This window comes from Mirounga angustirostris, unplaced genomic scaffold (assembly GCF_029215605.1).
Source record: "Mirounga angustirostris isolate CCGP_5_RB_7025 unplaced genomic scaffold, mMirAng1.0.hap1 SCAF_13, whole genome shotgun sequence".
Taxonomy (NCBI): domain Eukaryota; kingdom Metazoa; phylum Chordata; class Mammalia; order Carnivora; family Phocidae; genus Mirounga; species Mirounga angustirostris.
This window is the reverse complement of record NW_026991721.1, coordinates 91,574,135-91,862,492: the sequence shown is the minus strand read 5'-3', so window position 1 is coordinate 91,862,492 and position 288,358 is coordinate 91,574,135. Positions and strand designations below refer to the sequence as shown.

The 288,358-nt window shown below is 44.8% G+C and overlaps 1 protein-coding gene and 1 pseudogene across 5 annotated transcripts; both read left to right on the top strand.

Moving 5' to 3' along the window:
* The first annotated feature begins 122,612 nt into the window (after positions 1 to 122,612).
* Positions 122,613 to 122,980, top strand: LOC123856759 (anaphase-promoting complex subunit 15-like; annotated as a pseudogene).
* A 10,724-nt stretch (positions 122,981 to 133,704) lies between these two features.
* Positions 133,705 to 282,805, top strand: UBASH3B (ubiquitin associated and SH3 domain containing B). 5 transcript variants are annotated; one of them, XM_064577315.1, is made up of 15 exons: positions 134,034 to 134,172; positions 183,392 to 183,568; positions 240,400 to 240,457; positions 241,136 to 241,322; positions 242,227 to 242,425; positions 245,322 to 245,491; positions 249,773 to 249,981; positions 254,240 to 254,372; positions 255,632 to 255,752; positions 256,387 to 256,509; positions 257,744 to 257,836; positions 259,032 to 259,176; positions 275,199 to 275,305; positions 276,848 to 276,957; positions 278,230 to 282,805. In XM_064577315.1, exons 2-15 carry the CDS (start codon positions 183,481 to 183,483, stop codon positions 278,365 to 278,367), a joined length of 1,881 nt encoding a protein of 626 aa, XP_064433385.1. In that variant the 5' UTR covers positions 134,034 to 134,172; positions 183,392 to 183,480; the 3' UTR covers positions 278,368 to 282,805. The 5 variants fall into 5 exon arrangements, with proteins under 5 accessions (XP_064433384.1, XP_045750770.1, XP_045750772.1 ...); XM_064577314.1 differs by lacking the exon at positions 183,392 to 183,568 and having other exon boundaries at positions 133,705 to 134,172; positions 240,400 to 240,453; positions 275,199 to 275,287; XM_045894814.3 differs by lacking the exon at positions 183,392 to 183,568 and having other exon boundaries at positions 133,705 to 134,172; positions 240,400 to 240,453.
* The last annotated feature ends 5,553 nt before the right edge of the window (positions 282,806 to 288,358 follow it).

Below are 288,358 nucleotides of genomic sequence, written 5' to 3'. Positions count from 1 at the left end.
ATCAATGAATTTGTGTTAACAGTTCAGTGAATGATGTCTCCCACCTTTTCTTCTATGCTCAGATATATTCTAATACATAGTTTTGATCCATCAACAATAGCATATTATTGCAAACAACATTCTGCAACTTGCCCTTTTAACCTAACAATTCACCATGGCTATCCCTCTAGGTCAATGCATACAATTTTAATTCACAGAAAAATTTTGTTAGAGGGGTGGCATACTAAAAATAGTATTTTGAAACTAATGATATGGTGGCATCATGTAGGAAGAAGTGAAGAACGAAAAGGTCAAAGATCTCTCAATAGAAGTCTAACAAAATAGTCCAGGAATGAGAACCAAGGTCTCCCAACTAGACAGGGAGCAGTAGGGATGGAAAGGGATAGACCAATGCAAGAATTATGAGGAAGAAAGAAACATTGACCTTAACAAATGACTGGTATAGGCTATAGGGAATTGGAAAGAATCAAGAACAGTTTCAGGGCTTCAGCTTGGAAGTCTAAAAGCATAATTTAAAGGAAAAATGATTAGGAGGGCAAATTAAATGAGGAAAAAATGATTGATTTGATTTTATACAATCCTCACAGTTTGCTCTACAGACTTCAGACTTGCCTGGCTAGCCCCCACAATCATGTACACCAAAATCTTACAATAAACTTCTTAATATATACATCCTACTGATCTGTTTCTCTGGTCAACCCTGACTAATACAGTGGCCTCCAATAGGAGTCAGGAAAGGAAAGGGAGAAAGGGGAGATGGAAGAAGAAAGAATGAGGAGGAGGGACTGAGAACCTGAGAGGGATGGGATAATTTGGGACAGCCGCTGGGCAAGTGCCCAATAAATAAAACTGTGTATTCCTCCTGTCTCCCCACTTACATGATTACATCACTAGGGGTTAAGTCTGAATATTCCATATTTCTTTTGAAATCTTCCATTATACCTAGCACGTTGTCCCTGAATTGGGATATATTTGTTGCCTCACTGATTCTTTCCTTGGAAACTGATCGATATATTTCCTTACTTCCATTCTTTTGACCCATCTTTTAAGGAAGGTAATAGATGAAAGATTTAATGAGAACAATTTCATGTCTTTATTGTCACAGATCAAGGGGATCCTATGGCTTTCTCCAGTTTTTTCAGAACTCTGGTTTTAAAAAAAGTAAGAGTAGCTGTCATTTATTGAGTGTCCCAATTATCCAACAACATGATTCATAGGAACCCTACAAAAATGCCAAACTCTGGACTACCTGGTATCTATAAATAAGACAATATAATCAAGGTACTGCCCAAAACAGATCTATCAGGGCACAACCTCCATCTGTCACTGTTTTACATGGATAATGGAGGAATTCTTGTCTATAATTAAATAAAAATTATTGTGGAGAACTGCTGATCTTGCTTTCCCGATACTCTCACTCATTTTTTCTAGTCATGCTAATTCACAGGGGTGGACACAAGACTTCAGCTAAGTTACAAACCTAGTATCTTCTCCTCTGGTCCAAGGAGAAGACCTAAGACCAAAGCCAGCCAATCAGAATTCCTAGAATTTCCACTCTGGAACCAGGAGAGTGAAAACTCTTTCTTCCTATACAGTGGTGAGCCTTGGGCCCAGAGCTACAGGTTGCCATCGACCATCCACTGAGGAAGTGTGCCTACAAGGGAAGAGAATTAGCCAATTCGTGGAGAAAATCAGACCAGGAATGGAGGAGGAATACTAGCAGTGCTGTGTCCTTGTCTGAACTGCCCCCAGCTGCACCTTGTCCTTCCTGGTTACATCATCCAATATGGCCCCACACTAAAGTGTTTAAGCTAGGTCAAGTTGGCCTTCTGCGTCTTGTACCCAAAAGAGTCTTAACTAATGCAAATCCTAATCAAGGAGAGAACCCCAAAGATTACAGCTGCATAAATGGGATGAAATATCAAGTTCTAGCACAGAGGCAAGCTTGTAAACAGGAAGCGAATCTGGGAGCCAGGAGCCAAAGAGATCAGGAAAAGGTCAGGGGTCAGTGTACAAATCAAGTTGTGCTGGCTTTTCAGCTATTGTTTCTTAGCTCCCAACCTACTCCTCTGGACTCTGCTTCTTGACACTGGGCAGGGACTCGGAAACCCTCGCTCCTCCTCTGCCAGCCAGATCCCTGTTGGGCTCTGTCAATGGACTGCAAGACCAGAGGAGGGAGAGGGGGCTTTTTCTTCCTGTTTACTTGCTGTTTCTGTAAGTGCTGCCCAGAAAGTGTTTCATCTCAGGGGTGGCAGTTAATTCCAGGACCAACTGGTTCAGGGTCCAGCTTTCTCACCCTCCCTTATCATGGGGCCCCCTCAGAGATACCAGCACCAGCTGAGCTGGACCCCTTCTTCAGATGTCTGACTCCCACCTCCGCAGGCTCCCCAAACCGAGCTCCTGAGGCACCAGCAAGGTTAGAACGCCCTCTTCTCAGTCCCATCTTCATGTGGTCATTCCTCAAAGCTCTGGGATCTAATACTCCAGACATGTCTCTTTGTCCTTCCAAGGAAACAGTCCTAGCAACTCCATGTCACTTTGCTGTTCCTTCTTTGCCTTTTCATTCTTCCAAGAGCCATTTAACAAATCCTTAACATGAAATTCTCTGCGTTTAAAAATGCCTATGGTTTCCGTTTGGCAGATTAAACCCTGCTCAGGGTTGTGTCGATGAACAAAAGTGGTCATCAGAGCAACATTAACACAGGCTCCAGGCTCCTAGCTGTCCAGGAATCTGGGAGGAAATCAAGTGGAATGGACATCTGAGAGGAAAAGTTAGATTTTGTGGGGAGACTCCCTTACTATTTAGGAGAAAATGTTGTTATTTTTGTCAATTCTTAACTATGTTTGAGGTGTGTTATATACATTATCTTATTTAATCTTAAAAAGTACCTATTTTTGGGACCCCTGGGTGGCTCAGTTGGTCAAGTATCTGACTTCAGCTCAGGTCATGATCTCTGGGTCCTGGGATCACATTGGGCTCCATGCTCAGGAGGGAGTCTGATTCTCCCTCTCCCTCTGCCCCCCCCCCTCGTGCTCTCTCTCTCTCTCTTCTCTTTCCCTCTCTCTCAAATAAATAAATAAAAATCTTTTTTTTTAAGTACCTATTTTCATCATTTCATAGACTAGGAGCTGAAAGAGATTAGTTAGCCCAATGCTACCCAGCTAGCAAGTCATAGAGCTGAGAATAGAATCCAAACCAAACCTTCACCAAGATTCATGCTCTCTGCATCTGGAAGCTGTCAGAACACCCCTATGGCTTCAGCCTCAGGACAAGTGAGGTCCATCTTGGTGCCCCGCTTTGGCACACATGTCTTAGACTGTCCAGATGGCCTTTTCAAGGCCTGATTACCCACTTAGGGCATTCAGGAGGCCCCTGCACTAAAGTGATATTTCACACACGGAGCTGGGGGTGGTAGACAGCTGGAAAAGGTAGAGTTGGTCTAATTGAAGTACCCCAGTAATGTGGGTGGAGGAAGAGGATGGAAGTAGGAACAATTAAAACCATACTGGCTGAATCAATTAGTAGAAGACTACAGTGTAGCCTAATGCTCAGTAAGGAAGAAACCCACTCGTTCTAAATGTTAGCATATGCCTCACCATTACATAGTGTCTGCCCCTTGCAAGCAGCAAACTTGTGGCCCAGGCTGATCTAGTCTAGATCCATTCAGATCTAGTCATGATTCAGAACCTTCCATTTTGTATAAGACATTCTGCACAAGGGTGGCCCTTTCTTGGACTTTTTGATGCTTTGGTCTCTGCAGCTCAACCACTTCTTTATGAGCTAGACATGGTCAGTGCTGACAAAAAACAGGGGCTTAGGAGCTGTAGTTCCTGGGAGGAAGACCAACTCAACTGCTTACTGTAGGATACCGAACAGGCGACTTCATCTCTCCTCCCTCCTGCTCAAAAAAATGAGATGCTAATAATAACCATCATGTGTTTATTTTCTATTATTATTTTCTAGGTATTTTGTTAATATTTGACATGTACTGCCTCAATCTAATCCTCACAAATATCCTATTATCATCCCTGTTCTACAAATAAGAATCAGATGCTCACAGAAGTTAATCGCTAGCCTAAGGTCCACAGCTAGGAAGTGCAGAGTCAGAACTAGAAAACAAGTACACCTAACTCAAATGCCCATGCTTTTGGCTTCCACCCATGAAAGAGTAAGTGGCACAAGACTTGCTCTCCCGTTATAAACAACTAGAAGCTAAACAAAATACACAAAACAGCTATTCTCAGAGATTGGACTACAGGCAGCACAGGGCTGCAATCCAGGAGAGGAGGGAAATGGCAAAGTGATTGCTATGAGGCCCATCATTCTCTTTGGACGCAAGGTGTAGGCTGCCCTACACAGTGGGAACCCAAGCATAGCCCCAGGGTTTTACTGAGCTGAAGAGTGGGAGATAAGAGTTCAGGGGTGCCTGAGTGACTCAGTTGGTTAAAGGCCAGACCCTTGATTTCAGCTCAGGTCTTGATCTCAGGGTCATGAGTTCAAGCCCTGCATTGGGTTCCACACTGGGCATGGAGCCTACTTAAAAAAAGAGAGAGAGAGTTCAGGTACAATAAAGAAGATGGGACTTGAGGGGAAGAGTATGGGAAAGGAAAGAACTATGCCAAGAAAGAGATCCAGAAATCTACATAATAGTCCCCTCAGGTTTTTGGCTAAACACTAATCTATGCAAGTTTATGAAGAAATTCTACAATGCAGGACAAAAATTGACTCACTTCCAAGGGAGCTATAAGCTGAGTGACTTCCTGAGCTCACACATGCCTAGAAGTTCTCTAGTAACTATCAACCAGAATGGAGAGACCTTGCTGAACATGCAAAGCATCGAGAAAAGACACCAGAAAAGTCACACCTTGGTAGTGTGGCTACTTTAGTCCCAAAACAAAGCCTCAAAGGTTTCAAGTTGATCTATAAGGAATTTTACAGCCTGCCGAACTAACCTCAACATATTTATTTATTATTTTTTTAACCTCAACATTTTTTTAATCTATTCTTTTTTTTAAAATTTTATTTATTTATTTGAGATAAAGAGTGAGAGAGAGAGAGCACAAGCCAGGGGACAGAGGGAGAGGGAGAAGCAAGCTCCCCACTGAGCAGGGAGCCTGACGTGGGGCTCGATCCCAGGACCCTGGGATTATGACCTGAACAGAAGGCAGATGCTTAACTGACTGAGCCACCCAGGTGCCCCTAACCTCAACATTTTTAAAGAAAGACAACAAGTGCAAATATTCAACATATAACATTCATAAGGTCCAACATCTAATAAAAAATTACTAAACTTGTCAAGAAGCAACACACAAGAAGAAAAATATAAGTCAATAGACACAGACCCAGAAATGACAGAGGTAACAGAATTAGCACATGGACTTTAATACAGCTTTTAGAGGATTTAAATCAGGGATTTAAAGCAGGAGAAGCAAACTTCTTCTGTACAGGGCCAGACAGCAAATATGTTAAGCTTTGTGGACCACATATGGTCTCTATTGAATATTTTTATTTTTTCATTTTGTAAAGATTTATTTATTTATTATTTATTTGCGAGAGAGAGAGCACGAGAAGGGGAGGAGCAGAGGGAGACAGAGAAACAGACATCCCCGCTGAGCAGGGAGCCCAATATTAGGCTCCACCCCAGGACCCTGAGATCATGACCTGAGCCAAAGGCAGACGCTTAACTGACTGAGCCACCCAGGCACCTCTATTTTTGTTTTTAAAATATCCCTTTATAATGTAAAACCCATTCTCAGCTCATAGATCATCAGTTAGATTTGGCCCACAGGCCATAGTTTACTAACCCTTAATTTAAAAGAAAACATAAACAAAATGTGGAAAGAAATGAAAGATATAAAACACACATAGAAAAAAATACGGAACTTCTAAAAATGAAAACTACAATATCCAAATAGAAAATCTACTGGATTATAGCATATTAAAAGAAATATCAATAAACTTGAAAACACAGCAATAAAAACTATTAAACTAAAGTATAACAGAGAAAAAGGGACTGGGAGTTAAATGGACAGTCTTGGTGACCTACAAATCAACCTCAAGCATCTAATACACGTGTAATTAGAATCCCAGAAAGAGAGGACAGAAAAAGTAAACAAGTCATGCCTAGATTTTTCCAAATTTGGTTTTTTAAAAAACATCAATTCACATCACAACAAAATGGTAAAAAAAAAAAAAATTATAAAGAGAAAAGTTTAGAAGCATACACAGAAAAAAATGCACATTATATTACCTGAAAGGGAAAAAAAACCTATTCCATAGACTTCTTACCAGAAATAGCGCAAGTCAGAAGACAATGGGACTATACCTTCAAAGTGCTGGAAAAAAAAAAAAGATTTTCTTTACCTCTTCGCTAACCTGCCCCTCAATGAATATAGTAATAGCCCCTATCATGCACGGTTTTTGTAAGGACTTAATGAAATAGTATCCCTTATGAAAAAAAAAAACCTCTAAATAAAAATTTACATGCAATCACTATAATTTTAATAACATAATGTTGTTAGTGTTATTATTACTATTACAATTATAACTAGGTAAGCATCAAGCAATCACATTTTTATATCTACACTGAAAAGGCCTAAACTTTAGTATGGTAATCTGCCCTAAAGGTTCTGTCCATTTCATCTCCCACCTTCCCCATAACACAGCCGCCTACTGGATGATCCCTGTTCTCTAATCCACTGTTTTCTCACTACCAAATCTTGGGGCCAATTTCCAGCTACCCATTTTTCAAGGCACATGTCAGCGTTCCATTATCATCTTCCCGAAGTCATTTCTTCATCTTGTCTGTTCCCCTAATGTATTACTCCTGCCACTGTTTCTGGGATTTACTGTTCATGTGACTCACCCAGAGTGGAATCTGAGCTCTGTAGTTTTAACAAACTCCCAGGTGCTTCCGGGGACACTGGTCTGAGAGGAATCCACTTTTGGTTAGCCACGTCTTATATTCTGATCATCTCAGTAACTAGAAAAATAACTATGTAACGAAGAAAAGTGAGTGACTTTCACCTTTACCAGTACGTAGCACCTAAAAACAGAGGTGTGCAGCTAGCTGATACTAGCTAGCTAGCTACAGAGATGGAGAGAAATGTAAATAGGTATCACCTTCATCAGTCTGCCTCCTGGCAGAGCCCTGACTTCTCCCTGACACGTGGGTATGTATCAACGTAAGTGTTCCGGGAAAGGAAAACCCAGAGTGTCCTCGAAGCCCTTGTGCCAATGCGCAGCCCGCCACTCTGGGAGAGCACCATGAGCTAATCTCATGAAAAATTCATTAAGAATGATACGGCTGATAGAAGCGTCACTTATTTTGCCGAATTTGTAAATGCAGATTCACCGAAACTTTTTCTTTACACAAACGCTCTAAGTACCTACTGGGTCGGGAGTGATAAAAGAAGCCCATGTGTGATAATCCTGTGTTCCCAACACAAGGATCATTCTCAGGAAACACAGAAAAACATTCCCTCCAGGCTCTCATAACCTTAATGCAGTGCCCATATTTAAAAAGTCTCTGAGCCTTTTTTTTTTCCCCCCTTCCCCTCCCCTACCCCCCTGCGCCAAAGGCTCCTGGGTAGCCCTGCCCAGCCCACCCTGTATCCTGTCGTGTGACTGACAGCAGAGCTATGAGCACCTCCGTATTGTTTTGTGCTGCAGGACTCAACATGTGTTTCCCCTTTGCAAAAATGACATCATGTCTCAGGAAGTCTCTTTTCTCCAGCGGAACCAGCGGATATTCTCCGTCAGGCGGTTTGCAAATAAGAAGATAAATTCATCCTGGTGCCGTTGTTTAAAGTGCACATGCTTGCTGCAGAGTCTTCATGTCACAGAGCAGCCCCAGTAAATTCATCTGGGCACTATGTCCCCCATGTCTTGCTCCCCAGTAAAACAAACAAGACCCGGATGAGGAGTAGAGTTTGTACTTGTGTGCTCTGCAATTCTTTATATAAAGTGCAATTGTTTTCTATACTGGCCGTTACCCAGAAGCGAGCCAGATGATAGTCTGACTTCCACTCTGATGAATGCTTCCCCCTGTTGCCAAAAGAACTGGGAATTGCAAGATTCTGAAAATTCCATTTCTTTCAGAATGCCTTCTCCTGTCTCTCAGAGGAAGGCTCACAAAATCCCTTGCCCTACCTTGTGTGAAAATAAAATTATCTGTGACTTTCTTTACTTTCCACCCAAAATATAGTTGCCTTTGTACCTCAATGTAAAAATGCATTTCCGTATTTGTGTATTATGTAAAATCTTCCTTTCTAATCCCTTTTTAAAGGATTAGGTTTATGTGCAACTCTTACTGAGCCCTGTATATGCCAATCCTAGTTTGTCAGAGGTTGTGAGTGACCAGATGCCAGAGACAGAGATAATGTGGCTCTCTTTTTGTCAACACCCAGCAGAGCACCACAGACAATTTAGAGCTTATTTGATTATGATGATAATCCTAATGATCCCTTAAATTTCTGTAACACTTACAAGTTTAAAAAATAGTTTCCTGCCTATGATATCATCATTCTTCATTTATTTAACAAATAGTTATCAAGTATCTGCCTATGACAGGCACCATGCAAGGCATTCAGAGGGGTAGATAAGAGAAGGGCAGCTTCTGCCCTCACTTAATTTACATTCACTCAGTGTTTATTTAGTTCCCCGAAGGTTCTGGACACTCTGTACTGGTGATATATTTAGAGGTTATAATTGTTTTCATTTTATAAGTCAGAAGTGGGGACTCCAAAAGCCGATGACTTTCCCCAGCCAAAGTGGTTAGCTGTGGGTGCAAGAGATGTAGCAAACACCACGTACTGCGTGAGAGACTGACCAGAGCCCCAAGAGCCAAAGATAGCCCATATCAATGATAATCAGCTTCTAAGCCAAGGTAATAAATTATGCTGCCTTGCATATTGGAAAGAACATCAGACTAGCGATCAGGATTTGGATTTGGGTTCCACTTTATTATTTCCTAATGCATTAAAGAAGGCCAGTAGTTTTCAAACAGTATTATTCAGAGTCCTAGGGTTCCAAGGAAATGACCTAGGAATCATAGGAGGATGAATGGGTTCCAAGCTTCTGTTCCAGACTTAATCAAAACACCAAAGCTTTGAGCTGGTTTATATACACTGAGGTTCTGCATATAATTTTGCTTTTAAAAAAGAAATTGAAAAAAAAAAATTTTAAAAATTGGAAACCAATTAACTGGACTACCTTGAAGATTTTTTTAAAATTCTGATCACCTATTACTCAGTAATCTTTTCATCAGGATGAGTTAAGAATCTGTTTCTTTTCTATTTGAGATGGTTAACATGGGGCTCAAATCCCAACAACCTGATCAGTATAGTAGATTCTAGAATCTTACTACTCAAAATGTGGTTCATGTATCAGCAGCATTGGCACCACCTGGAACCTTGTTAAAAATACAGAATCTCAGACCCCTGCCCCTGAACTCCTGAATCTGAATTTGAATTTTATCAAGATCTCCGAGTGATTTGCTGAACATTAAAGTTTGAGAAGCACTGATCTAGAAGATACTGGAATCTTTCTTGGTTGACTTACATCATTGATCCCCATCATGTTCTCCTCTCTCGGGTTTCTAGCAGAAAGGTTAGGATGGCTGGTCACTCCTCCCTTGTCCCACCTTTCCACAGGCTCCCTTAGCCCCAGGGTAAAAGTAGCGTCAGTATTTGCCACTTTGCCCATATCCTAACTTATAACTTAACAGTCACCATCTGTTAACTTACTCTTATAAATGGTCCCCTAATACCCATGACCATTTAGAATGTCAGGGATATTGAAAGCAGTTCTTCTCCAGTAGAGAGCTGGGGCTCCTTTGATGAGATCATCTTTCCAATCCAGTCCAAGCCTGAGACCCGCTAATTCTATGATACAGACTTTCATAACAAAACTCTCAGATCCTTTACAAATGGCCCCAGGCTTGTCCATGTGTTATTAAAGTTGGACTGAGTAATAAACGCTATAAATGTCCTAGGAGACAGCACTCATGCCCAGTGAGCATGACATCCCATAATAGACCTATTGGCTTGTTACCCTGGCGCCTCTCTCCACCCTGAGCTCTGGAAACCAGAGAAAGGCAAACATCAGAATGTCAATCCAAAGGCATAGACATAAGTATAAGATGCTTTGCTTGGAGAATTTTCATAAGATCATATTTCTGGCCAGATTCCTATTACTTCTGAGTTGTAGTCGGGAGGCGATTTTTTCATTAGCATTTCTCTTCCCAGAAGGAAAACATTATCCCCCAAATAAAATTCAAGTGAACTAAATCGCTTCCAACCTCAGCATCATTTCAGGCTTGGTGTCATTTGTGGATTCAAGACTGAGTCCTATTTAATCTGCTCAAGTTCTATTCCTAATAGGAAAAATGCCAAGAAACAAAGAAAAGATGCATCTCATTTTCAGAGGCAATCACCTTCTATGTTTTAGACTGATCATAAAGCAGTTCAATTTATCAACTTCTCACAGAGTCAGCTCTTTCTGGCAAAGTCAAATCTGAGTGCATTCATTCTTTCAACAAACATTTATTGAGTGTCTACCATGTATGTGCCAGGCACTGGGGCTCCCCACCAGGGAAAAAAGCCAGGTGTTATTTCTTTTTAAATCAAAAAAACTCATAGCTCAGCTATGAAGACAGAACTGTAAATAGCTACTAAGTCCTATAATCAATACCTTATTGGTGATTTGAACAAAATAATATGGGAATATAGACTAGTAAGCCCTGAAGATCCAAATATGGGTAAGTCCCTATCCTTGCTTTCAAGGAGATTTTAATCTAGTGAGAAAACAAGAAAAACACACCTTAGCACTGTAGGTAGTTCCTGCTAAGTGCCAAATATATAATTATTCAAAACACGTCAGGGCTAAATGCTGACATTGAATCAGTTATGGATCTACACAGTTGCCGAGAGCTGTCATGGCGGGCTTTGGGGATCAGGGACAGACAGAGGAATGGATTTGAACTGACTGTAAAAAATGGAAAGAATTTCTATTTCAACTTTAAATCAAATTTTAATTTAAATTAAATTTCTAAAAAAAAATTCCATTTATTTCTAAACAATAAGAATGGGGATGTCAGAGCAAGGGAAACTAGTGTGACCAAAGGCATGCAGGTAAACAAGCACCTCATCTCCCCACCTGCCAACAACAATGAAGTTTTCAGTCTGCTTGGGACAGAGGTTTTATGCACAGAGTATGTTCAGTGACCAATTTGGAAAGATAGACCGGGGCCATAGTATGGAGCCTTGAACTGCATATAAAGGAATATGGCGCTTTTTTTCCCATAAACAATGAAGAGCTCACATGCATTTTTCATCAGGTGAATGAGAGGAAATCAGTAGGAAAATTAAACTTGTGATAGTTTATAGGATAAATTGGAGTAGAAAGCTGCTGGCGGAAGAGGGGAAAATTTGGAAGTAATTGTTATAAACAGAATCCCATGCTTTCATTTAACAATCACTGATAAACAGTCCTTGTATGGAGGTAGGGGGTGTCCATGAAAGGGACTCCAGGGTAAACAGCATCATTCTTTCTGGAGGAGTGTGCTTTGTGCAAAATTTAATGAGGAACTTGGGTTTGAACTTAAAACACCAGCTTTAGGTCATTCTCTTCATTTAAGTTGGCCAAACCCAACTTAAGCAAGCATTAGGGAGGTACCATCTAGACTCTGAGAACACAGAACGTTAGAGTAGCTGGGAGCTTTAGAGGCTATTTTGTCCAAATACCTCATTTTGTAGGCTGGGGTCAGAGCTCCCAGACAACAAGAGCCAGGCCTGGAGTTAAAACTGGGGTCCTAATTCCAGATCCAGTGCTCTTCCCATCACACCCAGCTCTTTCTTAAATAATGGCAACATGCCTCCCCTCAAAGAGCTTACATGTGTTAAAAACAAAACAAAACAAAACACACAAAAAAAAATACATTGTTTTTCATGCAAGGAAGGTAGAAAAGTGCATGCTCATCCTACTGTGAGAAAAATGGGGTCATCGTTCTTAAAGACTGATAGAAAAATAAGCCTCCTGTATATTCGGAGAATAAAATTTACTGGCAGGCTTAAAGGCCAGATAATGAAAAGCTACATTTCTCCTTCAGTTTCAGCTTCTGAAGGCAAAGGTGGCCCAGGAGATAAAAAGAGAGTTCTTTCCTGGAAAAAGAAAACGTTTATTTTATTTGCCTAATGCTGTTTCCTTTCTAAATGTTGCAATCCAGAAAAGCTAGACCAAAGGATTTGCAATTTGAGGTCACTAACATAGTAAGGGTCCAATTACTTTAAATAGGTACAAGAATCAAAGCAGTGGTCCAGAGCCCTCAAAGGAGCATATTCATGGGCTCTTGAGCAATTAGTTATTTTCTTTTTTAAATCCTTTACGAGAAACTAAATATGTAGATATTTGAGGTACAGAAGGTAACATAACAGAATAATCATTGCTCATTAAAGCATCTCAAATACAAGTCTTAGCCCCCTTTGTGGCCCAGCTATTGTAATATGCATGGACATCAGAAAAGTGAGGTGAAGGGGTCTGACTTAAAAAAAATTTATATTTTTCCAAAGCTCATTAAGATATATATTATTTTATTTAGACTAGGTTTCCTACCTACAGATCTTTGAGTCTGTTTCCTCTTTAAAACATTTTCTAAGGCCATCGATTATGACGTCCCCTAATACACTTCAGATGATTAAAATACATTTGTTTTATAAAAAATTAAATGTGAATCAAAACTAAAGAATGTCATAGTTTACTGGGATGTTACGGGATGTCAAGTCTAAGCCTCCAGTGGCTGCTTAAATCCCAACTATGATACCTTATCAAGTGGCTCTTCCAGCCTCTACTCAAATATCACAAGTGAGAGGAAACCCACTGCTTTCTAAAGTCAGTTACTGATTTTATGCATTACCACCTAATAAAAGCCAAAACCTGCTAGTATGGTTTTGCATTTTGAGAGAACATTACGAGACTAAAGCTGTTCTCTCTTCCACGGGGCAGTCGAAGTCAATAGACATTTGTTGAATGTATGCCAGGCATTGTGCTGGGTACTAGATACTGAATGAATGAATGAATGAATGAATGAATGAATGAATGAATGAGGCATGGTCCTTGCTTTAGAGATACTTAACATTGTAATGGGGAGACAGACGTATACTAGTATACTCAGTGTTCAGATGTATAGAAAGGGGCACTTATTCCAGATTTGGGAAGTTAAAGGAAATCTTACATTTGTAAGGACAAATAAGAGTTAGCAAAGGAAGTCATTTTCTAAAGAGAAAAATTTCAGGAAAAGTACAGAAATGGCAAATAGTATGGTATATTCAAGGAACTACAAGCGAAAGGATATAAGGAAGGAAAGGTATACAATGGGGTTAGAGACAAAGGCAAGAATCTGATAGAGAGACCTGTATGTCATACCTAGAATCTCCAAAATGGTTTAAAACAGAGAATAATAAAACTGGACTTACCTTCTTGTTAGATCATTCTGGTGGTGGTGTGGAAAAACAAAGATAGAAGAGGCAAAACCATTTAAGAAGTTATTTCAGTTATCCAGGTGAAAAACTGAAAAATGATGAAAACCTGAATTCGCTCTGTACTAATGTGAATTCATTTCAGAAATATTTATGAAATAAAATTGATACACCTGGAAAACTAATTTAATGAAGATGGTAAAAGAGAGGTAGCAGTTCAAAGATGGCTTTTTGGCTTCTAATTGGAGTAATTGAATGGCTATTGGTACTGCCAGTTGTTGGTACAACATGTTGGAGGTGTTAGAATGAGCTGAAGCTGGATTTGTTTATGTTGCTTTAAAACACCAGTTAAGATGGGGGTGCCTGGGTGGCTCAGTCGGTTAAGCTTCTGCCTTTGCGTCAGGTCATGATCCCAGGGTCCTGGGATGGAGCCCTGCCTCGGGCTCCTTGCTCAGCAGGGAGCCTGCTTCTCCCTCTGTCTGCCACTCCCCCTGCTTGTGCTCTTTCTCTCTTTCTCAAATAAATAAATAAATAAAATCTTAAAAAACAAAACAAAACAAAAAAAACCCCACCAGTTAAGATGAATGGTTAGTAAATGGATACAAGTCAACTCAGAGGAAAGACTGAATTGGAGCAATAAGCCCAGCATCTAAATGAATAATATGAGCTTAAGATGGTGTATGATCATCCAGTCACAGAACACAACCAGGTACAGAAAGGAGAAGCATACACACAGAACCCTGGGGAACAGTAACATTGAAGATAATTTCCAATGGCTAGAGATGGCCATTGCGTTCCTCCTGGGTCTTCTCTTTTCTACAATAAACATTCACAGATCTTTCCATTGTGTGTTCTATTCAGTTGCTTCCAAATATTTCACTTTGTCAATTTCCCTCCTAAAATGGGACACTCGATTGATACGAATCCATGAACTGGAAACTGACCAAGGCTAAAGATACCATCTCCATTCTGGATGGCATAAAGACCATAGACAGTAAAACAATTCAGCAATATGTGTCTTCCTACTTCCATAACATAATTTGTCACTAGAAACAGTTGCCCATCCAGGAACTGTATATGCTAGTCTCCCTACCTGATGAAATGTGAGGGGAAATGATCTATGATACCTTCAGACTGAGTTTTTATGAATCAGAGATCCCCTCTCTCCTCTCTCTTTCCTCTTTATCAAGCCAGATGCAAATGACAGTGAGGCCAAAGCTTAGAGAATTGATGAGTCCTCCAGATGGAGGACCCAGGATAGGGGTCTCCATGTAGACAGAAATAACACACAAGACACAGAATATCTGGCTTGGACAGTTAATAGAGCAAGCTTTGCATTTCAATTATATTATACCACTGAGATTTAAGGATCTATTTTTTACAGCAGCTATTACCCTAATACCATACACCTACTGAAACAGCATAAGAGGGGTGCCTGGCTGGCTCAGTTGGTGGAGCATAGGACTCCTGATCTCAGGGTCATGAGTTCAAGTCCCATGTTGGGTGTGGAGCCTACTTAAAAAAAAAAAAAAAAAAAGAGGGGCATCTGGGTGGCTCATTAGGTTGAGCATCCAACTCTTGATTTCAGCTCAGGTCATGATCTTGGGGTCATGGGATGGAGCCCTGTATTTGGCTCCGCACTCAACAGGGAGTCTGCTTGGGATGATCTCTCTCCCTCTCCCTCTGCCCCTCACCCCGCTTGCTCTCTCTCTCTCTCTCACAATAAATAAATCTTTTTTTAAAAAAAGAAAGAAACAGCATAAGAAACCATTAATTTTGAAAGGAGGGACATCGTATCAATGTGTTATCACCTAAAACTCCTCATCTTTATAAACTAAGATTTGTCTCCATTCTGTAATTATTCATTAATTTATTTGATCCAATTGCAGAATCTTACATTTATCCCTATTAAATTTCATCTTATTAGATTTAGCAGATCTCTGAATATTTTAGTTACCTGTTTGGAATCTGATTTTTTCATCCATTGTATTAACTATCCCTTTCAACTCTCTAGCATCTACAAATTTGACCAAAGTTTCTATCTTCAAATCATGAATAAAAAATAATTGAGAAGTTGGACCTGGACTAACATTTGCAGAAATATCCTCATAATGACATCCTTGTGAGCTCTCTATGGACCCTTCCCAACTCTGGCAACACCTCCTCTAATTAGAGCATGCTTATATCATCCTACTCAACTGCTGCTTTGAGTTTTGCAGGACCTGAAGATGAGAAGAGTCAAAAGAACAAAAGGAAGGGGCGCTTGGGTGGCTCAGTCAGTTAAGCATCTGACTCTTGATTTCAGCTGAGGTCGTGATCTCAGGGTCGTGAGGTGAAGCCCCGTATTGGGCTTCATGCTCAGTGTCGAGTCTGCTTGAGATTCTCTCTCTCCCCTCCCTCTGCACCCCTCCACAAATAAATAAATCTTAAAAAAAGGGGGGGGCGGAGCAAGATGGCGGAGGAGTAGGAGACCTGGATTTCGTCTGGTCTCAGGAATTCAGCTGGATAGGGATCAAACCATTCTGAACACCTACAAACCCAACAGGAGATCGAAGAAAAGAAGAGCAACAACTCTCTCATCAGAAAAGCGACCACTTTCTGGAAGGTAGGACGTGCGGAGAAGTGAATCCAAGGCGATATTCGGGAGGATAGACGGCGGGGGAGGGGCCCCCATCAGCCACTTCTGGCAAGTGATAGAACCACGGAGCACAAAATCGGAACTTTTAAAAGTCTGCTCCGCCGAGGGACGTCACTCTGGTGGCTAAGCGGGGGGTGGAACCCTCCGGGACAGTGTGGTCTCAGGACCCTCGGGGTCACAGAAAGACCGGGGGTGCCTGAGTGTGGCAGAGCTCCCAGGTAACGGAGCGGGGAAGCCGGCTGCAGAGGCGGAGCCCAGGCGCGGGCTCTCAGCTCGGGGTGGCCATTGACCGTGATCCGCGGCACACTCGGGCCCCTGCTCCTCCAGCAGGGACCCCACAAGCGGCAGATCCGGGGAGACTCCCCTTCCTCCCCCGGGAGGAGCCGCGCGGAGTGCACCACAGGGATCTGCTGGGTTTGGAGACTCCACCGGGGGTCGGGGGCCAGAGATAGAAACGCGCGGTCACAGGCCGGGGGAGCAAGGAGTGCGGCCGGAGACCGGGGAGACGGGAGTGACTGACGGCTTTTCTCTGGGGGCTCACTGAGGAGCGGGGCCCCGAGTTCTCGGCTCCTCCGGGGCGGAGATTGGGAGGCCGCCATTTTCACTCTCGCCTCCAAAGCTGGACGGAAAGCTCGCAGGGAACAAAAGCCCCGGAGAGCAAACCCGAGCAGATCACTTAGCCGGGAGGGGGCAAGGGCGGGGCACTTCCGCCTCCGGCAGAGACATTTGGAAACCACGGCAACAGGCCCCTCCCCAGAAGATCAGTGAGAACAGCCGGCCAAGACCAAGTTCACCGATCAATGAGAACGGCAGAACTCCAGCGCTAGGGGACTACTGCACATAGAATTCACGGCTTTTTTACCATGATTCTTTAGTCTTTCAAAGTTAATTTTTTTTTAACTGTCTTTTTTTTTCTTTTTTTTGAATTTTTCTTTTTCCCTTTTTCAACCAACATCTTATCAATCCCTTTTAAAAAAAAAAACATTTTTATTTTTCATTTTTAGAGTCATATTCTATCCCTTCATAGTAGTTACCCGTATTTTTGGCTTATATATATAAGTTGTTCTCTCTTTAAAATTTTGAGATAGTTTCTTCTAACAGATTAAAATATACCCTAAATCTCTAGTATATGGTGTTTTCTATTCCCCTGCCTGATCACATTCTCTCCCTTTTTTTTTCTTTTTTCTTTTTTTAAATCCTCTTCTTTCTTTTTTCAAACAACTTCTTATCAATTCCTTTTATAAAATTTTTTATAATTTCCATCTTTACATTCCTATTCCATCCCTTCATCATATCAACCCTTATTTTTGTACATATATAAGTTTTTCTTTCTTTAAAATTTTGGGAGGCACTTTCTTCTAAAAGACCAAAATACACCCCAAATCTAGTGTGTGGCACTGATCTATATACCAGCCTGATCATATTTGATCACATTCTGGTTTTTTGTTGTTGTTGTTGTTTTGTTTTGTTTTTATCTTTATCTTTTTCTTTTTTTTTCTTTTTCTTTTTTCTCTCTTTCCCTTTCTTTTCCCACTGCTTCAGGTCTTTTCTGATTTGTTTAGAGTATATTTTCTGGGGATGTTGTTACTCTGCTAGCATTTTGTTCTCTCATTAATCTATTTTCCTCTGCACAAAATGACAAGAAGGAAAAAATCACCTCAACCAAAAAAAACAAGAGGTAGTACCAACTGCCAGGGGCCTACTCAATATGGACATTAGTACGATATCAGATCTAGAGTTCAGAATCATCACTTTAAAGATACTAGCTGGGCTTGAAAAAAATATGGAAGTTATTAGAGAAACCCTTTCTGGAGAAGTAAAAGAACTAAAATCCAACCAAGTAGAAATCAAAAAGGCTATTAATGAGGTGCAATCAAAAATGGGGGCGCTAACTGCTAGAATAAATGAGGCAGAACAGAGAATCAGTAATATAGAAGATGAAATGATGGAAAATAAAGAAGCTGAGAAAAAGAGAGATAAACAACTACTGGATCACGAGGGCAGAATTCGAGAGATAAGCGATATCATAAGACGAAACAACATTAGAATAATTGGGATCCCAGAAGAAGAAGAAAGAGAGAGAGGGGCAGAAGGTATAATGGAGCAAATTATAGTAGAGAACTTCCCTGATTTGGGGAAGGAAACAGGCATGAAAATCCAGGAAGCACAGAGAACCCCTCTCAGAATCAATAAAAATAGGTCAACACCCCGACATCTAATAGTAAAACTTACGAGTCTCATAGACAAAGAGAAAATCCTGAAAGCAGCTCGGGAGAAGAGATATGTAAACTACAAGGGTAGAAACATTAGATTGGCAACAGACCTATCCACAGAGACCTGGCAGGCCAGAAAGGACTGGCAGGATATATTCAGAGCACTAAATGAGAAAAATATGCAGCCAAGAATACTCTATCCAGCTAGGCTGTCATTGAAAATTGAAGGAGACATAAAAAGCTTCCAGGACAAACAAAAACTAAAGGAATTTGCAAACACAAAACCAGCCCTACAGGAAATCTTGAAAGGGGTCCTCTAAGCAAAGAGAGAGCCTAAAAGCAACATAGACCAGAAAGGAACACAGACAATATACGGTAACAGTCACCTTACAGGCAATACAATGGCACTAAATTCCTATCTTTCAATAGTTACCCTGAATGTAAATGGGCTAAATGCCCCAATCAAAAGACACAGGCTATCAGACTGGATTAAAAAACAAGACCCATCGATATGCTGTCTGCAAGAGACTCATTTTAGAACCAAAGACACCCCCAGATTGAAAGTGAGGGGGTGGAAAACCATTTACCATGCTAATGGACACCAAAAGAAAGCTGGGGTGGCAATCCTTATATCAGACAAATTAGATTTTAAACCAAAGACTGTAATAAGAGATGAGGAAGGACATTATATCCTACTTAAAGGGTCTATCCAACAAGAAGATCTAACAATTGTAAATACCTATGCCCCTAACATGGGAGCAGCCAATTATATAAGGCAATTAATAACAAAATCAAAGAAACACATCGACAACAATACAATAATAGTGGGGGACTTTAACACCCCCCTCACTGAAATGGACAGATCGTCTAAGCAAAAGATCAACAAGGAAATAAAGACTTTAAAATGACACACTGGACCAAATGGCCTTCACAGACATATTCAGAACATTCCACCCCAAAGCAACGGAATACACATTCTTCTCAGGTGCCCATGGAACATTCTCCAGAATAGATCACATCCTAGGTCATAAATCAGGTCTCAACCGGTACCAAAAGATTGGGATCATTCCCTACCTATTTTCAGACCACAATGCTTTGAAACTAGAACTCAATCACAAGAGGAAAGTCGGAAAGAACTCAAATACATGGAGGCTAAAGAGCATCCTACTAAAGAATGAATGGGTCAACCAGGAAATTAAAGAAGAATTAAAAAAATACATGGAAACCAATGAAAATGAAAACACAACTGTTCAAAATCTTTGGGATACAGCAAAGGCAGTCCTAAGAGGAAAGTATATAGCAATACAAGCCTTTCTCAAGAAACAAGAAAGGTCTCAAGTACACAACCTAACCCTCTACCTAAAGGAGCTGGAGAAAGAACAGCAAATAAAGCCTAAACCCAGCAGGAGAAGAGAAATCATAAAGATCAGAGCAGAAATCAATGAAATAGAAACTAAAAGAACAGTAGAACAGATCAACGAAACTAGGAGCTGGTTCTTTGAAAGAATTAACAAGATGGATAAACCCCTGGCCAGACTTATCAAAAAGAGAAGAGAAATGACCCAAATCAACAAAATCATGAATGAAAGAGGAGAGATCACAACCAACACCAAAGAAATACAAACAATTCTAAGAACATATTATGAGCAACTCTATGCCAGATAACCTGGAAGAAATGGATGCATTCCTAGAGATGTATCAACTACCAAAACTGAACCAGGATGAAATAGAAAACCTGAACAGACCTATAACCACTAAGGAAATTGAAGCAGTCATCAAAAATCTCCCAAAAAACAAAAGCCCAGGGCCAGATGGCTTCCCAGGGGAATTCTACCAAACATTTCAAGAAGAATTAATACCTATTCTTCTGAAACTGTTCCAAAAAATAGAAATGGAAGGAAAACTTCCAAACTCATTTTATGAGGCCAGCATTACCTTGATCCCAAAACCAGACAGAGACCCCATCAAAAAGGAGAACTACAGACCCATATCCCTGATGAACATGGATGCAAAAATTCTCACCAAAATACTAGCCAATAGGATCCAACAGTACATTAAAAGGATTATTCACCACGACCAAGTGGGATTTATCCCTGGGCTGCAAGGTTGGTTCAACATCCACAAATCAATCAATGTGATACAATACATTAACAAAAGAAAGAACAAGAATCATATGATCCTCTCAATAGATGCAGAAAAAGCTTTTGACAAAGTACAGCATCCTTTCTTGATCAAAACTCTTCAGAGTATAGGCATAGAGGGTACATACATCAATATCATAAAAGCCATCTATGAAAAACCTACAGCAAATATCATTCTGAATGGGGAAAAACTGAGAGCTTTCCCCCTAAGGTCAGGAACGCGGCAGGGATGTCCACTATCACCACTGCTATTCAACATAGTATTGGAAGTCCTAGCCACAGCAATCAGACAACAAAAAGAAATCAAAGGCGTCCAAATTGGCAAAGAAGAAGTCAAACTCTCACTCTTTGCAGATGATATGATACTTTATGTGGAAAACCCAAAAGACTCCACCCCAAAACTGCTAGAACTCATACAGGAATTCAGTAAAGTGGCAGGATATAAAATCAATGCACAGAAGTCAGTGGCATTCCTATACACCAACAACAAGACAGAAGAAAGAGAAATTAAGGAGTCGATCCCATTTACAATTGCACCCAAAACCGTAAGACACCTAGGAATAAATCTAACCAAAGAGACAAAGGATCTGTACTCAGAAAACTATAAAATACTCATGAAAGAAATTGAGGAAGACACAAAGAAATGGAAAAACGTTCCATGCTCATGGATTGGAAGAACAAATATTGTGAAGATGTCAATGCTACCTAGAGCAATCTACACATTCAATGCAATCCCCATCAAAATACCATCCACTTTTTTCAAAGAAATGGAACAAATCATCCTAAAATTTGTATGGAACCAGCAAAGACCCCGAATAGCCAGAGGAATGTTGAAAAAGAAAAGCAAAGTTGGCGGCATCACAATTCCGGACTTCCAGCTCTATTACAAAGCTGTCATCATCAAGACAGCATGGTACTGGCACAAAAACAGACCCATAGATCAATGGAACAGAATAGAGAGCCCAGAAATGGACCCTCAACTCTATGGTCAACTCATCTTTGACAAAGCAGGAAAGAATGTCCAATGGAACAAAGACAGTCTCTTCAACAAATGGTGTTGGGAAAATTGGACAGCCACATGCAGAAGAATGAAACTGGACCATTTCCTTACACCACACACAAAAATAGACTCCAAATGGTTGAAAGACCTCAATGTGAGACAGGAGTCCATCAAAATCCTAAAGGACAACATAGGCAGCAACCTCTTCAACCTCAGCCGAAGCAACTTCTGCCTAGAAACATCGCCAAAGGCAAGGGAAGCAAGGGCAAAAATGAACTATTGGGACTTCATCAAGATAAAAAGCTTTTGCAAAGCAAAGGAAACAGTCAACAAAACCAAAAGACAACCGACAGAATGGGAGAAGATATTTGCAAATGACATATCAGATAAAGGGCTAGTATCCAAAATCTATAAAGAACTCCTCAAACTCAACACCCAAAGAACAAAGAATCCATTCAAGAAATGGGCAGAAGATATGAACAGACATTTTTCCAAAGAAGACATCCAAATGGCCAACAGACACATGAAAAAGTGCTCAATATCGCTCGGCATCAGGAAAATCCAAGTCAAAACCTCAATGAGATACCACCTCACACCCGTCAGAATGACTAAAATTAACAAGTCAGGAAACGACAGATGTTGGCGGGGATGCGGAGAAAGGGGAACCCTCCTACACTGTTGGTGGGAATGCAAGCTGGTGCAGCCACTCTGGAAAACAGTATGGAGGTTCCTCAAAAAGTTGAAAATAGAGCTACCATATGATCCAGCAATTGCACTCCTGGGTATTTACCCCAAAGATACAAAAGTAGGGATCCGAAGGGGTACGTGCACCCCAATGTTTCTAGCAGCAATGTCCACAATAGCCAAACTGTGGAAAGAGCCAAGATGTCCATCGACAGATGAATGGATAAAGAAGAGGTGGTATATATATACAATGGAATATTATGCAGCCATCAAAAGGAATGAGATCTTGCCATTTGCAACAACGTGGATGGAACTGGAGGGTATTATGTTGAGTGAAGTAAGTCAAACAGAGAAAGACATGTATCATATGATCTCACTGATATGAGGAATTCTTAATTGCAGGAAACAAACTGAGGGTTGCTGGAGTGGGGGGTGGGGTGGGATGGATGGGGTGACTGGGTGATAGACACTGGGGAGGGTATGTGCTCTGGTAAGTGCTGTGAATTGTGCAAGACTGTTGAATCTCAGACCTGTACCTCTGAAACAAATAATGCAATATATGTTAAAGAAAAAAAAGAAGAAGGTAGCGGGAGGGGAAGAATGAAGCAGGGGAAATCGAAGGGGTAGATGAACCATGAGAGACGATGGACTCTGAAATACAAACTGAGGGTTCTAGAGGGGAGGGGGGTGGGCGGATGGGTTGGCCTGGTGGTGGGTATTGAGGAGGGCACGTTCTGCATGGAGCACTGGGTGTTATGCACAAACAATGAATCATGGAACACTTCATCTAAAACTAATGATGTAATATATGGGGATTAACATAAGAATAAAAAAAAATTTTAAAAAAAAAGAACTAAAATGGAATACAATCAAAGGCAGTCTATGTTCCTCCTTTCCAGCCCCTCTAGCCCAAGCTTTTCACCAGTTCCAAATCATCCCTTTGGACACAGTGGCATCCTAACTGGCCTCTCTGCTGATCTTTCCCCACTCCCACTTATCCTAGACTTGTCTCTCCCAGGTCTTTTCCTTTAAAACCAAATGGCTATCATGCTCCTGCTAAAGATGTCCAATGACTTCCCATTAAATCCAAACCCCTTCATTTCATATACAAATGACATGGACCTCAACTACCCACCCAGCCTTATTTTCCTTCACTCCACTGTGAACTTCTTGTCATTCACGAACCATGCTGGGTCCTTCAAAAATCCCCTGCCTTTTAAATATTGTTCTCTGGCTGGAACTGACATTTCTGCTCCTTTCCTACCTCCCCCCACGAGGGAAGAATTTAACTGCCTTCTCCTTTTTGCTTTCACATTTACTCTGCTCAACCTCACTGTTTACAGGCCCTTCTTCCTCCTGCAGCCTGTGAGCATGTTGAGGACAGAGCTGTGTCTTTCACCCCTGTGTCCCCAGCTCCTACACGGTGAGTGCTTCACAGCTGGTGCTCGAAAAATATTTGTTGAAATAATGAATAATGAGAGGGAAATACAAATGGTGAATGAATGAGAAAGGTGGTAAGAGGCAGAAGACACTGCTCTGACATAGAAAACAAAAAGTTCAAATTGCCAATGTTTATATAGCGTTAAGAGAAACATCCGTGCATTATTGTCCACTCTATGACCATGTAACCTTAAGAACCAACAATTTTTTTCTGTCCAGAATCAGGGAGGATCACCCCATAGACATAGCGCTTGATCATTACAAGCCCTACATTGATATACACAATGGACTGGGAAATTCTCTTTATAGTTAAATATATATATTTAAGAAGCATGAAGCTCCCTTAATATTTATATCCTTACCATCAGCTCTAAAATCAGCATACTTACATCTGGTCAGGGCAAACCATTATTACTATTTATCATTGTTTTAGTCAAATAAAGAATATCAACAAAAAATATTCAAATACCTAGAAATAAATTGAGTAAGAAGAATAAATCCAGTAATTAATCTGCAAGTACAATGAAGGGTTGATTTCATTACATAATAGTTTCCAAAGGGAACAAGCTGTCTTCCTTATGAATCTTGATTAAAGGTGTGCATAGGAAGGGTAGTCCCCTTAATGCCCGTTGGGGATTTCTTTCCATGATTTGGTTTCCCTTGAGTAGTTGGTATGATTAACTGGGCTGGTTTCTTTCATAATTGTCCTGAAGCCCTTTGCATTTTCAAACTGCTTTGCAATTGTTTTTTCATAGGTGTCCCTAAAAACGAACCTGTTAGGTGTCATGGTAGAACAAGCTCAGCTCAGGGAGGTTCTGGTTGGCAAAGCCAGGATATAACCATACAAAGTCTTCCTACTTCTTTAAGGGTACTCAGGGTGCTCTTTTGAAAATATTTTCATTTCCAAAACTCAAAGCAAGCTTAGCTTTCCCTCTCTGGACTTAGGATAAGGTTGCCAGATAAAACACAGGATGTCCAGTTAAATTTGAATTTCAGATAAATAATGAATAATTTTTAAGGACAAGTATATCTTATCGATACTAAGAATCCTGTGTTTTTATTTGCTAAATCTGGGAACCCTAACTTAGGAAGATAACATTTTTCACCCTGGAGCTATATGAACTTGAGCAAAGGACTTAAGCTTCCCGGGTTGAAATGTCCTCATCTCTAAAAACAAAATGTTGTGCTCCATGACCTGTAAATGACTTCTATGGTACAATATTTTCCCATCATCTAAGATGTACCCAGGAGTATAATAACAGTGTGCTGGAAAGAGTGCTGCATTTGGAATAAAAAGACCTGAGTTTGAATCCCACAGCTATCACTAACTATGTGATCTTGGGCAAATCAAATCCTTCTGATCTCAGATTTCAGGTTTCAGATACTTCATCCACAAAAATGGGGATATTTATTTTAAGGATCAAATGGATTAACGTGTGTAGAAGTGCTTGGGCCTATGTAAAGTCATAAAAAATGATGACTTATGAGAAAGTTACTCAACTCCTAGCAGAAGTGACTCTCAACCAGTGTGGAAGTAAGTTATTACCAGAACTACATAGCCGGAGACTCGGTTCCCCTACATGACTCAATCCTCAGAAGGTGTCCACAAGGAATTGCTTTGCCATCTTTGCTCTTTGTATTCCAAGAGACATGGGTTCACGTGGGGGTCCTAAACCTCAATCTCTTCAAATAATAAATGGGCAAAACAATACCGAGTGTACACATTTATTAGAAGAATTGAGTGAGAAACTACATACAAAGACCTGGCAGAGAGTGTCTCATTAGAAACACCCATTCTTTCCTTTCTCTGCTGTTCTCCTGGAGACCTCGTTGAGGCCCAGCCCTGGGTACAGTCCACTGGAGGTGAGCGTGTTTAAGGAGTGGGCCTCAGTTTCCATTTCCCTCCCCTCCCTGGCAGCTCTGTTGTCACAGCCCAGAAGGATGAGGAAGACCTCCTCCCATCCCCAGACTCCCCTAGGATGGAGTCTGAGATCGCCCCAACTCATATTGTGTCCCCTGACCTCCATGGACCCACAGGACAACAATAACCTTCCCTAACCTCAACCAGATTCAAACCAGAAAGCAGCAGGAGAAAAGTCGCCTTGACCCAAAAGGGCATCCAGCCCCTCCCACGCCAGACGTCGGATAATGAAATCCAGACCGCACGAAAATCCCCGTATTTGGTTACTGCACAAGCCCTCCCCACTCCAGGTCTTCCAGCCTCTCTCCCTCTTGCCTCAGACACCACTCTTCCCCAGCCGCATTTCTCGGGTCAGCAGGCCAGTCCTCGATGGGGACAGAAAGATGTCTGCACTAGGCAGTTTCCAGCCTGCCCAGGGGATGTCGGATTCACAGTTTCCAGAAGCCAACTTGGAAAGGGCATCACGCCGCCTTGGGTACACATCCATGGTACAACAGTGACCTCCAGTGGCAGGCAGGCCTGTGCCTGAGCCAAGAGGACAAAATGCCTGCATTTGTTCTCTGAGGGCAACCCTATCTTTCCAGGAGCCTAGCATACAGGACGACAACTTCTTTTGGGGGCCACTTTCCAGAAAACCTACACACAACATCTTAAAAAATAAACCAACAACCTCAGAGCCAGGCACCAACCGCATCTAATGATGTCGCTCTACCCCTTAAGCATCTCTAATGGCCAGTGACCCTTCCATTCGCCACAGCACAAGGTCTGAACTCTTTAGTACAGCAGTTAGGGCTCCTTCGGATCCAGACACAACTGCCTATTATCTCCTACAACTTCCCCAACCTTTAATCCACACCACACTTCTCCCTGGCCCCTGAATGGCCTGGAGCTCTTTCCTCGACTTGAAATGAGCTTCTTCACTTCTCTGCCTGGTAAAATCCTTTTCGTTTTGATGGTTTCATATCAGAAATTGCCATCCTGGTGACATTTTCCATATTATCTCCTAGCCACTGTTAAATTATGTGCTCAAAACTTCCAGCAAGTAAAGCTAATATTGATTTGTTTATCTACTCATGAAACAGTAAGAGAACATCTCTTATAATGCCAGTCATTGTGTTTGGGTGTTTGAGATAAACAGATGAGAGAGGCAAGGTTTCAGACCTCAGACTACTTACAAACTAGTGGGAGATATGTAGGGAAGGAATTGCCAGGGGGTGTACTAAGGCGCTGCGTGAAAGTTACACACCTGACATCAAAACAGAGGTCATTACTCCAGCCTGTAAAAAGGCACTCAGCGACCCCCGCCCCCGGAGGGAAAGGCTTTGACCGGCTCTTGGACTTAGCCAGGCAGATGTGGGAATTTTAAAAAGGAAAACAATGAACGAAGCATATTTGGAGCATGAAGTAATTTATGCAGAAGCAGGAATGCGTTGAGGCCAGGAAGTGGTCCCCATCGGCTGGAGCGTGGGCTCTGGATTGAGCAGTAGAGGGATGTAGGGGCCAAAACACAGACTGGCTTCCGAAGACAGGATCAGGGTTTAAAACATTTGCCATGGCAATGAGTAATCTTTGAAGGTTCCTGAATGAGAGTAATATTTGGGAAGAACAAACAGATGCAAAAGCTAGCCACAGCCTATGGAACAAGCAGAAAGAAATAAAAATCAGGTCTTTGCCAGTTATGGATACTCAGAAACACCAGAGGTGTCAGTCAAATCCAGTCTGAGAGATGAAGGTAGTTAGTGAGTGAGTAAAAGGACAGGTGGGGCACAGGACAAGGAGAACACTTTAAAACACAAGGACAACTGAGTAAAGTGAGGCTGTGAATAGGAACCAAGGTCAAGGTTTCAGAGAATGGGAAATCCAGGTGGAAACAGACAGAAGTCCCACTTTTTTCTGGTGAACAGCATCTTGCTGAATGGTGGTTGCTTTGAAAGGCCTGGGGCTTTGAATGGTAAGGTAGAGGGTCTAATGACGCTGCCCTAAAAGGTCCAGTTCTGAGACTCTGGAGGGCCCGTCCCCAAGGGGCCGATGGAGATCAAATCTTAGTTTAAATATGTGTCTGGGAGACAATAAAGTTGTGGCCCTGTCCTTCAGCCTCCAGGTAATAGATACTGACTGTTGCAGGGTTTATGTGTCCCTTCTGCTCCTTTCATCACAAATGGGGGAAGACAGCTGTCCCTTGACTTGCAGGGCAAGGAACTAATGGCGTCTGAGGTGGGAGACAGTGTAAACCGGAGACTGTATCTATGCGTTTTTGAATTTGTGTATCCCAGACACCTCTCCCACACAGATAAAGGACTGCAATCAGTGTAGAATAAGGCCCCTCCAGGGAAAGACAAACAACATGATGAAGATGAAGAGGACATTATGGTTCTCCATCCACGTCCCCACAAGGAGCTGCCTCCTTCCACCGCGACACTTGTCACAGCAGAGAGTGCCTGTTTACTTATCTATTCATGCCGTCAGAAAATCAGCTCTCTGAAGGTAGCCAACCCATCCCGACTCACACAGGGCCTGGTCCAGATGCCACTCAACCAATACTGGTGTGAATTAAAAAATAAATAAGCAAACCTGCGATGGGGAAAATTGGTCATGAAGTTACAAAGATGGTCATAATAATCCCCATCTTACTACGCCGTGGTAAGACTAAGAAACCCCACACATAAAGTGCCCTAGCGCAGGGTGAAGCAAAGTGTAGCCTTCTAGCAGATGCTATCTGCCATGGTGATAACATAACCACATGCAACGGACCTTGAACGGACATAAACCCCTAAGCCTCAGTGAGTCGTCTTACCCAACAGGCACGTCTGCTGCAGGCCTCAGGAAGTGGAGAAGGCCTTGGTACAACCAGAGTGCTCGTGTCCATGATCGTGTGCTTGGGACATACAGATTTGTGCTTGTGCGCTAGCCTGACAATAATAGGGGCTTTTTTATTCTGGGTGTGAAATAATGTCAGTGTGGAAGCATGACTCTCTCCTGTGTCAGTCTGTTGTCACTGGAGGTAGAGAAGGTACGCCATGAAATCCTCACAGCAGAGAATCACTTATTGGAGGGGGGCAGGGGGTGGTTTACTCACGTGTTCCCACATCCAAGACAAAGCAACGGTACTACAGAGCTAGCTGTCGGGTCTAGAGGCGGTAAGAGAAAGAAGTAGGAAAAATGATGACACCGCCTCGTGGCTAGGGTTGCCAGTAGTTGAGAGAGCTGTTCAATACCTTAAACTACCTATCAGCCACCTTCAGTCAGTGACACCAAAATCCATGTCCTGGCACTGCTTTTCACATAGGAAATAACTCTTTGGTCGGATTTTGTGGCTTCGAGGAAAGTAATATCCAATTTCAGAATTTTCCTGGGTCAAATGGCCACATTTAGGACATAGGTTTCAACCAAAAATGGCTGACCAAGATGCAGGGATACCCCCCAGGGACTTAAGCAATCCAGAGTGTGTAAGTCCCCAGAAATCAGTTTGAGGAATCAGGGATGAGTGGAGGGATCATTTTCCCCCAACAATCTACTGGGGATGACGAAGTGAAGCAATCTCACATTCATTTTGCGATGTTAATTCTAAAATGTGAATCTGTAACTCAGACTTCTCTTCTAAGGTTCTCACTCTAAATCCAACCACCTAATGAACATGTCCACTTGGAGATGGCTCAGGTTTCTTTTTTTTTTTTTTAAGATTTTTTTTTTTTTTTTTTTGAGAGAGAGAGAAAGTGGAGGGAGATACACAGAGAGAAGGAGAGAAGAGAACCCCAAGCAGATTCCCCACGGAGTGTGGAGCCTGACGCCAGGCTCAGCCTCACAACCCTGAGATCATGACCCACCCACCGAGCCGAAACCAAGAGTCAGACTCTCAGCCAGCTGAGCCACCCAGGGCTCCCCTCTCAGATTTCTAAAACTTAGTTTTTCCCAAAATAAACCATGGCAACAGCATGGATTCCAAGCACCCTTCTTGATTCTTCATTCTTCGCCAATGTCTAATCAGTCACTGTGTCCAATGCATTCACTATTTTCAGTGCCTGCTAAAGGCAGCACTAGGCTGAGAGCCCTCTGCATATGCATTCTTTTTCTATTGCTGCTATAACAAATTACTGCAAAATTAAAGGTTTAATATGATACACACATCTTATCCTACAGTTCTATAGGTTAAAAGTCCAACACAAGTCTCACTGGAGTACAATCAGAGTGTTGGCATTCCTTTCTGGAAGCTCTAGGGGAGAATCCATTTCTTTGCCTTTTCCAGCTTCTAGAAGCCACTCACATTCCTTGGCTCATGGCCCCTTCCTCCATCTTCAAAGCCATCAACATAACATCTCTCTGACCCATCTCCATTTCACACCTTTTTCTGACCACAACCAGGAAAGGTTCTCCACTTTTAAGGACATTTGTGATTAGACTGAGGTCACTTGGATAATACAAGATCATCTCCCCCATCTCAGGATTCTTACTTTTCATCACACCTGCAAAGTTTCTTTCACCATATTCGCAGGTTCTGGGGATTAGGACTGGAGGGCCAGTATTCTGGCTACCACAACATGCATTATCTCATCATCTTCTCAAGAACTCTGTGAGATGGCCACCATTAGCTCCATTTTACAGATGAGAAAATAGATTTAACAAAGTTACCTAAATTGCCTAAGGTCGCTTTAATACATGGCAGAAAGATCTGTATTGATCTCTCTTTGGCTTACTACACTATACTACATTCCTACTTCTTGAGTGTCTGTTGACTCAATGATCCCCCCACTCTTGTTCAGGCCAGCATTATGATTTACAGTTGACCCTTGACCAACATGGGGGTTAGGGGCACCAACCACTTGCACAGTTAAAAATTTGTGTATAACTTTAGGCTCCCCCCAAACTTGACTAATAGCCTACTGTTGACCAGAAGCCTTACGGTAACATAAAGTCAGTCAACACATATTTTGTATATAATATGTATTATACATTGTATTCTTACAACAAAGTAAGCTAGAGCAAAGAAAATGTTATCGAGAAAATCACAAGGTAGAGAAAATCCATTTACAGTACTGTACTGTATTTATTTTTAAAAATCCACATATAAGTGGATCCGTGTAGTTCCAACCTGTGTTGTTTGAGGGTCAACTATACTTAGATTACTGGGTTATTGTAACTGGTCTCTCTCCCTTCAGTTTTATGGTCCTTTGGTCCATTGTCCCCTCTGCAGCCAGAGTGAACACATATCTGAGAAGGCCACCACCACCGATACTCCATTACTCTTGGGATAAAGCCCGGACTCCTGGACATGGCGTACAAGGACCCCAAGTTGTAGCCTCTGCTTCAAAGCAGCTTCACCATCTCTCCCCTCTCCCCACCTTCACCCTCACGACCTTGGTGCTGAAAGCAACAGAGAACTGCTCTCGGTTTCCCAAACTTACCATGTTTTCTCTCAGCTCCAGAAGTTTCCACATGCTACACCTCCATAAGCTTGTTGGACAGACTGAACAAGATAATTGACGTAAGGTGCTTATTTCTCCACTTTGAACGTAGTAAATGCTTTAAAAAAGGGCCGACTGCAGAGAGAAGCAATGCTTTGTATGAGAGGGAGCAAGATGGGAGAAACCTTGGCAACACAGATCCTAAATCAGTGAAATAGGAAACTGAATCAAAATTTATCAAATCTGCTTTTTTTTCTTAATTTGTTTTTCATGATGGCCTCCAATATTGGTTTGTATAGAGACAGAGAGAACAAAAGCCTATTTCAAAAACAACATAGCAAAGAATTAGTGAATAAGCCATCCTCTCTATCCTGTTGCCTAAGACTGTAAGCATATAAATGGAACAAAAAGTAACAGGAATCCAAAGACTGAACCACAGCCCCCTGTTAGAAACCACAGTCAGTGCAGGGAATGGGCTGGTTAATGTGGAGATACCTTTGGTCCTGAAGCCCTGTGTCATAGGGAGCAAAGGTCTAGGTGTTTTAAGGTATAGGGTGAGTGATCTTTATAAGCAATTTGCCTTTCTATATAAAATAGAGTTTTTCATAGTATGATTTAGGGAAAAGATTCAAGCCCATAGCTTATCCCAGACCTCCACTTGGAGTAAACTACACTATTCATTCATTGGACAAAGGTTTACTGCACATCGACATGTATTGGACACTGATACAGACATAAATAAGCCATTACCTACTTTAAAGGAGCTCAGACGTAAGTGACAGAAGTAGTCAAAGAGCAAACCATGACAATGCACTACAGATAGATAGGTCATCTCATACAGAGGAAGCTAAGGGACTTCAAAGGGGAAGAATCTCCTCCTGTTGGGGATGATCAAGACATCTTTACTAAAAGAAGTGGTGCTTTAGCGGAATCCTGCAGAATGCTCGAGAATAAACCAGGCATCAAAGTGTGGAAGAAGCAACATAAGCAATGACACAAGCTGGAGAGGGAGACAAGAGCAAGATCTTGCAGCATCTTGATTATAATGTTAAAGAGTATGAACTTTATCTGAAGTTAATGGGAGCCCATGATGATTTTTTTTTTTAAAGAGAGAGAAAGTGTGTAAACAGGAGGGGAGGGGCAGAGGGAGAGGAAGGGAGAGAATCTTAAGCAGCCTCCACATTCAGCGAAAGCCCGACACAGAGCTCAATCCCCTGACCCTAAGATCATGACCTGAACAGAAATCAAGAATCAAATGCTTAACCAACTAAGCCACCCAGGTGCCCGAGCGCACGATGATTTTTAAGCACAACAGGGACACAAGAAAATTCGAATTTTAGAACTGTTATTTGGGCTACCACCTAGAGGATGGATGGGGGTGGGGGGGCAGAGGTATGTTCAGAAGTACTGTAGTAATCCAGGAAAGGGGTCTGAATGATGTCTGAACATTGATCAGTCATGGAAATGGAGATTCAGGGTCGAGAGTCAATAAGGAATAAAGACTTCTGCCTGATGCCATTCCCCAACAGAATTGTTTAAGGCATTTAAGATGAAGACCAGTTTGGGGAGAGAAAAGATTCAGTTGAGTTTGGATATTTTCAGTTTAGGGTGTCTGTGAAACATCTAGGAAGAGATATGCAATAAATATTGGACATCTGGACTTGGAATTCAGCAAAAAGGTCTACAATAGATGTAAATGTGAGAATTATCACCATGAGGTGTTGGCTGAAGCCATCAAAGGGAGAGTAAAAGAGGAACAGGAAAGGCCTCTGGAAAAATCGGACACATAGGATTTTAGATAGACGGAGACAAGTTCATAGAGAGGTTTGGAGTGTAATCAACAGAAAGGTTGGAAGGAAAACCACAGGAGATGAGTATCTTCAGAGCCAAGAGAATGCAGCAATATCAAGAAGAAAGAACTGGCACAGCACGGCCACGCAGGCAAAAGGAAGCAACAAGTGGAAAAACGATAGAGACGCACCCTGTTTGCTCTGAACACCCAATCTATGTAGCCCACCCTTGCCATGTCTGCCTCCCTGCCATACCATGACCTTCTATTACCCTAGTTTACTTTACGCACCACATCAATTCTAGGTGAGTATACGGTGTTGATTTGTCTCCATTGTCTGTAAGCCTCTACAGAATATAAGTGCCACAAAGGCAGGAAATTGTTCACCACTTCATTTGGGTTTCACAAAAGTGGGTCTGGAATGCAAGGAATTTATTTGGGAGGTGATCCAAGGAAATGCGGGTCAGGGAGTGGAGAGAGACGACAATAAACAGTGAATGTTTAAACCAGTTACTACCATGGGCCACTGGTGTGTAATTCCACCAGGAACCTTTGTCAGTCTGCATGGAATACACACATCAGAGATTTCCCACCCCCCTGGGGGGCCAAGGAGACTGGGTGTCTACTCACCTACTCCCGTAGGTCACTACCTGAGGGATTCGGGGGGGGCGCTGGGGGAGGAGAGCTTTCATGTCCCAACACTTCTGGGCCACACTAGATGCAAGCAGAACAGCTCCAGCAGCCAGAGAAAGGCCTCGGGCAAAGAAACCAAGTGGCGGCTAATGGAAGCAGAAGTATGGAAGCAGAAGTTGGGACAGAGTGAATACGAAGAGTAAGTTCAAGGGAATAGGACCCTCGACAGCATTCACTATAATGCTCAGATCACTGGCACAGAAAATAAAGCAGGGTACATCATGAGTTCTCAAAAGACATTGGAATGAATATTACAATTAGTGAATGAATGAAGGGATGGCCTTCCCAGTTTTACATAAAGCCGTGTCCCGCCTGAGCTCTGTGGTCAAGCCATACTGGGCTTTTTTACCAATTCCTCACCTCAGAGCCTCACGTCCAATATGCACCATTCTTGCTGACTGAATGTTCCCTTTGCCATTACATGTCACTTCCTCTGGAAGCCGTCTCTGACTTCCCTCCCAACAGTTTATATCTCCAGGTGATGTAACCCCCGCAGCACCCGCCACCTGTTTCCCCTTCCGAACACTCACGGCATCTGAAATCGATGTCCACCCTATTCCTCAGTGCGACTCCAATACCCAGCATCGTGTCTATTATATGGCAAGTCCTCAACATGTATTTACTCAGTAGTTAACACATTAAGATTAGAGTCAGAGGATCATGTAGAGGCTTTGTGCAGAAAAGTGAGAGATTGAAAAAGCAGCTGAAAGGAATACAGAAAGTTGTTGACTAGAAAACAGAAAGAGTCCAGGCAACGTTGAAGAGCCAGTAGAGTTTGGAGAGCAGTGATGGACAGTGGCACCAATCTCTGTGATTCTGTGTTGTCCTCGTCCCCCAGTCAGTCTCTGCAAAGCAGATGTGGATCCGTAGATGGTGGGTGGTCAGTTTGACACAGCACTGGGGTTTTTGAGGGCAGGGCAGGGAGAAAGGAACATGGCAAGGGGGTTGAGACTGGAGTGATCTCCTAAGCATCTAAGTCAATCTCAAGGGGAAATGAAGAAACAGGATGGTAATGGGTGTGTGATCAAGAGGGTAAAAAAGGAGATAAAAGATCAGAGGCCTTGATAGGAAGGAGGATGGAGGTGCCAAGAAGTAAAAGGATAAAAGAGTGGTTAGAGAATAGAATGAAAGAGAATAGGGGCGCCTGGGTGGCTCAGTTGGTTAAGCGACTGCCTTCAGCTCAGGTCATGATCCTGGAGTCCCGGGATCAAGTCCCGCATCGGGCTCCCTGCTCGGCAGGGGGTCTGCTTCTCCCTCTGACCCTCCCCCTCTCATGCTCTCTGTCTCTCATTCTCTCTCTCTCTCAAATAAATAAATAAAATCTTTAAAAAAAAAAATAAAAAATAAAATATTTAAAAAAAAAAAAAAAAAGAATGAAAGAGAATAGAATGATTCCAGAGATGGAGGCCTACTGTGATAAGGAACATGGAAATTCAGATTTGGCGTGGTCAAGACTGAATTTAGCTTAGCTGGAGGGAGGCATAAGACAGATTATGGAAGTAGTTGTGGCATTCTTTTGTAAGGTATCACTGAGGTCTTCTACGATACCCCCATGAAAATAGAGACTTTGTCTGCCTTGTTCACTGTTGTATCCCTAGCATTGACAATAGCACTTAGAACAATAGAAGTCAAGGAATACTTGTGTAATGAATAATCTTGGCCCACCTGGCTTAAACAAGTGAGGGATGTATTGGCTTATGCAAGCTACGATCACAGGGAAAGGCTGTCTTTAGTTAACACTGGGCTCAAGGATCAAATAATCAGGACTCAGGCTCTCTCCATAGCTGAGCTATACTTTCCATTGTTTTGGTCTGGGCTCCACATAACAGAAAGATCTGGGAAGAGTCACTTTCCCAAAAATCCTAGCACAACTCTCATTGTCCTGAATTGACTAAGATGCCTATTCCCAAACCAGTCACTGTGTACAAGAGAATGATTCATTATGATTGTCTTAGGCCTGGATCACACGTTTTACCCTGAAGGCTAGGAAAAAGTCAACCTCACTCTAGTCCCAGAATCTGAGATCAAGGGGAAATTATTGTAATTCTACCAAAAGTGACACTAATACATCGTGGGCGGCAAAAACAAGGGGGGCCCATGACAAAAAAGCATAACTCATATTCTCTCCAGTAGCAGTAGGGAGCTGCTGAAGGATTTCAGGAAAGCAGCATGGTCAGAATTGCATTTTAGAAAGAGCATTCTGGAGTGTGGAAGACAGGCTAGAAAAGGTTGAGGCTAAGAGGAGAACATCACTTAAATTCAAAATCATCAACTATCAATGGATCATCTTTCTTCTCTGTCCCTAGACAGAGAGCAAACCTATATCTAGAGGCACAATAATGAACAAGACACAGTCCCATCCTTCAAGAAGATTCTAGTCTAATGAGAAAGACAGACAAAGCCAGCATTTACATTACATGTAATTACATCAGGTTTCCTGATGTCCAAGAAGGGCCATCTAAGCTAAGGTCTGAAAGATAAATAGGCATTGACAGTTCTTACCACCAAACACAAGCAGAAACGCTGCACATTTGGAAAAATACTAAGTTCTATACAGCCGGAGAGCATGGTGTTCCAATAGTGAAGTAGAAAAGGATGAAGCTGGATTCTATTAGAAGGCCAGATCGTGGGGGCATCTCAGTGGCTCAGTTGGTTAACTTCTGGACTCTTGATTTCGACTCAGGTCATGATCTCAGGGTTGTGAGATGGGGCTCTGAGTAGGGCTCTGCACTGGGTGTGGAGCCTGCTTAGGATTCTCCCTCTCCCTCTCCTTCTACCCCTCCCCTCCTAAAAAAGAAAAAAAAAAGGAAGAAGAAAGACAGATGGTGAAAGGCCTTGCAAAGACAAAGTGAGGAGTTCGATATTATCCTCAGAGCTGCAGAACCATGAACGTTTTAAAGTTTGGGAGTGGTACTGGCCACTCAGCACTCAAAAAAAAAATCAGTCTGGCCATGCAGAAAGTGGATTAGAAAATCACAGGATAATATGCAAGATCACCCAGCAAAGAAACCTTGCGGTAATTCAGGGAAGAAATGGTGGTGCCTTTGCTGACGTGGCAGTAGTGGGAATGATGAGAAGTGGACACATTTGAAAGTTTTAAAACTTGGAGCCAACTAACCTTGGAACCTATACGCATACTTACAGTTATAAAGGAAGTGAAGGAGAGAGCGCCAAGCCGGGAGTCCCGGATGGCATTTAGATTGCTCATTTGTGTGAATGAAAGCATAGGGATGCTATTTCCAGGAGGAGAGCAGGTTTAGGGGGGGAAAAGAATCAACTTGCTTATGGACAAGCTGAGTTTGACATGCCTGTGGAATTCAATGTGGAGGTGTCACTGGATGTATGGACATGGAGCTCAGGAGACAGTTTGCAACTGGAAACATTCCAGAGCCTTCAGCATGAAAATGAAATGAGGAAAGTCAGTGTTCAAAGAGAAGGATCCTGGCCGCAAATGCCTAAGAACTACTAACGTTTAAGGGATGGTTTAGGCCTGGGAGCCATTGAGGTGTCCAGAAAAGTAAGCCAGGGGGCAGAAGAGCAGGGGTTTGGTCTAAACAAGGGTTAGAAAGAAGCATACAAAATGGAATTGACAAGTATACTTAAGATGTAAAATGAACAGGGGCACCCGGGTGGCTCAGTTGTTTGAGCATCCAACTCTTGGTTTCAGCTCCCATGATCTCAGGGTCCTGGTATCGAGCCCCACATTGTGCTCCACACTCAGCTTGGAGTCTGTTTGGGATTCTCTTCTTCTCCCTCTCCCTCTGCCCCTCCCCCACTCGTTTTCTCTCTCTCTCAAATAAGTAAATCTTTTTTTTTTTTAAGATGTAAAATGAACAGAGCTCCCCAGTATCCTGGATGAGGGGGGGAAGGGAGAAGAAAGGGTCAGGCATGACTCCCAGGTTTCTAGCTTGGGTGACCAGTTGGCTGGTCTGTAGAACTAAGAGGAGGTTAGATTCTAGAACTACATGTTTAAGGTGCAGGTGGGATATCCTGTAGAAGACATATGGGAAGTTGGAGTTGAGGAGGGCATCTGGGTAGCAGTTAGCCTTGGAAGTAGTGCAGAGGTGGTAGTTACCATCAGGGAAAAGACGAGATGGTCGCATGGGAGCCATTCGTTGAAATCAGAGCCCCAGAGCTACTCTCATTTAAGGAATAAGCAGTGGAAGAGGTTTCAGCAAAGGAGACTGTAAAGAAAAGGAGAGCAGGGAGAACCGATCTGGTCCTTCAGAAGAAAGCCTTCTTACCTGTAGCACAGAGTGCTTTGGGATAATGACCCTCGTACATTTTTCTGCCATCAATTTCCTCATCTGCTTTGGGTCTTGGGAAGTCTAATTATGTAATGACTCCATGTATCTTCTAAATTCATCCCAAAGCTTATCAAAGGTCTTAGGACCCATAGGAATTCTTTAGTTTCCTAATTTGCCTTTGAATAAAGAACTTCCATGGGTTAAAAGAAGTGGACCACTCAATCGAGAAATGGCTCGAATTTACTTCCATATTTGGAAATACTTCAATCATTAAGGTTGAGCAGAAACAAACAGCATTCTTCAAACACTGTTCCTCTTTCTTCACATGGTATTGTGAATGGCTCAGCAAGTGGGCCCATCATTTTCTTGCTAATTAATTTAGGTCTAATTGGTTTCAGCCCACACAACAGCGCAGGTTGTAAGAGAGGGCAACAGAAGTCATATTCCACTAAAAGTACCTGCCAGCATCAGAGCCTCCACCATTAAGCAATTCACTACAAAGGGGAGAGCTCTTCAGACCTAAACAAAGTGAATTAAATCCCCCCCTTCCCAATTAGCCTCAGAAAAATCTCAAAGTGCTCAGAACTCTGTCAAAGCACCAGGAAGCATTTATCTTCCTATCCCCATTCCAGCATAACACAGTCTTGCAAGGAGTTACCAAACATTTACCAGCCTGCACACTGGATCTTGTTTGGGAGGATTTCAAGTTCTCCAAATGACTGTACCCCTGGGGGTGCCACAACCAGGACTAGTTTTGCTGATGATTTTATTCCCAGAGACCAACACAGCGCAGAGAGAGGATGCACCATTAATATGTATCACACAAATGACTGAATGAAGGAAAAGAGAGAGCACGAGAGGAGGAAGGGAAGGAGGGAGGGAAGGAGAGATTGATGTGTGGAGTTACTCCAATTCAAGAAGTCATAGAGAAGAGCCAGCCCCATCACCTACAAGCTGTGTGACTACAAACAGGTCACTCAAGCTCTCTGAGCCATGGTTTCATCTTTCACTGAATGGAAATGCACTACCCGGAAGAATTATAATGAAGCTGAACTCATGAACCAGAAAGCATTTTGTCCACAGTAAAAGACAACTGTTCCTATTAACATTAGGGACCCTGCTTTAGATTGTTCTCAATTGTTCCCACAGTTAGATCATGCTCCTGTGTCACGTAATGGTGTTTTAGTCTTACTGAACTTCTGAGCGTCTGTCCCGAATGTAAAAACAAGAATGCAAACGAGTCGCTGTCCTTCAGGAGCTCACAGCTTTGTGCAGGAAACCAGTGGGAAACAGGAAACCATCATTCAGAGAGGATGAACATGCAATGGGGACGTGGATGAATGAGTGGCTGGAAGTCATGGAGGAGGAACAGCGATTCTACAGAGCAAGCGAGTCCAGGACTTGAGAGGGGGGCAGTATGTCAACTGGGTCATAAAGAATAGTGGACACTTGCCAGGTGGAGACAGAAAAGGCTTTCGGGGCTTTAAAAGCTTTCATAAATAATATTTCACTGTTATGTATTTTTCAACTTTCTTTCTACCCTCAACATCATGGTTTTTACATTTACCCCTCTCCAGTGGATACACAAGTGTCTATGGGTCTTCTGGCTTTTTCCTATGCTTGGAATGTTCTGGGACAAAAATTAATTTTTCAAGGAATAAAGCAAGGCACATGGCTGGGGCAAAGGATGGGAGGTGGTTGGGAAGTGGGCTTTGGGTTGATCTGGGCCAGACCAGGAAAGATACTGCACGATGCCATGAGCGTTTTTGCATTTTGTGGTTTGAACGAATGGGCGTCAACACTAGATTACAAAACAGGATTGAAATGATGTTTGTCATTGCTGTTGTCAGACAGCAAAGTCTAGTGATGGCAGAGAATGCACAAGCTGACAGCAACCAGTAGAGACCCTGCCCGTCCACCCTTCGCTCACTGTTTCCGTGAACAATGCCCTCTGGATTCAAAGTGTAAACCAGACAAGAAAAGATGGTACAGATCTGGGGGACTAAGGGTGCACTGGAGGTGTTTAAGCTGCCTGTGGTGTTTTCAGGACAGTGGACGAGAAGCAATCCTCTGCTTCCGATCCACAGAGGAAGGGCAGGGAGCCAGGCCGGGCATGCAGAAATATGTCACTCTTCACTCCGATTCTCCCACTTTACTAGTAGTCATCCTTGCACCACTTTGTACCACACGAGGTCCCACCCAGCCCCGGATGGAAGGCCAATTGTGTGTTGCTGTGACAGCAAGTATTTAAAAGGAAAATAAAGAAGTGACAAGCTGTGACATCCTATCATTAAGTAATCATAATTTCCTCCCTATATTACGACAATAGATGTCACTCTCTCATCTGGAACGCAGGCCACGTATAGAAACACCATGTCAAAAACCTTTTCAGACAAAGACAGAGGGGGATGAGCTTGCTGGGTGCAGAATAGAATATTTTGATGGTTGCATTCACCCCACTTTCCACCCTCCAACTCCTCCATGCTCTGATAAAAGTCAGATCTGTAAAGAACTTCAAAGTCTCCCCGGTCTGACAAACAGTAATAAAACAAGAAACTGAAAAAAAAAAAAAAAAATCTGTCGAAGTGCATGGAGGAAGCCGAGCTGACAAGTGTTATGATGGTTCTGTTTTAGCAATCACCAGACTAACGGCAGGGCACTTCCTCCTAGCGGGAAGCCCAGTCTGGGCTGTCAACTGTGAAGGAGTACAGAAAGGTCAGGCGACAGAGGGGTTCGACGGGCCTCGAATAAGCGATTGCACAGTCTTCCTGGCCATTTTTCTTCCAGGCCACCTCCCACCCCAAGCGCACAGCCTGCTCCGGCCCAACTGTAACCTCGGCTGCTCCCTCCCCTCCTTCTTCCAAAGAGAAAAATGTGAAAAGCAAAAATCAGTCAGTCTGGGCTCACCTTCCCTTCCTCCATTTAATGGGGGTTTGGGGGTTAGGGGAAGCGTACAACAAGGAAATAGTTCTGGAATCCAGGACATCTGGCTTCTATTCAGACCCAATCACCGGCCTTGGGAGCATATTGAAAGCATTTGGCTGTCTCAACAGTCTAAAAGAAGCTATTTATTTCAGACTCAACAACCAACCCAAACATATGCTTCCATTTGGAAACAATTGAAGGTAAGACAGAGTTCCTTTTTTTTTTTTTTAAGAGGAAGGTGGAAATAACACAGGACTTTGAGACAGAAGACTGACCTCCATTCCAACCACTGATCTGCCACTTGCTTGAGCCAGCTGTGTGACTTTACTTGGCTTCCTTAATCTCTCTGCAATTTTAGTTTCTCAACTGTCAAGGCCTGATCAAATTCCTCTCTCTTGGAGTTATTGAGAAGGATTAAAGAGCACAAGGTATTCTAAGGGGCTGGTGTGGGGCCTGACATATGGTTGCTTCTTTCTCAGACAAATGCTTAGCCATATAGTATATTCCTTGAATACAGAGATGCCTGTTCCATCTACCTCACAGAGTGCAGCAATAATCATGTGGGTAAAGTATGTCTGAGCGTTTGGTGCCTTTAAAGTGCCTGGCAGATAGGAAGGACTCTACTTGGGATCATTATGACACCAACAGTGTGTAATAACGGGTCAAAGCCAGATACTTAGATTCCTAAAACCAACCCAGGGGAAAGTGAAAATGAGAAGTTCCTAGACAATCCCCAGACACTTGGTTGGCCAAGTTGACGGCCAGCCCTGCCACAGCATCAGCCCCTCCACCCGCTCATCATTATCTGGTTCTCTGTCATCTGGAAACTGGCTTCAGCTTTCCTGAATGAAACTGAGAACGGGGGAGCATCCCTGGAACTATCTGCTAAAATCCAAGGTACGTGCTTTGTCCGGGGCATGGTGAGAATGGCTTGCACCTGCACACATCCATGTTGGAGTCCGTTCCCCTCGTGTTTTCCAGCCTAGGTAAAGGTAAAACCCGACGCTCCTGTCCTGTGGCCAACTGGTGGAGCCCAATGTCTCTCTCTAAGCTTGACGCCAGAACATTGCTAAACCATCACATCTCTGATCTCTATGACTGGGAAACCCAAAGCCCTAAGAATAAGTGCTCTTCACATGGTATTTTAGAATGTGTACTCTCACCTGATCCTAAAATCAGCTTGTAATGGTGTATAATATTGCAGGTGAGGGCATTGGAGGGCTCCTTACTCAAAATCCTCTGCTTCATAGGACAGTTTCCAACCAAGCTGGTGAGCGCTGCCTGTGTGTGTGGAGTGATAGGTATGAGGGCAGCCCAGGACAGGAAAGTAACCAGGAAGAGCCAACATTCAGTCCTCGGGAACCCTGGAGGAAGCCCAGGAAACACAGGGAGGTATTCAATGAAGACCCTACATGGCCTCAGACAGTCCCAAGAAACCACCTCCCCCCCCCCCCCGGCTGAGGAGTTTGGCCCAGTGAAATTATTCCCCATTCCCACCCCATGTTTACCTAAAACATATTGGCCCTTACAATGGTAGAGGAAGAAAGAGGCATGCAATGGAAGCATCTGGCCTCCAGACTTGGGTGCAACTCCTTATGTCCTTGCCCCCAGACTGTTCCATGTTTCTGGCTCTGCTCTGGCTTGGTCCGCTGAGTTCTCCGCATACCCATGACATTGAGCGACCTGCTGTCTGACCTGCCTCTGAACCCAGCTCATGCTAATGTCTATTTCCTAGGCCTCCGACAAGCTAACCAACTAAGTCTTCTGGAAAGATTTTTGGTATCATTGATGTATCATCAGAGGGACGCCTGGGTGGCTCAGTCAGTTAGGCATCTGCCTTTGGCTCAGGTCATGATCCCAAGATCCTGGGATCAAGTCCAGTATTGGGCTCTTTGCTCAGCAGGGAGCCTGCTTCTCCCTCTGCCTGCCACTCCCCCTGCTTGTGCTTTCTCTCTCTTTCTCTCTGTCAAATAAATAAATAAAATCTTTAAAAAATAAATAAACTGTCATCAGAGTCCACCCTGACTTGTAGCTCAGTGGAAGAAGCAAATTAAGGAAGTATTTCTTCACCTTGCTCTAACTTAGATGTTGATTCCTCTGGAGAGCCTTCTTTGAATGCTCCTTGCTCCTCCAACTCCACCCGTGGTCTGATTTAGGTGCACTCATATGGACCTCCTTTGGGCCCTCCGCTTTCCCAGGAGGTAGCACTTATCCTACTGTGGCATAAGTGTGAGCTATGACACTAAGCCCATGGTCCCTGGTGCCCTGTCTTTCACATGGTAAGCATTTAGTAAATGGTTGATGAATGAATAAAGGAATGAACTACAATTTAAAAAAAAAAAAAAGGCCTCTGTAAAGACAAGGACCATAATAGGACATAAAAGATAAAAGGGCTTTTGATGATAGTAAGTGATTGGGGTTTTTCTTTTTGTGATTTAAAATATTCTTCATACTGCTCCAGCCCAAAAAGAAAGAAGACATGCTTCCAAAATTTTTATAAAGTAAGAATAACACTGACACTTGGCAACAGACCCAAAATGAGGCTAAAGAAGCTTACGTTTCAGACTCCTTCACTAGCAAGAGCTCCTTCCAAAGCCCGGGCCCAAAACTAATGTTCATAATTTTCTATTCTTTTTTTAGAGGGTCTCCCAAATTGTATATGCTTCAGGCCTCTTAAAACTGAGGTCTACCCCTGCTGAAATCAACACCCAATCAAAATAGCACAAAAATAAGAAAACCACAATACAATTTCACTCATGAATATCAACACAAATAATCCTAAATAAAATTGTATCAAACAGGACTCAGCTACATATAAAATTATGACTGAGTGGGCTTTATTTCAGAAATGTAAGAATAGTATCAAGAATCTACTAATATAATTTATTATATAGTATCTCTAAGAAGAAAAATCATGTATCTTCATAGCTGCTGAAAAACTGGGTTAAAATATAATATTCATTTTTTATTTAAAAAACTAATTAGGAGTAGGTGGAGTCTTCCTTAACGTGATAAAGGTACATCTACCTTTACTAAAAAGCTGGTGTTCTGGTTATGTATTGTTGTGGAACAAACCAGTCAAAACCAGAGGTTTTAACACCGTAACGATTACTTATGTTGCTCAAAAATCTAGGGGTTGCCTGGACTAAACTAGGCAGCCATTGCCAAAGTTATGGTCAGACATGTCTGGGGCTGGGCCTTCTCCAGGTCTTGAACACTGAAACACCTGGCATGTTCCTTAGGCATCTTTCAGTGTGTGAGACCTCCAGGTACAGACCTCAGTGGAGCTAGACTTTTTAAGTGGTAGCTGAAGGTCCTCAAAGTGAGTGTTCCAGGAGAGAGAAACAGGCCTGGCCCTTTCTAACCTTGCTGGGAAAACCAACAGACTCAATGTGGCTATACTTTGTGGTGACTGAGACAGCCATAAAGCCCTATCCTAGCTCAAGGAGAAGTGACATACTCTACCACTTCAAAAAAGTGCCAAAAATTTATAAACATGTTTTAAAAACCACCATGGCGGGGCGCCCGGGTGGCTCAGTCGGTTAAGGCTCTGCCTTCGGCTCAGGTCATGATCCCAGGGTCCTGGGACCAAGCCCCACATTGGGCTCCCTGCTCAGTGGGAAGTCTGCTTCTCCCTCTGCCCCACCCCTGCTCATGCTCCCTCTCTCTGCCTCTCTCTCTCTCTCTCTCAAATAAATAAATAAAATCTTTTAAATAAATAAAAATAAATACCATCTTGGTATCACACTTAAATGGGAGACCCCAGAAGCATTCCATCAAAGCAGAAACAAAACAAGAACGCCCACTATTAATTATGATCTAGTATTTGACATCGTTCTAGCCTAGAGATGGGCAAATCTTTTCTACAAAAGGTTGGATAGTAGATATTTAAGGCTTTTCAGGCCAGATTGTCTCTGTCAAAACTACTCAGCTCTAGTAAAAAGACCATAGATAATATGTAAGTGAATGAGTATGGGTGTGATTCTCTAGAACTTTACCTACAAAAACAGGTGGCAGGCTGGATTTGGCCAATGGGCTACCATTTGTTGACTTCTGTTTTAGAGTTTCTGGCAAACACTTACTCACGAAAAGAAAAAGTAAGATGTATAAATACTGGAAAGGAAGAGATAAATCATTTTTTGCAATTTGTAACCTATAAATCTGAAAAACCCAAAAGAATCCACTGAAAAATTATAGTAAACAAAAAGAAAATTCAGAAAGACAGATGGGTACATCATTGGAGTATAGAAACCAACACCTGTAATACTGTGATATAATAAGAAATAGATATTTCGTCTTTGCCTGGGTTCCTGACACAAGAGCTTCTAAAACTTTTAGAGTTTCCTGAGTGATAAGGGTGAGGGGAGCATCTTTTATTATTCATAATAAGCCCCTCTCAACCATACCTGAATTTGTGCTAATGAGGTAACTCTTGGTGGGCCCCCAGATAGCTTGAGGATGGGGGCTGATTCCCAGAGGAACCAACCATGTGATCAGATGGCTAGAACTTTCAGCCCCAAACTCGGGAGAGAGGACAGGGGATGGAGATTGAGTTAATCACCAATGGCCAATGATTCAATCGTGTCTATGTAATGGAACCTCCATTAAAATCCCAAAACAATGAGGTTTAAAGAGCTTCCAGACAGGTGAATGCATCAAAATCCTAGACAGGAGATGCTTCCACAGAGGGTATGGAAACCCCAAACCTTGTCCTATGTACCTCTTCATCTTGGTCTTGCCCTATGTATCTATCCTTTGTAATATTCTTCATAGTAAGCCAGTAATGAAAAGTGAACTCTCTTCACTGAGTTCTGTGAGCTGTTCCAGCACATTATGGAACCTGAGGGGGGAGTCATGGGGAAAGCCCAATTTATAGCCAGTCAGAAGTACGAGAGACCTGGGACTTGCAATTGGCATCCAAAGTAAAGACAGTTGGGCTCTGCATTAATTCTGGGAAGTTAGTATCAGAACTGATTTGAATCATTTACTCAGTTGTGTCTGGAGAGTTATAGAATTGGTTGTTGGTAGGGGAAAAAGCGTTAGAAGCGTTAGAAGTGGTGTTAGAAGCGTTAGAAGTGGTGTTAGAAGTGTTGTGAGTAGGGTCGCCTGGGTGGCTCAGTCAGTTAAGCATCTGCCTTCGGCTCAGGTCATGATCCCAGGGTCCTGGGATGGAGCTCCACACTGGGCTCCCTGCTCAGCAGGGAGTCTGCTTCTCCCTGTCCCTCTGCACCCCACCCCCTGGCTTGTGCGCTCTCTCTCTCTCCCTCTCAAATAAATATATAAAAATCTTTAAAAAAAAAAGTGTTGTGAGTAAAATAGGTCAGAATAGCACCCAGAAATACAAAGAAGTTACACTGAGGGAGTAGCAACAGAAAGCTAAAATACTTGGGAGCATAACTCAAATACCCAAGAAGCCAGAGTTGTGTGCAACTGATGAGGAAAACTGAAAAACACTCCTGAAGAACACAATTTATTCTACATACTCACTTCTGAACCTGCAAAATACAAACTTATATATGACAGTAGTTTTGAAATAGCAAAATATTGCAAACAACCCCTCCAGCAATAGAGAAGTGGTTACATTATTGTACATGCAACCAACAGAATATTAAGCATCCATCAGAGAGTGAGGAAGCCCTTTGGGTATTGTTGTGGAATTATTTTCAAGATATATTGTTAATTAAACACACACGGTGCAAAACGTATTTGTCGTCTTCCACTATTTGTCTGAGAAAATAGGAAGAGGAAATGTATATAAACGTACACATACAGGCATTTGCTAAAATGTTTGAGAAATGATACACAAGCGACTGAGAACATTGTTTGCTTCCAGAAAGGGGAACTGGATGGCTGGGGACAGAGGTGGGAAAAGACTTTGCACCAAACACCTCCTTTCTATGTTTTGATTCTTAAACTGTATGAGTGCATTAACTATTTCCAAAAATTACATACCACTTTTAAAATATGGTTTATACACTAAATAAAAATAAACTGTTTTTAAATCTCTTAAGACTTTTTTATAGTAAGAAAGAAAGAAAGAGGAACCTTTTTGTTGTTATTTACTTTTCTTCACAAGGTATCACACGCCCCCCAGGCTTTGGGGTCACACAAATCTGAAGAGGCACATTGAATAGGATTATGACCACAGACTCTAAAGCTCCAGGCTGCCTGGATTCGAAGCCCAACCCTGCCAGTTATAATCTGTGTAATAGAGCCAGTTAATTAAAGTCTCTTTCTTCCACTTACATACCCATAGAACAGCAGTGTTGAGAACTCCTTTGTAGGATAAATGGGATGGTCTCTGCCCAGCATTACATCCGGGTCCTTGATGGAGGTACTATGTCATAAAATCATGCTGCAGCATCTATCAAAACAAACAAAAGGTGGAACTGGAAAGATAGACTTGTTTCCGGGGATATTTATCTTATAGGTTAGAGAACCACAGAAAACTCTTAGACCTTAAAGTGACCTTATACTTGAGAACGACTACTCCCTACTATAACCTCCTATCAGAGCTTTACAACACAGGATAGGGTACCTGTTGGGCTTTATTTAAATCCGCCTGCTAAATGCAGGTGTTCTCAAGCTTGTTTGACAATGGTACGCTCGACCTACAGAAAACTAGTATTATCTCTCAGGAAACCACTGTTTAGAACAGAACTTCCCAGGGTGCCTGGGTGGCTCAGTTGGTTAAGAACCTCTTGATCTCAGCTCAGGTCTTGATCTCAGGGTTGTGAGTTCAAGCTCCGTGTTGGGCTCCATGCTGGGCATGGAGCCTACTTTAAAAATAGATTTATTCATATACAAGTTTCCATTCATCTTTCCATTATTCAAGTACATTGACTTGTCAACTTTAATTGTATTTGCACCTTTCACAGGACAGGTTTTGTTAATTAAATGTGCCAGTCAGCTTATTACACAGTCAAGGCAAAAAAACAAAAACTCAGCCAACCCCAATAATAGCGACAGACTCCAAAACTTACCACAGTGCATACATTTTGCTTCAAATGAAAACAGCAACAACAACAAATATGTTTTTTTAAACTGCATAGTCATGACCTTTGTTAATTAGATATTCTTTGTATTTTATAAATCTTAGGATAGTGGACAGAACCCTGAATTTGGAATCGCTCATATTTCTGAACTCTAATTTCTTCATCTATAAAATGAGAGTAATAATTCACATCAGAAAACTAAATAGAAAGCATCAAATAGAAAGTGGTTGGCAGTTAGTAGTCAATACATTAATTTTTACTTGAGATCATTAAAGATTACATTTGTTTAGGGACCCATATCCTATAATTTCAGATTTCTCTAAAATAATTTTTCTCAAATTTTAGCATGCAGCCGAATTACCTAGAGAGCTTGTTAAAACATAGAAACTCCCAAAATGTCTAAAATGGTTAGTCTGGATCCAAGAATTTGCATTTATAACGAATCCCCAGGTGACACTATTACCCCAGGGACCACACTTTAAGAACCACTGCTATAAAAGAAAAGAGAAAAACATGTGAGAAACTATATACATTTATAGAAAAGGCTATTGTGACACACAGTGCTTTGCCAAAATACTACAGATGGGACTTTGTGATACAGCGTGATTCTTTGGAACAGATTTAATTTCCTAATTCTATACATCCAACCTTTTGGATTTAAGTTTCCTGAGCACCTAAAAAAAAAAGAAGCCCAGAAGGGTGCTTGTTGACACTTTTTCAAACACGTAATTTAAAATGTAAAAATAAAGCTTCGTTTTATTCAATAGCATTCTGATATTTATAAGTGCTTGAAAATAGGGACACCTAGGCAGCCCAGTTGGTTAAGCATCTGCCTTCAGCTCAGGTCATGATCCCAGAACCCTGGGATCGAGCCCCACGTCAGGCTCCCTGCTCAGCGGGAAGCCTGCTTCTCCCTCTCCCTCTGCTGCTCCCCTTGCTTGTGCTCTCTCTCTAATAAATAAATAAAATCGTTTTTAAAAATGCTTGAAAATACACTATCCAGTGTAGTATTAATAATCATCCACTTGGGAGGTAGGCAGACGAAAAATCTTTATCTGAATTTTATAGGTGAAGACCCATGACACACAGAGATTAAATAATTTGTGCAAGGACACTGAGCTGGTAAGAGAGCCAGAACTTAAACCTGAGATTTCTGATTCCCTAGCCTGGGCTGTCTGCACTAAGCCCCTCTACTTATGAGATAGTATTCAATTATATATCTATTCACCCTAAACTAGGTACTCCGTTTTCCTCATCTTGATGGTTTAGTTCTTATTGCTCCATAACTCACAGTCATAAATGTGTATAATTGAGTCTTAGTATTCCTGAACTTCCATTAGGGTTGATTTTCCAAACATCAGTCCAAACCTTGACATTCAATGTGTCCTACCAATCTCCATTCCACTCAGAATCAATTTCCATTTTAAAGCCATGAGTCCTATAACTGTTTTTGTCTGAATAACGAAAATGTATCACCAAGATTCATGTTAAACAGTAACAATTCATTTTATTTATTTTATTTTATTTTATTTATTTATTTGACAGAGAGAGACAGTGAGAGAGGGAACACAAGCAGAGGGAATGGGAGAGGGAGAAGCTGGCTTCCCGCGGAGCAGGGAGCCCAATGCGGGGCTCGATCCCAGGACTCTGCGATCATGACCTGAGCCGAAGGCAGATGCTTAACCGACTGAGCCACCCAGGCGCCCCAGTAACAATTCATTTTAAAAAGGCACGGTTGACCCAAAAGATGATGGAGCTGTAAAGCAACAAAAAAGCGTTTTTTGGGGTCTTAGGGATTGCAATCTGGGAGACACAGAGTCAACCAATCAAAAGCGTGCTTAGAATTGCCAAGCAGGTAGTACAAGCTTATAAAGGCAAAAACCAAAGGTTACATAAGTTGTTTGGGAAGAATTATGATTGGTGCTGGCAGTTAAACTGACTATCCAATACAAGGCTGGCTATTTAGTAACAGGAGTCCCATTATTTCAGTCTAAAGCTGTATTCCAGGTGGTGCCGGAACTGATTGACAAGCTGTAATTGACCGAAGTGCTGAGAATTGAAGCAGGGACAGGTGTAGAACCTGTTTCCTCAGTATCCTTCTGACCCCATTTTGGATTACTTTCTTAGCAATGCTTGCTTCACTTTGGAATTTTCTTTCACATTTCCCCCTTTTGATCAAGATCTTTCTGGTAGGAAAGCATGGATGATCAATTCCATGATCATATATCCATTTCAATTACTGGGATGGTTGGCAACCTGCTCCGGGTCCATTATGCCCCCCAGAGGGGACAGTTTCATAGTTTGTTGACATTTGGTAAGTTCAACAAGCATGCTAGGTGAGAGTCTTCCAGCCACATTTGGGTAACAAAGAGGTTTGGGGAAATAAAATCTAGATGTCAGTTAGACTCTCATTTCTTTTAAAATGTAGATCTGATGAATGACCTCAAGTCTTTGAGCCATCATTGCTTTGACATTTTGAGTAGCAACAAAAAATACACAGAATAAGCAATTGGAAAATAACATAGAGGGCACAAATTAGAATAATACTCAACAGTACAATCTGTGAACCTCAACGTAAGAAAGCCCTTATGTTCTTGAAGGAAGCCAGCTAAAAATATCGGAAAACCTAAAATTAGGGCACCTGGGTGGCTCAGTTGGTTAAGCGACTGCCTTCGGCTCAGGCATGATCCCGGAGTCCTGGGATCGAGTCCCACATAGGGCTCCCAGCTCAGCGGGGAGCCTGCTTCTCCCTCTGACCCTATCCCCTCTCATGTGGTTTCTCTCTCTCTCTCTCTCTCTCTCAAATAAATAAATAAATAATCTTTAAAAAAAAAAAAAAGAAAACCTAAAATTGATCCACTCTTGGATAAAACTCACATGTCCTTTTTTTTAATTTATTTTTTTGTAATAACAATTACATTTTTTTTAATTTTTATTGTTATGTTAATCATCATACATTACATCATTAGTTTTTGATGTAGTGTTCCATGATTCATTGTGCATAACACCCAGTGCTCCATGCAGAACATGCTGGGTGATAGACATTGGGGAGGGTATAAACACATGTCCTTTTAAAGATTTGGCTAGTTTGGGTAACTTGGTGATTTCTACTCAGACCTATCATCAAGTGTTTACCTAAGCACAGCAAGACATATTAGCTATGGCACAAACTCCTTCTTGGGCTGCAAGCAAATAATCTACAGCAATCCTGTTGTCCAGGACTACCCAAGCTAGGGAATCTAAAGATCCTTGTTGGGTTCTGATGGCTCAGGTGGTGGAGTGAGCTATTCCGTTACCAATTCTGGTAAGATTTCTCATCCTAACTTCTAAGCCTGCTGTGCCTACTCCAAGCCATGAACCTACGATTCTAAGGTATCGGTTAAGCTGATCTCCAGAATATCAGACAAGAAGGTCACAGCCTTCACTGTGGCCACAGCTGTTTTCTTCATATTCGGAAGGGCCCTTATCAGGGTAATCATCTACTACTGATAAGGCCCTTTTTCTTCTCAAGTGAAATTCGGGAGTAGTGTCTACAACCATTTTGAGAATAAATTAAGGGGTATGTTAAGTGCCCCCAAAAACATGGGCCATTAAATCCTCTCCAATTATTTTTTTAAGATTTTATTTATTTATTTATGTATTTATTTGAGAGAGAGAATGTGTGTGTGTGTGAGAGAAAGAAAGAGCATGAGAGAGAGAGAGCTCACACAAAAAGGGGAGAGGTGTAGAGGGAGAAGCAGACTCCCTGCCGAGCAGGGAGCCCAACACAGGACTTGATCCCAGGACCCCGGGATCATAACCTGAGCTGAAGGCAGACCCTTAACCAACTGAGCCACCCAGGCACCCAGCCTCTCCAATTATTAAGACATTCATAAGCCCAAGACTGGTGATCATATCCACAAATAAAAATATATCCTTTAGTTGCACAGAGCAAACCAGTCATGTTGATAGTATAGTTTCATTAGCAGGCAATGAGGAGGAAGCAAGCTCAATCCAGGGGTCAGTTTGGGGAGGGTGCCCAGAAGTTTCATTAAGTTGGCAAGCTTGGGGAAGGGTAACAAAGGGAAGAGGGTTGCGTAAGAAAGTTTTACAGACTGGTGAATTCTTCTCAGGAGAGGTGGGTCCCTGTGCTCACACTGCAAGTCCAAGTGAGCCTGGAAACTCCCCTTGCAGAGTTTGTTATGGGGGGAGAAAGGTGGATAGTGTAGGGTATCAAGAGAAAGCCTGGAATGGGAGTTTAGGGGCTGAAAACTTGGGAGTTGGTAGGGTATAGCAAAAGGCCTCTTATCAAAAGTTATAGTAAATTTGGGAATATTTTAAAAATTAGAAATAGGCACAAGTATTGGGTTATTATTTTTTGCAAAACTTCCAGTGGGGAAATGATGGCAGATCCATTGATCAGATAGGTGGCCAGATGAAACTAAGGATTGGGACATTTGAACAACAACATTATCCTTCCAGGTTCAGGAGGAGAAAAGAGCAGGGAGAAAAACTAATATGATTTTAAAGTTTCATAATGTTGGATATATGTCAAGGCAGGGGGGGACAACAATAGGTTTACAGAAACCATTGAGATTCGGTTACCACCAGTGAAGAAGTCCTCCCTACTGAGTATAAAAGAGAAAAACTGTAAGAATTCCTACACAGAGAAACAACAGTGCAAAGATCTCAGTGAGTCTAGGAGTTTCCATTGGGTGTTAGATGTTATGAAAAAGTTCTGGTACTGGCCTGGTCCTGACTCAGGGAAGCCTTCTACTCAGATGTCTGCTTCTTTTTCCAGGAATTTCGTCATTTTAAGGTCTAAGTTGGCTTAGTAGTCCAGCTGGACTTTGGAGCTTTTTTTTATCATTTATTTTTATTTTTTTAGTAATCTCTACACCCAACTTGGGGCTTGAACTCATGATCCTGAGATCAAGAGTTGCACGTTCTTCCAATGGAGCCAGCCAGGCAGCCCTGGAGCCTTTAAATGAGAAACATGAATCCATGAGTCGATGCCTTCTAGCTTAGTGGTGCAAGGATTGGTTAGCAATACCCATTATGGTCCCTTGAGGAGGTGTCTTTTCCAATAAACCATGTCTCTGGGTTGAAGGCTGTGATGTTCAATGTCTTCATTTCCCAAGAGCGTACTGTGGAAAGACTGTTCTACCAAAGTAGGATTCCTCTCTATGGATCTGATTAGGCTTTCGCAAAACTGAAGTACATTCCCTTTTATCCAAGGGGTAAAAGAATCCAAGGAAGCAGGGGCTAGGTACATTGGGCATCCTGCTACAAGAACAGATTCTCACTGAAATTCTATCAGGATTTTAGGAATTTCATATAAATTTTGGAATACTTATATTTAACACACACCTATGTAAATACAACCCAAAGAAGATTTAGTATTACTTATTTGACAATGCTCCCTATGTAATTTAACATATTAAATAAGCCTAAATAGTTCAATAGATCCTTTGGAATGCTCTAGGGACCCTCTGGAAAAAAATCTCAGTTTCTTCCAGATCAAAAAGACTTCATTTAGAATTTGATTTTGGGAACCCAGTTTATAAAAAATATCAAAAGTCTTGGACGTTTGACTAAATAAGATCACAGAGCATTTTGAAACAATACTTAATTATTTACTTAACCAAGGTGACAAAAAGATTTAAAGAACAAATATAGATGATTATGTAGCTTCAAAAGCCTTAGCTCTTTTTGAATAGCAAAGTCTCAGTTTTTGTAAGTAATTAAAGATGTGATAAAGAGGGGCACCAGGGTGGCTCAGATGGTTAAACATCAGCCTTCAGCTTGGGTCATGATCCCAGGGTTCTGGGATCGAGCCCCACATCGGGCTCCCTGCTTGGCAGGGGGCCTGCCTCTCCCTCTCCCTCTCCTGCTCCCCCTGCTTGTGTTCTCTCGCTCTCTCTATCAAATAAATAAATAAAACTTTTTTTTAAAGATGTGATAAAGACAAAAGCAAAGAAGACAAAACATGGGATCTTTCTTTCCCAGGCAGATTACATAAATGCTAAAGAAACTTTTGTTCACAATTTCTTGTTAAGAACAGGCCAATAATCTCAGAACATTTTGTTGTTTTAACAGAGAGAAAACCAAACTCTAATGTGGTATCAGTGCCTAATTGAGTTTCATTTTTTGAAAACTATAAATAAATCAATTCAATCCTAGCCAGCTTTGACCAGGGGACATAAAATTTCTTTCCCCAAACTTTCTACAACTTCCTATGTCCATTTTAGTTTGTCCCTTGTTCTTTTCATTTCCAAAATAGGACATAAGGGCAAAATCGCTTCCATTTTCCCGTAGCAAAATGCATTTCCATTCCTCAAATCTTCTTTTACCAAAAACACACATCCTGTTTCCTTGCACACTTTTCATGCATGGTCGTTTCCTTTCATCCTTATTGGTTTTAGTCGTTTTATTTTTACATATATTAATTAGAATTCTTTACCTTTAGAATACTTAATTCCCAGCAAAAACTAAAAAGTAAGCAATTGTGGACTGGTAAACGGATAAATACGTGCTTTCTCAATGTGGCACAGAATGTTATTTACTGTTTACTAAAAGACCCAAATACTTTTAGTTTCTCTATAATAAGAGCCCAAAGTGGATAATCCTATGCTCAGTAATTAATTTTGTGGTACTTTGTCTTTTGTCTTTTTTTAGAAAATACGGCATTATTAATTGCCCTAAGATCCTGTAGAAATCATATTCCCCCTTCCACGTGGTTCGTGGATGGGGAGGATGGGAGCATTACATGGGGCAATTCTTTTTTTTTAAGATTTTATTTATTAATTTGATAGAGAGAGACACAGTGAGAGAGGGAACACAAGCAGGGGGAGTGGGAGAGGGAGAAGGAGGCTTCCCGCAGACCAGGGAGCCCGATGCGGGGCTCAATCCCAGGACCCTGGGATCATGACCTGAGCCGAAGGCAGATGCTTAATGACTGAGCTCCCCAGGCGCCCCACGGGGCAATTAATTCTTTATGAATAATCTTCAATGATATGTTTGATTCCTTGGATTGCCTCAGCATTTAAAGGGTATTGTTTGATATTGGGCAGAGGCTTTCTTTTATCAATCTGGATTTTAATGGGTGGTGCAGAAAAAATACAGCCAGTATCAGTGGCATTTCTTTGACCAAAGAGTCTTAGGAATAGAAGCCAAGAGGGGTTCAGTGTTATAGTTTTACAGAAAAAACAGGGATAGATATCAGGGTGCCAAGATGTTCATGAAGTTTGGGACTTGGGGATTCGCTATTCAAAAACATTTACCCCTTTTGGGAAAAGAAGAACATCCTGATGGGCTTCAGGAAAATCTTGACCCAATATATACATAGGAGCCAAAAGGACCAGGAGGAACAGATGATGTCCCTGATTGGGTCCCAGTTGGAATGGGATGGGGAAAGATTTGAAAACTGTCATAGGGAGTTAAGAACCCCAACCATTTATAGTGTTTAACTCCTCTGAGGAAGGGGATGGGAGAGGCTTGTTAGGTTTTGAACTGGCAAAGTTGCCCTTGTATCTATAAGGGCCTTAGTTATCTCTCCACTATGGTTAGGTCAACTGCCAAAGTATAGTCTGGAAGAAAAGGCAAATACCCTCTAGGTCTCCAGAGCAGCCCTACTGGGGAGATTGGTGGAAGGGGCAGTTTTGTTAAGAGATTGAGAAGATTGACTATCCTTGCCTTGGGTCAATCCTTTTAGACAGTCCTTTTAAAAATGCCCTTTGGAGTAGCAGCAGAGACTTGAAATAGGGGTTTGCGTTGGTTTGCAGGTAGCTGTTGAAGTTGAAGTTTCACGATTTGCGTGACTTTCTAGTGTGTGTTTTTTCTTTTTTAAAAAAAAAAGATTGATTTATTTATTTGAAAGAGATTAAGTTGAGGGGGGAGGCACAGAAGGGGCAGAGAATCCCAAGCAGACTCCCCACTGCTGAATAGGGAACAGAGCCTCACTTGCGGCTCGATCCCACATGAGATCATGATCTGAGCCAAAACCAAGAGTCAGGTGCTTAACCCACCAAGCCACCCAGGTGCCATTTTTTGGTTTTTGTTTTATTTTTTGTTTGTTTTTGATTTTTGTTGTTGTTGTTGTTGTTGTGTCCAGCTAGTGCAACAGACAGGGACCATAAAGGCAGGACTACCATGCACACTCTACCACCTGGTCTTAAAGGACCCCGGCTCCAAAAAGCACCAATGAGCTGCCTGAGTTGCCTGCCAATATTGACCAATCAGGAAAACGCCCTTCCAACCAATCAAGATGGGGCACTTTTTTTCCTTTCCCTCATTAGTATATTGGAAGCGTGGAAATCGCTGTGGGAACCTGAGCAGGAGCTTTGTCTATATAAGCAGGGCCTCTCTGTTCCTGGAGGTCAGTCTAACTACTCTGCTGGTGCTGTCTCCCTTCTGCTCCAGCAGTAGCCCCAGTAAAACTTTCTCTGTGCCTTTTGACTTTTGGGTCCAGCCTTGTCTCTAGTGTCAGGTCCAAGAACCCGACTCCAGTAACGTTAGTTGATTAGCTATATTAACGAGATCAGGAGTTTGCATCGTCTGCCTAATTTAAATGGGTTTCCTTAACAGGTAATGATAGTTCTTCATCTAGGCCATCAGCAAAGGTAGAATGAAAAATAATATAGCTGGCTTGGGCACCCGGGTGGCTCAGTCGGTTGAGCGTAGGACTCCGGATTTCAGCTCAGGTCATGATCTCAGGGTCCTGAGATTGAGCCCCACTGGGCTAGTGCTCAGCAGGGAGTCTGCTTATCTCTCTCCCTCTGCTCCTTCCTCCACTTGCATGCTCGCTCTCTCTCAAATAAATAAAATCTTTTAAAAAATCACATCATCATATAGCTGGCTCAATGGATGGCTGAAAGGCCAGAGTGTTTGAGAAAGACTCTCTCTAGTTAGTTACAATAACCAAGAACAGATTCATCAGGACTTTGAATACCTTATTGAATCTTTTCCCAATCTAAAGATTCCCAATCTATCCCTAAGAAAGCCTTAGGAATAGTTTCACAGTCTTTTTCCCAGTTTAAGGGTTGTCCACTTGGAGAAATCTTCTAGTGGGTTATATCAGTGAGCTAGCTGCATCCAGTTTCTCGCTTGGCCTTCACCAGCTAGCTTTATAATTAGAATATAAACCAGAGAAACCGGGTTCATATGTTTGGATCACAGTGTTAAATTCCTCTGCAAATTTACAAGGGTCTTTGGTAGCTTTGGGAAATTGTTTAGCTATTGCCCATAGTTCAGGTTTTGACCAGGGAGTGAAAGAAGTTTGGGCAGCTCCTGCCTCCCCAGGTTTAACCTTAAATGGGGTCCTGTAGGATCAGAAGGCTGTCAGGGTCTCAGGAGGGGGAGGGCTGTTTAGCTAAGGAAGGCTACAGAGAGGAAGGTTGTAGGGAATGGGTAGGAAGAGCGGTGGGGGGAGGGCACGTGAGCAGAAGGAGGAGGAAGGGGTTGAGAGGCTTCAGTCAATGTTTATAGATTTCTTAGCTGATTCAGTTCCTCAAGTTTGGGGTTCACTGCCCAAAGGAAAGCAAAACTTTGCAGTGTTTCTTTTGGAGGCCTCCAGATACCAATTAAAATAAGCTTCTCCCTCATTTTGTTTGGTCTTATAACCCTTTTCCAATTATGTGCACAAGTAAACTAATTTGGGGGTATCAAAAATGCCCCGTTTGGGCCAATGGAGTTATAACTCATCTTAGGTAATGTGCGTCCAACAGGGCCAAAATCTTACAACAAGAAGGGATATATTCCTCAAACCTAAATCCTGCAGGAATTCCAGCAGGAGACTATCAGAAGTCCCCCTTAGAAGAATTACTTCCCATAACTGTGTACTCACCAAGAACCTGGAACCGGAATCTCCCACTCAGAATGGGTGAAGACAGAATCCTCCCCTGAGAAATGAGTGAGGACAGAACCTGAGCCCGGATTATTTTCCAGGCAGTGGTGGAGGGGCAATTGACAAGATGCAATTGATTAAAGTCAAAAGTTCACCATGTTCTGAGAATTGAAACAGAACAGGTGCATAAGCCCTGCTTCCTCCGTGTTCTCCAGAGGCTGTTTTGAATGACTCTCCTTGCAATGCTCACTGCATTTTAGAATCTTCCACAGTATCATCACCTAGGGGGTAATTATTACAAGCTCACAGTATACCACAGTTCTGATAGTTGGTTAGTATGCAACTAAGGTGAGGTCTTCCAGCTGGACTAAGAAATTTACATGAGACAGATGAACAGGAGGGAAAAAAAAAAACTAGGTTTTATTACATGCACATGGAGGCCCAATAGTGAAATTGAGAGGCAGGCAGTTTTTATACTTTTTAGACAAAGCGATAATAAATTGGGGAGGAATTGACAGGATAAAGAAAATGGGCGTTTGGGAGCTTTAATTAGCAAGGAATTCTTAAGCAGAATTTGAGCTGAGACAGTAAATTAGGAAAAAAAAAAATAACAAGGTTTGTTTATACACCTTTCTCCGTTTTAAAGTCCCAGTCTCTGGTGATAAAGAGGGAGGGTGCCTTTCAAATGGGAGATTTATTTCCTGCTTTCAGGGTGGACAGAGAAGGGTCTGAGTTTCCTTGTACTGGTTGTTTCCCAAGTAACTTTTATTTAAAAATAATCATGATGCCATAGTGGTACATTTTGGGGCAGCCTAACCTTGGCCCCTACAAGATCAATTCCTTACTTAAAAATATCTTACTTAAGGGGCACCTGGCTGGCTCAGTGGGTTAAGCGTCTGGACTATTGATTTTGGCTCAAGTCATGGGCTCAAGTCATGATCTCAGGGTCCTGAGATGGAGCCCTGAGTTGCCCCGCGCTCAGTGGGGAGTCTGCTTCTCTCTCTTTTCCTTTCCCTCTCACCCTCCCCCTCTGCAGCCCCCCAAAAATAAATAAAATTTTTAAAAGTCTCTTAATTTAAAAAATAAATAATACATATCTTTCCTCTTGAAATTGAGTATGTGAGAATTACATCAGTTCTCCTCAAAGTTCATACCATGAAATTATGAACTCTGAAAAGTTTTGAGGCCCAGTTATAGTTATATATATGTATATATATATTTATATTTTATATATTTATATATTATATATATTTAAACATGGTATAATATTTCTGTTGTAGAAAGTGGAGAGTTGTTAGAAACTGAGATATAGCCTGAAATTCTCAGGCTGGCTCGATGCTATCCCTGAGCAAAACTGGACAATGAATATTTTCAGAGCTATTCAGAAATACTGACAGGAAGAAATGGTGGTCACTCAGAAATAGAACTGGTTCACCAAGAGCATGTGATGTCAGATTAACCTTGTTCTTTGCATTCACAGGGTACCTGCACTGAAAACAGATTTTATCAAGGCATTTCACAATGACTTTCAATGATATCCTGTAGAGAAAAATAAATGAAGAAATATGTGTCAATGTGAAGGTAACTAAGGAGACTAGCAAATGGTGGGACAAATAAAGAATCAATTTAATGAAGACTGGTCCATTAGGAGGTTACTGCTGGTGGATCCTGAACCAACAAATGAAGACTAGCCTTAATGTCACAGGAACTCAAAATAGTTGCCTTAAATGTTAGGTAGAACCATATACGAACACTATTTTTGTATGTCAAAAATGTCCAAATATTCAACCTAATAAGTGGGTAGTTGTCCCATAATAGCACCCTCTCTTCTAAATCTCTGGATAACGAATGCTGATGTGTCACTGATATACCTACCGATCCTCACTGCCCTGTGCAAATGAGCCCCAATATTCTGGATCTACATTCCATTATGGCCCCACCTATATCCAGCATTACAGCCCAAGTGGCTTGCACACTATTCTCCAAAGATATCTCACACTTTCTTGTTTCTGCCTCTGTGCTACAGCCTCTAAAATTCCTTCCCTCTATCCCATAACTCCCCTCTGTATGGCATACCAGGTTGGAAATCTACTCACAATATACTCACATGTGAGAGAAAATTCATTTTGTGTCTTACTGGATCCAGTGTTCCTCTTCAGCCCCAACCCAGTGGTTAAGAAGGAAGGCGAGTCTGCCTAGTTTTAGTGGAACTCAGTACAGTAAACTAAATTGTCCCTCTGGGGAATGCTTCATCTCTATATGGAAAACTGAACAACTGTGCCCTCAGATTGCTCAGTCCCCTGCCTGCCTCCCAGCTCTGCTCTGCAGGGGCATCCGGTTGAATGGGGGACGGGGAGGCAGAGAGTGGCTTGCTCGACCACAGGCTGGAAGCAAAGACTCTGAGATTGTTAAATGACTCAACCTCAGGAGGGAGGGAGAAGATGAAAGGTAGAGTCTGCTTTTCTCTTCTTCCTCCCTTGCTCTCTTCTTCTCTCTTGTGTTTTGTGTATAAGAATTCTGATCTGGGGCCCCTGGGTGGCTCAGTAAGTTAAGAGTCCAACTCTTAGTTTTGGCTCAGGTCATGATCTCAGGGTCCTTAGATCGAGCCCCACGATGGGCTCTGTGCTCAGCATAGAGTCTGCTTGAGCTTCTCTCTCCCTCTCCCTCTGCCCCTTCCCCTGCTCATGCGCTCTCTCTAAAATCAATCAATCAATAAAATCTTAAAAAAAAAAAAGAACCCTGATCTACTTCTAGGCAGATGGATACCTGAGACCAATAAGAAGGTCATACACTCAGAGAGCCTTAAAAAAGAACCAATACTTATCCTCCTTCCTAACCCCTTCATAACACGTCTTACTATTGGAAATTGTATTGTTTTGCGTTGCTTAGGTGGTTATTGTGTCTCTGCAGGAAAGACAGTAAGATGATGAGCAAGGCCATTCTAGAGGGACCAGACCAGGTGTGGCAGGATGAGGAGGAGAAAAGTGAAAGATTATCCAACCAGAAGATTCACAAGAAGAAGGAAAATAACAAATGAAGCAGAATGCTTTGGCAGAAAGAGCCTTTCCTCCAAGAAGCCTTCTCTGATCTCCTACTCTGGATTGGATGCTTCTCTTAATGCGCTTCCACTGCGGTATACCTAAAGCAGTTGGACCTCAAGCGGTGGAATTGGAAGTCGTGGAAGCTTGTCCTATGTTCTGTATGCAGTATGGCAACAACAGGGCGAAGGTCAGGAAAGGACAAACTCGCAGAGACCCTGGCCACTCGGCAAACAACCATCGACCAGAAGGGCCTCCCCAGTGTTGAGCACTGGCCGACCTTTGGACCTTTGCATGTTCTTGGAGAGAGGAACTCCAATAGTGAGTGAGGTTTAATTTCCTGCCTGCAAGTTGATTGGAGATTTTGAGTCAGATGCAATTTGATTTAAAGGAAATTAAGAAATCTGATATGCTTTGTGTACCTGGGTTTGTATCCTGAGCTCCATTCCCACTGCAATAATTGCGAGTTTATCCTGAGGGAGTTTGAACCTGGAGATGAATCTGTGCGTGCGGTGTGGTCTTTGCATAAAAATCCGTGCACTGGTCTTGCCAGTGGCCAGTCAGCTCGGGCATGTGCCCAGGTTACTCTGAAGGCCTGTTACCTGATTATCTCATTACAGGTAATATGAACCCAGCAGAGCGATACACAAACGAAGATTTCCTCGACCCCTCCCTTTTAAGGCTTGCCACCACACTGGGCATCCCATACACATCGGAGTACCACACAATACAATATCTTGCCTGTTTCCACCAGTGTTGGAGAATTAATTAACCTTATTTCTGAGTTTTACACATCTTTGCCAAATGACTCCTCTCTTCAGCCCAAACGGCAGGTTCTATATACCCATGCCCTGAGTCAGGTTGCTGCATATAAATGTTAAACAAATGCGTCCAAAATCAAAACCCCCAGAAGTCTGTAAGACCTGTAGAATCCTGCTTACGTCCAACTACCCTTCCAGCTTCATCTTGCGCCACCCACCCCCATCTGCTCCCGCACCCACACCGCACCACTACCCGTTAGCCATACCCAGTTGTTTCCCAGCCTGAGTGTGCCAGAGTCATTGACACCTTTGTGCTTCTACACACACGATTGCTCTGCTGGGAATGCCTTCCCGCTCACCTCTCGCTTCACTTGATAACACCAGTTCAAACTTCAAGATCCACCTCCGATGTCACCACGTCCCCTGCCTCAGGACGAGCTAGAAGTCCCTACTCTGTGGGCTCAGAGCACTTAGGGAACCCCCTGGTCTGGAGCACATGTATTTTACATGAACTGGTTTCTCTGCCCGGGTCAGGAACCCATCAGCTCGCACGGAGGAAGGACTGTGTCCTCCCATCTTTGTACACCCAGCATGCTGCAGCGTCCAGCACACGGTAAGCACGTGATGGTATTTCCGAGAGACAGGTGGGAGGGGGCCGGGTCGGAGGGGGCGCCCCCCAGGGGCCCGCCCTGGTGATGCTGTGTGTTGGGGCACCGTGTCGATCAAGGCTTTTTCTACATCTAACCAAACCAGATAATCAGAGGGGCTCTACTTGACCCTGAGTTCACATTCGAGGACAAGAAAAAGAAACTCTTAATTAGCAAACTGGAAGACCACCGCGAAGGTCAGTTTCTGCCGGGGTGAGGTGGCAGTTACAAGACCCCAGACATCCCTGTGCTCCCGTGTCAGGAGTTTGAACGGCACAACCGGACGCACAGCGGCCCAATCGACGACATCCTTGAAAGCGCCCCCTCCCCCCAGAGCCTTCTGCAGATTCTTCTCTTCGTCATCACCTTGGTCCCAAGAACAGAAGCGACACCCCCACGTAGATGGCAGTGAGAAAAGGACTTCATCACGTGGTCTCACGTGATTCCCATGCTGTTCCCGAAACTTAGTCCCCGTACAACCCCTGAAGTGTGGGGTCCGGAGCCAGACCGCCCGACTGCCGGACCGACGGACTGACGTGGTGGACCAGGTCAGTAGCTGTTCCTCTCCCATCTTGCTCCCACCATCGGGCATGGTCCGAGCTCGCGGACTCTGCCGGACATCCCCGAGACATGGCCCCGATCGGTCCCCAGCCCTACTCCAGCACCCCGCTGGATGCTCCTCACCTGAGTATTTCTCTGGGGCCTCACATCGCAGCCACAGTTGAGCTCTTCATCTCTTTCCCCTTGTGGTGCCTCCTCTTTGTCCTGTTTCTGTTCTCTGGGCCACCTCCTCCGGTTGCGCAAGTCAGAATCTACCCCATCTCTTTCATCCTGAACCTTCCTTAACTGCCAGCTCGGGCTGCACACCGTCTCCTGCCTCTGCTTCCATCGCCTGGCCTGGAGCACCAGGACGCCCTCCTGACTGACCCCCCCGCCCCCCGCCCCATCCTCCCAGCATCCCATTTAGAAACAACACCCCCACCAAGGCCTGAGGGTCTTGCCTGCCTCTGGCCACTCTCTTCGTGGCCATGGTCTATTTTGGCATTAGGAGTGCTCTGTTCGTAGTGTGCGGGCACTGCCCCGCCTTTCAAATTTTTAATATTTTCTCCTACTTCTTCTCCTAGGTGAAATTCGGAAGTGCAGACTAATTGCTTTGTGATTTTTTTTTTAAGTTTTTTTTATTTATTTGAGCAAGCGAGAGAGAGAGAGCACAGAGGGAGAGGGAGAGGGAGAAGCAGATTCCCCCCTGATCAGGGAGCCCGATGCGGGGCTCGATCCCAGGACCCTGGGATCATGACCTGAGCCGAAGGCAGACGCCTAACGACTGAGCCACCCAGGTGCCCCGCTTTGTGATTTTGATAATGTGTTAATTCTGGAAGAATTGCCAACCCAACAATATTGACTTTCCCCAATGTGAGGCATGAACTAATGAATTTGATGCCCCAATAAGTATATTAGATTAAGTACTATTATAAATTCCCACCCCACAAATGAGGAAGCTAAGGTACAACCATTCTCTTCTGACACTGAGTACCCTGAGTTATGACAGACCCCACAGGTTAAGGGGCCCAGTCCCCAGCAAGACTGCCCTAACTTCAAATGCCAGCCACAAGTTTGGGGGGCCCCCCAGGCCACCTGCACTTCTGACCAACTGGATATACATTTAGGGGTTCTCATCATCTCAGGTTTGACAATTCACTTGAAGGCCCCACAGAACTCAGGAATGCACTATGTTATGATTGCAGTTTCATTATAAAGGATCAGGAGCCGTCAAATAAAGAGGGCAAGGTTTGGGAGGATCCTGAATGCAGAGCTTTCCTGTCCTTTCCGTGTAGTGACAGGATATATCACCCTCCTGGCACATCAGTGTGTCCACCAACTAGGAAGCTCCACTGAGCTTTTTACTGGGGTTTCACTATGGAAGCATGATTTATTGAATCATTGCTGATAAGATTCAACTAAATCTTCAGCCCCCGCATCCTCCCCAGAAGAAGTCAGACTGATACTTGTCACGTGGTTGGTCTTTCTGGCAGGACTAGCCCCATCCTGAGCCATCTCATTAGCATAAATTCAGGTGTGGTCCAAGGGACCACCAAGAATAACAAAGCTTAGAAAATCCCAAGGATGCAAGCTGGTGCAGCCACTCTGGAAAACTGTATGGAGGTTCCTCAAAAAGTTGAAAATAGAGCTACCATATGATCCAGCAATTGCACTACTGGGTATTTACCCCAAAGATACAAAAGTAGGGATCCGAAGGGGTACGTGCACCCCGATGTTTATAGCAGCAATGTCCACAATAGCCAAACTGTGGAAAGAGCCAAGATGTCCATCGACAGATGACTGGATAAAGAAGAAGTGGTATATATATACAATGGACTATTATGCAGCCATCAGAAGGAATGAGATCTTGCCATTTGCAACGATGTGGATGGAACTGGAGGGTATTATGTTGAGTGAAATAAGTCAAAAAGAGAAAGACATGTATCATATGATCTCACTGATATGAGGAATTCTTAATCGCAGGAAACAAACTGAGGGTTGCTGGAGTGGGGGGTGGGGTGGGAGGGATGGGGTGTCTGGGTGATAGACACTGGGGAGGGTATGTGCTCTGGTAAGCGCTGTGAATTGTGCAAGACTGTTGAATCTCAGACCTGTACCTCTGAAACAAATAATGCAATATATGTTAAAAAAAAAAGAAGAAGAAGAAGGTAGCGGGAGGGGAAGAATGAAGCGGGGGAAATCAGAGGGGTGGACGAACCATGAGAGACGATGGACTCTGAAAAACAAACTGAGGGTTCTAGAGGGGAGGGGGGTGGGAGGATGGGTTGGCCTGGTGGTGGGTATTGAGGAGGGCACGTTCTGCATGGAGCACTGGGTGTTATGCACAAACAATGAATCATGGAACACTTCATCTAGAACTAATGATGTAATGTATGGGGATTAACATAAGAATAAAAAAAAAATTAAAAAAAAAAAAAAGAAAGAAAATCCCAAGGATGTAGAGTCTCCTTCCCAGGAACCAAGGATGAAAGTCAAATTCTATATTGTACAACAGCTATATAAAGGCTAATTACTTATCCAAGGTCACATAGTATGTAAATGGTTGAGATGGGTCTCAACCCTAAGAAATATGATACAGAGCCCACATCTTAAATATTCTCTTTCAGTCTACATTTTATAGTTGTTTTCAAGTGGATCTTGCACCCTGCTGATCAATTTTATTCTGGGATAGTTCAGTTTGGGGGTTATATTGTGACTGAGATTATCTTGTATTTCTAAATAGTTACCAAGGGTCTATAAGAAAATCACAGATGATCTACATTTCATGTACAGTCACATTACTAAATGTTATTATCTCTAACAATTTTTCTGTGAACTGTCTTGGAATTTCAGTGAACAAACATTTTTCTACCCCAATGGGGATTATTTTATCACCTCTTTTCCAACTTGTTATGCATCATATATCTCATTACTTCATCCTCTCTATTTCTGCCTGCTTTTCCTCAAGTACCAGTGTTGACCAAAAAGCCCATCCCAATTCAAAGGAGAGATCCCAAGAGATCTTTGGGAACTCAGGAAGTTGCTCCCCAGCAGAGGGGGCAGCTGGACAGAATCTTGAAGGAAGATGTGGTCATATGTGAGAGGTGAGGGAAGGGGGTCAGGCCTGGACCTGCAGGGGCTGGACATCTGACGACACCTCAGGTGGGCCAGACGCTTATTTAGGTCGACGTTGATTTAGGTAGAAAGTTGTAGAAGGTTTGAAATGCATGTTGCAGAGTTAGATCTGTACACAGGGAAGCTATTGAGTTTTGAGCAGAGGAGTGACAAGAGAACAGTGTAAGCTGAGCGGATGGAGTTTATTGGGGAGCACAGGAGGATTTGGGGTGGGATGGGAAATTCTGCTTATATTTTTCATTTCATATTCTTTAATATTTTGTGTTTTGTGGATACACTGTGCATAACAGCACATTATGAACCTCATAAAATAAATACAACAATTGGTAGGTGCTCAAACAGGATTTTCACGATCAAAATTTAGAGACAGGTACACCAGAGAAACAAATGTTACCACCAGTAAATTACTGTGATAATACTAGATTGAGGCAATTTACTCCTAAACCATGAAAAGATGGAACAAATGTGAGAAACCCACAGGAACCTCAAAGACTCAGAGACTGTGAAATAATGACAATTTTTTTTTGGTTAAAAACAGCCTCTAAATGGTGATGGGTATTAAAGAGGGCACGTTCTGCATGGAGCACTGGGTGTTATGCACAAACAATGAATCATGGAACACTACATCAAAAACTAATGATGTAATGTATGGTGATTAACATAACAATTAAAAAGTTAAAAAAAAAAAAAAACAGCCACTAAAGACAATTTTGAATTTGGTGGTTTAACTCCAAGTCTCTATGTGAAAATATTTCAGTGATAATATAATATTCATATTATTATAAATGTTAAAGTAATTGTATGAAGTGCTTTAGACCAGTGATTCTCAAACATTAATCCTTAGGTCAGTACCAAAGCTCGATAAAATTTTCACCCCTTTGTAACAAAACTATAAAACAACAACAACAAAGTATTTCCATTCATCTAAATATTCAGTTAAAAGGTCTGTCCTTTTTTTTTTTCTTTTTTGAGAAAACGAAAACACTCTTTTTGGGGGGTCTTATTTTAAGTAATGTAAGTAAGATGATGGTAAGATGATAGTAACCATAGATGATAGATTTTTTTTTTTAAGATTTTATTTATTTATTTGACAGAGAGAGACACAGCAAGAGAGGGAACACAAGCAGGGGGAGTGGGAGAGGGAGAAGCAGGCTCCCACTGAGGGGGCAGCCCGATGCGGGGCTCGATCCCAGGACTCTGGGATCATGACCTGAGCGGAAGGCAGACGCTTAACGACTGAGCCACCCAGGCGCCCCTAGATGATAGATTTTTTAAAAAATATTAGTTGGAAAAATAAAAAGTTGGAAACCATGCATTGGTTAATTTATTTCTTCAAGATTTTTTGTGGGTAAGGATTTTTTTTGCTTGATTTTTTGTTTCTTGTTTTATAATTCATAAAAATCTAAAAGTCTGGGAACTGAAGAATGAAGATTACAAACTGCAGGTGCAACTCTGTCCACCAGATGGCAGAGCAGCTCTACACTTAACTTCCCGAGACTCCACCTTCGGTACCTCTGTCCGCATTTGGCAAAAATCACGTTTTGTCTTTTGAAAACTATCTTATTTCCTCTTTTTAGGATTTTCCCCCCACAAATATTTTCGCCGGAAGTTTTTTACATCTCAGCCTAGAAATGAATTTCCCTTCCAGTGTTATGTTTAGGCTTGCCCTCTATTTTTTTTTTTATTTCATTATAAATCTCTATTAATAAAACAAAGAGCTAACAGAGCTGTTGCAGAGGTACAGAAAGACGATGTGAGTCAGGGAGGGACGGGATGGAGCCTAAACGTTTATGCTTCTGATCCACAATCACCACACACACACACACACACACACAGCTGAGGCTCAGAATGTGTAGGGACGGGGACATAAGGCAAAGGGGGAGGAAGGGCACTTGGGTTGATTGTAAAAAATTTAATTCCTTAGATCGGGAAAATACAGCCATTTAGGAGAAACAAAGAGGAACGCCAGACTGCCACCCAGTGGTGTGAACTGTTTCTTTCCAGATTTATGCAAACAAGAGCTTCCTATTTATGCTTGTGATGGTGTCCAAGGCCACGGCCCCCACCACTCTCCTGTCACCACTGGTACCTGATGCAGGTGTTAAACCTGAACCCGGTGGTCAGTATATTCATAGACCTTGGCCATCCAGTCCTAGGTTTGTCTGAATGCTGGGCTGGTGAGGACTTACTCAGTCTCTGGACTCGCCATCTTGCAGTTCCATTCATGCACACTAAGAACCAAAGCATCAACCTGGGGAAGGAGGCTCCTAATCATTGTATGTGGTCCACTTTCTCTAAAATCCCCCATTTCAGAAAACTTGAATACATCTGCTATTCTCCTTCAAATGCTTTGTTGTAGCAGGAACTGCATCAAAAGTCCCAAGTTGTCCTGAGAGCATCTTGTGAAAGCCATCACCTCCTCATCCTAAGCCAGGAGCACAGAGCCCAGGAAAGGACCCAGGGACCTCTCTGGGTGTACACGAAGGAAAAAACAAGGCACTGTGTTTCCTCCTACTTCCATTTGGACTAAGGAAATTTTCATCTTCCTTCCTTCTTTCTGCCTTTTTCTTCACTTCCCAGAGCACCTCTCTTCTATAGTTTGGAATTTGGCAAACCTGGGTTAAAATTCAGAGTACCTCCCTTGCTAGCTGGGTGACATTATCCACCTTTCTTGACCTTCTCATGTGTAAAATGAAGCTAACAGAGCCTCACCAGTGCCCTCTTGTGGGGCTTCATCCTCAGTCTTACCTCTCCTTAACCTATCTGCCCCCCCTTATGCTTCCAAATTATGTACTCTATTCCTGCCTTCTAATCAAAGCTAATTTCTCTTCAATGTCGGCTATGCCAGTTCCTGAGAAAGCAAGCTTATTGGATTAATTCACAATAATGTGAAAATGACTAATAATAGCCTTTCCCTCCTAGAGTAGAACTAGCAAAATGGTGGAGGAGGGATGATGCATAGAGGTCATCTGGTCCAAATCCCATATTCTCCACATCACGCTACCAAATCCTGAAGACATTAAGTGGATGGTGCAAGCCCCAGAGTATTTCACAGAAGAGCCCAGACTGGAACACAATAGGTTTGGTGTACTGATCTCTGCCCAGATTCTTTCCAGGATGCTACACCACTTCTGGGGTTCTAATCCTGAATACTTTCCTTGTCCACTTCTTCCCATTGTCCACTTCTGACCCCACAAGTACCATTGCCCTCCTCTCCCCTTTTCCTAATGATCCCCGTCTCACATAGGTGGCTCAAAGACCTCATTCACATTTTCCAGACTTCAACGCTTAAAACTCTTTGGAGAATGGCTCCAGTATCCTCATTTAAGATAATTAAGAATAGTCATTTTGTAAGAAGAAGTAGAAGAAATTTCTGGAAGACTGAAAACGCCATGATCAAACCAGGCAGGTGTGAGTGTTTACACCGATGGCTGTAAGAGAGTGCAAATATGTCAAAACTTCTGAAGGAGCTGGTAAACCCTGAGTTCCATATCCAGCAAAAATGTCTTTTAGGAATGAAGCTGACTGTAGAGTCTTGACAAGGGAATATTCTTTCAAACATTTAGGAAAGTGAATGGATACTATGTAAAAGTGATATATCAAGAAATATCGGGATAAGCATATGACTTAGAAATAGGGATGTAAATAACCTAAGAATCAGCTAACAGAGTTCAAGGAGCTGCTTGTCTGGAGCAGTTAGTCTGTCTGTTTCTTCCTTTCTTTCTTTCTTTCTTTCTTTCTTTCTTTCTTTCTTTCTTTCTTTCTTCTTTCTTTCTTTCGAGTCAGAGCTGGTCTTTTGACATAAGCTTTTTCGAATCATTTGATTTTAACTACGACCTGTATCGCTTTGCCAAATATAGAAAATAATGAAATGTTTCAAAGCATACATTTGAAGCAGGACAGGTGGCTCAGGTGATCTGTTATTCTGTGAGCCAAAGGCGATGCCCTGCTCCACGCCTGGGGAGGTCAGGTCCCCAGTGCCTCGGACTGAGCCAGCTCCCTTTGCTTAGAATATCAATTGTGCTAGGCTTTCAAGCCCTTCTACCAGCCCCAAAAGAGCCTCCATTCTTCTACGGACTCCCTGCTTCAGCCAGGTTAATGGGCTCTTTTCTCTACAGAAATTACTTCCTACCCCAGGGTGTTGGAACAATGCCTCTTGCTGAATACTTTCCATGCCCGTAACATTTTTCCCTACACCCTTCTGTTATAACAGTCTTCACAAGCCACTTTACCAAGGTGACTTCTCTGTGTGGCCTCACCAGCTTTATTGTACCTCTCAGCATATTGAGACTTATTTACAGATGCATTGATGTGTCCTTGGTAAGTTTAGCACCTGCCAAAATGCTAGGCAGCTAGCTGGCATTTGGTGAATAATTGTTGAATTTTTTCTCCAATCGATATGTTTCTTATGTGTCATCTGCATTTGGTCCCTCCAACCAGACTGTCATCCTTTTCTTCCAATGTCCACCATTTCCAGTCACCCTGCCTCGCTGATTTGGGTCGGGCAATGAGTGAATCCGAAAAGCTAATGTTATAGCCATTCTGGGACTGCCTAGCATGTCCCTGCTTCGTGGTTTCTCAAATCATGAGTGACTCAAATTATGAGTGTTGTCTCCTGAAATGTTAGTAGATGTTCTGTAACAAAAGAAAAGTGTTTTGTGGTAGGCAGTCTCTAAAATGACCTCAGTGATTGCTGCCTTGGAGATTCACATCTTAGGTAATCCCTTCCCCCAAGGGCAGGCTTGACTTACTGATTGACATCTAATAAGTAGAATATGGTATCTGGGATGTCACTTCAAGGTTAGGTTATAAAAACATTATGTCTTAAAAAGAACAAAGTCAGGGGCGCCTGGGTGGTTCAGCTGGTTAAGCTTCTGCCTTCAGCTCAGGTCATGATCTCAGGGTCCTGGGATGGAGTCCTGCATCGGGCTCCCTGCTCAGTGGGGAGTCTGCTTCTCCCTCTCCCTCTCCCTCTGCCGCTCCCTCTGCTTGTGCTCACTCTCTCTGTCTCTGACAAATAAATAAATAAAATCTTTAGCATATATATATATACATATATATACCTCTCTTATAGATTCAAAAAGGACACTGAAGTGTTAATTTAAAAAATAAAGAAGACCTTTTGTCAAGAAAACCCATTAAACTTTGTTGATCTCAGTGTTACTCAGATTCACTTGACTATCAAACCCTTTTGTTATGGAACACCTATTAACAATTCATAATATAATGTTATTCCAAGAAACATAATTGGGTAAACTATATATATATATACCATTTACATCCAACTTGTAAATTCTTTATGATTAGTCAGCCATTTCAGGGACCAGAAGAAAGGAGAAGTGTTGTGCAGGAAGCATTCATCTACAAATAACAGAAAACTCACATTTTAATGGTTAAATAAAAATATAGATTCATTTTTCTGACTTAAAAAATCTGGAGGTGAGAGGCTGCTAACCCTGGTTTAGCAGCTTGGTGGTGTCAGGGTCAAATTCTTTGAGATCCTTCTCTTTCCCTCATGTTCAATGCCTCTGGGTGGCAAGAAGGACACAACAGCTCCAGGCATAGTAGCAATTTCCGAGTCAGGAAGCAGGACGAATAACAGACTGCTGCCAGTCATGCCGATCCCTTTTTCTCCCAGAAAGCAAATACTTTGTAGGAAAGATTTCCACTAGTATTTTATTCCCCAGAACTATGTTACCTGGCCACTAATATCTGCAAGAGAGGCTGGAGAGGTGATCATCTTATCTGAGGCTGTGCACATTTCTGCCTGGAACAGAACGGGGATTTATTAGCAGGGAAGAAGTGAATGGATATTGAGTATGCAAGTAATAGTGTCTACAGCAGAGGGTATGAAAGGAGCAGCAGAAATCCTCCCTTCCTCCTGGAAACACAATTCAAGGTTCCTGTGGCCTCTCCATGTAACCACTCATGAGATAGTTAAACCACAACACAGTAATAAGAAATTAAATTTCTTAAGCCCAGCTGCTTCAGAGAGACAGATATTTAAGAGGGGGACATAGGAAGCAATGGTGGGGGAAAGAGTTTATAGTTGTAGGACGGAAGTCTCTGGGGAGCAATGAGCTAGGAAGTTGTTCTTCTCCTGCCAAAATTCAAACATTCTAAAAATCCCCTCTTTACATCCTCAGAGGGTTGAGATGCAATGAGAAGAACAGAAACTTCTAGAGAAATGCAAATCCAGGTGGTGCACTTGAAGCAATTCCAGGGTGAATAACCAAAGGACACTTCGGCGTTGGTGTGTCCAGACATGAAGCTAAAAGTATGATGGGTACTACTGGGGGCACACAGACATAACCAGAGAGGGACCCCAAAAGGGGAAGAGGATGGGAGAACCTTGACGAAAATCAAAACAGACATTTCCCAGTCATTCCTGACCAAGAGCTTCATGAATATCCTGGCAAGGTGTATTGGCCAAGAATCCGTTCAGGATGCTATCTTTGCAAGTATTGCTATGTCCACTAATTATTGAGTACATTCTATGGCCAGAAAGAGAATGACATGTTTCACCTCTATGATCTTTATTTTCACAGAGACTTTGCACATAAATACTATTTTCCCCCAGTACACAAATGAAAAGCATAACACTCAGAAAGGTTTAGAAATGTGGACAAAACCACCTTGGTAGTAAGTGCAGATACAGGATTATGATTAAAATCTGCATGTCTACAAGACCCAAGCATTTTCCACTCTCGCCCAGTGCCACCTCTGATCACTACAATGCAGGCCATCTCTATTGATAATATTTTCTTATTTGTAATTTGTTGAATAGCTATTAACTGCCCAGTAAATGTTTCAGTGTAGTCTTTAACACTTCACTATGTGATCATTTTATTTTTATAATTTAAAAAGTCTAATAGCCCGAGACCTTATTAGAGATTTTCTCAGTCTGCTAGGGCTGCCATAACAAAATACCACAATGTCCAGCAAGTTTGTGACTCACCGATACGCGGGACACACAGACAAGAAAACAGTGTGGGCTTGCGAATGGCCCCTCGCCATAGAGAAATTCTTGTATTAGCCTTCTCCATCTTCTCCTCGCTCCCCAGAGTACTCGATTGGCCTTCCTGCTGATAATACCACAAACTTTTCAGTGGAAAGTGACGCATTCATTGGCCTGAGTGCCTGGGTGGTCCTGACCAGGTCGTCTGCTTATAAGCACAGTCAGCCACCTGGAGGGAAGACCCTTCTGCTGAGTTGCCCTGAGTTCCTAAACAGTGATGGGCAACCTGGTGTGGAGGGGGGCACCCTGCTCAGGACGGAGCCATGAATCCCAGCCCTCGCTCTCCCCCCACAAGCAGTGTGGTCTTGGCCGGCCATGCCCGCTCATCTGGAAAATGAGGGGCTTGGACAGGACAATCTCAAAGGACCCTTCCAGCTCTCAGATTCCCGGATTCCATGATCTGACTCACAGAAGAGCCATGCGGAGCCAGGGAGACTCTGAAATTTGCAGCTCCCTGGAGTTCCATAACCTTGACTAAGTAAGTTTCTTGGAGTGGATTCAGAAGTTGCGGGAATTCTATGCTCCATTTGATGACAGGGAAACCTACGTGTGAACAGAGAGGTGGTGTGAGTATAGAGAAATCAAGTTCAGAATTTCCAAGACATTTCATATATGGGTTAATTGTCTTGTCCCATTGTCCCTATAAATATATCTTACTTGTCAGACTGTAGTCCCAGATAGTTAGATCAGAGAATACAGTCTTTATTGGTATAAATCTTTGAGACCTGTACGGGATGCCCAGACTGTTTCTCATCCTTGATGTGCACATAGCAATATGTACATTCTTATTCTCTGGTTTAATTCTGCAGAGATGAGACATTCATGCATTTCTTTTCAAAATAATGCTATTTATAGGGCTCTCTCACATGTATTATCTCCGTTTATGGTTTTAGGGATTGTTTTCTTTGTCTATAAGCCCTTCAAGGTAGGTGACGTAGTATGTTATGCTATCTTACAGATGATAAAATTGAGGTCCAGGAAGGGTCTAGTTTTGCTAGTTCATATTGGAGCCTCTGTTTCAACTCTGGTCTTTCAACTTCATTTCCTGTTTAGTTTTAATTCAGGACAGTAGCTGTTTCTAACCTTAGAAAACTTAGCTACCCCTTGATTTGGGGTCTCAGAGGTGTCAAATAGAAATCGGGTACTCTGGGGAGCGAGGAGAAGATGGAGAAGGATAGTCAAGTGAATCTGAGTAACACTGAGATTAACAAAGTTTAATGGGTTTTCTTGACAAAAGGTCTTCTTTTTTTTTTTAATTAACACTTCAGTGTCCTTTTTGAATCTATAAGAGAGTATATTTCTGTATATATACAGAAATCTCACATTTTATATATATATGTATTTATTATATATATATGTATTTATATATGTATATACAAGTCAAGACCCCTTGATTTGGGGTCTCAGAGGTGTCAAATAGAAAATAGAGCTACTAAGATGAGACAAGGATCAAAAATTGGTTCATAGTCAGAGTCAGTGACTACCGATGAGTATGGAAGGTTCAGAGTTGGACCCAGGACTCAGGGCTCAATGCACAGATGAGCCCTGGACCCACTCTGGTCTTCTAAAACTGAAGCAGCAATCCAGACTGACTCCAAATAGAATTGGTCTATATTCTTGCTATTCAAGTGGGACCCAGCAGCATGGGCCTGGGAGCGTGTTAAAATGTAGAATGTCCTCTCCACCCCAGAGGCACTGAATCAGAATCTACAGTCTAACAAGGGCCCAGGTGAGTCATATGCACAGTCTACTTAAGAAGCCCTTCTCCAAGCTCCCCTCCATCCACGAGGTTCCCCAGGCAATGACCATGTGAGTACATCTTGTCCATCAGCCTTTGGCCAGCACGCTGGCTTGGGGGGGAGTCAATGCAAGTCGTGGACACCGAGATTATACAGATAGGGGTCTGCAAAGACAATTACCTCAACTGTAGAGTGCCCAGCACTATATGAGGTACGTGGGGAGCCCCTTAGGGGATAGCTGGTTACTCCATGTTATGGGAGCAGTGTGGTCTTACCAGACTGCTCACTTTCTTTAGTGTACCCTTGTGGCGGGGGGAGAGGGAAGATTTCAAAAGCTGGTATCACTGAGCTTTTCAATACCTGATATGGATTAGGAAGCTGGTTTCCTCCCTCTGTCCCCTCCTTGTCATTTCTCTGTCTTTTTTTAAGGTTTTATTTATTTATTTGAGAGAGAGAGCAAGTGAGAGCACACAAGCAGGGGGAGCGGCAGAGGGTGAGGGAGAAGCAGGCTCCCCGCTGAGCCATGAGCCCGATGTGGGACTCGATCCCCGGACTTTGGGAATCATGACCTGAGCAGAAGGCAGATGCTTAACCGACTGAACCACACTGGCGCCTCATTTCTCTGTTTCTTACTGGCCCTCTCCTTGTCTCCTTCCCCTACCCAACATGCTCCCGCCCTCCCCACCCCCAACACACACACACACACACACACACACACACACACACTCACTCACTCACTTATATTTTCAAAGTTAAAGAAATGTAAAACTCCTCTGATTAGGACCCAGGAGAGAAGAAGCTACTGCACAGACATTTGCATTCATTACCACATTAATTTCTTGTCCCAGGAAAAGCTCGGCAAACCCTAAAGCCTTCCTGCAGGCAAACCTTAGGGGACCTGGCAGTGGGCGCAGGGGCTCTGGGTTAGCGAGGTGGCAGTGAGAGAGCTGGAAAGGGGCCTGCTAATGGCTTCTATGCAGGTGTTCAGCATAATAGGGTGTTAACTGGGTAACAGGTGGAAGCACAGAGGGTGGAATGAGCAGCAGAGTGAATAGGGCAGAAGCTGACTGCCATAACCTAATTTTAAACAGAGTGGAATTTTCCTTCTCCTTGCTTCAGTTTGGGCTGAGAAAGCTCCATCACAGCGGAACTGAACAGCACACCATCGTTTATAGCAACTAGTATTTAGAGCCTTTTGCTAAGGACCCGACACTATGCACTATTACATGCTTTATTCCCGTTCCTCAAAGCAATGCTGCAGGACCGGTATGAGAATCTTGATTTTTTTTTTTTAAGAATGCAGCAGCCAAGGTTCAGAACAAGATGAAGAACAGCTCAAGCAGCTAGTGTGTGGCAGAGAGAGTATTATTCCCTGTGCATTAACCCACTGCATGGTACGACCTTCCTGCTTCGACGTTCGCAGGAGAGGCAAGAAGCCTGTGTGTTGGTCACCCTCATCTGGAGTGTCCTCCTCAAACCTGGAGGCCACATTTTAAGAGGGCGTAGAGGAACAAAGGAGTCGATCAAACATAGGAGGGTCTAGAAAACATGAAAGAATTGGCCACATCAGGGATCAGTAAACTACCACCCAAATACCAGCCTGCTCCTGTTTTTGTTAGGAGAGTTTTACTGGAACACAGCCGTGTTGTGCGCACTCCTTTCATGCTACAATGGCAGGACTGAGTACTTACAACAGAGATTGTATGGCCCACAAAGTCCAGAGCATTTACTGTTGATCCTTTCAGGAAAAGATTGCCAGCGCTGGGCTAAATAAAGTATTGCCCTGAAGCCTAATTGCAGATACCCTGCTCTAAATCATGACTCAATGCTGCCAAAGAAACTGGGTGTGTTTTACCCAAAACAGAAAACTCAAGGGCACATATTTGACATCATGTAGAAATGGATTTGTTTGCAAGCCAATGGGTAGACATGTTTTTTTTGTTTGTTTTGTCCAACATCCAAAATTTTCTGTTCCTAGTGTTTATGAGTCAACTTGTACGGTAGTAAGCTCTCCATCATCAGAAGTATTCAAACAGCCAGATGAACGCCCATCAGATATGTCCTAGTTTGTCCTAAATGATCTCTGTTTCTTTACAACTCTTATGATCTTACAACTTTCAACATGAGTTTCAATATGACTAATGCGTCCTGGGGCATTTTCCAGAGTCTCTGCATCCTCATCTACTCTGGTAAGCTCATCCTCTCCTCCCCTACCCCGTGAGTGTAGTAAGTTAACTTATCAAGTGTCAGCAAAGAATAAGCCATTGTACTTAAGTGGAGTTCCAGATAACTGAAGTTCAACCTGTTGTCAAGATGCGTTCATCTTGGGGGGCGGGGAGATGCATTCATCCTCACACATCCTTTTGTTTACCAAACTCAACAACAAAAAAATGATTCTTAAAGCCAAAAAAGACGTAGCTGCTGTCAAAAACATGATTAATTTACTCATTTAATAAATATGTATTGGGTGCTATACTGCACAAGACCAAAAATAGAACTGTAAGTAGGACCTGAAGCCCCAGGCATCTGTTCCTGGTCTGGGAAACAGGCAGAGGGTATCCAAACCTTGTAGGATAACAAGCAGGAGAGAGGACCAGGGCCAGGCTCCCCAGCAGGAAACAGGAGCTGGAGAAGATGTGGCCACCACCTGGGGCTACGGCTTGTACAAAAGGTACCTATGGTTAGAGAAAAAGAGGGAGGTGAGAGAGACCCACACAAAGCCTGGGCCAATGCATCTGCTGATCTGGGATAATTCCCCATGATCACCAGTGAGGACGAGCCCCGAGCTATTAGGATAAGACCTAATTTCTGAACTGAAGGGTCCAAGAGAGCAGGTGGAATCAGTCACAAAACTACAATAGAGGGAAGAGTGACCATGGAAAGCAGAGGAAACTCTTGCTTAGAAACTGCATTTTCAGGTCATTCTGGGTTTTTTAAAACACCAACTTGATATTTTTAAAAAATATTTAAATGTATTTATTCGAGAGAGAGTGAGAGCGAGAGAGATCAGAGGGAGAGGGAGAAGCAGGCTCCTTGTCGAGCAGGGAGCCCAATGCGGGACTCGATCCAGGGACTCCAGGATCATGACCTGAGCCGAAGGCAGTCACTCAACCAACTGAGCCACCCAGGCGCCCATGGAACAGCTAATTTTTAATAGGGGACCAGAGAAATCCTACAGAGGAGGTGGCACTGTAGTGTGATCCTGAGGGATGAGAAAGATTTTGATTCCCAGTAAAGGAAGGGAAAGGCATGGTGAACAGAGGCACTAGCATGAACGGAAGTCCGAGGACCAGAACTGCATGGATGTGTCCATGACACCAATCCTATGGGGCTGCCACTGGTGATATATGGGAGCCTGTAGACATAGGGGGTGCTAAGTCAAGTAGAGAATGATAGACTCACTGAAGATCCTGAATTTGGTCTCACACAGTTTCAAATTATTCCCCAGACAATGAATGCCTTGGCAGGCCTTTCTGGAGAGGAAAAGTGCCGTCTGTTCTGATGGCCCCACCGCAGAGACTGTAACAGGACAAGGAGGGGCTGAAGTTCTACACACACACACACACACACACACACACACACACACACACACACACACACGAAGAGGCTATTAGGAGTCTTCACAAGGGAAAACACTGTGAACAGGGAAAATTTCCCTCAGCCTTTTTTATTAGAGGAAAGCTCTTGCAGGAGCTATTTAATATGAAAGAATAAGCAGGTGTGGCCGTGAGCCAGGATCTCGGCGAAGACTGACTCAGGCCTCCTTGCCCACGGTGGACCTTGCGCCACTGATTCTGGGCCTGCTATAGGCTGAATGCCAGTGTCTTCCAAAATTCAGATGTTGAGACCTAATTCCCAGTGTGATGGTATTAGGAGGGGGGACTTTTGGGGGGTGATGAGGTCATGAGGATTGAGCCCTCATGAATGAGGTTAGTGCCCTTATGAAAGAGACCCCAGAGAGTTCCCCTGCCCCCTCTGCCCTATGAGGGCACAGAGGAGATGGCCGTCTTTGAACCAGGAAGCTGGCTCTCACCAGACGCCTAATCTGCCGGGGCCTTGATCTTGGATATTCTAGCCTCCAGAGCACTGAGAAACACTTTCTGTTCAAGCCCCCCAGTCTATAACACTTCGGTGTTAGCCCAAACTGACTGAGGACGCTGAACAACTCTGTCGACCTCTGCTGATCATCTCCACATATATACAGCATTCTGAACGATGTCCAGCACAAAACCAATGCTACAAAAGGGATTGCTGGGGTCTGGCTGTGCTCTGGGGTCTCCACCCCCACCATGGGAGCTATGTGCCACATCCTCAGTCCTCAGAGGCAGGCTGCATGTCTTGGCACATGGCTAGGCTGAGCCCCATAGACCCCAATCTGGGCGAAGCATTCCAACTTGCCAAGCTGAATTTGGCCCCGGGGGTCCTCATGCGCTGATTTTTCTTGGGTCAGTATAGGTTTTCAGTAACCCCATGGGTATAGCAGAGGTTAAGGCAGCTCCTGCAGACTTGGGGCAAACTCCCAAGTCAGGAAGAGCCCATAGGCTGCATTTGGCATCTCTTGGCTTGAGAGCTCAGCATTTCTCTCCAACGGGGCTGTCCTCCCTCTGCCTTTGTTCTTCACCCTGCAACCAGAATGGGTTTCTAGACTGCAATCCCTGGCCTGCCGTGTGTATTCACGATCTATTCCCAGGCCATAAACATCCTAAAAGAGTGGCTGAAAATGACAGCAATGATCCATGAGTATTAGTTTTCGTGGTCCTGGAGTCGGACTGGGCTCAGCTCCACGGTTCTCACTCAGGGTCCCGCCACGGGTTGCAATCAGACAGTAGCTGGGGCTGGGATCACCCGAGGCCTCACTGACCCCGGTGACTTGTCCCCAGACTAGGAAGACTCCAGTGGCTGGCACTCCCTGAGCAGGCCTCCTTGTCTTCACACGGTCTCTGCGTGTGGTCCCCCCAGTGTGGCATCTGCAAGGCAGCCAGACGTCTTGCACGGTAGCGCAGAGCTCCAAAGTCAAGAGCCTGAGAGAGAGCCATTGGAAGCCATATTGGCTCTTCTAACCAAGCCTTGGAAATCATTCCCTTTCATTTCTACCACTTTCTCTTCAATAGGCGTGAGTCTCTAAATCGGGTCCACATTCAAGAGGAGGAGAATTAAACTTCATCTTGTGAAAGGAAGAGCATCTGTCAAGAGTTGAGCTGAACTACTGCGGGATGTTGCTGCCTCAGCACCCATTTTGTTTGGCCCAGTGGCCTATGGGGCCGTTCACTGACACTAGCCCCTCACGCAAGGGGCTCACGACACTAGATAGCAGCCCTCAGGCTCACGAGCCAGTGTGAGTTCCTGATGTGACTTGCCCAGCAGCCTTGTGAGCAACAGTCTCCCCCACTGCCCACAGCCTGCCCCTTGGGTACCCCAAAGCTTACCAAAACCCCACACTTTTTTGGTTCGAATGGACCAATCCAGCCATAGCTTGGGAACCCCAAAGCACTCCCTTCACAGATCTTAACAAAGGCGTGCACCCAGCTCCTGCTGTTCTCTCTGCCTGTGCGCTGCTTCGACCTCCCCCCGGGCATGCGGTGTGCTTTCTCCAGGACCTGTCAGTAATGATATTTCAACTTCCCTTGTGGTCTTCTTTTGAACTGCAGCATGCCATCCAAGATCCCAGGGCTCTACTTAACAAGTATTCATTCTACAAAGTCACAACAGTGTCATAGACTTTGAACATATATTTTAAAACTATGACAGCACCCCTAACTTAATATCCATCCATTGTCCCCCACTGCCTTCAGAAGAAATTCCGGCTTCCTTAGCAGGCTTCCAGGACCCTTCTTGATGTGCACACTGGCTGGCTGCCTGGGTGTCAGCCTCGGCCCTCGATGCCCCTCCTCCCAGTCACACCTGGGTGCCGATCACACCAAACCACTGTCGGGTCCCTGCCTGAACGTGCCAGGACCTGGCCCACTTCCATGCTTCTGTACCTGGATGCTCCCTTTGCCTGAAGTGTCCCCTTTTCCCATGGCCCCCCTGCTCCCCTGCAGCTTACTTGAAATCATTCACAATGCAGCTCTGAGAGGCTCCCTCTGGTCATCATCCCATCCTGAGGGCCGGTGCCTGTCTCTGTTGCCCCATCACATACATGTGCACTTGTACCCACTGCCTCCCTGCAGTGTTTCTGCCTCACGCTTGTCTGCGTCTTCCACTACGTGGTGGTCTCCTTGAGCACACACATCAGGTTTTATTCATCATCATCTCCTAGCTCCTGTCAAACCCAACATATGGCAGGCCCTCAAAACATGAGTAATGAATGAATGAGGGTCACCAGTCTTCCAAAATCCTGCTACGCTGCCTAGAATTCAGACTTACATATTCTAAAGACATATATCTTTATATATAGTCTATAAGGATGTATTTATAAAGATATATGGTCTTCTATCCCTATGTTTATCCTTACATGTGGGAAAATCATTTTGAAAGCTACTTAGTCACTATGATATATTCTTAGTGTTTAATTAGGGTTCTCTAGAATACAGAGCCTGATACTTCATGAGATACAAATGTAGGGCAGAAAAAAGGAGGTAAAAGGAAAAGACAAGGAAATTTCTAAGGCAATGTGTTAGCATTCTGGTTACTGTTCTTGACAACCATAAAGAGACAGAGCAGATCTTTGAAGGTGTGTTTATTTGGCATGTGGGATATCTCCAGGAAGGCCGTGTAGAGAAGACAGGGGTGGGGGGTGTGTGGGGGGGAGAGTCTATCTGCCCTACTCCCACCAACCTCCACTCTCCCATTGGTCGAAGATCACTCCATGGGGAGGTAACTCTCCCACACTTTTTTTTAAAGATTTATTTATTTATTTATTTAGAGAGAGAGAGCATGAGTGAGAGGGGCAGAGGGAGAGGGAGAGAGAATCTGAAGCAGACTCCATGCTGAGTGCAGAGCCTGACACAGGGCTCGATCTCATGACACCGAGATCACGAGCTAAGCTGAAACCAAGAGTCCGATGCTTAATGAACTGCAACCCCAGGCATCCCTCCCACACTTTTAAGTTGCAAAAAAGGAATTTAAGTTGCAGTAAAGGAATCAGAAGAGATGCCAAAATGTGTTTTGCAGACAAGCAGCATACCACCGAGCATGCTACAAAACAGTGGTCCTCAAACTGTGGTGAATGATATTTTTTTTTAAATTTTCAAACCTATGTCAGACTGATAATTTTGTAACATAAATAAAATGATTTACTTGAGGGGCACCTATGTGGCTCAGCCAGGTAAAAGTCCTACTCATGATTTTGGCTCGGGTCTCGGTCTCAGGGTCCTGGGATCAAGCCCTGAGTCAGGCTTGGTGCTCAGTGGGGGAGTCTGCTTGGGGATTCTCGCTCTCCCTCTCCCTCTGCCCCTCACCCCACTCTTGCTCTCTCTCTGATTAAAAATGATTTACTTGAAAAATGAAACTTCTAAGAACACCTACAAAATACACTCTGAGTAGTACAGCTGTAGAACATATGAGTCACTCTTGGGGGGGGTCAGAGGGGAGTGTTATGGCGAAATAAATGTAAAAACACTGGGTGCTTACTCTGGGATCTCTACATGTCCTAGGTGATGAGATATTCTGCAGTACAAGAACAGGAGGTAGTAAGAGGGGACATCCTTGCCTTGTACCTAATCTTAATGAGAAAGCTTCCGGTTTCCTACTATTAAGTATGATGTTAGCTTTAGGTTTTTTGTAGATATTCTTTATCAAGAAGAGGATGTTCCCCTCTATTCCTAATTTACTGATAGTTTTTATCATGAATGAGTCTTGGGTTTTGTCAAGTGCGTTTTCTGTATCTATCAATATGATCATTTGATTTTTCTTTTTTAGCCTGTAGATGTGATGGAGTATATTAATTGATTTTTGAACATTGAGCCAGGCTTGCATATCTGGAATAAACCCCACTTGGTCATGGTGTATAATCTTTTTACACATTGTGGATTTTGATTTGCTAATATTTTATTAAGGATTTTTGCATCTGTGTTCATGAGAGATACTGGTCTGTAGTTTTCTTGTAAAGTCTTTGGTTTCTTATGAGGGTAATGCTGGATTTATGGAATGAGAGGAGTTCTGTTGCTATTCTCTGAAAGAGATTGTAGAGAATTGGTATAATTTCTTCCTTAAATGTGTGGTAGGATTCATAAGTGAACTCATCTGGACCTGGTGCTTACTGTTTGGGGAGCTTATTAATTATTGATTCAATTTCTTGAATAGATATAGGCCTATTCAGTTTGTTTCTTGTATGAGTTTTGGTTGCTTGTGTCTTTCAAAGAATTGGTCCATTTCATCTAGATTATCAAATTTGTGAGCATGCAGTTGTTCATAGTATTCCTTTATTAACCTTTTAATGTCCATGGGTTCTGTAGTGATGTCCCCTCTGTCATTTCTTTTCTTTTTTTTTTTTTAAGATTTTATTCATGTATTTATTTGAGAGAGAGAGCACAGAGGGGCAAAAGGGGAGAGACAGGGACAAGCAGACTCTGCACTGAGTGCAGAGCATAAAGTCAAACACAGGGCTCATTCTCATGACCCTGAGATCATGACCTGAACTGAAATCAAGAGTCCGCTGCTCAACTGACTGAGCCAACCAGGTGGCCCCCCCTGTCATTTCTGATATTGGTAATTTACATTCTCTTTCTTAGTCAGTTTGGCTAGAGGCTTGTTGATTTTACTGATCTTTTCACAGGACAAGCTTTTAGTGTCACTGATTTTCTCTATTAATTTCCTGTTTTCAATTTCACTAATTTTTGCTCTAGTTCTTATTTTCTTTTCTTCTGCTTACTTTGGATTTAATTTGCTCTTTTCTAGTTTCCCAAGGTGGAAACAGATTATTGATTTTAGATCTTCTAATAATGTATTTAATACTATAAATTTCCCTGTAAACACTGCTTTTGTTGCATCCCACAAATTTTGATAAGCTGTGTTTTCATTTTCATTTAAACATACTTTTAAATTTCTTTTGAGTGTTCTTCTTTGACCCATGTATTATTGAGAAGGGTGTTGTTTACTATTCATGTGTTTGGGATTTTCCACTTACCCTTCTGGTACTGATTTCTAGTTTAATCCCATTGTGGTCTGAGAGCAAATATTGCATGATTTTTATTGTTTTAAATTTGTTAAGATCTGTTTTATGGCCCAGATGTGGCCTATCTTGGTGAATGTTGCATGTGAAATTGAGAAGAATGTGTATTCTGCTGTTGTTGGATGAAGTAGCCTATAAATGTCAATTGCATCCACATATCCAGATTACTGACGGTGTTGTTGAGTTCAGCTCTGTCCTTATTCATTTTCTGCGTTGGATCTGTCCATTTCTGATTGGGGGAGGGTGTTGAAGTCTCCAACTGTGACAGTGAATTCATCTATTTCTTCTTACAGTTCTATCAGTTTTTGCCTCATGTAGTTTGACACTCTGTTATTAGGCACATACACAATAAAGATGTGGCCCCTTTATCATTATGTAATGCCCCTTTTTTTAAAAATCCCTGATAACTTTCCTTGTTTTGAAGTCGTTCTGTCTGAAATTAATATAACTACTCTTACTTTCCTTTTCTTCTTTTTTATTTTTTTATTTTTTTTTATTTTTAAGTAATCTGTACACCCAACATGGGACTCAAACACAGCCCTGAGATCAAGAGTCGCATGCTCTACCAGGTGAGCCAGCCAGTACTTTCTTTTGATTAATGTTAGCATGGTATATTTTCCTCCATCCACTTACTTTTAATCTATCTATATGCATCTTTATATTTAAAATGTGCTTCTTATAGGGACACCTGGGTGGCTCAGTCGTTAAGCATCTGCCTTTGGCTCAGGTCATGATCCCAGGGTCCTGGGCTCGAGCCCCGCATTGGGCTCCCTGCTCAGCGGGAAGCCTGCTTCTCCCTCTCCCACTCCCCCTGCTTGTGTTCCTGCTCTCACTATCTCTCTCTCTCTCTCTCTGTCAAATAAATAAATAAATAAATAAAATCTTTAAATAAATAAATAAATAAAATGGGCTTCTTATAAACAACATATAGTTGGATCTTGTTTTTTGGTCCACTATGATAATCTGTCTTTTAATTAGTGCATTTCAATCATTTATGTTCAGAGTGATTATTGATATACTTGGATTAATATCTGCCACATATCTTACTGTTTTTCTATTTACTGCCCTTGTTCCTGGTTTTGTTTTGTTTTGTTTTGTTTTGTTGTCTTCTACTGGTTTTTGCCTTTTTTGTTTTTAACCGAACGTTTTATATAATTTCATATTCTTGCCTTTTTAATGTATCAGTTATACTTTTTTTTTTACTTTTTAAAGTGGTTGTCCCACTTTGTAATATACATTTACAACTAATCCAAGACCACTTTAAAATAATAATACACTACTTCGTGGGTGGTATAAATACCTTATAATAACAAAATAATCCTAATTCTTTTCTCCTGTCCCCTGTATCCTTATATTACTGCAATCATTCATTATAGTTGTATAGAAGCATACATGAGAATACACACACACAAGATATATACATAAGCATACATAATCAACTACATTGTTGCTATTTTGAACAAACCTATCTATTAGGAAAATTAAAAATAAGAAAAAAGATTTTATTTTCCTTCTCTATTCCTTCTTTGTTGCTCTCTCCATATCTTTGTAGATCCAGGTTTCTTACCTATGTCTTTTTTTTTTTTTCTAAATAACTTCTTTTCACATTTCTTCAAGGTAGATCTACCAGCAACAAATTCCCTCAATTTTTGTTTATCTGAGAAAGTCTTTATTTCTCTTTCACTTTTGAAGGATAATTTTGCAGAATGCAAAATTCTAGGTTGATGGGTTTTTTTCTCTCTAAAATTTGAAATATTCCACTCCACTCTCTTGTTGCTTGCATGATTTTTGAGAAGCAGATATGACTCTTATCATTGTTTCTCTATAAGTGGGGTGTTTTTTCCCCCTCTTCTTTCAGGATTTTCTCTTTCTCTTGATTTTTTGTAGCTAAAATGATATATCTAGACATAGTTTTTTGTTTGTTTGTTTTTGGCATTTATCCTGCTTGATGTTCTCTGAGCTTCCTGGATTTGTGGTTTAGAGCCTGAATTAACTTGGAGGAAATTTTCGGCCATTATTGTTTCAAATATTTTTTTCTGTTCCTTTCTCTTTCTTATCCTCTGGTATTCCTGTAACGTTTGTGTTAGACATTTTGTCGTTGACTCACAGTCCTTCGATATTGTCTTACAGGGTTTGGTTTTTGTTTTTCAGGGTTTTTTTCAGTCTTTGTTCTTTTTTGCTTTTCAGTTTTTGAGGTTTCTATCGAGACACCCTCAGGCTGAGAGGTTCTTTCCGTATCCAGGTCCAGTCTACTAATAAGCCCAACAAAGACATTCTTCCTTTCTGTTACAATATTTTTTATCTCTAGTATTTCTCCTTGGCTATTTCTTAGGATTTCCATCTCTTTGCTTACTTTGCCCATCCATCCTTTTTTATTTTTTGCATTTCAGTAACTTTATTGATGCCTATCTCTTCTTGCATGCTGTCTACTTTATCCATTAAAGCCCTTACATACTGGGACACCTGGGTGGCTCAGTCATTAAGAGTCTGCCTTCGGCTCAGGTCATGATCCCAGGGTCCTGGGATCGAGTCCCACATTGGGCTCCCTCCTCGAGGGGAAGCCTGCTTCTCCTTCTCCCACTCCCACTGCTTGTGTTCCTGCTCTCGCTATCTCTGTCTCTGTCAAATAAATAAATAAAATCTTTAAAAAAATAAAATAAAAAATAAAAAAATAAACAAAGCCCTTACATATTAATCATTAATGTTTTAAATTCCCAGGCTCATAATTCCCACATCTCTGCCATATCTGGGTTCTGATGCTTGCTCTGTCTGTTAAAATTGTGGGGTTTGCCTTTTGGTTTGTCTGGTGATTTTTTTCTTAATAGTTGGGCATGATATGCTGGGTAAAAGGAACTGATGTAAAAAGGCCTTTAATAATGTGGTGATGAGAAGTGGAAGGGGGAAGTCCTCTATAGTCCTATGATTAACTCCAGTCTTTTAGTGAGCCTGTGCCTCAGGATTGTGAGCTTCCCAAGTGTTTCTAAGGTTTTCCTCCTCCCTGCTTAGTGGGAAGAGGATGGCTGGAGTGGGCTAGAGTTGGATATTTCTCTCCCCCAGGTCAGTTAGGCTCTGATAATACCCCAGCAGGTTGGTTCCTATTAACTAGTTTCCCCTGAGGATAGGCATTGTTAAGAAGAATATAATGCTCTGTATTATTTCAAAATGCTTCCTTTTCACCTCTCCTTGCCAGAAGCCCTTAAGGATTTTTCTCCAGAATGTACTGTGGGAACCTGGTCAAGCTCTTAGAGGTAAATCTCACAATATTGTGGGAGTCCCCCTATGCCTGGGTCTCCCTGAAGTTTTCATTCTCAGACTTGTCCACACCAAACCTCCAACGATTTTTCAATTACAGCTCAGGTTTCAGAACTGGTTTCTAGGGTGGTTTCTATTCATGAGTTTTTGCTCTGGGAAGCTGTGACTCCCTATAATCATCTGACTCTCTCCCTTCTTGGGGGGCTATGGTTTGCCCTGTGTCCTCATCTCTCTTACAGATCCTGGAAAAATTGTTGATTTTTCAATCCATTCAGCTTTTTACTTGTACATGCAGAACCAGAAAACAGCAGTCCTTACCTTTTTTAAGTAATAAATTTTAAAGTAATAAATAAATAAATGCAAAATCTGCACTTTAAAAGTGCCATAAAGTTGAGAAACAAATTACAGCAGGGAAAAGATATTTTCAATTCACATCATATACAAAGTCAAATTTCCGTAATAGAAAAATAGATGACAAAAATACAATTTACAAAATAAATAAAAATGCCTTTTAGGTATTTAAAAAGATGTTTAAATGTACACCAAGTATTTGGAAAGTGCCTATGTAACTACTCCCTGTTTTTATTGTTATTATTAACTTTCTAAATAGAATAAATGCAATTAAAGTATTAGATTTCATTTTTTATTTCTCAGATTGGCAAAGATTTTAAAAATTGGATAATATCTATTGGCAAAGGTATGAGCATTTCTATATTCTGTTGTTGACAGTGTAATTTGATACAATTCTTTGGAAAGAAATTAGCAATATCTATCAAAAGTTAAAAGATATTTATCCCTGATTCAGCAATTTCAATTCTAGGGTTGATCCCTCAGATAAACAAGTGCCCAGATATGTATGTAGAAGAATATTAATTGCAGCATCTTTAGTAGTATAAAAGTCTGGAAACAGTTATATACACCTTGATATAGCAATATAGTAAATAACTCTTTAAAAGAATAAGGTGGTGCTATACCATGGCTAGGGAGAGTTTGAAGCTGCAATATTATGGGAAAAAATACAGAAAAAGACTATGCAACCATTTATGTCAAAAAAGGTGGAGATACATAAATGTGCTCCAGTATATTCATAAAAAGGTATTTCTGAAAGGGCAGAAAAGAAAACGTTAACAATGGCTGACTCGAAGAAGTTGTGGGCCAGGAGTAAGTGAGGGAAGACTCTTACCCATGTCTCTTCATGATATGCTTTTATTATTTATGAGAGAGAGAGAGAGAGAGAGAGAGAGAAGGGGGTGGGACTTCCTACAGTGTGGTATGGTTTTAAGACTCCTCAGGAGGAGGTGAAATTAAAATGAATTCAGAAGATGAGAGAACTGATAGAAATATAGGTAAATTTGAGTTACGTAGCCTGAGCCATAGGCATCAGTTGACTTCAGAATGCAGACCAGTGGCCCTTCCCAGAGGGAGCCATGCACATGTGTGCTGAGCGAGGGTGGGGGGGTGGGGATTGGCACTGCTTCTGGGTGAATAGGGACGGGCTTTAGGGGGGAAGTGGAGAATGGTGTGCTGCAGAAAGTCCATTACCCACCATTACACAGAGGACCTAGAACAAAGGGAGGGGAAATGTACAAGTCCTTCCACTGAAGGTCATGTACTAATAATGAGAGCCGGATCAGGCACATTCATTCATTCATCCATCCACTCATTCAGTTACTCATTAGTCTTTCTTTCCATTCATTTCAGTAAATACTGAGTATCTACTATATTCAAGGGGCTAGAAAATGAATGATAAAGAGCAAAACATGGGTCCTGCCTTCATGGAACTTACAATCTAAGTAGAAGAGCCAGTATGGAACAAACCATTCTAAAATACATCACACAAAGGGTGCTATAAGGAAAAAGATAATATAATAGGTATAACTCTTGGTCTACATACTCAGGAGTACAAGAAATTCTAGATTTCTTTACTTTATCACAATCAAATTAAGACTAATATCCAGAATATATAAACAACTCTTATAGCTCAACAATAAAAAGATAATTTAATTTCCAAAATGGCCAAAATTTTGCATTTATTTATTTATTTATTTTTAATTTAATTTTATTGTGTTATGTTAGTCACCATACAATACATCATTAGTTTTTTATGTTTATTTTAAAAATCAGGGAGGAGGGGCAGAAGGAGAGGGAGAGAGAAACACAAGCAGACTCAGCGTGTACCACAACCCCAAAATGAGACCCACACTGAAACCAAGAGTCAGACGCTTAACCAACAGCACCACCCAGGTGCCCCTCACAATGGCCAAAATTTTGATTAGACATTTCTTCAAAGAAGCTACACGATTGACTAAAAAGTACATGAAAATGTGCTCAATGGCACTGGTCATGAGAGAAGTGCAAGACACTACAGGATACAACTTCATACCCACTTGGAAGGCTATCATCAAAAAAAGACAAGTGATAGTAAGTGCTGGCAAGGATATGGGGAAATTGGAATGCTTCTCCATTCCTGGTCAGAATTTAAAGTGCTGCAGCCTCTTTGAAACGCAGTTTTGCAGTTCCTCAAAAAGCTTAGAGTTACCTTGTGACCCAGCAATTTCATTTCTAGGTATACACTCAAAATAACTGAAAAATATGTCCACACAGAAACATGTGATGATGTTCATCACAACATCATTATAAAAGCCAAAATGTGGAAACCACCCAAATGTCCATCAACTGATGAAAGGACAAATAAGATGTGGTATATCAACACAATGGACTATCATTCAGCCATAAAAAAGGAATGAAGTACTGACGCATGGTATGATATTGATGAACCTTGACCACATTATGCAAAGTGGAAGAAGCCAGACACAGAGGTGACATATTGTATGATTCCTTTATACGAACTGTCTAGAATAGGCAAGATGGAAATAGAAACAGAAAATAGATTAGTGGTTGCCAGGGGCTGGGGGAAGTGATGGATAAGTTGTGTACAGAGCTTTTTTTCTTTTCAGAATGATGATAATGTCCTGGAATTAGTGGTGATGGTTACACAACTCTGTCGATATACTAAAAACCATGGAATCATATACTTTAAAAGCATGAATTTTATGATATCTGAATTACATCTCAAAATTGTATGAGATGTAAAATTGTATGAGAAAATCTCAAAATTGTATGAGAAAAATGTCTAATCAAATCGGACCCTGAACTCCCATCTTCCCAGGCTGGTGGGAAATTCCATCTCAGGCATTATTAAGGCTCCATCGTCTCCCTCAAGGTGCACAAGAATCCCCGAGGCTGACAGGGACCTAGAAAGAATCCTTGTATTCATTTCCTAACAATGGCTGCTAATCTCCTTATTGTCCTGACCCACATGGTACCTTGAAGTCTTCTGGTTCTGTTACTTACATGCCACATATAAGGCATGGGAATCTAGGACCATTCTTGGAACCCTAGTGCTTCTTACAGCCCAAAAAGCCATCCCCACTCAACTCTGAGTTCCTTACATATCCTTATGCCCCCCAAATAAGCCAAATCTCAAGTCCCCATTCTAGCAGAACCTGTGGGCCACTTTCCCCTCCTTGAGCTTGAAAAGTCTCTGTCCTGCTCTCCCCTCTCCAAAATATTGCTTCTCTCCTTCAGAGACACCTAGCATAATGAGTTAAGATTTTCCCAAAGGACAGGATGAAAGGATACCTACCTCTCTTCAGGTAAATGAGTATGGAGGGCCTGTCTCACTGCTTAGAATGGAGAAAGTCAACATTTTGGGGAAAATGAAATTATGATCTTAACAAACACTCCCAATGCACTTACAAGGCAAAAAATCACTACTGGTAGAGAATTTGTCCTCTCCCCAAGAGACTGTTTCTCATCTGAGACCTGGGGTCCAGAGAGAGAAACAATGGAGATCTCAGTCTATTGTCTCAAAATCATAGCTGACCTAAGCTAATAATCTCAAGTCCAGGTAGAACAGAACTGTGTTAGTCCAACACTTGTGAAGGAAATAGGGACATAGCTAGAGGAGGCTGGGAACGCTGTCAGACCATGATTTAGGAAGGAGAGAAGGAAAACACGTTGGGAAGAAGCGTCCTGAATTGCCATTCAGTTTAATGGATGTTTCAAGAAGACCATTTGGGAGTTTTTGAGCCAAAGTCAGCAGATGCAAGAATCCTAGGTCGTTCAGTACCTGCATTAGTATCTGCCTTAGTACCCCTGCCACTCAGTCATTGGCAGGAGCAACCCTTACATGGATGTGGGGATGGGATTTCCACATGAAGCAGCTGAAGCCCCGGTCAGTTTTGCTACTCCTATAGTGGGTCTCCAGGGGCCTGCAAATGACCGCCACAAGAATAATGGCAGCACTGCAAGGGGAAGTGCCTGGGAAATTGCGTGAGAGAGGGACAAAGTGCATGAGGAAGAAAAGCCCCTCCCTTCCACATATGTCTCATTGATGAAGAACATAAAAAGGATCTGAGGTTTAAAGGTGGTCTTAAGAGGCAGCATAGGGTCATGGAAAGACCCCTGGCTTGGCAGTTGGCAGAAGATTCTGAAAGAAGATACAGTGATGCCATGATAGGAGGAGAAAACTTCTTTGCTTACCTGGTTACTACCTTTGCAAGGGCTCTAAGGTGCTTAGGCTGGAGCTATTTTCTGAGTTTTCGGTAAAACTGTTATTTCTGCGTTACTTCGTCTGCAGGCCCTGTCCTCCCCTCCCCTCTCTTCCTGAATATGGAATCCAAGGGCAGGTTGAGGACAGTTTGGGTGGCACACTCTCCTCCCTGCCCTGGGGGGACATGATGGTGATTTCTGTCTGCCAGCCTGCTACACAGCCTGCTACCCTTCTCCCTCAGGAAAGTCCTTTCTCAGGATGTTCCTCAGTCCCTCACGCAGACAAGCCCATAGAGGTCAACCCGCTAGCTCTCCAGCCATGTCCCTACATGTCAGAATCCTAGGCCATTTATTCTTATTTTGCTGCAGGAAGCTGGAGGCTGATCTGGTTTTTTCTAAGTCCCAGCTTCTCTCAAAACACTTCCCAAAGGGAAACCCTAGTCAAAACTTGTTTGAGAACCTGCTCCACTGCCCCATTTCTACCACTTTCTGAAACAGAGAGAGGGGAGAGGAATTGGCAGCATCCCCCATGGCCACACACCTCCATCAAGGTGAGACTGAAGCCGGAGGACTTTTTTAGTTGTTCCTTGAGAAAGAGACAGAGAACCATTAAAAACTAGTGTCATCCTTCTGTGATGTTGCCAGGCCTCTCCATTGAAGCAGAAAAAATTTCAAATGTTTTTAGTATCATAACAAGGACAATCATTTAAGAACAGACACAAAGTCTTGCTTACAGGGGGGAATATTTTTTCATATGTATGGATTTATGGTGCTGTCTCCTGGAACAATCTAAGGTTTTTCTTGGAGGGATGCTCTTATTTAACAGGTCAAGCAGTGAAGGAATGGGCTATAGCGCTTCTCACTGGTAGAAAGACCAAAGATGAACTGAGCACCAACATTCACTGCCAACATAGCACCCAAGCTCATCCTCTCCCTAGAATAGGCAACATGGGGCAGACTCAAGCTTGCTGCCCATTTGGCTAAAGCCCAGAGTGACAGAGAGATCACTGGACTAAGGAAGGAGCCAGAAGTGAGATCTCCTCTTATGGAATGAAGTGGGGCTTCCCTAATGGATCTTGGACAGTGGCTTTTAAAACTCCTGCCTCAAAAAGTTAAAAATAGAATTACCCTACAATCCAGCAATTGCATTACTGGGTATTTACCCAAAGAATACAAGAACACTAATTCAAAAGGATGTATGCACCCCTATATTTATAGCAACATTATTTACAATAGCCAAGATATGGAAGCAGCCCAGATGTCCATCGACAGATGAATGGACAAAGAAGATGTGAGATATATAGATAGATACCTCAAATGGATATATTTGAGAGACATATATCTCAAATGGAATACTACTCAGCCATCAAAAAATGAAATCTTGCCATTTGCTTCGATGTGGTTGGAACTAGAGGGTATTATGCTAACCAAAATAAGCCAATCAGAGAAAGACAGTTACTATATGATCTCACTCAAACGTGGAATTTAAGAAACAAAACAGAGGACCATAGGGGAAGGAAGGGGAAAAATAAAACAAGACAAAATCAGAGAGGGAGACAAACCATAAGAGACTTTTAATCATAGGAAATAAACTTAGGGTTGCTTGAGGGGAGGGGAGTGGGGGGATGGGTAACTGGGTGACAGCATTAAGGAGGGCACTTGATGTACTGAGCCCTGGGTGTTATATGCAACTGATAAATCACTAAATTCTACCCCTGAAACTAATAATACAGTATATGTTAATGTTAATTAGTTGAATTTAAAACAAATTTTACAAACTATATATATACATATAATGGAATGTTATTCAGTCATAAAAAAGAGAAATCTTGCCATTTGCATTGACATGGATGGAGTTAGACAGCATAATACTAAGTGAAATAAGTCAGAGAAAGACCAATGCCATATGATTTCACTTATATGTGGAAATTAAGAAACAAAGGGGAAAAGTTAGAGAGAGAGAGACAAACCAAGAAACAGACTCTTAACTATAGAGAACAATCTGATGGTTACCAGGGGGGGGAGGGCAGTGGGGGGGGGATTGGGGGAAATAGGTGGTGGGGATGAAGGAGTACACTTGTGATGAACACTGGGTGATGTATGAAATGTTGAATTACTATACTGTATACCTGCAACTAACATAACACTGTATGTTAACTGGAATTATAATAAAAACTTCCAAATAGATAGATATATAGATAAAATCCTGCCATATGCAACAATGTGGATGACTCTGGAGAACATTGTGTAAGTGAAGACACAGAAGGACAAATACTGCAGGATTCCACTTATATGAGGTATCTAACATAGTCAAATCATAGAATCAGAGTAGAATGGTGGTTGCCAGGGACTAAGGGGAGTGGGAAATGGGCAGTTAGTCTCCAGTGGGTATACAGTTTCCAATCATGCAAGAAGAATAAGTTCTAGAGATTGCTGTACAACATTGTGCCTACAGTTAAAAATACTGTATGGTACACTTCAAAATTTAAGAGGGTAGGGGAGCCTGGGTGGTGCAGTTGGTTAAGCGTCCGACTCTTGGTTTTGGCTCAGGTCGTGATCTCAAGGTCATGAGATAGAGCCCTGCGTGGGGCTCTGAGTTCAGCGGAGAGTCTGCTTGAGATTCTCTTTCCTCCTCCCTCTGCCTCTCCTACATCATCTAGCAGAGCACTTTGACTGTAATAGATATGCAATAAATATTTGCTAGAGGCTTCATTAGGTTTCCCTAGCCTTGAACATTAATTTATTATCTGGGTTTATACATACAACAGATTTCCTCTGTTAAAAGTCCTGGATAAAATATCTTTGAAAATGTAAACATCATTAAAATTTCACCCCGTGGCTTTCAACTCCCTGAGGTCAATCATACCAGTACTTTTCATCTTCTGCTCAAGTACAAATCAGCTCTTAGATCAGATGGCTGTTACACGCCTGTGCTCTTTTCAGAATGATCATGTAACTGTGATTGGAATAGCCAGAGGGCTGTGCTCGGCAATGGAAGAGTGTGCAGGGGAAGGCTGTGAGCAGGCTTCGTGGCTTGGCAGATGCTGTGATTTTCCTCCCAGTGCAACAGTTGTGTTGAGCTATATGTTTCTTCATAGACACATTCCCTTGGCAAACAGACTGTTCTTTTTGATTTATGCCTCCAACAGACTGGTGGCAGCGTGCTCAGAAGGGAGAGGCATGCTCCTCCAGCAATGTGAGCCACACCCTGGGGATGCAGGGCCCAGGTCGAACCTCAAAAAAGCCTCAAAAGGTGTGGTTCTGGGGCGCCTGGGTGGCTCAGTCACTTAAGTGTCTGACTCTTGGTTTCGGCTCAGGTCATGATCTCAGGGTCGTGAGATTGAGCCCCATGTTGGCACAGGATCTTCTTGTCCGTCTCCCTCCCCTGTTGCCCCTCCCCACTCCCCCTCTCAAATAAATAAATAAATAAAATCTTTTTTAAAAGTTGTGGGTCTATAGGTGAATGCATAAACAAAAAGGGGTACGTGCATACAATAGAATGCTAGTCGGTCTCTATTTTTTAATTTTTTTAAAGATCTTATCTATCTATTTATTTATTTGACAGAACACAGGCAGGGGGAACTGCAGGCAGAGGGAGAAGCAGGCTCCCTGCTGAGGAGAGAGCCCGATGGACTCCATCCCAGGACCCTGGGATGACAACCTGAGCCAAAGCTAGTTAGCCTTTAAAAGGAAGGAAATCCTACCAACAGTGTAAGAGGGTTCCCCTTTCTCCACATCCTCTCCAACATTTGTTGTTGCTTGCCTTGTCAATTTTTGCCATTCCAACTGGTGTAAGGTGGTATCTCAATGTGGCTTTGATTTGAATTTCCCTGATGGGATGATGTTGAACATTTTTTCATGTGTCTGTTAGCCATTCATATGTCTTCTTTGGAGAAGTGTCTGTTCATGTCTTCTGCCCATTTTTTGACTTGATTATTTGTGTTTTGGGTGTTGAGTTTGAGAAGTTCTTTATAGATCTTGGATACCAGCCCTTTATCTGTAGTGTCATTTGCAAATATCTTCTCCCATTCTGTGGGTTGCCTCTTTGTTTTGTTGACTGTTTCCTTTGCTGTGCAGAAGCTTTTTATCTTGATGAAGTCCCAAAAGTTCATTTTCACTTTTGTTTTCCTTGCCTTTGGAGACGTGTCTTGAAAGAAGTTGTTGTGGCCAATGTTGAAGAGGTTACTGCCTATTGTTCTCCTCTAGGATTTTGATGGATTCCTGTCTCACATTGAGGTCTTTCATCCATTTAGAGTTTATCTTTGTGTATGGTATAAGTCAATGGTCGAATTTCATTCTTCTGAATATAGCTGTCTAATTTTCCCAGCACCATTTATTGAAGAGACTGTCTTTTTCCATTGGATACTTCGTCCTGCTTTGTCAAAGATTAGTTGAACACAGAGTTGAGGGTCCATATCTGGGCTCTCTATTCTGTTCCATTGACCTATATGTCTGTTTTTGTGCCAGTACCATGCTGTCTTAGTGATCACAGCTTTGTAATAAAGCTTGAAATCGGGCAACGTGATGCCCCCAGCTTTGTTTTTCTTTTTCAACATTTCCTTGGCGATTCGGGGTCTTTTCTGGTTCCGTACAAATTTTAGGATTGTTTGTTCCAGCACGTTGAAAAATGCCGTTGGTGTTTTGATCCGCATGGCGCCGAAAGTATAGATTGCTCTGGGCAGCATCGACATTTTAACAATGAACGCAAATTGGTGCAGCCACTTTGGAAAACAGTGTGGAGGTGCCTCAAAAAGTTAAAAATAGAGCTACCGTATGACCCAGCAATTGCACTACTAGGTATTTACCCCAAAGATACAGATGTAGTGAAAAGAAGGGCCACATGAACCCCAATGTTCATAGCAGCAGTGTCCACAATAGCCAAACTGTGGAAAGAGCCGAGATGCCCTTCAACAGATGAATAGATAAAGAAGATGTGGTCCATATATACAATGGAATATTACTCAGCCATCAGAAAAGATGAATACCCAACATTTGCATCGACATGGATGGAACTGGAGTAGATTATGCTAAGTGAAATAAGTCAAGCAGAGAAAGTCAATAATCATATGGTGTCACTTACTGTGGAACATAAGGAATAGCATGGAGGACATTAGGAGAAGGAAGGGAAAAATGAAGGGGGCGGAAATTGGAGGGGGAGACGAACCATGGGAAACTATGGACTCCAGGAATCAAACTGAGAGTTTCAGAGGGGAGGGGAACAAGGGGATGGGTTAGCCCCGTGATAGGTATTAAGGAGGGAATGTATTGCATGGAGCACTGGGTGTTATACTCAAATAATGAATCATGGAACACTACATCAAAAACTAATGATGTACTGTATGGTGACTACATAACATAATTAAAAAAAAAAAGGAAGGAAATCCTGACATGTGCTATAATATGGATGAATCTTGAGGACATTATGCTAAGTGAAATAAATCAGTCACAGAGAGACAAATAGGTGGGCTCCATTCATTTGAGGTACCGAGAATGTCAAATACAGAGAGACAGGAAGTAGAACGGTGGTTGCCAGTGACTGGGGCGGGGGGTAGTGGGGAGTTATCATTTACTGTTAATGGGTACAGAGGTTCCATTTGGAAAGACAAAACCATCCCAACGGTAGAGGTGGTGGTGGTTGCACAACAATGTGACTACTTAATGTCACCGAACTGTACACTTTAAAATGGTTAAAAATTTCATGAATTTTTATGTCATGTAGATTTCATGTTATATATATTTTATGATACTTATTTGATAATTTCATGAATTAGAAAATCTTTCTGTCTCTCTCCTTCTCCACCACCCTGCTACCCCCTCCCTGGGTTTTTTCCTATACTTTGTCTCAAATTCTCCATTAAATTTGAACATTTGGCACATATGTGTCACCTAGAATACTAGATGTAAGTCAAAGATGTCACTATATAAAAAGGCAAGAAAAAGGAAAGCTTACCACTTCCCAGTGTTTCGGAGGTGGTGACCCAGTGATGAACTTTAGAACCACCATACATCCGAGTGGAGAGGTCACAGAGCTCAGTCTCCACACTGGCACATAGAAGTACTCTTCCTGCCAGATGAATCAGTTGGTTGAAAACATTAATTATTGAATAGGCATTTCAGAATAGCTCTGGAAGAAAAAAAAAGTCTATGACTAAAAGCAGGTCAAAAAAAGAAAAACAAAACAGCACTCATTCTCTTATTTCGAGTTGGACTTGCCCAGTGCCTTCAGATGATCCCATCTGACTCTGAGTCCCTGTCCCCCTCTGCCCCAGAAATGAGTCCCTTTTTTGTCCATAGTCTCTTCCCTGAACCTCTCACCCTGACCCCACTGCATACTGCATCCCCAATCTTCCTGAATTCAGAACTCAAGTCTCTTTCTTACGTCACCATTGGGTAATCACACTTGGCATCATATGGCTTTGGTATTGCTTTGGTTTGGCTTGGGTTTTGCATCCTGCACCACAACATAGTCCCACCCCACCCCAGCATTTGGCCACCATGACTTTGAATTTGCACTTCTGCCAGGAACTCATGAATAGTGTCCCAGGGGATTCCCCCTCACATTTGGGCACCTTCTCACTTCTTCTTTTTCTTTGGCCATGTTGCCAGGGTAACCAGAACATCAGCCCAACCAATCTTAAGTACATGCTGTGTGGACATGAAAGCATGATAGTTAGCATGTAGACATGTTTCTGCCTGGTCTACCATGTGACGATGACTATCACAGCTAATGTGTCCCAACATGACTTAAATTAGAACATGTCACCATGCAATCCTAAAAACAGGATTATTTTTAAGCTAAAGAACAAAAAAGAAATGTCCTTAAGCTAGAAAGAGCAAGAAGAACATCTAGAGAGAAAAAAATTAATCCGCATTAGAAGGCAGGTAGATTTCTTTAACAGTAGAAGTGAGAGAAGAAATGGAATTTGGGGAAAGTAAGCGAAAAGAATCCAGTCCAGACAATAAATGAACTCAGGGCTGAATAGACTGATCCAATTTACCTTGGGGAGGCAGGGTAGTATAGTACATATGGGTGTGGACCTGACCACCAGACATTTCTGGATTCCAAGCCCAGCTCTGCCGTCTACTGTTTAGGCAAGTTACTTAACCCCGCTAAGCCTCAGTGTGCTCACCTGTGGTAATACCCACCCACCTCATGGATTTGGGAGAATTACAATAGACAGCATCTGTAAACAATTCACCACAATACCTGGCACAGAGTAAATTCTCAATTAAAGATAATGATAACTGCAACTAGTCCCAGTGAAGAATCAAGTGAAAAATGAGGGGGGTGGCGCACCTGGGTGGCTCAGTCAGATGAGTGCCTGACTCTTGATTCCGACTCAGGTCATAATCTCAGGGTCGTGGGATGGAGCCCCACGTCAGGCTCCGCGCTCTAGCACAGAGTCTGCTTAAGATTCTCTCTCTCCCATTCCCCCCACCCCAATTCATCCTCTCTCTCTCTCTCTAAAAAAAAGGGGGGGGGCGCCTGGGTGGCTCAGTTGTTAAGCGTCTGCCTTCGGCTCAGGTCATGATCCCAGGGTCCTGGGATCGAGCCCCACATCGGGCTCCCTGATCGGCGGGAAGCCTGCTTCTCCCTCCCCCACTCCCCCTGCTTGTGTTCCCTCTCTCGCTGTCTCTCTCTCTGTCAAATAAATAAATAAAATCTTTAAAAAAAAATAGGGAGAGAGAGAACTGGATGACAGAGAAAGTAAACCATGTAATGGACTGAAGTTTTCATTGTGAAAAAACAGATTCAAGAGCAATCTTTGAATATGTGATAGGCTGTCATGTGGAAGGTGGGCTTAAAAGTATTTTGCTTTCCTCCAATGGGTAGATTTTAGATCCAAGATGAAAGCTAAAGGAAGACAAATTGTAGCTCAAGAAAGAGAAAACTTTCTTTCTGACATTCCCGGGGACCAGAGTCATCCTGACAAAAAGGGGATGACCTTTGGCAGGACTATTGTCACAGAATTCAGGACTGGACCGGATGTTTGTGAAGGTTTCTTGCAGTGTTGGGATACCCCTTTGTTCTATTGCTGATCATAGATATCATCAAATATTATTGATCATTTTTTAAGTATCACAGTGGAGTAAGATGAGAAGAAAGGGGTACAAAGAAGTAGAAAATAAAGTCTGTCTCTGAAATATTTGCAGTATCCTTAGGCAAACAAGATAAACAATTCAATTTAATTCAATAAATACTTAATTAGAGCTGAGTTTGAGGTTAAACCCACGCTCATCGGTAGAAATTCAGAGGAATCGAGACAGCCCCAAGGATCCTGGAGATGCATACATTAGAACAAACAGTATAAAACAACAAGATGTGTATACGCTAAGGGCGTATTACAGAGTCTTTGGCATGAATTCTACGTGAATTCAGAAGAAGGAGAAATCCTTTATTTGAGCCCAGCATAATTATGTATGAGCAGTAATGCCTTGGTGAATACCTTGTACACACCACACTCCTGACTAATCTTGAGAAAAGGTGTTTGTATTCTGACCCGAGGCCTTGCTAAGAACAAGCCATCGGACAGAAAAAAAAAAAACAAGCACTTGTCAGATGTCCACAGCTGGAAGAAATGGTAGGTCCTTCTGCCTTCCGAAGTAGTGACGGTGAAGGTGGGGAGATGGGAAAACAGGAAATGAACAAAGGGTCCCCTTCTGGGCATAACAATGAACGAAAACAATATCACAGACTAATTTTTCATTTTTTCAAGTGTGTTCGCTTTGTTATTACAGAGGTAGCTTGAAGATGACTCGATCCTTTGTTAAGTTCCCATTACATCCAGTTTGTCTCAATTACATCTTAACTCTTTCCTTGTGAGAACTTCTGTCTTCCTTAGGGAAAGAAGAAATGAATGAGAAAGGGAGTCCTATTTTTCAAGCCTGAACATCAGACACTTCACCGGCTTTATCCTTTTTTTCTCCTGAAAACAATGATGTGAGTGTCGTCAGCACTTCTACTTAATCAATGCAGACCCTGACATACAGAAGTGAAAGTAACTCGCCCAAGGGAACAGTGAAAAGAATTCAAATTCAGATCTGTCTGGTTCCAAAACACGTGGTTTTGAACTATCCTACAGGGTTTTCGCAGTATGCTGATGCTGATGGGGATGATGACGGGGAGGGGAAGACATTGGTTGCAAGAAGCTGGATGAATGGAAGTGCAGAATCATTGTGTTCTCATGGTTCTAGAGACAGAAACAAGATGATGTTAACAACCAACACAAGAACTACAGGAAACAACACAACCAGACTACAGGAAAATAGAACCCACTGAAAACAGCCTGCCCACCCTGAATCCCAGGAGAGAAGCCATCCTGGCCACGGAGTTGCTGGCAATTTAACCAGCTCAAAATTTCATTTTTATCCTGATTAAAAAGTCAACTATCATCCTTTGGTAAAATTTAAATGAGTCTGCTAACAAGACATTAGGAGTTTGTGCATTGCCTTCAACAAAACTGCATTTGGCTTCATCAGTCATGGTTTTATAATTATTTAGATGTGTTTATTACTTAGACTAAATAGAGAAACTTCATTTTCATGAGAAAAAAAAAAAGACTTTTAAATAAACAATCCAAGACACCTATTTTGAGTGGGAACAAGGAATACTCTCGTTTTAATCGCAATGACAAACCCAATATTCTCATTAAAGCAAAGATAGTCAAATAAGGTCACTATGCTCCCAGCTGAGCTGTGAGTTCTTAGGGTGGGGGAGAAGGAGAGGGGAGAATGAAAGAAAGCCAGAGAAGAGGGAAAAAAGAATGAGAAACAGATGGCCTTCAATTTCCAGACCGGAAACTTTTTTTTTTTTTTTTTTTTTGGTTGTTTATCAAAAACAGGAGGTAGATACCATTGCCTTCAAGGGATAGCTCACAAAACTTGGGGCTGGAAGTCATGCCAACAGCTCCCTCTGGTTTGGAGTAGGGTAAGGGGGAGCCCTGGGGTTCTTTGCGCCCCCCCCCCCCCCACACACACACACACTTGGTCCTGGCCACAGGCTCCTGCTGGCCCTGTAGCCTTCCAGTTTAGGGCTTTGGGCTACTGGGAATGGGCCTCGCTCTGGGCCCTGCCTGTGGGGTTCATACCCAGCCCAACCCGCAGTGTGAGGAGTGCAGAGACCCTGGGTCCCAAATGCAGTGAGTGTGGGTGGTGTGTCTTCTGGTTCTGAAGAGAGAAATTAATGTCTTTCAAGTTCCGATTCATCTTTCCAGCTTGCTACCATGCTGGCTTTTCAAATGCAACACATCCAAAATTAATTTCTCAAACCCCTCTTTTCCGGCCCCCAATTAAGTTTCTCTTCTTGAGGATCCAATTTCTGAGGATGACATTTTCTTTGTCCTTGAGATTCAAACATTTTTCATTCACTCCCTTTATCCAAGTCATTTCTGATCTCTGCAAGGTGTAGATTTACCTCCAAAATATCTCCTGAATCTCATTTTTCATTTTCAACTGCACTGCCAACATCCTATTCAATGCTCTCACCTGGGTTGTTGTAACATTATAATCAGTTTCTCTATATCCCTGAAAACGATGATGACTTTATTTGGGGGGGGGAATCCTATGGTCCTTCAGTGTTGATGTAATTCATTTTTATTACTATATTATTTAAATATATGCCAACAGAAAATTAATTATGAATATTTTTACCTGTAGTTCTTATACAATATAACTAAAATATTTTACATTAAATTATATAGACATGCAAAGCTAATAAAACTAAACACATTAATTTTAATACAGCATATTTTACTGAAACTAGTATTAGAAAGGTGAATTAAAAATTTTTTAAAAAAAAAAAGGTAAATTTGTTTTGTGTTTCACTAGCTATTAACTAAATTCTTTTTTTCCCTTTTTTTCTTTTTTTTTTTCTTTTGGTGGGGGTGGGGGTGAGGGCAGAGGGAGAGAGAGAGAGAGAGAGAGAATCCCAAGTGGGCTTCATGCCCAGCACAGAGCCTGACTCAGGGCTCAATCCCACGACCCTGAGATCGTGACCTGAGCCGAAACCAAGAGTCGGACACTTAACTGACTGAGCAACCCAGGCGCCCCTTCACTGAATTCTTTTGGTTTTAAGTTGTGACGAGCCCCTCTTTGAGTTACTGTCATATTGTTTATTTAAGAATCATCACTTCTGAAACTGTCTCTGGATGATTTTTAATAGTGTACCTCATAATTCAAAAACAAAATTTATAATGCTTTATTTACTTGCTAATGAACAGTTGCAAGGTAAAATGTCCAGAGACAGGAGGCTCAGGAAACTTCTACTTTCAAAACAGCTCATGCTTTGAAATCCAGAATCCCTAGGCTCCCACGTGTCTCGGTTCCTTCACTCAGCTTTGTTCAGCCTGCCCCACCCCCACCCCTTCTGCTCTTTTCTGAGGCCCTGACGTCATGTTTCCTTCACTTGGTGTCAACCCCGTCATCACCACAAATTCATACACTAGAAAGTAAACTCCATCAAGGCAGGTGTTCATTGTTTCTTTCTTTTTGGGAAAAATATGAAGCATGCACAAAAGTAAGGAGAAAAGCGTGATGAATCTCTTTGCACCCTTTGCCCAGCTACCATGACCGTCACTCCTGGACAATCTTACTCCGTTTATATCCTCACCCATGTTCCCCCACCTCCCACCAGACACTTCTGAAGCTAATCCTAGATGTCAGGTAAGTTCATGCATAAATATTTCAGTATGTCTAAAAGATAACTCCATTTAAAACATAATCACATATTATTATGCCTAAAAAAAAACCCCAGTAATTTCTTAATATTGACAAATATCTAGTTAGTGTTCAATTTTGCAGAGGGAGACCTTTGTTTTGTCTACCACTATAAGCCCAGTGCTTAGAACACTGCCTGGCACGTAGTAGATGCTCAAGCAACACTTCCTGTGAAGGCACGGACATCGAACTTGGGTGGCAGAATTCTGTTACATGCTGTGGTCATTCAGATACTCCAGAATATTATAACACTTTAAGGTTCTCATTAGGAGAAAATACATACTTTGAAAATTACTGTAGAGTTTTCAGAGCACTGAGAATACATCTGCGGACCCCAGTTGACTGGTATATGGATTCCCCTGCCAGTTAATCTTCAAGTTCTTAACATGATTCTTTTGACCTTAAAAACTTTTAGTGCTCCCCATTACTTGCTAAGTTACATCCAGATTCCTTGGCCTGGCATTTGGGACCCTTAGTACTCTGGCTTCAGTCCATCAAGCTCTTTTCTCACCATTCCACTCCCCATCCCCGAGGGACCTAGTCCGAGGGAGCTGTCCCCTACTCCTCTGCTCTCCTTCCCACTCCTGCCCTCCTTTGGTCAGCCTGGACCCTGGGCTCCTTGCACTCCCCATCACTACCAATTGAAATCCTTCCTGTCCTTCAACATAGCCTCAAATAGCATCTCCCTCATGAGATTTTTAATAACGTTCCAACTGAATTGAATTATTCTCATTCTTGAATTCCACTACCACTTCATTGTACCTCTATTATCAGTTTCAGTATTCTGCCTGGTTGTGGGTTTTTTTTTTTTGCCTTGTTTGTTTTAATTTTTATCTTATCTCTCTTTCTAGACTGTGAGATTCTTAAGGGGAAAGCTTTGGCTGTTCTTTTCTGGGTATTCCCTACTAGGTTTGGCAAAGAGCTTTGTGTGGTTCTTTTAACGATCATTTATCGATGGAAGAAAGCTAGCAGAGGCTAGAGATCTCTTCTCAAATTCTCTCTCTCCCTTCCCCCACTCTATCTTCTCAACAACTTGTTCACCTTGGGTTAAGTTTAAAACCCTTCACTGGCTTCCCACAGCCTTCAGGGCATGGTCTGGCTCATTGGCCGGCCTTAGGAGGCCTCAGCACCATCTGGCCCCTGCCTACCTCCAGCTTCATCTCCAGCCATCCCGCCAACCACCCCTTCTTGCTTCGTTCCTGAACTCCCTGTCCTTGTTTGCCTCCAGCATTTACGCATCATATTCTGCTAGCTGGAAACACTCTCCTTACCCTCTTGATCTAGTATCATCACCTAGCTAGAGACTTAGATATCACTCCCTTTGGGAAGTCCTCCCTGAGCTCCCAAATCTGGCCCAGATTTGTGTCCTTCCTCTAAGTTCCCAGAACCCCCAGAACTTCACCTAAGAGCACTGATCTCTCTGCACTGGATGTGCCCGTTTGCCTGTCTACCTTCAAGAGCCTCAGGGCTTGTCTACAAAGCAGGGTCATTGCTTCACTCATTGTTGTGTTGAATTGGAGCAGAGTATGTGTGTTGGGGGCTGCATGATGTGTTGTGGAGGAAAACACAGGCCAGTCTGAGCAGGGCCTTGAATACCATGCCAAGGAATTTGTCTTTATCCCAAGGGCAGTGAAGAGCCCCGTTAGAGGGTCTTTAGCTTGGGAAAGACAGGCGTGCGTCTCCTGGTAAGATTCTAGAATGAGTGCTTTACCTACAGTGTAGAGGATGGGCAACGGCCCAGACTGACTCCTTCCCTAACCCCACCTTTAAGACTGTCATCAGGCTTGTCCTGCTCTTGGGCATTCCACAGTCTAGCTCTCTCCTGACCTCCTGACCCTTTGCCAACACTGCCTGGCCCTGGATCCTTGGGGTCTTGTTCTCTGACAGCAGTTACAAAACTAACCTGCTAATGTGCTTATGAGGGCCAGAGTCTTTCCAGATAAGAAAATATGGTGATGAGAGTATGGGCCAGAGTCAGGACTCCGAAGTTAATTTTTGTTTCAATTATAGCCAGCTCTGGGATCTGCAGTGAGACATTTCTGGCTCTAACCACCACACAAGGTTGCTGTGAGGATTCAAATCAAAGGGACTTTGAGTTTCAGGGAAGAGAAAAAGGTTTTTTGTTTTGTTTTGTTTGTTTGTTTGTTTTGTTTTGTTTCCAGCGAGGGAAGAAGAGAATTAGAAACGTTCATTGGCATAAATACCATTTGAGCTGGGCAAAGGTCTAGCCCCGAGTAACTGGGGAGTTTCGAAGGGTTGATTCTCAGGGAACAGAAAATAATTTAAATATCATCTCAAGAATAGGTTTGGAGGGGCGCCTGGGTGGCTCAGTCGTGAAGTGTCTGCCTTTGGCTCAGGTCATGATCCCGGGGTCCTGGGATCGAGCCCCGCATCGGGCTCCCTGCTCAGCAGGGAGCCTGCTTCTCCCTCTCCCGCTCCCCCTGCTTGTGTTCCCTCTCTCGCTGTGTTTCTCTGTCAAATAAATAAATAAAACTTAAAAAAAAAAAAAAAGGAATAGGTTTGGAGATTGTTATAAATTGAGTTCTTCACCCACCCACCTTCACCCACCCTACCCCAAATTCGTATGTGGAAACCTAATTCCCACTGTGATGGGATCTGGGGGCAGGAACTTTGGAGGTGATTAGGTCATAAGGGTGCAGCCTTCATGAATGGGATTAGTGGCCTATGAAAGAGACCCAGAGAGCTCCCTTGCCCCTTCTGTTATGTCAGGGCACAGGGAGGAACAGCCATCTAGGAATCTTGGACTTTCATCAGACACTGAATATGCTGGTGTCTTGATCTTGAACTTCCTGGCCTCCAGAACTGTGAGAAATAAATTTCTGTTGTTTATAACCACCCGGTCTATGGTATTTGTTAGTAGCCCAAACAGGCCAAGACAGAGATCCAGATGAGTAAGATTTGATCTCAAAGTATTTGTCCTAGGGATCTAGATGTCCTGGCTTCCGAACAGGGCTCAGGTGGTGCTGATTTTTACTGTTTGGGCTCCCTTTTGCTTAGACTCTCAGAAGACCACCCTGAATTAATACACTATTATCTACAAGTCCATTCCTAATTTAATTGATAACGAGACAGCCATTTTTTCAAAAGATTTATTTATTTTTCGAGAGAGAGAGAGAATCTCAAGCAGACTCCACACTGAGCACAGAGCCTGACACAGGGCCTGATCTCATGACCCTGAGATCATGACCTGAGCCGAAACCAAGAGTCAAACGCTCACTCGACGGAGCCACCCACACCCCCCCTTGACAACCTTTTCAACATTAACAATGTTCGAGGCTCTTGCTTGGATTTGGGTCAGATTCTGATTGTCTTAGTACAGGTACAAAAAACCTTTTAAATGAACTAATATGTGAGTGGCTGATGAGCTCATGTTTGTTGTATTGGGATTCTAAGTCACATGCTGACATTTTCCAATTCTGGCCTTCCATCTGGGAGAAAGGAAGGTACTATCACATTCAGGACCCACAGCCCTCTGCACACCTCACACTCTGGATGGGGCCAAGTATGAAAGCCAGACACCTTCATTCACTTAAAATAGTAAGTTTTTAGGTATTTCCATAAGTGCCCAAAGCGCTGAGAAATGCTTATGATTTTTCCAACAGTGTGATTCTGAATTCCCTTGAAAAACTACACAATGACTGGGTTGGGCAGGGTTAGTGAAGGGGTGATTTGTATAGAACTTTTCCACTATTTTGTAGATCATTCTTATTCCAGTTCTGTTAAGGTGCAAATTTCATCAGAGAATGGTCTCCTTCTGCTCCCCACACACATTCACCACTTCTCTCCTGAGACAGACATAGAAGAGAAGGGAAAAGTCAGGGTTTGAAGTCAGAATCCCTGGGGTCGAGCCCCAGTTCTGGCACTTACAAGCTGCGTGACTATAGGTCAATTGTTTACCTCACTAAACTACAGTCTCCCACCAGTCATATGGGGGTAACAATACTAGACCTTCTGGGGTCCCACGTGGTGTCATGAATGCAGAATGACTATAAATTGTACCATGATGTTCAAATGCTCATGCACTTGCCAATAGTCTCTCCCTTTTCAACTCCTCTCTGTTTGCATAGCTCAAGTGCAACTGAGTTAGGGGCAGAGGAGTTGATGAAAATGAAGGACTAGGAGCCCTGGGATAATGCACCATCAGAGAAGGTGTTGGGGATAATGCGATTAGGGTGAGCAGAGAAGAGGCTGCAGCCAGCGTAAGTACATGAGAAACCAACCCCCCCCCTTCCTTTGTTCCTTCTTTCCTCCCTCCGGCCTTCCTTCTCCCATTTAGCCTCTCTTGAAGAAAGCGATCAAAGAGCAGACACTGCATCTTCCTCCCAGTGCTTCTGCAGCCAGGGAAAGAGAGGAGGGGAGAAGGGGGCTTGTAGGCACAAGTGAGAGCGTGAGTGGCACTGCAGGTCACCGGCTGGCGTTGGTGGGCCCCCAGTGGAGAACCTGATGTCCGTAAACTGGGAAATGGCTGGAAAATGCAGGTGAGCTGCAGAGAGCGGGACAATGTGTACTTACTGGGTTTGCTGCACCAGATGCTGCCCTTCTGGAGCCCTCTGGCACTGTCCTGTCTTCTAGCCATTTCTAGAAAACTCTAAGTAGCTTACATGTGTGCGTGTTTCCATGTACAAGGCATTTCATTTATTTTCAACAACTTTCTGCTCTAAATGGTATGATCTCCATTTTATAGGTGAGGAATCTGAGGCCCAGGGGTTATGAGACTTACCCAAGGCCACCCTACATGAGAGCAAGAGACCCCAAACCAAATGATAAGCCCAGTGACTGAACCCGGTGGTGGCAGCAGGACGTCAGCCCCTAGGCACTGATCTGAAACCCTTGGACTTGCAAACAAGGAAGCCACCCTGGTGGGAGGGGAAAGAGTCTTTAGCCACCACCCTGATGGCTCCTTCCCTCCCTCCTCCTGTCGTCTGCTAGCTATCTCTCTCCAGTGTCTCCCGGCCCAACCATCCCCCACAGCTGCAGTCCTGTGCCCACAAAACACTTCCCACTTCCCATCCTGCCACAGCCCGAGAAGTGCAATAGCCACCACAACAAAAGGAAGCAGTTGGAGCAGGCTCTGTGTCTCCCTCCTTCCTTCTCCCCTCCCCACACGTCTCCTCCACCCCTACCTTCTGAAGACAGCAAGGCTTCCAAGTCCCCTCAGACTCACAGTGAGGCATATCAATTAGGGGGCTTCTGGAACTGGCTTCTGGCCCCTCTGGTGGGCCCCAGGGGATTTGAAGTTGCCAGGCATTTCAAGAAACTTACTTATTTTCATTTCTTACAGATCATTCCTGCAAAACCCCGCACCAGTTTTCATTCCATGGTTGGAGATTACTAATCAGGGTGATTAGTAATACACAGAGAACCATTGGCCCCAGGTTTTAATGAGTAAGAGGAGGAAAACTCAGGAATTGGCAGGTGGATCGGCCCAGACTCTGTTTTTGCCCAAACCTGTTTGTTTCGTTTCCTCTTTTCCTGTCCTCCCTCCCAGTCTAATCCCGATATTACTGGCCATCAGCCAGTCAGCTGGACCCAATCTCTTTGTAAAGCATGACTCCTTTCTCTACGGCAACCACATGCCAACCGCATGCCGCAGTCTGACGTTAAGTATTGTGTTTTATTGTCAGGTCATGTCAGCTGATGTTGGGTTCAGAAACTACAGTCACCTGGTTTATAGGTGACATACCCTCCCCTTGCCCCCAGCAAGGCTTATTTCCCACCATATGTCTCTTGGGGAAGAAAGCCAGCCTGGCTGCATCCACCTTGTCTTCATTTCTGTGGTGTGTGCTCTCACCTCCTGAGAGTTCAGAGGGGCCTGAGCAATGGGGAGAAGCTAAGAAGATGAAAGATGCCTCCATGAGCATCCACAGTCCAAGTCCTTATGAGTGACAGCCTTGCCCTTCAGGGGCTCCCACCCGGCAGTGGAGACAGGCAATCACCTCCCAGGTAAGCATGGTCATTTCAGGCATGTCATAAAGGTGATCCCCAATTTCCTCGTCTGACAAATGGCAGCAGTACGCAAACTTCCCAAGGCTCATGGGGTATAATTCATGCGATAATGATAAAGCGCACACGGATAAGAGCTGTTCCAATGCCTGTCTAGTTTCTGGCTTACAGCAGACTTCAGAGACCCTGAGCAATGAATGAGTCTATGTGCTGCTGGAGCGAGCACGACAATGAACGAGGAAATAAAGAAATGTAAGAAACAGTAAGTGGATAAATGAAAGTAATAGGGTTTTTGTTTTTGTTTTGTTTTTGTCAGTATAGGACGAATGATGTGCTCACTCACCTTTTATGGGATTTTATCGTCTGCAACGCGCATGGACGCACTGCCTTATATTAATCTTCATGGCCCTTTACATGGCTTTCCATTCATTTCTTTTTGCAGACCAGGAATAGGAGATCCAGACGTGCCTACCGTGAATGAGGTGAGAAGTAGCAGAATGGGAACTCGAGCTCTGGGCTTCCACACTGAAGCCAGGCACCATGGCATGTCTACCTCCAGCTGAATATTCAGCTCTGAGCTTCAACATTGCCTCTGCAACATTGGCCTTCCCTGTCCCCCCCACCGAAGTGTCCTCTTCTACCTCGCTCTCTTTCCCACTCACCTGTTTCATATTCTTCACCTCATCACCACTGCTGTTTGACGTCATCTGTGTTGCTTTTAAGTCTGTAAGCTATTCTCTGCTGACTTTGATCTTCATTCTTTAATAAAATAATCACAAGAGACTTATGAAGCTAGTACACTTTCATCTCTGTTAACCATGCAAAACTGAAGTTTATGGAGTTTAGGCGACTTTCAGAGTTGAAGCAGTGATAGCAGAGTTACTCTAAATAGAAGAGTTCTGATATTTGATGGCAAAGGTCATACTTCTCAATTCTGGGCAGTCTCCTGATAGTGCCGTATGGTTGTTTTTAGGACAGGGGTGTTTGCTATTGTTGTTGTTTTCAAAATGAATGTGTAACTTCTACGTCATCTCTTAAGAAAATTTGTGACATCCTCATATCTACCGACTTCAGGAGGATTGAAAATTACTGAAATTGGCAATTTCATTGATGGGTACAATAATGGAGTGATTCAAGTGTATTTTTCAGAGTAATGGAGATAAGCAGCAGTATGGGCCTCATTAATATCTGGCTTGAAAATGCATGTCCTTATTCTTCTCTACAGATTTTACCAAAGATCATTTCACTAAGAGCAGACGCTGATTGATCATGAGGAAAAGATGGCCCAAATGTGTGTCTGGGGGTGAAAGGAAATTAGCAATTTAAAACCTGCTGGCTATCACCTGTCAAGCAAATATTAGCGTTGACCCTAAGTTACTGGAGACAGTAGACAAAACATGGATTTCACCTTCTGGTCCTTCTAACCATTTTGGGTAAGTCCCTTAACTCTCTGAATTTACTTTTCTCATCTGTAAAATGAAAAAAATAAAACTTTATTTACAAGGATATTATAAGGATTAAATTAACTAACTCACGTAAACAACCTGACGTGCAATCGGTGATAAGTAAATTTTAGTCTCCGTCCACTATCCCTTGTTCTTAGTGATTTACTAGCCCATATAGGACATATGACTATAAACTAAAGAACGAGATTGAGGGGCTCAGTCGTTAAGCGTCTGCCTTTGGCTCAGGTCATGATCCCAGGGTCCTGGGATTGAGCCCCGCATCGGGCTCCCTGCTTGGCGGGAAGCCTGCTTCTCCCTCTTCTGTTCCCTCTGCTTGTGTTCCCTCTCTCACTGTGTCTCTGTCTGTCAAATAAATAAATAAAATCTTAAAAAAAAAAAACGAGATTGATATTGCAAGTAAATGTATGGGCATGCAAACACGTGAATGAATACTGCCCTAGCTTAGCAGTGTATCTTGGGAAGCAACCCACTTTGCCTGACTCTGCTGTTTGCTCAGAACATTTCTGGAATGCTTCTCTCTACCAGTCAGACCGCTAGGCAGAAGACACTCACAGGAAGTGAAATCAACAAGTTGTTATTCATCCAGCATGGATTGTTACTCATCCTGAACAAGTGAATGAGTGATTATTTTTCAAAACAGACCAACAGATAAGGAAGCCACAACACTAACACCACTTAACAGAGTGGCCATTTAGCAATCCCATCAAGTATCACTGAGCTTCCCAGAACTTGCCAGAAATGCCCAGAGAAGCACTTGTTGGCGACTTAACCAGTAGCCACTTTCAAAATGGGGAAGTGGATTGGCTCCGAGGGACAGACAGCGTGTATTAGTCACAGGAGGTGAGGGATAGTGACATTCCTGAAAATAGAGGGGACCAGAAATAGAATGACAAATATCTAGAACATTCTTTTCTCTAGAGAAAAGGTCAAAACCACTAGATTTAATGAGGAAGAGTTGGTGGTGTGTAATAAGGCTAATGTGGGAGTGAGACGACCCTATTTCAGGGAATAGCACTTCTGTGGAGATGGTCTCAAGAGCCCTTATTTACAGAAATATTTGCTTTGACTGTGAGCATCCTGAAGAAAAAGCACTCTAGTTAAATTTCAAAGGCCAACCATGTGGATGCTCTTAACTAGTGATTGCTAGCTAGATCAGTGGATTTATGAGAAGCCTGAGTTGTCCTGTGAAAGCGGGAAAGTCCATGAACAAGAAGCCAAGCAGCAAGAATGGCTCTGTGGTTTTGGGCTCTTGTTGCTTAGGCTAGGAAGACCTGCATCCCCAATTTCATCTCTAGCTGTCCTAGCTCTGCTCCAAAGCCATAGACCAGCCCCTGCTTGAGTTTGCCATCTTTCCTGCAAATGCATCACTCCTAGTGGAGAGGACCCAAAGCAATTTACGAGGCTTAACTGTAATTTCTTATTTTTTTTTTAATTTGAAGTCTCAAACTCACAGGAAAGTTGAAAGAATAATATAGAAAATACCCATATGTCCCTTTACCTAGATTCACCAATGGACACGTTTTTCCATACCCATCTTACTTCACACTGTCCATATTGATACATATACATACATATACCACCCCCTTTTTTAGGATTTTTTTTTATTTAAATTCAATTAACATATGATGTATTATTTGTTTCAGGGGTACAGGTCTGTGATTCAGCAGTCTTATATAATACCCAGTGCTTATTACAACGCATACCCTCCCCAATGTCTATCATCCAGTTACCTCATCCCCCCACTCCCCTCCCCTCCAGCAACCCTCAGTTTGATTCCTAAGATTTAGAATCTCTTATGGTTTGTCTCCCTCTCTGGTTTCATCTTGTTTCATTTTTTCCTCTCTTCCCCTATGATGCTGCTTTTTTTCCTTAAATTCTACATATCAGTGAGATCATATAATTGTCTTTCTCTATTAACTTATTTCGCTTAGCGTAATACCCTCTAATTCCATCCATGTTATTGTAAATGGCAAGATTTCATTTTTTTGATGGCTGCATAATATGCTAATGTATATATATATATACCACATCTTTTTTATCCATTCATCTGTCGATGGACAGCTGGGCTCTTTCCATAGTTTGGCTACTGTGGACATTGCTGCTATAACCAATTGGGGGTGCAGGTGCCCCTTTGGATCACTACATTTGTATCATTGGGGTAAATACCCAGTAGCTCTATTTTCAACTTTTTGAGGACCCTCCATACTGTTTTCCAGAGTGGCTGCACCAGTTTGCATTCCTACATAAACACCCTTTATCTCAACCATTCAAAAGTAGGCTTCCCGTATTGTGATATTTCACCCTTAAAAACTTCAGCTTGGGGTGCCTGGGTGGCTCAGTCAGTTAAGCATCTAACTCTTGATTTCAGCTGAGGTCATGATCTCAGGGTTGTGAGATCGAGCCCTGCATTGGGCTTCACACTGAGTGTGGAGCCTGCTTAGAATTTTCTCTCTCCCTCTCCCGCTGCCCCTCCCCAGTGTGCTCTCTCTACCTCTCTCTCTCTCTCTCTTAAAAAGAATAAAGAAAAAAATGAGGCACCTGAGCGGCTCAAGTCAGTTAAGTGTCCAACTCTTGATCTTAGCTCAGGTCTTGATCTCAGGGTCATGAGTTCAAGCCCCACATTAGGCTCCATGCTGGGCAGGGAGCCTGCTTAAAACAAAACAAAAAAACTTCAGCTTGCATCTCCCAAGGACAAGAACATTCTCTTACATAACCACAGCACCGTTATCATGCCTAAGAAAATCAACATTAGGGGCGCCTGAGTGGCTCAGTCGTTAAGCGTCTGCCTTCGGCTCAGGTCATGATCCCAGGGTCCTGGGATCGAGTCCCACATCGGGCTCCCTGCCCTGCGGGAAGCCTGCTTCTCCCTCTCCCACTCCCTCTGCTTGTGTTCCCTCTTTCGCTGTGTCTCTCTCTGTCAAATAAATAAATAAAATCTTAAAAAAAAAAAAAAGAAAATCAACATTAATACAATAATAGCATCCAACATTAAGCCCATATTCACATTTCCCAAATTGTCCCCAAATGTCCTTTAGAGCAGATTTCTTTTTGGATCTAGGTTCCCATCAAAGTCCAGCATTGCGTTTGGCTGTTATGTCTGTCTAACTTTCCCAGTGTAGAACAGTCCTCTACTCATTCTGATGTCCCTGGCATTATGTCCTCTAGTGAGCCTAGGCTATTGTCCTGCAGAAGGTCCCACATTCTGGATGGATGACTCTTTCCTCGGGATTACATTCAGGTGACGATCCTGACAAGGGCCCTGCATTGACCGTGATGTGTACCTTCCACTGCATCTCATCTCAGAGGGCTGAAAGTACAAGTCAGGCCACCCCACAATCAGCAGTGCCAATGTGGAGCTCTTGATTAAGGTGGAAACTACCAGATCTCCCCATTATAACGGCCTGTTTCTCCTGTAATTAATAATCCGTGGTAAGGAGGGCCCTTCTGTGATGAGCACCGGGTGATGTATGGAAGTGATAAATTACTAAATTCTACACCTGAAACTAACATCGCACTGTATGTTAGCTGGCTGGAATTTAAATAAAAACTTGGGGAAAAAATCGTTTAAATACATGAAAAAGAATAATCTGTGGGGTGATACTTTGAAATAATGTGAATACCTTCTTCCCTAACAACCCTTCTGCTCAGTGATTTTTTTGTTTTGTTTTGTTTTTTTTTTAAATTTTATTGTTATGTTAATCCCCATACATTACATCATTAGTTTTAGATGAAGTGTTCCATGATTCATTGTTTGTTCTGCTCAGTGATTTTAACACCTTTGTGAGTCTTACCCGAATCTGCCATTACTCTCAGGGCTCCAAATGGGAACTTTCTAATTCTACCAACATTTCGACACTTATATGTCAGCATGGTTCACAAAGAACAGTTTCCCCTGCTCCCTCCCCACTTTCTCCTCTCTCTTTACCTTCTAAAGGATCGCTATGGACTCATGGACTTTTTTTCTACTATAGCCTACTATAATCTAATATTACCATTTGGGGGCAGGGAAGAGGGATGATCAAATTGCATTTAGCTGGGACGCCTGGGTGGCTCAGTCGGTTAAGCAGCTGCCTTCGGCCTGGGTCATGATCCCAGGGTCCTGGGATCAAGTCCCACATCGGGCTCCTTGCTCAGCAGGGAGCCTGCTTCTCCCTCTCTCTCCCTCTGCTTGTGCTCTCTCTGTCAAATAAATAAAATCTTAAAAAAAAAAAAAATTGCATTTAGCTGTGAGAGTTCCTTCAAGCTGGCTCCTGTATCCCGTTCATATAATGCCACTGATCTCAGGGCAATCCCCTACTTCGTGGCACAAGATGCCCCAGGCCAACCTTCTGCTCTCCCGGCTTCTGACCTGGAATCAACATCTCTCCGTGAAGCCCTGGTTCTTTTTAGTAGGAAATGGTACTTAGCAATCAAAATCTATGCACTAGGTGCTCTCTCAACTGCAATTTTGAGTTGCAATTGTATTTTATTCTATTTTTAAGATTTTATTTATTTGACAGAGAGCACACAAGCAGGGGGAACAGCAGGCAGAGAGAGAGGGAGAAGCAGGCTCCTGGAGGAGCAGGGAGCCCAACTCGGGGCTCGATCCCAAGACCTGGGAACATGACCTGAGCCAAAGGCAGACGTGTGATGGGACTGAGCCACCCAGGTGCCCCTGAATTGCAGTTTTAAATCAATAAATTTCTAGGCCTCTGCTACCTACACTTGGGATTACCGAGACATTATGGGTGCTCACAGCAATACACATGACTCCAGGGACAGTTAACTCTCCTTCTTGGTAGAATCTCCATTTGGACGCCTTTCAGAAGCCAAGGGGTGATCCACGCCTTCACTTGGCCTCACCGGAGAGATTTGTCTACACTGTTTAAGGAACTTCCCCTACCCCTGTGAGAGTACCAAGTCATAAGACATTTTTGGACCCAGCCCAAGAAAGAGAGAAGAGTATTACTAGAACGGCTTTCACTTCTGAAAAAGCTGAGTTTAAATACTGATTTACTCTCCTGCGTCACTGTATTACCATGGGTATGTCGCTTAATTTTTCTGAGCCTCGGTCTTTTTTTTTTTTTTTTTTTGTCCTTAAAAAAATGTATTTAGGGACGCCTGGGTGGCTCAGTCGTTAAGCGTCTGCCTTCGGCTCAGGTCATGATCCCAGGGTCCTGGGATCGAGTCCCACATCGGGCTCCCGGCTCAGCGGGGAGTCTGCTTCTCCCTCTCCCACTCCCCCTGCTTGTGTTCCCTCTCTCGCTGTGTCTCTCTGTCAAATAAACAAATAAAATCTTAAAAAAAAAAAAATGTATTTAGTGTAACTTCTTCATATTGTTTTGTTTTCTTAGAAGGATGATAATTAAACAAGATATGATGCCTGAAAGTGCTTGAAAACTGTAAAGAGCCATGTAAACACTAAATAGGAATAGGAGTGCGACATTTGGAGTAGGCAGAAACAGCATAGATAATTGAAGTTCAAGAACAAACTCAGTCCCCAACTCTTTAAAGTCTCTAACTAAGGGGCTGATTTGGACTTGTGTCTCTTCTCCTCTCCTGGCTTCCCTTTATAGGAGCTTCCCACTAAGGAGCAGAGAATAGGCTGTAAGAAAACTTCTAGAAGTGGCCTGGAGGCTCCATGCATGGTCACGCTGGACATTTGGCCCCGGGGAGCACTCATACTTAACCCAGTGGGAGGACAATGACAAATGTAAAAGTCAGGGCCTGAAAGAACCGAGTCATTGTCATTTAGAGACATGTTTCCCAAACCATTCTTCCCACTGAACATCGGAGATGAAATATCACTCTCTTCCTGGTTCAGGCCAGCCCATTCAAGGAGGGTCCTTTCCCCTTCCATGGCCTCCACCAGCTTCCCGTCATAGGTGCACCACTTCTGGTGTGTGCCCCTTAGACCTTCCAACAAAGACTGCTTTAAGGACACTGACTTCCAGGCCACTCACCGCACTCTCAGCAGTAGAGACATGAACTCGGGATGAAGAGCTGTCTAATCACCAAGGAAACGGAGGCAAGGAGAGGAGGATTTTGATCAGGGCTCTGAGTCAGGCCAGCCAGGCTAGGGATGTGGCATGGAAGAGGGAGTCTCTGGGCCTCAGTTTCAGAATCAGAGAAGCGAGGAAATGCAATCGCACGTGTGCTGAGGATGCCTCTCGTCTCAGCTGGAATGCAACTCAAGTCAGAGTAGCAGACATTTATTAAGCACCTACTGAGGGCACAGCTCTGGACAAGTCACAGGGAGTTTTATGGAGCTTACAGTCTACTCTGGAGGGGAGCATTAAGTATAGGACATGCCTTTCACTGTGCTCTGTGCAGTTATGAAGGGGGCACCGAGGACTAGCGGGTCGTAGATTTCATCCAAGCAGTATGGGCAAGGAAGGGAGGTGAGGTCAGGCAAGACCCCTTAGAGGAGGTCAAAGGAAGGAAGGGTTCCAGGCAGAGGGAAACAGGATAAATTGAAGAAAGTGGCTTTTTCTAGAAGGATTGGGAAAGTACGAGTTACTCATTTCCTGCCCCTCTCCATAATCTATCTCCACCCATTAACCCAAATCATGAGGGTGAAGAAGCTTCTTCTGAGCCATGAAGTCCATGCAGCCTCCAAATTAACTGCTCTAAGGAATACAGTACGCTAAAGAATGTCCATCCACAGATACCAGGTCCCAAACTCTGGGCAGTATAAATGTTTCTTCATAAGGGTTTTTGCGGATGTAATGAAATGAAGGTTTTGAGATAGAGAAATTATCCTGCATTATCTGGGTGGGCCCTAAATGCAATCGCAAGGGTTCTTAAAAGGAAGAGGCAAAAGGAGATTTCAGACGGACACACTCAGAGAAGGTGATGTGAAGACAGAGCAGAGAGAGATTTGCAGATGCTGCTTTAAAGAATGGAGTGACATGGCCACAAGCCAGGAACGCCAGCTGCCACCAGAAGCTGGGAGGCAGGAAGTAATTTCTCCCCTCGAACCTCCAGAGGGAGTACAACCCTGCTGACAGTTTGATTTCAGCCCAGTGACACTGATTGAAGGCTCTGGCCTCCAGAACTGAGAGAGAAGAGATTTCTGTTGTTCTAAACTACCCAATTGGTGATGATTTATTACAGCAGCCACGGGAAACAACAACAGATTCCTACAGAGATCAAGCATCAATTTTGCCCAGTCCTTTGTAAGAAGGAGGGAGAGGAGAAAGAGAGTGATCTGTTGCTTGCTTTATTAATTTTGCTTTTATTTTTCAAGTGATATCTGGCCACCCACGCCAGCGGTGGATCCAGCATCCCTCTGGGACATTAGACAACCCTGGGGGTCTCCCTTCTAGAGAGCCACACCTGTGTAAAGAGGACAGCTGTAGTTTTGAAGATGACAAGGCTAACTACGTCCTCTTCTCTTTTGGGTTTTTCACACTACCCTCTCAGGGCACAAAAATTAAAGCAAATCTACATCACCTCACTCTCAGTCATGTGCCCTGGTCCCAACTAGCTAGGAGCTCATAATCCATTGAGCATTGTCTCCATCAAAGACAATAATTTAAGGGGCTCACATGAAAGGTAAAATGTGATAATAGTGATAGTGTGTAATCCCTACTCTCAAGTAATTTAGAGTTGACTTAAGTAGGCCAGACCATTGATTATCAATTTTACTAAAAACAATAGAAGGAAATGTGTTAAAATGTTACCATGGATCACTTCTATTTGAAGTGATTGTTTTTCCTTCTTTATTTCTTTTGACATTAACTTTATGATAAAAATACCTTACTGTATTGCACATATATATGTATTGCATATAAATGTATTGCATGTAAATACATACTTGTATTGCATGTAAATGCTTTAAATATATATTTAAATATTTATATATAAGGATATAATATATATTTATAAAATATATAAATATATATATTTAAAGCATTTACATTTAAAAGAGAGAATGAAGAAGTAAAGGGAAGAAAAAGGCAGCATATTTTAAATTATCCACGAGATCTTAGGGTTTAAAAAGTACTCTGAGAGTTCTTAGTAGCTGGGGCTTAGGAAAATTTCCCAGAAATTTCAGGACCTTCATTGAGCCTTGAAGAATGAGCAGTATTTTGAGATTTGATTTGCCCTTGTGTCTTAGTCTGTTCAGCTGCTATAATAAAATACCACAGACTGGGTGGCTAATAAACAACAGAAGGTTATTTCTCACAGTTCCAGAGGCTGAAAGTCTGAGACCAGGGTGCCAGTGTGGTCGGGTGAGGGCCCTCCTTGGGGCTGTAGACTTCTCACTGTGTCCTCACATGGTGGGAGGGGAAAGGGAGCTCTCTGGGGCTTCTTGTATAAGGACACTAATCCCATTCATGGGCTCTGCACCCTCCTGACCTGATCACCCCCCCACAGGCCCCACCTCCTACTGCCAACAGTCATGCGGCTCACTGAAATGTATTATCCACTGAAATGAGTTGCCTATTAAAATATTTTAATTGAGGGCACCTGGGTGGCTCAGTTGGTTAAGCATCTGCCTTCGGCTCAGGTCATGATCCCAGGGTCCTGGGATAGAGCCCCGCATCGGGCTCCCTCCTCAGCGGGGAGCCTGCTTCTCCCACTGCCTCTGCCTCTCTCTCTGTCTCTCATGAATAAATAAATAAAATCTTTAAAAATATTTTTAATTGATATTAATTTAATTAAGACTCATTGTAATAGGCCCTGAAGTCAGATTCAGATGTCTTAGTTTTTCATGCCAGTTCCAACACTTAGCAGCTGTGTGACCTTGGGCAAGTAATATAGACTCTCTGAACTTAAATAGATTGATCAGGGAACTGCCCATATAGATATCTGCCTGACAGTGTTGCTGATGGTATGGAATAATGAATGATATGTGAAAGTCTGAGCAAAAAGCAACCACTCAACATATGTTTATTCTCTTTTCCTCCACAGATCATCGTGAACAGAGTGTTGGAGGGCAGCGAGGCTGGGGAAGGAGCTCGAAAATTGGCAGAAGCCGGCAAGTCTCTTTAATCATTGAGCACTCGGCATGTGCCTGGGCTTTATGCATACCAGCTCATTTAATTCTCACAGCAACCCCTTGAGATTAGGTTGTGAGAGGTTAAGTAACTCTGTCTCACTTTTTAACTGCATCTGCTCAGTAACTACTCATGCTCAGGGCGGTGGGGAGCAGCCCTGAGGACGCACTTGCCAGGTAGTACTGGGAATACTCCCACCAGTGTTGATTTCCAGGGGCTGATGGTTTCACCACTGGCTCCAGGCATTCCCAGGGATTACACAGTGGGCTCTGACCGGCTACTCAAGCTGGCTCTGACAGACCCGTCACCTGCCTGAACTCTCCAGAAGCCACGTGCTTCTACAGCCACACCCTTCCTTATGTTCCTTCTCTTTTTTTTTTTTGACATTTTTTATTTAAATTCAATTAGTTAACATATAGTGTATTATTAGTTGCAGAGGTAGAGTTCAGTGATTCATCAATTGCACAACACACAGTGCTCGTTCCATCACGTGCCCTCCTTCATGCCCGTCACCCAGTTACCCCATCCCCCCACCCCTCTCCCCTCCAGCAACCCTCAGTTTGTTTCCTAGAGTTAAGAGTCTCTTATGGTTTGCCTCCCTTTCTGTTTTCATCTTCTTTTATTTTTCCTTCCCTTCCCCTATGTTCATCTGTTTTTTCTTAAGTTCCACATATGAATGAAATCATACAGCATTTGTCTTTCTCTGATTGACTTATTTCACTTAGCATCATACCCTCTAGTTCCATCCACATCATTGCAAATGGAAAGATTTCATTCTTTCTGATGGCTGAGTAATAGTCCATTGTGTGTGTGTGTGTGTGTATATATATATATATATATATATATATATATATATATATATATATCTCACATCTTCTTTATCCATTCGTCTGTCAATGGACATCTTGGCTCTTTCCACAGTGTGGCTATTGTGGACATTGCTGCTATGAACATTGGGGTGCAGGTACCCCTTTGAATCGCTATGTTTGTATCCTTTGGATAAACACCTAGTAGTGCAATTGTTGGGTTGTAGGGTAGGTCTATTTTTAACTTTCTGAGGAACCTCCATACTGTTTTCCACAGTGGCTGCACCAGCTCGCCTTCCCACCAACAGTGTTGAGAGGGTTTCCCTTTTTCCACATCCTCACCTTTGAGCATTCTCTCCTGAGAGCCTCTGCATTTTCTGTGCCCTCTGCCTCCAACTCCATCCATCCACATCTTCACTGGGCTGCCTCCTTCTTGTCATTTAGATCTGAGGTCCTCTCCACACAAGTGACCCTCCCTACCTCCTTGGGCTAAAGTAGCTCCCCACTCAGTCACTCTTTAGTACATCATGGCTTTCCTTTCTTCATAGGACATATCATTGTATGGAATTTCTGTTAACTCCTTTATTATCTGCTTCTCCCTACTGGCATATGGACTCCGTGGGAACAGAGACTTTATCTTGTTCATTTCTGTGTCTTCAGCACATAGTAGATGTTCAGTGAATAATTGTTGAATGAATGAATTTCTTCAAGGTCACATGGCTAATGAGGAAGAAAGTAGAAGTCAGTCATAGACCCTATACTCTTGATCTCTCTAAAGATATTACCTTATCCTGAAGTGGCTTGTAGAATAGTCTAGAATACAGAATAATTACATAGCTACAGGCAACTACAGTGCGAAGAGATCTCTTATGTGCTGCTGGTGGAAATATAAATTGGCGTTACTGATGCTGGCAGGCCAGTCCAAGGTTGTGAGAGGTTGTGAGAGGGGGCCCCATAAGACCAGCCAAGAGGGTCTCTGGCTGTGCGCAGGGATAGAAATCAAACCTGAGCCAGCAGGAGGCGAAAGCAGACTTTACTGAAGGTATAGAGAGAGTGCAGGTACACATAGAATGTCCAGGAGACTCAGACAGGAAAGCAGGGAGTCTTGTCTATGTTCAGGATCTGGGGTTTTTATTGAGGATGGCGGTCTGGGGTATGTGTCCTCTCCGGCATCCAGGAACTGGTTAGAACAAAGATGAGGGCCCAGGTATTATTCCTCGGAGCCAGAGAGTCTTGGTATGGAGATGTGTCTAGTGCTGATGGTCTGGAATATGCAGATGATGGCTCCACCTTGTCATTCTCACCTGGTCCTTCCTTAGACGTTAGCTACTCTAGAGAAATCATTCACTCCTTGTCTCTGAAAGGAAAACAACGCTATTTACATTATGACGCATGTGTATAGTGAGGTGGGGGAGTACCGGTCCTAGCAAGAATAGGAACAAGAAAAGGAACAAAACGCAGATTTTTATGGAGTCATTCAATTTCCCTGTCTCATAACAACTTTGGAGAACATTTTGTACTACCTTCTAAGTTGAAGATGACTTCTTCTAGGGATATACCCAAGAGTAATTGTTATACACACACAGCTGGAGGCATGTAAACAGTGTTCATAGTGGCGAGAGTCATAAAAGCAAAAACTTATAAATCATCCAAACATGAATGAACAGGAGAGTGGACAATTATACGGCAATCAGATCAATGAACGGCCCAACATTCACCAGTATGGCTATATGTTAGCCATGTACTACTGAACAAAAGACAGGAAACCCCAAAATATTTCAAACAGCATTATACCTTTTTGTGGTATTAAAATCATCTAAAAATGTTTAGGTATCCTTTTTAGGAGTACTTATAGATTCAATAAAGTTAAATGAAAAGGAAAACAAGGAAACGATGACTATAAAACACAGGATAGGGGCGCCTGGGTGGCTCAGCCGTTAAGCATCTGCCTTCAGCTCAGGTTATGATCCCAGGGTCCTGGGATCGAGCCCCGCATCGGACTCCCTGCTCCGCGGGAAGTCTGCTTCTCCCTCTCCCACTCCCCCTGCTGTGTTCCCTCTCTCTCTGTGTCTCTGTCAAATAAATAAAATCTTAAAAAAAAAAAAAAAATACACACAGGATAAAGATCCTGGGGCATGGGGAGGCAGGTGATGGGCTCCTTGGAGGAGAGAGTGGTCATCGGATAAGATGTAGGTTATTGTCAAGGTCCTGACTTTTGCTCTGGGTGAAGGGTTTGTGGGTGATTATTGTATTATTAAAAATGAACTGATAGCCAGCTGCTGCCTCCTGGCGTGATAAGAAAACTGAGGCTCAGGGGGGTTCAGTGACTTGGCCAAGGTCAAACAGCTGGTAAGTGGTGAAGCCCGGACTCAAGAGCTACTTCGCTGCTACCTTCTACTCCACCCCATCCCCAAATTGTATCGTAACCCAATAAAAACCCAAACTAAACACATCTGAAAGCTGGATTCACCTGACCCTTTACCTCAGTCTAGGAGCCATGTCCACCTTGTTTCCCTCACTCTTCCCCAGTATGACCGAGCACTGGGGTTTAATCTGGATTGACCCTGCGTTGACGAGACAGAGCTATAGCAGCAGCAAGAACAAGACTATTGGGCCTGACTCCAGAGCATCGCAGACAGAGACGACAACCTGGTACATATTGGCAAGCTGTCCTGAGAGTACTATCATGACAAGGAAGAGGAGGATAAGGATGATGATGAGGATAGTGAAGAGGACTCAGAGGACGATGAGGACATGCAGGACATGGATGAGATGAATGACTACAAGGAGTCAGCAGAAGCTGGAGAAGTCAATGAGGTGAACAAGGGAGGCAATGAACAGGGTCAGGACCAATGGATGATCTAGGTAGACCTAGATGGCCTCAGGGAAATTCCAGTCCAGCCCAGTTTACCCTGCACCCCCTGCAGAACCAGCTGGTTGCCCCGGTGCCTGAAAGCTCGCCCTTGGGTATCTCTTCAGCCACTGCCAGGAAAGGGTCTCCTGGGCCCCTTGAGTCCCCAGCACCTGAGCCCACCCCACCTTTCTGCCCAGTACCTCACTCCTTGGCTGCCAGGTATAGTCTCTTTCTAGCTCTCTTTAATAAAGACACAGGATTGAAAAAAATAAAAATAAAAATGAACTGATAATAGAAACTAGCTAAATAGCTCAAATTGAGCCATATGGACCATGGATTGTGATTAATCTAATTCTGCAGTCCTGAGATCTAATTAAACAAAGAAACTACATGTCATGAGAATGTGAAGGGGAGTAGTACACAGGGAAAAAACAGTTTCATTAACAAGTGGCACCGAGCATGTGGTACCTTGCTTAGTATTTTCATATTCTTGAGCCACTTAATTATCACAAAAACCCTATGAGTTAAATATGTTTGTTTCCATTTTAAAGATGAGTCAACAGAAGTAAATTGTCTTGCTGACTTTTCCAAACCTATGGTAGAATGGGACTTGTCATAAGGTGTGGCTAAACACCTTCTAGGGTGGTTTGGGGATAGGATAGGTCAGGCAGAGGGTGAGGGAGGCACTTTTAATATTTTTTCATTCCTGGAATAAAGATGCAAGACATATCACTGGCCAGAGTATCATTCTCCTATGGCTTGGCATAAGCAAAATTTTCCCTGTTTGTACAGGTCATAAGTTATTTATGTTTATATTATATTATTAAAAGCCAAAATTCAACTGAGTAAATGTGAAGGTCAAATCAGCTTTATTCAACAATTTATGAATCAGGCAGCATCCCATCTAGCAAGGAGAGAGGGACACCCAGGAGCTATGCAAAATGGACAGATATTCTAGGCAGAACCAGGATGGGACCAGAGAGTTAATTAGCAAAAGAAAAGAAAGGATAGTTCAAGGCAAGGTCACCTTCCCTTAGGGGAAAGGCAAGGGTCTTAAGTAGATTACCTTACTAGAGCTGATCAGCATATTCTGGACTGACTGGTTTAAAAATTCCACTCAAAAACTAATGATGTAATGTATGGTGATTAACATAACATAAAAGTAAAAAAAAAAAATTCCACTCCTGAGAGAGGCTGAAATTGCAATTAGGTTAGGTATTAAATCTTGGTGGGCCTAAACTTACACTTAAAGGAGCTGGAGAAAGAACAGCAAATAAAGCCTAAACCCAGCAGGAGAAGAGAATTAATAAAGATTAGAGCAGAAATCAATGAAATAGAAACTAAAAGAACAGTACAGATCAACAAAACTAGGAGCTGGTTCTTTGAAAGAATTAATAAGATTGATAAACCCCTGGACAGACTTATCAAAAAGAAAAGAAAAAGGACCCAAATAAATAAAATCATGAATGAAAGAGGAGAGATCACAACCAAGACTGAAGAAATACAAACAATTACAAGAACATATTATGAGCAACTATGTGCCACAAATTAGGCAATCTGGAAGAAATGGATGCATTCCTAGAGATGTAAAACTACCAAAACTGAACCAGGAAGAAATAGAAAACCTGAACAGACCTATAACCAGCAAGGAAATTGAAGCAGGAATCAAAAATCTCCCACCAAACAAGAGTCCAGGGCTGGATGGCTTCCCAGGGGAATTCTACCAAACATTTAAAGAAGAATTAATACCAATTCTTCTGGAGCTGTTTCAGAAGATAGAAATGGAAGGAAAACTTCCCAACTCTTTCTATGAGGCCAGCATTACCTTGATCCCAAAACCAAACAAAGAGCCGATCAAGGGGCGCCTGGGTGGCTTAGTCAGTTAATCATCTGCCTTCGGCTCAGAACATGATCCCAGGGTCCTGGGATCGAGTCCTGTGGTGGCTCCCTGCTCAGTGGGGAGCCTGTTTCTTCCTCTCTCTCTGCTGCTCTCCCTGATTGTGCTCTCTCTCTCAATCTCTCTCTCTGTCAAATAAATAAATAAATAGATAAATAAATAAATAAATAAATAAATAAAATCTAAAAAAAAAAAAAAAAACCATCAAAAAGGAGAATTACCGAACAATATCCCTGATAAATATGGAGGCAAGAATTCTCACCAAGATACTAGCCAATAGGATCCAATAGTACATTGAAAGGATTATTCACCACGACCAAGTGGGATTTATTCCTGGGCTGCAAGGGTGGTTGAACATCCTCAAATCAATGAACGTGATACACTACATTAATAAAAGAAAGGACAAGAACCATATGATCTTCTCAATTGATGCAGGAAAAGCATTTGACAAAGTACAGCATCCTTTCTTGATTAAAACTCTTCATAGTGTAGGGATAGAAGGAACATACCTCAATATTATAAAAGCCATCTATGAAAAGCCCACAACAAATATCATTCTCAATGGGGAAAAACTGAGAGCTTTTCCCCTAAGGTCAGGAACATGGCAGGGATGTCCACTATCACCACTGTTGTTCAACATAGTACTAGAAGTCCTAGCCACAGCAATCAGACAACAAAAAGAAATAAAAGGCCTCCAAATCGGCAAAGAAGAAGTCAAACTCTCACTCTTCGCTGATGACATGATACTCTATGTGGAAAACCCAAAAGACTCCACCCCAAAATTGCTAGAACTCATTCAGGAATTCAGCAAAGTGGCAGGATATTAAATCAATGCACAGAAATCAGTTGCATTTCTATACACTAACAATGAGACAGAAGAAAGAGAAATTAAGGAGTCGATCCCATTTACAACTGCACCCAAAACCATAAGATATGTAGGAATAAACCTCACAAAAGAGGCAAAGGACCTGTACTCAGAAAACTATAGAACATTCCTGAAAGAAATTGAGGAAGACACAAAGAAATGCTCATGAACTAGAAGAACAAATATTGTTAAAATGTCATGCTACCTAGAGCAATCTGTACATTCAGTGCAATCCCTAACAAAATACCATCAACTTCCTTCACAGAGTTGAAACAAGTAATCCTAAAATTTGTATGGAACCAGAAAAGAGCCAAAGGAATGTTGAAAAAGAAAACCAAAGCTGGTGGCATCACAATCCCGGACTTCAAGCTCTATTACAAAGCTGTAGTCATCAAAACAGTATGGTATTGGCACAAAAACAGACACATTGGTCATTGGAACAGAATAGAGAACCCAGAAATGGACCCTCAACTCTATGGTCAACTAATCTTTGACAAAGCAGGAAAGAATATCTGATGGAAAAAAGACAGTCTCTTCAACAAATGGTGTTGGGAAAATTGGACAGTCACATGCAGAAGAATGAAACTGATAAACTCAAAATGGATAAAAGACCTAAATGTGAGGAGGAATCCATCAAAATCCTAAAGGAGGACACAGGCAGCAACCTCTGTGACCTCAGCCACAGCAACTTCTTGCTAGACACATTTCCAAAGGCAAGGGAAGCAAGCGCAAAAATGAACTATTGGGACTTCATATCAAGATAAAAAGCTTCTGCACAGCAAAAGAAACAGTCAACAAAACCAAAAGACAACCGACAGAATGGGAGAAGATATTTGCAAATGACATATCAGATAAAGGGCTAGTATCCAAAATTTATAAAGAACTTAACAAACTCAACACCCAAAGAACAAATAATCCAATCAAGAAATGAGCAGAAGACATGAACAGACATTTCTTCAAAGAAGACATCCAAATGGCCAACAGACACATGAAAAAATGCTCAACATCACTTGGCATCAGGGAAATCCAAATCAAAACTTCAATGAGATACCACCTCACACCAGTCAGAATGGCTAAAATTGACAAGTCAGGAAATGACAGATGTTGGCGAGGGTGCGGAGAAAGGGGAACCCTCCTACACTGTTGGAATGCAAGCTGGTGCAGCCACTCTGGAAAACAGTATGGAGGTTCCTCAAAAAGTTGAAAATAGAGCTACCCAAGACCCAGCAATTGCACTACTGGGTATTTACCCCAAAGATACAGATGTAGTGATCCGAAGGGGTACATGTACCCCAATGTTCATAGCAGCAATGTCCACAATAGCCAAACTGTGGAAAGAGCCCAGATGTCCATCAACAGATGAATGGACAAAGAAGGTGTGGTATATATACAATGGAATACTACTCAGCTATCAAAAAAAAAATGAAATCTTGCCATTTGCAATGATGTGGATGGAACTAGAGGGTATTATGCTAAGCGAAATGAGTCAATCAGAGAAAGACAATTATCATATGATCTCACTCATATGTGGAATTTAAGAAACAAAACAGAGGATCATAGGGGTAGAGAGGAAAAAATAAAACAAGATGAAATCAGAGAGGGAGACAAACCATAAGTGACTCTTAATCATAGGAAACAAACTGAGGGTCCCTGGAGGGGAATAGGGGCATGGGGTAACTGGATGATGGGCATTAAGGAAGGCACGTGACGTAATGAACACTGGGTAGTATATAAGACTGATGAATCACTGACCTCTACCTCTGAAACTAGTAATACATTATATGTTAATTAATTTAAATTATAAAATAAAAATTTAAATAAAAGTCTTAGTGGGGTTTAGCAAATGTGACTCCATCTGAGGCCCGTTTTTTTTTTTCAATATATTATGCATGAATTGGAAAAACATATCTAAAGCAATGTACACAATCCCACAAAGATTCATTAAAATGTCTTTTATAGGGTGTTTGGGTGGCTCAGTTGGTTAAGCGACTGCCTTCAGCTCAGGTCATGATCCCAGGGTCCTGGGATCGAGTCCCACATCGGGCTCGCCCTGCTCTTCAGGGACCCTGCTTCTCCCTCTGCCTCTGCCTGCCATTCCCCCTGCTTGTTCTCTCTCTCTCTCTGTCAAATAAATAAAATCTTTAAAAAATTTTTAAAAAATAAAATGTCTTTTATAGAATTTTAAAATAAACTTACATTTTTAAAAAACAAATGTTCAAAAATTATCTTACAAGCCCTAAGATCACTGAAATTTTATTTATTTATTTATTATTATTATTATTTTTTTAAATTTCTTAAGTAGGCTCCACACCCAGTGTGGAGTCCAACACGGATCTCGAACTCACGCCTCTGAGATCAAGACCCTAGCTGAAATCAAGAGTCAGCACTTAACTAAGTCACCCAGGAGCCCCACTGAATTTTTAAATGGTGAAAATTATTTTGGGGCGCCTGGGTGGCTCAGTCGGTTAAGCGACTGCCTTCGGCTCAGGTCATGATCCTGGAGTCCCGGATCGAGTCCCGCATCGGGCTCCCTGCTCGGCAGGGGGTCTGCTTCTCCCTCTGACCCTCCCCCCTCTCATGCTCTCTGTCTCTCATTCTCTCTCTCTCAAATAAATAAATAAAATCTTAAAAAAAAAAAAAAAGAAAATTATTTTTCCAAGTATCTTGGCTCATGACTATTGTTTCCACTCTTTTACTTTTACTTATTTTTGTAAGATTTTATTTTTAAGTGGTCTCTACACCCAACTTGAAGCTGGAACCTACCACCCTGGGATCAAGAGTGCTCTACCGACGGAGCCAGCCAGATGCCCCTGCATTCTTTTAAATCAAGGGGAAGGTTTTTGTGTTGGTTTGTTTGCCTCATACCTAGCTATTAAGTTTTATTCTATTTCTTAGAAATAAAATTTCCCCTTTTGCTGCTTTTACAAAAAGGAAGTTGTGTGAGAAGAGGGAAAATCCTTTTTTTTTTAGCTTGCACCGTATTGCACGTATTTCACAACACTTCTATTGTTATGTGGCAAGTCAGAAACACAAACCTTGGGGCAATGACATTTGGGATGAGGTCTTTGCAAGGAGAAAACAGGGACAATGGAGTGTCTCCAACAAGGATTCCAGAATGATACGCTGGGATTTTTGTTGAGAGATGGGCATAAATAAATAAATACATAAATAATGCTTCCCCTCTCTGTCTTCCTTTTGCAATGGAGGGAGGAATCTTAATTTTTCCAATGTGTGAGAAAAATAGAAGCTTTTTGTTGGTTTGGAGTGATACTCCAAACTGTGTTTCTGCCTTAGTTTTTCCTCCTGTGTCACACAGCTTCATAGATTAAACAACCCACAGATAATTGTAGAGATATAACCACAGACTTTCTATGTGCCTGTACTAAGTCTTAAGGACAAATATAATACTGTGAAATAGTCCCCAATCTCGAGGTCCTTAGATCTGTTAGAATTGTGCCTCAGGACAGGGTAGGACTGACATGACTTTTTTTTTTTTTTTTTACGTTTTCTTTTATAGAGGTGTAATTGACATATAACATCCTGTAAATTTAAGGTATATAACATTGATTTGATACATTTATATTGCAATATAATTCACATTGTAGCATTCTGTTGAGTCACATCATTATCATTTCTTCTAATGGTAGAGTCTGTTTCTCTAACATGCTACCTGTGTGGAAACTTCTCTCTCCCCAGCCCACCCTTCACCCTCTTCCCAGCAGCCTCTTCCCCTTTTGCCAGTTCCACTCCATTTGTCTTTACTTTCCCATTTACTAAATTATGGTCTCTCTGAACTAGACTGGGCATTAAAGATCAGCTAGTTTAGTGGTTTTCAAGATGTTTTTTGATCCTCTAGGGGCGCCTGGGTGGCTCAGTTGGTTAAGCCACTGCCTTCGGCTCAGGTCATGATCCTGGAGTCCCGGAATCGAGTCCCGCATCGGGCTCCCTGCTCAGCGGGGAGTCAGCTTCTCCCTCTGACTCTCCCCCCTCTCATGCTCTCTCTCTCTATCTCATTCTGTCTCTCAAAATAAATAAAAAAATCTTAAAAAAAAATGTTTTTTGATCCTCTAAACCATCTTCCCACAGAAGACCTTACATAAAATGCCCATGATACAAAGTTGACAAAGTGTCCCTGCTCCAAGAAGAGAAACAGAGGATGCCATGCTTCTCCCACACCACCTTCAGTTGAAAACCCTAACAACCCCTGCCCATAAAGGGTCCCTTGGCAAAGTCCAAGGGATCCCCAGCCAAAGCCAACACCCTCATTTGGCAGGTGAAGAAGCTGAAGCCCAGAAATGGGCAGAGAACATATCCAAGTCACAGCCAACACCTCGGCATCCCAATTCCGAGAGCTGGAGCCCTCCCATGCCTGTCCTTTCTTTTCCTTACCACACGGTTTCAAAATCTTCTGGCCATGAGGAATCCCCTTAAAGTCCGGGGGCTAAAATCATTCCCAGTTATGCAAAAACTACCTTCCATTGCCAAAGCGACATCCTAACCCTCAGGACTGGAAACATTCTGCAGCCACTTGACCTTTTCTCAAAGACAGAGAGAAGAAAAAGGCAACGACAGGCTTCTGAACTTATGAGCGCAATAAACTGGACCCATCCCGGCATCCCTGTGACCATTTCAGGAGGGCTACCACTCCAAGAAAGCCGCTGGGGACAGTGCAGTGGAATTTAACAGTGCTGACGTGAACAAAAACAAGCTCATGGTCCAGGGTGGACTTTGATATGACCTGTTGATGCGGGGGGACAGGATGATGTGCTGTCCCTTCTGAGGGAACAGCTCGATGCTGATGGGTCAGGACCCCTCTCCTGCCTCCCTCCTCCTTCCCATTGCTGTCAGACATCCTGGCAGGTGAATGGTCATCCCTCTTTCCTGTGTACTACAATAATAGGGACACGTATAAAGCTTCCCCTAGCGTTTCAAAGGTAACACAATTGAAGGACGTTGCATCCTAATTGCCAGCCCTCTATCCTGGCCATGACAAATGGCAACAGTCCTAAATGTAAGGAGTGAAGCAGGGTGAGGAAGCCAGGCTGGGATTTCTGTAAAAACACTCCAGACCAAACAGTTCCCATCTAAGGAATCTGGTTTTCCATAGTGATTTTTCCAGGCTACCTAAAACTATTTTTATAGTTTTAACTATAACCTAACTTTAACCGACTGAGCCACCCGGGCGCCCAATGCTCTTTCATTGGAGACAAACTTACTGTCTTCAGTCAAGGACAACAGCCCCACTTGGTTTAATGGAAAAGAGAGTAAACCCTAGCTGCTCTTTTTCAGGTAATAATAATAATAATAATACCTAACATGTATTGGACTCTCGTGTCCATCGTTGTGCTAAGCGTAGTTAATGAATTGACTCATAGTGTGCCTAAAGGCGGGAGAGAGACCATTAATTCAATTTTTCTGGACAAACAGAGATCAACAATTTTGTGTCAAGGGGCATAGGACGAGTCCAAAAGGTAACCAAGTTATTTTAATGGTCGACATCTCTTCATGATCATAACCATGGCAGTAAGTGGTGGTTTGGACAAATTTTAAGAGCTCAAATCCTGGCTCTACCATTTACTAACCCTGTGACCTTGGACAAGATACTTGACCTCTGTCTGCATCAGTATCTTCACTGGTAAAGTGGCCATTGATAATATGGTAGGACCTACTTCAGTGTCTTGTCAAGGGATTAAATGAGTTATATATGTAAGAAACTAAGAACAGCACCAGCATATAGCAAGTTCTCAATAAATTCAAGTTATTTGTTTCATGTTTCCACAAAATGCTTCCACAGACATCATTACCTCCTGACTAGCCTCCAGATCCTTTGACTCTCAGTCCAGGCATTTGGAAGAAATTCAGACTATTGGGTAAGGTCCAGCATCCTTTATTGAACACACCCCCGGAGGTTACTCTACTAGGTATGGTTTTCTCAGCCCAGTCCTGTCTTTTTGCTCCGGGCTCTGGAAAAGCACTCTGCAAAAGGCTCCAGGAAGCTTCCTCCGCTCTGGCAGAAGCTCTCACCCAGGAAGCATGAAATTTCCCTCATCCCTTACACAAGCAGAAGGCAGAATTATGCACATTGTTGCTTAAGCCTTGGTAGTCCTTATCTCCCCACTTCTACCACCACTGGACATTCTTTAGAAAAGCAATTCTAGCCCAAGAGAATTAAGCTGTGTCATTTCCCCTGGTAAAACCTTTAGATGACTTAGAAAGCAGCATCAAAAAACCGTTCATGGGCTCTGGTCACCATTCCTCCCCCACGCACTAGGCAGGGAAAGGAGTTGACATTTTTGGAGAACCCCATATGTGTGAGGCTAGGTTACTATGATGCACACAGGTAAGGGCATGGGGCTGTAGAGGCAGAAGCAACGTATCCGGGCACCACAGTCGATAAAAGCTTTCATTATACACTTAGCAGCTCTATGATCTTCCTCAACCTTTCTGAGCTGAGTTTTGTCATCGGCAAACTGGGATAACAACTGTACACACCCCATAAGGGTCGTAAACAATGAGTCAATTCATTTACTATGCTTAGCACAATGATGGACACGAGAGTCCAATACATGTTAGGTATTATTATTATTATTATTATTATTACCTGAAAAAGAGCAGCTAGGGTTTACTCTCTTTTCCATTAAACCAAGTGGGGTTGTTGTCCTTGACTGAAGATAGTAAGTTTGTCTCCAATGAAAGAGCATTGGGCGCCTGAGTAGCTCAGTCGGTTAAGCGTCTGCCTTTGGCTCAGGTCATGATCCCAGAGTCCTGGGATCGAGTTCCATGTCAGGCTCCCTGCTCAGCAGGGAGCCTGCTTCTCCCTCTGCCTGGCACTCTTCCTGCTTGTGTTCTCTCTTTCACTCTCTCTCAAATAAATAAAATCTTGAAAAGAAGAGAAAGAAAGAAAGAAAGAAAGAAAGAAAGAAAAAGAAAGAGAGAGAGAGAGAGAGAGAGAGAAAGAAAGAAAGAAAGAAAGAAAGAAAGAAAGAAAGAAAGAAAGAAAGAAAAGAAAGAAAGCATTAATATCCTCAAGCCAAGTTTACCGTGCGGGGTATGGGGTGGGGGTGAATGTGAAGACTCCCACCTTCTTTGAGGTGGGAGTAGTTTTATCCAACCTGTGATGCAAATTCACTTATATGTCACCACTGAGCAAAGATGATCTAGTCTTTCCTTGAATCCTTTCATTGACAAGGTGCTCAATGAAAACCAACCCACTCCATTTTGAACACCTTTTATAATTAGAAAGTGTTCTTTCTCTGTTCCTTCTCCCTCCACCCTCCCTCCACTTCCCACTTTCCCTGTCTCCTCCTTCCTCCTTCCATCTTCCCCTTTCTCTTCTTTTATCCACCCTGCCCTCTGCCTCCACCCCTCTCCCCTCCCAAGCTTGAGAGCCCGAGGTCCCAATCTTTGTCCTGAAGTCACTATCTCAGTCCTGAGGTTCCAGTCTTTGTCCTGAACTCACTACCTCAGTCCTGGAGAGCATGGTAGGTCTTCGGTGTGGCTACTTGGCCAGCTGATGGGAGCTTGGTCTCCACTGGCTATAACAATCCTCCGGATTTTGCAGGGTCTTTTGGAAGCAAAACCTTTTATCTGGGCCTACAGGGCTTGGCCCTCTGGGTCATTACTGTCATCCATCAGTTCGCCCAATTTCCATTATTAACCCGTCTAGAACCACATGAACCACATGAAACTTGACACGGGTTGATCTGGCGTCCCGAGGCCCAGCTGGCTCTATGGGCAAGCCGTGGGGAAGACTGGGGGCCTGGGAGCGACTCCCCGGAACCCACGCACCTAGGCAGCCCTCGTTGGTTCGAGTCCTCCGCCCAGCAGCACCCTGACGCTACGGCCTGAGCCCCGCCGGCCGGGGCAGGCTCGGGCAGCGCTGTCGCTTTAAGAGAGGGGCGGGGCCCCGGTACTGGCAAGGCAGGGCCGGCCCACAAGGCTCCTTTTCCTTTTGATCCATTCAAAAATTACTCATTGCAAATTCCCGGACCGCTAGGAGCAGAGAAGGAAGGGGGCGGAGGAGAGAGGGCTGCTGCAGGCGCCGCGCTGGGGGCACCCGGGGGCCCGAGCAGCTGACGGCTGGTCCGGCCCAAGCAGCCCGCGGGCCGCTCTGGCTCCGGTGGCCTCACCAGGAAGCGTCAGTCTCGACTCCGGGGAGCTCCGAGCGCCGCCTCCGCCGCCGCCTCCCGCCCGGCGCCCGGTCCCCGAGCCCCCTCCCCGGCTCCCTGCCGGACGCTCGCGGCTCGGGCGCTTTCCCCGGCGATGGCTGGCCGCTGAGCCATGGCTCAGTACGGCCACCCCGGCCCGCTCGGCATGGCTGCGAGAGAGGAGCTGTACAGCAAAGTCACCCCGCGGAGGAGCCGCCAGCAGCGCCCGGGCACCATCAAGCATGGATCGGCGCTGGACGTGCTGCTCTCCATGGGCTTCCCCAGAGCCCGCGCGTAAGTGGCAGGGCTCGCGCCCCTCGCCGCCCCCCGCGGCCGGCCCTCGCCTCCGCTCCGGCTCGCCTCCCCGCGCCGACCGGGCGGGCGGCGCGCTCCCCGCTGCCCACCACCTGCCGGGGCAGGACCGGCGCGCGGGCGGCCCGGGACTCGGCCCCTCCCGGCGCGGGCGCCGGGGCAGCGCCGCGCGGGAGCGCTGGGCGGGCGGGGGCCCCTCTGGGGGTGCCGGAGGGGAGGCACGCCTCGGGGCGAGGGCGCCGGGGTCGGCTCCCAGGTACCGTGCCCGGCGGCCGGCCCCCGTGGTGGGGCTAAGCCGGTGTCTCGCGGGCTCCCCGAGGTCCCCAGCGCCCGGCCCCCGGGGAGGCGGGGCCCCAGCGAGGATTCGGGCACCCTCTGGATCCGGAACGCTGGGCTGGCTGAGGATCCTCCGATGGCTGGGAAAGGGCAAGGGACCTCGGGGCGGAGGTCTCACTGCAGCGGCTTCCAGCTCCGGATGTCGCTCTCCGGTTCGGTCTCCCTCCGGAGTAGGAGGAGCGGGAGCGTGGGTGTTGCTGCGTGTTCATTGATAGGGAGGATGGAATGAGAAGGAGAAGCGATTCCTCCTGGGGACCTGGGTTCTCGTCAGTGGTGACGGCAGCGCGGAAATCTGTGGGTGCCTGAGAGTAAGGAGGGGAGCTGTCCTCCCTCATCCTTCTAACCCTTGGAGGGTGGGGTGGGGAAGGGCCGAGCAAGCGCAGGTGGCCGTCCCTGCAGCCCGCTGGGAAGAGGCCTGGCCACCTGCACTGGGCAGTGGCAGCAGGAGTCTTCTTAAGCTGGTCAACCAAGACCGTGGGGCTGGAACCCTGCCTAGGAGGAAGCCAAGGCCGGGCGGCCAAGCCCTTCTCCCTTGGTTAATTTCTTAGGTGGGGACACAAGGCCTGCGATCCTTGGGGGGGTGGGGGGGGCGGGGGCGCTGCTTCTTTGAATGACATCACCTAAACGGGAGAGTTGGGCAAACTTTATAAGGAAGGGCCAAGTTAATGAAAAAAAAAATTTTCTCCCCCCTTTTTTCAGGTGGCAAGTCTAGGTTACCCTTCCCCCGCCTCTGGGCAAATCTTGCTTACTCTATTCTTTACTAACTTGGCTGTGACCTTGTAACCAAAGCGCACCCCTGGTTTTATCTTTCCACCCTGCCCACTGGGACAGTCAGGAAAGTGAGCCTTGGAAAGTCGGGAAATAGACTGACGTTTCTGACTCGGGTTGACTTCCAAGCAATGGGGCTCCAGTTCCTGCTGCCAGAATTACAGAGAAAATGGGGTGGGCTCTGTAGGGCTGTGTCAGGTGTGGGTGCTGCAAGTTACGTCCTTATTCTGGTGGATGGCTGTGCACGGCTCTCCTTAAGCACGGGAGGTAGGGGCCGGGGAGTCTGCTGGGCAGTGCTGCAGAATTAGCACAGGCCCGGGCATCTAGGCCAACATTAAGGACCTAAGTTACTCAATTAAGGGAAGAAATACTTAACTGAACTCCTCAGACTGTCATGTTTGCTATTCAAACCTGCTTTAAAGGGGCGTCGGCATCTTTTTCCCTGCACTGAGTCCAGGAGGTCTTTCTTGTCCATGTCCCAACAGATTAGGATGATGGTCTAATTTTGGCTGGTTCAACCCCTGAGATCTCATAATAGCTAGCATTTAGGGAGTACGTATTATATGCTATTCTAAGCACTTTGCCTTTATTAGCCATTGTATCCTCCTAGCAACACAATGAGAAAGGAAACGTGTATGCCCATTTTATGCATTTGGAAACAGAGGCTTAGTAATGTTATATAACTTGCTCAGAGTCACAAACTAAGCAGTAAGGCTGGAATTCAATCCCCCAGGGTGTCTGCTTACCCGCACATCCAGAGCCCGTGCACAATGAGTTAATGTACGTAAAATGCTTAGTGCAATGCCTGGCATGTCATGGATGATTAGTAGGTGTTAGCTACTATATTAGTTTCTGGGGCGGCTATAACAAATGGCCACAAACTGGGTGGTTTAAAACAACAGAAATGTATTTTCTCCTAGTTCTGGAGGCAAGAAGCCCTAAATCAGTGTCACTGGGCTGAAATCGAGGTGTCGGCAGGGCTGTGCTTCCTCTGGAGGTTCCGGGGGAGATCCATACCTTGCCTCATCCATGGCTTTGAGGCTGTTGGCATCATTGGCTTGTAGCTGCATCGTGTGGGTCACGGAGATCTCGGAATGCCCGGTCACATTGCTTTGCTGTTTGTGTCGAATTTCCCTCTGCCTCTTTCCTGCAAAGACACTAGTGATTGCTCTTAGGGCCTCTCCAAATCATTCAGGATAGATAGCCTTGCCATCTCAGGATCCTTTATCACATCTGCAAAATCTTCCCCCCTGCTTTTTTTCTTTTATTTTTACTATAAGGTAATGGTCACGGTTCCAGGGATTAGGACTTGGAGAGCTTTTGGGGAGCCATTATTCAGCCTATCACAGCTAGTAGGATTATGACTAGCACTGCCTCTCTTTATTGAAAGGGTCACCGAGTGGGTCCTCATGGAACAACCTGGGCAGGAGGGAAGTTGGTTTTGCTGTTCTGTCTCCATCACATTCCCTGCCTGGGAGGGGGCAGAGCCCTTGGCTGGTACCTGATCTAGTTCTACTCTCCCTGGGCTGCCAAGTTGAGAAGACAGAGAGCCAGGGCATCAGGCTTAGCTTCTGAGAAGCCTCTTTCTTAGGCCTTAACCTTAGAGGAAGGGGCGTGAAGAAATTGCAAGCAGGAGGGAGTGGTGATGATTTTCTGGGTTCTGGGAGACGTGGCTGGGATGTCTCAAGGAGGGATGAGAGGGATGTTTGGAACACGGCCCTTTGGAGATACTGGTGGTAGCCAAGGCCGACAGCTCTGGTTTCCCTTTGGGTGTAACTGGGTCTGGTATCACGCAGCAACAGCAAGAGACCTTCCACGGGGCTCTGGGTGGGCCGGCAGAGAGCTCAGGCCAGCAAGGCCCAGGTCCCATTCCAGCCTGTGTTGGGCTGTGGTCTTGGATAAGTCACCTAACCCCTCAGGGCCTCACTGGCTCCCTCCGAGGGGAACAGGACTAACTCGTGCATGCTTATTAACTGCTTGACAGAGCTAAGGGAGAGGAGTACTGAGCCAGCTGGGTGACCTCAGGGTATGTTCCTTCTAGCTCATCACCCCCTCAGAGCTGTGCTAGGTTTTTTCCATCCCACCCTATTACCTTCGGTCCACAAACACTGCTGTAGAAGGGCCTGCCATAGGGAGGACTGAAGTAGCGATTTTTCCAGGGTGTGTGTGTGTGTGTGTGTGTGTGTGTGTGTGTGAGCACCAGGTAAGGAGGTGTTAGGGAGGCCTCAGGAAGGAAACTTTCAAGGGGCCAAAATGGCCTATCCCTTCCTTACCCACCCCCCCATACCTATTAGCTCTTCTAAAAGTTCCTGTTCCAAAAATTCTAAAAAGAAAGGTCCAGCTTGGTCAAGACTGGAGTGAGGTTGGTGGGAAGGCAAAGGAACAATGTGCTGAGCAAAGGCCTGGGGAAGGGGATGCCTGGGGGCCAGGAGAGAAGGTAGGTGGGGAACTCTGAGGGGAATTATTGCTTTGCTACTTGATTTCATACCATCCCCTACTGGCCTCTGTGGTTTGTGGGGGAGCAAGGCTCTTATCTCTTATCTCTTCTGCAGCTTGAGGCCAAGGGTGTGAGCATCACCTCACCATTGAATTTGAGGAGTCCTCGCCAATACCCCTCTGACCTTTAATTTTGTTTTGGTTGGTTTGGTTTGAGGCTGCCTGTGTCTAGAACTCTGCCTCTAGCAAATGGTTTTAATGTTTGCTGGTGATGGAGAGATACAGTCTTGCAAAAGGACTTGGTAGCAGGGATTCCATGGCCCAAGCGCTAGTCCAGCTTCTGACCGAGGAAGGTCTTAGGTCTTCCATTTTCCTCAACATTACTGCGCAGCTTCTGTGCCCAGCAACACCTGTCCCGTGTTGCTCACGAGGCTTTGTGAAGACACAGTGAGTCACGGGCAGGAAAGGACTTAGAATAGTTGAAAATATAACATGGACACCAGACAGAGAGGATTTTGGTTTTATTGTGTTGACTGGAAGAACAGGGGGTGAGGTGGTTGGCTGGTTGACATTTCCAGCAAAGATTTACCTGTGCTAGAGGCCATCCTTTTTTCCTCCAGAGCATATTTGAACAATGCCTACCTAGTCAAAAGAGCAGGACAGTAGAAGAAGGAAAGAGCTGGGGTAAGCACCTTTGACTTCGCTTTGGACAGTAAGCTGCATTAGCTAGGCCTCAGCACCCAAAGATAAAAGGCCTCCAGAGCTGGCTGCACATGGAATTGCGAGGCACCTTGCACGGCCCATGACGTAAAGTATCCAATTTCTCTGACCTTCTCCAACTTACCGGGTGGTTGACATTGGAGCCTCTGAAAGTACTCAGTCAACTCAGCATCTCCGAGTTGTGGCCGATTCTGATGGAGGCGGGTGCTGTAGCTGCTTTCCCCGGGGGCCTCGGGTAGAGAGAGGACACAAACGGTGGACCACCTGGAGCTGGAGGGACCTTCTAGATGGGCAGGGCAAAGGACTCGAAGCTACCCATCATGACCGCGCACCCACACAAAAGTTCCTCTACATCTGTCTGTTATTTTGCAGTCAGAAAATTGCTCTCATGCACCAAAGAGCCCTCTTGATAGGCACAGAAGTCCCATGGGGTACAGTGCAGGATGCAAGACTCGTTTTAAAGATGAAGAGTCTTGAGGCTCGGAGGAGCTCGGTGCGCACTTGACCTGCATGGGGCCCGGTCACCATGAGAATCTTGAGCTAAAGCTGCAAGTCCAGTGACCTTCTCAGGCTGCACAGAGACCCTGGTTCAAAAGGGAAGACTGACAGGCGTTGTTATCTTTAACTTTATTGAGGTATCATTTACGTACCTGAAACTAAATCTATTTACAGATTGATCAGTTTTGCCAAATGCATACACCCGTGGCATCCCCACCACAAAACCCAGCACTTGCCTGTCACCCCTAAAAGTTTCCTTGTGCCCCTTTCCACCCTCTTCCTGGGGAACCGTTCTGCTTTCTGTCGCTACAGATTAGTTTGCATTTTCTAGATCCGCATGGAAGCGGAATCCTACAGCGCATCTTCTTGTGCCTGCCTGGCTTCTTCCCTCAGCATAATATTTTGGAGAGTCTTCCACGATGCTGCATGAATCAGTAGTTTATCTCCTTGTATTGCTAGTAGACCTCGATGTATTTGAATTTGCTGGTAATGCAATTATAACCCCTTGCACAGAGCTTCTACGGAAATTCCACTACGCCCTAGTAATATTACCTTAGGTTTTTAGACCCTTTTAGAGATGACAAAGCAGATTTATATGCATAATCACGATCAAGTCTCAGACCTTGATAGTTTCATGAGAAAACAAAGTGCCACAGAGAGTGAAGAGCATCGTGCTTCGTGACTCTGTCCGGTGGCTTTTGTCACCACCCTGCCCCCTGTCCTCGGCTGCCTCAGACTCAGGCTGCTTTTCACTGAGGGTGCAGTCATTAGATCTCAGAGCTAGAGGCTTGGCTTTTCAGAGAAGCCACATGCAAACCTAGCGAATCTGTGTCTCCCGCCAGCTCTTCTCTGGCCAGTGACCAGGGTGGCCGGGGTATCGGCGCCAGCCCCATCCCCCCAGGTGTCTGATGCCTGTGTGTGTGTGTGTGTGTGTGTGAGTGACGGGGGGGGGCTTCTACTTAGGTAGCAGGGCACGGAAGAGACCTCAACATCATCTGCCCGAGACACCCAAGTCTAGCCTGTGCCTGGTCAGGCAGCCGGGACACTTTGGGCAAGTTGCTGGAAGTGCCATGCTTTAATTTCCTGGCCCGGAAAATGTCGATAATAACAGTACTTACCTTATAGGATTGTTGTAAAGGCCAACGGTGCTGTCCCCTGCAAACTGCCACGGAGTCTGTGGCATCTGGTGAGCACTGGGTAAAGACGGGGACGTTCCTACTGCAATGGTGATTTTATTCTGCTCGGCTTCTTTGGGGCCTGGGCTTCCTCCACGGTTCATCTCCCCGCTCCTCACCACTCTGTGGGCACGAAGTCGTGAGTAGGGGGTGGAGGCTGTGCCTTCCCTCAGTACTTGGGTTCTGTTCCCCAGCACCTCTGTCTGCAGAGTGCCCCGAGGGGTGTGAGGCTGAGGAGAAGCAGACCCAGAGCAGGGCCCGCGCCGCCCAAGCTGCTGATTATAATAAATGGCCCGGGTTGGGGATGTGCAGGAGTGCCAGATGGTTGTCTTCTGATTAGTCTCAAATGGAATCAGACGCCAGCCCTGGAGAGAGAGAGAGAGAGAGAGAGAGAAAATCTTGCTTGAGAGCGGCTTCTCTGCACTGTGATGGGCACAGTCCCTGCAGGATGGAGCAGCTGCTGGAGAGGAAGATGCTTGCAGTCCCCATCGGGGCTGACAGCTCTTGTCTCCTTCACTGGAGGATTTTCCCAGGGGCCACTGTGTGTCACCCGGAGGCTTCTGGGAGAATGTCCCGTGGGAGATGGATGGACAGATGGAGCAGGGGCCTCCGCCCTCCAGACCTTCTGTTGGGGGCTCAAAGTTATGTGATAGGAGATCTCCTTTCGGGTCAGCCCTCTCGCCACCATCCCTGTATTCCTGGTGCCTTTGCAGGCATGTTCTTCACCACTTACTGTTTCTGGGGCTGAGGCCTCTTGGGAATGCCTCAGATGAACATCCAGAAATTATCTGAGCTCTTACGAGGTACATGGTATCCTACCAAATTCTGTGCAGTTCTCAGGAGGAAAAGATGAATGCCAACTTTCACCAGCTGACCCTCTGAAGTCAGCTGTCGGAGCCTAGCCCTCCGTCTAGCTGGCTGCACATCGTCCACAGTGACCCCCCGAGGGGCATGTGTGCTTCTTCTAGGCCTGGGTGAACAACACTTTACAGATAGTGTGAAGGTTCTATGCTCAGCTCACACCCCACTGGTAGCCCAGTGGTCATGGAAAGCAAACTCAATTTACCTTTCTTTCAGACCCCGGCTTTGCGCTCTTGCTCTGCTCTCGCTTATTGGCTGTTTGTTGGGTTCACACCCATGTTTGTCTTTTCCCAGGGCTCAGTCTTCCCCACTGTAAATGAGGTTGAAGTCAACCACATCTCAGGCGTTCTGGGGGCTCGAGGGTGACATGGACACGTGGTTTTGGACAGTACAGGATGTTTTCACTGAGTCTCGTATTTCTGGTTTTTTTTTTTTTTTAAGATTTTATTTATTTATTTGAGAGAGAGAATGAGATAGATCATGAGGGTCAGAGGGAGAAGTAGACTCCCTGCCGAGCAGGGAGCCCGATGCGGGACTTGATCCCGGGACTCCAGGATCATGACCTGAGCCGAAGGCAGTCGCTTAACCAACTGAGCCACCCAGGCGCCCCTGTATTTCTGTTTTTATTTTGTTTTATTTTCCCCAGGGCTTTACTCTCAAATTCTTCTCTTCTCCCTTTATCTTTTTTTTTTTTTTTAAGATTTTATTTATTTATTTAACAGAGAGATAGCGATAGCAGGAATACAAGCAGGGGGAGTGGGAGAGGGAGAAGCAGGCTTCCTGCCAAGCAGGGAGCCTGATGCGGGACTCGATCCTAGGACCCTGGGATCATGACCTGAGCCGAAGGCAGACACTTAACGACTGAGCCACCCAGGCGCCCTCTCTTCTCCCTTTAAATAAAACTCTTTGGGACTGACTACCAATATTCTAGGGAGTAAATAAACAGAAAGAAAGAACGATAGCAGCCAATTACGATGGCAAGGGGGGAAGAGTCATTTAAGCAGTATACAATAGTATCATTTTCAAATTGGTACATAAAACAAAGTGCTGGTTAAATGAAAGAGGAGGTTAGTGCCTTGAGCCCCGCCCCTGGGGGAAATAAATGGCTCATGGGCACCTTTTTAAGTAAAGGGGCACCCTCCCTTCTGGAAGTCACCAGCTGTTCGTGTAACGATACATTGTGTTCCTTTGCCCCAGTGGAAGCATGAACCCTCTCGTACATAAAGCGACAGTGGCAATGAACTCCAGCAGGACTAGGGCTATTGCCACACACAGTGCGAAGCTGGAAGAAACACCAGCAGAGAGCAGCTCACAGCAGTCTGGAAAATGCCAAGAGGAAGCTGATAGCACAGTTGGCCAGAGGCAGCCCAACCGTTCAGATTTCTTTTCAGGTGTTGTTGGATCAGCCTTCTCTATGAATCAGGTAGCAGGCTTGTTTAGAATCCTGCTTCCAGGTTGACTGTGCCCCATTCAAAAGTATTGACTGGGAGCATTCACCCTCTAAATGTTTCTTCTCTGATCTCGGGTAGGAAGCACTTACGGAAAAGGGAAGAAATCTGCCTCCAGTCACTGCTTTGTGTATAGTCTTATTCAAACACAGACACACGCTCAGAACAACGCGGGGTTGCTGGAGTTCTGAACCAGTGACCTCACCTACGTCATCCCTTGAGTTGACTGTGGACCCAGCATTTGTCTGCTTTCTGCTTTCTGCCTAAGCAGATTTCGCCCACCCTGGGGAACTAGTTCAATCACAATGCATTTGGCTTCTCTTCCCTGAGCTTCCCTTCACCCCCCCTCCATCCCTCCCCGCCTCCCTCCCTTCCTCTCTCTTCCCCTTCCTTTCTTTTCTGGTCTCTTCTCCTCAAGCTTTATTAGGCTGCACCCTGTGAAGCACTCAGGGAAGAGAGAGGGTCATCCCTAGATTACCTGCAAAGATACCAAGTACTTTGTCCCAGGTCTGCAGCCACTTCAACCCACCGTGATATTTTTTCTCTTTGGGGCCTCTTCGAACATACCCTGACAAATGAAATCTGAAGAACAAGACAAGAAGAGGAAAAAAAAAAGAAAAAAAGCCAGACAAACACCATATGGTTTTACATATATGTAGAATCTAAAGAACAAAACAAATGGATAAACAAACAAACAAAAAGCAGAAACGGGCGCATCAATATGGAGAACAAAAGTGATGGTTGCCAAAGGTTGGGGGACAGGCAAAGTGGGTGTAGGGGAGCGGGAGGTACAGGCCCCCGTTATGGAATGAATAAGGCACAGGATAAGGAATATAGTAAATGCCACCATACATGGTAGGGTTTTCTATGACTGATGGTAGCCACGCTTGCGGTGGGCACGGCATTCCATGTAGTCTTGCCAAATCACTCTGTTGTGCACCTGAAACCAATATAACATTATGTGTCAACCAGACTTCAACAAAATTTAAAAAAACAACACCCAATATTGCATATGTGTTATCTCCATCAAACGTTTCCTTGGCAATGCCAATTTTTTTTTTAATGTGTATACACTTCACCACATATTTATGAGCAACTATGATAGCCTATTCTAACAGGAGTTATAAGGAGTACAGAGCATCATTATATATAATCTCTGCCCTCAGGAACTGGCAATTCAGTGTGGAAGACAGAAAATGATAATAAAATGTGATCGGTGTGCAGCCAGAGATAGATGCAGGACGTAGGTGAGGAGGTGAGGAGGGTGCTATAACCAGACAGGGAGCCCTGAAGGAAATTCAAGGTCTGAACAAGATGGCGGCAGGACCCTTCAGTTTGAGAGGTGGGAGTTTGGGAAGATCGGTAGACCATTTGAACGATTTCATATTATACCACAATGGAAGATAGAAGCAGATTTTAATCTAAACTTGGGTCTCTTGACTCACTCTGCTCAACACTCTCTCACCTTCTCCCCCTATGTTACCCTCTAGCTCATAAAGAAAAGGAAACATATCGGCTACCAAAAGACAGAGCTGGCCCATAGTTGGGCCTGACTTGAGGTTTAGCATTATTTGGTTCACTCTTCCACTGGGCATTTACTGAGTGCCAACTGTATACCAGGAACTTGTTAGGGATGTGAAGGTTGTCTTTGTTTTCCAAGAGCTCAGCCTTCCTCGAGAGAACAGGACATATAAACCTTAAATGCGATATCATAATATGATTATTGCTGTAGTCAAAGTTTGAAAAAAAACCTCATGGGACCACAGAAAAAACAATTAGTGTAACTTGAGAAGGTTGAGGAAAGCAGAGGAGGGAATAATTAAGGCAGACCTTAAATAATGAGGAGAGCTTTTCTGGGCAGAGAGGAGGGGAGACATTCCAGTCAGAGAGAACAGCTTGACTTCAGAGTTGGCCACCCCGGGGCCTGGGATTGGTGGGAAGGAGACCGAGAGGTAGTGAGAGGTGAGGTGGAGAAATGAGTTGGGACCAGACTGTTTCCTGGAGGTTGTAGCAGAAGGCATGGCAGTAGGTGTAAAGAACAGGCAGAGTGAAAAGAAAAGGAAAGAAACCAACCCCCAAGGATAGTATTGTGGGGGACCAACTGGTGGGTGGAGTAGAAAGAAGGTGAAGGAAGCTAAGAGGGATGGTCCAAGAGGCAGGAAAAGAACAAAATGACAGGTGTCATGGAAGAAGACAGAGGAGAAGAGAATTTCATGAAAAAGATGGAGGTCAACAAAACGTTCCATTCCCTTTGCAATGCCCAAGTGAGTAAAGTTGTTGGTTGTGAATGAGGTGTTCACAGACGGAGATTCCAAAGCCTCTCTGTAGGGTTTCTGGTAATCCTCTTCAGCACCCTCAAACTCCTGAGGATCGTGACCCTGGGATCCTGCCCCGCTCTCTGATACTGTTTCCTCGGACAGCTGGAATCTTCTTTCTGAAATGGAGGCAGCTGACTGAGATCTGACCATGAATGGACTGATGATCTGGAATCTCTGATGTAAGAATCATGTCCCCTTTAGAATTCCCTCACTGCTAGAGATTTTATGTGCTCCCCCATCCATACCTCGGTACCCGGCCTCCACCCATCTGTATCTGCACTTACCTGCCCTCCCTGGAAACTATGCGAGATCACCGGACCATCCATGCTGGAGTGACCCTTCCTTCATTTCTTTATTCAACACATCTTTCCCAATGGTTATGGCATGTCGGTCAATGCTGTGGATAAACCACTGAGAAAAATTCTCAGCTCCTGCTTTCTTTGGTCTCTGGCTGAGATCTCAGCCTGCCATGCACTGAGCTCATTTTCTCTAATTTCCTCTCTCTGGTAAGCTCCTGCCACCGTGTCCTCTCCATCAGAAAGAGCTCATCAAGGAATGCTGGGGATCTATGCTCTGTCTATAAGACATCAAGATTTGTGAGGAGGCTGGTGGTCAGGGACCAGAGCACCTTCCACGTCCCTGAGGGAAGGCGTTGTCCAGTCTTCTAAGTCACTGCAAGTTGTCCTGCACACGTGGGCCCACCTGCACTCACCTACAACGTGGAGACGAGTGGGGATGTGTGGAATATGAATGGATGATGGCTTTACTGGGTGCTCTGGAAGGAAATGCTAGAGGAAAGAAGAGGGAGAAAGAAACAAGCAGAAGACCTTGAAGTGGAGGTACCCAAATCAAGGTTGGAGAAAGTACATTTACCCCAAAGAAAGGGAAGTTGTACTTTGTGTGGTAAGTTTTATGTGAGCATTGGATTTCTGAGAGTTGGTGGACATGGACGATGTAGACAGAATAATACATGGTTTTAAGTTTAGGTGATTTGGTGAGTGATGGTGGCTCTTTATGGGTTGCCAAAGATGTGAAAAGTAATGACATCTTTGTTTATTTTTATTTTTATTTTTTATTTTTTTAAAAGATTTGTTTATTTATTTGTCAGAGAGATAGAGAGCACAAGCTGGGGGAACAGTAGGCAGAGGGAGAGGGAGAAGCAGGCTCCCCGCTGAGCAGAGAGCCCGATGTGGGTCTCGATCCCAGAACCCTGGGATCATGACCTGAGCCGAAGGCAGTAGCTTAACTGAGTGAGCCACCCAGGCGCCCAGTGACATCTTTGTTTAAAAAATTATTTATTTATTTGACAGAGAGAGAGAGAGCACAAGCTGGGGGAACAGTAGGCAGAGGGAGAGGGAGAAGCAGGCTCCCCGCTGAGCCAGGAGCCAGACGTGGGGCTCAATCCCAGGACCCTTGGATCGTGACCTGAGCCGAAGGCAGACACTTAACCGACTGAGCCCACCGGGCACCCCGTGAACAACATCTTGAACACAATCCTTTGTGAAAGCTCTAGATAACAGAAAGCGTACATAGATAGAGGTGTTCGAGAAATGTTAATCATTATTCACATCTTAGACTGTACCTCGTATTTAACTGCATGATAGAAATCACTTGCGCCTGGCTCGAGAGTCACGTAGGAGGAATGATAGGACTTGCTTCAGGGTGAAGAAGCTCATACAAGGTTCCTGCCCTCGATTTGGGACGATTCCTGTATCTCTGTTGAAACAGAGTGTTCCTGCATCGAAAAGACCTGTAGAGGCAGGATCTCAGAAATGTATAGTTAGCATTGCTGGCGGAGCTTGTCCAGTCCAACTTCCTCTTTCTACATAGAAGTAAAATGAGACAAACAAATGAAGTGACTTTTTCAAGACCACCAGCTGGTCTGTGACAGAAGCAGACCTTAGGCCTCCTGACTCCCAGGCCAGAACATGGTTTCTTTTTTATATACATCAGGCTACTTCCCTCTGCCTCCAAGAAGGAGATTGCTAACAAGGCTTTCTGGCTCTCTTTTCAGGAGGAATGGACTGGGTTATTATCTTGATTAGCCCTTTCACCCGGTTTCTCTGCCTTTTCTCTCCCTTTCACTCCCCTCCTTCTGTCTGCCATGTGTTTACGTCTCAGCCTGAGGAAGAGGCAGCTAACTTGTCTATGGCCGGTTGGAGTGGTCACCTCTGGGAAGAAGGGTGGGCTGGTGGGGGAGGGATCATCACACCAGTGGTAGGGGCAGTGTTGGAGGGGACCCAGAGTTGTCTCAGTTACCCACCTAGGAGGGTAAGAACAAATGTTGCCTCCCGCTATGGTGGAGAGAAGACTGGCTTTAGAGACGAAAGGCTGCCTTCAATTCTGGACCTGTCACTTTCTCAGGATGTGGTTTTGATCAAAAGGGGGCAATGTATATGCAAGTAATAAAAATCACCAAAAATACCCCTGAAGCAAATAATACGTTATACGTTAATAAAAAAAATTATTTGGTTCTAGGTTGGATGAATCAAAATGAGGCAATGTATATGCAAGTAATAAAAATCACCAAAAATACCCCTGAAGCAAATAATACATTATATGTTAATAAAAAAAATTATTTGGTTCTAGGTCGGATGAATCAAAATGAGGCAATGTATATGCAAGTAATAAAAATCACCAAAAATACCCCTGAAGCAAATAATACGTTATATGTTAATAAAAAAAATTATTTGGTTCTAGGTCGGATGAATCAAAATGAGGCAATGTATATACAAGTAATAAAAATCACCAAAAATACCCCTGAAGCAAATAATACGTTATATGTTAATAAAAAAAATTATTTGGTTCTAGGTCGGATGAATCAAAATGAGGCAATGTATATGCAAGTAATAAAAATCACCAAAAATACCCCTGAAGCAAATAATACATTATATGTTAATAAAAAAAATTATTTGGTTCTAGGTTGGATGAATCAAAATGAGGCAATGTATATGCAAGTAATAAAAATCACCAAAAATACCCCTGAAGCAAATAATACATTATATGTTAATAAAAAAAATTATTTGATTCTAGGTTGGATGAATCAAAATGAGGCAATATATATGCAAGTAATAAAAATCACCAAAAATACCCCTGAAACAAATAATACATTATATGTTAATAAAAAAAAATTATTTGATTCTAGGTTGGATGAATCAAAATGAGGCAATGTATATACAAGTAATAAAAATCGGGCTCCTGGGTGGCTCAGTCGGTCAGGCGACTGCCTTCGGCTCAGGTCATGATCCTGGAGTCCCGGGATCGGGTCCTGCGTCGGGCTCCCTGCTCGGCGGAGAGTCTGCTTCTCCCTCTGACCCTCCTCCCTCTCATGCTCTCTATCTCATTCTCTCTGTCTCAAATAAATAAATAAAATCTTAAAAAAAAAAAAAAAAAAAAACACAAGTAATAAAAATCACCAAAAATACCCCTGAAGCAAATAATACGTTATATGTTAATAAAAAAAATTATTTGATTCTAGGTTGGATGAATCAAAATGAGGCAATATATATGCAAGTAATAAAAATCACCAAAAATACCCCTGAAACAAATAATACATTATATGTTAATAAAAAAAAATTATTTGATTCTAGGTTGGATGAATCAAAATGAGGCAATATATATACAAGTAATAAAAATCATCAAAAATACCCCTGAAGCAAATAATACATTATATGTTAATAAAAAAAATTATTTGATTCTAGGTTGGATGAATCAAAATGAGGCAATGTATATGCAAGTAATAAAAATCACCAAAAATACCCCTGAAGCAAATAATACATTATATGTTAATAAAAAAAAATTATTTGATTCTAGGTTGGATGAATCAAAATGAGGCAATGTATATGCAAGTAATAAAAATCACCAAAAATACCCCTGAAGCAAATAATACATTATATGTTAATAAAAAAAATTATTTGGTTCTAGGTTGGATGAATCAAAATGAGGCGATGTATATGCAAGTAATAAAAATCACCAAAAATACCCCTGAAACAAATAATACATTTTTTTTTAAAGATTTTATTTATTTATCTGAGACAGAGAGAATGAGAGACAGAGAGCATGAGAGGGAGGAGGGTCAGAGGGAGAAGCAGACTCCCTGCCGAGCAGGGAGCCGGACGCGGGACTCGATCCTGGGACTCCAGGATCATGACCTGAGCCGAAGGCAGTTGCTTAACCAACTGAGCCACCCAGGTGCTCCAATACATTATATGTTAATAAAAAAAAAAATTTTTTTTTTAAATCACCAAAAGTCATGCACGTGTAAAGTGATACGACTCGTTGTCAGGGGTCTGGTACTTTGAGGCTCTTCCAGAAAGCTGTGGACTGTTGGTTTTGTGTGACATTTGGTGGGCCGTTCTAGTCCTCCCTAACCAAGCTCTGTTGCTTCAGAGAGGCTAATGCTGTGAACGAGGAACATGAGGAGCCCCTTGACAGGCCACATGCATCAAAGTGAACACTTCCTTCTGGAAGCTTAAATTTTCACTTCACCCCTTTTGGGAAGTAGGGACATGAGTCATAATGAATTAGCAAGTGGCTTTTGTGAACAACAAGAGGTTTTGTGAAATACAGCCCATGTGAACAAAGGCATGTATAGTAGAGTTTCCTATCGCTACTCTAACAAACTTGTAGTGACTTAAAACAACACAAATTCATTCTCTTAACCTCAGGAGATCAGAAGTCCAACATGGGCACGATGGCCTAAAATCAAGATGTCAATAGAGCTGTGCTTTTGCTGGAGGCTCAAGGAGGGAGCCTGTTTCCTTAACTTCGCCAGCTTCCAGAGTGTGCCTGCATTCCTTGGCTCATCGCCCCTTCCTCCATCCACAGAGTGCACCACTCCCACTTGGCCTTCCATCTGTTTCTGCCTCTCCTGCCTCACTGTCTCCTTCAGAAAGACCCTAATGACTGCAGTGCCCTGGCTCAAGATGCTGAACTTAGTTACATCTGCAAAGTCCCTTTCACCCTGGAAAGGAACGTATTCATAGGTTCTGGGGATTAGGACAAAGGTATCTTTGGGGGCCATCGTTCTTCTACCATGGCACGTATGTGCATGTGTAACACTCTTGGTCTGCATGTCCTCCTAGTTTGTGATGTTTTATACAGGACAGAGGTCTACCAGATCTCCTCATTTGTCTTTCCTATACCTAACTCCTCACTGGTTGTCTCGTCGCCCTCATCATTCCAACCGCAGCACCGAATATTCATAGCTAACCTTCGCTGAGTGCCTACTCAGTGCCAGGCAGTATTTTAAAACATTATATTTGCACTATTTTGTTTATTCTTCATAACAACCTTATGAGATAGAAGCTGTTATCATCCCCATTTTACAGATGAGAAAACTGAGGCACAAAAATTTTTAAGTTGCCCAAGACCACACAGCTAGTAAGTGGCAGACCCAAGGGGCAAACCCCAGGCAGTCAGATTCCTGAGTCTGAGTTCCTAACCAGCACCCACAGTGTTGATGTGTAGCTGGTGTTTAGTAAAGTTTGATGAGTAGCAGAAGGAAACAAACTTGAGGTCCACAGAAATGACATGATGTCTTTAGATTACATACAACTGGGGTCAAGAAGGCAACCTGATGGTTTAATATGTTTAATCTCATTGGTTTAATCTCTTACTGGGCCCAAATAGTTGCAATGTGGTTGGCTGTCTACTGGTTTCGTATAGAGTTACAGTGATATCGTCACCCTTTCTGAAAGCATGTGTATGTGTTGTGTGTACTACCCATCTCAGCTCCAGACTTTGAGAAGACAGGCAGAAGATTGTACTCAGGAGTTTACAGAATACCATGTCCCTGGCAACCATGTCTCCTGGCCGCTATCTGTGTTGCAAATTGAACCCTCCACAAGAGACACAGGAAGCGTACTCCTATTCCCGTGGCCTCTGTAAGGGGTTCCTTGGACAGAGTACATAGTAGTTTGCCTGGTACTCATTTGAATGAGATAGTGCAGAGCCCGACTCTTCAGTGCACAATAAATGGTAGATATATGGTGGTCCAGATCACTAGCTTTGGAATCACAAGGTTGTATGGGACGCAGGAGGGGACTCTGGGTGAAAGTTAATGAGCCGTTGTAAATCTTTGGTGAGTTCCTAAGTTCTCTTCCCAACATCTTTAAGACTTGGGGCCTAGAGATAATTTAAGTAGCATTTGGTTGATGGGGTAAGCATTCTGGGGAGGGGCAGAGAGATGAGGGGAGCTGGCTGAGGCGGTTGGAATGGCTCTTCTCCTCCGTACAGAACCACACCACTCCTGCCTTCTGCCTGGCTCACAAGTACTCAGACCCACTCCCCTCATCAGGAAGAATCCCTAACACGTCAGCACAGTGGTGATGATGTAAGGGGTCCCTGGGGGAGTCAGCTTTTAGGTAGGTCTGATCATCAAGATGAGCTTTTAGGGACCTCAGACCGCACCCAGACTTTCAGCAACTTCATGCGTCAGGATTGAGGAGGACGTTTGAAGCTCCTGTCTTCCTGCAAATGTAAGATCACAGGCTCTCAACTGGAAGGTTGAACGCACAGCCGTAACCCCTTTGCTGGCTGGCTGCTTCAGGCCCCACAGACCTCGGGGTGTCACTTCATCCATCAGGCCTTGGCAGGGAGATGGCAAGTGTGCTTGGCTTGTTCTGGCCTGTGGCTGGCCGCGCTGCGGGCCAGTGGAGTGGGGAGGTGGGCCAGCCGAGGAAGAGGGGCTGGACACCAGTAAAGCCGCGTCAGCAAGATGGCGTGTGTCCTGTGTGACTGACTGGTGAAGGCTTTCAAATTGAATGACTCTCAGGGGAACTTGGGTAAACAGAGAAGGTTGCTGTTCGCTAGACAGCTGACTCTGAAAGATATGGAAGATAAAGGGGCACATGTCACTTGAATTTCTTTTTTAATTTCTCCTTTCCATCTTATGCATTGTGGGGAACTAGCCACTGTTTTTCTGAGTTGACCCGGGAACCAGGTAGTGTGGGGGCTACATATGTTTAGTCAGAAGAAGATTTAAAGGGGGTATGGGAGATGTTGAGGCAGGGCAGAAAGAAGAGCCTGTTAATTCGACAGAAACTTACTGAGCAACGACTTCGTGCCAGGCCCTTGGGATTTGTGCTGAGCGCTAGAGGGACCGATATGAGTAAGACCCCGTCCCTGACCACAAGTTGCTCTCAGGCTCTTGGGCAAGATAGACTCAAGCAGAAGACTGCAATATCATGTGATAAGATAGAGAGGGTGGAAGGTTCTATGACTGACTGTAACTGAGCTTCCCTCTCAGCCTCCTCAGAAGGACGTAGGTTGGAGAACATATCTGAAATCCCTGCAGGGATTAGGTTTGGCCAGCCTGGGATCTGAGGTCTGTGGGGAAGGATATGAAATCTGAGGGTGTCCTTTATGAGGAAGCTTCTGGATAGGTGCTTTCACATGCATGATTCCACAGCTCTCACAGTAAAACAGATCATTTCCCCTATTTAAAATATGGATGGGTTGGGGGGTTGGGGTAGGTGGGTGATGAGCATTAAGGAGGGCACTTGGTGTAGTGAGTACTGGGTGTTATATGCAACTGATGAATCAGTAAACTCTACCTCTGAAACTAAAAAAAAAAAAAAAGGAATAAAAATAAAATAAAATATGGAAAAAAAAAAGCCTACAGAAATGCACCCAAAGCTATTAAAGGGTACAACTAGGGCGCCTGGGTGGCTCAGTTGGTTAAGCGACTGCCTTCGGCTCAGGTCATGATCCTGGAGTCCCGGATCGAGTCCCGCATCGGGCTCCCTGCTCGGCAGGGAGTCTGCTTCTCCCTCTGACCCTCCTCCCTCTCATGCTCTCTGTCTCTCATTCTCTCTGTCTCAAATAAATAAATAAAATCTTTTAAAAATAAAAAAAATAAATAAATAAAGGGTACAACTAGGCAGTCCCAGGACCATGCGCATACAGATAGCCCAGAGAGGGAGCTTACTGACTCCCAAGGTATTGAACAGCCCAGAGGTAGGAAGAGCCAGTGGGGGGTGGACCTGACCTCCAAGCCTGCTGTCTTTAAAGTGCCTTTGTGCCAAGTCTCTGGATTCTCTGAACATCCCCTTTCCAGGCATCCCTTTTGAAGTAGCCCCACCAGGGTTGGTTAGGAAGGCATTGTTCACACGCAAGGGCTGAAGGGAGCAGTGTTGACCTCAGGGAGTCGGACAAGGGCCTTGGAAGGCGTGAACCTCAAGCACTCACTTGTTGGGCACATACTTACTGATGTGTAATCAATTCTGGGCATGTGATCACTTTGGGGCAGAGGGAGTGGGCAGAGACTCAGAGAAGAAGCAGTGAGCCACATGCAGAGGAGATGGACAAGTCCAGTGTAACTGAGCCAGGACAGAACAGCCCCCCCGAGAATAGGAAAGGAAAGAACTTGTAAGGAGGATGGCTTTGAGTTTATAACTCAGGAGGCTGGAATTTTTTTTTTTTTTTTAATTTATTTGAGAGAGAGCACGAGCGCATGAGCAGAGGGGGAGGGGCAGAGGGAAAAGTAGACTCCACGCCAAGCAGGGTGCTCAGTGCGGGACAAGACCCCGGGATCATGACCCGAGCCGAAGGCAGACGCCCAACCGACTGAGCCACCCAGGCGCCCAGGAGGCTGGAATTTAAAGCCATAAAACAAATAGCCTTAAGTGAGCCTTGAATTCCTTGCAATCGAAAATTCCAGAAGGGCTGCTGTTCTTTCTGTTGTCACTGCAATTTCTGATGATGGGGAGAATGTATGTTGCAACACTTTTGGTAAAGAATCCGAGGTTATTTCCTTGTTTGGTTTTCTTTGCTTTGGAATTGCCTTTTTCTACAGAGGGAGTTTTCTTCTTTAAAAGAAAAAGAAGAAGATCACCATCAAGGAGGAAGTACTACCATGTTTCTTTAGCCTTTCTCTGCACACTGCTGGACTCCTGCCAAAATATTGGGAGTACCATCAGAGCTGTATGTCAGGGTGCAGAGCGCCTCTTTCTCCTCCTTGCACCAATTTCCTGTTCACCGGGTGGTTTTGTTAGTTTGTTTCAATATGCAATTACCGGGCTTGCTCGCTGCTAGAAAAAACAATGCATAAGGAATGGCCCCTGATGCCTTGGTGCTCCCAGTCTAATAGGGAAGACTGAGAAGTGATCAGATAAATGCATTGCACTCTGCCACGTGCCCAGAAACAGAGAGAAATGTAGATAGTGCTATGGAACAGCACTGGAGCTAGCAAATAACTCTGCTTAGGGGTCCGGGGTTCTTCCAAAGGTCTGGATGTTGTCAGGTGCATTCATATGAGGTCCTCCAGGGTGTTGGAGAGAAATATCATTTTTGAAGACTATTTTTTTTTTAAAGATTTTATTTATTTATTTGACAGAGAGAGACACAGCGAGAGAGGGAACACAAGCAGGGGGAGCGGGAGAGGGAGAAGCAGGGTTCCCGCTGAGGAGGGATCCCCATGCAGGGCTTCATCCCAGGACCCTGGGATCCTGATGTGAGCCGAAGGCAGACACTTAATGACTGAGCCACTCAGGCGCCCCTTAAGACTGTTTTTTTAGAGGTGTTTTAGGTTCAGAGCAAAATTTAGAGATTTCCCATATACCCCTGCCCCCACATATGCCCCAGCCTCTCACATCATCAACATCGCTCCCCCGAGTGGTACCTTTGTTACAACTGATGAATCTACATTGACACATGACAATCACCCAAAGTTTACCTTAGGGTTCGCTCTTGGCGTTATATATTTTATGAGTTTGGACAAATATATAATGACACGTATCCATCATTATAGTATCATACAGTGTATTTTCATTACCCTAAAAAGCCTCTGTGTTCTACCTATTGCCGATTCATCCTCCCCACCCCACCCCCACCAACCAACCCCTGGCATTCCTCCTCCTGCAACCACTCCATAGTGTTGCCTTTTCCAATATGTCATATAGTTGGAACCGTACACTATGTAGCCTTTCCAGATAGGCTTCTTCTACTTCATAATATACATTTAATGTCCCTCCATGTCCTCATGGCTTGGTAGTTCATTTCTTTTTAGCACTGAGTAATACTCCCTTGGCCACAGTTTATTTATACATTCACCGAATAAAGGACATCTCGGTTGCTTCCAAGTTTTGGCAGTTATGAATACAGCTGCTGTAAACATCTGTGTGCAGGTTTTTGTGTGGATATAAGCATTCAGCTCTGGGACACCTGGGTGGCTCAGCCAGTTAAGCGTCTGCCTTCGGCTCAGGTCATGATCCCAGGGTCCTGGGATCGAGTCCCACGTCAGCCTCCTTGCTCAGCGGGGAGCCTGCTTCTCCCTCTACCCTCTGCTCCCTCTGCTTGTGCTCTCTCTCGCTCTCTTGCTCTCTCTGACAAATAAATAAATAAAATCTAAACAAACAAAAAAATAAGTGTTCAGCTCCTTTGGGGAAACACCAAGGAGCTTGATGGTAAATACCATTTACAATCATCTTTTTTTGTGCCAGTCGATAGCCTCAGCACCTTGCATACGCTATGTCAGTTACTCTTCACTGAAAATCCATGCAGTTGGTAGTAATAGACCCATTTGCACATGAGCAAAAGGTGATTGAGCATGCCTCATGAATAATGGCAGAGCTGGGTTTCTTTTCTTTTCTTTTTTTTTTTTTTTTAAGAGCTGGGTTTCTAACCCTAGCGTTTCTGACTCCGAAGCCCTTTCCATTAGACCTAGAGTCAGGGTGCCTCAGTTTCTGCTTTCCTGGTTTATTTTTGTTCCTGGATGACAGCTTTAAACTCACACACAGAGCTGCAGCACCCTGACTGGCAAATTAACGTTACTGGCAGCTCACCCAGCTGCTGTTTCCTGTGTTTATAGCCCACATTGCAGGAAGGTGTTTTAAGAGTTGTTTCGAGTGTTGTGTCTGCTCCTTGCGAAAGTGTGGATGCCACTTCTGAGAGGGGGGAAGGTGACATGGGTTGCTCAGTGTTGGGTGGCAGTTCCCATTGGGTGGAGATTTGGAGAAGAATGCGCCTGTCCCCGGATGAGATCAGAGGCTTTGTTCTGTTTGGTCTGCGACCATGTGGTCTCAAGAAGTCAATGGACTGTGAGGTCAAAGTTCTAGAACATGCTCTGCGGCTGATCTTTCCTGTGACTCTGGGTAAGACGGTTTACGTCTGCTTTGCCCATCTGTGCAATTAATTATCCAGAGTTTCCAGGAGTGCCTCTGATGAGCCCAGGACCATGTAGATCCAAGGGCCCCAGACAAACAGGATGCATTCCTGGCCCCTGCGAATCCCTCCGATGAGAAGAGGGGCAGACAGATACAGAAGCAGTGGAGAATCACCAAACAAGGAGGTATGACCTGCTGCCAGGGCAGCCGGCTTTCTTCCAAGTTTTCAAAGGACCCTCTTGAAACTGCAGGGTGTTTGGAACTTTTTTTTTTTTTTGAGCTTCTTAATTAGAGACAGCTAATAAGATCTTACTTTTGTTTTGAACCTGCTCTGTGTGTGTGTGTGTGTTTGTGTTTTACTCTTTTGTCCATCCTGAGGTGATTAGTAAGTAGTGTTTCCATTTTACAAATGAGAAAAGCCAGACAGATCAATTAAAGGCTTTTTCTAACTTGTAAGTGACTGCACCAACATCCCCAGGTTAGTCTGTTTTGGGAGCCTTTCCCTCTCTACAGCCCCCACCAAGACCCTTTGAAGATTTCATTTTAACCATTCAAGATACCAACAAACATTCAACCGCTGCTGAAATGTCTTCTCTTCTCTTCCTTTGGCTCCCTGCTCTGTGTTTCCAGGTATCCACTTCAGCATCAGTCAGGAGGTGATCACCATCTGATTGCTGCCTGTCTTTCCAGACCCTCGTCCTCACCTTCCCTTCTGCCCCAGTACTCTCTGTGGCAGTCAGCTATCTTTGACGGCTCAAGTTCCCACAATTTTAACACCCCTGGGGCTTGCTCAATTTTGTTAATCGATGAATCAACGAGTGCCTTCTTCCTGGGTGCACTTTTCTCTCAAGTGAAATCATAAACGTCCTTTTCACATATGCTACCTTTTGAGAAAATTGCATCACCCGTTTCTCACGTCTCGGCCAGGCTCTCCCCACTCCCGTCCTGAAGCAGAACGAGCGCAAGCACACGGCCTGTGTGTACATGTGCACATGCGCATCGTTGTGCGCAGCCCCAGCCCGTTGGATGCACCCCATCCCATGCCTCTGTTGGGGCACTTTGCCTATCTCATCATCGTTGGTTTACCCCATCTCCCAGACTAGAGTGTCTCCTTGGAGTGATGGTGTCTTCGTTTTTCCTGTTTCCCTAGCACGTTGCATGGTGCCTAGTATCTAGTGAGCACTCAGTACGTTCGTTCCTTCATTGACATTATTTCTGCGCCCTGTACTACGTGCTTTGGAGACAATGACAAGCAAAACGGGACTGGTCCCTGCTGCCATCATGAGCCTAATGAAGGTTCGTTGGAGGAAACCCAGCTTGATCAGATTCCCTGTGAAGGAAGGCTGCGATGTAGTCGGTTCGGGCTGCCGGGTCGCAGTGCCGCGGGCTGGCCAGTTAAACCTCCGTCAGTTACTCTGTCACCGTTGTGGAGGCTGGAAGTCCAAGATCAGGGTCTGGCAGGGGTAGGGCTGCGGCGAGGACCGTCTTCCTGGTTTGCAGACGGGTCCATTCTCACTGTGGCTTCACACGGCCTTTCCCGGGTGGGTGCTTGTGGGGGGAGAAGTGCGTCTGCTGGTAGGACAGAATCCTATCAGATCTCTGCTCCACCCTCATGAGCTTCTCTAACCCTCATGGCCTTGCAAAGGCCCCATTTTCAGGTACCATCATGTTAGGGGGTAGGGCTTCAACATATGAATTTGGGGGGGTCGGGGGGAGGCACAATTCAGTTCAGTCTATAGCAACTCTCACCGACCTTCTGGAGAGAACAGCTCTGGGGATTTAGGGATGGGAATTTTAGGTCAGGTGGAGGAGGGGTGGGGAAGATGCTCTCCTGAGCAGGTGGGGGCACGCTCAGGGTGGGTTCCCGCGCCCTCCACACCATCCCGTCCTCCCCGGTCATCTTTCCCTAGGCCTCTCAACTAGCTGGGCTGACGGAGGGATTGCTGCTCCCTCCTCTTCTCTCCACTGTGGCTGCCCTCAGCCTGCAGTCTGTCTGGCTGATCCACATTCCTCTGGCTTCGGGTAATCAGGAAGGAAATCGAAGCCGCAAGAAATGGGAAGGGCTGATGCCTGCAGCCTCAGGATCTGTTTCCCAGGCCTTCTCGTGGAGCGCTTATCAGCACTGTGCACAAGTCAGGCCCAGGACGATGGACTCCCTACCTGGGTGCCGAGCCTGCCGGTCCTGCTGCCGGGACCGGCGCTGCGTTCCGGGGGGTATGTTTTCAGGAGCTGCTCCCTGGGCTCAGAAGTTCTCTGTACTCCACAGAATGGCCAGCCCTGGGAAGAGGCTGGCTATTCCCAAAGGCTCTAAGGATTTCAGAGCACAGGCTGAATTCCTGTCTCTCTGAAACACTCTAAGTTGAGCTCCTCCATCAGTTGCAACAGAGGGCATCGATTTCTGAGGCATGGCTTGGGGAAAAGAAAACACCACACCAGGATTCAGAGAGGAGAGGCTGTAGTCCCTGCTCTCCCCTTGATTTGCTGGGTGATCCCGGACATTTCTGTTGTCCCATTCCATGTTACACACGTTATACCCCTGCCATGTGCCAAGAACTGGGCTTGGTTTGTGGACAAGCAGGAATACGTGAGATGACCTCTGCTTTAAGGACCCAGGTCCCGCGGCGTGTGATTCAGGCTGTGAAGAGGGAGATGAGGTACGAAGGGACCTCACTACAGGGCCACTTAACTCAGCCTCAGGGAATCCTGGAAGGCTCCTCTCAAAGGACGTGCCACTTAAGCTGAAGCATGAAGGACAAGAAGCTGGACAGTTGGCCATGTCCAGGGTGGAAGGATGGGGAGACGAGAGAATGTTCTAGGCAGAAAGACCAGGGTGTGCATAGGCGTGTGAATGAGAAAGCCTGGTACATCGGGGAGCAGAAGGCACACATGTGTACGCGTGGGAGTGTGTTTTCGGGTATGTGTGTGAGAGGCATGGGGTGGGGGGATGGTAACAAAACTGGACAGACTGGCAAGAATCACGTAGTAGTAAGTCTGAGTTTATTTTGAAGGCTCTGGAAAGGCCCCAAAGGATGCTGAGCGAATCATCGCATCCCCAGATCCGTCTGACTGAGCCTAGCCTTGCCACTCAAAATAGGGTCCCCAGACGAGTGGCTCAGGCAGCCCGGAGCTTGTTAGAAATGCAGAGCCTCTGCTCCACCCCAAACCTGCTAAATTAGAAACTACATTTTAATAAGATCCCTAGGTAATCGGTATGTACTTTAAAGCTGGAGACCTATTGGTCTATGGTAAGGGTCAGCAAACTTGATAAAGAGCCAGAGAATAAATATTTTCAGTTCTCCAGGCCACAGGGTCTCTGTGGCAACGACTTAACTTCATGGCCATCCTGCAAAAGCAGGCAGATGATATGTAAACCAATGAGCATGGCTGTGTTCCAATAAAACTTTATTTATGGACACTGAGATTTGAACTTCATGTTATTTTCACCTGTCACAACAATATTGTTTTGGTTTTGGTTTTTACAATCATTTAAAAATATAAAGCCCATTTTTTGCTTGTGGGTTCTATGTAAAGTAGGCGGCAGACTGGGTTTGACCATGGGCTATAGTTTGCTGACCCTTGATCTGTAGGATTCAGACCCTCAGCTTTCACATAATACCTCCTGACATTTATGCTTTATTGTGAAAATCCAGTGAGCTGGGAATGACATGGAAATCCTTATTTTCAGATGAGGAAATAGAGCCCAAGTGGGAAAATGACTTTCTCAAAGTAACACAGCTACTCACTGGTTAGGACTCAAACACAGGCCTACTTACTTCCAAGCAAATTCTTGTCCTCTACTCCATGTATAACCAGTTTGAAAGGAGAACTAGAGCCTTATCTTCTTTCCATAACATAAGCAGAATAAGCACAGCTTAAAAAGCAAATTACCTTTTTCTTTCTGATAAATTACAAACAATTCATTACAGGCTTTTTAATGTCAAAGCCAAATGCTGTGAGCAGCCTGTCCTGGGAAAAGGTATTCTACAGAGCAAGATCCAAGGCTTTTCAATACCCAAAATAAGATATTGAGGCTCTTTTTTTTTTTTTAATTTAGCAAAATAAAAGTGAAAGTAGGTGCTACTCCATAAGAAATGACGTTTGGCTAGAAATTATTTCATGTATACCTATTTGTTTTTATTTCAGACTTGCTCATTCATGGTAATTAATGGGTTGTTCATTACAGTCATTATTTAGAAGCATAATAGAGTGAATGAATCGAGTCGAGTGTCCCACCTGTTTTCTTACACAAAACTGGAGCAAGGCTAAAAGATTTTTATTACAAAATCCAAGACATTATAAATTTTTTTAATCCACCAATAAATTCCACATCCATAAATACATATCCCCAGCTGTCACCCTTTTCTTTGCCCAGCCCGACTCCTCGGTCCAACAGAAAATCACTCACAAAAAGTAAATGGAGTTCTTGCCTCCTTGTACCTCTTGTGCTTTAGACAGACATTGATGAGATTTAGAATATAGGTCTTGGATAACTCAAACTGAAGCCTCCACTCTGAAACCACATGTGCAGCGAGGTCCTCTGGGATCATGACTGAAGACACCTCTAAGTAAAGTGGGGTCCAGGAAAGTGGGAAAGTGAGGGTCTTATCAGCCATTGTAATAGGCATGGGTTTATATGCATCCTCCAACACCTGCACACGCATACACTTACGCACTCACATGCACACATGCCCACGCATGCATGCACACACGCATGTCCCTCTTGCTAGCTTGATCCCTGCGGTTGGAAAAAAATACGCTTCTACCCAGAAGCTGGAGAAACTGGTGAGCTGGCTGAGTGCCGCGGGGGATGGGGACATAAAGAGACAGTCATCTGTTGCCATCATGCAACCACCACTGGGTCAGAGCATCCTGGATGCTCTGCTTCTGCTTGAGAAGCCTTGTGTGCTGAGTGTGGCAGAAGCAAGGCTGATTCATAGCTGCCACCCGGGGTGGCCCAGCTGTCAGAACAGGAATGGCCCGTCTCCCCCTCTCCGTCTTTCCTGCCCTGTGCAAAAAGCGATCGGTTGTGAATCAGCTGCCCAGAGAGAGCCATAAGGGAAGCCCAAAGGTTAGTGGGGAAGACAGTGGAGTGCAAATTCTCCTTCCCAAGTAGCACCCTGCTGACTCACTTTGAGGCCTTGAACAAATTGCTTTTTCTTAAATAATTAATTTTAACAGCGTTCATTTATTTAGTACTTGACTGTGTGGATGGTACAATGGAGCCACGGTTCAGATCCAAGTGTCCGACCCACCGCTTCATGCTGCCTCTCACCTCCCCATACGAGATCCCATCTTATCTGCACACCAGTTCTCTGATATGGACGGGAACCATATTCCCATTTTATAGATGAGAACAGTGAGGCCCTGAGAAGTTCACTGATCCCAGGTGTGGGGCAAGGAGGGAATCTAAACCTTCTGACTCCAAATTCCATGTTCTGTCCAGTTTGCCTTTCCTGAGCATTTACTTTTCCATATGAGAAATTTTGAAATACTTCTTTCTCCCTCCATTGGTTCCCGGAGTCTGAGATATACATCTCTATCTAACCAGGAGACTCTCTGGGGAAGATGTTGATCGGGTCTCCGGGGACCGGCTCTCCTCTCATTCTCTCCCGGCAGGACTGGAGGAATAGCCCTGCTGCCTACAGCTTGCTCCCCACACGCCCCTCAGGAAGGGCTGCCACCCGATCTGGACAACATTGTCATAGGGAGCCTGCTCCATGGGATTCATCAGAGGCATCCTGTAGGGATCAAAACTTTTATAAACTACCAATTTTTTTTTTTTTATTTAATGGAAGTTTTCAAACTTTTATAAAAGTAGCAAGAACAGTATAATGAAAGCAAATGTATTGAGCACTTCCTACTTGCTTTTATAGCATCTATACTGTGCACTTCCTGCCCACTCTTCTACTCCAGGTTTAAAAAATTAATTCCTAGATATCGTATCATTTCATCTGGATGTATCTCTTAAAGATTATAACTCTTTTTAAAATATAACCACAGGGTCATTATCACACCTGAAAAATAATTATGTGGTATCAAGTATGTACTCAGTGATCACATACCATCTATTGCCTTATAGTTTTGGGGGTGTTTTGTTGTTGTTTTGTTTTTTTAAAGATTTCATTTATTTATTTGACACAGAGAGAGAGAGAGAGCATGCAAAACCAGGGGAAGCAGGAGAGAGAGAAGCAGGCTCCCCGCGGAGCAGGGAGCCCGATGCGGGGCTCAATCCCAGGACCCTGGGATCATGACCTGGGCTGAAGGTAGTCGCTTAACCGACTCAGCCACCCAGGTGTCCCTTTATAGTTTTTTTTTTTCTAATAATTTTTTTGTGTGAACCAGGATTCAAATAAGGTCCATACTTGAACAGACACGTATGCCTCTTAGTGTGGCTCCTTTCTTTTCCCGCCCTTCTCTTATTTTTTATTTGTAATTTTTTGGCTGACAAAACTAGGTCATGTGCCTGTAGTTTCCCATAGTCTGGATTATGCTGATGGCAGCCCCAGGATGTCATGGAACATCTTTTTCTGGTAGTTCTTACAAACTGGTAGCTAGATCAAGTGGGGACTATTGATTTTTTCAAATTCCGATATAATGAGCATACAGTTATATTAATACCAGGTGTACAGTATGGTGATTCAATAATTCTGTACATTACTCTGTGCTCATCACGATAAAGGAATGATCAGTTTTTATGTAGATTTCATTTGGATCAAAACCTCACCTGACCAGGAACTCTTGGTAAGACACCAGATACAACACAAGTCCTTATAGGAGAAATGGGAAAGTCACTGAAGAATAATGTAAAATGGGGTGTTTGTCTTATTAAACCCACTGGCAAAGTGTGTCCTGTGGTCTGTGTTCATGTTCAGCACATCTACTAAATTGGCTATAGATACAAGATTGGCCAATGAGATGTGATCTTGTGAACAAGCGTTTATTGAGTACCTACTATGTGTCCTCTATGACAGTAGGTGTTGGCGCTTCAGAATCAAATGGAGCATAGTCCTGGCCAGGGATGCTTTTTCTCTAGTGAGTGACAAACCAACAAGTCAGGGATGATGGTATATCATGGAAGTGCTGTGTGGAGTTCTAGATGCCAGAGCTTCGGAGAAGGGGGAGGTTCATCTCACTGGATGATGTGAAGCTTCCCTGAGGAGGTGACATATTATGAAGGATGAGAGACAACAATTTTAGAACTGAAAGTATTTGGTGCAGTTTCCTAGATGTGGAAAAATGGAGAGGAAGTGAAGGGATGCAGGCCTGTGTTCCTTTTTAAAGATTTCAACAAGGACTCCAAGCCGGGGCTAGAAATCTTAAATAACTGGAAAATCATTTGTCTGGATCTCTCATGCCTTAACTTTTTTTTAAAGATTTTACTTATTTATTTGAGAGAGAGAGAGAGAAGGAACACAAAGCACAAGAGCTGGGGGTGGGAGGAAGAGGCAGAGGCACAGGGAGAAGCAGACTCCCCACTGAGCAGGGAACCTGATGCGAGACTCGATCCCAGGACCCTGGGATCATGACCTGAGCTGAAGGCAGATGCTTCACGACTGAGCCACCCAGGGGCCCCTCTCATGCCTTAACTTTTGTATCTCATCAACATTTCATCGTGTTGTCACTGTGCCAGAAAAACATGAGAACCAACACATCCTCATGTGCCCCAATCTGAAACTGCGCATCTTGTCCCGGCAAGGTCAAGGATTAGAGTTTGCTGCCAACATTCCTGTGGCCTCTGAACGAGAAGTGGAGGAAGGTGAAAGCCCCCTTGCGCCCGCAGTGGGAGGATCACTTATCTTGATCTTGTTTGCTTGCTTGCTTATTCCCTGCCTACCCTCCTGCCAGAACGTAGTAGCTTCCTGAGAGCAAAGATCTTGACCGTCTCCCTCATCACTCTGATCCTACTGTTTTCCAGAAGAGTCCACCAGAGCATGTGCGCTGGAATATCGTACAATCCGTCAGTGTGTCCATCTTTGTCTACTTCCTGCTTTTCTCCCTGGGGTGGTCTTTCCCTCTGGACATTTCCACATGTGAGTTCTCCAGCGTGCAGGCGGAAACGGACTCACGAAACGTAAAATGTGATAAGCAGAAACATCTCCGTGGTCATGATAGCACCTCTCGTTGTTCCCGCACATTACAGTCACGAGGCATTTCTGTTTTTGTTGTCATACACAGCAGCTGTGTTAAGGTGAGGGCAGAAAAGCTACCGTCACCACCATGAACGGATGAGGAATCCAAGGCTCTGAGAGACCGAGTTGCATAAGGTCACTGAGGCAGGGAGAAGTGAGGCAGCCCGGAAACCAGGCCTGCCCCGCGCCTAAGTCCGCACCGACTCACCCGTAAAACACCGCCAGACCATCAGGCATATCTCCATTCTCTGCTCGTGGAAAATAAAGACCTACATAAAACAGCTTTCATCCCAGGCCACTCAGAAGGCCCTCCGGGGAAATCTGAACCCATCTTCAGCCTTACGTGGTTTAGAGTTTTTAGGGAAACATAATATTTGGGGGCTGCTTAAGTGCCCAGCAGAATGTCTGCCAGAAGAAGCCTAAGTGGATCCAGGAGAAGTAGACTTTGTCTCCATCAGGCTGAGTGAGGTCAAGTCAGAGACAAATGCCCACAAAGGAAGAGTATGCAAAAAACTGGTTAGCATGTGGCCTGGTGTAGACACAGCAAGACTCACATCCAGGTCTGTGAGGAAGGGCAGAGTCCTGCGGTGGGGCCCGGAGCTGGTGGCCCTGTTTCTTGCAGCTGGTACTTTGGGATGCTGTGGGCTGTGCAGTGGCAGATTTACAAGAAGGCGTGAAACGGTGCTGACATGGTCTTAAAGGTTAGGAAAATGACTACAAAGCATATTTGGGGGCTAGATCTGTGCAGGCTGAGTAGGCTCTTGGCCATGAGGCATAGGGAAAGAATGTGGCCTTGGAGGAAAGGCCATCTGGGCACAGGAACAGAGCTCGGGGTGGTGGACTTGAGGGGAGAATAGAGGGTGGAATATTCCGTCTCCTCTCCCTGTCCTCATGGGGATAACTAACCCAGGTATTGACTTCCACCCTTCCCCTAGGCCCCCTTCTTCCCCCACCTCTGCTCTCACATGCCAAGTGATCTCAGACAAGCCAGGTAATCTCTGAGTGAGCTCTGTTTTTTCCTAAAATGAAGCTGTTTCCTGTTTTTCTTCACCTCCAGGGAGGTGAAGAACGATAAATATGAGAAGTTGAAAGTTTATCCGAAACCACACAAGGCAGTAGATGACTTTGATGCCATCACCTGAGATGCTTTAGGAGGATCTAATAAATATGATAAGGCCATGACATCTCCAGGTATGCTTAAGATGGCAATGGGCCATCCGTGGGATCCTGCCTAAGTCCCATTTGGCGGGGTTGGCTAATTGCATGACTTGGCCCTTTGACTCAAATCTTCTATTTGAGACGGCTCCTCATAACACTGGATTTCTTTTTTTTTTTTTTTTTAAGATTTTATTTGTTTATTTGAGAGAGAGAGACAAAGATAGCGACAGAGAGCACAAGTGAGATGGGCCAGCACGAGCAGGGAGGAGAGGGAGAAGCAGACTGCCCATTGAGCAGGGAGCCTGATGCAGGGCTCCATCCCAGGACCCTGAGATCATGACCTGAGCAGAAGGCAGACACTTAACCGACTGAGCCACCCAGGTGCCGCAGCACCGAGTTTCAAGTGGGAGGTTTTGTGCTACGCTACCACCAGAGGGAAGATTTTAGAACTTGAGAAGGGTGGAGAACGGGTGTGTTGTCCTGGGGAAAGGATGGATGAGGAGGGGCTGGGAGAGAGAGATCAAGCCAATTGCCTGTCCCCTGCTGTGCCGTGGTTTTTACATGCTATCTTTATTCCTTTCAACAGCCCCTTTAAACCCATTTCACAGATGAGAAAGTTAACAATTTGTCCAGTGTCATTCAGTTGGTAAATGAGATCAAGGTTCCAACTCCTGTCAGCCTGAAGCCAAGGCCCACGTTCTTTCCCCCCACACCTCAGAGTCTTGCCACTTCTCCACGACCACACTCCTGGTTCTCCCAGGACTCCAGGCTGAGAGAGTTTTCCCAATCATGAAGCTAACTCTGTTCTCTCATCTCCCTGTCCAGACACTAATGCCTCATCTAAGTAACTACTACTACTACTAATGATGATCAGAATAATAGTAATGGAGCAGGGATAGTGTTTGTGAATTTTGTTTTGTTTTATTAGGTGGCCTCATTTTGGAGTCTCCACTTGACTTCTTTAGGGCATAGTGATCGGAGCCAGTTGGGATGGCAGGAGCCACAGCTATTGAGAGAGAGTGTTGATCTGCCTTCAGTTCTCTCTCAATCCCTCACTCATGTGCTCTATGTCTCAGGAATAAGAGGAACGGCGAAGGGGACCTCTTGGTTCTGATTGGGGAGATGTCCATTGTCTAAAAACTGAATCTATTAGAGAGCGCCTTCTCTAGGATCTGGACACTAAGTGGGATGGGGATGAGCTCTTGGTTACATCTGATGGGCCTTCAAAAAGCCTCACAATTTAAAAAGTGATATGTGCATACTGTGTACATTTTGGACATACAAAGAAGAAACATACAAAGAAGAACAAATACCATATTATATATGTTATCTATAATTACATATAAATTGATGGGATTCTTACCTAGCAATTTGTTGTGAATGTTCTTCTATGTCACTAATTATTCTACCATGATTTCTCATGCATTTCTAGTATGCCATTAGATGAAAATACCATTTAAGCAATTCCCTGTTTTTGGAGATCTGGGCCATTTTGTTGCAATGAACATTCTCACGCATAAAGTTTTGTGTCCTGAATAGCAGAGTGAGATTAAGGGCATTAGTTTCATCTTTTGTAAAATGGAGGTAATAATACCCATTTCAAAGTACTGTCACGAGGATTATATAGAATAATACACATAAGGTACTTAGCAGAGTGCCTTGCACACAGCTCTCCATAAATGGTAGCTCTTGTGACTAGCTTACTTTTCATCTGATTATTTTCTTAAGTGCCCAAAAGTAGAATTACACTCTCAAGGTTTCTGAGGGCTCTGTGGTTTAATTGTGTTAGCCTCTCTGAAGGTCATTGGGAAGAAGAGCAGGTGGAACAGGAAGCCACTGTGAGATATCAGCTCAGCCATTGCTCAAGCCGATCAGGTAAGGCAGCCATCGACCCCCAAGTCGGGTCACAGCAGTCAGACTGTCCCGGGACCCAGCATCCCTGGCTGAGACCTGGACTCCTCTTAATCCACCGACATTTTGCATGGCCCAGCGGCCGCTATGGTTTAAATATATGCGCACGAGAGCCAGTGAGAGCCACAGAAAGCCATCCCTCCCTAATTATCGCTACTGCGAGAAGAGGATTCACCTTAGGGTGGGATCCCTAAGAGTGGATCACACGTGTCCTCTTCCTCCGTATGATAGACTCCATCATAGCAGAGAATTCCAGAGCTGAAAGGAAACTTCTTGATAGTTGGGCCTGATCCCTTCACTTCTGGGAAAGGCTGAAGCCCAGAGCGCTTAAATGATTTGTTCAAGTCTTAAAACAAGTAAGTGGCAAAGCCAGAACCAAACCTCAGGTCTTCCAGAGCCCTCCCTGGGCCTCTCCCTGGACCCTGCTTATTCCCAGAAAAGGAAAAGGAACCCAGGATTAGAGGTCACGGTTAACTTGTTGTCCAGATATGCGTGCCTCTCTTTCCAAAACGAGTGTTTCTCCTGAGAGGTTCATCCCTGGAAAAATGAAACCACATGGCTGTGTATTCTGCCCTATGCCTATGCTGGACTGTTCTACAATCTGGTAACATCATCAAGAAGCAGGAAGGAACTTTTATAAGGTGGCTCTTATTTTTCTTCCCCCTCCTAAATTTCATACCGTGTTTGAAGCTGGTTTTTGTAAGAATCACTGTGTTCTGCACAGAAACTTCTGCAGCCAAGCAGCATTTCTCAAACTGGGGGAAGCCAGCCTTTGTTACCTCAGACGGTTTTTGACACAGGACTGCGGGTGAAGAAAGACCAGCTGCAGCCTTCTTGTGTGGAGAGAATGCAATTATAAAAACGGTGCCAAGACTCTTCCTCCCCTTCGGGTGCTACTGGACTCCCACTTAGCTCCTCAGTCAATTTAAAGTTTAAAATCTTTAAAGCGTATTTTTGGGGGCACCTGGGAGGCTCAGTCAGTCAAGCGTCCGACTCTTGATTTCTGCTCAGGGTCATGAGATCGAGCCCTGTGTCAGGCTCTGCGCTGGACATGGAACCTGCTTAAGATTCTTTCTCTCCCTCTCCCTCTGCCCCACCCCCAGCCTGCTCTCTCTTTCTCTCTCTAAAAAAAAAAGAAAAAAGAGTGTTTTTGTGAGACTTCAAAGACAGCAGTTCATCTCTTACTGTGCTAGCCACTGCCATTTGCAGGAAAATCCCTAAATGTCAAATTGTGGATTATTTTACAAATGAAAAAGAGACACCTCTAGAATCAATGAAAAGGCTGCCTTGATTGGCCTTCTGCTGGTGAGTGTGGAGCTGGTGATTTTTGCCAAGTCCCACGGCTCAGGCAAGAGGCCACGGTGGCTGTTTTGTGGCAAGGCCTTGTGCCGTGGGAGCGGCCATGCCTGGTAGCTTAATTGTACTCCCAAAGGGCACAGTCAGAGTGACCCTTCAGCAGGTGCATGTCCGTCTGCCCAGGATTTGGCTTCTGACCATGAAGGAGGGCAGTAGGTCAGGCAGAATAAGGTCACAGTCGGGGCCAGGCTGGTAGTTAAGAACATTGGAGATTTTCCGGCCTGGGTCCATTCCTTGGCTCTGTCACTTATGTAACCGGGGACAAGTGACTAAATCTCCCTAAGCCCAGATTTCCTCACCTGCAAATTGGCATCAACAGAAGTACCAACCTCACAGGGCTGTGGGGATAATTAAATGAGAGAATGCTTATAAAATACCTGGCAAATAGTAAGCACTCTGTAATGTCAGCAGTAAGTTTAATATTGTTATGCTTTTACTGACTGTGACTTTAGGGAGTTTTGAAATTGATGAGAGGAGAGGCGAATAGAAAAATATTTTTGTACTAGACATTGATTCCTTCAGAAGGTATTTAGTGATTACTTACTTTATGCCAGGCACTCTCTAGGCCTTGGGTATACAGAAACAAGAAACTCATAGCTTAACCAAACCATACAGAAACACAGAATTGCACTGACCAGGGGTTAATCCTACAGTGAAAGGGATACAAGGGGGTATTGTGGGCACAGGGGAAAGGAAGGTCACAGCTGGCTTGGGGAACAGGCCTCCTCAGAGCAGGAGCATGGAAGGGAGTTTGCATGTTGGCGAAGACATTCCAGGCAAAGACACTGTCTGCACGACTCTGAGAAGGGAGAGGCAGGGTTTGTCTGGTACAGCAAGAGCACGCAGGGAAAGGGAAAGAGCCTGATAATAGGCTTTTATTCAGCACCAGAGGTAGGAGACATATTGCGCCCCCTCAGCGAGTAGAGACTGATAGGGAGAGAAAGAAAAGCATTTAGGGATTACCACGTGATAATCCCGATCATCAAGGGACTCATATAATGCACCTACTGAAAAAAAGATTTCTATTCTCCACCCAACGTTGTAAGGAAAAACCACAAAGGGATGATGACATGGCCAGAGACTAGGAGAGGAGAGAGTTAATCAGTTGGTGGAAAGTGGAGGAGAAGGAAAAACATTCCATAAAGGGCACAAAATGGAAAAGGACATGGAGGTTTGTGAGGGGGCGTGGGTCACTGGAGGGCAAACAGGCCAATAGGTATGGCTGGAATAAAGACGGCTAAGATGAATGCACTGATTCATTTGACAAATATGTGTGCAGGGCCCACAGTGTTCCTGCACGGGGCCCGAGGCTCTGGGGATGCAACGGTAGGGCCCCAATCCTGAGGCGGATTAGGAAGCACAGATGGTATGCGTGGACCATGGGGTCTGATTGGGGTGATATGCAGGCATAACATTAAGAAACAGTGAATCACATGGTGAGCAATGATTCCTTTTTTGATTCTGATTACAAGGTTGGGGGGAGAGTCTGGTGCCGAGCCAGTGAGTCAAATACTGGTTCATCTTTCTAACAGGGAGCTCTTGGCCTTATGCTCAGAGCACTGGCAGGCAAGAGTGTGCAACTGGGATGTAGTAAAAATATTGTGTTTCCTGGTTTTTGTTTTCATTTTTTTAATCAGTGGATATTTTCTGTACATGGCAAGTAGGACTTGTTTTCTCTTCATGGAGGTCATACGAAATTTTCTTTAAAATGTATTTGAGTTAATGAGTTATTTTTGAGAAAAATTATGTAAATACAGTAGAGTGCTGATGCAGATCTAGCAAAACTAACAAGTTGATAGGGAAGTGGCCAAGGCCTAGCACGCATTGCTGTGGCCAATGGGAAGCTACTGTAAGTAAGCACAGGGGATGAAGAATCACTAAAAGAGACTTGTTTGGATGGGAGCTCCTTGGATGCCAAAGTTAAGTGTGTCATTGGTTTTGAGGTCCCAGCTCCTAGCATAGAGCTTGGCACTTTGCATGGGCTCGGTTTTGGGTACCCCAGGGCATGCCATTCACAATGATCCCCGTTAAAATAGAAAACTTGCATTTATTCTTTCCATTCCAGCCATCACTCAGTTGCGTGGGTGCCTGGAAGGAGCTGGAAGCTCTGGGCCTATCGGACAGGAGCCTGCAGATGGACAGGAGTCCCTGAACTAGGGCCAGCAGGGCAGAGAGCAGGTGCATCCTGGTCCTCCTCTGCAAACCTGTCCAGTCCTCCCGGTTCTGTGTGGTGATGACGTTCGGGGACTGTCTCCTTGGATCCCATGGCAGTCACTCCATTGTTCTCAGAGAGATGACACCCAGAGGTGGTGGATAGTGATAAGCCATTTCAGCAGCTCTAAGAGACCTTGTGGTTTCTTTCTTGTTCCTCTAAAAAAAAATTTTTTTTCACAACTCAGAAGCATTTATGTATGTCATGTTTTATGCATTATGGTCATCTTCACCCTTGGCTATGTTGTTTGGACCCTCATCTTCCGCTGTGCCTCTCTCCCTGGAGGTCTCACGATGCTCGAGAAAAACAGAAAAGAACTGCTTTGTGGCACTTTTGCCCCAGTGCATCAGGGCCGGCAGCCAAGCCAGGTCAAAGCGGGTTTAAAATGAAGTTTTCAAGCTTGGGGTGGGGGTAGAAAAAGGAAAGATAGCCCGGTTCAGTTTCTATAATGAAATAAAGTTAATTGCATGACCAGCTGTTCAGGACATATGAAAAATGTTTCACTGTATGTATAAAAATAAATAAAATGAAGTTTTCAAAGACCTCACTTGGGGCTTCCCGTAGGATAGAGCTCTTGAGAAGTTACTACACAGACACGTTGAGCTTATGGTTCACAACCCGATGGCCAACCAGTGTTTAATTCCTCAGTTCTCAGCAGGTAGGATTTTAACCTTAAGGATGGTTTCTACAGGGCACTATGCTACCACATATATACTTCAAAAGAGAGTGGAAGGCGAGAATGAGTGAGCTGGCCGTGTATCTGAACTTGGGCCATGTATCAGGACAGCGTTGCAGGTGACCGTGTGGCCTCTGGCTCCCATCTGTGCAGAATACACAGAAAGCGGCCCCACTCTAGGGAAGGCCCGAGACTATTGACAGACGGTTCTCCTTATCTTGTTTTCACATCGGTTGCAACACGTTGTGTGTTCAGAACAAGCGTGGGTGGGGGTTCCTCCAGTCCTGCCCTGTGCTAGCTGTTAAAATAAGAGGGTTTATCGTATTGTTTTTCATGTATTGAGCAGGCTGCCAGTGGTTGGTGATTCCAATGGGTCACGGAGGGATTTGGTGATTGCTAAGAAAAACCCAACTCAGCTCTTTTGGGGAATACATCAACAATCTACATAATAGTCATTCAGTTTTGGAGATTAGGGTTTGTTTGACTGCCAAGGGGCACTAGGTGCAGCTCTCAGAATATTTGAACTACAATTCCCAACGCAAATCAGTGGACAATTTTTCAAATCGATCACCAGGAATCATAGCCTACAATTGGCCACTAATATTCCCATTGCACTTCCCAGTCCAGTGTATGGTTACCCATGTAACAGGTAAGAACCCTGAAGCACAGAAATACTAAGAAAATTTTGATCACAGTTGTATGTTTATAGCTCGTGACCGAGTCAGGTAGAAATCAAACCCAGGTCTGCTGCCTCCCAGTTGTAAGTCCTTTGTCCTCCACCATCCTGCCCACATCTGTCTCCATCTTGTCCAAATTGAGTTGTCCATTTGCTGCTTCAGCATAGGGCACCCTCAGTGCCCTGTTAATTGAGGATTAGGGAGAGCAGGGTAGCCAGGGAAGATAATTGGAAATTGACTTAATGGGTTGCACCATCAATACATAAGTTTACAGCAACTTAGAGATAGAAGTGAGGAAAGAGACTGGTATTTACTGAGCAAGCAGCTGCTGGACTGTGAGCTTCTTGGACCTGTCACTGTGCAAGAGGGTATGTGTTTAAATACCCCCTCCCTTAATCCTCCGCCAGCTTCTGGAGACCTGGTCTCTCATCCCCATCCGACAAATGAGAGCAGTGGAGACTAGAGACACCAAGAAACTTGCCCAAAGTTGCATAACAGGTACGTGGTGGAGCCTGACTGAGCCTAGGTTTGTCTGATTCCAAAGCCAGCCCAGTCCAACCCCCACACTCCATCAACGAGGAACCCGAGTGGTGGAGCCACTTCACTGGTCTCACAGCAATCGCGGAGCTGGGTCTGCTCAACAGGATCCCGGTTCTCTTCCCCGCCCACCTGGCAGACCTCTGCTCAGAGGGTTGGGATTCCCCTCTGTCCCATCAGATGAAAAGTTGTCAGCGTTGCCCATGACCTCCCCTCCCCCCACCTGGGCCCCTGGAGTCCTGAGAGCTTTTGTTGCAGTTCACACCAGCCATTAATTTTTTACCTCTTGCTGCTCTCCACTTTCCAGAATTTTCCATGCCCCTCATCTGGGCTCTGCCAAAAGTTGTTCACAAGTAACCCCATTTGACCATTTGATTTGTACATTTTCTCCCCCCGCCCCCCTTGCAACGTGGTACGAGACGACAGAAAATAGGAGAGCATAAAGCTCGAGGGGAGACAGGTGGAGGGAGCAGAGAGCGAGGTAGCACCCATAGTCCGTGAGAGCCCAGAGTCGGTGTTAGGAAGGCACCAGCTCTGAGGATATCAGAAACGAGGCCCTGGGGCACCATGGGCCCCACGTGTGGAGGATCTCTGTTGCTATAGAGGCCAGAACCTAAAGCTGACCCCCCACCCCCACCCCCAGCGCTCCCACAGTCCTCTGTCTCTACTCTCATTACACCTGGCACATCCACCCCTTTGGAAATCTCGCTTCAGTGCTGTTGCTAATGTTCATCTTAACCCGAAGTTGTGCGTATAAACTCGTAATGTATGCAAACCAGGTACTGGGATTGGTTCTCAATCTCTTGGTCCTGGGCAGGGGAGGTGAAGGGGTTGCATGGAAGGAAACTGGTATCTATTAGGTGCCTCCTCTACAGAAGTTATTTCATTCAATCCTCACAACAGCACCGTGAGGTGGAGTTCCATCCCATTTCACAGAGGAGAAGACTGAGGAGCTCACAGTGGGAGGTAATTTGCTCAAGGCTTCCCAGCTAGCAAGCGGCAGAGCCAGAATCAGGACCCAGATCTCTCTCCAGGGCACATACTGTTTCCACTTTGCCATGCATCAGATGAAGCCCAGAGCCTGCCTCCAACATCTTCCAGAGGGTGAAAAAGTATGACCCCCGATCTCAAAGAACTCACAACCCCGAAGAGCACGGCACGTGGAGCCACAGAGTTGGGTTTGAATCTTGGCCCAGCCCATTCCTCATTGTGTTTATTAGCATGTCCTTCAGTCTCTCCTGTGAAAGATCTGTAAATAATAGTGTCTACCTTCCAGGATTATTGTGAGAGGACACAATTTTGTTGCAGAGGACACAGATTTTTCAATGTTGTGTGATCTCTTAAGCTCTCTGTAAATGGTATTATTTCATTTTGAAACTCAAGTAATCGACTGTAGTACCCACAGGCCAGTGGTGAAGCCAGTCAGGACCTTTATTCACCTGGCCCCCCTTGGGGAGCAGGTGTGTGGTGTGAGCAATCAGGCGTGGGTAGTAGAGGAAGCCCAGCATGTGGGTCTTTGAGACCAGAAGGAGCTGGAGCAGCCGTGACCCTCCCCTTCATGGGGCGGCCTTGCCTCTCCCGTAAGGTAGAAGTTAGTCCCTGCTGATTAGATGGGAGACTCAGAAGTTAACCAAACCTGATTCCTCAAGGCTCTAAGCTACGTGTGAAGTCCCCCCCGTGCTGGTCAGATGGTTTTAACATCGCAGGCGCTGTCTGCTCCTTGGTTTGGGCCCTGACCGGAGTTACAGATGGTGAGTGCTTTTTTCTTTCCATCCTTCTGCAAGTTGAGGATTTTTTGTTAAACTCTTAGAGTTGAGTGGATAAACTTCAGATTTCTTTTTGTTTGATTTTTTTTTTCACTTTGCAATTTACATTTTTGCGTGTTTATCTCATTCGCTCTCATAATTTAGTTCTGATGTTGATGTTAGCAGTTTGGGATGTAGCTTGGAAGCGTCGTGCTGACCCGCGAGGGAAAGCTCACCTGGGGTCAACAGTACGCGGCCGCACACGATGAACTTTATGGCACAGGAGCCAGCCTGGGGAGATTCAGCTCTCGGTCCGTATGTGTTCAGAGCTCAGAAAAAGCCCCCCGGGGTCCTCATTTAAACAGAACCATCTTGGTTCATCATAAAAAGAAAATGAGTGCCGTGGGTGATTATTTCTGTTTTATATTAAAAATTAATTCCCAGCCCCCAACATCGTGATCCTGTCCAGCCCAGGGCCTGTACTAATTTGCATGGTTGTGTGATTCTCCATCTGCTTTGAATTTCTTGGCTGCTTTGTCCGAGGTTATTCACAAATCTGCTTGTTTGTTGGGAGGGTCTAAGGACAATATTGATTTTTTTTTTTTTTTTTGGATTACAAAGAAACAAAAAAACAGTAGGAAACGTTCTAATTGGTCTTATTGTGCGCTGTAGCCTGAAGTCCCTCAGAGTAATGAACACGAAGTGCAAAAAGTAAAATGTTCCAGTCTAAAAGGCAGTGGGAGAAATGACCTAGCGCAGAAATATTAACATGAGGTCTTATTAACGGGAGCGAGGCACTTGCAGTGGTAAGTTCTGCTGGTCGCCCGATGGGATGGGAGCCTCTGCGAGCTATTTTCTGGGTAACACTCACAGTTTCCGTCACCTGTGGGCTTTTCACAAGGAGCCTGTTTTTCCCTCTGATGCTCCTCTCAAGGCCCTGAGCTACGCAGAGGGGGGAGGTTTACCCAAAGGCACTGGGGTGCATCTGCACGCACCCCTGTGGCACCCACTTGCCAGCCCACTGCTCTCATGAGGAACTAAGGATCTTCAGGGTCGAAGGGAGGGAGGGCTGAGAACAGGACCAATTCTTTCCTTTTGACTTTCCCCTGGAGGTGTCCCTGCCTCCATCTCAAAACCTGTCCTGGCAGGTTTTGCCCACAGCGAACCATCTCCCTGGAACTCCCAGGACACAAGTTGGCTTCCCTTATGTGGCCTTGTGTCACCATTCAGTGGCTTCCCATTTTTAATCTTGATGCCCAGGGGAGGCTACAGTCTCCATGAGGACAGAAGCTGTGTCTCCTTTTGTTCTAACATGTGGCTTGCAAATACCATAGTGTATGCTGAGCAGAGGGATCAGCAAACACCCCGCGAGAAGTGGCACTTATTCCTTAGAAAATGGAATTACTTGCTATAATAATGAATCCAAGCGCAACACATGTATGTGCAAGGAAACCTTTCATCCAAAACACTAATGACCTCAGCGTGGAGAGAGAGGGAAGAGTCTAAAATAAAGATCTGTTGAAAGTACTTTTAAAAAGACAGAGAATATCCTCACATAAAATAAAATCAAGGACTTTATCTCCCAAAGGCATGAAGACTCCTTGCCTTCAGCATTCAAGGTCAGATTAAAGACTTCAGAGAAACCCAAATTGCAGAAGATTCTAGAAGTCAAAGATGTGTTTGGGGTTTGGGGAGAAGAGAGAAAACATTAGGAGAGCCTTCAGATTTTAACTCAGGATTTTTGAGTATATTCTCATTCCTCTTCTTCAGACTATATTAATGCAGTTAAAAGAAGGCAGGGAATTGCTATAAAACTTACGGTTAACCCTGATTTTGCATTCATTCATCATTCATTTGTTCATTTACTCCTTTAAAAACCTCATACACGGGGCACCTGGGTGGCTCAGTCATTAAGCATCTGCCTTCGGCTCAGGTCATGATCCTGGAGGTCATCCTGAAGATGACCGCTGTGTCTGGTTCATGTTTGGAATGTCTTCTTCATCGTCTTTTCCTGAGCTTGGCCCAGAACAGGTACTTAAATACAGTTGAGTTGGGTTGGTCGCAGACATGCCACATACTTCTTCGAAATTTCTTCTTTCTACTTTTCAGAAACAATTACCAAATGATGCTTAGCCTCTTGAAAAATATGGAAAAATCTGCCCAACTGAGAGTCATAGACTAAGTTTTGAAATTTAGGACACAGGAAGTGACTAAGGTTTTAAGAGAACAAGACTTGGACCTGGTACTGGTTTAGGGGTTGATGGAAAAGCTCGTTTTTCTAGGATAGAAGAGACATTAGCAATGGAACAGGCCCTGATGGGTACACTCTAGAAACCTGACATCCTTGGCATGTGCCCTCTTGGCTCCAGAGTGGTTGTTCCTCCCTATCTTGGTGGACGGGAAGATCTCCTGGCTCGGGGGCCACCATCCCCTACAGGCCAACAGTCCTGGTCTCAAGACTCACTTGGACTCAGAAAGCAGTCTGCCTTGCTCAAAGAGCCTGCGGCTTAAGGTCCCATAGAGACCAAAGCAAAGTTTTGCCAACCGTGGCAAGTGCTTCGTAGGCTATGTGTGAACTCGAGAGATCAGAGCCGGTTGACATTTTACACAGGGGCTGGGTCCTTGCCCTGCAGAGCCTGAAACCTGAGAGTTGAACATTCTAACCTGGCCACATATGGAGCCTCTGAATCACAACCTCCCGGTGTCTTCCTTTGAGATGGCGGCTGGTAGAAGTTCACGGTTTTCAGCTTTGGAAAACAACTGCTGCTCTTTACGTTGGTGGAAGATCGCCTTGTGACCTTGTGAAACGTCAGACAGGCCAGTGGGTCGGAGAATGGTTTCCATGCGGACCTGAGCACAGGGGTTGAGGAGGCTTTGGTTGCAGCTGATCCTAAGAGCATTGCCCAATTCTAAGGTTGGTGCCTGATTATGAGGCCACTTTCCCCAGAGGGATTATGGACTGATGTCTCTGAAAACAGTTGTTTAAATTGTATGTTTGTTTGTTTTTAAATAGAGAACTTTATTCCAGGGTTTCTTTAAGGGCTACACTTTCTAGAGGTGGCAGCGAGTAGAAATAATCAGCCTTCTTCTGTTTTCTTTATTGTGGGGGTTAGGAGAAAGGAAAAGTCCCCCAGAGGAAAGATCTATGGTTAGAGAAGGATTTGTGTTAGGACTCTAAACCTAGTTACTTAAATAGTGGGAGGAAACAGGTACTTACCTGGCCAACATGATCTGTTTGGCCGTAACCCAGCCCCCAGGCCCTGTGGGGAGAGGACCTGCTCCCATGGACACGGGCTCCCCTGCTAGCTGCCAGCCAAATTCATGAATCCCAAAGGGAAGTGGCTTTGAGGTTGCAGCTGGTTCGACCTAAAATCCTTTTCTCCACTGACAATCAATCCAAAAACCCACAGCCCACTGCCCAAGGGCCAGTGACCTCCCTACCCTTTATATGCCACGGTAATTTCTCATGGAAACTGTAGAAGCAAAAGGCCTGCTTTCCAGTCCTAACGAAGATGGACTCTTGTCCAAAGAGCTAACATCCTGAATGTGCTCGAACCCCTGGGCTTCCTCACCAACCCACTGGGGCATCCCCACCTCCAACTACCTCATGTGGTTAGTTAACAGGGAGGCTGAGCAGCCTCGTGAGTGGGTGAGGTGAGAAAGAACACAACTGCATGGCGGTTCTTTCTGGCCTTCCCATCTTTACCACTCAGCTTTGTCATAGGACTTTCTACTCCCCTGGCTCTGCCTTCGGTCCTCAGGGGCTGATACCCTCCTTTTGTGAGGGAAGCAGTTAACTAGTGGGAATCCTGTGATCCTGGGTATGGCATCAGTCTCCACAAGTCACACTGAGTCCTGGTGCACACACTTAGCCTGCCTGGGTCTGGACCTCGGGCCACCGAATGTCCTCATGGTCATTCCTGAGGAGGCCAAATGTTCATCATGAAGGAAGAAGATAAAAGCATTCCTCCTTGGGGCGCCTGGGTGGCTCAGTCGTTAAGCATCTGCCTTCAGCTCAGGTCATGATCCCAGAGTCCTGGGATCGAGCCCCGCATCGGGCTCCCTGCTCAGCGGGGAGCCTGCTTCTCCCTCTCCCACTCCCCCTGCTTGTGTTCCCTCTCTCGCTGTGTCTCTCTCTGTCAAATAAATAAATAAAATCTTAAAAAAAAAAAAAATCATTCCTCCTTATTTGTCAAAAGCTTTAATTCTTAATGCCACTCCCAGATTCAGATCTAGGGCTTGGGACTTTAGAAAGTGTGGGTTGTTTGAAAGAATCCATCCATCCCCTTCTGAACAAAGTTGAAAAACTGAATTTGAGAACCTTCTCCTCAGCTACACCCTCTTGGTAGCTTCTGTAGTCTCCGCACTCGAAGGCATTCAGAGGTCTTGTTTGCACATCTGGCTGGCTGTGGGAAAGTTCCTCCCATAAAGGTCCGGAGAAATGGCTTTGTTGCCAACAACTTGTGTTGTTAAGCTAGAGTGTACATTTTGCATTTTACTCTGGTACCCTGGATACAAGCTTCCCTCAGGAATTACTGATCCTCCTGAGTGTGTTGAGGGGGAGAGGCTAGTTTGGGGATAGCCTTCAGAAGTAACGAGTTTTAGGCTTGTTGCTCTCCTGATGCTGGAATTTAAAAGACATGGAGTTCTTTCAGAAGAACTATGTAGATGGATGGTTCTAGAAATCCTTGGCTAAAGGGAGTACCAAAAATCACGTATGTAGACAAAAATATGGCTTGGTTCATATTTTTTTGTTCAGTTTTTCGACTGAAAAGGCACAATATGGAGAATTTCAGCTGCACATACTCGTAGATTGTCTTAAGTATACCAACCAGCAGTTTGCACCATTCCAGGTAGAAGAATATGGTTTGCCTCCATTTAAATCTATCTAAATCTAGCAGGGCCGATGGGTGATATCCTTCAGTCATGACTTGGGTCCCAAATCCTGTACACCTTGTCATTAGTCCAACGTGAAATGAGTAAAGTAAAAAGAATGCTGGTGGCAAGTTTCCAGACGATCTTCCTCAGGAAAAAAAGTGCCCTTCTTTCTGTGATTGTACCCTGCCTATTTTTTTGGTATTAAAACATCCTTTCTTTTATGAACTAATGGTGATCGTTGGTGTTGGGGATTTTAGAATAAGTTGTTAACTGAGAAAATTAAAAGTTAACTCCCTCTAATCCACCTTTGTCCCACTGGCCTCTGCTCTCAAAGCTCATTAGTCCAAAAATATCTGAGACCAACTGCTCTACCCATTATTCTTGTAAGCCACCAGGCAGAGAAGATATTTTTGCTCCCTACCCTGAGAGAAGACCTGCCTCTGCAGATTTTTCCAATGCTTTCTTGCCCCTGATGGGGAGTAGTAAACTTTTGTAGCCCATGCCTTCTCTGCTTGATGCCCTCATTCCTTCTCTCATTGAAACCATCCAGGGCGCCTGGGTGGCTCAGTTGGTTGGGCGACTGCCTTCGGCTCAGGTCATGATCCTGGAGTCCCGGGATCGAGTCCCGCATCGGGCTCCCTGCTCAGCGGGGGGTCTGCTTCTCCCTCTGCCCTCTTCCCTCTCGTGGTCTCTGTCTCTCATTCTCTCTCTCTCAAATAAATAAATAAAATCTTTAAAAAAAAAAAAGAAAGAAAGAAAGAAACCATCCAGAAACCCCTTGCAAGAGAGCTAATTTGCATCTTCCTCCTCTGGGCTGCCCAAGCGCTTTGTCCTCACCTTTGTTATAACCCTTACCATGATAAAAGCTAATTATTGGAATGAACCTCTTTCTCAATAAGCTGTGTGGTCCCTGATCGTTTATCTTTTTTTTTTTTGTAATTTCTACATATGATGACTGATAAATATGTATCTGTTGAATGAATAAGCACCCCTGAATCTCAGGTTGCAGTTAAAGCTTACTGTCTTCTTTGTCTCCCTCAGTAGAAGTAAAGAGCTAATCTCCTATGTGCTAATTCTCATGATGTGGAGCTACTGTAGTGGATTCCCTCTTTGGCCATCTCTTTTCCTGGCATAAGAGAACACTAGTAGGGAAGCACTGGGGCCAGGAATCTGAAACCCAGGGCTCTTGCTGTCTCTGGACCCTCTGGAGACTCTGTCCTCTCTGTAAAGGGAAAGGATTGGGAGCGATTTATCTCAAAGGTTCTCGCCATTCTCAACATCCTCTAGTGGGGAGAGGGCCTCAGATGTGAGACGCACGACTCTTCTCCAGGGAATTTCACTAAATTATTTTAGAAGTCATTTTACTTTAATTTTTGGTAACCTAGATGTTCATTCTTCCAACAAATTGTGTCAATTGTATTGCCAATTTTATTCACTTGCATCCCTCAAAAGGCCTACACAGGTTTTAGAATCAGAACATCTCTAAGTTTGATGTTTGAGTCCTGGCTTTATGTTCCAGGAGCCATGTGACACAGGACAGGTCCCCGCTCTGGGCTTGAATGAGCAGAATGTGTGTAATCGTCCCTCTGCCATAGTTGTTGGGCATGAAAGGAGCAGATGTATGTAAGGCATCTAGCACAGTGTCTGGGTGTCAGTGTTCAACACAGGGTCATTTCCCATCACCCTCCTTAATGCAGGGAGCATCTCATGACCACCCAAGGACCAGCCAACTGAACCATGAGAAACTCATTCATCCTTGAAACTTCACCCTCCTGTCCCCATCCCCACCTCCTTTGTAAAAAGAGTAGGCTCTTTTGTAGAAGGGATTTCAGAAAGCAGGCAATCCCAACACCTATCACATGGGAAGAATTGGGTAATGATGGAATTGCAGGAGTGAAGGTTTGGGGGAAGAACTGGGATTTCATCACTTACAGGTGAGCCCCAGTGGAAGCCACCAAGTGTATTGCCTGATAAGTGAGCTTTAACTTCAGTAAATCAGAAGGAGAAGGGGAACATAAGTGGGTGTTGGAGGGCTGAGCGATTCAGTGCATGTCCTGCTACTTTGATCCCTTATTAAAGACCATGAAAATATCCCCAGCAGCTGATGATTAACTCTTTCCAGGTGTGGGCCTATGATCAGAAATGTTTCAAACCAAGCACCTGATATCTTCGGTAGACTTGTCTAGTCCAAGGCTTTTGCAAATGGGGGACTTGAGTCCCCACCCAGTTCTTTCCACTAGAGACTGGGGAGAGATTATCACCACAGCTCTGAAACTAGAGCTCTAAGCCATTTTTTGTCTGTGTTCATTCATTCACTCATTTATTCGTTCTCCCGGTATTGAACGTGCATTCTCAGTCATGGGTTTAAGATAATGGATAATAAATGGCCTGGCCTGGCCTTCCAGCTCCCCTCCATAGGAGGCAGGTGAGACCAATGGAAGTAAAGTTAGAAGACACATGTAAAGGAGGTTGAGAGAAGGCACTCAGGACAGGAGGAAGAGCAAGTTTGGGAATGTGCTGGTAGCTGAGGTGGGGCCACGATGATTGTGCAGGCTTGTTACCTGCCAGGCACGCTGCTGTCCACTCTGCATATATTATGTCACTCTGCGTTACCATCAATCTGCTCGGCAGGACCATCTTGCAAAGAGAAGCCTCTGAGACATTTAAGGCCATCCTCAACGTCTCACATCTGAAAAGTGGTAGAGCCAGAAATGAAATCCTTTCCAGCTGGTTGCAGTGTCCCTGCCCTTTGTGATCCGGAGCTGCAGTTAAATGGTAGCTGACCCTGACTCGGGGAAGTGGGAAAGGAAAGGTGCCAGCGAGGAAGGGTAGTGGGAGTGGAGGTCGCCCCAGAAGGGCATTATGGGGGGAGCTATGACCTCCAGGAGCCCATGCTGCCCACCACCTTGCTAGAGTTTTTGTGTTCTTGTTCCACAGGGTAGAGGAAGCCCAGGTTATAGGCTGTGGGAGGTGGAGAGGGGAAGTGGCGGAGAGGTCATTGGAATAACTGAGCATACATCTTGGGTTTTCCGGAACAATCGTAATTTTCAAATCATGTCTTTCATTGATAGGCCCTTGACTCTTGTTTCAGAAAATAAGGCCCCCAGTGAAATCATGGGGTTAGGGAGTGTGGGAACCCTGTCGCTTGAGGGCTGTTGGAAGCAAGACTCAGGGAAAGAAAAGTGAGTACTCCCAATTTTGTGCCTCTGTATCCAGGCAGGATCCCCTCACTCCTCTTTAAAACTCTCTGGCAAAGAGACCTCTCCTTCTCAGCTTTGCTCTTCCAGGCTCCAAAAATCTCTGCAGAAGACATCTTTTTTTTTTTTTTTTCTTTTCCTTTTGGTGGTGGGGGACCTCATCCTCTGCCTCAGCCCTGGGATTCATCTTTTTAGTGTTTCAGTACTTAGGAAAAAGAGAGGCAATAGGATCTCATGCAAAAATCCAACTTCTTCCTTTTTCCTTGCCTTACTCTCCCGCTAGGTGGGTCCCATCCCAAGTCATCAACGACAGAATGGCCCCCGGAGTCCCAGGAGGTCTCAGAGGACACAGACAGGATGCAGCTGAGCTCAGGCCAGGATGTGGAATCGTTAAGCAGGTCTGAGTGGTAGGCAAGGAAGGCTGGGCGCTGGCAACGCTCAAGTGCCATTCAGGGACACATACCAGGAATCCATATGTCTGTGATTCTCTTGAGCATGCTCCAGGGTCCTCCAGCCCGGCTTGGCCTCATTGCTACCTCATTCTGCATACTGAGCACAAATGCATTGCGGGAAAAGAATGGAGGTTTCCTGACAGAACTAATTTCCTCTGGTTAAGTTTGGGGATATACCCTACTCTCCTGGGGCCTTTCTTCTTCCACCTCCAAAATGGGGATACTAATTCTGTCTCTGATGTCCACACATGCCCCTCACCAGGACACTGTGAGGACAAGTGAGTAAAAACAAAGAATTCCAAGGCTAAAAAGCACCCTGGGTTCATTCTGTCCATTCTCTATCTCCAGCCAAGTTCTCTGCACAACAATACCCAGACCAGACAAAAGAATGTGCCAGGGCATAAAGACCACCTAGGAGGAAGAACCCACAGCTTCCCCTTGGCTTGAAGCCAAGTTGGAAGTTGTCATGCCAGCTTTTTTTGCTGCATTGCTGTTCATCATCAAGTAATTCAGGCCATTTGGAAAAAAAAAAAAAAAAACAACTCAAAAATGAGGGAGTGATTTGCAGCATCTGTTACTTCCTTTTTAATTGAATCTGTTCTTCTCAGATACCAGGAGCAAGTGCCAAAGTCAGCAGTAGAATTCAGCTGTGTACATTTTGAAGGCGCTGGAAGATAAATTTATGTGTACTGTGTGAATGCGGATCATACAGAAACCAGATGGCCGAGCTGTCCTCAAGGTCCTGTCGAGGCTGGTGGCTGATCTAAAAGCTCTAGGGCGAGGAGGTAGGAGGTTGGTTACCTTTCCTGAGGAGCTGCCTTGGCAGATCCATGCCCACGTGGACCTGGAAGTTTCTTCGGTGGGGGCGGGTATCCCACGAGATGGGGATCCACTTGGCCCTAGTCTGTTGCATTCTCTAGCTTTGTTGAGCACCGGGAGGGCTACCACAGAAGCCCGTGGAATTTCCTGTGCCAGGAAGTACCTTGATGAGATCTAAAGGGTGGGCTGCCAGGGGAGGGGTGGGTGGGCTTGGCAGGTCCCTTCACGATCTATGGTGTTAAAAAAACAAACAAAAAACCCATGCGAAAGAAAGCCGAGGAACACAGAAAGCTTCGGTAGCCTAAAGCACAGCCACTTCAAAGCCATTGTTTCCAGGAGAAATGGGGATTTTGCTTGAGGACGCATGAGCAATGGTGAGCCCCAGGCAGTCAACTGGATGTTCACCTTCCTCCTCTAAAATGCCAACTTTCTGAGCCTTCAGTACCAGATTTGAGAAGTTGTGATGGGCCAACCCCTCAGCCTTCCTTTGTCCTCTAATGCCGTGAGACCACACAAAATAGGTTGGTATTGGTGGTTCTCATCTCTGGCAAGACTGTTAAGCCTCAGAATGGGGCTGAGGCTTTCCTTTGGGCACACAGAGGGTAGATTCTAAGAGCATCAGTCCATGATGAAGGGAGGCCTTGGTTTGGGAAGTCAGAGGGCTTGTGCTAGTCCAAGGTTGTAGCATTGAATGAATGTGCACAAAAACATGGATCTCATCCACCCGAGGAAGGCAGAGGATTATCGCAAGCTGTGGTAAAGATCTGTAGATTTGAAAGCCCTTGGAAAGGAACACCCTGTGGAAATGGAAGGTATCTCAGCTTTAGCCTCTGGGGAGCGTATGTTATCCGTCCAAGGTGTTATCCTTCTTGTTAGTAAATGTAACTACAGTTGACCCTTGAACAGTGCATGTGGGTCCACTTATACACCGATTTTTTTCAGTACAGTACTCTAAATGTATCTTCTCTTATGACTTATTAACGTTTTCTTTTCTCTAGCTTGCTTTATTATAAGCATGCAGTATAGAATACACATGACATACAAAACATAATCATAACACATAAACACAACATGCGTTTGTTATTGGTAAGGCTTCCGGTCCACAGTAAGTTATTAGTAGTTAAGTTTGGGGGGGGAGTCCAAAGTTGCATGTGGAATTTCCACCACGTAGGAGTCAGTCCCCCTAACGCTTGTATTGTTCAAGGATCAACTGGATAGACATCTTGCGTTTTCCTGAGAGTCCTGCCCAAGTTCTTGGTATGAGTTTTTCAAGAATCCTAGTATTTTATTTTAGAAATTGTAGGGATTATTTATTCCAGCCTCTTCCAAATCTGGCTACATGTCAGAATCATCTGGGGAGCTTTAAAATACATGGATTTTCAGAGTACACCTCTAAAGATGCTGACTCAGTAGGTTCTGTTGAACCCGGGAACTTAGAATCTGTATTTTTACTGAGCTGCACCTCAGGAATCCAGATATGTGGCCAGCTTGGTGACCTGATCTAATTAATCCAGTTTTGCATTAAATGCTTCTATCCCATGTCAGACACCACCTCTGGCTAACTTAGAAGATTTTAGGTAGTTCACATAACTGACCTGCAACTTGGCTAGCCAGACTCTGAAAACGGGAACCAAGGACACTTGCTACCACCCCTGCGTTTTGGGTTGCTCTTTTAAGGTTCCAGCTCCTTGATGGGAGCAGTTGAGTGGCTAAGTCTAGGTCATACGCCTGGGTGTTATCTGGCAGGAAGCTGAAAGAGAGAACATCAGCCCAATCCGCTTCCTGACTGGGGCCCCGTTCTCACTTATATTGGGATGTCCCTTAAGTAAGACAGGTGCTCGAATACTGGACAGACAAAACAACAGTTGCTCCCTATAGATTTCCTTTCCAGAATCCCCAGGTGTTCACCGAGATTGTGCCTGCGTGCACAGGGGAGCTTGGGTGCACAGGGGAGCTGTCCACCTTACAAGGCAATCCTTTTTTTTTTTTTTTTTTGCCATATTTGGTGATTAGGAAGTTCTTCACGATTCTGCTTCCCTGAAATTGCTACTCATGGGCCTCAGGTTCACATCTTTTCCAAGATCCCAGCTAACCTATTTATGCAACCTTTCAGAAAATCTGAGCTTCCTTTTCTGCCTTTAGTTTAATATGTGAAGTGACTGAGAGGCAGACCCCTTCCTTCAGGCATTTGGTCCAGAGACAATGTGGTAAAATGGAGAAAGGCCAGGATTGAACCCAGTTTCGCTGATTCCCGGCTGTTGTGTGACTTTGGACAAGTTACTTGTGATCCTCCGTTTCCTCCTCAGGAAAGCCGAGATCTTAATGGCAGTGGGAATGAACCTTAAATACTTCACAGGCAGGTTTCCGCCACCAGCCTTGCTCACAGGGAGCGATGCCGGCTGCTGGACGGAAGGCAGGGTAGGAGAGTCGTTCAGGGCAGAGGTATCCGGCAAACCTGAGTTTGAGTACAGATCCCCCACACGATGTGCCTAACCTTGCCCAAGTGACTTACCTTCTCCTCTGCTCATCTGTAAAGTGGGTATAATAATTGTAGGTACATGAGAGAATTCTGAAGATTAAAAGAGATAAGTGCCAAAGGTTTACGTGGTGCTTGGGACATCAGTGGCACTCAAGAAATGTTATTTCTCCTCTCCGACTGGTGGTTGGGGGTGTCCTGTTTCCATCCGTGGGGGGAGGGGCTGCCTCTTTGGGAACAGTCATGGAACTGCTGCCCGTGTCTGTCAGGAAGGAGATAGGGCATGGGCTGCTCTGTTGTGCTTCCACTGAGGCCGTCCGGAAAGCGTGTGATTCAGGAGACCCCCATGCCCGGTGTCGTGTCAGCTGAGCTGTTGTCTTTTAGGGCCATTCACCCCATCTGTCGCTAGAAGGGCCAGCAGACCTTGCTGGAGAAAGCCCGCTTGGGAAGCCCATGATTATAATGGCCACTCCTCTTCTCTGTCTCCTCGCCCTGCCCCCCTCAGAACACACACATGGACACACAACTCCTTTTTCGCTCTCTCCCAAAACAGGGAATAATTAAACAACCCAAATCCAAACATCCAGCAGAAGTTTATGCTTGAGTCTCAGAACACAACATATGGCATCCTAGTCAGTGCCAGGTTCTGCACACCATGAAGCCCTGTCTACAGCCTCCACCACAACCCCCCAGCCCAGGGGGACCGTTCGCGACAGAGAGAGCACCCCTCCCTCAAAGACTAGGGGTCATGGAGTTCAACCCCTTAAACTGGAGTCAAAACTACTATTTTCCTCTCTCTTGAAAATGCGCCAAGGATGGAGGAGATTCAAAGGCTTGTCTTCCCTCCGTTGGCCCCACCGACACTCACCTTTCTGCACTGGATTTGGAGGCAGGAAGACCATGCAGAGAGGACGCAGAGGTGGGATTTTCTGAGGCTGTCGTGGTGGCCCTCTGCAGAGGCAGAGAAGCTGTGTGGTGGGGAGGCCTGCCCGTTACAGCTTCATCTCCTCCTTCCCGCCTGCTTGAACTTCCCCTAGCATGGCTGAGGCTCTAATGTCATCAAGTTGGGCAAGACCCCACCGGCAGCTTGGGATCGGCGCTGTTTTTAGGACCAGCCCAATCTCATGGGCTTCCCTTCTGGCTACCTTTTGGCCAGAGCCTGGCTGCCTCCACATGACAAAGACCCCTGTCCCCCCCAAGGTCTCCCAGGTTCCAGAATAATCTTTACAGCCAGACTCCCTGGAGTCTTAGCCTAAGATGGGGAGGTCCAGAGACAGGGAGCTTCTCTCTTCCTCTTCGCTGTAAGGCCTACCTTCCAAATCCTCATTGTCTGCCCCTGGAGCCTCCATACCCTGGACTGGCTGACAGTGGGACTGTTATGTCCCCCCACCCGCACCCCTAAAAAAGTGATTACACCCTGTAGTCCAACAAGAGAATCCCACGAGAACCTAGAGGACCTGTAGCAGTCAGTGTAAGAACTATCTTTGTAGGAGTGGAGGTGGGATGGGGATGAGGTGTCCTCACCCCCAGCCATGCCATCTAGACCCTGTGGCCTCCACCACATGCGTTAGGCGTGGCTGTGGCTACAGCTCAGTAGAGGGAGAAGCACTTAAACAGCAAAGGCACTTATAAATGTCAGTTGCCTTTGCAGGGGGCTGGGGGCATGGTGGTTATAATTAGCTTCTCTAGTGCTCTTGTGTTCACAAAGGGGGAAACAGCCCCTTGGAGATTGTATATTTTCCACTGCCCCACCCCGTGATGTCACCACAGGTGTCTTCTGGCTGACCCCAAGATGCTCGTGGTTCTCAGGAACTGCTATGACTGTTGGTGGCAGTTCTATAAGTCTGAGAAGTCACAGGGGGCCTGGTCAACCACCAGCAAATGATTTCCTGTTCCTTCCCCTCCTGCCCACCAAGAGCCCAGCCCCCACGAGCTGTTGGGTGAGAATGAATTCAACTGCAAGTGGATTTCTCACCTAGCTCTTCAACCTCTCCAAGAAAGTAGATGCACATCTGCCTAGCCAGATGTTTAAAATACGGTTCAGATGGAGCTGCTTTCCTCCTTCCAAAACGACCTAACAAAGCCCTGGAGCCTCATTGCTGGCAGATCACTGGGACCTTAGTACATGGTGTCACCAGTCCGTGCTGGGCGGGCTGGTGGAAGGAGCGAGGCTCGGGAGTCCGACGGACTTGTTTGAATCCCACCTCTGCCGCCTTCGACTCTATGACCTTAGGCACATTATTTAACCTTTGGGCACCAGCTTCGTGACCTGTAAAATGGGATAGTTAAGTGGCCTCCGAGGATTGTGTGGGGATTAAATAGGATCTGTATAAAGCAAATAACATAAGGCTCATCAGACCCTTGATAATAGTCCTTTTTTAATTACTAGTAATAACATGGAATAAAGAAAATCTTTTTGGCCAGAGCCAATAAAGGGATAAGAGAGGGGGAGAGATTAAAAGCTCATTTGTGGAGTGTGGGTCTTTTGTGGAGGGAAAGATAAGTTTTGATGTCAGGATTTGTGTCAGACTGGAATAGAAAGAGGATGGTTCTCATGAGAGACGATGGACTCTGAAAAACAAACTGAGGGTTCTAGAGGGGAGGGGGGTGAGAGGATGGGTTAGCCTGGGGATGGGTATTAAAGAGGGCACATTCTGCATGGAGCACTGGGTGTTATGCACAAACAATGAATCATGGAACACTACATCTAAAACTAATGATGTAATGTATGGGGATTAACATAAGAATAAAAAAATTTTTTAAATAAATAAATAAATAAATAAATAAAAATAAAATAAATATAAAATAAAAAGAGGATGGTTCTGCCATATCATCTTGCTACTCCGACACAAATCTGAATGGCTTGTGCAATAGAAATTAAAAATAACACTGTTTTGAGCATTTACCTTATGCCAGCCACTGTTCCAAGAATCTTGCATGTAGTGATTATCTTAATCCTCATTATTACCCAACGTGGTGGGTGTTATTATAATTGTCCATTTTACAGATGGATTAAGGCACTGAGGTTAAAATAACTGCCCAAGGGGTGCCTGGCTGGCTCTTGATTTCGGGGTTGTGGGTTCGAGCCCCACTTTGGGTGTAGAAATTACTAAAAAAAAAAAAAAAAAAAAAGTAAAATCTTAAAAAAAAAGAAACTGCCTAAGACCATGCAGCTGATAATTGGGAGAGACAGAAAGTCAGTTCCTCTCTCTGAGCTTTATTTTCCTCATCAGAGGCTTGATTGAGACACGTACTCATGTCCAAAATTCTAGGTCTGTGCTGAGTTGACCCAGGAAACTTTGTGGAGTATATAGGAATTTCAGAGTTGCTTTAGTGATGTTAGTGATGGAAAAGAAACCATCCAGGTAGCTTTACATGACCTGCAAGTCTTTAAAAGGATTATATTCCTTCTTCCTCCCCCTCAAAGTACTTGTCTCTGAGAGGGAACGACCCATGGCATGCAGTAAACCGAGCATCTGTCCCATCACAGAAGCCAGAGAGTCTCTGGGGAGAGGCAGGAACAGCTGGAGAGATCATTGTAGCTGTTTCTCTTCTTGCAAACCCTTAAGCATTAAGAACAGATTCTAGAAGAGTAAAACTTCTCGAAGAATTATCTGCGCTGGCTCTTTCCACTTCCTGCCCTCCTCTTCTCTCCTCCACTTCTTGCCCTCAGGCTTTCTGCCCTCCCTCCTGCCCCAACTGCTCTTGTCAAGCTCACCGCTGGCCTGGGCATTATCCCATCCAGGGGGCAAGCCCCCATCCTCTTGGTGTCCGCCCGTGGTGCTTGATGCCCGTGACCCCTCCTTCCTTCCTGACACTTGCTGAAGAGCCCGGGCTGCTGGGAGTCTGTTCTGTCTTAGTGGCCCTGCCCCATTAGCTGCTCTGAACCCCGTGCAGTTTCCTGGCTGCTCACTGTCATGGTGGGAGGGCCCCCCCGAGCTGAGACACGCACCTCTTCTCTTCTGTCTCATGCAGACCCTGGGCTTCAGATATCAGCCCCTCCGTGATGTCCCCAGCCCGGGCCCCTCTTGTGTTTTCCATCCTTAGGATGTCAAAGAGGCACCTCAGTCATGGTTTTCTCCTCTCCAGGTGTGGTAGCCCCCTTCCTCCAGATGTTCCAGCCCAATGCTTTGGGGGTCCCCTCGATGGCTCACGTTCTTCATGCACCCAGCCTCGGCAAGCCTGTCGGCCTCACTGCCCCCACACAGGGTCAGTCCGCTCTCCTCTCCTGTTTGCATTATTACAACTGCCTCCAGACTGCTCTCCCTGTCTTTATTTCTGCTTTCCTGACCATCTAGCCTCCTCAAAATAACCAGAGATCCTTCTGAAACATAGGCTAGATTGTACTACTCCACCGCTAAAAATGCCCCAATGTTTTCACAGTCAAAGTAAAATCTGAAGCCTGTGAGTCCCCACTGGGTGTGTTCCCTTACCACCTGTAAATCTCTCCCGTTCAGCGGCAGCCCCGTGTTCTACTTACCATTGCTTGAGTGCACTAAACAGGCCACTGTGTCGGGCCTCTTCTGCTCGCTGGTCTCTGCCAGGAAGGCTCTTCACAAAAATATCCCCATGGTTCACTCCCTCCCTGATTCATTTGGGATTTTCTATGACCGCCCCCTCCACCCCATATAGAATTCCCTCCCATCTTTCCCTACTTACTGTCATCCGAAATACTTGCTGTAAGATGCATGCATGGATATATTTATTTATTGTCTGCCTTCTCTCCAACAGTAGAGACTGCTTGAGGGTAAAGATTTCTGTATGTTTTGTTTCCTGTTGTATCCCCAGGGCCAGAACAATGCCTGGCACAAGGTATATGTTCAGTTAATATTTGTTAAAAGAATAAATGATTGTGGGGGCGCCTGGGTGGCTCAGTCATTAAGCGTCTGCCTTCGGCTCAGGTCATGATCCCAGGGTCCTGGGATTGAGCCCCACATCAGGCTCCCTGCTCCGCGGGAAGCCTGCTTCTCCCTCTGCCACTCCCCCTGCTTGTGTTCCCTCTCTCGCTGTGTCTCTCTCTGTCAAATAAATAAAATCTTTAAAAAAAAAAAAAAAGAATAAGTGATTGTGGCTCAGTTACAACATCCTAATGACCAAGCCACACTCTTTATGGGATAAGCAAGCCTTCCACAAGACTGTTGGGCTAAGAGTGGGAACATGGGGGTTAGGAGGGCCCCTGGGCCTTTTTGGCCCTAAATTCTTTTTCTGTGGGATGGTATCTAGCATACCAAGTTTGCAGCTCTGGCTCCAAGCTTACCTAAAGGTTATTTGTCAGGACAAACTTGCCTGAGAATTCGATGACTCTCAAGATGACTTCCCTGCAAGGATCCTTGTGGGAACGCCATCCCTTTAAAAGTCCTTAATCCAGACTGCCTGTTCTGCAGACATTCTCAGATGCATTATTTAAAGTTATTTCCAGTGGTGCGTGGGTGGGAGGTGGGAGCTACATTTGTTACTTAGTGGTTTTGAAAAAAGCCTTCCAGGATCTCTTTCACTTTTAACCCTTCTTTTCGAAGTCACCTAACAAAACCTCTTAGACGTGGCAGCTCATCCGCAAATCTCTTGGTGCACTTCATCTGCACTTCTGTCCCGTGGAGGGGGAGATCCGGAAACCAGCCATGCCCTTCCTGGGGGGTGTCTCGTAGGAATACTGCGGCTTCTTTCCCTTGAGGAGGCAGAGCATGGTATTCACAGAGGATGCTTTTCATTGAATGAATCAGTTGCATGGACCTTTAATTCTTTGGGAAAAGTTTCATGTCTGTAGTAGGTAGTCCTGATACTTCTGAAGAACAGAAACTTGCGTTGTATTTGCAGGGCTTTTCATAATCCTCTGCAACCCTTCCCACCTGCTATCTCATTTGATGCCCACTCACCAAGCTTCCTGTAGCCGACAAGCTGTATCCACGTTTTGCAGATGAAGGCAGAAGTGCAGGGAAGGTGGTGGGTTTGCTCACGGCCACTCTTGGTTGGCGGCCCAGGGGGCTCCACGTCCCAGGGCTTCTGCTCTTCCCTTCCTGGCTGTGCAGGACTTTTCCTTCAGCATCAGGCCTCCCCTCAATACGGATAGGTGTCCCCCTGGAATATGACCACCCATAGCAGTTATCTGGGCCATGAGGCCTCAAACACTTGATGATTGCCTTCTCCTGTGGGAGTCCAGAGCTCCTGCCGGGTTCTGAGACAGAGGGGCGATGTCTGTGTGTCTCTGGGTATCGGGAGACTATTCTTTCACTACGGGAATGCTCAGAGCAGGAGGAACCATCTATACACCACCCATGGAGAGCTGCCCTCCCCAAATGCATGGGTTCTCTAAGCTCCAACTCAGCAGAGAGTTGGACTTCTCTAGACCTCCATGGTGAAGTCATGCCCCTGAGAAAGCCTCCCCCTGTAAGTTGGGCAGCTCTAGGGGGTTCCTCTGAGCATAGTACTCAGACCTGGGATCTCTCCACAGACTTAGAGCATCTTCAACCCTGTACAGTGCTTTAGAATTGTGGCTGTGCTTCAGAAGAACCCAGGGGGTCTTTGAAAATACAGATTCCTGGACGCTTTCTCTGGAGACTCTAATTCAGTAGGTTTGAGAAGGATCCAGAAATCTATAAGAAAAAAAAAAAAAAAAAAACCCTTGGCGATCCTGACAATGAATGAGGCTTGGAAACCACTATTTAGATTACAAAGGCCTTTTGTATATAATATTTCATTTGTTCCTCGCAACACATGAGGAAGCTGTTAACCTCTTTTGCAGATGTGGCTCAAATACGGTAAATAACTTGTTGCGAGCCTCTCGGTTAGGGAATGGCGGGGCCCAGCCTGCAGCCTAAGGCCTTTGTCTCCACCCCCGAGTCTCCTTCTACTGCACTCAGCCTCAGGAGACTCCCTCCCCCATCTCCCCGTTACTCTGGGGATGCTGGTTTCTCCTCGACTCTGCTCACCAGCAGTCTCACTCACTAGATCCAACTCTTCTTCCCTGAGGGCAGCTCTGAGCAGGTTTGGAGAAAACAGTGGAAGTTCAGGCCCCGGAGGAAGCATTTCGAGGCTTCCACCCACATCCGTTATCTGGGCCATGAGGCAACAATGGTGGATGAGCAACAATGGCAGACAGGCCACCTCAACCTGAAGGCGGTGCACCGTCAGCCGTAGAAGGGCGGAGGGGCCCCAGCCAGGCCGTCGCGCCCAAACAGCTCCTGCAGCCCAGTTCCAAGAAAGAATTCCGAAGTGCATAAGCAGAAACCACTGACCACTGGTGCGGAGAGTTGGTGGTAAATCTTTCCTCTTTCCATGTGCATTGTGTTTGGAGCTAGATCATCATGAAGAAACCTCAGAACCTCACAATTCCATACAATGGGAAGGATGCAGGGTGGCCCTGGGGGTGGATATGGGAAACTTTGAGGGGGTTTTCTGGTGCTTGTGGATGAGGAGATGTCAGCGTGGAAAAGTAACTGGAGAGCCGGGCTGTTTGGTTCCAGCTGGCCCTGTACCATGTTGAGCTCCTTCGGCCAAAAGTCTTGGGTTGACTTTGCAGGTCCCCTCCTTGCCCAGATCCCCCGTGTGGCTGCTGTTCTTGGGATTTCAGAGATTGGAACCTGGAGGACCTTTGCCTTAAGAATAGGGGATTGACTTCTGGCTACGTTATTCATTTATTTATTTACAGGCTTTATGACATCGTGGTTAGAAGCAGGGCTCTCAGGAGGGGGGGTGGGGGGAGAGTGGGGCTCTCGAGGCAGATTACCTGGACTCAAAATCTGGCTGTGCCACTTCCTGGCCTTATAATTTATGTTGCTGTGCCTCCGTTTCCTCATCTGTAAGGTCGCGCTAACACGAATACCCACCACCTAGGGTGATAATGGTGAGGATTATGGACTGCTTGGAGTGGAAGGAGCCACAGGGAAGGGGTCGCCTTGTGCTAGGGGTCTGCTGTTCAACAGACAGCACATTCCGTGTCACCAGTGTGGCATAAAGGACAACCACCATGGACTCCGCCTCACAGGAATTGACAATTCCCTGAGAGGCAGACGCAGACGTGGATTATTGCCACGTAATGATGCCCAGCCGGGTGGGAAGCCCTGTACTAGGGGTCATTTAAAGAGCCGTGTGCCCCGAGGGAGCTAGCGCTAAGCCTGAGCTAGAGGCTGCTTCTCAGCAGAGCTAGCACTTGATTTTAAGGTATCAGCAGGGGGGCACCTGGCTAGCTTAGTCCGTAGGTCTCCGGGTTGTAAGTTCGAGCCCTATGATGGGTGTAGAGATTACCTAAAAAAAAAAGTCTTAAAATCAAGTGTCAGCAGGAATTCGCCAGGTGGAGGAAAGGGGACAGGCATTACAGGCAGGGGCAGTGGCATGAGCAGAGGCACCGAGGCTTGAAAAGTCTTGCTCTGTGAGGGAATGATGTGCAGTGGAGAAGGGGAAGCGGCAAGAGGAGATGGGAGGTGGCAGGTGAGGAGGGAGGGGTCGGTGAGCGCTGTAAGAACCTTAAATGCCAAGGGATTTCGGACTTCATCTGAAGGATGAAGCCAGTCATCGGTGAATTCGAGTGACACAGTGAAGTTTGTATTTTAATAAAATCATTCTGGTCGCCGTGAGGAGCGTAGAAGAACACAAAAGGAAGCAAACCAGCTGGATGACTTGAGTTCCTCACCCTCATTAAGTGTAAGTTGAAGGTCACCCACCATTTCAGAGAGGGCCCAACACCATCTGTGGCCAGCAGGCAAGGCTAGGGAGAGTTTCCTTCTCCCATGACTTTCAGGGTGACCTTGAGAAGGTCCTGCTTCCTCTCCCTACCTCCTCTTTTTTTTTTTTTTTAATTTTATTTATTTATTTGACAGAGAGACACAGCGAGAGAGGGAACACAAGCAGGGGGAGTGGGGGAGGGAGAAGCAGGCTCCCCGCCGAGCAGGGAGCCCGATGCGGGGCTCAATCCCAGGACCCTGGGATCATGACCTGAGCCGAAGGCAGACACTTAACGACTGAGCCACCCAGGCGCCCCCCCACCTCCTCTTTAGATAATGTGGGAGCTATGCACTATACTCTAGTCCCCCAAAATATAGCCTACTCAAAAGGAAAACTGGGGATCCATTGCTTGTTTTACCTTTATGTCGAATAAATTTGCACTTAATTTTATTATTTACTAGGTAGCATTGCAAGTCTTGCTCCTACGCCTATGCCCATCCACACTTTTGTCCCCATCTCTGCCCAAAGAAACCACTCTTACTAATTTTTTGGGTACCCTTCTAGAATTTATGTAAGCAAATACAAATTTAGAGTCTTGCTGTACCCCCTTTCTTAAAGAAGTATGGGCACTTTGAGAATATGTATCCTCTCGTCTTCAGGCAGAATATCAACAAGCTCTTTGAAAAATAAAAATTGTCCTTGTTAAGGAATTTCTGACTAGTCTAGTTATTCCTTCTAGAATAGAATAAAGGAGAGTGGAAGCTTTGCTGTGAGAAATAGGGGCAATATTCTGTCTGCCCTGACTCCCCTGTGGGAAAGTTAGAAGTGTTTTCACATTCATAAGCGGCTTTGAGCTTTCTGGTGGAAGGGATTCTCACACTTGGTGCTCTTTTGATGATTTCTCAGTGAAATATTTCCTCTTGTCCTCTGGTCTCAGGATCTTTTTTTTTTTTTTTTTTTTTTAATTTAGACTGCTAATTGTTAACAAGTCATTGGCTCCAGCTTTTCCTCTCCAAACTTCTGAGCCTTAATTGGCAGCCCTAGTCTCTGCCAGGGCCATGTGGGTCTGATTTTCAACTACATCCTGCTGGAGGCTCCTGCCTGCACACACACATACAGCTTCAAGGGCTTCCCGTGGTATCTGTGGCAGAGTTCTTTATTGTTCCCACCACATGTGCTGAGCTACACAGAAGCTTTGAGAGTCCAAAGCACAGGGCAGCCGTGGGCCCGCACCGGCAGTAACCGGCCAGAAACTCCTCCTGGTCAGGAGGACAAGGTGTCTTCGCTTACTATGGAGAAGTTCCCGCATTCTCCAGGGTTGCCGGAGAGACCCAGAGGAAGAAGTTGTCTGTGACTTAGTGGAGGGGCTAGACTTGGTGATCTCGAAGATCTAAAATGACACTTCAGTGCCCTCGTCAGGGACCTCGGGAGGCCCCCCGAGATACGTACCAGCAGAGAAAGGATGGGAATGCCGTTGTCTGGAATCCACAGAACCCAGTTAATGTTTTGAAAGGGATTTGGGTTTTGTTTTACTGGAAGGCTTTCTGGAAGTCTTTTCTCGGCAGTATGTTTATGTGGGTTCTTCAGGTAGAGCATAAGGCATTGTCTCCCAGATGTGGACTTGGTATTGGAGACCTCACTTCAGGGTCGTGATTCAGACCCCCCCCTCCCCGAGTGCCAGCTTTGTGAATTCAAGAAATCCTTGTCCTACCCAAGGACCCAGAGGGCCTTGGCACAGTGGCTTCGCTCTCCCCTCCTAGGCAGGACAGCGGCATAGTTTCCATGCTGAGGGATCACAGCCCTCACCTATAGGAAGTCTGCGCAGTCGGGACCCTCTCCTGCCCTATAGTTTTAGCCCATGGTGAGGAGGAACTGTGCAGTTGTCCTGGGTGGATCTGTACTCAGTTTTCAGGAGGATTCGAGAATCTATGGAACTTTGAGCAATCTGCATCATTCCCGTGGCCTCCCTTTGGGAAGACCGTTAAAAGGGCTCTGGGTGCTGCTTGGGAGACGTTCCCCCTTGTCTTTATTTTTGCTAGGACCACCCTCTGTTGTGTTCCTGTTGGATTCAGTGGGTTTCAGCGTGAAAAGCAGGAAACCCATATATTGCGGCCACCAGTGCAATGTGTTTATTGTAGGTCTGAGCTGTTCAGACCCACGACCACTTGTTAGAGAACTTTCCTTCTCCACCGACCAGCTCTCTCTCTCGAAACATCAGCTCTCCGAGAAGATATTTGTGAACCCTAGTCCCGCACAGCGTCTGGCTCGGCATGAATATTCAATAATTGGTAGTCAGATGGATTTTCATTCAACGACATCATCGACTGACTGCTGACTCCGTGCCTCTGGTGCTAGAATCTGGTACGGCCACGGCCGCTGCCCACAAAGAGCTGATAGTCTAAGAGGAGGGACACCTGCGTACTCCCACATCTATCACAGTGCCTGAAACATAGTGGTCGCTTGGTGGCTTTTGAGCTGAGGATTGTCGAATGACAGAGCTGGAGGGTCTTAGGGATTACAGAGTCCGTCCCTCTCATCTCAGGGATGAAGGAACTGACTGGTGAGGGGCTTGCAGTCAAGGCCACGGAGTCAGATGGGGTAGAGAGAGAAATTGTCCACAGTCCCTGCTTTCTGCTCTTTGTAGCACCCCATGCGGTTCGCTTTTGGCCTTTCACTAGAAAGATCAAATCCTGAAAAGTAAAGGCAGTACCAGAGTATGCAGGAGCCCAGTTTCACTGAACATCTGCTGCTACTCAGTGACCCAAATCCTGTAAGTACTTGGAAGCTCTGGGCACTGGTTCTCACTCTTGGACCGCAGAGCAAGCTACTCCCAGGCAGCGGGGGCTCAGCCGCCTGCAGCTCCCACGGGGACATCCTTCTGGAGAGGCCAGAAACTCCCAAGATGAAGGCTCCTCGGTTTTGACCTTGTGGCTCTCGTCAGCTGAGGTGCTGAATGGTTTTCAGGAGGAGGTGTGTGAGAGGTTCTGGTTCTTAACCCACATAGAAGGGCTTTCCATCCTGCTAAGATAAGGCCAGGACCTTGTCTGCCCCTGATTCAAACAAACGAAATGCAAAAAGGACATTATTGAGGCAATCAGGGAAAAATGAATGTGGATTTGGTAATCAGTGATATTAGGGAATGATAGTAAACGTTAGATATGATAATAGCACAGTGATTGGGTTAAAGAAAAAACAGTCATTAGAAATGCATACTGATGTCTGGCTTGTTTTAAAATATTCTGGGGGGGGGAAGAAGTCTTTATGGTAAGTATTTTGAGGTGAAATGGTACCTTGTCTGGAGTTTGCTTTAAAAGATGCCAGTGCCGGGGGGGATAAGTTGAGGCATAGAGGAACAATTTGGCAAAATATTGATCATTGTAATTATTGAAGTTATACCATATTCTCTGCTTTCGTATGTATCTGGAAAATTCGATAATAAAAACTTAAAAAAAGAGTAGGACCTGGGTCTCTACACCTTGCCGTCCCTGCTTACCAGTGAAACCCCTCCTGACAGAATGGAGGCTGGCAGCACAGAGGCTGGCCAGACAAGGATGAGGCTGCAGAGGCCCCAGAGTAACTGGTCTGAGGCCCTAGTTATCGTAAAGGATACACGGAAGGACTGGACCATTTCCTTTTGAACACATTTGTTCAGGGGCCTGAGGGGCATCACCAGTCTGTCTCTGGAAGCTGCACCCTCAGTCAGGTGAAGGCAGGAGCCCCCTGGTGGATTCATTTCTGCTGCTGGCCAGCCCCTCAGACTCACCCGGAGAGGCCCATCCGGAGGCAAATTCCCTTGCTGAGGTGTCACACGCTGCATTATCCAGCCATTACCCAGCCATACAACAGAGCTTCTCTCTCTCTCTTTTTTTTATTCTTATGTTAATCCCTGTACATTACATCATTAGTTTTAGATGTAGTGTTCCATGATTCATTGTTTGTGCATAACACCCAGTGCTCCATGCAGAATGTGCCCTCCTCAATACCCACCACCAGGCCAACCCATCCTCCCACACCCCTCCCCCCCAGAACCCTCAGTTTGTTTTTCAGAGTCCATCGTCTCTCATGGTTCGTCTACCTCTCCGATTTCCCCCCCTTCATTCTTCCCCTCCTACTATCTTCTTTTTTTTTTTTCTTAACATATATTGCATTATTTGTTTCAGAGGTACAGATCTGAGATTCAACAGTCTTGCACAATTCACAGTGCTTACCAGAGCACATACCCTCCCCAGTGTCTATCACCCAGTCACCCCGTCCCTCCCACCCCACCCCCACTCCAGCAACCCTCAGTTTGTTTCCTGAGATTAAGAATTCCTCATATCAGTGAGATCATATGATACATGTCTTTCTCTGTTTGACTTATTTCCAGAGCTTCTCTCTTTAGTCCACTGTGATGCAATGTGTGATTCCTTATTCACCCCCTGTGCATATCTGTCCCTTTCCTCTCCTCCCTCCCCCAACAATGACTCCCTCTACTCCCTGATGGTTCTACGGAAGGATCCGCAGTCACCTATAGCCTCCGTAATGTAGGGATGTCACTATTCCTGGTTCATTTCAACTTCTCTCTGACATAACTCACTCCTGAAGGTTTTGTACCTAGACCTGCTCTTGAGCGAAGGCTCCATTCCGGTCTTCCCATGGCCTTGCCCTTGAGTGCAGAGTGAAGACTCCTTAGGTTCATGGAGATTTGCTTACCTGGAGCCCATGTCCCGCAGGTCCCCCCTCTCCCCTGAACACACACCCTACATACGGGGTATTAGAGACCCAGATGACTAAGAACCTGTTTCCGGGGTTTCTTCCCCATGTCCAGCCTCCTGAGGAGAGACACCTCTAGCCCTGAGGATGACCAAGGAGCAGCTGTTCATGGAGGTGTAGACAGAGCTTTGATATACTCCTGGAGTATCCATCTACATGCATGTGGGGCCCCTCCTGGTACCCAAAAAAGCAAGGGGCAGAGTATAAAGTAGATGGGGGCACACCACAGGTAGAGGAATCAGGGACTGTCAGTTGCTGTCTCTTACACAGAATGCTGGGGAGCCCAAGAAATCTCACCAGGCTGTTATGAAGGGATGTTTGTCAAGTAGGAGATAAGGTCTGTTTAATTTACCAGTTTGTTCACTTGATTTATTACCTTCAAACATTTCAGACGATGGGGATGCCTGGGTGGCTCAGTCGGTTAAGCGGCTGCCTTTGGCCTGGGTCATGATGCCAGGGTCCTGGGATTGAGTCCCACATCAGGCTCCTTGCTCAGCAGGGAGCCTGCTTCTCCCTCTCTCTCCCTCTGCTTGTGCTCTGTCAAATAAATAAAATCTTTAAAAAAAAAACCAAACATTTCAGACCATGGGTATTTGGGCCTCCTTTCTTACTCTTTCTCAGGCCCTACACATTTTAGGTATCTGTATCCTAACAGACTCAGGAATTTTGTTCCTGGCTGGACTTCATCTCGCCTTAAGGTAGGCTTATGTCCTCCCATGGTATTTCCTGCTGCTTGTAAAATACAACCGGTGAAGTCCTCTTATAACTCCACTCATTTCCTGTGTTTATAATGGAGGTGAAATCATGGATTGTCTTCCCACCACCCCTCTTCCCACTCCCAACAAGCCTCAATTAAATAAGCTAACAAGCCAATTTAAAATAGCCTTAGAGTGAGGGTTGCCCGAGTCTGCCAGCAACTTTATCATAAAAGGCTTCCCCTGAAATTTCCTATGCCCATTCAAAGGGACTGACAGTATTCTGGACTCCATTCAACAGGTATTAGCCATAAAACCTAAAAAGTTGAGTTAGTTTTAAGATTCAAATTTCCCCAAATGGCTCCTTCTCTTCAAATAGTACCAGAATTCCACCTTCCCCCCCTCTCTCCCCCCAGTGAAACATTTCCATCTCTTCCAATGAGTTGTATTGAAATTCCTGACTTACTATGGTATAGCCATCACTGTACCTAGATAATATCAAACAGAAGGTTTTAAAAGGCCTTTGGGATGTCAGGGTCAATGTCTCCCACCCATATTGGTTATGTAATTGGCTTTCCTCTCTTTAGGGACCCAAAGCCTTGTGCTAGATAGGAATTGAAAAAGGACTGTGGATATGGGGAGCGAATGTATTGGTGGCATGAATAAAGAGGTGACTTCACACAAACAGAAAATGAGCTCCCCTTTGCACTAGAAAACGAACCTTACCTTTCCACTCACTCCATCTCAAACCCAATTAAATTTTAATCCAAATCATCACAAATGCAAATGCAGTCTTCCAGCTCCTTTATTTCTGGAGCTCCTGGTGCCTAGTTTAATATAGTGCTTTAGGAGAAGAGATCTGGCAGTGACTGGGAATTGACTTTGGAAAGGGGAGTGTTAACATCCTCAAGTATGTCACTGATAAGTCCCTGGAAACAAATCCCAGCCCTCCAGTCTGCTTGTTTAGGTGGCTCGAGTGCCATGCACCGAAGCTCAGCCCAAATCCAAGTTTCATGTGGGCAATTGCTGCCATTCAACTTGTTTGGCTCTTGTCTTTAAAAGGGTGTCAATAGACAAAATCTACTTTCCACAGTCATCATTCGGAAGCACATTCATTCATTTATTCCACAAACATGCATTGGATAGCTTTGTGCCAGGCTTGGGGGGAAGGGAGATTTCTAGTCTTTGACCTGAAGGCACCCAAGGGATGCAACCACATGATCGTAGTAGTGATAGAGGAGTATAGGAAAATAGAGGTATGTACAGGAATGTATTAAATCAGGAGGAGGAGTGTCTTGCTGCCTGGGAGAACTGGATGAAGTATCAGAGGAGGTGACATTGACTTGGGTCTTGAATGATATACAAGAACAGGGAGCTGAATTGGGCAGTTGAAATTTAATTTCTCCTCTCTTGAGATTTACACTTCAAAAGATTTTGGTTTCATGAGCACAGAAAGAAGGCTGGAGGCCTGGGGGCAGATGGGGAGAGAGAGAGAAAAAAAGAGAGAGAGAGAGAGAACTGAGAAGAGTTTAGGGTGGCTGAGCCAGAGTGAAAGACTCTGCCTGGCAGATGGGGATTACCAAGGAGAAAGGAAGCAGCTCAAGGCCTGACCCCACCCTTTTGCTTGGGCAGCATTCATAGATTTACTGGTTGTTGATGGCTTCCAGTATGCCACTGGGATGAGAACCAACTGTCCAGAAAGGCCATGGGGAACCATTGTCAGCACGCTGCTCATCTGGCTCGATTTGCCATCCTACAGACATCGTGTGCTTCACATACGAACCTCCCTGCAGCGTCCTCCCTGACTTCACATCTTGAAATAACTCCTCATCACTGGATGAGTATTTTAAGATGCAGCTCTCATCAAGAAGTTTCCATTCAAGCAATTCCAGTAGAGTGAATAATCCTTTCCCCCCCCTCTCATCAGACATGCTTGTCTTACAGAATTAGGAGTTCAGTTCTCACTTTTTTAGCCCTATCTTCAAAAAAAAAAACAAAAACAAAAACACAAAACCTCAGAGCAGTGGATGATCTTGCATCTGTGTCAAAAAGTTCCCGCATTTTCAGATAGTCTTTTCTGGGTCAGCATTTCTCTGTCCTTATCACAGTTTTGGGTTTTTTGGACTTCCTGTTTCCTATCAAGCTTTATATAAACTCCTTTTGTCCTTTCGTAAGCTATTCAGGAGTGAACTTTTCCCTCTTTTGGAAGCCAGTGCTTTTTCTGCACTTTCTTACTCACTGTGGGCACAAAGGTCGCAACTATTTAAAATGTTTTGACAACCCTCAATTATTTGCACTTAAGAAGTTGATTAGAGAAGAGGAAGCACTTAAATGATCAGCAAAATGACACTAAAGCAATCACATGGATAATACCAATGGCCTGTATTCCCCATGTGTTTATTTGCCCTTGGAATGTACTTAAGGTCTTAGCACACTAAGATGCTTTCCTTTGCAATTCTTATACATATAGTAATTGGGCAACAGAATTTATAGTTGGATAGCCCATCAGCATATGGGTAACAGACAGTTAGAGTAATAGAACTCTAACAAGAACAGTTTGTCATGATAGAGAGGCTAAATACACAATCTTCTAGTTAAGAAACAAAAGCCTAGACAGATAGGGAGGTCTCTTCCACCAACCTGACTCACAAAGACCTAGACTTTATTCCTTTATATATTCAACATTTATTGTATACCCAGTAGATGATAGGCACCAGAGATTCAAAGAAGTAAAAGACGCTGTTCTATCTTCTTTGGGTTCTGTAAAGGAAAAGACAGCTTAACGGACACCCAAACAGATCTGTGAGTCCCTGGTAGGAACAGCTAACTCCGCTATATTGCGCAGAGAGATACTTGGTCTGGATATAGAAAATTATGTAGAAGACATCATGTGTGGAAATAGGGAAGCAGTGTCCCAGCACGTGCAAAGACAAGGAAGGAAACAATGTGTTGAGGGAAAGAGAGAATTCAGGGTTGTTGAGATGTAGGGGGCATGGGAGGGAAATGGCAGAGTTGAGTGGATTTGGGCACCATCATCAAGTACCTTGGATGCCATGCAGAAAAGATATCCTGCAGCTAACAGGGAGTCCAAAGGCATAAGCAGAGGTAATACAGTCAAATCTATATTCTAGAATAATGACTCTGCCAGTGATGAGGATGGTATATAAGGGGGGGAAAGGCTAGGGGAAATGAGAGTGGACTTGACAGGTGAGAGATGAAGATATTCTGGCCCAAGACAGAGGAGGTGCTGATGGGGCAGAGGAAGTATAGTCAGCCACACTCAGGATGCTCTGGTACCTGTTGGAGGAATGGGCATCAGAAAGATGGGGAAGTCATGAATGGTTCCTAATTTCTATTTATTTCAGTGGTATGGCCAATTTTTGAAAAGCACGTTACTAACGTCTACTGCTAAAGCCCAGCTTCTGCTGTTTCTCTGTGCGCTTCCATCTCCTGAAATGGATAACTCGTCTCTAGAGGTTTTTGGGGATACAACCTCATTCCACATTTCTGACGTTTTTGTGAGGGACAGGGATTGTAATGTCCAGGGCTCAGGCTTTTAGCTCTTTCCTCTTTGATTCAGTCAACATCATTGGTACCATGCGGGATAAAGACCTGGTCTTCTTCCTCAAGAAGCCCATAAACTCACAAAGGAGAAAGGCCAGTAAAACAGTAAATATTAACCAAGGCAGAATGAAAGCCAAGGGCTATGGGAGCACAGAGATATGCCAGGGGGAATTCAGGAGGATTTCACACTGGACATTTTAATTCTGTAAGTTCATGGTGTTCATAAAAGACCTCATCCAGATCTTAGGTAAGGAAAACACACACAAAAAAAATCTGTGAACACATAATTAGATATTTGCTAAGTATCAGTGGCATGTAAGTTACCATGGAACATACTAGAATTGTCCTCAAGGAGTTTGAGTCCAGCGTGGGGGAGCGGGGGAGGAAGACACACAACCTAAAAACAGAGACCACGTGTTGTGATAGTTTGTGTGCATCCCCTGGGGGAGGCGGGAGTGGGACAACTGCCTCATTTTTTTTTTAAATCTGGTTTTATTAAATATTGCTTCTTTGGGATGTGTTTATAACAACTCCAAGAACATTTTCATGTAAGGATTCAAAGCGGGCATATTAAAATACAGTTTCAATATAAAATTTATCACAGTTTTACAGTATTCAAAAATGACAGACCTGCTAGGCTGTTCATTTTTACTGAGAATCTACCACATGCCATGTATGTCTCTTAGCACTGAGAATAATAGTCAAATGTATCTATTTATATAGTCAAATATATATGTTTATATATAATCAATATATCAGTAGTCAAATATATATATATGGGAGGAAGAAAAACAGTAAGTAATTATAAGCAAGATGAATAGTGGGAAAGAGAAATGCAGGGTGTCATGAGAATGAGTGTGAAATTAGTCTAAGATATCAGGGAAAGCAAGATTTAAGCTGAGACAAGGAAGGTAACAGAGACATCGGCATTGGGGAATGTTCCTGAAGAGAGAGGTACACAGTCACTTGCTCAGTTTGGGAAAATGAAGCATGTTCAAGGAACTGAAAAACATCTCACGTGACTGGTGTATAAGAGCAGGGGGGAGTGGCCTGAAGGAAGGCTGGGAGGGGCCAGGAAATAGATCATACAGTCTTACTGGCCTTATGAAGGTTCTGATGTTTTATCCTAAAGGATATAGGGAGCTATCGAGGTTTTAAGCAGAAGAGTAGTGTGATTATTGCATATTTGGAGAAAAATTGCAAAGGCAAAACTGGAAAGAACAGATCTGCTAGAATATGCCCTTGTGATAGTTAGTCGACAATGGGTTAGCACAGAGAGGGGACAGCAGACTGAAGAGAACAGGTGTGTAATAAATTTAGGAGGCAGACTTGAACAGGACTTAGTGATTAATTGGATAGAAGAGAGAAGCAAGGGGAGAAGTCAAGGGTTGATCTTGAGCTTCTAACTTGGGAAATTGGATGGATCGTGTGTCATTAACGAAAAGAATCTGGAAAGAAGCAGGTTTGGAGGGGGGAAGGTGAGTTTGGTTTTTGAATACATGAGGTTTAGTACAGGCAAGATATTTAAGTACTGACTTCCAGAAAGGAACGTGTTTTGGAAGCCCAAAGTTTAAGAGAGGAAAGGATGACATGTAGCGAGTCATTAACACGTAGAAGCAGGAATTCTAGCCCTGCGAATGGCTAAGATCTCCTATGAAGAGCACACAGAATGTGAAAAGGAAAATTGAACAGCTTCTTGAGGACTACCAGCCAACTCAAGTGCCGGCAAAGGAGTCTGAGTTTACAAAGGAAGCTGAGAAGGAATAGCTAGAGAAAAGAGAAGAAAATCCAAAAGGACAGAGTCAGGGAAGTAAAAAGTAGAGAGTAAAGAGAGTGTCAATAATGTGACATGCTCTTGAGAAGTCATGAGAGACTGAAATTCGTAAAGCCCATTGACTAAACTGCAGTGATCCAAATTCTCCCTGCTACTTACTCAGTAATCTGAGACAAGTCCCTGAATTTTGCACTGAGCCTCACCCATAAATTGGAGTGATTGTTCAGAATTCAGATCAGCATCTAAATGTTCAGTAAATAGTAGCCATTATTTTTCATATTATTTTTGGCATGAAGAGCCTTAGAGCATGTTCATTTTATTTATTTATTATTTATTTATTTATTTTTGAGAAAGAGCGTGCACTCTTATGAGGAGTTGGGGGGCACAGAGCAAGAGGGGAGACAGATCTTAAGCGGGTTCCATGCCCAGCATGGAGCCTAACACGGGGCTCAATCTCACAACCCTGAGATCATGACCTGAGCCAAAATCAAGTCAGACGCTCAACTGACTGAGCCGCCCCAGGTGCCCCTTTAGAGAATTTTAGTGGTGAGGTGCCAGATTACAGTAGCTTTTAGCTACAAGGAAAAGTGAGATTGAGGTTTGGGGAAGATGGCAGAAATGTAAAGGAGGAGTTCCCAGGGAGGAAGAAGGGGGAGATACAAAAGATTTCAGTGCGAATAAAGCAAACAATGCAGGACAGACATGTGTCGAGGAAGCTGAGGCATGGACTGATGCAGTATGACAAGGGAACGTGGTCAAGTGTGATAGTTGTAAAGAGGCAGGATGAGCCACAGGGGAAGTTGAGCCTATAGAGAATGTTACATTAATGAGTTTGAGTATTGGAATTTTTATTTTTTGAACATAAGGAAACCACTGATTGTTTTAAAGGAGGACAACATGTAGCTCACCTTATTTTAGGAAAATTAACAGAAGAGAGGAGGATGGATTATAGCAGAGAAAGAGAAAAACCATCCACACTATGATTGTTGATGGATGAATTTTATACAGAGCAAAACCCCACTTGTGAGCATTTGACCTCGCCTTGGTCACTTAACCATGCCGAGACTCCATTTCCCCATCAGTAACATGGGGATGATACTGTTTACCTCTGAGGTTCTCGAGCATCATATTTTGTGTCAAGGATCTGGAATGGTGGTTAGCATACAATGAATTCTTCAGTCAGTGTCCTTCCCATCCCCATCCCGCCTCTCCCCCTCCACTCTCAGTAGCGTACCTGAAGGTCTTGCTCTCACCTGATTTTCAAGAGCCCTAATTTTGCTTTCCACAATTCTGTGCTATACTAAAATAAAACAATAATCTTGTCTTCCAAAAAGTTTCATTTCAAGTGTAGGGCTAATTTATCATCCCTGTTTCCTCCCTGATTTGGCAAATTGACATTATTTGCTTTGTCCAAAATTGTCCTGATGGAAGAGTGTTTGTGTTTGGGGCCAAGCAGTGGCTCAAAAGTATCCCTTTCCCATTAAACTCCTAAGACACTTACCTACAGATGGGTAGTACTTCCTTCCTAGAAAGATAGCAAAACGCTGAAACCATTCCCCTAATTTTTCTTTCAGTTTGTCTTTTTATTCTGTGTTCCATGACATCTGATTTGGTTAAGTTCATTTCCAACCAGAAATAACTGGTTTCTGGAAGAGATGTAATATGGATTATATTTCTCTAAAGCCATATGCTCTATGCATCCTGGCATCTACACAGATGCCATCTGATTCCATCTTGTTTTATTCGTTCAATAAACAGTGAGTGTCTTCTTGGGTGCCTGGCATCTACAGTGGAAAGAGGAGTAATCTTCAGTTCTGTGCTCTGAATGCTCCCAGACTGTGTGGAAAAGCAAGACCAGAAGACATAATTTCAGTAGACCGTGGCTGGGTTCAGGAGCTACCAGGCAGCTTTAAAGTGGGTGGGGGAGAGTCAGCTACAAGAAAATGTTTTAGTAAAGCTGGTATTTTAACTGACTCTGGAACTGTGAGCTTGGTGTTCCCAGGTGAAGAAAAAGGGATGGGCTTTCCTGACATGTTTCCTGATGAAACATCATGTGATCTGAAAGAGGACGTTTGGCCCAGAGAAGCCTGAATCATTTGTTGTCCCAGGATTAGAATGCCTGCAAATGTTCACAGAGAGTTTGGTATGCGCCAGGCTGGGCTCTAAGTCCCTTTTTTGATTTCACTTGATTCACAGAATAACCATAAGAGGCAGGTCCCGGTATTGTTCCCATCTTACACAAGAACTAAGTGATGCTCAGAGAGGTTGAGTAAATTGCCCACAATCACACAGCAACACAGCTAGGATCTGAACAGAAGCCACCCTGCTCTAGGGTCTCTGGACTCTGAGGCACCGTGGCATGCGAGCTGGGTGCTGGCCACCCCACAGGGTGGGGCGGCAAGCAGAAGCCAGAGGGGGGATGAGGCCAGCTTTGAGGTACTGAACACCTACATGGGGTTAGTAGATATATCTTTGCACATTTATCTTTTCTAAAAATGTAACTGCATTACTTTTAAAATGAAACAGGACCATTTATTTTTTATTTTTTATTTTTTTTATTTTTTAAAGATTGTATTTATTTACTTGAGAGAGAGACTGAGAGCACAAGCAGGGGCAGGAGCAGAGGCAGAGGGAGAAGCAGGCTCTCCACTCTTCCCAGAACCCTGAGATCATGACCTGAGCCGAAGGCGGACGCTTAACCGACTGAGCCACCCAGGCGCCCCCCAGAACCCATTATTTACACACCCCCCCTTTTTTTTTTTAGCAGAAGTCCTGCTTTAGTGGGAGTTAATTGTGTCAATGAGACAAGAGGCTTGGGATAAGATAGCTAACTTAAAAGCCAGTTGTTCTTAGGAATTTTGATTCCTGCTTACTTGAAAAATGCATACTGACACACTTTATTTTCAGTCATCAAAGTAAATTTACCCAATAAGGTAAAAGTACTTCTAAGTCATTTACTCTTTTCACCTCTAAAAATGATGAAATTTATTTTCTATTAAATCAAGGAAGGAAGATTGGCTTTAGCCTCCAGTTAGTTTAAGGACTGACATTGTGATGTGACTCAGATTTCTACAAGAACTTGCACAGAAAAAAAAAAAATATGTTCAATTTACTCTCAGTTCATAGAATATTTTCATGTTCTGGATTTGTTTGGTGTCTTTATTTTTTTCCTAATAGTGAATTTTAAGAATCATGAATTTGATCGTGGTACAAATATATTCATGAAATGTGTCAAAAAGGAAATGAACCCAAACAAACAAAATATAGATTGGCCACAAAAAATAGCACACTTTGTGTTGGTTGTTTACTAATAAGCAAATTTTGGTTCACAGCACAATTCAGCTGATGTACACAGCTAGAGATAGATCCTGTTTGCCTCGTCCCAAGCTCCTCACTTTTAGATCTAACTCCATTCATAGAGTGGTCGCTCCACGGCCCAGTTCCCAGGACCTACTGCAGTAATGACATACTGCAAATTTGAAATTTCTGTCGGTCTCCTGGTAGGCGTGCTGACCTCCTTGGATAGCGGAGTTCAGTGACGCTTTGCTTGGAAAAGCACAGACCCATAGCGAGGAGCCCAGATGTTCCCCTCCCCTCCCGCAAGGCCCCACGAACGTGAACTTGCTGAACTTGGGTGGCCAGGCTTCTGGAGTGAGCAGCCCAGTTTCCCTCCCACAGGTTCTGCTTCCTGGACCCTTCTGCTGACCAACGAAACCAGCCTTGAGCAATTCCTTGGTGTGTGACCCAACCCAAGCTGTCCGGCTTCCCTAGGACAGCTCTCCCCCACCCGCCTTCTGCCCAGATCTCTTCTGGAACCCGGGCCGCATTCACCGCCCACACAGGCCAGTTTAACCACTCCTGTCAGATGCTGGAGAACACCCCTAAGAAGCCTCTCCCCACCACCCCCGCTAAGGACAGTGTGGTGACAACAGATACTCAGAGTTGGGTGGGGTCCCAGGTCCTCTGGGCATCCGCTTTCTCAGTGTCCACCAGCAAGGCTCCAGGGTCATGGTCTCTGGCCTCCGGGAGCACGGAAGCCTGGAAGGTCAGGAGAGGCTTTTAAGAAAAGGATGGGACTTGGAGGAAGAGAGATTTGGACAGCGTTCCAGACAGGGGAAGGGAAAGAAGCCAAGGAGCAGAGCACAAATCCTCCCAAGTGCAGGAGCCTCTCATTTCGGTCCTGAAGATCTCCAGGAAAGGAAATTCCAGGGCTATCCCTGAGTCTAACCCATCCTTTTTCCTGTGACCTCCGATGTTCCGTTTTGTAAGTCCCGGCTGTTGAGTCTGTGAAACCTGGAAGGAAGGGAAGCAAGAAAAGGAGGTCGTGGTCTGACAGAAATGCTAGCCTGGCAGAAAAATCCAGCCCGGTTGTGGGTTGGTTTTTTTTTTTTTTTTTTGGCCTCTCCTGTCTCCTTCCAGCCACATGCATGCTGTCACCAGATTTCATCCCCCTGGGCCAGCCCGGTGGCCCGCGACACCCCTGCTCTATCCTCTGGAGCCCCCTCTGGCAGGAGCACGGCAGGCAGCTTCAGGGAGACCACTTTCCTCTGCAAGGTCACTGCTGAGGGAAAAAATGCTTTTAACCCCTTCTCTCCGAGAGCAAGAGAAAGCAACGTTCCAGAAATGTCGTTTGCCCCCAGAAATGTCTTCTCGCTAGGGCTTCCCCTCAGTTCTGTTAAGTTGCGGGAATCAGCCCCAATTCCTCAGGCAATTAAACTATATAAATGGACCTATGCCCTCCTGGTGCCAAGCCAGCTAGGATTTATTTCTGTGTGTGCATGCATGCATGCGCGCGTGTGTGTGTGTGTGTGTAGTTTGCTGTGTGTGTGTGTGGCTTGCTCTGTGGGTGCATAGATGTAGGAGAGACGGCCCAGGCTGTGCCTGGCTGCCTGCCAGCCCGTGGGTGCACTTTATGCCCTCTTGCCTTTCAGTCCTTCCTACCTTCGGGTTTTCCCCTGGCTGTTCTGATATACCTGGCCAGCTTAGACACCCCTTGGGTTCAGAGCCAGGTACAAGACAGTAGTTGTGACTTTTTTTATGAAGAGTTGAGATCAGAAGGTCTGCTTCTGGAACTCTGGCACATGGGACTTCATCTCTTTGCTCCCAGTCTCCATCTGTAAAATGGGCACAAGGTTTGCAAACTCAGGGGGGCAGTCCTGAAGATTGAAGGACACGCCGATTATGAAAAGACTTTGGAAAACACAAGGTGCTGCAAGGACTGGATAGTAGAAAGCAGGTCCCTGGTTAATTCCATGTTGGGGTGGAGTAGGGACAGGTCACCAGACATAATATGCCATTGCAAAGGAGCATGGCTGAGTAAGCAGCAGAGGGCCTAAGGGGCGAGGGAGAGCGGCATGCAGGAGTTAGTTCCAGTCCCGGAGGGCTCCTGGAAGAGGTGGTTTCCAAAGGAGAAAGGGGCTCCCCGTTGGCAGACAGGAAGGCCTAGGGGGCTCCCTCCTTCCTCACAGAAAACCCCTGGCCACAGGAGAGATGCGATCTGGGACATCTTTGTGGCCGCCTGGCCAGCTAAATGGTCAGATCCAGGCCCTGGCCTGACGCTGCTCAGAAGCTGGGCCGGGCCGGGGGCTCCCCTGCCCATGAAGGAGCCCGGCACCAGCGAGATGTCCCTCCTGAATCCCGCCCAGGCACCTGGGCCCCTTGACAGCCACTCTCGCTGCACCAACACCTTCCCTCCCCACCGAGGCTTCCTGTTTTGAAATCACCAATAAATGGAAAATGTGAGTGCTGTCACTTTAACAGCTCAGGCTGTGTGTGCACGCATGCACGTGTGTGTGTGTCGGCACGTGTGAGCGTATGTTTTGTGTGAGCATGGGTGTGAGCACGTGTTGAGTGTGATTGTGACTGAGAATGTGTTGTAAGCTCATGATCGTGTGTGAGCGTGAAATGTCGTTTGCTCCCAGACCCTTCCCCTGTCTGGAACGCTGTCTGTGAGCTGTAGGTGAGCTCTTACCCTCCCAGCAGACCCATCTGCCTGAGTAGCAAGAGGGAAGGACACTGTAAGATTAGTGCTGCGAGCAGGCTGGGGAAGGCTGCTGAGGCCTTTCCTGTCAACTGGAAAAATTCATCTCTCGGCTTATAGGAAGGTCTTTTTTTTCCCCAAGCTGTAAAACAAATAATTTCTTATCATTCCGAAACTGGCTACCTAAGGAACTAGAGCATAGTGGAGCAAGACTTGCTAAGCCTCCTCATTTGAAGGACAGGCAATGTGTCTAGTCCGTTTCTCTACCCCAAGTACCTACTATAGTTCCTGACAGTGGCAGGAGTCCAGAGAGTTCTTTAAGTATTTATGGGGTGCTCACTCTGTACCAAGCAACTCAAGGCTCTTGAGATTCCACACAGATCATTACAGAGTCTCTGCCCTCAGGTAGCTTACAGTCACTGGGGGGAGACCATTGCAATCCCACGAACACATATATAAATATATCAGTGTTGTTAGTGTAAGATGAAAGAATACCTTTTTCTTTCCTTAGCTTTTTAGTTGAGGCTCTGGCTTTTTCTGGCTATTGGCAGAGGGAAGGCCATAATTAATATGCCTTTTCATAGTCCATGTTATCACTACATTAATGTCATTGACCCACAGTCTTTTAGAAACAAAAATTTTCCCCCAGTGAGAACATGTCCATGGTAAGGTTTCTCTCTCCTGCCGTGCCCCCTCCCCTAGCCCACTGCTGGCCACATTGGAGGTTCGAGCCCCTCCCCCCTTTCCCATATTTCACCTGCCGTTCCTTCTCCCTTCCTGTCTAGATGGCAAATTCCACTCATCCATCAAGGCCCAGCTCAGATCATGCCCAGTCTCTGGGCAAAGTTAATCTCTCCCTCTCAATGGCCCACCTGCACTCTGTAAATGACCGTGTACATGCGTCACTGGGCATTGTGATTGTCTTCTGTCTCAGCTGAGCTCCTTGAGGCCAGGAATTATGTTTTATCTATCACTGAATTTCCTGGAGTCCGGCACAAGGCCCACTCCTTCTCAGATGCTCAACACGTGTGGGATAGATGAACGGATCGATCAACAACATTCCGTCTCCCCCCCTTTCCGTAATGAAGGACACTAAAGCAATGTGGACCCAGGATGAGGAGTGCAGACCAAGGCCCAAGAGCTGGAGTTTGAATAGTGGCTGATGCTGACTCTGAGCTTCTTTCACGTTTTGGAAGGGTGTTGAGAGGTTATCCTTTTGTAAAATTGAAGTATAGTTGACATCCAGTGTTATATTGGTTTCAGGCGTACAACATAACAATTCGATAATTCTGTACGTTATGCTCACCGCAATAAGCATAGTGCTTACCACCTGTCAGCATACGAAGTTATCACAACATTCTTGACTGTGTTGCCTTGGCTGTACTTTTCATCCCCATGACTGGGCTTCTCTAATGTATTTATGAATGATCTGGAAAAGGAAATTCAGAGTGAAAGTTGCATATCTGCGGATGACGCAGAGGCTCTTTTGGTGCCATGCCAATGAGGTAGACCCTTGCAGGAGCTCCCAACATAGGGGTTGATAGACAAGGGGAAGGGGGCTTCAGTGTGAGCAAATTTAAGCCACTGCATTGAAGCAGAGGTTATTTGAGGTGTAAGATGGTGCCTCTCTGTGATTAGCATTGGCAAGAAAGAGCAAAGACCTGGAAGTCACTCCATTCAATTAATTAAGCACCTACTATGTGCTGGGCTTTGTGCTCAGGACTGTTCCTCCCACCCTCGAAAGTCTAATGAAGAATATTTCCAATATAGTGAGGAAAACAGACACAGAAGGAAATAGTTGAGGACTGGCAAGTGCTAATAGAAGAATATTATAAAGTGCTATGAGACCTCAGAAGATGGCTACTTTGCTGGAGTGGGGACAGCAGGGGAGGACTCATTCATTCATTCCTCAGTTTCAAGGCATTTACTACGTTCTATATTTCAAAGGCACAAAGTTAAAGAGATAACTGAGCCTAATCTCCAAGGAGCCTACAGTCCAATGGTGGGATATAGAGAAGTAAAGTCTGGGAGGGACAATGAAGGAGATGCGTGATTCAGAAGGAAGTTCTGGAAGGATTCCTCTGAGGGGAAGTCTTGGCTTAGTCTTAAAGTCATCCTTTAAGTTCATTAGACCAAAAAGAGGAGGTATGGACAATCTCACTAGAAAAAGCCAAGGGGACAAATGGGTTCAATAGAACTTCAAGGTATTTCAGGCAACTACGGGGTTCCACAGAGCTTCGTGGTAGAAGGGTAAAAGGTGTGGGGGCACGGCAGCTAGGCTGATGGGAGCCAGCACAGGGGGCTTGGGGTCAGCAAGACCATGGCATAATCCAGGTTAGTATTTTAGGAAGATTGTTCTGGCCCCAGTGGGGGTGGGCTGGGAATTGGGAGATGGAAGCGGGGTACAAAACCAGCAGCCAAGAGAACCTCTAAAATCATCCAAGTGAGAGCTCATATGCTGCGAATAGAATGAATGAATGGACCCTGAGTGACTTCAGGGGTGGAATTGGCCTGGGGCATCAGCCAGTAAGCTTTAAGGAATGCTATTCTCTCTCTAGACATGCAGGGCACCCTGGGGGTGGGGGGGGGCGGGCAGGGGCAGGGAGAGACAGTGCTGAGACCAGTACCTAGAAGCAGCTGTAGCTGGGAGGAGAAAAGGGCACTGGAGATGTGGGTCCTGGGCTGCACCTGGCTCTGTGACCTGGCCAGCCCGAGCCCCCACCAGGATTGCTGGGAGAATAAAATGACATATCGCTAAGTTCTGTGTAAACAGTAGGGTCAGCCACTGGGTGGTTTGGGCTCCTGCACGTTCAGAGATAAAAAAAAAACCAGTGCTGGAGAAGGTCCAGAAAGGACACTGGGCACTGGGGTGGCTAAGGGGTTGGAAAGGTTCTTTATAGAGACATGATGAGAATTGGAGCTCCCCAGTCTGGGAGAACAAAGGGTGTCTGCCAGGCTTAGGAGCAGCGCTGAGCAGATGGGGACTCAGGCCAACTACCTGGGTTCAAATCCTGACTCTGCAATTTAAAATCCTCCTGTTGCCTTGGCCGAGCTACTCAGCATCTCTGAGCCTCCGTTTCCTTGTTTGTCTAAGGGATGATCGTCCTGAGCTGATTGCTGGGAGGATTGATGGCACAGGAAGGTAAAGCGCTTCATGCAAGGAGTGACCCTGATTAGCACTTCCTATCAGCATCCCTGTTAAGTGGAAAGAGGCAGAGTCCCCGATCCTGGAGACAAGGGAAAGAACATGTCTCTGTGCTTGGAGAAATTCATGTGGCAAATAAGAAAACGGAGAGCTCTCTCACGCAGGGGCTGGAAACTGATGAAATCTTCACTTCCAAAGGCCGTGGGCAACCTCAAACTCCCATCCTGCAGGTCGGAGGGTGGCTGGAGGAGAGGAGCTGCCGTCCCTTTCTCCGCAGCCCCATGCTGTGTGTCCTAGTCCCTGGGTCACTTGCGCACACCAGACCTTCATGCTGATTTGCCACCTACCGAGTTCTGGGCTGTCAGTGAGGGATGGAGACATGGGGAAGAGAGAAGGGAGGGAGGGAGAGCCCTCAGCTTTGGCTGCACTTAAATGGAGAAAGTCTTTGCCGCCCGGCAGCCTGGGACGGCTGTGTGTTCTGGTCCCAGAGCGGTCTCTGCACAGCGTGTGCCCCAGCCACACACGGCAGTATGTTTCTCCTTGCTGTGGGAGGAAGAGCCTCTGCTGACACGACAGTCCCGAGGTCGGATCCCTTGTGGCTTTCGCTGTCACCAGAAACCCTCCCCTGAGATACAGCCCAATCATGGACTGCATATCTTGAGTTGGTCTAATTTGTAGGGCTGGCAGCCTGGAATGTAGTTACTGCAAATGATATACTAATCTCTGAGCTGAATTCCAGAGCGAAGCTGCTGCTAAGGATGCCATAATTACACAAAGCAGATACTCATTATGCATTTACTATATGCAAAGCACGGCACATATTGGCCACCCTTGCCCAAAGCCTAGAAAAGAATCACAACTGTTTGCATGCGCATCGTGCTCGACATCTTGTGTCTGCAACATTAACAGGGAGAGTTTACTGAGGTCCTGCTGCGCGCCAGGCACCACCAGTGAAAGCCTCCAAACAACACTCTTAAGTATTATTACCATTCTCTGGTGTCAGGCGAGAAAACTGGAGGTCAGCTAGATTCAGGAAATTTTAGCACGTGAGTGATGGGCCAGGATTCAAATCCAGATCTGTCTCCTGAGGCCACGGGTCTGACCACTATGCACATGGTCTCTTAAGTCTTACGGTAGCTTTGTGAAGTCATCATTACCAATCCACTTTTACAGATGAGAGCTCCGTGCCCAAAGAGGTTTCCCCCAAACTGCAGTTAGTAAATAGCAAAGCCAAGGCTCAAGGCCAGATCCTCTGGTGACCTTGCACTCAGCATATTCATTAGTGAGACTCCTGTCCCTCATTGAGAACAGCTGGGCCGCTAATGAAACAGGCTTGCCAGTGTGGGTGCCCTTTGCTGAGATGGGGTTCGGTCGCAGGGCCCCCTTTCTGGCCTATTGCTCAGGCTGGATGGGAGGGGCCAGGTGCTTTGCTCCACTTGCAGGCACAACGTACACCCACATAACACCGTTGCTGTGGTTTAGGCCTGGACCCTGAAAGCTGTGAAGACGTGCACTCAGCCAGTGGTATGTGAGCTAGGGCCACTTGACTGATTACATCCCCTCCATGAAGTGAGGGACCAAATCCACCCATCCTGTGATGGTGTAGAGAGCCAGAAGCAGCATCTCCCCCACCCCCAAACACACACACAAAGAGCTCAGTGAAATGATTCCAGAGAAGCTTAAAATCCAGGCTCCATCTGGAGTCTACCTGGTGCTTATTACTCAGTCACCCATTTGCAGAGTGTTCACTTAGTCGGCTTCGAGAAGATGATCCTGATGCTTGTGTTTTAAGGTCCCAGTCCAAGCTCTAGGGGATGTGGGGTGTGCCCCTTGAACACGGAGTCCCCATTTTCCACCAGGAAGTTACAGATGTCTGTCCCTCTTGTCAGCCTCTGAGGAAGGTCAGACTAACACACCTGGTGTACCTGCTTTGAGACCCTGGGGAGGAAAGGTAGCACAGAAACTCATTTTCTATCAGTAGCATGAGAAAGGCATATTAAGCACGGACAGTGCGCCATGACCTTAGTAGAGTTGAGTGACTAGCAGTATTTCGGTGCCTGGCAAGAGGGACGAGCACCTGCAGGTAGGAGGACGAGAACTGTATTTTGTGTCCAGGTTTAGGACCACTGCTGTTCACAACACTTCCATCTCCCACTTTGGAAGAAAGCATATCATCTTTTGCAGCATTTAGCCAAGAGCAAAGAGCTCGGAAGTTACTCCTGACAGCATTTATTTCTTAGTAATTCTATGAATTAGCTCTTCCATTCTATGGATGAGGCAACAGTCTCCCAAACATGTAAAATCCTAATTGTCCTGCACTAAGGAGCATCTTCTAGGAAGCTGCTAGATGCTCCTGGGGAGAATGCTCTCCATGGCCCTGGGAGCTAAGAAGCGCCTTCTCTGTCAGCCCATCTGTTCACATGAAGCTCATTCCAGTCTGAGGCCAGTGGTGGCTGATCTGGGAGATGCTCAGCCTGTCTGTCCTCAGGCTTCAGGGCCCCCAACAGAGTCCCCCTCTTGGGTCCATCCAGCCTGCCCTATAATTAGGTGTTTTTATTGGGCCCTCTGTTTATACTCAGCCAGAATTGTGGTGCTGGCTTCAGCCTCACACAGGCACTGACTGCCTGGCTCTAACCCTCCTCTCCCCTGGGGACATGGTATTTATCACGAAGGGGATGAAGTCTGGGGCTGCACACCCAGGCCTTCTGCAGTGGATTGGGAGCCTGGGATCATCATCTGGGATGACCTTGGCTAATAACCGTATACTCTGTTTGACCCTAGCCTATCATCTTAAGTCACCGAGCTCCGCATCACAACCATCATTGGCTATCCCTCCTCCTAGACCAGTATGAGAAGTCTCTAGATGAATAGTGGGGTCATAGAGTTTTGATCCAGGGTGAGATCAATTGCTACAACCAAAAAAAGTCCTGTCTCTAAAGTAAAGCCTCAACTAAAATTTTATGTTCCTTTGACTTGGCTGAAACTATATCAACCGCTAAGGTATAACAAATGGGGGAAAGAATTATTAATAAACACAAGGTATTTGAAATGTTTAAAACATGGAATCCATTGAAGGAAAAGCATAGTCCACCTGTGCAAAGCTAGTTGGACTGTCTTTTCAAGCCTGATTTTCTTCTTGGTTCACCTCATTCCCTATCCCTCTGCCCACATCTAAACCCAGGTGTCCAGGGCTAACCACCCTGTCCCCATCCCTAGGTACCTAAGTACTGCTTCTTGGGTTCAGCATCGTGGAAGAGCTAAGACACGTGAAGCAGGTAGAGAACAAGCCCATGTGGGGGAACATGTTATATAATGTGCAAGACCAGAGACTCGCTGAGGAATGCTGGAGTTATAGACGGGGTGAATTCAAGGGAGCCAGTGCCGTTTGGAAAGGTAGAAGAAGGAAAGACATGGGTGAGGCAGAGGTGCATTTGTAACAGGAATAAGCTTTCTCACTTGGGGAAGGTCCTACCTGAGAATCATGAAATAGGAGCTCCCCAAGCAAATGGGGCGTGTGATGGTATCAAATATTGGAAGATGGAGATTGATCTTGATCTTATAGACAGTAAGGAGCCATTTTATTTGGGGGGGGGCATGGTAATAGTGGTATTTTAGCGGAAATATCTCCTTGCAGCTGTGCATGGTGGATTAAAGTAATGATCCCAGGGTGGGGAGGAGGAGGGCATTTGGAGAAGGCAAATATTCTTTTTTTTTTTAAAGATTTTATTCATTTATTCATGAGAGACAGAGAGAGAGAGAGAGAGAGGCAGAGACAGAGGGAGAAGCAGGCTCCCCAAGGAGCAGGGAGCCCAATGCGGGACTCGATCCCAGGATCCCGGGATCATGACCTGAGCCGAAGGCAGACGCTTAACCATCTGAGCCACCCAGGCACCTGAGAAGGCAAATATTCTTAAAGCCTGTGGCAATGGGACCCAGAGACAACTTGAGGACAAGGTCAATAACACAAACATCCAACTCTTTACAGTTTCCATAGTACTTTCTGTTATGTTATCCTATTTGGTTCACACAAACAAGTCCTTGGAGCTATTAGTCCCATTTTACAGCTGAAGAGACTGAGACTCAAAGGGGCTGACTCATCCCCACTTGCCCTTTTGAATGCAGTCTGGACTGGAGCCTGGGCCTTGTCTCTCCCAATCCTCTGCTCCTTCTATTACATTTAACTACCTCTTCTCTTAGTGGTGGTGTTTTTCATAGCCTTCCTTGGGGAGCACCAGTGGGTGCTCAGAAACTTCTTAGAGAATGGACACTAAGAGCAGTCAGAGTTTTTTAGAAGCCTGCTGTGCAATTTGGAATGACTAGCCTAACTGTTCTGACACCATATCCTATTCTCTGCTCTATCTAATCTGTCTATCCATGAATTCAATGTACACCTTCAACAAATTGACGTGCCAGGAATGTCGTAAGTTACTTGAGATCCAAGTCCCTGCCCGCGGGGAGCTTACGTTCTGGAGCAGCTCCGTCTTGTCAAACGTTCTGTGGTGATGAGAATGTTCACATCTGCGCTGCCAACATGGTGGCTACGGGCTCCTGAAATTCGGCTAGTGTGACGAGGAAGTGACTTTCTAGCTGTATTTCGCGGCTGGTGACTGGCACGTTGGCCAGCATGGTGTGTGCGGGATGGTTTTACGGACAATAGTGAGGGGGCTTCCAAGTGGCACACTCAACTGCTAAGAAAGACAAAGTACAGGAGGGAAGAAGTCTTGCTGATAAACTAAAAGTAGTACCTCATTTTCCTGAAGAATCCCTCTCTTTGGGTCTTAACTACTGAACACAGAGCAGAAATTAGAGGAACCCGGCCAGTGTTGCATCTGGGCAAGCAGCTGTCAAGGGGTCAGAGGGAGCTTGGAGAGAGTAAATGGTCCCTTCAAGGTGGGACGAAGCAAGAGAGGAACGCACTTAGAAAGGGCTGCTTTACGTTGTACTGGGTATTCTGGGTGAGGCTCTGGCTTTGGTCCCCCGGTACCGGGGACTCTCACAACCCCCATCCTCCTTCCCTTGCAGATCACTGGTCGTGATCAGCCCACACCTGGCAGCTCTTTTTTTTTTTTTTTTAAAGATTTTATTTATTTATTTGAGAGAGAGAGACACAGCGAGAGAGGGAACACAAGCAGGGGGAGTGGCAGAGAGAGAGGGAGAAGCAGGCTCCCTGCGGAGCAGGGAGCCCGATGCGGGACTCGATCCCAGGACCCTGGGATCATGACCTGAGCGGAAGGCAGTCACTTAACCAACTGAGCCGCCCAGGCGCCCCCCTGGCAGCTCTTTTTTATCCCTTATTCCTTCTAAGGTTAAGGAAACAGCCCAACTTCCTCCCCCAGTGGGTAGAAGAAGAGCATCCCCAGCACACAAACTCACAGGCTGTTAGAATCGGAAGGGGCCGCTGCGATCCATCTGTCTCTTTTCATCTTTCCACAGTCCCTGGAGCGTTAAAGGACTTGTTCAGGGGCACACGGTGACAGAGCCAGGACTCACCCTGGCTGTGCCACCAGCTCAGTCCTTCCCCCAGATGGCACAAAGGAAGACCCAGAGGTGGGGGAAGAAGATCTAGGTTGTGGGAGAGGAAGGGGTACATGACAAGGATTTGTGAAGTCCCACGTTCTAAGTCAAGCCCTGCACCAATTCACCATGACCTTAAAGAAGTCATTTTTTTTTTTTTTAAGATTTTATTTATTCATTTGCCAGAGAGAGAGGGAGAGAGCACAAGAGCACAAGCCGGGTTCAGGGGGGAAGAGCAGGCAGAGGGAGAGGGAGAAGCAGGCTCCCCGCTGAGCAGGGAGCCCGATGCGGGGCTCGATCCCAGGACCCTGGAATCATGACCTGAGCCGAAGGCAGACGCTTAACCAACTGAGCCAGCCAGGCGCCCCTAAAAAAGTCATCTTTCCTCTCCACGCCTCAGTTCCCTGCCCTATAAAATGGGGAAGTTAAGAGTGCACGACATCTCCCCCTTCACAGTCCAATGGGGAATATCTCCATGCGGTAGACGTTTCCACGGAGCCCCCAAAGCCCGTAAGCGCATTTAATGAAGTTAATACCTGCGGTCACCTGAAACCGCACATCACTATTGTTGAAAAAACAAAATTCAGCTGAGTAAATGTAAAGATCTAATTGGCTTTATTCAACAATTTGTGAACCAGGCAGCATCCCATCTGGCAAGTTGAGAGGAGCACCAAGGAACCTTTCAAAGTGGAAGGATTTTCTAGGCAGAAACACGACTGGGTTTATGAGCGAAAGAAAAGGATTGTTCAAGGCCAGGTCACCTTCCCTTAGGGGAAGGCGGGGGGTTCTTTTATCAGGCAGATTACCTCACTAGTGCTGATCAGGGTATTCCAGACCGATTGGTTTGAAACTTCCCTCCTGGGAGACCTGGAACTGCAACTAGGAAAGTCTTGACAGGCTTTAGCGAAAGGGACTCCGTTTAGGGCTTGTTTCTTTGTAACCCCGTGAATTCAGTTTAATACATAAGCATAAGCACAAAGAACAGGCAGCTTCTTCCCCTCCCAGCTTCTTTCTTTCTTTCTTTCTTTCTTTCTTTCTTTCTTTCTTTCTTTCTTTCTTTCTTTCTTTCTTTCTTTCTTTCTTTCTTTCTTTCTTTCTTTCTTTCTTTCTTTCTTTCTTTCTTTCTTTCTTTCTTTCTTTCTTTCTTTCTTTCTTTCTTTCTTTCTTTCTTTCTTTCTTTCTTTCTTTCTTTCTTTCTTTCTTTCTTTCTTTCTTTCTTTCTTTCTTTCTTTCTTCTTTCTTTCTTTCTTTCTTTCTTTCTTTCTTTCTTTCTTCTTTCTTTCTTTCCTTTCTTCTTTCTTTCTTTCTTCTTTCTTTCTTTCTTTCTTTCTTTCTTCTTTCTTTCTTTCTTTCTTTCTTTCTTTCTTTCTTTTCTCTTCAAGATTTATTTATTTTAGAGAGAGAGGGCATGAGCAGGAGGGGCAGAGGGAGAGAGAGAATCTCAAGCCACCTCTGCGCTGAGCATGGAGTCAGACACGGGGCTCGTTCTCAGGACCCCAAGATCACAACCTGAGACAAAACCAAGAGTCGGATGCTCAACCGACGGAGCCACCCATGCACCCCGTCCCCTCCCAGCTTCTTGATTTCCACCTTGTCCATAAAAAGGACTCAGATAACCTTAGATAGCAGTTGACCCTTTGACTTGTAGCCTTCGTGGAAAAGGCCTGAACATTTTATGCCTTTTTTTTTTTTAAAGATTTTATTTATTTATTTGACAGAGAGAGACAGCGAGAGAGGGAACACAAGCAGGGGGAGTAGGAGAGGGAGAAGCAGGCTTCCTGCTGAGCAGGGAGCCCGATGCGGGGCTCGATCCCAGGACCCTGGGATCATGACCTGAGTCGAAGGCAGACGCTTAACCGACTGAGCCACCCAGGCGCCCCCTTTTTTTTTTTTTTTTTTTTAAAGCGAAGTGATGATCAGGCTATGGGTCAGGGGGAAGCAACTAGGTGTGGCCATTCACAGTGATGGTCTGGCACTAGGGATTTTGCCAGCCAGGTTCCAAAGAGCCTACAGTGTCCATGAGAATCATTCTGCCGAGAAAGACCTACCTTCTGCTGCTGCCAAAGTGGTTCTCAGCCCTGAACGCCCTATCATTCCCGCCCACCCCAGAGGAAGGCTTAGTGGGGGGGGGGGGTAGTGAATCACTGAAGGTCCTCTTCTGAGCTGGGGACAGTCAATTTAGTCGTTGTCAACTCAGGCTCAAGGTACTAGGATTCTAAGACTGGATTTATATTTAGAAAAAAAGAACACAGACCAGAAAGCACTTTTGTAAATCTAATGGTTACAGACAAACCTGGTCTAAACATAGGTAGTTAATTATAACCTGCTTTTGGCTTTTACTCACTGGTTAATTTGATTGTCAGTTTCCGGGATTGGGAGCTAATGGCAGGAACTGTTGCAGTGCCCCTCTCCCTGTACCATGGAGGGTGCTGGACCCAGGATATAGGTGCTCCTGGGCGATTGACTGGGTAAGCTGGTTAAGGAAGAGAGATGCTTAATTAGGATGGAAGGAATCAAGCCTGACATTTAGGCAGAAGCGCTAGCATGTATTGGCGTAAGAAGACTCAAGGCTGACTGCAGTCAGGGATGACATTTAAAGGTGGCAGGAAGAATGAACTGTGTGAAAAATTCGTAAACGCTTTTGGCCTCAAAACCCATGCAGTTACCTAGAGATGAGTCAGGTCTGCTTTGTGCTCCAGGCATGCAGGACGATGTCTCAATAATTGGAGCCAGTGACTGGACTGGATTCTTGCACGTCCCTAAGTTTAAAGCCCTAAGGACATCCGCCTCCCTCACCAAGCTTTTCAGCATCCTTAGCTTTAAAAAATACCTCCAAGACCTGCCCTAAAGCTAAAGAAGGTATGGTTATGTGAGCAAAGGTGCCTAGGCCAGTGCCAGACACACAGTCCTTCCAGCACTTTCTTCTCCTGCCTCATCCCCACTGCACACCATTTATCTCCAGCATCCTGTTCCTAGAGCCCGGGGAAGGGGGCACGTCTGGCCCTTTGCACACTCCCCTGCCTTCACATCAAGGGTGGTTCTAGCTGTTCTCCAAGGCTGTAGCGCCCCAGTGTGGAGGGCTGGGGTAGGGCCTGGGACAACCGGGGTAGAGGAAGTCAAAGAGGGATGTACGTGTAGGACCTGAGGTCAGGGCTCCGGGCAGCCACCTTGGGTGGAGCCCCAGGCAAGCCAATGGGTGGTCTCTTGACCCTATGCCCCATGAGGGGGGTCCCAAGGCCTCTCGGAAAATTAACACCTGCTCAGGAAGTGGCATAGATCAAAGGAAATTAATCAGCACCATCTAAGCAAAAGAGGCAAAGACACAGCAGTGTAAGGTGCCAGGAGCACAACGTGGGGACTTCAGAAACCCAGCTTCTTGTGCCTTTCAAGTCACTTACCTTGGGGGACCTTCATTCCTTCTCTGTAACGCGAGAGGATGCAAATAAGTGATCTTGGTCTCAAAACCCTGAAGATCAGTGAGGGTCCTAAATATTGTGTCTTAACACATCAACTATTAGCATATCCTGAAGTCGTGGATACACACGTGCATGGTCATGCTCAGGGGGCCTGACACGACACGGAGCATTGGTAGGTAAATCTAGATATTCAAGTTGTGGGATACTAGATGAATTGGCTGTAAGTTCTCTATCCATGATATAAAATTAGTAATTGTCTTTGGGTCCCTCTTTCCTCCCCTCCTAAGGCTCATGAGGTATAAGAGCTCTAAGCTCTCAGAAGCCCAATGGGAAGATGAGATCTTATTATTTTTATTTTTTAATTTTTTTTAAAGGCTTTATTTGAGAGCGAGAAAAAGAGGGAGCACAAGTGGGGGGAGGGGCAGAGGCAGAGGGAGAAGCAGACTCCCTTGCTGAGCAGGGAGCCTGATGCAGGACTCGATCCCAGGACCCTGAGATCATGACCTGAGCAGAATGCAGATGCTTAACCGACTGAGCCACGCAGGCACCCTGAGAATCTTATTTAAAACAAAACAAACCATACTTAGCCACTCCTTTGAGCGAGGCTTCGTCGGGGTCCCCAGGCAAGCAAAGGTGGCAATGTGTTTACTGCTTGCCAAAGCGCACGACACTAGCTTCTCTGAGCTCTGGGAGCTGAGGCCCAGGGGACAGGACCAAGAGTGGCAAGGACGAGATGGTCTGGGGCCTGGGGTTGGGCCAGCAGACAGATGGTTGGCTGGATAGTTTGGGACCCCTTTCACTTTCCAGTGTGTTTGGTGAAGTCCCATTTGTGATCTACAAAGTGCCTTCATGAAAGGGGGAGGAATAAATCATTTAGGAAATTCATCCTGATCTTTCAGCAGCCTAGCAGTGTTGAAACAAGCAGGTAGAAGTTCCTAGGATTTTGGCCACAACACAAACCTGTGAGGCATCAGCCAAGAACTCTCATCTTGGACGGACTCGGGAAGGACTCCATCTGGGAGAATCCCAAAGCCAGCTTAACTTTAGCAATGAAAGCTGGAGAAGCAGTCAGCGGTGGGGACGGGGGATGGGGGAGCCAGTGCCCGGGGACCATAGACCTGGAGCTAGCCACTTCTCTATGCCACTCGCATAACCCCAACAGCCCCATAATCAGCCTCTGGTTACCTAGGGGCCTGAGCTGAGGGACAGGTTAAGTCGTTTACCCAGAATCTTGCATCTATAGGACAGTAGCTACAGATCCCAACCCCACTCAGACTCCAAGTCTGTGTCCTGGCCAATCCATTTCACCCTCTCTCTTACGTACCAAGCTGTGACTCCTGGCCATGTAATGGTCTAAATCAAGTTTAAATGGTGGCATGAATGAGATGAGAATGTATTTAAGGGGAAGGAATAAGATCAGTGAGTTTCAGTTAGTTCTGGGATTCAGACCTCCCCTCTCCTGCATTAAATGCCTACATCACTCCCTAATGCTGAGGTTGGTCTCAGCAGCTCATACCAGCCAATGCCCAACTGGTGTTGCTTTCCGTCCTGGTTCTCCTTTCCTGAAAAGCTGGACATCCATTAGTTTTCTGTTACCCTGCACTAGCAACCTAGTGACTTGAAATACACACATTTATCATTTTCACAGTTTCTGTCTGCCAGGAGTGCAGGCTTGGCTGGGTTCTCTGCTCAGAGTCTGGTTGCAGTTAAGCAGCTGGGCAGGCTGTGTCCTCATTGGGAGGCTTCTCTAGGATCCTCCTCCAACTTCATTCAGGTTGCTGGCAGAATTCATTTCTTCTCGGTTTTAGGACTGAGTGTCCCAGCTTTTTTGTTGGATGTTGGCTAGAAGCCGCTCTCGGGTCTTAGAGACCACCCACAGTTCCCCGCCACGTGGCTCTGTCCATACGCCTTTCACAACATGCTGCCTCGTCAAGGCCAGCAGGAGAGCAAATCACTTAGAGCCTTATATGTGGATCATAATGCAATCACGGGAATAGCACATCACCTTTGTCATATTCTGTTGGACAGAAACAAGTCTTGGGTCTCATCTGTATGCTGTGGGGGAGGGGATTACACAAAGGAGTGAATACTAGAAGGCAGAGATTACTAGGGTGTCACCTTAGAGCCCATCTGCCACACTGGATATCTGAACCTTTAGCATCTTCATGAAGTTCATGCTTTTCAAAAAATGTATTTAGAATCCATTATGTGGGGCACCTGGGTGGCTCAGTTGGTTAGGCATCGGACTCTTGATTTGGGGCCAGGCCAGTCAGAGGACCACTTCTCAGAGGAGATAAAACCTATGTGGAGTAGGTGAAGGCTAGTAAGCTGTAGCCAAGTAACTGACGGTAGAGTGGGCCTTGCAGAAAAAGGAACAAACAGGAAAAAGGTTTAAATGTGAGGCAGGAGTCAGGGAATAGAGTGCTTGAGGGCAAAGCTGAGTCCATGGCGGGCTTGGCATGCAAGGTAGGGAGTTTATACGTGATCTTGGAGATGAAGATCTTTAAAAATCAGATGGGGATGCTTTATATTGGACCATGGATGGCAGCAGGTGTTTACAGTAGCCAATCCCCTTTGCTCTGAATCCCTGCAACCCTTACTGACGCCTCTTTTTGCCCCTTCACATCACATATATATCGGCCATCACCTCATTCAGCAAACTCCGAGACTGTCCCCTTCTTTTTCTACTTTGCATTTTAATCTCCACAAATCTCTTGAAATAAGCAGTCAGCGCAGTGGGATTTGACCTGGGACAGATTCGCTTTGGTGGAGTTTGGGACACCTGTAAGACTCAGTGGTGTCCCTCCACCTTATGTTCTCCTTCAAAGTCCACCCAAGAATCCCGTGGTAATAACCCATTCTCCTGGTCAAAGACCCTCAGCTGAATTCTTCAAATTCAGGACTTACTGTTGTTTACCCACATATACTCCTTTTGAAACTGACCTCATTCGGGACTGTGGACTCTGAGAAACAAAGAGCATTTTGGAGGGGATGGGGGAGGGGGGATTGGTTAGCCCAGTGATGGGTACTGGGAAGGGCCCGTACTGCATGGAGCACTGGGTGTTATGCGAAAATGGATCGTGGATCACCACATCAAAAACTAATGATGTATTGTATGGTGACTAACATAACATAATAAAATTAAAAAAAAAGAAGAAAGAAAAGAAACTGATCTCATTCAATGGAGGAAGAGACAAGGGGCGGATAGGGGGTGTGGGGACTGACATGTGAGTTTGAAAATAAGACCTGATCTGACCTTCCTTCAGTGGAATTTGTTGGAAGCAAAGCTCAAATGAAGTTAGAGGATGGAGTTTAGTCTGGGCTTTGCCACCGATGTGTTGGGCATCCGTGAACTGGTTATTGATCAGAACCTGCCATGAAAAGGTTTGATCGCACCATCGTGAAATAACTTAATAGTTGATAAAACTTACTGGACATCAGTTTTTAATGTGTGTGTGCCAACTTGCACTTGTAATTATATGTATAATCATTTATTTCATAAACATCTGTGAATATCAAACCCTGTGGATACAGCTAAGGTATTTTGGGGGGAAAAATGTCAAAAACAGAAAATGAGAGTCCCTACTCTTGATAACTATTATATATTTTGAATTTTCAGTCCCAGCTATTTATTCCCAGCTTTGCCTCTGCCACCAAGTGACAACACTTAATGGCTTCTTTCTTCCAGGAAATGTGAATGTGCGGAGAAGAGCAATTCACTTAGTGTTAGCCTAAGTACATACAAGGAAGCAGTCTACGAAAGAAATTAAATATCATGTTCTTATAAAAAATTAAATAAGACCTGTTTTGATCCCAGAACTGTCACTAACTGTATGCCTTGAACAATGTTCTTAATCTTTCTACTCCAGAGCTTCATCATGTGTAACATGGAGACAGTAATACCCACCTCACCAAACTGGTTTAAGGATTAAATAAGATACCTGTAAATTGGGCGCCTGGGTGGCTCAGTTGGTTAAGCGACTGCCTTCGGCTCAGGTCATGATCCTGGAGTCCCGGGATCGAGTCCCGCATCGGGCTCCCTGCTCAGCAGGGAGTCTGCTTCTCCCTCTGACCCTCCCCCCTCTCATGTGCTCTCTCTGATTCTCTCTCTCTCAAATAAATAAATAAAATCTTTAAAAAAAAAAAAAAGATACCTGTAAATTGCACAGCATGTAAGAGGTACCCTGTTAATGTTCGCTTCCTTCTCTTTCCAAATAGCCATCCATTTGTTTTGTTTGTTTTTTTTTTTAGCACTTTTTAAATTTTATTTTATTTTATTATGTTATGTTAATCACCATACATTACATCATTAGTTTTTGATGTAGTGTTCCATGATTCATTGTTTGCGTATAATACCCAGTGCTCCATTCAGTACGTTTTCTAGCACTTTTATTTTTTTTTAGATTTTATTTATTTATTTGAGAGAGAGAGAATGAGAGACAGAGAGCACGAGAGGGAGGAGGGTCAGAGGGAGAAGCAGACTCCCTGCTGAACAGGGAGTGCGATGCGGGACTCGATCCCGGGACTCCAGGATCATGACCTGAGCCGAAGGCAGTCGCTTAACCAACTGAGCCACCCAGGCGCCCCAAATAGCCATCCATTTGTTGAAGTGGTCATATGATAAGCTCCCTTATGGGCAGGCAGGGGCCATGTTTTCCTATTTTTATGTTCACAGCTCTCAACAGTGTCTGGCTACAGAGCTCACTACAATACATGTTCATCGAAGGAATGTTTAATTGAATGTACAAACGCGTGAACTGTCAGGTGTTGGGTTTTCTTTAAAGATTTATTTATTTATTAGAGAGAGAGAGAGCAGGGGAGAGGGGCAGAGGGAGAGAGAGAGAATCTTCAATCTCCACTGAATGTGGAGCCCTCAGGCTCCATCCCACGACCCTGAGATCAGGACCTGAGCCGAAATCAAGAGTCGGATGCCACCTAGGCAGGTGCCCTAGGTGTTGGGTTTTATAGAAAGTTCCCATGGAAGATTGTCACTGTGCTTCACCTTACCATGATCCAGAAACAGTGGTCACGGCTGGCGCCGACCTCCATCCGCTGGGGAAGACGCATGGCCCCGTGGCTTGAGCCACACGTGAACAACACGCCTTCCTCTTTTCAGCTGATGGACCTGGCCCAAGCTCTACCACCTCGCTATGCCTTGCTCAGTGAGGGACATAATGGCGCCAACCTCAAAGCGTTGAGTGAGGAGCCAATGAGATCATTTATATTTAAAATGTTTAGCACAGGGCGCCTGGGTGGCTCAGTTGGTTAAGCGACTGCCTTCGGCTCAGGTCATGATCCTGGAGTCCCGGGATCGAGTCCTGCATCGGGCTCCCTGTTCAGTGGGGAGTTTGCTTCTCCTCTCTGACCCTACTCCCTCTTAGGCTCTCTCTCTCCCTCTCTCTATCTCAAATAAATAAATAAAATGTTTAGCACAGGGCGCCTGGGTGGCTCAGTTGGTTAAGCGACTGCCTTCGGCTCAGGTCATGATCCTGGAGTCCTGGGATCGAGTCCCACGTCGGGCTCCCTGCTCAGCAGGGAGTCTGCTTCTCCCTCTGATCCTCCCCCCTCTCATGCTCTCTCTCTCTGTCTCATTCTCTCTCTCAAATAAATAAATAAAATCTTTAAAAAAATAAATAAATAAAATGTTTAGTGCAGTGCCCTATTCCTGGTAAACACTCAGTACCTGTTAGCTGACACACCGCTTATGTGAAGAGGCTCAAGTGGTGACAGTCGCTCTGTTGGGTCTGTGCACTCTCCTCTGGCCCATCAGTGTTGAGTCAGCGCCTCTGATGTAGCTTCAGGCTGAAACCATTTCGAAGCACTAAAACTCATCCATGTTTAAGTGTTTTTAGCTGCTTCTAGTGGCTTCGAGAGGGAAGAGATGGAAATAGAAGAAGAAAACAAATGACCTCTACAACCTGAAATGACTCCTCATTTTCATCTCTTTTTCCTAGATCTCTTTTTTTTTGCGGGGGGGAGCGGGCTGGGGAGTTGCACCCTCTCTGTGTTTGAAATCCCACTTGCCAGTTGTTGGAGCGCAGACCCTTCCCATTCTCTCGCCCCCACCCCCACCCTCCCAAGGCCCCGGGCGTACCTCCGAGCTCCAGACTCCGAGAAGCAGGCCGAAGTCCCGGTCACAGCTCCGCCCTATGCTCCTGTGTGAGCCTCTTCCCCTCTCTGTTGTCTCCTTTTCCTCTTCTGTGACAGAAAAATAATGACGATGATCTGCCTCCCTCCCAGGGCTGGTAGGATCCACGGAGATTACATGAAAGTCTTAAAAAGCGTCTTCACTAGAGTGGTGCTGGTGCTATACACCATATTTTTATATCAGTGAGCTCCTTCCTTTTCCTGGGCATGTCCTGCCTCCCTGAGGGCAGTCACTGACTTCTCACGGCTCTGTATCTTCCTGCAGTGGCTTTCCTGCCCTCCATGTGTCTCCAAGCACGCCTGCCCCGGGCCGCCAGCCCAAAAGGCGTCTGCGGGCTCGCCGTGGCTCTGTATTAACCTCCCGCCTTCTCCAGGTCCCACAGGGACACACCTTCTTTTATCTGGTGGACACCTTTGCCCCCCACCAGCTGGACTTGCCTCTGCGGGGACCCGGAGACTCTACACAACAGACATTGCCCTGCCAGGGGTGCCTGATTTCCATGGTTTTCTATAGAACCCGTAACCTAAAAACAGAATCTTCTGGACTGAGCACAGTCCCTTGCTGCCTTAACTGTGGAACTGAACGAAGCCTCCAGGCACGGCACCAACCCACACTCCATCGTCAGGTATCTCTTAGAGGAGGAAAAATGTATGAAAGCATGCAAAAATGGTAAAGTTCCTGGAGAGGGAGATGGTCCTAAAAATATAAATCATGGCCATATTTACTGAGTACCCATTATAGGCAGGGGACTGCGCCAAGTGTTACTATAACATTCATGATTTCATTTACTCTGGTTCTGCAATCATTGTTGTCCCTGGCTTGCTGTGCTGTCCTCGGGCAAAACAGAGGTAACTTCTGATCCTGTTTCTTGGGGAACAGTTCAGCCATAGCTCAGCAGGTGCAATGGTTGAACTTTTGGAACGTTTATCCTGTTCCCTTGGGAAGTACTTTAGGGGGGAGAGATGAGTACAGCTCAGCAGCCCCACAGGGAACACCAGTAACTGAGGATCTTAGAGGGAAAAGGGGAACCCTGGTCAGGCTCTCCCTAATGCACGAAGACTGTTGACCCCCTGCTCAGGGCTGTCACTCCTCAGGTAACTTCAGTGAGTGAAAACTGTCCCTCTGGGGCTCACAGCCACTCAGTGACTCTCAGCTTCCCTCCTGATCTAACCTGAAACCCTCTGCCCGCCTCCGGACAGCCTGGCTTGTGTCCCCCTCTCCAGCAGACTTCCCCTACAAGAGCCACACATCCTGGGCTGATTGCCCCTCTGCGCCTTTTCTTGTGTTTTTGCCTGGAAAACTTTCCTCTCACTGCAAATCCCATATGCTCCTCAAGACTGTGCTCCGTGGGTTTAGACTGTTTTAGCAGTGAACGAATCTGGGTCTTTTTTTTTTTTTTTAAAGATTTTATTTACTTATTTGACAGAGAGAGACACCGTGAGAGAGGGAACGCAAGCAGGGGGAGTGGCAGGCAGAGGGAGAAGCAGGCTTCCCACTGAGCAGGGAGCCCGAAGCGGGCTCAATCCCAGGACCCTGGGATCATGACCCGAGCCGAAGGCAGACGCTTAACGACTGAGCCACCCAGGCATCCCCGAATCTGGGTCTTCTGATGCCCAGTCTTGGAATATACCTATTAACATGGAACTTACATCTATTCTAGGAAAATGGCAAAGATCGTTAGACAACATGCAGAGGCATGTGGGCAGCGTTATCTTTAAGTGCCTAGTACATGCCGGAGGCTGTGCTGAGCTCTTCAGATAGAGTATATGATAGGGATATTAATCCCCATTCTACCTTGCGAAGTAGGTACTGTTATCCCCATTTAAGAGACAGGGAAAATGAATCTTAATGAACTGGTCCATAGTCCCACAACTAGTCAGGGTTGGGCTCCCAAAAATCTCCTCCTTTTATACTACACACACTCTGCTTGTGTCTCTGGGCAAAAACTCATCGATTTGGGGGGTTGGAGGGAAGGTATTGTCTAGATCCTAGGGAGACTTACAACAGAGGCGGAAAGAAACGTGTTTTATTATGTCACCACCCATGGTCTAATGGCTGGTTTCCCAATTACAAACTGCTGCCTCCCTGCAGCAGAAGCCAGAGCTCCAGCCCCTTTTTAGCAAGAACAAAACAAGGCCTCTCCATATGGGCTGCTGGGCCCCGCCACAGAAAAACATCGAGGAACCTACGCGGCATTTTCCCTGCTAACCACCCCCCGAAGAGAGCTGCTTAATGGGCTCTTTATGGGTTGGAAAATAGAGTCTTGCTGATAGAAGGGAAAGAGCGGTGTCACCACAGGTTGGATTTCTTCAACTGGAAGGCCTTAAAGCCCCCAAATAGCTCGGCATTTTTTTTCTCCCCTTCTCTGATTAGCTTTATAAAAAAGCCCGCGGCATTTTCCTTCCTGTTGGCCAGCCTTTTGCGGGTAGCATCCCTGGCCCCCTGGCAGGCTTGATATCCCATTGATTGTTAGATGTACAGCTTTCAAACAGGCCACAGCAGCTGAAAGCCCAGGCCATTAGCCCCTGCTCACTGAAAGGGTTCACCGCCAGGAGACTGATTCTGAAATTGGGTCTTTCTGATCAATATATCTTTCTCCATTAGGTTCATTTCCTCCAAAGGAAATGGGTAGGGCCATTATGGTTTATGTTTATTGACGGGCCTCTCCACTGGCCTTCTTCAGCTTCATGGGGAGGAGGCCACAGAAGGCAGACGCCTCAGAGATGAGGTTGCTAAACTGAAACCTCCCAGCCTCTTGCAAGCCTATCTTACTGGCCTTGGTGACCAAAAAAGTAGCTGGAATTGCTTGTGTGAAAGGAATGGAATACATTATTTCGTTATGTAGGAAAGAGCGCCCAACTCTACTGGGTCCAGAAAAGGTGGCATGAGTTTGGGCACAGTTGAAAAGGGTCCAGACTCACAGAAGAACTTTGAACACAAGGGCCATTAGGTAATCCAGAAATCTTGTGGAGTCCCCTTAAGGTCTGTAAGAAGAAGAAAGATTCCCTCAAGGGGGAGCCTCGAAGGAAGTACAAACTTGCCTGGTCTGGTCATAAGGAGGAATGGACCATCCGGTCTCTAGAATCCCAGTTTATTACTTACGATTGCTTCTGAGGACCTCACAACACTTTATAGATGCCACATCTTTCTTGCTCAACCTCCCTATGTGGGCGTTCATCCCTTTCTCTTCGAAGACGAAAAACTAAAGCATCAAATTGGGAAATCACTTCCTTTGGGGAAAGAGCACCTGAAAACCCGTGCCCATGCCTCAGCTCCTTCAGGGACCCACTGGGGCTACAGTATTTGACCAGTCCTTGATTTTACTTCTGCCAAAAAGGTTTGGCTAAAATACCACCTCTGCTGCTCCTGGGCTTATGTGGTTCTTAGCTGTTCCTCAAATGTTCCCCAATATTAGTTTGGCTTCTGACCATCAGTTAAAGGCAGGACTGGATCTATATGGATCTTATCGGCCACTGGTAGCTGAGAGGGTAACTATGGCAGAAAGCGAAGTCTTGGTTAATGGGCAGTGATGGATGAGAAGAGCTGTATGTGCATTCAGAGGATTAAGTTGGTTGCTCTGTAAGCATCTCCTATCCTTGGCCTGGACTCACGTCTGCTCCGTATTCTGTGTCCATCCCATCCTCACACCTTACCGCCCTGCACATGGGCGATGCTCCATCCCTGAAACAACCCAACAGGAGAGAAAGAGGAAGCAGGCTGGTTACAGTTTGAGGTGGAACCAAACCTTCACCAGAGGAGAAAGTTAGAATCCAAGATGAATGGGTATTAAGCAAAAGCCTGAGAAGCAAATCATTTCTGATACATACAGAAAAGATAATTGGGGGAACTTCTCCCTTTTAGATCAGCAGGGATTTTTTTGGATTTTGTTTTTTAGTCCTAAAAGCTTTCTTCATGTCTAGATTTGCTTCTTCAGAGAATAGGTTTGGCTTTACTCACTTTTATTTGAAGGATAAGAGGGAAGGTCTCTGCTGATTAAGCTGAGGTAAATGCCTAGGAAGATAGACGCTAATATTCTCAACATCTCCAAAGCCCTCTTCTGCCAAGGAACCCCATTCCAACCTGGAGGGCACCCAGGAGACAGGAGCAGATTTCCACCATCATACCCAACAAGAGGGATAGGGGCCACTTCACCCTGGGTTTCCAGAGAACAGGAAGCTTGGAGGCAATTGGCAGAAATGCTTCCCAGGGCTATAGGCTCAGTGCTTCAGCTATTCAATATACTTCTTTCACTGATTCAGAACTCGGCCACAGCCTCCAGAACCAGCCCCTGGATTGGGACAACCACAGAGATGACCAGACAGCTGACCTGTCAGGCGAGAGCTGCCCAGGTCCAGGGAGACTTCTTAGCAATACCAGTTTCACCATTTTTCATGAGGGTTTAAGTCTGTGAAGTGCCTGGGGCATGGAAGGCCTCCAGTCGTTATTGACTTACTGTTTTTCTCCTACTGGAGAAACGGATACAGAGTCACCTGCTTGCCTCTGTTCTCAGGATTGCCATCAGCCTCAGGCAGGCCATTAAGCCACCTCAAATCCTCCCGTGAAGAAGGTCTGCGCTGAGCAGGCAATTCTCCATAGAGCACAATAAAAGCCCCTGATATTTCTATCTAAAACTATGCCACAAAACAATGTCTGTTTTTCAAATACACCCCAAAAGAATCCCTCAACTTCATTTAGTGGAACCAGTGGCCCCTTGATATGACTGGACTCTCCAACCAAGAAAAATAGAAGGTGGGTTCGACCTAAGTTTTGCGCACTCCTAGTCTGGTGTAGATCATTAAACTAATTCTGAGGAAAGGGAATGAGGTGTCTGATTAATTAGGTCATCTTTTAATTGAATTCAAAGTATTAGATGTGGAAAATTTAACAACTGGTATCCTGGAGGTTGAGAGCATTTTTTTTTTTTTAAGTCCTACGGTGAACGTTAAATATTTCTAATATTTGCGATCGTCTTAGCTATGTGAAGGAAAGATCTAATTGTCATTGCATGGGGAGTTTCATCCACTTGGAGGATTACAGACTTGACCTCTTGTCTTTTCTTTTCTGATACAACTAAGTTTTTGGTCACAGAGAACCAAAGCACAGGGCAAACAGAATCTGGAGGGCACCGGTATGTGTTGGTCAGCAATCCAAAGCCAAGGACAGTCAGTGCAATGCTCTACTTAATTGAATTGAGGTCTTATTGCTTTAAGGGAATATATTTCCTTTTATATTTATTGTTGCTTGTTTTCCGTTGTTTATTGTTTTCTGTTGCTTATTGCCTTTTGATTCAGGTGTCAGATATTTGAGTTTTGTCAAGTGTCATAAAATAGGGGAAGGACTCTCTTCTGAAGGCACATAGAGATGAGCCACCCTGGAGGACCTGGGAGTCTGGGCCAACCTGTCTACCTGAGCCAGGGATGCCTTGAGTATTTACTGATCTCAGTACTAAGTGATTTAGGAGCTAAAGGTACTCCTTAGACGGGAAATAGAAACTCACTGAGTAGCCTAAAAGAAATGTCTGGCTTACAAACAGAAAGAGACAAGGACTCATAGTTAAGCGAACAGAAAAAAGCTTTAGGAATCTTGTTTCCACAACTAGACCCGGCGGCTGGCAAGGATACTTGGTCTAGCTATCAGCATAGAACAATAACGGAAATTGTTGACCCTCACCTCAGCCCAGACTTGTCTGTACTGTATTCTCACTCATCCACACAGACATTTAAGCTACCGTCCCTCACCAGTCTCCAAGCTCTGTTCAATCAGCCATCCAGTTTCCCAATATTCCCATTGTCGTTCTGGCTCAACCTCTCAACGTCCCCCTTCTGATCTGTTGCCAAGGCCTTCCAAAGAGCCTCTGGCATACGCTTTGACCTCCCTTAGGGCCACACATCACATGCAAATCTGATCATGTCTCTCCACCTTAACTGTCCTCCCCGTCGTTCCCCAACGTGTACTGTGATTGGGTCCAAACTCTTTCAAATGGCACAGACACTTGTGAGCTGTCCCCTGTCTGCCTTTGCAGCTTCTTTAACCTTCTTCCAGGTCTTTTGCTCCAGTGTCACCAAATTAATTTCCCTGCATTCCCTGTCTTCATATCTTAGCTCCTGCTATTCGCTTTACTTCCAATGCCCTTTTTTTTCTCTAGCCACCTCTTACACCACTTTTAAGATCCTAACCAATGTCATTTCTTCTAGGACAGATTCCCAAACTTCCTCAGTTCACAACACTTTAGCATCTCGGTCATTTTTACATTGAGCATGTAGGCCAACATAAATACCTAACAGTTCTGTTTATTTAGCAGTTAGATCCAAACAACTTAATGAGTATTTACCCCCAACAGCCTAAGAGCCATGTGAAAAATACACAAAATGGAAAGAAAAATATTTTATTTCACTCTTTAATGACCACAACTACTTATTAATGGGACGTGTGTGTCTGTTGGGCACTGCACAACTGTCCAAACCTTAGAATCAGGTTGGACACTGCCACTGTCCTCTCCTGTTCCACACTGTTTTTTCCTGGGTACTTTTTATTATAGCAGTTACCAAAATTCCAGCTTCACAAAGAAATGACATCAAGAAGAATGGAACACAATCTAATAGTGAAACTAACTCCCTCAAGCCAGTAGCTTATGGGATATTTAACACATGAGATTGCTATGTTTCCCTCAAAAATTTAGAATACCCCATGGCACCTCTCGCAGTTTGCTGCTGGCTCCCAACCTATGGTAGCTTGGTGTACAATTTAAGAACCTCAGCCCCAGAAACCCTCTTTCCTCTTCCTTATATGCCCAGTGCTAATACAATACCCGACATAACACTGGTGTTCGGCTGAGAGGAACTGAACTGAACTGCCCAGGGGGCCAGAGGGCACAGTGGAACCCCCAGAGAACCAGGGTGGTTGCAGAGAAGACCAGCCTGGGTGACAATTAAACAGGACATCCCAGTCAAGCTCAACACCTGTGAACCTGGGAGGGAGCAGGAATCTTGCTGGACTCACCCATGCGGCCGAACCCAAGCACGGGACGCAGAGGTGATGGTCTCCAAAAGGACACCCACCAGTCAAACTTTATATCGAGTGTAGCTTTCTGATCTAAACTCTTGGTTGTGTATTTGGTTTTCTTTTGGTTTCCTGGTACGAGTTCCTGGGGAGGAAGCGAAGGAGGGAAGAAAGAATGCCACTTTGTCTTAGGCAAACCGGAAAGGGATTTTTCCTTTCCAGCCTCCTTTAAGGCATCTCTGTGACCCTGGTGCTGGGGCAGAGCCACGGCCCTGGGGCCAGACCAACCTGGAACCAAAACTTCAGCAGAGCTAAGAGCAGACAGTGGGAAGGACCCCAGCCAGATCGAAGCAAGGCCCTCGGTGGGTGCTGCAGCTTCTTCCCATCTGGGCTACTGTGCTCCCAGCTGCTTGCCTGGGTTTTTCATTGAGCCATTGCTTCTCACAGCGCTTCTTCCCCATTAGCAGGACATCAGATTTGGCATTATTCCCCCCCCCTCCACTTCTGCTGAGAATGAACCCTAGACATAACCGGGGCCAGGGTCAGAGAGATCAAATGTGCATTCCCTGGTAACAACTGTAGCTCACGGGTCCCATCTGAATAATCAGCTGCTGCAACCCAGTGGCCGGACCCCTCACCCTTGGGCTTAACGGGATACTCTGCCTTTACCTGCTCGAGGTCTCCGACAGTCTGCCAGCTTCTGAGTCACTCTGAGCATAGCACCTGCTCAGGCTCAGCCTGGTGTTTGGGGTCCAGCCCGCACACCCCGCTTTGGCCCCATCAGTGAGCTGTGGAGGTGGGAGCCCTATCGCACCAGTCTTTCTTCAGCGGGATGGAGGGAGGAGGTGTGTTCTGCCACTGCCCGCATTCAGTCTGTTCTGTGGGCAGAGCTCTGGGAACACACTCAACCCAAATCATTGTCATCCTGGCAGTGCGTGAAGGAGCAACAGAACTCTCCGCCTGCGGCTTGTGACCCTAGGGAAGTGGTGATTTTACTCATACCACCATGCTGCCTAGAGAATCACATACCTCTGTTTCAGATCAGTAATGGCTTCCCAGAAACTTTCTTCTCCCCCAAAAGGAAACACACACACACACACACACACACTTTTTTAGCACCTTCCTGAGAGAAAGTTCTTTCTGGTATCTGACTTGAGACCTTTGTGCTATAGCCAAAGCTGATGTTACTTCGGCTGACCCTGACTAGAGAAGGTACATCAGAGGCGAGAACCTTCCATAAAATTGAAGCCTTCTCAGACTTGTGTTCTTCAGAAAGAAGAACTTGGGTTTTCTTAATCGTTCATCAAAGCCTTATCACCCAAACCTTTCATTATCTTTCTCAATTATATCTTTGAACCCTCTCCAGAACCTGTCTTTTGAGTTATGGGGACCATAACTTAATTAGATCTTTCATTTCCAGAGGATAGTCCTAGTGCTTAAAGAAAAATGAATTAGATTTCGGTCAGATATATTTCGCTGGGGGAAGGGCCCAGGGAAAAAAGAAGAAAGAAATTGGATCCTTTACATAAATAGCACATTGTATCACAAATGAGTTTTTCTCTTCCTAGTTTTTGAAACAATGGGTCTTTTTTGGGGGGGTGAATTTAATTCCTCGGAGACTCTAACCTAAAAGACGATGATTTGCATTCTTTCACGGGTATGTAGTTTCTGGATCCAGAAAGAGCCTAAGATGTGTGCCTCTGTAAGTGGTAAAGGAAACAGGGCTGGTGACATGGCAGCAATTATCCAGGTGTGGGATGAGTGTGTGTGTGTGTGGGGGGGGTGTCCCTGTGTTTCCAGCCTTTTCTGCACCAGCTTTGGTTCCGAGGGGTCTGTCTCGCTTCTCCATAACATCGTCTTACTACAAGCAGGCTTGCTTCTGTAACGCTGAGTAGATTGCTTAATCCTGATCATTTGGTGTTGGTGCTCAGATTTTCATGGGGGAAAAGGTATTTCACTGATCTTGGGGTGGTGGATAAGAGTCACTGAGCCATTGCCGTGGCCGGGCTGCTCTGAGCACGTTACTTCCTTCCCCTGAGCTCTCCCTGTGGGAGGTAAAGGAGCCGGGCTCACAGATGATCTGAGGTTCCTGCCGATCGCACCCCCAGGATTCCCAGCACCAGCCCTTCTGGTTACTCCATAGAAAGCCCAGGAGATGGAAGGAGGGGTTGCTGGTTGCAGCAGCCAGTTGAAAAAAGGGTGCTCGGAGAGTGTCAACTAAAACTAGAATTCCCGGGCGCCTGGGTGGCTCAGTCGTTAAGCGTCTGCCTTCGGCTCAGGTCATGATCCCAGGGTCCTGGGATCGAGTCCCACATCGGGCTCCCTGCTCGGCGGGAAGCCTGCTTCTCCCTCTCCCACTCCCCCTGCTTGTGTTCCTGCTCTCACTATGTCTCTCTCTGTCAAATAAATAAATAAAATCTTTAAAAAAAAAAAAAAACTAGAATTCCCTCCCCTCTTCTCCCTCTTCCAAGGAAGCCAAATCTGTGGGGTATAAGGGACGGGAACGGTCATTTATTGATCACCTCCATGGCATCGGGCAAGAGTTCAAGGCTCCTTATGGACACCCCTCCCTGGAGTAGATGTACGAAGTGTCTGCCCCCACCACAACCACCCCACCCACCCCTGCCCAGAGGAGTCTACGCTCTTTCAGATCCCACTCAAAATGTCACTTCCTCAGTGAAGCCTTCCCTGACCCCTCAACCCGAGTTCGATGTCCCTGTCTTATGTCCTTAGGGCTCCCTGTGCTTTCCTTTCATTGCACTCACCACCAGTGTAATTCATTATCTGTACCGTGATGCTTTCATGCCAGCTCGACCCAAAACTCCAGGAGCGCGGGGACCACCTAGGTCTTGTTTTCCACGGTGTGCCTAGAAGCCTAGCACAGTGCTGGCAAAATAGTCGCAGTTCAGTAAGTATTCCGTGAGCAAACATAGCATGAAGGCAGAACCGGTGGATGACTAGCAAAGCTGGATACAAACCCAGGACTCTCTAGCTCTTGGACGCCCCAGATTTCAGACACTCTCCTCCGTCCTCGTATGCATGTGCTCAAGGTCCTTGCCACGGTCGCCTTCCTGTGACACGGCCCCTCCAGTAATAGGGCTTTGACTCCGGTTCTCCAGCAGGGGGAGTGATGGCGGCGCTGTCCCCAAAGAGGTCTAAAAGCGTGGGGAGATTGTGATCTAGCCTGAGGCTGGTAGTGGTAGTTGGCGGTGGGTGGGAGGAGTCACTGAATGGAACCAAAGTAAATGTCCTTGTGGGCCTGAGCCCCACTTTCTAACGTGCTTTGCCAAGGGGCTGCAAGTAAAAAAAACCGCTCAGCAGGGCATCTGGGTCAGTAGGAGTGGGTGAAAAGGAAAGAGGACAAACCGAGACATGACCACCTTTAGGGTAGCAAAAATAAAATTCTAATGCAGAAACTGCTCAAAATAGATTGCACGGCTGTTAGGCTGCATGCAAATCCAGTGCTAATTACATGGAAATTAATTACAAGTCCTAATTTCCACATGCCTTGCTATGACCCTTGGTTGGAGGAGGGGGATTCCTGCTGCAGGTGTCTCCCCCACACCGCTGAGGAGGCTGTGATGTCGCCCGCTTCACACTCTAGCTGCTGCGATAGTGAGAAAAGCTGACAGGAGGCTAAAAATACTAACAATAGCAATTTGATTTCTTCTTCCAGACAAAAAGCCTTGGCATCCACAGGAGGAAGAAGTGTTCAAGCAGCATGTGACTGGTTGGTATGAAATAAATAAATAGAGAAAATAGCATATAATTAACTCCGAGTGGATGTGGATGAGCAGGGATGTGCAGCCTTTCTCGAATGGACTGGGCGGGGGGTGGGGGGGGGGTGGGGGATGAGCCAAAAGACCATGTGACAAGCCCATCTAGCAAGCCAGTTGCCTCCCCTGTCCCAGCCCCAGGGTGTGCTTCTCCTTAAAGCTGTTTAAAGCAATTCAAAGCATGTCCAAGATAGAGCCCTTATCACAGTATCTGCCCCTGTTGGTCTCTTAAAGATACACTTTAGGGTATGTGGATGCTAGGTAAATCCATTAAAAAAAAAAAAAAAAAATCCTACCTGCCTTGTTTGGGGGGCATGTGGGTTTAATGGTAGGCTGAACTGAAGGGACAGCTGGGAAGGGATTTACAGTTTATCTGGAGTGACTTTAGGACTTTTGAGCGAGTTGTGGGATGTGGATGCGGTTAGGACAGGCAAGAGCAGAGAAGTTGGTGCATCTGAGAGTGGGTCATGCAGCATGAGCTTTGAGGGATGGATTTTTAAAGCACGGAAATGAAAACCCATCCCTTGGCAGTGCCTGGGGTACGGAGCATCCGGAGGGTGGAGCTCTTTTGGGTCTTCCTTCCCTTCCATTATTCTCAAGTGAGGCCGGTTGGGCTCCCTTCTCTCTCTCTGGCAGGCTGTTCTCTCATGTCGGTGACCCCTTCCTGGATGACCCCCTGCCCCGGGAGTACGTCCTCTACCTCCGACCCACCGGCCCCTTAGCACAGAAGCTCTCCGACTTTTGGCAACAGTCGAAGCAGATCTGCGGGAAGAACAAGGCACACAACATCTTCCCCCATATCACCCTCTGCCAGTTCTTCATGGTGAGCCACACACCCCCACCCCCCGCCCCTGCCCTGGGGAGCCCGGCTGCCATACCCCCGCCAGCACCTCGCCACCTGGAATCAGAGTCCAGAGCCTCCCAGGCAGCCGGCGGAAAGAGTCACGGGCTCCCAGGCTTGGGTGGGCCAGCGCGGAATGAGAAAGGTCCATGGGTACTTTCCCTTGCTCCTCTTTCTAATACCTGCTGAGGCCCGGGAGCACCGCAGGTGTGATGTGCCATCACGATGACTGTTGTTCCTCAGGACCCCAGGGACAAGCCCGACCCACTGAGTCAGGACTTGGACTGGCAGCCACAGCAATGAAACGAATACAGTGTTCACCCTTGTCCACTGCAAGAGTAGAAATGAGAGCTCTGGGAATAAGAAATGTAGTCTACAGACAGGGGGAAGTGACTTTAGCCTCATGGACAGATACCGTCCACATGTCTGTCTCACCAGATCCTTCCAGAGATGGCAGATACCTGTGACTTGCCATGGTTACCCAGTCCATCATCCTAGCTATCACAGAGCTTACTTAATGACTAAATTAAATCCCCCTCACCATAATAAATATAGATTTCATCTACTTTGGTTTGCTGTGGAGAAGGAGTAGAACTGGTTTATCCAGGTATATTCAAGAGGAGGCAGAATGGGAGCATGTTAAGACAACATTTCAAAAAATTATTTTGAGGTATTTTTTTTTCCCAGCTTTTCTCGGTCTCTTTAAGGTAAAAATGTGTTCCTAACACCTTCTTTCTTACCGTTCACTCTGAAAATTAAAATGATTACCACTTCCTCTTAGTCATCCCAGGATCTTTCTCAAAGAAACTCTGAGAGTTTTAGAGACACTTCCCCCCGCTCTCCACCCCCGTGCTCCTGAATGAAGCGTCTTGTCTTCCCCTGCCAGTGTGAGGACAGCAAGGTGGATGCCCTGGGGGAAGCCCTGCAGACCACAGTCAGTCGCTGGAAATGCAAGTTCTCGGCCCCGCTGCCCCTGGAGCTCTATACCTCCTCCAATTTCATTGGCCTCTTTGTGAAGGAAGACAGCGCAGAGGTCCTCAAGAAGTTTGCCGCCGACTTTGCTGCAGAGGCTGCATCCAAAACCGGTGAGCTAACAGCCCTGGGTCCTATGAATCAAAAAACTGGGAAGGAAAGGGATAGGAAGGTATGGAGGAGGGGGCTGGGGCCGGGAGCCAGCCGGGGGTCCTGCAGGAACGTGCAGAACATGACAAGGAACAGTGCCTTTTCCTGCAACAGCCTTCACCTCTTTGCCCCCTTTTTAAAAACAGCAACTACTGTTGTGCTGAGCCTCCTGCCCCGACACCCAAGTTAAAGGCACACACATGGCTCTTCCACACTGAACCATAAATGCAACTTTGTAGCTGCATCGTCTTTCCCATTCAGAGTTAAGGAACCTTCCTCCCCCCCACCCCCCAACCTCCCCGCCATTTGGCTGGTCTCACGGCTCACTCTGTGAGGACCCAGGGCTGTGCACCGGTGGTGGGATAGCAGAGAGAGTGAGTGGAAACCGTATCAAAGAATAAATCCACAGAGCCAACGCCCGCAACTCGCTGAAACCCACGAGATGGGTCCCTTAAATCCTCAACAGCTGGTCCAACAGTGGCACTTCTTCAAGATGTTTCTTGCTCTTTCCATGGCAGGTCTTAGTTCAAGCTAACTGAGATTTCCCGTCAAGGGAATTAGCGTAGAGAGAGAGACTTGGGATATGTGTTGACTTAGAAGCAGGAGGCAGGGGAGGGGGTCAAATGGGGAGAAGTTGCCAAAGCTTTCCTGTCTGCCAACAGGTACAGACGAACTCACTTAGGTCAAGGAGAGCCTTACCTGCAGTGGGACAGACAGACAGTGGGGTGGAGGGAGGGAAGAGTTGGCAGGGGGTGGTTTCTGTTGGCCCCCTTGAGAGAGAAATCACAATCATGGGTATTTATTGGGGACCACTCTGTGTTTATCTGTGAAGCGTGCCACAGAATTGGTTTCTCCTGGCCCGGGGGACAGATTCAAGCACCTGTGATAACAGAGCTCTGAGAAGAGAGAGGCCATCCCAGGGTGGAGTGGTTCCAACTTCAGAGAAAAAAGAGAATGCACACTGGATGATGATGATCCCTACAATGGAGGAAGGGCCCTGAGGGGGGCAGGCAGTGTGAACGCAGGCAGGAAGGGGCAGGGTGTGTGCAAAGGACTGTGTGGAGGCCGGCCAGGCCAGGGCAGAGCTGGGTGTGGGTGGTACAGCTGAATCTGAGCATCACATGCAAAGCTGGAGGAAGCCCAGAGCTGGCCAGCTCCCACCCCTCCCCTGCCCCCCGCACCAGAGGTAACTCTTCTACTTGGGGAGCGGGGGCCTCCTTAGAGCCCCTCCCCAGGCACGCCTTCTTCCCAGGGAACAGGCTCTGCTTCCTGACGTCACTGGAGCCCACCAGCTCATAGCTTAATATTTCAAAGAAATAACATAATAGAGAGGCAAATTATTTCCTGTTCCTATCCCTCTAACTCAGGGAAATGGCTCTTTTTCATCCCACAGTAGCTATTATCAAAACCACTAAAACTGTCACAAGACCCAAAGCTGGTGGTGTAGCCACAAACCCAAATCCTTCACAAATGCATAAAGTGGATCTCAGCCAGGGCTGCGGCCGATTCTGCAGGCACATGAGGAGACAGAGGCAAGAGGCCCTTGCTCCCTTCCCTTGTTGGGAGGGGGAGGGCCAGCTCCTCTCCGAGATCTGCGGCCACTCTCTTGAAGAACCTGGCCAGCTGGGTTCCCTGCCCCTGTGCGGCCCCCTGGTGGTGACTGGGAGAACTGGGTGGCCCTGCCCTGTGGAGCTGCTCTAGCTCCTTGCCTCCTTGTGTGCAGAGCCGGCCATCCCATCTTGGCCCTAGAACTTAAGCCTCGGTATTCTAGAGTTTTTGGCAGACCCAGATTCCTTTAGCAAGTAGATTTGGTGTCCTTTGTCCTAGGTGGTTTAAGGAGCTCCGTGCCTATAATGAGCTGTGCACTGGGGATACATTGTGAACAGGACCCAGAAAGCCCTTGCCTCATAGGGCTTACACCAGAGAAATCCACCATAGTATAACAGAAAGCGATCCAACTGCTACTTCTATCCCCGTGAAACATGAGCAAGCCCCTTAATTTCTCAAATTCCCTACGTCCCCTCTGGTTGAATCTTCTGCAGTGTTCTAGCTTAGACAGTAGATGGATCTCCCCCATGCAGAGATGTACAAAGGAGAAATAAAATCCATTGCCTTGGGTAGGTAGGTTGGTTGGTTCTTTTTACTTACGGGGTCTTAGAATAATAGTCTGGATACTTTAAGCCAGTGGTTTTCAATCAGGGAGATTTTTATCTCCCAGGGGCCATGTGGCAATGTCTGGAGTCATTTTTGCTTAACACAACGCACGGGGTGCTACAGAATCTAGTGGGTAGGGGCCAGGGATGCGGCTAAAGACCCCACAGCGCACAGGACAGCCCCCACAACAAAGAATTATTCTGCCCAAATACTGCTGGGGAACCCTGTTGTAAACTCTGAAAATATTCCATCTTTTCCTCTGGTCCTGGTTCCTCCATCAGAGCCGCCCAGAAGCTAAGAGAGTGGATTTCAACATGAAGGAGCTCTAGCTCTGACACCCATGTAATGACAAAATCTCTTTATTTCTACATAAATTAGCTCATCCTTTTGTGTCTCAGTTTCCTCATCTGAATGGTGGGCTGTTGATGATCTGTGTGTTATGAGGAAAAGCCGACCCAAATGATGACCTCTCAGCTGATCCACAGTTCCTGGAGAACAGCCAGAGGAGTGGCTCTCAACCTCCTAGACTGTAGGTTGATTCAGGATCTTTTCACGCTCTCCTCTCCCCTTGCCCTGCTGCTGTAAAGGAGGGAAACGGGTTTCGTCTGGCCGAGGGACTCCCTCCTCTGTCACTGGGGAGGCAGAATTGCCCCGCCATGTGCTATGATGACCACTTCCTAATGACGGTTTCCTTCCTTTTTCCAGAAGTCCATGTGGAACCTCATAAGAAGCAGCTGCATGTCACCCTGGCGTACCACTTCCAAGCCAGCCACTTACCCACCCTGGAGAAACTAGCCCAGAACATTGATGTCAAACTAGGCTGCGACTGGGTGGCCACCATATTCTCGCGAGATATCCGCTTCGCGAACCATGAGGTAATGTCTCCCTGTGGCTCCTGACCCTACCAGAGGAGCAGGGGTGCAGTCAGAAGCAGGAGCACTTGCAGCTCACTGCTGCGGGGAGATGGGTACCAAAGGAAAGCAGTGAAGTGAGCACCAGACCAGGAGTCAGTTGGCCCACGATTTTCTCCAGGCTCTGCCTGACTCCCTGGGAAGCTTGGCGCTTGCACCCCTCCTCCCTGGGTCCCAAGTGACTCATCTGTGTGCTGTCCCCATTGTTCTGTCTGTCCTACCAACCTTACTGGACTGATACAGAAATGGCATGGGAGGATAGAAAAGTATGTTGGAAACATTTTAATTCTGTAAGTTCATGGTGTTCATAAAAGACCTCATCCAGATCTTAGGTAAGGAGAACACAGAAATACAAAAAAAAAAATCTGCGAACACATAATTAGATATTTGCTAAGTATCGATGGCATGTAAGTTACCATGGAACATACTAGAATTGTCTGCAAGGAGTTTGAGTCCAGCATTGGGGGTGGGGGGAGGAAGACACACAACCTAAAAACATAGACCACGTGTTGTGATAGTTTGTGTGCATCCCCTGGGGGAGGCGGGAGTGGGACAACTGCCTCCCAGTGCATGGTGGAAAGGTTGGCATAACCCTAGCATCCTTCTTTTGAGGGAACGGTTATTGATTTCCAGGACAAGCCTGTGCCACTCTGAAGAGTAATATTCAGAGAAGCTGAGATCCAAAGAGAATAGCTGGCTGATCCAAAGCTAACTAGCAATTTAGGACCAGAGCTGAAGCCAGAACCCAGGGATCCCGACCAATAAAGCCAAGCAAGCAATCAAAAAAAAAAAAAAAAAAAGGCCACATAGTTTGATGAAAAATTTGTCATTCAATTTAACTACAAAACCATATTTGTTTCCCAATTTTTCAACAGCAAAAGCACTGGTATTTTTGTCAGTTTACCTAGCTTTTTTTAACGTGTTAGACTTTTTTTTTTTTTTCTCATATGAAAAACAGTTGGGATCTCAGGGGTCTAGACCAGCCAATCTCATCACTGTTTTGGAAATGTTGAGAAGAGCCGACCCATGAACCAAAAGTGAGGGCCTGGGCACGGGGTCTGTGACTGTCAGGGACATGCAGCTTTGTCCGATGCTGCTGACAGGAATGTTGTGTCCTCCTTCCAAGTCATTTGATGGAAGTTTCTGGAAAGACACACAACAAGGAGGCTGGACTTGATCTTACTTAAGAATTCTGACAGCTCCTGGAATTGCTCAGGATGAGCCCTAAATATAACAAGGGAGGTGTGGCTGACTGGGCTCCTTACAAGGACAAAGGAAAAAAAAGTCAAGGGTTGCATGCAGCTGGACTGAGAGAAGTCACCTTTCTAGAGAAGGAAGGTGGCAATGGAATTTTACAAGGAATATCTTCTAATCAACACTGCCCTCCAGTTAACTCGAAGGGTAATTGCTTTTCTGCCTGACCCACATTCTGCTCAATTGGCACTGAGGGAAAGAGGCAGCAAGCACCCATGTGAAGTATTTTCTAAAAATAACTTGGCCTCTTTTATCTCTTATTTGTAAAAGCTCATTTATTACTGTTCCTGCTGATACAGCTCGCTCTCGGAGGTCATTTGGCTTTACCTGAGCCCCCCTGCATAGAAACACCCTTTCTTGCCTGCCTTCTTCTGTCCCCAGGAGGCAGGTTTGACTGATGGTACCAGGGAGGCAACAGATGTCCAGAGAAGCAGAGTGGTTTGGACAAGGACACTCAGCAAGCCAGGCATAGGAAAGCATCTAAGGCTCATCCCTCTGCTGGCTCCCACTTTGATTTGGATTTGCAAATGCCTAGTTGTACGTTCCGTAGTCTTCCGTGTTAATGATTACGTGGGGCCATGCCAGGTCTGTATGCCAAGCGATAGAAATCTGAGGAAGGACAGCATTACACACAAAGCACATGTGGCTCCAGATCCTTCGGCGGTCCCTAGGGTCACATCTACTGCTTCTAGAACATTCCAGTCCTTAGTTGTCTCATGCATACAATGGCGATAGTATTTTGCTGGACTGTTGCTGTTGTGTGGACTCCATAAGAAGATAATGGAAAGGTCCCAATAGCACAGCATGCATGCAGCAACAAAATTTCTGTGGTTACGAGGAGGGCAAGGAGCTTCAAAGGCAATGAGGTTAGGTTCCTACAATCACGTAGGGCTGCAGCTGCCCTCCCCCCCACCCCCGCAGACGAACGGAGAAAAAATATCTTTGAGATAGACTCAACAATTCTTACAGGTAAATGCTAAGCATAAAAGAGTAAGTATAATGCAGTGCAAAACTAGGCACATGTCCTACTAGCTCTCAAATGTAGGCTGACTGTTTGCATGTGCTTTTGGTGAGCGGAATGGGCTGCACCGATTATAATTTTAGATTTGCCACAATGTCTTATTTTATTGGGTATTCAATAAATCAGAGCTCCTCGTTGTCTTAACTACCCTCTGCTTAGGACGCATGGTCTCTTATGCACCTTTGCTGTGCCTCAGTTTCCCTGGAGGTAACCTGGAGATAGAATACTCCCCCCCGCCCCCCGCCACCAAGTGAGAGGAGGAATGAGTTCTTGTCTGAAGTCACTTTCCTTGAGTTTCTGAAAGGAAAGACACTTCTAGGCCAAAGGTATAATTAGTCAAAACTATGCTATGTTTGAGTATCTAAGAGACATGAGTTTCGACTTGTTCCCCCATGATTTGGTGCCTCTCTCCACCCTGTTCCAGGAAAAAGAGTGTTGCTTTCTGTGCATCATCACGTTTGGTTTTGTTTCGCTTTTTAAGCTGTTTTCACAGCCCAGCAGAAAACGTCCCTGGCTAGTTTGGAATGGTGGCTTGAGCACGAATGTGGCAGAGGACAGGGGAAGGGGTGGGAGGCAAACAGGGGCAAAGATCTAGAGCTGAAAGATAACCAGAGAGTAGGGAAAGAAACAGGCATCTGAGTGAAAGGAAAATCACAATCCAGTGGTACAATTGAGTTCTGTGTGTTTTCACTTCCATTCTCCGAGGGGGAAAAAAAAAAATCCACAGCTTTTTGCCAATGCCTTTCCTTAGAGAATTCCAGAAGGACATTCTTTATAAAGTGTTCTGATGGGTCTCCTTGACTGTGACACCGGCGAGCTGGTTCGCTCACAAGCACACAGTCCAGGAGTCAGGCTAGAAGGAAAATCAGGCGTCATGGTTCAAGAGACGTAATTATGCACCTTCTGTGCACAGGCTCTGTCCTAAAGAGTTTTCTTAGATTGTCTCAGTAACTTTTACAGTCCAGACATTATTTTACAGATGAGAAAAGGGCGGGCCAAATAAGGTTAAAAACTTGAAAGTGCAACCCGGATAGTTAGCCCACCACTAATGACTTCAGGACTGTGGGAAAGACTGTTGAAGTATCTCCATCTTTGTGTCCCACATGAAATAAATAGGATAGGAAATATTGCCCTGGCTACTGAGGGCCTTTGCTGTTAATGAAAAAGTAGAAAAATGTTTTCCAAAGTATCTTCATGCCGATGCTGTTTATATATACCGGGAAAGGAGGCAAAAAAATCAAATAAGTCAGCCGAGCAGCATGCCCTATGGTTGGCTCTGAAGGCTCTTTCTGAGCCCAAAGAAGAAACACGTGGTCTCCATCTGTTCGCTGGTAAAAGTCGGTTACACAGACGTATACACCGATGGCTGTGAAAGATATTTTTCTTTCAAGGTCTTTGTGACAAATGCTGGTTTAAAGAAAGCTCCTTGAAGGCAGAGAGTGTCTTGTTTAAGCCCCTGAGTTACATATAAAGGGAAATGCATCGGTCCCAAAGCCTTCCTACAAGGAGAGTGTCTCCACCCAGACCATCTGTAACCCCCATATGGAAGACTGACTTTCCATGGGCGGGGTTTCAAGTGTCTATTACGGTGCCTCCCCCAACAGATGGAGAAGGGAAAACTAGGTCCAACCCCATTGGTATAGCAGCTTAATAGAGCTTGCAGATCAATTTCTAGGAACTATCTGAATCCTGACAGAAAGAAAGACAGACATGCCCGAAGGAAAGTCTGGAGCCATCCAGTAGCACCAGGCACATATCCACAATACCCTGGGGAAAAGAAGAAAAAAAAAAAAAAAGACATGTTTTCTGATCTGAGTCCAAATCTGCTCTGAGCCTGCAGACCCCAGGGGCGCCTGTAAATGTCAACATCTGGATGTGTGCGCTGTTAGAGCAGAACACACAGACGTGCCCGGGAGGCACTCAGACTGGGTCACATGTGGGCCTCCCTCCTCCCTCTCTTCCTCTTTCAGACATTACAGGTGATCTACCCGTACACCCCACAAAATGATGACGAGCTGGAGCTGACCCCCGGGGACTTCATCTTCATGTCTCCGATGGAACAGACCAGCACCAGCGAGGGTTGGATCTATGGCACATCCTTAACCACCGGCTGCTCTGGACTCCTGCCCGAGAATTATATTACCAAGGCTGACGAGTGCAGCACCTGGATATTTCATGGGTGAGCAGACTGAGTTCTTCGCGCATTGCTTTGGGGAGAACACGGCCGCCCGGCGGGAGGTCGTGGGGAAACAGACGTGAGCCTGGACACACGGGGCAGCAGCAACAGGAAAGGGGTTCATGGGGAAGAAAGCTTTTGGTTCAGGGCATTCAGGAAAGGGTGACTTGGGGCAGGGGAAAAATGACGGATGGATCCACTCTCCTGCCCTCTGCCTGCCCCACTTGGTGAAACCGTCTCAGTTTCTGATCAGAAACTACACAAGGCAGCTAGAGGGACCATCTCTCCGGCTGAAGTGTGGGCCATCCCAGTGCTGAGACTTCATGGCCTTTGGGCTTCTGTACCCTTTGTCCTGGGTCATTGCTCAAGAGTGGTCTGACTCCCCAGAATAGCAGGCAGGTTCCCATTATGCCAGCCAGACCGGGAGTGATGGGGTTTTCGAGGATCAGGAGACTTAACTGTTAAACTCTCAGCTTGTTGGGCGACCCTGAGCAAGTCCCCAGACTGGGCACATAAATGCCTAGATGAGAGAGACCATCTAAGGAAATGGGCAACTGCCAGAACCTTCAAAAGACGCATGGTGGCCCTCAGTCTTCTTTAGAGTGATAACTGTCCACCCATCCCTCACTGCCGTTTTGCCACCAAGCAAAACTGGGCCCGTGTTCTGGGTGGCCTGTTGTCGGATGGCCAGCTTTGTCTGGACAGATAAAATAGGAACGAGAGGCACCTTCTCTTTTTTAATTGGAACCACTCGAAGCCAGCCCTTCCCCAGCGTACTCGGGCATCTCGCCAGGGTGCGCACGCTGGCTCGTCTCTCCTCCCTCTTGCCATGTACCAACGTGGCTGCGAGCCGGACGCTCTGAGCACCAGCTGTGTGGGGTGTCGAACATTGTTATTACCGCCATAAAAGAGAAGAAGAGAGGGGCAATTTCAGCAAGTGTTTTGCCTGGAGGGAGAAAAGAAGACTCTCTACCCCAGTTAGCGGCAAGCAGACAAACCACAAACCCAGAGATGGGAAAGAACATCTTCTTCCTGAATGATCCCCTACCCCACCATTCCTTCCTTTTCCTTCCAGCCCACCGCCCACTCCCACCCTGCCCAGGAGCATTTTGTAGCACAATTGGGAGGTCAGAGCTGTCTCACGGTCCCCAAACATTTGCTTTTTCCCAGAAATCTGAGTTGAATGTCCAGAGTCACCATGTCATCCCTATAAAAACAAGTGAAGCATATGTACGTGAATACACGGAGGTCTAAGATGTTTTGTCCGATGATGCACAGCACCCACTTTTTTCAAAGCCAGGCTATATGTGGGAGAAAAGTCTGTGTGAGAAGCCCTGCTGATCCATTTCGGATCAGTGTTTCCAGATCCACTCCCATCCAAATTAGAGCCCGTGCCGAAACGCGGTGACACTGGTTCATGGATCACAGGGAGGTTTGCGTGTCCTCTCCTTTTATTTGGATAGATTACTAGCGAGGAGATCACCCTGGGAACCATGTCTGAGGTTAAACTCTCAGCTGCCACAGCCAAGGCTGCTCAGAAACTCACAGTAAGTGTTAGGACACCATAATCAAGAATTGAGTGTTTGTTCCAGTAGTCTTGGGTTCCATTCCTAACACTCCCACTCAAAAGCTGTGTGACCTTGGCCAAGTTACATTACCTCTCTGAGCCCGTTTGTTAATCTGTAAGATGACGATAAGAATTGCATTTACCTCACAGGGGTGTTAAGACAGCAAGAAAGGACTTGACTTTACATTGATTGGTGCCACATATATAACAACACTGAATCTAAAAAGCCATCAGCTTTGTGATTTTTTGTCTTTTCTTTCCAACTTGTGTTTTCCAGTCCTCTCCTACATGCTTGTCAAATCAAATGTCTCTTCCACAGAGGTGATCCTATAGAAGAACTGCACTTTCCTGTTTAACCCCAGAAGCAGAAACAACTTAAGGACAGATCTTAAGACAGATCATCTCTCTCTCCCCTAACCAAAGTCGGCCTCGAGGGGTTAGAGCCCCGAGAGGTGCTCCAGAATCACCCGGTTGCCTTAATGGGAAGTTGCAGAGGGGATCCAAGCAATAGGGGTCAGTTACCCTTCACAGCTCTTTCTTGCTGCCCTGTTCTTCTTCTCAATTCTAAGTCCCTTCTAAGGAGATCTTTTCCTACCACCCTTATACTAGGGCATCTTGCCCAGTTCTAAGTGGCTCTAGATACTTGTCAGTTGGTGAAGCCCCATCGTGTCCTTTGAATTGCAGGTGGGGGCTGGCTGGTCCTTCTGGGCTTCACCCATAGGACTGATGTATCCTAGGGAGGTGCCGGCATCCCCCCTCAGGACTTGAAAAGATGTCCTGGCTATCAGGCTTCAGCTTCCTCCCTCCGCTACTCTCAACATAAAGCATCTATTATCTTACTGGAACTGACAGCACCAAACTATCCCAGAGTGAGTCAGGTCCTTTGATTACAATGACAGTTAAGAAGGGAAGGAGGTGGGCGCCTGGGTGGCTCAGTTGGTTAAGCGACTGCCTTCGGCTCAGGTCATGATCCTGGAGTCCCGGGATCGAGTCCCGCGTCGGGCTCCCTGCTCAGCAGGGGGTCTGCTTCTCCCTCTGACCCTCTTCCCTCTCATGCTGTCTCTCATTCTCTCTCTCAAATAAATAAATAAATAAATAATCTTAAAAGAAGGGAAGGAGGTTGGCATTCTCCTTGCCAACGGAGCTGAAGGAGAGAGAGAGGAGGGAGTCTGCCAGTGTCTTCACAGCTATAACAAAGGAAAGAAATTAAGGGACATGTACAAGCAAGATATCAAAGACAATTCCATCTATCCAGACATCTCAGGCCCCAAAGCTTTGATGAATCAGACAGTGAAATGGAATTTTCTTTAACAGTGATGTTTGCAAAGGAGAGCACCTGCCTATCAGACTCTGAACAGCACTAGATTTTCTTTGTCTACAGTTGCTTAATTTTTTCACTAGGTCCCTTGGGCTGCACATCACACTTAGCTGATGCCAGTCTATTGGGCTGCAGCTTCCTGGGCCCCACCCCAGATCTGCTGAATCACAGTCTGTGACAAGTCGGGCCCAGACGTGTATTTTCTAAAGCTCCCCTGGTGGTTCTGAGAGGCACGAGGGCTGACATGTCACTTTTAGAGGGTAGGAGGCTTCTGAAACCTTTGTGTGCAAGGAGGGATGAGTCTATGTACAGACACAAAGGGGGTACTTCAGAGAGTGGACAGAGTCCTAAAATTATTAAAAATCATAGCATTTACAAAACGGTTTGCCTCACAACCAGTCAGCTTTATTATATGGCTGAATATAAAAAGTTCTTTCCCAAGATGAATTTCGAAGACTACAACTGTGTTAACACTTAATATTCCTGAACAGATGAGGTTAACAGGTACGAACCAAGACTGTGCTGAGCAGACTCAAATGAACGGCCACCACTGTTATAAAGAAGCAAGAAATCTAAAATTTAAATGCTCTCCCTTGAACACTCCTCAGTGAGGCAGAGGAGATATTCATTGGATTTGCCTCACAGCCGTACTTACATGGCAAATGTTTATTAGATAAAGCCTTTTGGAGGCCTCGCTAATCGAAATAATTTAAACATGGCCTAATTTGCTGCCCCCTGTCAGTGAGACCTCTCGGGGGCTTCTGTAGTTAGTGTTACACCCAGAAGTGAGAGGTCTTGGCCCACAGCTCTATACATCTGATGAGAATGGCCTCCTCTGCAATAATCCTGTATTTAATCATCTCGTGGGAGGTATTATTAAGATGGGGAGAGCAGGGGGCTGGGGGGGGTAAGGAAGAAGGTGGAATAGGGGGAGAATGGCCATAAGCCTTCCTTGATCATTAGGCAAAGTGGCTGAGATAGTAAGAATCCTCCCTCCAACTTATCAGTTCGGATGGAAATCACCATGGAAAAGATTAAAGGCAACAGGAATTGTGGGTTTTTTTTTTTCTTTTGAGCCAGAAAAGTAGCTGGAAACAATGGTACAAAATTGATAACTCGTTATTCTTTAACATGCCTTGGCACCAAGCATGCCTGCCTGTGGCATCCTAAAATCAGGGCCCCATCCCTGCCTGGAGAGACGAACGCATCTATTCCAAGTACAGAAATCCATCCACCCCTGATTTAGTAACTGCAAGACTTCAGTATAAAACAAGATGTTTCTCTCCAGAAATGGGGTGTGCACCATTGAGCCCAATGGTGACATGTTGATGAATTCTGGCCAAACCAGTTACCGTCTTCCTTATCTTCTCCTGCAGTTCTTACTCGATCTTAAACACATCATCTTCTAACCCACTCTCATTTGGTGATGGTGTATTGGAGAGGCGGCAGTATGAGGACCAGGGCCTGGGGGAGACGGCGCCCCTGACTATCATCTGCCAGCCCACGCAGGTAACACTGACCCTAAGTGGGAGGGCTTGCCCTTGCTGCCCCAAAGGGTCCCCAATCTCTCAGGGAGAAAGGGCACGAAATTATAAAAGATACACAGAAATGTCAGGCTAGGAAGAGTCACGTGGATGGAACAGACAGCGTCTACCGCATCCAGGTCTAGTCTGGTAGAGAAGGTGGCTCTGCAAACATATTATCTGTAAAGTCATAAGAGTTCTATCTATTTCAGAGGCCACTGTGACATTAAAGAAAGTAAGAAGGCTCTTAGCCCAGTGCCTGGCCCATGGTGAGTGCTCACGTATGTCTGAGGGCTCAATATATGCCAGGAACGTTGCAGAATGGAGGAGTGGGGGTGGGGATCATTCTGAACAATAGAGACAAAGGCAAGTTGAGGATCAAGAGACTAGATCACATTGGCTGGAGCCCAGGCTTGAATTAGGAAGAGTAGCAGAAGAAACGGGAAAGATCATGGCACTATCCCACATATTAACCCTGTCAGGGCAACTAACTGGCAGCAAATGTAAAGTGCTGGCCACACTAGGGAAACTAGGAATAGCCGACGATCAACAAGGAACATAGAAACATCTATAAGGATCCACCCAGCAGTTATAGAACCTGAAGTCATTTGGACATGCCTTTGACTAGACTTGCCTATTTCATCACTCCAAGGGAGCACCTGTCCTCCCTGAACCATTTCTGGGAACACCAGCACACATGTAGTGAGACAACAGAGCCAAAGTTGTGACCAGAGAAGCCCAAGCTGGGGGAGACTATCCAGCCATATGGCCTCACCACCATATGTTAGAGGTGAGGCAGACACTTTTGTGAGAAAAGTCCTCGCTCCCTGAAGTTGTGGATCAAGTATCCCTTTGGGGGAGGACTGGATGGCCAGCCCGACCTACTGGCTAGCTCTCCCTCGGAGCTGTCACTCAAGTGGTCTTCACGTTTTAGCAGCGGCCAAATGCTACTCCTATAAACGACCCCAGGACAACACTGGTGTGCGCCAGTCTTTGCAACCCTTTGATTTGATAAAACACCTTCAATTCATCTCATCTGAGCCTCAAAACAACTTGTGAGGTCTATAGGAGGAGTCTTAGTGCCCCCATCGTACAGAGAGGCCAACGTAAATCCCAGGTGGTTCCGGGACCCGTCCCAGTCCTACGCTGGCCGAACTTGTTCTAGAGCTCAGCTCTGCTCCTGGCTCCGGGATGTGTTCACTTTCTTCCGTGCTTCCCCCGCTAATAGTCTTTCTCTCTCTACAGCCTCTGAGAGTCAAGAGCCAGCCCGGCCCTCAAAAGAGATGTCTCTTTGTGTGTCGGCATGCTGAGAGGATGGATGTTGTGTTTGGAAAGTACTGGCTGTCCCAGTGCTTTGATGCCAAAGGTGAGTGGTTGGTTGACCTGCTTAACATTGGCATACCTGTCATGGCCTCTAGGGGGCAGAGTCAAGCTACATTTGTCTAGATGGGGTCCTTTAGGGTTGTTCCGCGTCCTGTAGGAAATGCCTCTAATCTGTTACAACGTAAGTCCTTCCTGATGGTCTTGAGTGTTAGGGAAGAGGTTAAGTGTTCTTGTCCCCATTCTATAAACTGGGACACCAGGGGCCAAAGAAGGCAAACGTCTTGCCCATGGTCATTTGGCAGAGGCAGAGACAGGTGTCCTGATTCTGTGGCCAGAATTCCCTCCATTACGTCACACTGCCTTATGTTGGTTCCCTTTTCATTTGAGTGGCGCGCCTAAGAGTGAGAGGCTTGCGTATCATACAGTCCTCCTGCTCTAGAGTGTGTGGTTGTTACTGCCACTTAAAACGATCTCTTGTCACTTTCGTCAACAGAATGCAGGAGCAAATGCCAAGACTCTACCAGAGGAAAAGTGTGCGCTTCAGTGTTTTCTAGAAAGTTCAGTTCCATTTCTTTGGCCCAAAAGGAATGGAAATGGGGGGCTGTGAGGATCAGCAACAGAAGTCCTAAGGAAAACAGAAAGTCATCCTTTGTCTGACTTTTTTTTTTTTTTTTCAGGCCGCTACGTACGCACCAACCTGAACATGCCTCATAGCTTACCTCAGCGGAGTGGTGGTTTCCGGGATTATGAAAAAGATGCTCCGATCACCGTGTTTGGATGTCTGCAAGCAAGACTGGTGGGTGAGTGTCCTGGAGTGATTGCACAGCCTTTCCTGGCTACTTCTTCCAAAGACTGGTTCCAGTGGGCATGCCAGGACTCTTTCTACGGTTTACTACAACTTTCCTACAAGTAATTTATTTCCCCAATTCAAAAGGGGATTTATTATGCAACCATGAAGTTCAGAACACTGTGCTTGGCACTGGGCTGGTTCACCAAAGTGAATGAGGTGTGATCCCTTGAGGGCTGTATGACCCAGTGATGGAGTAAGGTCAGCTTCTAGCGTAGGGGTGCAGAGGAGAGAAACCTGGAGTGGCTGGGTGTAGAGAGGCCGACTGGATCCTTTGAAGATGGTCAGCTCTTTGCAGTTCTATTCCATACCTGCCAGGCAGAGACAGCAGCCTTGTCCGGTTCAATCATGTCACACATTCACTGATCACTTACTTTGTGCAGGGTCCTATGCTAGGTGTTGGGGATCCAAGCGAAAGCCCCCACCCTTAGGGAAACAAACTTTTAAGTGGATAAATATCATACATCCTGAGTATGCTCAAGAATAAAACTGTGTACAGAGAATTAGGAGAGCATAATAAAACACACAGAAGAGGGGAGAAGTCACCTGGGCAGAGAAGGAGCAGGAGGGTAGGAAGTGTATGCCTGGTGGGGAGAACAACATAAAGTCATAGGCGTGAGAAATAACATCGAAAGTACTTAGAAAAAAAGCCCTCTTTTTCTAGAACATGGCTTGTGAGTCACACGTGATACGGCTGGTTAACTGGATAAAGACGAGTTCACAGAAGACCTTGCCCCTCCATATTAAGGTGTTTAGACTTTATCCAGTAGAAAAAAGAAGTGTGTTCCACGAGGAAAGTGTTAAAGTATCGGGTGTTGGGATTTACCTCTGTTATCTAAGAATATGACAGGCTGAGATCTTGTTTAGTGCAAGATAAAAGTAAAACAAGATCTCATTGGCACAGTAAACTATCTCATTTATATCACAAGTGTGAAATCAGAGCATTCTCGTGTTTCTGGATCTCTCCTAGATGGATATTTTCCTGCCTGTTAGCGCCACAGAGAAGGAAAGAAAAAGACGAGAGGGGGTCTTCCATATGGGCTCTTTCATGGAAACACTGATGAGGGGAAGCTAAAAATGCCAGCTCTCTGTGAGCCCCCACTGACAAGGGGGTTTGCAGGGTCTGCCTGCTGCCCGCTCCCACAATGAGCTCCAGCAAACCAATTCTTTTTTGCCTTCCTTTGCAGGGGAAGCCTTATTGGAGAGCAACACCATTATTGACCACGTCTATTGCTCCCCATCCCTGCGCTGCGTTCAGACTGCATACAACATCTTGAAAGGTTAGACTGGATAAAGGTCAATGAGTCCATCCTTCTGCCTCTTAGCCCTACACCTAGGTTATCCTAGACTTGTGGGACATTAGCCAATGGATAGCTTCAAATGTGGAATTCTTAGCCATGATTCTTTTGGAAGATGTCTCTGCAAGCGTCCCTAAATCATACTCTGGCGGCATTAAATGACATGAAAGGAGGTATACACATCATTTTTCGCTTGAAAATGTAAAGCCCTCTCGGATGAATGGTAGGCTTGTGAAATATCGTTGTCTGGCAATAATTTGGAGCTTACAGAGTGTGATCCTTTTTTTGCAGTGAAACAGTGAAATCATTTCCTCCCACTCTGCTCTGTTTTTGCTTCTTGTTTACAGTAGCAATGGTGCTCCTAAGTATCTACAAATCTTAATCATCCCTCTTTCTGCAGTTAATTGGATGGCTTTGAAAGGACCATTGCTATAAAGATACTCAACTTTCACCCTAAAATCAGGGGAAGCTTGAGTTACAGGGATCTGCATTCTCATTTCACTGGAAGGAAAACTAGTAGAAACAGAGTGGAACTATTCACTTATACCAAACAAATGAATGAGCCAGAAATAGCCAAGCCAATGAAGAATGGACACTACCTTTGAGGCTTCTATTCCTTAAGTAAACCAGAATGCATTTATATATTAAAATACTTTATATATTAAAAAACTGGGCTAACGGCAACATAAAGAAAGTTAAACAGGGACAAGTCCTACTCTGAGGGTAATTATTCTTTGAGAAAACACAGGACTTGGAAATACTCAAAACTGGATTTTCTGGTAGAGAAAATGAATAATTTACATGATATTCAAATACAGTATAAGCTATTGTAGAGCAGTGGATGCTAAGAGAATTTCTGAGGTTTCTTAGCAAGGCCATCTTGGGACTTCCCTTAGAAAAAGCCATTCTAGTAGTCACAGAAGTATATACATGATATGGGTAATGACTTGTGTTCCTTTCCTTAAGTCAGAGACCACGTAAAGCCAGCACATATCCTGTTGGTGGGGCCAGTGTATCAAACTCATATGTTTGTCACACATGGAAATTAAAAACCCCTTGACCAAACCCACATGCTTCCACCTTGTTTTAGCTTTATGTGGCAACTGGTAGAAAAGAGAATAGATTTACCAGAATTTGTATGGCAATTCCTTCATCTTCATTTTATTTCACGTCTAAGGTTTACAACAAGAAAACCACTTGAAGATCCGTGTAGAGCCTGGCTTATTTGAGTGGACGAAATGGGTTGCTGGGAACACATTACCTGCATGGATACCTCCATCAGAGTTAGCTGCCGCCAACCTGAGTGTTGATACAACCTACAGGTAACCCTCTGAGCTGCTACCTCCCAGAGTCAGTGTGGATGTACTTTTCTATACCAGGTCAGGCCAACTATGGAGATGAAGGACCAGGCAGAGCCCATGGGCAGGTGTCCATAGTGGTGGGAGTCAAGTTACAATTTGAAAAACCACAACCGGAGAAAGCTAGCATCCCCTCGTACTTAGCACGAGTATGGACACACATTGGGCTTTCCTGACTTCATCAGATCTCTTTCAGTGAATGATAAAACCACTTTGCATTCCAGGATTGTGCACCAGCTAAGGATGATGCAGTTTCAGAAGCTTTTGGGGGGTTAAGGGAAATGACAGGGTCTTGCCTTGGACTGTCATTTTTCAAAGATTTTTAATTCTCATTATCTTCATTTATTATTGCCGTAACCCCAGAATAAAGGTGAGCCACTTTAGGAAAGCCTCTTGTACTCTCTTATATATGAAAGTCATTCACTTAGTGACCGCACATAACAATGATGGCAACAACAACTAAGCTCTATTGATCATTTTCTGCGTGTCAAGCACTGTGTAATCTAATCTGCTTTACCATCTCCCCATTCCTAGTTCTTTGCTTTTTCCATGAGACCAGACTGTGCTGGGAGTAAAAAAGAAGTGTTTAGAGATTGATCACAAATGAATAATCCACATGGAAGCAATTAATGTAACTATATTATTATTGGTGAACTCTCAAAACTGCCCTCGGGCGTTTGTAAAATGTCCCTCAGAAGGGATATTCATGCCCATTATAGAGGGGAATTAAGTTCATATTTCTTCAGGCAGAATTTGAAGCAAGTGACCAATATAAATAGCAGTTTCCTCCTTGTGATATCCTGTGACCTTTCATTTCAAATACCTACCCAAACCACAAATGAAGCAGTGTGAGCTTCTGGCATGGATAGGAGAAAATATCTTTTTTCCATATTCATTTTCCTCTTTTGTAAATAAAACTTCAGATGACCCCATAAATTAATGTGTGCTACTTACCTAAAGGAATTAGCATGCCTCAAAAATAAAATTAAACCAATCAATCAGATCCCCTACTAATAATTCAATCGAGCCTTGAACAACGTAGAGGGTGAGGGGTGCTGACCCCCACACAGTCAAATTCACATATAACTTTAGATTTCCCAAAAACTCAACTACTGGGCGCCTGGGTGGCTCAGTCGGTTAAGCGACTGCCTTCGGCTCAGGTCATGATCCTGGAGTCCCGGGATCGAGTCCCGCATCGGGCTCCCTGCTCGGCGGGGAGTCTGCTTCTCCCTCTGACCCTCCTCCCTCTCATGCTCTCTGTCTCTCATTCTCTCTCTCTCAAATAAATAAAATCTTAAAAAAAAAAAAACAAAAACAAACAAACAAAAAAAACTCAACTACTGATAGCCTACTGTTGACCAGAATTCTTACCGATAACATAGTCAATTAACACATATTTCGTAATCTAACCAAAGAGGCAAAGAATCTGTACTCAGAAAACTATAAAATACTCATGAAAGAAATTGAGGAAGACACAAAGAAATGGAAAAACCTTCCATGCTCATGGATTGGAAGAACAAATATTGTGAAGATGCCAATGCTACCTAGAGCAATCTACACATTCAATGCAATCCCCATCAAAATACCATCCACTTTTTTCAAAGAAATGGAACAAATAATCCTAAAATTTGTATGGAACAAGAAAAGACCTTGAATAGCCACAGGAATGTTGAAAAAGAAAAGCAAAGCTGGCGGCATCACAATTCCGGACTTCCAGCTCTATTACAAAGCTGTCATCATCAAGACAGTATGGTACTGGCACAAAAACAGGCACATAGATCAATGGAACAGAATAGAGAGCCCAGAAATGGACTCTCAACTCTATGGTCAACTAATCTTCAACAAAGCAGGAAATAAAGTCCAATGGAAAAAAGACAGTCTCTTCAACAAATGGTGTTGGGAAAATTGGACAGCCACATGCAGAAGAAGGAAATTGGACCATTTCCCTACACCACACACAGAAATAGACTCCAAATGGTTGAAAGACCTCAATGTGAGACAGGAGTCCATCAAAATCCTAAAGGAGAACACAGGCAGCAACCTCTTCGACCTCAGCCGCAGCAACTTCTTCCTAGAAACATCACCAAAGGCAAGGGAAGCAAGGGCAAAAATGAACTATTGGGACTTCATCAAGATAAAAAGCTTTCGCACAGCAAAAGAAACAGTCAACAAAACCAAAAGACAACCAACAGAATGGGAGAAGATATTTGCAAATGACATATCAGATAAAGGGCTAGTATCCAAAATCTATAAAGAACGTCTTAAACTCAACACCCAAAGAACAAAGAATCCAATCAAGAAATGGGCAGAAGACATGAACAGACATTTTTCCAAAGAAGACATCCAAACGGCCAACAGACACATGAAAAAGTGCTCAACATCACTCGGCATCAGGGAAATCCAGATCAAAACCTCAATGAGATATAACCTCACACCAGTCAGAATGGCTGAAATTAACAAGTCAGGAAATGACAGATGTTGGCGGGGATGCAGAGAAAGGGGAACCCTCCCACACTGTTAGTGGGAACGCAAGCTGGTGCAGCCACTCTGGAAGACCGTATGGAGGTTCCTCAAAAAGTTGAAAATAGAGCTACCATACGATCCAGCAATTGCACTACTGGGTATTTACCCCAAAGATACAAAAGTAGGGATCCGAAGGGGTACGTGTACCCCGATGTTTATAGCAGCAATGTCCACAATAGCCAAACTGTGGAAAGAGCCAAGATGTCCATTGACAGATGAATGGATAAAGAAGAGGTGGTATATATATACAATGGAATATTATGCAGCCATCAAAAAGAATGAAATCTTGCCATTTGCAACGACATGGATGGAACTGGAGGGTGTTATGCTGAGCGAAATCAGTCAATCAGAGAAAGACATGTATCATATGACCTCACTGATATGAGGAATTCTTAATCTCAGGAAACAAACTGAGGGTTGCTGGAGTGGTGGGGGGTGGGAGGGATGGGGTGACTGGGTGATGACACTGGGGAGGGTATGTGCTCTGGTTAGTGCTGTGAATTGTGCAAGACTGTTGAATCACAGATCTGTACCTCGGAAGCAAATAATACATTATAGTTTAAAAAAAAAAAAAAAAAGAAGATAGCAGGAGGGGAAGAATGAAGGGGGGGAAATCGGAGGGGGAGACAAATCATGAGAGACAATGGACTCTGAAAAACAAACTCAGGGTTCTAGAGGGGAGGGGGTGGGAGGATGGGTTAGCCTGGTGATGGGTACTGAAAAGGGCACGTTCTGCATGGAGCACTGGGTGTTATACGCAAACAATGAATCGTGGAACACTACATCAAAAACTAATGATGTAATGTGTGGTGATTAACATAACATAATAAAAAAACCCCACATACTTCGTATGTTTTATGTAGTCTATACTGTATTCTTACAATAAAGTAAGCTAAACAGAAAACATAAATTTATAGTACTGTACTGTATTTATAAAAAAGAAATCCACATGTAAGTGGACCCACACAGTTCAAACCCATGTTGCTCAAGGCTCAACTGAACTTCACATTTTGCCCTATCTACCCTATGGCAACTGTTTTTCCATCCTTGGTGGGAAATAGCAATAAATTATTGTCCCCATGCCAACAGCCCTCATCCCTCTGGGCTGGAAAGAGGGTGAGTTATTGCCAACACTGGTGAAATGACTTTCCTGACTCACCCCCAGCACCTCCCAGCCAACCTGGGCCAACCATGTCTTCAGTTTCCCCCTTAATTGCATCCTGCAGTTCTTCCCAAGTTCATTTACAAAGTTCTCCAGAATCATTCTGTCTGAGCCTTTCAGTGTACGCGCAGACACACACAGCAACAGAAGGACAAGCAGGAGGATGAACACCAGAACTTGGGGGCCAGAACATGGTCCTTATTCCAGATTTTTCTTTTCTTCTACAGAAAATCAAAATTCAATTCAACCTCTTTTCATACAAGGGGGAGAAAAGGATTAAGCCTCTAATTCTATAAATCGATTGTGAAAGTCAACATTAAAGCACATGAGAGGCACAGCTCCTAGAGTTAAAGTCCCTCTGAAGTTAATTATGCCAAGTGTGCCAAATTTTTGAAGCAAGTAGTGATGCCCAAATAACTGAATAAATGTGGTGGGCAGAGGGCAAGAACTGAGAGCATATTATACATCAAGCAAGCACCACTTAGAGAGTCCTGTCACCTTGGAAAAAGAACGAGTGAGGATGGAAGCAGGTTAAGGAAAACCAGCCTGGTGACTAATACCCAAGCGTCATCCACAGGCCCCAAGACCGAGCCTGGGGGCCGGGTGCAAAAAGCATTCCCAGTCTTAGGGAATTGGGCCAGAAGAATCGAGGCAGAAAAAAACAAAATATACACCATTTGGATAGGGCTTCAGAACAGGGCTCTAAATAGGGGTGCTAGGGGAATGGTATGCGGATGGGACATGAGTCTGGAGTGTTAGAAGGGCAATGAATCATACTTTATTGTGGGGCTCAAGGCAGAAGCCTGCACTATAGCCTAGGTCAAAGCGGGGTGGGGAGTAGAGTGTGTACTGGGGAGAATACTGTTCCAGGGATGCTACCTGAGCACCCAGTGCTCTGAGTTCCAGGTCTAGCTGGTGGTTGGAGGCCTGCCTGACTCTGAGTACAGTACATAGGTCCTACAGTTATGGCTAAAAACATGGTGCATGCTGCAGACAGGGGTGAGGAAGCTTGGACTCTGGCCTACCCCCATCAGAACTAGTTCAACCATGGAAGCCTTTCATAGGTTCCGCTTCAAGGCAAGGACTGCCAAAGGCAAGAACTGACCTGGAGAAACTGGATCCCAGCATCTACCTGCTCTTCACTTATACAAAGGTCAAACATTACAATGTGGTCCCACCATGGAAATGATTCCCTGAGCCATACAAGGTGGCCCTTTGTCACTGTGCAGGGCTCCTAGGAGACCAGGTGATGTAAGTGGTAATGGAACTGGATGAGAGGTGGGGATGGAAAAAAGAGTTTGGTCCAGAACAATGAGGTCCATCCCTAAAAGTGGTGATTCGTGTCTCCCTCTATCCCCCAGGGTGTTGTGAGACTCAGAAGGTTGTTTCCTAGGAGAAGTATGCTTGCTGAGGGAATGTGATTTCGATGAGCATGGGTTTCCTTCAAATGGAAGGGGATGGCACTGAGAATGCCATTCTTCTTCTCTGGACAGTAAACCTAAGGGCACAGAAGGGCAGCCTTGAGGGGGCACGCTGTCAAAGGCCATCCAAAATTCCTCTGGGTTTACAGGCAGTGATCTCAGACCCAGATTCAAATCTAGGGCCTAAGAGCTGCTGATGGTATAAGTGCAGGCAAGTCATCTCTAGCCTTTCTGAGCCTCGGTTTTGTCAACCACAAACAGGATTTGCAAAAGTGTTGCTAGGAGGGCTATGTTCAAAGCATACAAGTAGGACACTTCACGCAGAGCCTGACACATGGGAACCTCTCCGTAAATCTTTGTAGTAGCAGTAGCAGCAGTAATGTATTCTGATCAAGAGGCCATGTGAATTCACTTTGAGGACTCACAACCACCTCCATCCACCATCCACTAAACGCCAACAATGAACGACAAAATAAGACAGGAAATATGATATAGTTGTACTCGAAAACAAGATACACTTCTCATAGACTGGCAACTCTAAGTAACAGAGGAAGATGGGAGCAGGCAGAAGTGGCTGAGATTGAAGACACGCAGTGTCACCAAGATGGGAGAGCCCTGCACTGATCATCGATCAACCTCTCATGCACCTTTGTACACTGTGCATAATTATCATTTGCACCAATAGCCTGCTCACCCCAACCACATACTGAGAGCTCCTCAAGTGCAGAAACTGGGTTCTCTTCACCTCTATGTTCCCTGAGCTTTTCCTGTTTCCAGGTATATGGTCTGTGTTCAAAATAAGAAAGAAAAGGAAAAGACTGATGAAGATTTCATTATGTCACAAATCCAGCAGACCTAATACCTGCGTTGAGAATCTACCCTTATGGGGCGCCTGGGTGGCTCAGTTGGTTAAGCGACTGCCTTCGGCTCAGGTCATGATCCTGGAGTCCCAGGATTGAGTCCCGCATCAGGCTCCCTGCTCGGCAGGGAGTCTGCTTCTCCCTCTGACCCTCCCCCTCTCATGCTCTCTCTCTCATTCTCGCTCTCAAATAAATAAATGAAATCTAAAAAAAAGAAAATCTACCCTTACAACTCTCCAAACTCATTTTACAAGGCCAGCATTATCCTGATACCAAAGCCAGATAAGTACTCTATAGGAAAGAGATAAGGACTCTATAAGAAAAGAGAACTACAGACCAACATTCCTAATAAATATAGATGTAAAAATTCTCAACAAAATATTAGCGAACCAAATTCAACAGCACATTAAAAGAATCATACACTGTGATCAAATGGGATTTATCCCTTGGATGCCAGGATGGTTCAACATACAAAAATCAATATATGATATACTGCATTTGTAGAACAAAAGCTAAAAATCATATGAATATGCTCAACTTATGAAGAAAAATCATTTGACAGAATACCCCATCCATTAATAATAAAAATGCTCAACAAATTGGTAGGGAAGGAATATACCACAACATAATAAAGGCCATGTATGACAAGCCCACAGCTAACATCAAACTCATGGTGAAAGACTGAAAGCTTTTCCTCTAAGATCAGGAACAAGGCCCACTTTTACCACTCATGTTCAACAAAGTACTGAGAGGCCTATCCAGAGCAGTCAGGCAAGAAAAAGAAATTAAAGGCACCCAAATTGGAAAGAAAGAAGTAAAATGTCTTTGTTTGTAGATCATATGATTTTATATAGAAAATCCTAAAGACTCCACCATCATACTGTGAGAACTACACGTTCAAGTCTCTCAAACTACTGAGTTTGTTTGTGGAACCACAAACTCAGTAAAGTTGCAGGATACAAAAATCAACATACAGAAATAATTTGTGTTTCTATGCACTAACAACACATCTGAAGGAGAAATAAAGCAATCCCATTTACAATAGCATCGAAAACAAAATACTTAGGAATAAAATCAATGAAAGAGGTGAAAGATCTGTACACTGAAATAGACAAGACTGCTGAAAGAAACTGAAGAAGATGCAAACAAATGGAAAGATATCCCATGTTCATGGATCAGAAGAATAATATTAAAATGTCCATACTACCCAAAGCCATCTATAGATTAAGTGCAATCCCTATCAAAATCCCTATGGTGTTTTCCACAGAAAGAGAAAAAACAATCCTAAAATTTGTATGGTACTACAGAAGATCTTAAATAGCCAAAGTAAACCCGACAAAGAACAACAAAGCTGGAAGCATCATACTTCCTGATTTCAAACTGTACTATAAATCTATGCTAATCAAAACAGTATGGTACTGGCATAAAAATAGACACAGACCAATGGAACAGAATTGACAGCCTAGAAATAAATCCTGAAATACGTGTTCAGCTAACATTTGACAAGGGAGCTGATAATACTCAGTGAGGTATGATAGTCTCTTCAATAATGGTGTTGGGAAAATTGGATAACAGCATGCAGATATACCAGTCACAAAAATTAACTCAAGATGAATTAAAGACTTGGGGTGCCTGGGTAGCTCAGTTGTTAGGCGTCTGCCTTCGGATCAGGTCCTGGGATCAAGCCCTGCATCAGGCTCCCCGCTCAGCGGGAAGCCTGCTTCATCCTCTCCCACTCCCCCTGCTTGTGTTCCCTCTCTCGCTGTCTCTCTCTCTCTGTCAAATAAATAAATTTTTTAAAAAATGAATTAAAAAAATGAATTAAAGACTTAAACATAGGAACTGAAAGCATATAAAGTGAGACTCCATCAAACTAAAGTTTTTGCAAAGCAAAAGAAACAATCCAAAAAATGAAAAAGCAACCTACAAAATAGGACAGCATATTTGCAAATCATATATCTGATAGGGGGGTTAATATCTAAAACATATGAAGAACTCCTACAACTCGATAGTTAAAAAAAAAAATCTGATTTAAAAACGGGCAGAAGAATTTAATAGATATTTTTCCAAAGACGACATACAAATGGCTAACAAGTACAAGAAAAGATGTCAATGTCACTAGTCATCAGGGAAATGCAATTTAAACCCACAATGAGATACCACCTCACACCTGTTGGAATGGCTGTCATCAAAAAGAGAAGAGCTATCCAGCGTTGGTGAGAATGTAAATTGGTGCAGCCACTACGGAAAACAATAGAGAGATTCCTTTAAAAATTAAAAATAGAACTACCATATGACCCAGCAATCCCACTTGTGGGTATATATTCAAAGGAAATGAATACAGGAGCTCGAAGAGATATCTGCACATGATATCACTCATGTGTGGAATCTAAAAAGCCAAACTCAGAGAGACAGCAGAAGGGTGATTTCCAGGGACTGGGGGATGGGGAAAATGGGGAGATGGTGGTCAAAGGACACAAACTTCAAGTTCTGGGGCTCTAATGCACAGGGTGGTGATTAGTTGATAATACAGTATTGTATACTTGAAAGTTGCCAAGAGAGTCGATCTTAAATGTTCTCACCACAAAAAGGAAACAGTGATCCTGTGACGTGATGGAGGTGTTAGCTTAACACTATGGTGGAAATCATCTTGTAAGAACAGGTGTACCTGATCAGCACTTTCACACCTTGAAATTAACAACGTTTTAAGTGGCAATTCTATCCCAATAAAACTGGAAAAAAAATTAAAAATAAACAAAACCTATTCTTACAGCTTATGGTGTATAAGGCTGGAGAAGAGGGGCTTGGGAGCTCTACAGAGATAAAGAGATCTAAGCTCTGCTTTGCTTCCTGTTAGCTGTGTGACCCAGTACTACCAGTCAGAAAATTAGTCAAACTGCTTATGAGTTAACCCGCAAGTGGTAGCTGTACTGAGTGTTTCACTTTTCCCGCGGTCACTCTGACACCTTGCATGCACAGCCTTTATTTCTGCACATTCTGTACATTTCGACCCCACTCCCATAGAGTGGAACTACTCTTCTCTATACCTCCATCCTTTATAGGGAAATGGGTAAACAGAAATATGGAAACTCTAGAAAGGTCTTGACATAGAAGTTTAGAATCCTATCTACTGGGGGGCGGAGCAAGATGGCGGAGGAGTAGGAGACCTGGATTTCATCTGGTCTCAGGAATTCAGCTGGATAGGGATCAAACCATTCTGAACACCTACAAACTTAACAGGAGATCGAAGAAAAGAATAGCAACAACTCTCTGAACAGAAAAGCGACCACTTTCTGGAAGGCAGGACGTGCGGAGAAGTGAATCCGCGGCGATATTCGGGAGGATAGACGGCGGGGGAGGGGCCTCCGTGGGCCGCTTCTGGCAAGTGATAGAGCCGCGGAGCACAAAATCGGAACTTTTAAAAGTCTGCTCCGCCGAGGGACGTCACTCTGGTGGCTCAGCGGGGGGTGGAACCCTCCGGGACAGTGTGGTCTCAGGACCCTCGGGGTCACAGAAAGACCGGGGGTGCCTGAGTGTGGCAGAGCTCCCAGGTAACGGAGCAGGGAAGCCGGCTGCAGAGGCAGAGCCCAGGCGCGGGCCCTCAGCTCGGGGTGGCCATAAACCGTGATCCGCGGCCCAGTCGGGCCCCTGCTCCTCCCGCAGGGACCCAACAAGCGGCAGATCCGGGGAGACTCACCTTCTTCCCCGGGAGGAGCCGCGCGGGAGTGCACCGCAGGCATCTGCTGGGTTTGGAGACTCCACCGGGGGTCGGGAGCCAGAGATAGAAACGCGCGGTCACAGGCCGGGTGAGCACGGAGTGCGGCCGGAGACCGGGGAGGCGGGAGTGACTGACGGCTTTTCTCTGGGGGCTCACTGAGGAGCGGGGCCCCGAGTTCTCGGCTCCTCCGGGGCGGAGATTGGGAGGCCGCCATTTTCACTCTCCGCCCCCAAAGCTGTACGGAAAGCTCGCAGGGAACAAAAGCCCCGGAGAGCAAACCCGAGCAGATTACTTAGCCGGGAGGGGGCAAGGGCGGGGCACTTCCGCCTCCGGCAGAGACATTTGGAAACCACGGCAACAGGCCCCTCCCCAGAAGGTCAGCGAGAACAGCCAGCCAAGACCAAGTTTACCGATCAATGAGAACGGCAGAACTCCAGCGCTAGGGGACTACTGCACATAGAATTCACGGCTTTTTTACCATGATTCTTTAGTCTTTTAAAGTTAATTTTTTTTAACTGTCTTTTTGTCTTTCTATTTCTTTTTGAATTTTTCTTTTTCCCTTTTTCAACCAACATCTTATCAATCCCTTTTTTTAAAAAAAAATTTTATTTTTCATTTTTAGAGTCATATTCTATCCCTTCATAGTAGTTACCCATATTTTTGGCTTATATATATAAGTTGTTCTCTCTTTAAAATTTTGAGATAGTTTCTTCTAACAGATTAAAATATACCCTAAATCTCTAGTATATGGTGTTTTCTATTCCCCTGCCTGATCACATTCTCTCCTTTTTTTTTTCTTTTTTTAAATCCTCTTCTTTCTTTTTTCAAACAACTTCTTATCAATTCCTTTTATAAATTTTTTTAAAATTTCCATCTTTACAGTCATATTCCATCCCTTCATATCAACCCTTATTTTTGTACATATATAAGTTTTTCTTTCTTTAAAATTTTGGGAGGCACTTTCTTCTAAAAGACCAAAATACACCCCAAATCTAGTGTGTGGCACTGATCTATATACCAGCCTGATCATATTTGATCACATTCTGGGGTTTTTTGTGTTGTTGCTGTTTTGTTTTGTTTTTGTTTTTATCTTTTTCTTTCTTTTTTTTTTTTTTTTTCTTTTTCGTTTTTCTCTCCGTTTCTTGTTCCACTGCTTCAGGTCTTTTCTGATTTGTTTAGAGTATATTTTCTGGGGACGTTGTTACTCTGCTAGCATTTTGTTCTCTCATTAACCTATTCTCCTCTACACAAAATGACAAGATGGAAAAAATCACCTCAACAAAAAGAACAAGAGGTAGTACCGACTGCCAGGGACCTAGTCAATACGGACATTAGTACGATGTCAGATCTTGAGTTCAGAATCATCACTTTAAAGATGCTAGCTGGGCTTGAAAAAAATATGGAAGTTATTAGAGAAACCCTTTCTGGAGAAGTAAAAGAACTAAAATCCAACCAAGTAGAAATCAAAAAGGCTATTAATGAGGTGCAATCAAAAATGGGGGCACTAACTGCTAGAATAAATGAGGCAGGAGAGAGAATCAGTAATATAGAAGATGAAATGATGGAAAATAAAGAAGCTGAGAAAAAGAGAGATAAACAACTACTGGATCACGAGGGCAGAATTCGAGAGATAAGCGATACCATAAGACGAAACATTAGAATAATTGGGATCCCAGAAGAAGAAGAAAGAGAGAGAGGGGCAGAAGGTATAATGGAGCAAATTATAGTAGAGAACTTCCCTGATTTGGGGAAGGAAACAGGCATGAAAATCCAGGAAGCACAGAGAACCCCTCTCAGAATCAATAAAAATAGGTCAACACCCCGACATCTAATAGTAAAACTTACGAGTCTCATAGACAAAGAGAAAATCCTGAAAGCAGCTCGGGAGAAGAGATATGTAAACTACAAGGGTAGAAACATTAGATTGGCAACAGACCTATCCACAGAGACCTGGCAGGCCAGAAAGGACTGGCAGGATAGATTCAGAGCACTAAATGAGAAAAATATGCAGCCAAGAATAATCTATCCAGCTAGGCTGTCACTGAAAATTGAAGGAGAGATAAAAAGCTTCCAGGACAAACAAAAACTAAAGGAATTTGCAAACACAAAACCAGCCCTACAGGAAATCTTGAAAGGGGTTCTCTAAGCAAACAGAGAGCCTAAAAGCAACATAGACCAGAAAGGAACACAGACAATATACTGTAACAGTCACCTTACAGGCAATACAATGGCACTGGACCAAATGGACTTCACAGACATATTCAGAACATTCCACCCCAAAGCAACGGAATACACATTCTTCTCTAGTGCCCATGGAACATTCTCCAGAATAGATCACATCCTAGGTCATAAATCAGGTCTCAACCAGTACCAAAAGATTGGGATCATTCCCTGCCTATTTTCAGACCACAATGCTTTGAAACTAAAACTCAATCACAAGAGGAAAGTCGGAAAGAACTCAAATACATGGAGGCTAAAGAGCATCCTACTGAAGAATGAATGGGTCAACCAGGAATTTAAAGAAGAATTAAAAAAATACATGGAAACCAATGAAAATGAAAACACAACTATTCAAAATCTTTGGGATGCAGCAAAGGCAGTCCTAAGAGGAAAGTATATAGCAATACAAGCCTTTCTCAAGAAACAAGAAAGGTCTCAAGTACACAACCTAACCCTCCACCTAAAGGAGCTGGAGAAAGAACAGCAAATAAAGCCTAAACCCAGCAGGAGAAGAGAAATCATAAAGATCAGAGCAGAAATCAATGGAATAGAAACTAAAAGAACAGTAGAACAGATCAACGAAACTAGGAGCTGGTTCTTTGAAAGAATTAACAAGATTGATAAACCCCTGGCCAGACTTATCAAAAAGAGAAGAGAAATGACCCAAATCAACAAAATCATGAATGAAAGAGCAGAGATCACAACCAACACCAAAGAAATACAAACAATTCTAAGAACATATGATGAGCAACTCTATGCCAACAAATTAGATAACCTGGAAGAAATGGATGCATTCCTAGAGATGTATCAACTACCAAAACTGAACCAGGATGAAATAGAAAACCTGAACAGACCCATAACCGCTAAGGAAATTGAAGCAGTCATCAAAAATCTCCCAAAAAACAAAAGCCCAGGGCCAGATGGCTTCCCAGGGGAATTCTACCAAACATTTCAAGAAGAATTAATACCTATTCTTCTGAAACTGTTCCAAAAAATAGAAATGGAAGGAAAACTTCCAAACTCATTTTATGAGGCCAGCATTACCTTGATCCCAAAACCAGACAAAGACCCCATCAAAAAGGAGAATTACAGACCCATATCCCTGATGAACATGGATGCAAAAATTCTCACCAAAATACTAGCCAATAGGATCCAACAGTACATTAAAAGGATTATTCACCACGACCAAGTGGGATTTATCCCTGGGCTGCAAGGTTGGTTCAACATCCGCAAATCAATCAATGTGATACAATACATTAACAAAAGAAAGAATAAGAATCATATGATCCTCTCAATAGATGCAGAAAAAGCTTTTGACAAAGTACAGCATCCTTTCTTGATCAAAACTCTTCAGAGTATAGGGATAGAGGGTATATACCTCAATATCATAAAAGCCATCTATGAAAAACCTACAGCGAATATCATTCTCAATGGGGAAAAACAGAGCTTTCCCCCTAAGGTCAGGAACGCGGCAGGGATGTCCACTATCACCACTGCTATTCAACATAGTATTGGAAGTCCTAGCCACAGCAATCAGACAACAAAAAGAAATCAAAGGCATCCAAATTGGCAAAGAAGAATTCAAACTCTCACTCTTTGCAGATGATATGATACTTTATGTGGAAAACCCAAAAGACTCCACCCCAAAACTGCTAGAACTCATATAGGAATTCAGTAAAGTGGCAGGATATAAAATCAATGCACAGAAGTCAGTGGCATTCCTATACACCAACAACAAGACAGAAGAAAGAGAAATTAAGGAGTCAATCCCATTTACAATTGCACCCAAAACCATAAGATACCTAGGAATAAATCTAACCAAAGAGACAAAGGATCTGTACTCAGAAAACTATAAAATACTCAAGAAAGAAATTGAGCAAGACACAAAGAAATGGAAAAACCTTCCATGCTCATGGATTGGAAGAACAAATATTGTGAAGATGCCAATGCTACCTAGAGCAATCTACACATTCAATGCAATCCCCATCAAAATACCATCCACTTTTTTCAAAGAAATGGAACAAATCATCCTAAAATTTGTATGGAACCAGAAAAGACCCCGCATAGCCAGAGGAATGTTGAAAAAGAAAAGAAAAGCAAAGCCGGCGGCATCACAATTCCGGACTTCCAGCTCTATTACAAAGCTGTCATCACCAAGACCGCATGGTACTGGCACAAAAACAGACACATAGATCAATGGAACAGAATAGAGAGCCCAGAAATGGACCCTCAACTCTATGGTCAACTCATCTTTGACAAAGCAGGAAAGAATGTCCAATGGAACAAAGACAGTCTCTTCAACAAATGGTGTTGGGAAAATTGGATAGCCACATGCAGAAGAATGAAACTGGACCATTTCCTTACACCACACACAAAAATAGACTCCAAATGGTTGAAAGACCTCAATGTGAGACAGGAGTCCATCAAAATCCTAAAGGAGAACACAGGCAGCAACCTCTTTGACCTCAGCCGCAGCAACTTCTTCCTAGAAACATCGCCAAAGGCAAGGGAAGCAAGGGCAAAAATGAACTATTGGGACTTCATCAAGATAAAAAGCTTTTGCAAAGCAAAGGAAACAGTCAACAAAACCAAAAGACAACCGACAGAATGGGAGAAGATATTTACAAATGACATATCAGATAAAGGGCTAGTATCCAAAATCTATAAAGAACTCATCAAACTCAACACCCAAAGAACAAAGAATCCAATCAAGAAATGGGCAGAAGACGTGAACAGACATTTTTCCAAAGAAGACATCCAAATGGCCAACAGATATGAAAAAGTGCTCAATATCGCTCGGCATCAGGGAAATCCAAATCAAGACCTCAATGATATACCACCTCACACCAGTCAGAATGGCTAAAATTAACAAGTCAGGAAATGACAGATGTTGGCGGGGATGCAGAGAAAGGGGAACCCTCCTACCTTGTTGGTGGGAATGCAAGCTGGTGCAGCCACTCTGGAAAACTGTATGGAGGTTCCTCAAAAAGTTGAAAATAGAGCTACCATACGATCCAGCAATTGCACTACTGGGTATTTACCCCAAAGATAGAAAAGTAGGGATCCGGGGGCGCCTGGGTGGCTCAGTTGGTTAAGCGACTGCCTTCGGCTCAGGTCATGATCCTGGAGTCCCGGGATCAAGTCCCACATCAGGCTTCCTGCTCAGCAGGGAGTCTGCTTCTCCCTCTGACCCTCCTCCCTCTCATATGCTCTCTCTCTCTCTCATTCTCACTCTCTCAAATAAATAAATCTTTAAAAAAAAAAAGAAAAGTAGGGATCCGAAGGGGTACGTGCACCCCGATGTTTATAGCAGCAATGTCCACAATAGCCAAACTGTGGAAGGAGCCAAGATGTCCATTGACAGATGAATGGAAAAGGAGAAGTGGTATATATATATATATATATATATATATACAATGGAATATTATGCAGCCATCAAAAGGAAAGAGATCTTGCCATTTGCAACGACGTGGATGGAACTGGAGGGTATTATGTTGAGTGAAATAAGTCAAACAGAGAAAGACATGTATCATATGATCTCACTGATATGAGGAATTCTTAATCGCAGGAAACAAACGGAGGGTTGCTGGAGTGGAGGGTGGGGTGGGAGGGATGGGGTGACTGGGTGATAGACACTGGGGAGGGTATGTGCTCTGGTAAGCGCTGTGAATTGTGCAAGACTGTTGAATCTCAGATCTGTACCTCTGAAACAAATAATGCAATATATGTTAAGAAAAAAAAAAGAAGAAGAAGAAGGTAGCGGGAGGGGAAGAATGAAGCGGGGGAAATCGGAGGGGTAGACGAACCATGAGAGACGATGGACTCTGAAAAACAAACAGGGCTCTAGAGGGGAGGGGGGTGGGAGGATGGGCTAGCCTGGTGATGGGTATTAAAGAGGGCACATTCTGCATGGAGCACTGGGTGTTATGCACAAACAATGAATCATGGAACACCACATCTAAAACTAATGATGTAATGTATGGGGATTAACATAAGAATAAAAAATTTAAAAAAATCCTATCTATTGCTTTGTCTTGGGATCAAAATGTTTTCATTGCCTTTGTTCATCTTTTCTTTTACAGACCTCACATTCCAGTCAGCAAATTAGTGGTTTCAGAATCCTATGACACTTACATTAGTAGAAGTTTCCAAGTGACAAAAGAAATAATAAGTGAGTGTAAAGGTAAAGGTAGGTGATATCATTTTGGACTCTATATTTAAATATGTGGTCATTCCTCCATCATGGTCTATAAGCTGTTCAAGATGTTTCAACTTGCTTTAGCAGACTTGCTTAGTAAGAGAGAGAAGTAATTCCCAACTTTCTTATAGATACTTTCGTGTTAAGTTTGTAATATTCTCTCGAGTACCTAAAACGGTAGATATGCCATGGGGATATAATCCAGACTTAGTTACTACATGAAATCATTTAGAATTCTACATAACAGCTATTTATCTTGCACTCTGTGAAGGAAGTTCCCTGTTACAATTTCCAGAAGTTTTTTAGCATAACACTGTTTTTGCCTCTGATTTGATCCAGGAGCGAGGACACCCACACAAAGCACACCTTCACCAACCCACTGTCACTGCTCCCATTAACCAAGAGCAGTGTTCTGGAAGACTCAAGTCTGTTACTCAATTTGATAAACACTGAACTCAAATATTTAATGAAACATAAGACTATTCACTATCAATTTTTAGAGAAAAAAGGGATTACAAAAGTATATGCACATTTCTACTGCTTTTTAAGTTATCTTCATAAAGCAAAAACTAGAATTATACACACCCAAACGTTAACAGTGGAGAGCCCTGGTCAGCAGTATTGTAGTTCATTGCCACCTCTCAGTTAACATTGAGAAACCACTCATTTCATTTACTACTCCTGTGCTCCCCATTGTAAAGATACTCATCAGCATAGGCTATCAACCAAAAAGTATCAAGTGCTCCCAGTTCTACAGTGGCAACATTGAAAACTATATTAGAAGAAGTAGCAGAGAGCGCTGTAGACATAGAATAGTTTTGTGTCTTGATTGTGGTGTTTACAAAGAGTCACACAGGTGATAGAGAAACCTGGTGGAATCTAAGTAAACTGTGGATTACACCAGCACCCATTTCCTGATTTTGCTAGGGTACCATAGCTAGGCAAGATATTCCCACTGGAGGAGGCTGGATGCCTGGTATGTGGGACGTCCCTGGTGTGCATATGTGTATATATACTATCTGCTAAACTATATACACACACAATGTGTATCTATATGTTTGTGTATATACGTATTACACAATATGTCATACATATATGATATATAATTTTACACATTGTATATATTTACATATTATATATATAATTATAACCTCCTATGCATCTATAATTATTTTAAGATTAAAAGGGTTTTTTTAATGATATTAGGCTGCCTTAACAATACAAAGCATTTCAAAATATTGTTTGGCCAAATTGTCTCATTCTTGAGAATGTCTGTCCCTCCCTGGAACATTTGACCTCCAGTATTTACAAAGTTTATATAGGTCTTTATAGAAATGGTCTTCCCAGGGGTGCCTGGGTGGCTCAGTCTGTTAAGAGTCCCACGTTGGGCTCCACACTCAGTGGGGAATCTGAAGACTCTCTCCCTCTGCCCCTCTCCACTCTCTCTCTCTCTCAAATAAATAAATAAATCTTAAAAAAGAAAGAAAGAAAGAAAAGAAATGGTTTTCCCAGTCCTTGCTTTTCTTCCCTCAGGAAATAACATCCTGATTGTGGCTCATGCATCTTCCCTGGAAGCGTGTACTTGCCAACTTCAGGGACTGTCCCCTCAGAACTCCAAGGACTTTGTACAAATGGTCCGAAAGGTAATTCATACCTATATCTCAGAGGCCTGTGCCAAACAGTTTTACAACAGTTCCCTGACTGGCTGATGGCTAAGGTGTTTGAAGCCTGTGTTCCCTGTGAGCTGGAAAGATGCATGTATTGATTCACTCAGCCAAGATGTACTGAGCGGTGCTCTGTGTAAGGTGCTTTATTAGGCCTTGTGTAAGAGACAAAAGATGCGTTTGAGCGAGTTTTAGCTTCTGAGAGCGCAAATTTAGGAAGTAGCTAAGAAGTCTAAGCAAATTGTCTGGATTTCCCTGAGGGGCCATGGATTGGATGAAGGGGGGTGAGTGGACCCAAACAGAGCATCTGACAGCTCAGCTAGAAGAGAGGGCCTGGGTGGTAGGCCAAAGGAAGCAGTGATTTAAGACGATCGGGCTGCAAGGCAAACCAGGAACAAGGCCATGAGACAAAACCCATGAGAATGACCCACACATCTGGATTCTTCCTTCTCATGCCCGTGAAAGAGGCTTTCCCATCAGCTGCCCTCCCACACACTTCCCTCCAGGCTGACTTACATGCTTCCTGTATCTGCCCCCAGAGAACCTGATTCAAACTCAATTGCAGTGCTTTTCTCTTTTTTTTTTTTAAGTTTACTTATGCATCTGTGTCTACCCATTACTCTGTAAGCTGCTTGAGGGCAGAGATTTTTGTCTTGTTTATAACTGCAGCTATGGTCCCATGCACAAAAATACGTTTAGAGATGAGATGCCATGGCTCCTGACATTAGGAAGGCTACAGCTTCAGCTTTGAATATTACAGATACCCATGCCAAGAAGGAAAAAAAAATGACAAGACAAAACTGGGTGAAATATTTTTAAAAATAGCGTAATCTCTCCCATGGTCCAAATATAATTTCTGAAATGTCTGAGCTGCAATTTTAGCTTGATTCACAATTAGGAATTAACTCTGAGCACCTTAGCTTTCTGTGTGATTGTCCTCTTTCCTCCCACACTATTACGCAGCAGTCTAGAAACAATTACTTAATTACACCAGGGGAGCTCACCATTTAATGAATCTTTCTGATGAATCCCCTTGCAATGTAAATACCCTTCCCTCTAGTTTGTCACTTTTATCCATTTCATTTTTCTTTATTGATTTTTGGAAGAGATGCAGGGTCTACAAAGCCCCTATCAATTCCTGTGACTCTTCCTGATTCCCAAGGGCCACCTGAAGATCTTTATGTGTAGGTCAAAGCAAAAGCATTAAACCTCTGTTTTCTATTTCCCCTTCCTTTACTACTCTGACTTCAGATTCCATACTTGGGGTTTTGTTCCTGTGAAGAACTAGGAGAAACTGGAATATGGCAGCTGACAGACCCACCTATCCTTCCTCTCACCCATGGACCAACTGGGGGCTTTAACTGGAGAGAGACCTTGCTACAAGAATAAACCATACCAGTGAACGAGAAGAAAAGGCTCTAGAAAGCCTTTGGGAGAAGTGTCTTTCTGTGTGTTTAGAAACAGTGGCAAAGTCCGCACCACCTTCTAAGCGGACAGCTCAGAACAATTTAGCAGATTTCCTTTCATGCTTGAAAGCTCTGATGACGAGACTGTGGGAATGAGAAAAAGACTTGATTCCGGGATAAAATTCATTCTCTCTGGATGCTTACCTAGCTAATAAGGCTTTCGAGAATTGTCTTCCTAAATCAAGGCACCTGCTACAGCAGAGGATGTGTTCTTCCTTCCTTCTGTACACGGCTAAGGAGTCGGAATGCTCCTAAAGGGAGCGGTCAGCCTGCTCTGAGGAGGAATGCAAGGGGAGGGAGTTATGTCCAGAATCCAGCTGGAGAGACACACCGAGCTGCCAGTTTGGGGATGGGATTTTCTTTTTAACTCCCATGTTCCAGTTAGGCAAAGCCAAGCTGAGGAATTCTTTTAAGGTCATTAGAAAACGTGCCCCTGCAGAGAGTTGTTCTTATTACACATCAGATTCTACCCTCAATATGACCCACACCCCCGTGCTGCTGGCTCAAGACACCCGCTTGACGACCCCCATCTACCCTGGTACCTACTGCCACATTTTCTCTAGAACAGCTCGCTACAGCTTTCTGCTACGGCCCCTCCCCCTTGCTTCTGTCTGTGCAATGGGGAGAGCAAGCACTTTTAGATACTCAGGAGGGAGAAAAATGTATTCAACTGTGGGAAGCAAAGAATTTGCAAAATATAAAGTGACCTGGAATTATCCGTGTTACAGCACTTCCAAATCACCATGATTTGCTTGTCTTTGCCCCTAGAGTCTAGACTGTGGTAACTGGTTAAGGATGTTGACAATTTGAAGGCATGTGTGTTCAATCCATTATTTGAGTCCACAAGAAGCTCATTCCTGTGCAATATGGATGTCTTTACAAACCATACCAAGGGTCAGGTCATTGTACACTTACAGTACCTGTCACTCATGGCAGATCACCCACCAATGCATCAATTATACCAGGGATGTATAAAGAAGTCAGGGAACTAATTTAAAGGATGACAGTCACGATTGCTGTTTGTGCTGTCATTTTTTTTATTTGTTTTTCTATAACTTAAAATATGTAGGTAGGGCTACTTAAGAAAAGGTGGGAGAGCCACGTCCTGTGGTTTCTCATCACACCTGCTTCCTGAATTCAGAGGGAGTTTATTTAAAAGAAAAATAAATGACAATCAAACTAAACATCAGTTATCGACGCGTATTTAATTTTGTGACTAGCTGACTGTGGGCAGCAGACAATGGTCTGGTGCGGTGTAGTTCACTATGTAGACTATGTGTGCAACTGAGATCCCAGACATGTAAAGAAACAGTATAAAACAAATCAATATACGTTGCAGCACTGAATAATACATATAAAACCCGGTATATCAAAATAGATAATTCTATGCTCCTATTTGAAACTGGAATTTGAGGATTCCTAAAAAGAAGAGGAAGTAAAAGGATGCTGGCTATGTATGTTAATCAGCAGGAGGATTACAGTTGGGGGGCTTTTTTAGGCCACTTAGATATGTCATGAATTTTAGATCTTAAGAAACGAACTTGATTTCTTCTAGCATCGCACAAACATTGATCCAGCTGCTGGGTATAAAAACACTCTGTGCTGATACCACTGAGTAATAGAAATGTTTTAACCTTAAAAATGGGGGAAATATTCCCATTAAAAGAGTCTAAGAGAAAAATCACATTACTGCTGATGCAATGTCACTGCTGTTCGTTCTTCTATCTGTAATGAAATGAATCTGTTTAATCAGATCTGTAATGTTTATTAGATTCTCCACAAATTTTCATGGGCTTCCAATGTTCGGAATAATGCGTGAACACCTTACATCTGACTTCCTTGAAAACTACAGCAGTGTGTTCTGGGCGGTGTCTGTACCTGAACAGAACAGAGTTCAGGATAGGTTATCCTCTCCCTCCCTCCCAGCTATCTTGGTCCTATGATGACCGAGAGGCCAGTTTAGCTGGGCAACAATCCATTGTCCTTAGCACAATATGGACAGAGCCTTAGGCTGTCATCTGTGTGAGCAGGAGGCAGAGATCTGAAATCATTTCCTGAATAATTTAGGTGAAAAACCCTGAATTAAGGAGTTTATTCCTCTGCTTTCATTATCCAGATTGTTTATCAAAGTGGCCTGAATGACCTGAATTCACATTCTCTTTTCACTTATTCTTATTTAAAAAACTAAGACTCCAACGGAGAAATTCTTTGAAAATCATGTTGAATCTCTGTGTAATAAAAGGAATGCACGTGTATTACATGATTTTGTTTTCATCCAAAAATTCTAGGTTGACATCACAACCTGAACCTCAGCTTGGTTCTTTTTGGTCTGAGGCTGATGCTTATTAAGAACAAATGTTGGGGGCAGGGAAGAGCGGGCAGGAAGGAAGGAAGGAAGGACGGACATCAAGATAAGAAGAACCAAATGTTTCTTGCAGAGGGAAAATTTTTTTTTTTTTTTATGTAAAAAGTTGTCTGAACCGGAGATGAAATTAACTAAAGGATTTGGTCTGGGATTGAAACTCTGAAACAGTTTGCTGCTGGTCCAAGTGGGCCACATCAATCCGCTAATGCCCCAGTATTATTCATAGGTAGGACTTTGGTTTCGGTGATTTTAACATGCCATGTCTATTCCTTGTAGACTGGAATAATTGGCACATTTTAATGCACAAGCTGGGGGTCTCACTTTCCCAGGCTCTCTTCTCCATCACTGCATCGGTAGCTAGGAGCTTATTGCTTTGCCCCAGTGTGGAGTTAGAATACAGTGTTTTCCATTACATTTAGATTCATAGAATCTGAATGGCTGATTAAATGGCCATCTGATGGCTGAAAGAGGGGGGTATTTTTCACCCTGTAGTGAATGGCTTGGAGGAGTTTCTACCTTTTATTTGAATTATACTTTAACCAAAGAATTATTTTAAAATAACCTTATATTTAAAAGATGATTTTGCAGAAAATAAAAAATTAAAAAAAAAAAAAATCTCCTGGAGTGATCTCAGTTTGGTTAATCATTGTGAATAATTTTCTTGCATTTTAGGCTGACGTGGTCATTTTCCTGTCAGTGGTATTTGGATGCATATACATTGTCCTCCAACTGCACTTAGCATTACCATAAATGTATCTTTTCCACTCAACTAGCTGTGTTCATATTAAAGGAAGTCTTCTATTTCCATTACCTAGTGTCACTGGGAACTAACTGAAGAGCTGCAGTAAGAGAAGTTCCTATCTCATTGTCTTTGTAGAAAAGCATCCCTCTGTAGCAAAAAGGGAGGCATTCCTCCGTAACCTAGGCACTCTGCAACTCCAGTGTTTAATTTGAAAGCAGTGATGAATTGCTCTTTTGAATCTACTCTGAGTAATGCGTGTGTTCGAATACAGATGAACCTCCCTTAATTTTCACAGGCAGAGTCACAACTATACTGTCTGCATGAACTCAGATAATGAGGCGCGGGGTTATTTGCATTTAAATTGTAGTCCTGCACATATATGAGAACTAAGAGGCACGAGTCTAGTTGGGCTGCCTTGCAGGGGGGACGAGACTGGCCTTGGAGGGTAGGGAAAAGAGCATTTTAACATCTACTTAGGTTAATAGTCACTTTACAAAGGTGATGGGGGGATATTTTGTTCAGTGATGGCAGATGCTTTTCATGTTTAAACATAGGATTCAAATTGGATTTGCTTCTCTTTAACACTTCAACATAATGAATTTTTCCTAGGAAAGTAACTAGCTATAATGAAAATTCGAGGGAAGGAAAAAAAATGCCGCTAAAGACAGAGGAAATAACTTGATCTTTAAATACGTATAATATTATGTTCGGCGTATGTAAGTTTAAAATTATACTGAGGAGTCGTCAAACTTAATACACAATCAGCTCTTACAAATGTCTTACACAGTACCACTTAGCTGCCATTGCCCACACAAAAATCAGGATTTTGCAGCTGTTTAACTATTCTTGGACTCTGTACAGGGTACATATGTATAACGGGAAACGTGTGCTGGTTCTCGGATGGGAACGCCATCCTGAGGCATTTTGGTTATGCATTGACCATTCTCAACCTGATGTCTTTAGAGGTATATCGGTTTCCTTTTCACTTATAAGGCTATTGTATCTTTTTTATTATTATTCTATGTGATTCAGGTGTATTTATTTGAAGAAAAAGGTATGTCATTATAAGAAGGAAAACCACACGGAACTGTATTACCAGATCCTTTGTAAACTACCTGTGTTATCTGCTCTTTCCTGGCTGTGTGCTCTTCCTCTGGATGCAGCTCCCACACTGTTGTAATTAGATCATTCCATTCCATGAGCATCTCCGTTTAAGTGGTTCACAGACGATTTAATAAAGAGAAACTGTGTCCTCAGTCGGTCCAGAGCAATCTCATGTTAAGTTCTGAGTGGTCTCTATTCCTGCCATGTTTTTAGATGTTACTGTGGTCATTATTATTTCATAAATGTCCATTAAGAGTGCGATTCTTTGAAGCTCAGAGAGCCAGAGGGGCGTTTGCTGCTGACGGAAATGGAAGGATGCGCCGGCAGCATTGTGGGTCTCTGGTCCCCTCTGGGGAGGCTTCTCTCTGAGTCAACCAGGTTGGAGAGGTGACACTCGCCCAGGAGTGAGAAAACATGCTCCAAAATGCTCTCATTGCCCATGTGCGAGCCTTCATCCCTCAACTGTGCTCACCTTGAGGAGGTAGGTGCACCAGGGGCCATCCATAGATTAAGAATTTGGGTAAGAGAGAGGGGAAATCCAGCACAAGCTAGGTTCCACACTACCAAAAGCCATAATAGTCCGCCCCCCACCTTTTTTTTGAGAGAGTGAGTGAGCAGGACAGGAGGAGGGGCACAGGGAGAGACTCAAGCAGACTCTCTGCTGACTGCAGAGCCCGACACAGGGCTCGATCTCACGACCCTAAGATCATGACCTGAGCTGAAATCAAGAGTTGGAGGCTCAACCCACTGAGCCACACAGACACCCCAACCCCATTTTTGAAGTAAGGATATGTTAAGCTAATAGAAGTTAGAATAAGCCATGTATGCAAATTTATACTCAGGACGCAAATGCAGGTTTTCATTGACAGAGCCAGCCATGAGCCAGGCACAGTTTCCTGCCTGAGGAAACGTAACAGCTAATGCTCACATCTGACAAAAGACCAAGCTACGTTTAGCCTTGTGGCTGGTTCTCTCGGTTGTTCTCTGCTTGACAGATTCCCAAACTCATTTTGCCCACTTGTGATGTATGTAAAAGCTGCCTGCACATGCAGAGAAAATGAATCCACATGCTTTGGATTTGTTTAAGGTGAAATCAGCAAAATGTCTTTTTTTTTTTTAATAAGTTGAGGACCAAAAAACAGTCTTCCTTCTGAAGAAACGGAATACTTCATTTTGCCAGAAATAAATACATAAAACCCAGATGACTTGCTCCTGACCATGAAAAGCTGCAGGTTTAGATACCTGCTGGGTGCCACTGTGTTGGTGGGGCAATCCAGAAGGTCTGCGTTATCACCGGAGAAGAACCTCATGCTGTACCAGGGAAGCAGCTCTAATTCTGGCATCGGACAGAGCTGGGTTCTTATCCCGGCTTAGCCGCTTACTAGATCCCTTAAATTGTTTTCACCCGTAAAATGGGCACATGAATTTTTACAGCATGGTTGTAGGATATGGGATAATGACTATAAAATGCCTAATAGGGGCCCCTGGTTGGCTCAATTGGTTAAACGTCTGACTCTTGGTTTCGGTTCAGGTCATGATCTCAGGGTCCTGGGATCGAGTCCAGTGTCAGGCTCTGTGCTCAGCATGGGAGTCTCCTTGTCCCTCGCCCTCTGTGCCTCCCCCTACTTGTGAGCACTCTGTCTCTAAAGTGAATAAATAAAATCTTTTAAAAAAAGATTTTCTTTTTCTCCCTCTCTCTGCGTACCACCCCCCCCCCACTCTCTCTCATTCCCTCTCTTAAAAAAATAAAATGCCTAATAGGACATGCTAGTAAGATACTATCTGCTAGTAAATAAACAATTGCTTTTGCTAAGGCCAAAGGAAAATCACACGTAGCCATTTTCTTATCTATGGAAAATATCAGGGACAAGGAACAAAGTAGCCTCGTTCATACTGGTATTACTTTACTACTATCCCCAGAAGTTATCTTCAGCAATAAGAGAATGTGTTGGTTGGATTCTGGGGTTTGCCTAAGAAGCTGCCTTAATGATTTACCACCTTCCTCTTAAAAGCACATTTTCGTTTGATTCTCATAATTTTACCAGGCAAGGAGAGCAGGTATTGTGAACTTGCTGTATGAAAGAAACAAAGACACGGAGGGCGTGGATTCATTCATCATTCTACAATACTGACTGAACATGATGTTCCTGGCAGGGTGGCAAGCTGGTGCTACAGTGGTAATTAAAGCAAGGTCCCCCCCGCCACCCCCTTATGGAGGAGAAAGAGACACTGAATACATAAACAAGATAATTACAGAGGTTGATCAATGTTGTCTAGGAAGAAAACTGGGTTATCCAATAGTAACTCTGGGAGGGATGTGGGGCAGGGCATACTTTACACAAGGTCGTGTGTGGTGTCCCTGAGCAGCTGACAAGGAAGCCACCAGCCAAGGCTGAACAGAAGCTGGGCATGGTGCAGAGCTAAATGAGGTTTCAGGAAGACAAGGAATGCAGATGTCCCCCAGTGATAAGGAGTTCTCTGGGTTAGAACACCAGGGGTCAGGGAGCTAAAGCTTAGTAAGCACGGCAGAAAGTGGGGAGAAACAAGGTTGGAGAGGTAGGTGGACCTAGACATGGGTCCCTGTACCCCATGGCTTCGTGAAATACCAGCCCAGAAGCAGAATCTGGCCCACAGCCTGTGTTTAAATGGCTCACAAGCTAAGAATGTGTTTACAATTTCAAATGGTTAAAGAACACCAAAAGAGGAATGCTATTTCACGGCACAAGTTAATTATGTAAAATCCAAATTCCAGGGCCTATCAATAAAGTTTTATTGGTACACAGCCATGCTCATTCACGTACATATTGCCCAAGGCTGCTTCCAGCCTACAAGGGCAGAGGCTAGCAGTGGACGGTGTATGGCCCACAAAGCCTAAAATACTTACTACTTGGTGCTCGATAGAAAAAGTTCACCAGCCTCTGTTGTAGACCATGGTGAAGCATTTGTATTTTATTCAAAGCCCAAAGAATCCAGCACAGACACTAGTTTACCTGGCATAAAAATTAATAGATTGGTGGGTTCAGAGGCTGGCAAAGTGATAGCCAACATCCGTTGAGTGCTGATGTGTATCAGACTCTAAGTACTTAATAGGTGTAAACTTCTCTATTTTCTTGACAACCCTATTCAGTAGATACTCTTATTATTCCAAGTTTACAGAAGAGGAAGCAGAGCCTTACAAAGATCCAGTGACCCGCCCAAAGTCACATGGCAAATACATGCTAGGGCGGAGATTTGAGCCATGTTGGCCTGGTGCCAAAGCCTGGACTAATCGTTTAAGATATTTTTGTAAAGAAATCTTAAGGCAAATATTGCCCAACCCTGAGGCACCTGGGGGGATACTTGGTTTCTTCAGAATGCAGTTTGGAAACCACTGGTTCATTTAATCCCCTCATTTGCAGATGAAGACCCCTTGGGAAGTCATTTGTCCTGGGAGAGATGTGTGAGCTGGGACCTGCCTGTCTGGGGGACATTTCCCCCAAACCACAGCCATCAACTCCTACTTGGGTTCTTTGTTCAGCATGATCTATTTGATTCGATTCTAGGCAGAAGTCTTTAGAATAAAAGCTGAGTGGACTTTCTCCGTTTGCAGGCACATCTAACCTACCGTGGTTCCTGGGGGCATGAGATAGAGCCCCAGCCACCTGCGGTCTTCAGACTGATGGAGGATCGTCTAAGTGCCACCGTGCCGGGCACTTGGGATACCAGGTTTAATTCATACCTCCCAGTCATACCTCCCATGCTGTAATTAGTCTCCCCATTTTACAGATGGGGAAACTGACACCAAGAGGTGAGGGTGTTATTGAGGGCTACAAGGTCACTAGTGACAGGGCCCAGGTGACAAGTCCAGGTCGGTCTGCCTCCTACCCCCCACCTTATACTCATCCCACTAGGCTTCACTGCTGCTAAAAAAAAGCCTTTTCTCAATAACTACGACGGCTACTGCTCTAGTTTAGAAACCCCGCAGCCCTGCTGTGTGTCTACAACAGAGCTCAAAGACTCCCAGCACCAGCTGCGGACTAGCCACCCAAGGCATCTGCTGTGAAATGCAGCCCTTCTTGCCCCGGCCTTGGGAAAGGCCACAGATTCTGCACACCAGCCAAGAAATGTCAAGAAGAAAGTTTAGGCCCCTCTTGTAATTTTGCAGTAAAAACCCCAGTGGCTTCTACACATGGGGAAATCCCCTGTCTTTTCTGACCCTTAAAACAGTCCAACTTTCACCCTACTTAATAAATGTCTTTTTCAGTTTTTCTTTTTCCCCAAGGTGATGGTGGGAGAGAGAGGATATTTGTTTATTTCTCTAAAATCTCTCCCCACACCACCACTCCAAGAAATGTTACTTCCAATTAGTACTGGAACATAGGAGGAGGATTCGTTCAGTGAAGATCAAAATGACAACCGGCTGTCAGTGGCGAGGCCTCCCACATACAAGGTGGTCACCCTTCCACTAGAAAACAGGTAGAAGGTCACTCCCTGACCACTGCACTCCAACCTCATCTTTTCCTTCCATGTGACAAGCAGCCACAACAACTGCCTTCCTCTGCTGAACCCTTTCAGGGCCGCAGGCTGGAGTGGGGGCGGTGAGGGGGTAGGAAGAACCGTGCAAACCACAATTGCATGTCATTCACAGTCACAAGCCTGCCTTGCAGCTCTGCCCCCACAGACCATTTTAAACTTCAGTCCAGTGGACGATCATGACGTTTGTCAAGGTCTGTGACCAGTTGACTATCACACCCGTGGGTGAAAAAGATACACTCATCACTGCCCACGGTGCAATCTAAAGTAAGGTCTTCTTTAATGCTCGGGAAGAATTAGAGGTCAAACATACTTTTAGGCTTCAGAGCAAAAAGAACATCTCAGTTGGAGAGCCCATTCTTTCGTTTGCTTACTCATTTGATAATTTATTTCATGTGCTGTTGTGGGTCAGGTGGCCCAGATCAGATGTTGAGAGAGAGACTTGTGTGCATAAGTTTATGGGAGCGTGCTCTTGGGTACGAGACTTGTGAAGGATGCGAGATACTGAAGTGAGACCCAGTGGCCACAAAGGCCTCCCCTGATCCTGATCCCGCAGAGGGCTCTGGAGCTAGAATGTTTCCCTTCAGAGTCACTCCACCTTAAGATAGAGGACAGAACTGCTATGTCTCCTCCTGGGTGCCCCATAGAGGGGGGAGGATGTTGGGTGAGATGGGTCTCTTCCACTAACAGCAATTCCCAGAGAGGGACCCAGCTGGCATGTCCCAACCTTCCAGCCCCTAGGGGGTCAGGGGAGAATCTGGGTGGCATGTCAGAGTGTACCCCCCAAGTGCCAACTAAGGACCAGCATTTAATTTAACTAACCTGAACTTTTTTCTCTGAATTAGATTATCATGAAAAACAAATGTGGGAACATACCAGGTTCTCTTTAAATTCACCCTACAACTGATTCAATGTAATAAACAATTATTAAAAACTGTCCTATACCTTAGCATTTTTGAAGCTTACTATTGTAAATATATGTACAATTACAGCATTTTTAATTTGTTTTACCTGGAAAAAAAAGTTTTAATTAACAATGTGTCTTAGAATCCAGGAAATTGGTGCTTATTGATTTGTCTCTGGATATTTCTCTCAGTGTAGACATCATAGACTTCAGACTCAGTATCCTCATTATGTTCCTAGTATATGATTGAACTATTTCATAATGACAGGCTTTGGTATAGCAAAACA

Bases quoted from the DNA above. Each gene is read 5' to 3' on its own strand.
- UBASH3B (XM_045894814.3), top strand. From the start codon at position 134,012: ATGGCTCAGTACGGCCACCCCGGCCCGCTCGGCATGGCTGCGAGAGAG. The intron at 242,426-245,321 runs GTGAGCTAACAG...TCCTTTTTCCAG, and splicing joins AGAGGCTGCATCCAAAACCG to AAGTCCATGTGGAACCTCAT. The intron at 255,753-256,386 runs GTGAGTGGTTGG...TTTTTTTTTCAG, and splicing joins CCAGTGCTTTGATGCCAAAG to GCCGCTACGTACGCACCAAC.